Source organism: Bos taurus, chromosome 1, assembly GCF_002263795.3.
Source record: "Bos taurus isolate L1 Dominette 01449 registration number 42190680 breed Hereford chromosome 1, ARS-UCD2.0, whole genome shotgun sequence".
Taxonomy (NCBI): Eukaryota; Metazoa; Chordata; class Mammalia; order Artiodactyla; family Bovidae; genus Bos; species Bos taurus.
This window is the reverse complement of record NC_037328.1, coordinates 139,127,343-139,401,130: the sequence shown is the minus strand read 5'-3', so window position 1 is coordinate 139,401,130 and position 273,788 is coordinate 139,127,343. Positions and strand designations below refer to the sequence as shown.

Sequence of the window (273,788 nt, the reverse complement as noted above, 5' to 3'; positions counted from 1 at the left end):
CTTCTCTTATTGCGGAGCATAGGCTCTAGGGTGCCTGGGCTTCAGTGGTTGCAGCTCCTAGGCTGCAGAGCACAGGCTCAGCAGTTGTGGCCTATGGGCTTAGTTGCTTCGCGGAGTGTGGAAATTCTTGAATCCGGATTGAACCCATATCTCTTGAATTGGCAGGCAGATTCTTTGCCACTGAGCCACCAGGGAAGCTCTGGGTTTTATTTGTAAAATGTTTTAATATTGGCTTAATAGTTCATTGTATGGCTGTGCCATAATTTGGCCATCACAGTTTTTTTTAATTAGGGATGATATTACTCATACTCAGAAATAAGTACAGTATACTAAATCCCCATGTTTCAGTCAACCAGTCCCCAAAGCCATCCAACCATGACCAATCTAGTCCATCCTTATTATTTTGAAGCAAATAAAGATGGATATTTTAAAAATACCTATAAATAGGAAACGAACAGAATGTACAGGAAGCAGATATTTACATAGGCGGTAAAAATTGTCCATTTATCTTTGAAGTTTTACATGTTTGGTCAGGGTTTCATGCAGATTCAATTTAACAAGCTGCTGCTATTTTAAAAAGAAAAAAAAAATCTGGTGTAGTTCCACCTATAATATCATCAGACGCTGAATCCACTTGGATTTTTTTTTTAAGTAAGAAGGTGTTTGGAAATTTTGGGAGGGCGTAGAAATGGAACATGATTGGTAAGAAAGTTGCTCTTGAAACCACAGAGCAGGGAGGCAAGAGAGAGTCTGGACAACGTGGTACAAATGCAGGTCTGAGTCAAGGGTGGTTACAGCAGCTGCACTACCTTGGTTGCAGAAGCCTGTGACCCCACCAGGGAAGGGGAGAGGGACTGGTAATAGGACATAACTGGAGTGATATTAATGCCTATTTCAGAAGGTCCAAGGAGTTAAAGCAGTGCTGGCACAGAGCACGCAATAAAATGGTTGTTCGCTATTGGTCAGTCACTAAGTCGTGTCCTACTCCTTGCCACCCCATGGACTGTTTCCCTCCAGGCTCGTCTGTCCATGGGATTTTTCAGGTAAAAATACTGGAGTGAGTTGCCATTTCCTTCTCTAAGGTATCCTCCTGACCCAGGGATAGATCCCATGTCTCCTGCTTTGGCAGTCCAGTTCTTCACTGCTGAGCCACCAGAGAAGCCTGCCAATAAAATTTCTGATGTTGTTATTCCTCAGTGATTCTCAGAGCTTACAGTACCTAGATTCTTGTTAGATGTATTCCCCTTTACACCGATATATGTTTTCGGTGCAAAACCTTAGACAATACATTTGATTGAACCAACTTTAAGTTGAGTGCTATAAATGAGAACTCCAGCTCATAAGATCTGGCTGTGTTTACTCACTAGAATGTGGCATTGGTTAAGTCCGGTAGTGTTCCCTTACATCTTTAACGTACTGTAAAGGCTACTGTTGCATTTTAGGTGTAATTCCTAACTGTAAATTCTGCTAATATTACTTTTTATCTCGGAAAGCAGTTTTTTGGGAGTTTTTGTGGTTTTATGGAAAGCACTTTGTTACCCAGAGAAAATTCAAGTTGAAAAATGTATGAAAGCAAATGATACATTCAAGTAACATATGAAAAATATTGAATATACTAATCTGTTATGCATGATTTATAGAGAGGAAAAGCTGAAAGTCTTGCATGCTTGGATGTGTCTGTATAAGGTGATGGTTGTTTATCAAAATATGCAAGATTAAAATTTCCACCAGTGCTGACTTGGGCTTTCACAAGAAATGTATTTAAAGACAGTCTTAGCTGTTGTAGCATGATTTCTCACTTTCTGCTTCACTTCTTATTTATTTGGCTGCTTTGGGTCTTAGTTGCAGCATGAGGATCTTTGTTGCATCACGTGGGATCTTCCATTGTGGCTCCTGGACTCTCAAATTGTGGCCCATGGGCTTAGTTCCTTCTCGGCATGTGAAATCTTAGTTCCCCAACAGGGATCAAACCTGACTTCCCTGGACCATGTGGAAGTCCCCTTGCTTCACTTCGTATTCATCTTTGAAGCCAAAGTGAACTAAATATTGAGTGACATGGGTGTGTGCTCAGTCACTCAGTTGTGTCTGACTCTCTGTGACCCCATGGACTGTAGCCTGCCAGGTTCCTCTGTTCATGGAATTCTCCAGGCAAGAATACTGGAACCAGTTGCCATTTCCTACTCCAGGGGATCTTCCCAACCCAGGGATAGAAACTTGGGTCCCTTGGATTTCCTCCATTGGCAGGTAGATTCTTTACCACTACCATTCAACTAATTTACCTGAGCTAATATTATATGCAGAGTACATCATGAGAAACGCTGGACTGGAAGAAGCACAAACTGGAATCAAGATTGCCAGGAGAAATAACAATCACCTCAGATATGCAGATGACACCACCCTTATGGCAGAAAGTGAAGAGGAACTCAAAAGCCTCTTGATGAAAGTGAAAGAGGAGAGTGAAAAAGTTGGCTTAAAGCTCAACATTCAGAAGACGAAGATCATGGCATCTGGTCCCATCACTTCATGGGAAATAGATGGGGAAACAGTGGAAACAGTGTCAGACTTTATTTTGGGGGGCTCCAAAATCACTGCAGATGGTGATTGCAGCCATGAAATTAAAAGAAGCTTACTCCTTGGAAGAAAAATTATGACCAACCTAGATAGCATATTCAAAAGCAGAGACATTACTTTGTCAACAAAGGTCTGTCTAGTCAAGGCTATGGTTTTTCCTGTGGTCATGTATGGATGTGAGAGTTGGACTGTGAAGAAAGCTAAGTGCAGAAGAATTGATTCTTTTGAACTGTGGTGTTGGAGAAGACTCTTAAGAGTCCCTTGGACTGCAAGGAGATCCAACCAGTCCATTCTGAAGGAGATCAGCCCTGGGTGTTCTTTGGAGGGAATGATGCTAAAGCTGAAACTCCAGTACTTTGGCCACCTGATGCGAAGAGTTGACTCACTGGAAAAGACTCTGATGCTGGGAGGGATTGAGGGCAGGAGGAAAAGGGGGTGACAGAGGATGAGATGGCTGGATGGCATCACCGACTCAATGGACGTGAGTCTGGGTGAACTCTGGGAGTTGGTGATGGAGAGTGAGGCCTGGTATGCTGCGATTCATGGGGTCGCAAAGAGTCGGACACGACTGAGCGACTGAACTGAAGTGAACTGAATATGAATAAAATACTTTTCTTTAGATATCCAGATAAACAAAGCCTGGATACTTGACATGGACAAGGAGCACACTGCTCTTCTGAACTTTGGAATTCAAAATGGGTCTTGGCCAGCATTAAAAATGGGCACTTTTCTCTATGAAGAAAAATAAAAGATTTGACTGACTAATGTAAAAGATCTGAATAAATGGGGAACACAATGTTCCTACAAAGAGTCAATATTTAAGGGTGACATCTCTTAATGTGATGCAATTCCAATCAGAATATTGGTAGATTTTCCATTAGGAATTGGAAAGCTGAGTCTAAAGTTCATCTAAAAGATAAAATTGTGAGATTAGCAAAGAATTTTTTTGATAATAAATATAAATAAGAGAAGTCTTGCTCTATCAGATATCACAAGCTCCTATAAAACTACAGTAATAAAAGCCATATGATTTTTGGAGCAGAAATAGAGAAAAAGTCAATAAAACAAAATAGGCCAAAACAGATTTAATACAGGATAAAGATAGCATTTCAAGTCAGTCAGGAAGAGACCATTCAGAAAAGATTTTCAGTCCAATTGGCCATTCCTTTCAGTTCAGTTCAGTTCAGTCGCTCAGTCGTGTCTGACTCTTTGTGACCCCATGAATCACAGCACACCAGGCCTCCCTCTCCATCACCAACTCCCGGAGTTCACCCAGACTCACGTCCATCGACTCAGTGATGCCATCCAGCCATCTCATCCTCTGTCATCCCCTTCTCCTCCTGCCCCCAATCCCTCCCATCATCAGTGTCTTTTCTAATGACTCAACTCTTCGCATGAGGTGGCCAAAGTACTGGAGTTTCAGCTTTAGCATCATTCCTTCCAAAGAAATCCCAGGGCTGATCTCCTTCAGAATGGACTGGTTGGATCTCCTTGCAGACCAAGGGACTCTCAAGAGTCTTCTCCAACACCACAATTCAAAAGAATCAATTCTTCAGCGCTCAGCCTTCTTCACAGTCCAACTCTCACATCCATACATGACCACAGGAAAAACTATAGCCTTGACTAGACGAACCTTTGTTGACAAAGTAATGTCTCTGCTTTTGAATATGCTATCTAGGTTGGTCATAACTTTCCTTCCAAGAAGTAAGTGTCTTTTAATTTCATGGCTGCAATCACCATCTGCAGTGATTTTGGAGCCCCCCAAAATAAAGTCTGACACTGTTTCCCCATCTATTTCCCATGAAGTGATGGGACCAGATGCCATGATCTTCGTCTTCTGAATGTTGAGCTTTAAGCCAACTTTTTCACTCTCCTCTTTCACTTTCATCAAGAGGCTTTTGAGTTCCTCTTCACTTTCTGCCATAAGGGTGGTGTCATCTGCATATCTGAGGTGATTGTTATTTCTCCTGGCAATCTTGATTCAAGTTTGTGTTTCTTCCAGTCCAGCATTTCTCATGATATACTCTGCATATAAGTTAAATAAGCAGGGTGACAATATACAGCCTTGATAAACTCCTTTTCCTATTTGGAACCAGTCTGTTGTTCCATGTCCAGTTCTAACTGTTGCTTCCTGACCTGCAACAGATTTCTCAAGAGGCAGATCAGGTGGTCTGGTATTCCCATCTCTTTCAGAATTTTCCACAGTTTATTGTGATCCACACAGTCAAAGGCTTTGGCATAGTCAATAAAGCAGAAATAGATGTTTTTCTGGAACTCTCTTGCTTTTTCCATGATCCAGCAGATGTTGGCAATTTGATCTCTGGTTCCTCTGCCTTTTCTAAAACCAGCTTGAACATCAGGAAGTTCACGGTTCACATATTACTGAAGCCTGGCTTAGAGAATTTTGAGCATTACTTTACTAGCATGTGAGATGAGTGCAATTGTGCGGTAGTTTGAGCATTCTTTGGCATTGCCTTTCTTTGGGATTGGAATGAAAACTGACCTTTTCCAGTCCTGTGGCCACTGCTGAGTTTTCCAAATTGGCTGGCATATTGAGTGCAGCACTTTCACAGCATCATCTTTCAGGATTTGGAATAGCTCAACTGGAATTCCATCACCTCCACTAGCTTTGTTTGTAGTGATGCTTTCTAAGGCCCACTTGACTTCACATTCCAGAATGTCTGGCTCTAGATCAGGGATCACACCATCGTGATTATCTGGGTCGTGAAGATCTTTTTTGTACAGTTCTGTGTATTCTTGCCACCTCTTCTTAATATCTTCTGCTTCTGTTAGGTCCATACCATTTCTGTCCTTTATCGAGCCCATCTTTGCATGAAATGTTCCCTTGGTATCTCTGATTTTCTTGAAGAGATCCCTAGTCTTTCCCATTCTGTTGTTTTCCTCTATTTCTTTGCATTGGTTGCTGAAGAAGGCTTTCTTATCTCTTCTTGCTATTCTTTGGAACTCTGCATTCACATGTTTATATCTTTCCTTTGCTCCTTTGCTTTTTGCTTCTCTTCTTTTCACAGCTATTTGTAAGGCCTCCCCAGACAGCCGTTTTGCTTTTTTGCATTTCTTTTCTACGGGAATGGTCTTGATCCCTGTCTCCTGTACAATGTCACGAACCTCATTCCATAGTTCATCAGGCACTCCATCTATCAGATCTAGGCCCTTAAATCTATTTCTCACTTCCACTGTATAATCATAAGGGATTTGATTTAGGCCATACCTGAATGGTCTAGTGGTTTTCCCTACTTTCTTCACTTTAAGTCTGAATTTGGCAATAAGGAGTTCATGATCTGAGCCACAGTCAGCTCCTGGTCTTGTTTTTGCTGACTGTATAGAGCTTCTCCGTCTTTGACTGCAAAGAATATAATCAATCTGATTTCGGTGTTGACCATCTGGTGATGTCCATGTGTAGAGTCTTCTCTTGTGTTGTTGGAAGATGGTGTTTGCTATGACCAGTGCATTTTCTTGGCAAAACTCTATTAGTCTTTGCCCTGCTTCATTCTATATTCCAAGGCCAAATTTGCCTGTTACTCCAGGTGTTTCTTGACTTCCTACTTTTGCATTCCAGTCCCCTATAATGAAAAGGCCATTCCTTTAGGAAACTATAAATTCAGTTAGTTTTTGGTACAATAAATTAGTAAATTAGATTCTCTACCTTGCACCACACACACAGTTTCCGATAGATTTAAAATCTAAATATAGAAAAACTATGAAAGTATAAAATAGTTTTATAATTATTAAATGGCCTGCTTTTCTCTGTTAAGTAATAAATCTGAAGCCATAAAGGAAAATGCTAAATATTTGATCTTATAACATTTCAGATTTTTATATGATTTTTTAAAACAAATATCTGAGAAATGTTAGATTGAGAGAAAATATTTTATATATATATATAAAACAAAGGATTAAAATCCAAAGCATAGAAATAATTTCTTTGGTCACTATGAAAAAGAAAAATATCAATAGAAATAACACAAATATTTAAAGACAATTCACAAAGAAATACAAATTTTAAAAAGTCATATTTTTCAGTGCCTGTCCCCCAAATCGTCCCACCCTCCTCCTCTCCCACAGAGTCCAAAAGACTGTTCAATACATCTGTGTCTCTTTTGCTGTCTCGCATACAGGGTTATCGTTACCATCTTTCTAAATTCCATACATGTACGTTAGTATACTGTATTGGTGTTTTTCTTTCTGGCTTATTTCACTCTATAATAGGCTCCAGTTTCATCCACCTCATTCAACTGAGAACTGATTCAAATGTATTCTTTTTAATGGCTGAATAATACTTCATTGTGTATGTACCACAGCTTTCTTATAAACATGTATAATATCATATAAGAAACGAATCACCAGTCCAGGTTCATTATAGGATGCTTGGGGCTGGTGCACTGGGATGACCTGGAGGGATGGTACAGGGAGGGAGGTGGGAGGGGGATTCAGGATGGAGAACACGTGTATGCCTGTGGTGGATTCATGTTGATGTGTGGCAGAACCAATACAATATTGTAAAGTAATTAGCCTCCAATTAAAATAAATAAATTTAAATTTTAAAAAATCATATTTTAAATTGTAAAATATGCATAACAATAACATTTACTATTTCAATCATTTTTAAATTTTTTAAAAATTATTTTTTAATTGCAAGATAATTGCTTTACAGAATTTTGCTGTTTTATGTCAAATATCAACATAAATGAGACATAGGTATTTCAGTCATTTCTAAGTGTACCATTTTCTGGCATTAAGTCCATTCATTGTTATACAGTCACCACCACCATCTTCCTGATGTTCAAGCTGGTTTTAGAAAAGGCTGAGGAACCAGAGATCAAATTGCCAACATCTGCTGGATCATGGAAAAAGCAAGAGAGTTCCAGAAAAACATCTGTTTCTGCTTTATTGACTATGCCAAAGCCTTTGACTGTGTGGATCACAATAAACTGTGGAAAATTCTGAAAGAGATGGGAATACCAGACCACCTGATCTGCCTCTTGAGAAATTTGTATGCATGTCAGGAAGCAACAGTTAGAACTGGACATGGAACAACAGACTGGTTCCAAATAGGAAAAGGAGTTCGTCAAGGCTGTATATTGTCACCCTGCTTATTTAACTTCTATGCAGAGTACATCATGAGAAACGCTGGACTGGAAGAAACACAAGCTGGAATCAAGATGGCCGGGAGAAATATAAATTACTTCAGATATGCAGATGACACCACCCTTATGGCAGAAAGTGAAGAGGAACTCAAAAGCCTCTTGATGAAAGTGAAAGAGGAGAGTGAAAAAGTTGGCTTAAAGCTCAACATTCAGAAGACGAAGATCATGGTATCTGGTCCCATCACTTCATGGGAAATAGATGGGGAAACAGTGGAAACAGTGTCAGACTTTATTTTTCTGGGCTCCAAAATCACTGCAGATGGTGATTGCAGCCATGAAATTAGAAGTCGTTTACTCCTTGGAAGGAAAGTTCTGACCAACCTAGATAGCATATTCAAAAGCAGAGACATTACTTTGCTAACAAAGGTTCGTCTAGTCAAAGCTATGGTTTTTCCTGTGGTCGTGTATGGATGTGAGAGTTGGACTGTGAAGAAGGCTGAGCGCTGAAGAATTGATGCTTTTGAACTGTGGTGTTGGAGAAGACTCTTGAGAGTCCCTTGGACTGCAAGGAGATCCAACCAGTCCATTCTGAAGATCAGCCCTGGGATTTCTTTGGAAGGAATGATGCTAAAGCTGAAACTCCAGTACTTTGGCCACCTGATGCAAAGAGTTGAGTCATTAGAAAAGACTCTGATGCTGGGAGGGATTGGGGGCAGGAGGAGAAGGGGACAACAAAGGATGAGATGGCTGGATGGCATCACTGAGTCGATGGACGTGAGTCTCAGTGAGCCCTGGGAGTTGGTGATGGACAGGGAGGCCTGGTGTGCTGGGATTCATGGGGTTGCAAAGAGTCGGACATGACTGAGCGACTGATCTCATCTAACCACCATCCATCTTGAGAACTTCTTCATTTCTCTCATTAAAACTCTGTACCCATTAAACACTCTATATCCATTAAACACTGTCTCCATGGATTGAATAAGTACTTGTGTAAGTGGATTCATGCAGTGTTTGTCATTTTATGATGGGTTTTTTTCACTTAGCATAGTATCTTCAGAATTCATCCATGTTCTGGCATATGTCAGAATTGCCTTTTTAAGGCTGAATAATATTCCATTTCCCTAGAGAAGGAAATGGCAACCCACTCCAGTATCCTTGCCTGGAAAATCTCATGGACAGAGGAACCTGGTGCGCTGCAGTCCAGGGTCACAGAGTCAGGCACGACTGAGTGATTCCATTTAGGTATATAACATATTTTAAAAATCCATTTATGGACATTTGGGTTTGTCCCATCTCTCTGTAAAATATCTGCCACTGAGTGGCAGCTAATAGGCAGTTATGGATTCCAGCATCATCACCAATTTACTAATAAGTTGAAGACATTTCTGAAAGATCTTGCAGTCTAATCTTGGTGAGACAGCCTTGGCAGGAAGGAGGAACAGTATACCTCATGACAGTTTATCATTAAACAGCAGTGTGCTCTCTGCATTTCAATCCAGACATCTCCAGCTTCTGCTCTGTCACAGTTTATTTCAGATGAAAGGTTCTGAAAAGACATTTTCAAGTATCCCATAGTGTCGGTCACTCAGTCATATTCGACTCCATACAGACCTATGGACTGTAGCCTGCCAGGCTCCTTTGTCCGTGGGATTTTCCAGGCAAGAAAGCTGGAGTGGGTAGCCATTTTCTTCTCCAGGAGATCTTCCTGACCCAGAGGTTGAACCCAGGTCTCCCACATTGCAGGCAGATTCTTTATCATCTGAGCCACCAGGGAATGTCCATAAATTAGTATAAAAGACAAATTGGAGCATTCAAGGAGAAGAAGGTCACTCAAATCTATGCCCATCTCTTAGAGTCCTGGGCTCTACCCTCTGTCCTCCACCCTTCTGTCCTTCACCCCTCCCTAAACAGCAAGTGCAAAGGCCCTGAGGTTGACACGAGCTGGGTTTAGCCAAGGAAGTAAAGGCAGGCTTCATCATTGTTAGGAAGAGCAGCAGGGGCTGAGGAGAAATAGGTACATAGGAACCAGATCACAGAAAGAGTTTGGGTATTAGTCTAAGTGTGATGGGAAAGCTTTATGATCAATGTCCTCATTTTTACTTTTAAAAGCTAACTCTGGCTGCTGGAACACCCATTTAACATTGATGTTCTGATTACAATTGCTTTATTCCATATCTTTCTGTCCATGGGGCTTTCCTGGTGGCTCAGATGGTAAATAATCTTCCTGCAAAGCAGGAGACCCGGGTTCAGTCCCTGGGTTGGCAAAATCCCCTGGAGGAGAAAATGACAACCCACTCCAGTATTCTTGATTGGAGAATTCCATGAACAGAGGAACTTGACAGGCTACAGTCCATGGGGTCACAAAGAGTTGGACATGAATGAGCAACTAACATACTTTCTGTCCATGTACCCATTCCTCCTCCCTCCAACCAAAATTTCATCTTGTGTTTTTCATATTTCACAGTCAGTTGTAGACATCAGCACACTTCCTCCTAATACTTAAGCAGGCATATTATTTAATTAGAGTTCAACATTTGTTTATGGTTCTATTTTTTTCTTTTGAGGTTAGATTTTCATCTGCTGAAATGTACAACTCTCAAGTGTACTGTTGATGAGAACCACCTGTGTAACCCAAACTCCTATGAAGATACAGAAAATCATCATCACTCAGAAGTCCCCTCATGGGTCCTTACCTTATCCACCATGTTAGCCCAATGCTTTTGAGTTGTGGTGTTGAAGAAGACTCTTGAGAGTCCCCTGGACAACAAGGAGATCAAACCAGTCCATCCTAAAGGAAATCAACTCCGGATATTCATTGCAAGGACTGATGCTCAAGCTGAAGTCCCCATATTTTGGTCACCTGATGCAAACAGTCAACTCATTGGAAAAGACCCTGATGCTGGGAAAGATTGAGGACAGGAGGAAAAGGAGAAAACGGAGGCATCACTGACTCAATGGACATGAGTTTGATTAAACTCTGGGAGATAGTGAAGGACAGGGAAGACTGGCATGCTGCAGTTCTAGTCAGACATGACTTAGCAACTGAACAATTCTAGAACTTCATGGAAATGCAACCTTGTGGCATGTACTCTTATAACAGGCTGCTTTCACTCAGAGGAATGTTTCCGACATTCATCCATGTTCTTGCATGTGTGGATTGTTCATTCCTGTTTTTCACTGAAGCATAGTTGATTTACTATGTTGTGCTAGTTTCAGGGGCACAGCAAAGTGATACAGTTATCAACGAATATATATAGGATTCCCTGGTGCAGTGAGGAAGAACCCACCTGCAAATGCAGGGGATATGGGTTGGATCCCTGGTCCAGGAAGATCCCACTTGTCGAGGTAACTAAGCCTGTGTGCCACAACTACTGAGCCTGTGCTTTAGAGCCCTTGCTCTGCAACAAGAGAAGCCACCGCAATGAGAAACCCGTACATGGCAACTGGAAAGCAGCCTTCATGTTGCAGCAAAGACCCACTGCAAACAAAAATAAATATAAATAAATAAATAACCCCCCCAAACTTGTATTCTCTTTTTAACTAAATTCCACCCAGAACTGTGTGTACCTTTCTTACAGATAAATCAAGAAATGTGAAAAATTGAACATATTATGTATGTAAAATTCGTGGGAAAAATCTTGGCATAAAGATCATGCCAGATAGCTGTTCAACTTTACTCCTTTTATGAACAACAGCCCTGTGAATGCACTTAATGCCACTGAGTTGTACACTAAAAATGGTTAAGGTGGTAATTCTGTGTTGTGTGTATTTTAACACAATGAAAAGCAAAAAATGTCATCTTGCTGATGAATCCCAGTGAAGTGTGAGATGAGGTGACTAAGTCACGTCTGCTCCAGAAAAGGTTTTAAAAGCCCAGGGTTCTTCCCAGCTCTGATGAGACTCTTGTTTGTAGGCAACCCCCTGGCCACCGCCCCCATCCCAGTAATCTTCATGGCTGCCTGCATTGTCCATAGTCATAAAACTCCAGAAACAGCCCAGACATCGATCCACAAGAGAATGGGTTAATAAGTGGCAGTATATCCATCCAACAGCATATTAAACAGTTCCTAAAACACCCAAAAAAGATGTCCTTTTAATTATAGGGGACTGGAATGCAAAAGTAGGAAGTCAAGAAACACCTGGAGTAACAGGCAAATTTGGCCTTGGAATACGGAATGAAGCAGGGCAAAGACTAATAGAGTTTTGCCAAGAAAATGCACTGGTCATAACAAACACCCTCTTCCAACAACACAAGAGAAGACTCTACACATGGACATCACCAGACGGTCAACACCGAAATCAGATTGATTATATTCTTTGCAGTCAAAGATGGAGAAGCTCTATACAGTCAGCAAAAACAAGACCAGGAGCTGACTGTGGCTCAGATCATGAACTCCTTATTGCCAAATTCAGACTTAAAGTGAAGAAAGTAGGGAAAACCACTAGACCATTCAGGTATGGCCTAAATCAAATCCCTTATGATTATACAGTGGAAGTGAGAAATAGATTTAAGGGCCTAGATCTGATAGAGTGCCTGATGAACTATGGAATGAGGTTCGTGACATTGTACAGGAGACAGGGATCAAGACCATTCCCGTAGAAAAGAAATGCAAAAAAGCAAAACGGCTGTCTGGGGAGGCCTTACAAATAGCTGTGAAAAGAAGAGAAGCAAAAAGCAAAGGAGCAAAGGAAAGATATAAACATGTGAATGCAGAGTTCCAAAGAATAGCAAGAAGAGATAAGAAAGCCTTCTTCAGCAACCAATGCAAAGAAATAGAGGAAAACAACAGAATGGGAAAGACTAGGGATCTCTTCAAGAAAATCAGAGATACCCAAGGAACATTTCATGCAAAGATGAGCTCGATAAAGAACAGAAATGGTATGGACCTAACAGAAGCGGAAGATACTTAGAAGAGATGGCAAGAATACACAGAAGAACTATACAAAAAAGATCTTCACAACCCAGATAATCATGATGGTGTGATCCCTGATCTAGAGCCAGACATTCTGGAATGTGAAGTCAAGTGGGCCTTAGAAAGCATCACTACGAACAAAGCTAGTGGAGGTGATGGAATTCCAGTTGAGCTATTCCAAATCCTGAAAGATGATGCTGTGAAAGTGCTGCCCTCAATATGACAGCCAATTTGGAAAACTCAGCAGTGGCCACAGGACTGGAAAAGGTCAGTTTTCATTCCAATCCCAAAGAAAGGCAATGCCAAAGAATGCTCAAACTACCACACAATTGCACTCATCTCACACGCTAGTAAAGTAATGCTCAAAATTCTCCAAGCCAGGCTCCAGCAATATGTGAACCATGAGCTTCCTGATGTTCAAGCTGGTTTTAGAAAAGGCAGAGGAACCAGAGATCAAATTGCCAACATCTGCTGGATCATGGAAAAAGCAAGAGAGTTCCAGAAAAACATCTATTTCTGCTTTATTGACTATGCCAAAGCCTTTGACTGTGTGGATCACAATAAACTGTGGAAAATTCTGAAAGAGATGGGAATACCAGACCACCTGATCTGCCTCTTGAGAAATCTGTTGCAGGTCAGGAAGCAACAGTTAGAACTGGACATGGAACAACAGACTGGTTCCAAATAGGAAAAGGAGTTCTTCAAGGCTGTATATTGTCACCCTGCTTATTTAACTTATATGCAGAGTACATCATGAGAAACGCTGGACTGGAAGAAACACAAGCTGGAATCAAGATTGCCAGGAGAAATATCAATCACTTCAGATATGCAGATGACACCACCCTTATGGCAGAAAGTGAAGAGGAACTCAAAAGCCTCTTGATGAAGGTGAAAGTGGAGAGTAAAAAAGTTGGCTTAAAGCTCAACATTCAGAAAATGAAGATCATGGCATCCGGTCCCACCACTTCATGGGAAATAGATGGGGAAACAGTGGAAACAGTGTCAGACTTTATTTTTGGGGCTCCAAAATCACTACAGATGGTGACTGCAGCCATGAAATTAAAAGACGCTTACTCCTTGGAAGGAAAGTTCTGACCAAGCTAGATAGCATATTGAAAAGCAGAGACATTACTTTGCCAACAAAGGTTCATCTAGTCAAGGCTATGGTTTTTCCTGTGGTCATGTATGGATGTGAGAGTTGGACTGTGAAGAAGGCTGAGCACCGAAGAATTGATGCTTTTGAACTGTGGTGTTGGAGAAGACTCTTGAGAGTCCCTTGGACTGCAAGGAGATCCAACCAGTCCATTCTGAAGATCAGCCCTGGGATTTCTTTGGAAGGAATGATGCTAAAGCTGAAACTCCGGTACTTTGGCCACCTGATACAAAGAGTTGACTCATTGGAAAAGACTCTGATGCTGGGAGGGATTGGGGGCAGGAGGAGAAGGGGATGACAGAGGATGAGATGGCTGGATGGCATCACTGACTCGATGGACATGAGTCTGGGTGAACTCTGGGAGTTGGGGATGGACAGGGAGGCCTGGTGTGCTGGGATTCATGGGGTTGCAAAGAGTCGGACACAACCGATCGACTGATCTAATCTGATCTGATCTGAAAAATGAATGAATCACCACCACACACAGCAAGGCTGAACCTAAGAAGCAATACTGTATAGAGTGAGAGAAAAATGTCCACCAAGTATAGACATGTTTTCATTGATTTGCTTCTGTCCACCCATTCTCTCTCTCTTTTTTTTTTTGGCTGCACTGTACACCATGGTCTTTCTTGCTTCCCTCAACTTAGGCCACAACTTGTAGCTCCTTCAGTACAATCTTTTACTTGATCCATGACGTTTGTTTTCTAGAGAGATCCCAGCTGATACAACTACAGATGATATGATCGCATTTTTACAAAGCTTGAAACCAAGGAAGCTGAACAGTATGCTATGGAAGGAATCCTATGTACCTGGTAAAACTATTTAGAACTAAAAACCAAAGCAGTGCTGGATAAACTTACAGTTTAGGCCAACAGGTTCCTCTGGGGGCCACACATGGAATAAAATTGGGAGGGTAACTTCGACAACGTTGATTTTTTGTTGTTGTTTAGTTTTTAATCTTTTTTTTTTGGCTGCACCACATGACTTGCAGGATCTTAGTTTCCTGACCAGGAATGGAACCCAGGTCGAGCCAGTGAAAGTAGAATCCTAATCATTGAATTGCAAAGGGAGTCCTGCTGCTAAGTCGCTTTAGTCGTGTCCGACTCTCTGCGACCCCATAGACGGCAGCCCACCAGGCTCTGCCGTCCCTGGGATTCTCCAGGCAAGAACACTGGAGTGGGTTGCCACTTCCCTCTCCAATGCATGAAGTGAAAAGTGAAAGGGAAGTCGCTCAGTCGCATCCGACTCCTAGCGACCCCATGGACTGCAGCCTACCAGGCTCCTCCGTCTGTGGGATTTTCCAGGCAAGAGTACTGGAGAGGGGTGCCACTGCCTTCTCCTAACATGTTCTAAATATCCAACTGAAAAGCTCTTTAGTTGGACGATGTGTTCCAGGGAGTTCTTTTTAATATTGGGCTGGATTCATCACTTAATACATAAATTATTTTACATGAATCAAACTGGAAAGCTAAAATATGGGGCAGGGATAGATCAGGTAAAACATAAGAAAAAGAGAAACATTCTCACAGGGGACTGAAACAAATGTCATAATGTAACATTATGTAAGAAGCTATTTGGATAGCCCAGAGGCAGGAAGAAAAAAAAGCCCTAGGACTAATCATAAGTTTATTTGATGTTAGGTTTTAGGAGTTCTCTACATATTCTGCATAGTAATCCCTTATCAAATACATGATTTGCAGATGTTAAAAATTTGGGCCAGTTGTCTTAGTTCAATTGGGCTGCTGTAACAAAATGCTATAGACTGGGTGGCTTACACACAAAATTATTTGTTCTGGAGGCTGAAAGTCCAGATGAAAGTGCTAGCAGGTTCAGTGTCTGGTGAGAGTCCAGTTCCTGGTTCACAGACAGCTATCTCTTGGTTGTCTTCTCAGGTGGCAGAGGGGCAAGGGAGCTCTCTGGGGTCTCTTGTATAAGGACAGTATTCCCACTCCTGAGGGCTCCACCCTCGTGACCTAAAAGGCCTCTGTGACTCTCAAAGGCCACACCGCCTATGGCCATCACATGGGGGTAGAGTTTCAACACAGGAATGCTGGGCAGGGGGGAAACAAACATTCAGTCCATATTAGTAGATATCCCAGATCTTGTGAAATGTTGAATATACCACCCTATGAAAGATTGTAACAGTTGAAAAAAATGAAAAACAGTGTGGATCTACTAAAACAAAGATTTTCAAAGTATTGCTTGAGACAAGCAAAATAATAATTAAATTACATTTAATCTCAAATTAATCATTGCATGATTTATGTTAATTGGCTTCCCTGGTAGCTCAGCTGATAAAGAATCTACCTGCAGTGTGGGAGTCCTGGGTTCGATCCCTGGGTTGGGAAGATCCCCTGGAGAAGGGAACGGCTACCCACTCCAGTATTCTGGCCTATCGAATTCCATTGACTCTACAGTCCACGGGGTCACAAAGAGTCAGACACGACTGAGCTTAAGTTACATTTAATCTCAAGCAAATTAATCATTGCATGATTTATATGAAAAAAACAAGTAATCAAACCTGGCATTACCCCACATCATCCAAACTGATATAGTGCCTCTCCTATTACGAAGAACTGAAAACTAAATGGTAGGACTTCCCCAGCAGTCCAGTGGTTAAGACTATGCACTTCCACTGCAGGTGGCAGGGGTTGGGGAACTAAGACTGCAAATGCTGAGTGGCATGGCCAAAAAACAAACAAAAATGACTATAAATGGTATCACCTCCAAGACAGTCTTGTCCAAAATGTTTGGCTGGAATCTAATCATGAGGAATAGTAGGACAAATTCAGAAACAATTTTGAAGACAAATGGCCTACATTGTTGTAAAAAAAAAATCAATGTCTTAAAAAAAAGTGAGGGACAATAGATAACCAACGAAGACCTACTGTTTAGCACAGGAAACTATATTCAATATCACTCATTTCCTACCCTCTTCTACCCCATGAACTGTAGCCTGCCAGGGTCCTCTGTACATGTGATTTCCCAGGTAAGAACAATGAAGTGGGTTGCCATTTCCTCCTCCAGGGGATCTTTCTGACCCAGGGATCAAACCTGTGTCTCTTGTGTCCCCTGCATTGGCAGGCGGATTCTTTCCTGCTGTGTCATCTGGGAAGCCCTCAATATCTTGTAATACAATCTATAATGGAAAAAATGGAAAGAATCTGAAAAGGAATATACAATATATGTGTGTGTGTGTGTGTATATATATATATGTAAAACTGAGTCGCTGTATTGTACATCTGAAACTAACATGATATTTAAATCAACTATGAAAGTGAAAGTCGCTCAGTCGTGTCCGATTCTTTGCAACAATGGACAATAGCCTGCCAGGTTCTTCTGCCCATGTAATTCTCCAGGCCAGAATACTGGAGTGGGTAGCTGTTCCCTTCTCCAGGGGATCTTCCCAATGCAGGAATCGAACCCAGGTCTCCCAATTTTTCTTCAGTAAAAACATACACAAAGGAGAAGGCTGGGGAAGGAACAATTCTAGAGACCAAAGAAATAAAACCAAATACAGTATCTGAAACTTGACTGGATCCTGCATCCGAAAAAAAAAAAAAAAAAGCTGTTGTACTTGACAATTTTAGACAATTGGAGAAATTTGAATATACACTGCATAGTAGATAACCTTGAAAGATTTTTGTTCATTTACTTGGGTATAATCATGTACTGTGATCATGTGGAATAATGTCCTTATTCTTAGTAGACACACAAGAAACTATTTGAGATGAAAAGTCATGATGTGTATAACTTGTTTCACGTGAGTCAGGTTAAACAAATATAAGCAAATATGGAAAAAAGTTAACAACTGATGAACTACACGAAGGATATATAAGATATTTTGGGTACCATTCTCTCAACTTTTCTATAGGCTTGTGATTGTCAAGATAAAAATTTGAGGGGAAAAATGAAAAACAACAGTAAAAGAAGAGCATTACTTGGTTAATAAAATACTGTTATGCTTTGATGTTGTTAAACTTGACATTACGTTTATTTGGGATCTTGAAATAAATATTTTTAAAATGCAGATACTTTTGCTGAAGCAACCTACATTTAGATTACAGGGTAGTCATGGAGAAATATTTGCTCTTTGAGTTAAAAGTTGACAAGGTAGAGTTGATTTTGGCAGGCTGTGCCTCTCCTACTGGCTAGAAGAAAATGTTCTCCCTATGCTAATCATATTTGAATTTTACAGTACAACTATTCACAAGATACATTTAATATTTACCTAATAGTTAGGAATTAAGACAGAAATTGTCACTCTTCACCTAAGGAGGAACAAGAGAATTCTAACAGATGGGATAATGATAGAAAACTATATGGAGAGAGTGAGATGCATGGTTGATCTTGGGAACACAGAAAGGATCTAATTTTATGTATTTTTTCCTATGTGGAAGAGCAGAAGGTAGAATGTAGAGAAGAGTGTGTAAACAGAGTCAGAGGAAAGGGCTTGTGAAAGAAAGGCAAGGGGTGGAAGGAGAGGGTGGGACAAAAAAAAGGCAACGGTTTTTATGTGAGGGTGGGGAATTGTTTCAAACATAGCCTGTACATTTATTGTAGATGATTGTGAAGACCCAAACAAAAAAAAAAAGCACAAAGAATAAAACAAAACCACTGACATTCCACCATGGAGGGTAGTATTTAGGAGCTTCCAGGCTGTTTTCTACACACTAGAAAAAGTGATGATGACAATGAGCAAATGTTTATTGTGGAACTCAAAAAAGAAAAAAACAACCCAAAACCAAACAAACACACGTAACAAAACAGACTCACAAACAGTTGGTTGCCAGAGACTAGGGGCCTGGGGGATGAGTGAAATAGATGAAGGAGATTAAGAGGTACAAACTTCCAGTTACAGAATAAATGTATAACAACTGTATGACTTAGGGAATATACTCGATCATATTATAAAATCTTAGTATGGTGACAAATAGCAACTAGACATCATGGTGATCATTTTGTAATGCATTAAAAATATCAAATCACTATGCTGTACAGCTGCAAATAATAAAATATTGTAATTGAATTATACTTAAAGAAAAACACAGGGAACTTTACTCAATATTCTGTGATAATCTATATGAGAAAAAAATCTAAAAAAGGATGAATATATATATGCATAACTGAATCACTTTGCTGTATACCTGAAATTAACACACTCAGATCGGATCAGATCAGTCACTCAGTCGTGTCCGACTCTTTGCAACCCCATGAATCGCAGCACGCCAGGCCTCCCTGTCCATCATCGACTCCCAGAGTTCACTCAGACTCATGTCCATCGAGTCAGTGATGCCATCCAGCCATCTCATCCTCTGTCATCCCCTTCTCCTCTTGCCCCCAATCCCTCCCAGCATCAGAGTCTTTTCCAATGAGTCAACTCTTCGCGTGAGGTGGCCAAAGTACTGGAGTTTCAGCTTTAGAATCATTCCTTCCAAAGAAATCCCAGGGCTGATCTCCTTCAGAATGGACTGGTTGGATCTCCTTGCAGTCCAAGAGACTCTTAAGAGTCTTCTCCAACACCACAGTTCAAAAGCATCAATTCTTCGGTGCTCAGCCTTCTTCACAGTCCAACTCTCATATCCATACATGACCACAGGAAAAACCATAGCCTTAACTAGACAGACCTTTGTTGGCAAAGTAATGTCTCTGCTTTTCAATATGCTATCTAGCTTGGTCAGAACTTTCCTTCCAAGGAGTAAGCGTCTTTTAATTTCATGGCTGCAGTCACCATCTGCAGTGATTTTGGAGCCCAAAAAATAAAGTCTGACACTGTTTCCAGTTTCCCCATCTATTTCCCATGAAGTGATGGGACCAGATGCCATAATCTTTGTTTTCTGAACATTGAACTTTAAGTCAGCTTTTTCACTCTCCACTTTCACCTTCATCAAGAGGCTTTTGAGTTCCTCTTCACTTTCTGCCATAAGGGTGGTGTCATCTGCATATCTGAAGTGATTGATATTTCTCCCGGCAATCTTGATTCCAGCTTGTGTTTCTTCCACTCCAGCGTTTCTCATGATGTACTCTGCATATAAGTTAAATAAACAGGGTGACAATATACAGCCTTGAAGAACTCCTTTTCCTATTTGGAACCAGTCTGTTGTTTCATGTCCAGTTCTAACTGTTGCTTCCTGACCTGCATACAAATTTCTTAAGAGGCAGATCAGGTGGTCTGGTATTCCCATCTCTTTCAGAATTTTCCACAGTTTATTGTGATCCACACAGTCAAAGGCTTTGGCATAGTCAATAAAGCAGAAATAGATGTTTTTCTGGAACTCTCTTGCTTTTTCCATGAATCAGCGGATGTTGGCAATTTGATCTCTGGTTCCTCTGCCTTTTCTAAAACCAGCTTGAACATCAGGAAGTTCACGGTTCACATATTGCTGGAGCCTGGCTTGGAGAATTTTAAGCATTACTTTACTAGCGTGTGAGATGAGTGCAATTGTGTGGTAGTTTGAGCATTCTTTGGCATTGCCTTTCTTTGGGATTGGAATGAAAACTGACCTTTTCCAGTCCTGTGGCCACTGCTGAGTTTTCCAAATTGGCTGTCATATTGATTGCAGCACTTTCACAGCATCATCTTCAGAATTTGGAATAGCTCAACTGGAATTCTATCACCTCCACTAGCTTTGTTCATAGTGATGCTTTCTAAGGCCCACTTGACTTCACATTCCAGGATGTCTGGCTCTAGGTCAGTGATCACACCATCATGATTATCTGGGTTATACCCCAATAAAATTAAAAAAACATAAAATACTAGATCAAATAATGTTTTCACATCATTTTGCTTTCAATCCCACAGAAATAGTCTTTTATTATTCAGTGGGGGTGGGGCGGGAAGAGTTTATTTTACACTTATATGTACGAGGTACTATTTTAAGCAGGCACTCACACTTTCTAAGTTAATATCACAACTCCGAGAGGTTAGAACTACCACTTTCCTCTGTTACTAACACCACAGTCATCATGTTCACCTAACTTGCTAACAGGACAAGTACAAGGTGGAGTCCAGGGTCAAATCCACATTGTCTGACTGCAGAACTGTTGTTTGTGATTTTGGGCTTTTTTGGTAAAGAAATGGATGAAAGTTTTATGATGTTATCATTCATCTTAAATTTGCATGTAATAATTCTGTTTTACAATTTCAAGGGGCTAATTATTTTTATGAGTAACCCATTTAGACTGAAAGCACATTCTTTGAGCATCAAAGTTCACAACAGGATCAATGAACCCATTCAACAGAAATCTGAGTGTCATATTCTAGGCAGAGTACCTAGAATATATAGTCTTTCTTTGAAGTCTTATGAAAGTCCATGTGAAATTACAACAGCTTCCACTTTTCAGATGAAGTGAAGGAATTTACTGCAAGGATGCTGGCTGTAAGAGCACAGCCATATGGTAGTTTTTAATGGGCCAACTCAAGGAGCAAAACTGCATTCCCAGAATTCTCCTCTGTGTGTGTCACTCGGATGGGTTGTTGTTGTTTTTCAGTTGCTCAGTCATGTTCAACTCTTAGAGACCCCCACGGAGAGCAGCACGCCAGGCTTCTCTGTCCTTCACCATCTCCTGGAGTTTGCCATCCAACTATCTCATCCTCTGCTGCTCCTCTTCTTTTGCCTTCAGTCTTTCCCAGCATCATCATCTTTTCCAATGAGTTGGCTCTTCACATCAGGTGGCCAAAGTATTGGAGTTTCAGCTTCAGCATTAGTCCTTCCAATGAATATTCAGGGTTGATTTCCTTTAAGATTGATTGGTTTGATCTCCATGATGTCCAAGGGGCTCTCAAGAGTCTTTTCCAGCACAATTCAAAAAGATCAATTTTTTGGTGCTCAGCCTCCTTTATGGTCCAGCTCTCACATCTGTACATTACTACTGGAAAAACCATAGCTTTGACTATTGGGACCTTTGTGGGCAAAGTGATGTCTCTGCTTTTTAATACACTGTCTAGGTTTGGCGTAGCTTTTCTTTCAAGGAGCAAGCGTCTTTTAAATTCATGGCTGCAGTCACCATCTGCAGTGATTTTGGAGCCCGAGAAAATAAAATCTGTTACTGCTTCTACTTTTCCCCCTTCTGTTTGCAGTGAAGTTATGGGACCGGATATCATGATCTTAGTTTTTTGAATGTTGAGTTTCATGCCAGCTTTTTCATTATTCTCTTTCACCTTCATCAAGAGGCTCTTTAGTTCCTTGTGGGGCTATAAAAGACATTTTGCATCCAAGTGGGAAGGGAGGGGTGGAGCCAGAGCCTGGTGGAGTCTTACGCCCAGCAGACCTGTGCAGGGTACCAAGGTGCTGTTGAAGTTCACATGCATAGGTTACCTGCTGGCCCAGTCTCTCCCAAGCTACTCTTTTTTCCTTCTGGATTCTCCAGGTGTGACAAAGTGTGCTTTACCTTCTCTAACAGGACACACATCCTGTTGGAGTTGGAGGATGTGGAGTTGGAGGCTAGCTCTGACACGATACAGGCTTCTGTCTCCATGGGTTTGTTTGTCCTCCTTTCACACCCTTTATGTCCATTTTTTTTCTCTTCTTGACTGTCTGCCCTGTGGACACCAGACGCCATCTTAAGTAAGAAAGACAATAGTTTCACAGAGAGTGATTAACCAGCTTCTGCAATTGCAGAAGCTTTACTTTTTTTGGCTCCAATATCACTGCAGATGGTGACTGCAGCCATGAAAGTAAAATACTTTATTCACTGGGAAAAAAGCTGTGACAAACCTAAACAGTGTGTTAAAAAAACAGAGACATCACTTTGCCCACGAAAGTCCTAACAGTCAAAGCTATGGTTTTTGCAGTAGTCATGTACAGATGTGAGAGTTGGACCGTAAAGAAGGCTGAGCACCAAAAGATTGATGCTTTCGAATTGTGGTGCTGGAGAAGACTCTTGAGAGTTCCCTTGGACAGCACACAGATCAAACCAGTCAATCCTAAAGGAAATCAAAACTGAATATTCATTGGAAGGACTAATGCTGAAGCTCCAATACTTTGGCCACCTGACAAGAAGTGCCAACTCACTGGAAAAGACCCTGATGCTGAGAAAGGTCGAGGGCAGCAGGAGAAGGGGGTGACAGAGGATGAGATGGTTGGATGGCATCATCGACTCAGTAGGCATGAGTCTGAGCAAACTCCGGGAGATGGTGAGGGACAGGGAAGCCTGGTGTGCTGCAGTCCATGGAGAGTCAGAGAGTTGGATATGACTGAATTGACTGAACAACAGATGCTTATTATATAACCAGCAGTTTGCTTTCTTTGGTGGAATCCTGACTATTGATAGAAGCCCAAACTTAAAACAAAACAAAACAAAAAAGTAAGTGGCCAAATGTAAATCATGTGATCACTCATCTTTAAATAGCTTGGAGTCACATCTGAACCTACTTTCCAGAATTATCTAATTAAGCTGAGAGGAAAGAGAGAGGTATCTTTTCTAGAGTCTGGAATTTTTGAATGATAACTAGTTTCATGTAACCTGGCAAATTGTTAATTATATTACTTGTGTTGATTATTAGGATCTTAAAAGTTGCTTCTGGGACTTCTCTGTTGGCCCAGTGGTTAAAAACCTGCCTTGCAATGCAGGTTGATCCCTGGTCAGGGAACTAAGATCCCACATGCCACAGAGCAACTAAGCCTGAGCACCCTAGAGCCCTCGCTCCAAAACACAAGAAGCCACTGCAGTGAGCTCTCTCAGTGCAACTAGTGAAAGCGCAGGTGTAGCAACAAAGACCCAGCACAGCCAAAAAAGGAGTTGCTTCTGGCATCTACTGCTATTGTAACAAATGACTACAAACTTAGTAGGTTATTATTTATTTATTATTTTACAGCTGTGGAGGTCAGACATCAAAATGAGTTTTAGTGGGTCAGAACCAAGGTATTGGGGGTGGCTGTGCTCCCTAAGGAGGCTCAGGGCTGGTGGGGAACAAGTCCCCTGGGCTTTCCTAGCTTCTAGAGGCTGCCCACATTTCTTGGCCTGTGGCTCCTGCTTCCAACTTCAAAGCCCATCTCTAACCTCTGGGTCCCTCCTCTTGGACTCTGATTCTTGGTTTTTTTGTATAGGGACGCTTATGATGGCATTGCCATTCCTGGATAATCTAGGTTAGGTTCTGAGTCACAACATCCTTTAACTACATCACATCTGCAAAGTCCCTTTTGCCATGTAATATAATATTGGGTTGGCCAAAAAGTTCAGTCGAATTTTTCCATAAAATGTTACAGAAAACCTGAACGAGATTTTTGGCCATCCCAATGTATTCACAAATTCTGGGCATTAGGATGTGGATATTGTGGAGTGTCATTAATCCGACTACCACAGGCACCATGGAATTTTTTTCTTGTTTCTTTTCTTCCGATGTAAGCTGTTAATCAAAGGTAATGTGTTTAGAAAAGTGGAGAAGTCATATGCCTATGGCTGAATGAACTTTTCACCAAGTGAATAATACATAATAGATTAAGAAACAGAGCACTAAGTCAACTGTGCTGCTGCTGCTGCTGCTAAGTCGCTTCAGTCGTGTCCGACTCTGTGCGACCCCATAGACGGAAGCCCACCAGGCTCCCCGGTCCCTGGGATTCTCCAGGCAAGAACACTGGAGTCAACCATACTTGAATAAAAAATATATATTAAGAAAAAAAAGAAACAGATCACACAGAAATGTGCATGTGTTCCCACATGCCCCACTCACATACCCCACCTGCAAAGGCAACCACTATCCTAATTTTTAATGCCACAGACTCGTTTCAGCTGGCTTGGAACTGCACATCGACAGAATTGCATAGTATGTACTCTTTTGTGTCTGATTTCTTTCTCTTAATCCTTATAAGTCATTTGTGTTGAACATCTCTTTTCATATCTGTATGTGTGTGCTTAGTCACTGAATCGTGTCCAACTCTCTGCAACCCCATGGACTGCAGCCTGCCAGGCTCCTCTCTCCATTGGATTCTCCAGGTGAGAAAACTGGAGTGAGTTGCATGCCCTCCTCTGGGAGATCTTTCTAACCCAGGGATTGAACCCAGGTATCCCACATTGCAGGTGGATTCTTTACTAACTCACCAAGGAAGCCCAAGAAAGAATATTGGAGTGGGTAGTCTATCCCTTCTCCAGGGGATCTTCCTGACCAAGGAATCGAATTGGTGCCTCCTGCATTACAGGCGGATTCTTTACCAGCTGAGCTACCAGGGAAGTCACAAAATACTGATAAACTCACATCTGTATAGTTCACCCGTATTTTGTCTGTGTGTTATTTTTGTTGTTGTTGTTGGCCACACCTTGTGGCATATGGCAGCTTAGTTCCCCAACCAGGGATTGAATCGATGCCCCCTGCAGTGGAAGGGTGGAGTCCTAACCACTGGACCACCAGGGAAGTCCCCCAGTATTTTGAATAAATGTGTTTCTTATCAATTCCACAGCTGATGGACATTTGGATGTTTCCGGTTGGGGGTGATAGTAAGTTCTGCCAAGAACTTATTTGCATGTGTCTTCTGATGAACACAAACACACATCTCTGCTGTGTGTAATCTGAGAAGTGAGACTGCTGGGTCATAGGGTGTGCGTACACCCCGCTCCCCCAGGGGGTACTGGGGAAACCACCATTTGGCTTCATTTGTATCCTTCCCATTCCTGAGCCTGCCCCTTCTCCCTGTCCCTGACTTCCCTGTTTTTCTGCAGCCTGTCTTACCCAGCCTCCCAACACCCTGGGCCCCAGGAACTGGCAGTGAGGTAAAGTTCAGCTGTGGAATGAAGCTGAGAGATCAGACGAAAGTATCTGCTTCGTGTGTGTCTTGGTTTACTTTTAAAATGATGCAATTGTTGACGGTCTGTTTATTTTAGGCTGTGACATACATCCCTTGGGTGTGTTAAGGTGTACATCAATGGTGTGTTAAAATGCAAGGAATGCACTCAGAAAAATCCTGGGGTGTTTTGTCCTTGGTGGCAGGACATTTAAGCCTCAAGAAGTGTCAGGTGGGAAAGCGGATCCAGAAGTTTAAAAAAAAAATCAGGAGAATGACAAAAAATAAAAGAGCTTCATCCACCCACTGGAATCTTTGCTAGTTGTGGGTTCTCTTAGGGAATGCAGGTCTGGAAAGCTGTGCTTGGCTGGGAGCAAGCAGGCAGGTTGTGTGTCTCCTGCCTTGTGTAACTAGCAAACTTTAGATCTGTGTTCTTGGCTGCTGGGGAAACTTTATACCTACAGGTCAGTCCATCCCCATCATCTTAATGAGATAATTATGCAGTTAGAATCCTTGAAAAGTTTTAAGATTGTAGAGAATTCAAAGTACTGGGCTGGCCATTACTCTTTTTTATAAAGAAAAAAGAGAAAGCTGAAGAACTTATATCTTAATTATTCCAAAACATTAACCATGTAGGACCAAGTTCTAGTACAAGGAAAACATATGTTTTATAGTAGATCTTGTCATGAAATTGAGTTAATTATTTACTGTAAAGACCAAGATGTTCTGTCACATTCTGCTCTCTGTAAAGTGAAAGTTATTCAGTCATGTCTTGTCTGACTCTTTGCAACCCCATGGACTATACAGTCCATGGAATTCTCCAGGCCAGAATAATGGAGTGGGTAGCCATTCCTATCTCCAGGGGATCTTCCCAACACAGGGATTGAACCCAGTAAGAGCTTTACTGAACCCAAAGACAGGCAATGCCAAAGAATGCTCAAACTACCGCACAATTGCACTCATCTCACACGCTAGTAAAGTAATGCTCAAAATTCTCCAAGCCAGGCTTCAGCAATACGTGAACCGTGAGCTTCCTGATGTTCAAGCTGGTTTTAGAAAAGGCAGAGGAACCAGAGATCAAATTGCCAACATCCACTGGATCATGGAAAAAGCAAGAGAGTTCCAGAAAAACATCTGTTTCTGCTTTATTGACTATGCCAAAGCCTTTGACTGTGTGGATCACAATAAACTGTGGAAAATCCTGAAAGAGATGGGAATACCAGACCACCTGATCTGCCTCTTGAGAAATTTGTATGCAGATCAGGAAGCAACAGTTAGAACTGGACATGGAACAACAGACTGGTTCCAAATAGGAAAAGGAGTTCTTCAAGGCTGTATATTGTCACCCTGTTTATTTAACTTATATGCAGAGTACATTATGAGAAATGCTGGGCTGGAAGAAGCACAAGCTGGAATCAAGATTGCCGGGAGAAATATCAATCACCTCAGATATGCAGATGACACTACCCTTATGGCAGAAAGTGAAGAGGAACTCAAAAGCCTCTTGATGAAAGTGAAAGTGGAGAGTGAGAAAGTTGGCTTAAAACTCAACGTTCAGAAAATGAAGATCATGGCATCCGGTCCCATCACTTCATGGGAAATAGATGGGGAAACAGTGGAAACAGTGTCAGACTTTATTTTGGGGGGCTCCAAAATCACTGCAGATGGTGATTGCAGCCATGAAATTAAAAGACACTTACTCCTTGGAAGGAAAGTTCTGACCAACCTAGATAGCATATTGAAAAGCAGAGACATTACTTTGCCAACAAAGGTCTGTCTAGTCAAGGCTATGGTTTTTCCTGTGGTCATGTATGGATGTGAGAGTTGGACTGTGAAGAAGGCTGAGCACCGAAGAATTGATGTTTTTGAACTGTCGTGTTGGAGAAGACTCTTGATAGTCCCTTGGACTGCAAGGAGATCCAACCAGTCCATTCTAAAGGAGATCAGCCCTGGGATTTCTTTGGAAGGAGTGATGCTAAAGCTAAAACTCCAGTACTTTGGCCACCTGATGCGAAGAGTTGACTCACTGGAAAAGACTCTGATGCTGGGAGGGATTGGGGGCAAGAGGAGAAGGGGACGACAGAGGATGAGATGGCTGGATGGCATCACTGACTCGATGGACATGAATCTGAGTGAACTCCAGGAGTTGGTGATGGACAGGGAGGCCTGGCGTGCTGCGATTCATGGGGTCACAAAGAGTCGGACACGACTGAGCAACTGATCTGATCTGATCTAAGAGCTTTATAATTAAATTCTGTGGAATGTGTAATTAAATTCTGTGGAATGTATAACCTTGGTGAGGTAGATTTGTGGCAAAGTTTGTCTAATAGGTTCATCGTAGGAAAATTATACTTTCTATTTGCTGTTTTGGAAAGAGAATCTACTCACAAGATTATTGAACATACCCACTTTGTGGTAATTCTAACACTACTTATGACTGCGTTAATTCTGTTATCTCCTTTCGCATGAATCCATTGGCTGGTCAGTGTGCTGGTCTCTGCCCTCTTAAAAGCCTAGGAAACACACCAGCGCTTGTGTGTGTGTGTGTGTGTGTGTATGTGTGTGACGTTCAGCCATGTCTGACTCTTTGGACTGTAACCCTCCAGGCTCCTCTGTCCCTGGAATTCTCCAGGCAAGAATACTGCAGTGTGTTGCCATTTCCTTCTCCAGGGGATCTTCCCAACCCAGGGATGGAAACTTTATCCCTTGCATTGGCAGTCGGATTCTTTACCCCCGAGCCACCAGGGAAGCCCTATCTAACCCCCTACAAAGGCCAGTTCTTCCAGAGGTCAGGCTGGGTCCTATGGGGAGTAGGTTGATCAAGTCTTCCCTCTCAAGTAGCTAGAAGGATCTGCCTGGGGGGAGGGGCAGGAGCCATGCCCATAAGTCCTAGTACTGGGGGGATGGGCCTCTCCAGGCAAGGTGCACCTGCAGACTCCGACTATGGGGAACCACCATGCCTACTTGGGCCCTTTGGGGCTACTTTGTCTTAGTCTCCTGAGACTGCTTGGCTTGAACAAATAATTCTATATGCCATCTAGCCTAGATCACCAGGTGGTGGGCTCAGGGTTCATAAAGCAACCCCTGCAGCAGTGTCCACCATGCATGGACTTTCCCTGGAGACTTTGAGGAAGAAAGTGGCTGAAGGACAAGATTTGAGATTCTGGGTTCTTAATATTATCTTCACCTTATCTCAGTGCATGTGTGCTGTCACTTCAGTTTTGTCTGACTCTTTGTGACCCTATGGAGTGCAGCCCACCAAGCTCCTCTGTCCATGGGATTCTCTAGGCAAGAATACTGGGGTGGGTCGCCATGACCTTCAGGGGATCTTCTCGACCTAGGGATCAAACCTGCGTCTCTTAGGTCTCCTGCATTGGTAGATGGGTTCTTTACCACTAGCTCCACCTCGGAATTCCCCTCATCTCACTAACCAACATTCATATCTTAAACCTTTGGTGGCTTTAATTATTATTTTCTTTTTTTAAATTTTTATTGGAGTGTAGTTGATTTACAATGTTGTGTTAGTTTCAGGTGTATGGCAAAGTGAATCAGTTATGCATGTACATATATCTACTTTTTTAAAGAGTCTTTTCCCACATAGGCCATTACAGAGTACTGAGTAGAGTTCCCTGTGTTATACAGCAGTTCTTATTAATTATATATGTGCATTCTCTGCATGTGTGCTCAGTCGAGTCCAACTGTTTGCAACCCCATGGACTGTAGCCCACCTCCCAGTCTCCTCTGTCCATGGAATTCTCCAGGCAAGAATACTGGAGTAGGTTGCCATTTCCCTCTCCAGGTAATTTTTAAAAATTAAGATTATTTCGTGTTAGACTCTGGGCTTCTGGACCCTTCTCTAGGCCAGATTTACTCATAAGTGAAAAAGGGGGACCAGGAAACTTTCTTCAGGTTGTAAACAGGGATGTTATCACTGCAATTAGGTGTCAAACATCATCAAAGAAAATATGCAGTCTTGCCTGGGGCACCTAGCTTACACATGCCATTGCCTGCAAGATCAAACCAGTCAATTCTCAAGAAAATCAACACTGAATATTCACTGGAAGGACTCCTGTTTACTTTGGTCATTGAATGCAAAGAGCCAACTCTTGGGAAAAGACTGACGCTGGGATAGACTGAAGGCAAAAGGAGAAGGGGGCAGATGAAGATGAGATGGTTAGATGGCATCACTGACTCAAAGCACATGAATTTGAGCAAACTCCAGGAGATAGCAGGGGTTCAATCCCTGGGTCAGGAAGATCCCTTAGAGGAGGGCATGGCAATCCACTCCAGTATTCTTGCCTGGAGAATCCCATGCAGCCTGGTGGGCTGCAGTCGATGGGGTCGCATAGAGTTGGACACAACTGAGCGACTAACACAAAACAGGAGATAGTGGAGGACAGAGGAGCCTGGCGGGCTGCAGTCCATGGGGTCGCAAAGAGTCCACTCGACTTAGTGACTGAACAACAACCAACAACCCTAGTTGGGAGGGGAGGGTTCCCCAGCCAGGCGACCCAGGGACCTTGGAGCGCTCCTTTCTTCCCTAGACTCCACCCTTTGTCCTTTCCTCTGTACAAACTTCCTCTTGAGCCTACTGGGCTTCCCCTCCTTCCCCTCCCTCAGGGGAGCTGTGGTGGCTCACATCTTGGGGAGGCCCTGAGGCTAGTTTCCTTTCTCTCCTCATCTTTGCGGAGTGAAACTTGGAGGAAACCCCAGAAGGCAGTGCCTGCTTGGGGGAGGGGCTGGGGAGGGTCCTGTGGGTGGGCTTTCTGCTGTTAGGGCTCAGGCCAGAGGCTGTGGACCAGTTGGGGTAAAGCCAGCTGGTCTCCGGGGGGTACGGTGGGTATAGCGCACTGTGTGGCCAGGGAGGAGGCTGAGGCCACACTACGCCCATGAGAAAGGCAGGACAGAACTTCCACCCATGGAGTGCTCTGATCCTCTCCCTAAAGCAGCCTCTGTTCCTGCTCTCAAAAATGGTCTTTCCACTCACCTTGGTCTCTCAAAAAGGCTTCCTTCCTGCCTTTGAGAGAAGCCAGGAGGTCCTTCTCCTGCGGGCTCACTGTGGGGGGTAGTTCTGGAGAGGAACAGGGCACGCCCAGCCTTCCAGGCTTGACTTCTGCTGGTCTAGTCTTTGTGGCGGCACTGTGGCCAGGCCGGGGCGGGACAGGTCTCCAGGTCTGTTAAGGGCTAACAGGTTGTTGTGGGCTGTCGCCAGGTCTAACTACCACACCATCCAGAAGCTTTATGAGTGAGTGTTCAGAGCATAACTATCTCATATTTTAGGAACTGTCTGCTCCAGAAATTTTTCATTAAACATCCAACAGCTATTTATTGTGTGCTTACCGTGTGTTAGGCTTTGTTGTAGCTCTAGAGAGATTACAGAGGGCAAGACGGCATATATCTCTGTCTGCCCTCAGAGTGAGAAGAGTCAGGCAATAAGCAAAAGAGATGAGCAAATTTCACAGTAGGTTAGAAGGTCAAAAGTACTAAGGAAAAAAAGAATGCAGGGAGGAAAGAAAGGGAAATGGACATGCAGAGTGAGGGTAGGTTTTACTTTTTTTTTGTAGGGCATTCAGGAAAGGTCTCTGAGCCAAGACTTAATCAATGGATTTAGAGCCAAACTAACAGGTGGCACTCGTTTGTTTGCCAATGAAGGAGACGTAAGAGATGTGGGTTTGATCCCTACGTAGGGAAGATCCCCTGGACGAGGGCATGGCAACCCACCCCAGTATTCCTACCTGGAGAGGAGCCTGGCGGGCTACAGTCCATAGGGTCGCAGAGTCGTACATGACTGAAGCAACTTAGCACACACACTAGAGTGAAAACTTAAAGGAGGGTAGGAAGGGAGCTATGAGGTGTTCTAGGGGAAGAGGGTTCTTGGCAGAAGGACAGCATGTTCAAAGGCCCTGGGGCAGCAGCATGCCTGGCATGACAAGGTGGCCAATATGATCAGAGCAGAGTGAAAGGAGAGGAGCACAGTGGGTCAAGAGGTCAGAGAAAGACCAGTGAGATCAGCTCCTCTGGGCCTCTTGGGCCTTGGCCTTTGAGTCAGATGGGAACCTGTGAAGCATTTTTAGAGAAGGACACATCTGACAGGTTTTAAAGATCCATCAGTGGCCTGTTGAGGATGGGCAGTAACAGGATGAAGACAGAAGGAGGAAGACAATTAGGAGATTGCTGTGCTCATTTGGGTGAGAAGTGCTAAGATTAGAGATCTACCCTGAAGGTTGGCTCATCAGGGCTTACTGATGAGCATGTGAGGTAGTAAAGACAGATGATTCTAAAATTTCTGAAAAGAGATTAACCAGAACCAGAATGACTTCAGAAACATTTTGTGAAGGGAGTTTAGAGGTCTAGGTGGATACTTTCAGGCTAGAAGACAGATGTGTATAGACAAGAAAGAAATCTGGAAGCAGAGGGGAAACAGAGCTGGACAGGGGGTGCTGTGGACCGTCCCAGGGGATACAGTTGAGGGTAGCAGTCATGGTGGAGAGAATAAGCACCTACCAGAGTTCTGGAAGAATACAGAATGCGTAAGACATTGGGATAAGGGAGGAGCAGTAGTGATGTTATTAACCAGTCAATCCTAAAGGAAATCAAGCTTGAACATTAATTGGAAGGACTGATGCTGCAGCTAAAGCTCCAATACTTTGGCCACCTGATGTGAAGAACTGACTCATTGGAAAAGACCCTGATGCTGGGAAAGACTGAGGGCAGGAGAAGGGGACGACAAGAGAATGAGATGGTTGAATAGCATCACTGACTCAATGGACAGGAGATTGAGCAAATTCTGGGAGATAGTGGAGGACAGAGGAGCCTGCCATGCTGCAATCCATGGGGTCACAAAGAGTCAGATATGACTTAGTGACTGAACAACAACAATGATTACTTATAAGAGTGTGGGCAGTAAAAATAAAGGGGCTTCCCAGGTGTCGCTAGTAGTAAAGAACCTGCCTGCCAAAGCAGGAGGCATGAGGCAAGGGTTTGATCCCTGGGTTGGGAAGATCCCCTGGAGGAGGACATGGCAACCCACTCCAGTATTCTTGCCTAGAGAATCTCATGGACAGAGGAGCCTAGCAGGCTATGGTTCATGGGGTTGCAGAGTCAGACATGAATGAAGCAACTTAGCACAAGGGATGGTGAAGCACCTTCAGGGACTTTCGTCTTACTGGGAAGACAAGCCCAAGTCCTAAAGGGGCAGGGGTATCAAAACCCCAAGACAATTGCTGTGTGGACACAGGGCTATTTCTCAAGAACTGTGGCCTCCAGCTGAGGAACAACAGCTGCCACCAACCTATGGCCTGGCAGGAAGGTAGCTGGGAAAATAGAAACCCGCCTCTCTCACCTCCCTCGGGGGCCTCCTACTGGATGAAGCCCAAGGGCAAGAGAGCCGTTTACTGTTAGTGCAGTCAGCTGGCCTGGGGATGCAGGGGGTGGGGGTGGGGTGGGGTGGGGGAGGGTAGAGCACCAGGCAGCCCACCCAGCTTTCAGAACATGCCAGGAGTTTAACTTTAGGTGTTAGGGATCAAGAAAGGCTTGAATATAGAATACGCAGAGTTGTGCTGTGGGAAATTGGGTAGGGAGTCAAGGAAGAGCCTCTTTGGAGGGAATGGAGCACAGAATACTCATTTTTATGTGATAGCATCACGTTGAGAGAGAGGCATTGCTCAAAGAGCTCCGCAGGCATTAGGAAGTGCTCATAAGTAGCCTCATTTATCACACTGAGTGTAAATGGTACAGTCAATGGTTTAGCACAGCGCCCAGGAAACAGAAACATTCAACATGTGTGATCTATTAGCTGGCACCCCCATTATAAAGATGATTAAAAAATCAAAAACAAATGCTGAGCCACAGAGAAGCTGCTCAACTAGTAAGCCATGTTCAACCACAGGGACATTCTGATGCTGGCTCCCATGTTCCCAAGGTCATGCCCAACCTCACTGTTTTCCGCAGTGCCCTGAGAGACACTTCAAAGGAAGAACTGGTACGTCTTGGAGATGGACACGGGCCAGTGCCTGCAGTGTGGGAACATGAGGGACAGAAGCCAACGACAAGGGAGAGGCAGAACTGAAAGGGAAGGGAGAGGCAGAACTGAAAGGGAAGAGATATATGTGGAAACAACTTGCTGAGGGAGGCAGGGACTGGCTGCATTCAAGGGACAGCTGACTGGGCTAGACTAAGAGGGAAGAAGAGGTCCTGAGAGAAAGGCGACACTGCCCCGAGATGGAGGAGGGGCCTTGGGAATTAGATGCAAGGTCTGCTAGTGACTAGGGCCTGATCCCAAAGTTACTCGTGTTTTTTTTTTTTTTTCTTTCAAAGTTCCCTGGAAATCTATCAAGATATTAACTCTTCTACTTCTGGGGAAGTTATCTTATAGAAACTCAGGAGCCAGTGTTTACCCCATGTGGCCTGCCTTAGGGAAATTCGACTTTTGTTGAATGAATGAAATGATGCCAGGTTTTGTGTGCACTTGAATCTACTTCCATGTACTGATGCAGTTTTGTGGTATTGTTCTTTCAGAGGTTCCAGTGTCCTCTACTCTCTTTACATTCCTCAGAACTATGCTGACATGGTCCCTGCAGTACTGGTTCCTGCTAGTTGAAACGAAGGGCTTCCCAGGTGGCTCAGTGGTAAAGAATCTGCCTGCCAATGTTGGAGACGACAGTTCAATCCCTGGGTCAGAAAGATCCCCTGGAGAAGGAAATGCCAACCCACTCCAGTATTCTTGCCTGGGAAATCCCATGGACAGAGGACTCGGGCAGGCTACAGTCCATGGGATTGCAAAAAAGTCAGACATAACTGAGCGGCTAAAACAACAAGCTGAAACTAAATTCAGTTAACCACAGATATTTGCATTTACACATTGAAATTAGAATTAGAATGTAAATAATTTTCTTTGTATAATCTCCACTGCTCACAGACTGACCTCCTTTTTACTCTTAAAAGTGACTGCAACCTACTCTGACCTTCATTTTGGATCACTCTTCCTATGGCAGGTGTTGGAAACAGGCTGCTTTGCTCACCGTATTCCAGATGTGCTTTTCACACTTCATGACTTTGTGGCTCCTAAGCAGTGACTTGGAAGGCCCCATCACATTTTATTTTTTAAGACAAATTAGTTCTTCCTTTTTAAAGTTTTTTAATCTTTTGGCCATACCACATGGCATCTGGGATCTTAGTACCCCTCATCCCCCAACTAGGGATCAAACCCACGCCCCCTGCATTGGTGGCCCGGGGTCTTAACTACTGGATCACTAGGGAAGCCCCTTTAGGCAAATTCTTAAACTTTCTAAGCCTCGGTTTCCTTATCCTTAAATCAAGAATAATAGAGTCTGGCTCAGACTTGTCTGTGGTGAGATCAGACACTTATGCATTTTCAGGTTTCAGCTCTTACCTACTAGCTGTGTGCTTTTGTCCAAGCTCTCTGGCCCCAGCTTCCTCTTTCATGCAATGTGGCCAGGGTAGAAAGCATCCTGCTTTGTGGGATGTGCTTTGTCTAAGGTAGTACTGTCCCACCAGGCTCGCAGCTATGTGCCCTTGGGCCCTCCTCAGTTTCTCTGGGCCTGTTTTCTCGGCTGAGGTCACTGTGAAGTGAGAGTACTAGTAGCACCTGATCTTTGTGGAGATCAGAGACGCTTATTCAGGAGAACTAAAGCATCCAAGGACTAAAATGTTGTAGTAGTTTCCTTGTAGTGGAGATGGGTGACAGCGTTACAGCTGATGTCACCAGCCATTGAGATCTTTCAACCTTTGCTTACCAAGCACTTCTTCAATAATTGCTTTCCTTCAATTACTTTGACATTCAGAAGTTCTTTCCATTTACCCCCAAAGCAGACCTAAGGGCGTACATTTGGAATGGTGTGGATTCAGTTGTGTGAGAGACAGACAAGATTCGTGTCTTGTTTGGAGACCATTTCCAGCAGTCCCTACTATGGAGTTGCTGATGGACAGTATTTCCCCCTTTCCTCCACTTCACTGGCATAAGTGGGAGTCAAATCTGGGTCTCTGTCACTCGAAAGCTGGAGGGGGGAAGATATTCTGCCTCCTGTCAGCAATCTTGCACTTCTACTTCAAATCTAGGAATGGTGTTTGTCACAGACGTCAGTGAGTTGTAAAGGAACCAGTAGGGCTTGGGCAACGGCAAACTCCTGCCATCTCTCTGACCTCTTATAACAGTTACCAAGCTGCCCACACCAGAACTGCAGTTTTGGACAGTGACCAGTGTTCCGGATATAAATTCTTGTAACATGTTTTGGGGGCTATCTTTTACTTTTATGAGACTGGTACAAAATAAAATATGCAACTGCCTGGCCATCTCTGAAAGGTGAGATTCTCTCTTAATGTTTTTGTTATTTGCTAACTTTGGTTATCTTGGAGCATCAGAGCATACTGTCCTACAGGGATATATGCACTGTAATGTCAAATAATCACACTGTTCTGGATAGTTATCCATCTTAACAATTTAGCTACCGCCTGTGTGCCATATCTCAGTTGGTGGCCCAACCTTGACCCTGCTGCTGCTGCTGCTGCTAAGTTGCTTCAGTCGTGTCCGACTCTGCGACCCCATAGACGGCAGCCCACCAGGCTCCCCCGTCCCTGGGATTCTCCAGGCAAGAACACTGGAGTGGGTTGCCATTTCCTTCTCCAATGCATGAAAGCGAAAAGTGAAAGTGAAGTCGCTCAGTCGTGTCCAACTCTAGCGACCCCATGGACTGCAGCCTACCAGGCTCCTCTGTCCATGGGATTTTCTAGGCAAAAGTACTGGAGTGGGGTGCCATTGCCTTCTCCCAACCTTGACCCTACTAAGCCTCAAACTTGAGATTTTTATGACATTTCCTCTCATTCCACTTCAACCTCATCTTATGACTGAACCTCTTAGGTATTTCTGAAGCCATCTCTTTCTATCCTTATAATGACTGCACTTCAACTGTTTCCTACTTTAGGGGTCTAAGTGGTTTCCTGTGTTAACACTCTCAAATCATTCTAGATGAAAAAGAATCCTATCTTGTTTAGAACCCTTTACTTGCTCCCAGTTTCAACTCCCCCTCCCCTAATTTTAAGTTTGAATTAGTGAGTCCCATCCCACCTCCAAACTTACTCCAAGCAGTCTTACTAAACTTGAGTTCCTAAACTTGGAATGTTATTCACATTTTGGACCTTCCCACACTAAGACTCTTCTAAAATCTCCCCCTCCTAGTGGCTCAAAGGGTAAAGAATCTGGGTACAATACAGGAGACCTGGGATCAACCCCTGGGTTGGGAGGATCCTGTGGAGAAGGGAATGGCAACCCACCCCAGTATTCTTGCCTGGAGAATTCCAAGGGCAGAGGAGCCTAGTGGGTTACAGTCCGTGGGGTCACAAAGAGTCGGACAGGATTGAGTGACTAATGCTTTCACTTTTCTCCCCCTCCCACATGTGGGTTAACCTCCCTTCTATCCCTGCCCTAAATCTCAGTTATTCTTTGCACCCTTTCTCCTAACAGACACTGAAATTTGGGATGGCAAAGCTGTAGCTTATTCCTTCATCTTTATCCTCATCACTTCATAGTATTTGCTGAACCAATAGATACAAGACGCACTTGCTCAAACATGTTTGGACTATTCCTTCACAAACATGTATAAAAACTTCTGTCACGTGGTGTGAATAAAAGCTGGCACGTATATGGTGCCTGCTACATGCTAAGAACACAGGTTAACCCGTTATATCCTCCCCTATAAAGTAGGGACAAATATTTGCAGTTCACTTGTTAAGAAAACTGGCCTCAGAGGTTGTGATTTACTTCAAGTCACACACTGAATAGCCCGGCAAGGACCAGGGTTAGTCCCACTCCAGGGTCTGATCTAAACCACTATCCTAACTTCTCTATGCTGTGAAGGTCACTCTACAGCAGTAGGAACTGGAATTTTCAGTGTCCACTCTCGATGGTTAGATAGCATCACGGACTCACATGAATCTGAGCAAACTCCAGGAGACAGCAAAGGACAGGGGAGTCTGGTTTGCTGCAGTCCATAGGGTCGCAGAGTCGGACACGACTGAGCGACTGCAGAATAAACTCCTTAAGGGCAGTGTTTTGCTTCCCGCTGTTCTTCTTTAGAGCTCAGACAGGGCCTTGGCTAGGCGGAGTGAACGAATCCGCAGCCTAGCACAGCCTGAAGGAAAATTTCCGGATCCTCGTCCGCTGCCCCAGGCTCAAATCCTACTACTGCCTTCCAAGAGTATCCTAAGTACGCATGGCTTCCCCCTCCCCCAGGTGTCGTCTAAGGGAGTGGGCCGCTGCGTTTCTATGGCCCGCTTCCTCCCACTCCACTTCCTATCCGGCTAAGTCATCGCCGGCCTGGACTGCCTTCCCCAACTAGCCAGGTCGACATCCTTTGCCATGTAGTGCGTTTTCTTTCACCCTTCTGGGTTTCCCCAGGACTGCGGCGGGGGGCTCACGGTTCTATCTTTTTCCTACTGCACTCAGCAACGTGGACTCTCCGTAACGTTTGCAGTACCCTCCGAACCGTAGAGGGTTAGTGTCCGAGGCAGCCCCCTTTCCCCGCCCCCGGTTCTCCCATCCTATGTCTTCCCCGCATTCCTCCTCCCGTCTCCGGGCAAAGTTTCTCGGGCCAGCGTTCTACTCTTTGCAGCTGGCACGCTTTTCAGTTTTAAGGGTTTCGCGTCCTCAAAGACAGCGTTCTTTCGCGGGGGGCAAACGCACTGGCCCCAGTTGACTGTGTTCTTCTGACAGCCCGAAGTCGGAGACTCCGCCGCCCCTCCTGGGCCCCTGCGGCCCCGCGTCTCGCGGTTCAGTTCTGGCTGGAAAAGCGGGAACCTGTCCCCACCCCCACCCTAGCCCCCGGTGCTGCCCCCGCCCGACCTCCGCCCCCGGCGCCAGCCCAGCCGCGCAGCCCGGCCGCCGCCTCACAATGGCCGGCTGCCGCTTCACCGCGCGCAGGGATCCCAGCCACGCGCGCGCCCCTCCCCCACCCGCCGCCTCCCCGGGGTCCGACTCCTGGCGCATACAGCCTCCTCTCTGCGTCCCCTGAGGCAGAGAAGGAGGAAGGCTCACTCTTCCGGGCGGGGCCCAAACGTCGTTCGTCCCGTGTCGCAGGCGGCTCCCACAGAGGAACTACTTTTTCTCCCACGGGGGCACTACTTCGCGGAGGCGTCAGCGCTGGCGGCGCGCACGGCATGGCGGCGGCGGCGCGCCTGAGGTAGAGGGACGCCGGCCCGGTCAGGCCTCGGCGCGGCCTACACGCTTTGCTCGCCCGCTCCCGCCCCGGCCCCCGCCCGGCCATGGCGGAGCCCTCGCCCGCCCGACGCCCGGTGCCTCTCATCGAGTCGGGTAAGACGCGCGGCGCCCGCGCCCTCCCCCGACGCCCCCGCCTGGGCCCCGGCCCCCTCCCCGCCGCCGCGGTCTCCCGGTCTCCTGACTGGTCTCCCCGTTTCTCCGCAGAACTGTACTTCCTCATCGCCCGGTACCTATCAGCCGGCCCATGTCGGAGAGCCGCCCAGGTGAGTGAAGGACCGCGGGCGGTGGCCGCGCTCCGGGAGCCCGGGCCCCGCCGCCGCCCGGGGTCGCGGGGAGGAGGGCGTCGGGTGGACCGGGGTGCGGCACCCGCCCCCCTAATTGCGCGTCTCTTTGGCTGCAGGTGTTGGTGCAGGAGCTGGAGCAGTATCAGGTCTGTGCTTGGCGGCGTCCTCCGCGTCCCCCGCCGTCCCTGCCTGGGGGCCGCTCGCCCGGCTCCCGGCTCCCCCGCCCCTGCCCCGCCGCCCCCCGCCCCCGCACCCCTCCTGCCCTGCGCGGTGGTCAGTCGTGTGCGTCTCGGGTCTTTGCAGTTGCTGCCGAAGAGGTTGGACTGGGAGGGCAACGAGCACAACAGGAGCTACGAGGAATTGGTGAGACTTTTGACATTTCCATCCCGATGTTTCCCAGCGCCCGCCGCCGCCCCCCCCCCCCGCCCCCTTTTCGGGGCTCCCGCTGGAGGGACGAAGTGACAGAGCGGCGCTCGGAGGGGGCGGGCAGGCGGCCGGGGAGCCACGGGGACGGCGGGACTTCCCCCCGTAGGTTTTGTTTTGTTTTGGGGTGGCTGGTTTGTTTGGGCAGGAAACGGCCCCGGGGGCGGCGGGGGTAGGTGGTGGCGACCCTGTGCCGCGGTTTGTGGCCGGGTGGGTCCCCAGGTGCGGTGCGTCTGGTGAGAGCCGGGGGCACGCCACCCAGTCAGCGAGCTGCTCTCATTTGTGTTTCTTCGGATCCCGACTTGTAACTCGACCTCTGATTGGTCTTCCTCCATTTGCCCCTCCCAGATCCTCCAACCACTTGTTGCTAGGAATAGAAGCATTCATGTCTCAAAGGTGGAGAGTCTCGGAACGTTTTTCTTTCTTTTTCCCTCAGCAGAGTAATAAAAATCTTGCTGCTGTGAGACTCTACCACTCCTCCAGTACTTTTGCCGCTCTAAACTGTGCTACACTTGTAGAGTAGTGCCTTAGGAAACTTATTTTTATGAATTTTTAATATTGCTCTTTGCTGTATATAACTTGAATGTAGGTCCTAACGATGCAGTTTCTCTTGCTGGAGCACCAGTAACATGGATTACAGTTCTCTTTTCATTGTACTTTGTCATCTTAGTTGCTCTCACAGTATGTGATTTGGTTTGAGCCACTTGTTAGTCCTTAGTGAAATAAAATATTTCTCAGGAAAATTTTTTTCTGACTTGTGTATTAGGACAAAGGATTTTCGTTAGTTGCATATTCAGCGTCTTGTACGTGCAAAACAGCTGACAGAAAAAGAGCTGAGTGATCTTTTACTGTAGTTCTAACAGCTGCAAGTAGAAGTAGGTGTTAATATAGAATAACATCACCATTTTTAAATTATATAAAAGAACAGAAATAGATTTGTTACCTATATATGAAAAGTTTTTTTTAAACCTTTGTTGAAGTATAGTTAATTTACAACATGATTTACAGTTTTGTGATAATTTCTGCTGTACAGCAAAGTGATTGTTACGCATACGTACATACTTTTTCATATTCTTTTCCATTACGGTTTGTCACAGGATATTAATTATAGTTCCCTGTGCTGTTCAGAAGTACCTTGTTGTTTATCCATCCCAGATACAACAGTTTGCGTCTGTGAATCCTGAATTCCCGGTCTGTCCTTCCCCCACTGCCACCTCCTCTTTGGCAACCACAAGTCTGTTCTCTGTGTTTGTGAGTCTTCATGCTTGATAGATACTGAACAGTTAAGTGTTGACACTTAAAGCTGGGTGAATGTAACAAAAGACTCTATTTTAATTGCCAGTTTTAGTATTTCCCTTCCTAGAATTTTTTGAAGCAAACTCAAAGTATTTTCAGGAAAGGGAGTTGTAAAAATTCTTCATCATGGCAGAGTTTTTAATGTTTTCTTGAGTTTGACATTTTGAACCTTAAAGGGAATATGTAAAGGATGTTTTACTCCTGTTACTAGGTGCAAACAGTGTATCCGTGAAGCAGAAAAACATAATTTTTGAAATTTTTTTTTTTAGTGAAGTATGGTTGAAGTACAATGTGTTAATTACTGCTGTACAGCAAAGTGACTCAGTTACACACATATATACGTTCCTTTTCATATTCTTTTCCATTATGGCTTCTTGCAGAATACAGATAGTTCCCTGTGCTATATAGTAGGACCTTGTTTACCCATTCTGTATGACCAGTTTGCATCTGCTAACCCCAAACTTCCTCCAGTCTAACCCTCTCCCACCGCCTCTCCCCAGCAAAGCATTATTGACAAGACGTGCAGCTATGTTACTGAGGATAAAGTTGTTTACATTTTGAAATAAGCATGATGCTATAACTACTGGGAAAGTTACATTAAAAATAGATTCATATATTTTTTGGCTTTTCCTGTTAGTACTGCTTAAAATTCTGCTTTCAGGACTTCCCTGGTGGTCCAGTGGTTAAAACTCTGTGCTTCATCTGAGATCCTTCATATGCTGCACAGTGTGGCCAAAAACATAATAAAATTCTGCTTTAAAGTATTGGGAATCTTGCTCTGTGATGTGCCCTGTGATGTGGCTGTGACATATGCTTTCTCATTGCCTGGGTGATTTGTCTGGTGAGGAGCCTCTGCCTCCTTTACCTTCCTCCTGCCTCCTTTCTCAGCACTAAGTGGTAGACAGTGAGCTTTCTGTGTGGAGAATTATTCTTTTGTCAGGGGTATGTGAGTAGCTTCTAGTTCTCCAAACTCTTTTTCTCTTTAAAAATACATATTTTAAAGTATTCTAGGTGGCACTAGTGGTGAGGAACACTCCTGCCAATGTGGGTTTGAACCCTGGGTCAGGAAGATCCCCTGGAGGAGGGCATGGCAACCCGCTCCAGTATTCTTGCCTGGAGAATCCCAGACAGAGGAGCCTGGCAGGCTACAGTCCTTATGGTTCAAAAAGAGTCAGACATGACTGAAGCGACTTAGCAGGGACACATTCAAATATACACAAACGATAACAATGTAACGAGTTTCCGTATTATAAATTCATTACCAGTTTGCTATATTTTTCAATATATGCCTTGAATTGGGCTTCAGACAAGGTTCATGGGTCACACTGAAATGATCTGAAATCTTTCTATCTTGCATAGTTTTTTTCCACCCCCCCTGTGCTGTAGATCTACTGAAGATACTTGAGTTATTCTGTAGAATATTTCACATTTTGGTTTTGTCTGATTCCTTATAAATGTTGTTTGTTTCTGTATGTTGTTTATTCCTTTTTCTCAGTAGTTCTGATTCTTGGATCACAACCATCTGGAAAGCTTTGTAAAATCTGCCCAGGCTGTGCCCCAGACCACTTAAATCAGAGTCTTTGTGGTGGGACTGACTGTACATCACTATTATTTTAAAGCCTTTCAAGTGATTCTAGTATCACTGTCTGCACAGCTGCAGTTTATCTTAGACTTGTGACTGTGCTACTAGTCCAGCTTGTGCTTTGGAAGCAAGAATATTTTTGGTATTTTCTTAGGAAATTTGAAACTAGTTATCTCTCAATACCAACTCTGCATTAGCAGTTGAGCCTGTGAATTTTTATGTAATTTTTATGAGTTTTGGTGGTAAAGGGGAAGAATGAAATAGAAGTATAGAATTGGTCATGAGAATTGGAACGGTTTGTAAAGGAGGGGTGTATTTGAAAAGGAGAGAGAGATTTGGTATACTTTGTAATTGAGTGACATGATAGATCAATTTTTGTAGGCCAGTCTCTTCCTTAAGCTGGGGAAAAAAAATCAAGATTCTTAAATTGTGGACTATCATTAGGGGGTTTATTATCATTAACTTTTTTTAATTTGTTTGGTCATGTTTGAGTAGACCTTTTGTGTAAGGAGAACAGAGTTATTTATATTGAAATCAGTATTTTATTAGAATTTTAAGTAGTCATTTTTCTTAAACCTTTAAGTTCATTTACAAATCTTATAAATCTAGTAATATGTAGAAACCAGTATGTTTATTTTTACATTCTGATTAGTGTTTGATTTGTCATGTGAATTTAATCTTAAAATATTTCACACCACTTAAAAAATATTAACACCACTTAATTAAATTTCCTTAGGGATTTCCACACTATATTTACAATGATGATTTTAATCTTTAGAAGCCTCTATACGGCACATTTAGATCTAAGCATAATCTTTCTAATAATTTAAGTGTTGTAAATATATTTTAAATTTATCATAGTAGATTATTACTTTTTACTCTTTCAAACATTAAAAATAGTTCAGTAAGTACATTTGTTAGTATATCAGAATAACTGATTTGTACAAATATATCTCTGCTGCTTTTCTTCACTTCTACTTATTTGTCAACATTTCTCAGTTTAGGAATTCACTCTTCAAATCAAGGGGAGAGTGGTATAACCATCTTGAGCTGCTTACTGGATTGAGGACTCAGGTTATGTTAGAAAATTCTAACCCAAGATGTGAAATTCAGGTGCACCGCCAGATAGACTCTATTGGAGTCTAAAGTTGAAACTTTTTTTTTTTTTTTTATAGCAAGGCTATTTACTCATTTGAAACAAAACTCCCAGGACTTCCCTGGCAGTGGTTAAGACCCTGTGCTTCCACTGCAGGGGTCACGGGTTCCAACTGAGATCCTGTATGCTGTGCCAAACAGCCAAAAAATGAATAACTAAAATGATACAACTGTGTATTCCAAATCTATATCGCAGCTAGTCACAGTACTTTTTTTTTTTTTTTTGCTCATTGTGGATTCTAAAGACCCTTTATCCTGAGTGCAGCCTTTTTTTTCCCTCTCCATATGGATTCTGCATTTTCTTTGTACTTGACTGTAGAGATCTGTCCTTCTGTAGGCATTTCATTGATACCACTTGGGAACACTTAATGATCATAACAGTGTGATGAGCTGCAGTCTAGCAATAGGACAGTGTTAAGTTAAAGATTTGGGCTGTAATCCTGCCTTTCTAGTTGCTTACTACATTTTCTTGTTCATTTACTAAGTTGTGTCTGACTCTTTGCGACCCCATGAACTGCAACATTCCAGCCTTCCCTGTCCTCCAGTGTCTCCTGGAGTTTGCTCAAGTTCTTGTCCACTGAGTGAGTGATGCTATCCAACCATTTCATCCTCTCTTGTCTGCTTTTTCTCCTGCCCTCAATCTTTGCCAGCATCATGATCTTTTCCAGTGAGTAGGCTCTTTGCATCAGGTGGCCAAGGTATTGGAGCTTCAGCACCAGTCCTTCCAATGAATGTTCAGGGTTGATTTCCTTTAGGATTGACTGGCTTGATCTCCTTGCAGTCCAAGGGACTCTCAAGAGTCTTTTTCAGCACTACAGTTCGAAAGCATTAATTCTTCGGTGCTCAGCTTTCTTTATGGTCCAACTCTCACATCCATACATGACTACTGTAAAAACCATAGCTTTAATACATGTAATCTCAGGCGAATTATTTAATCTCTACCTCAGTTCTTTAGTCTGTATAACAATAAAAAGTGTTGTAAAAATACTGAAAAAAATGATTTTGCTGTGCTGGGCACACAGTAGTAATCAGTAGTATTTATGAGTGATAACATTGATGGGACATTTAAGTCATATTGTGTAGACTTCCCCTTCACCTAATTTATATTTGTAGTGTTTTGTGAAATAACAAAATACAGTCTATGTGAGCTCTAATATGTGGGCTTATGATACTTGGTTTTTACCCTTATGGATGACCACAGAGTAGGATGGACAATGGCAGTCAGTTTCTCTAGCTTAGTGCCAAATTATGGTAGTGGTGCTGCTGTCTCAGCCACTTAGCCTTGGCTGTGCTACTTTTTTCTTTGGTCTCCACAACTTATTTTGATATTTCTTTTAATGAAAGTTTGTTGACAATGATTTTAGTTTTCCTTTTTGGTTTGAAAACTTGTTTTGATTTTATTAAATGCATTTTTTTTAAAGCTGTGAAATTCTGGTTGCTTAGTTCTGTTTTTTTTCTTTCAGCACATTAGTATTGAAAAGCCATCGGTCTTACTGTTTCTTCTTTTAAGGTGTGTGTGTGTGTTTAATTAATTAATTTGGCTGTGTTGAGTCTTAGTTGTGACACCTGGGCTTAGTTGCTTTGAGGCATTTGAGCCGTCGTCCCCTGCATTGTAAGGTGAATTCTTAACCACTGTACCACCAGGGAAGTCCCAATATAATGTTTTTCACTATGATTGCTTTTCAAGATTTTCATTTTGTCTTTAATTTTCAGAAGGTTTATGTGATATACTATAGTCATTATCACTGTATAACAAATTATCTGAAACTTAGTGAATTAAAACAGCACAAATTTATTAATTTATTTATCTATTTATTTATTTCTATTTGGCCATGCCACACAGAATGTGGGATCTTATTTGCCCGACCAGGGAAGGAACCCATGCCCCCTGCATTGGAAGCACTGAGTCTTAACCACTGGACCACCAGGGAATTCCCACAGATTTACTCTCTCACAGTTTGTCAGAAATCCAGGCACAACTGATCTGATTCCTTTGTCTCCGTCTCAAGGTTGCACTCAAAGTGTTGGCCAGAGCTGGCGTTTCCACTGAAGGCTTGACTGTGGAAGGAACTGCTTCCACATTCACATGTTTTTTGGCTGGTTCAGTCCGCGGAGTTGACTGTTGGGCTGAGAGCCTTGACTCGATTCCTGGTTGGCTCTTGGCTGCCCTCAGCTGCATACTAATCTCTCCAACCTAGCAGCTTGCATTGTCGGAAGATGAAAGCTGACAAGGCGTAGCCTGCAGGCAAGACGGAAGTCACGCTCTTTTGTAAGCTAGTAATGGATATGTTACCCAGAGTTAGTGCTCTTTGGTTAGAAATAAGCTACTCATGGGGAGGGGACTCAAGTCTGTGAGTATCAGAAGGTGGAGATATTGGAGTCCATGTCAGAAACTGCCTACCACATGTGCCTAGGTGGATTTTTTTGGCACTTAAAGGTTCTCTGAGCTTCTTAAACCTGTAGGATATCAAGTAGTTCAATGAATAGCTTAAAAGTCCCATGTAGAAAGGATGGAAGCAGAGTAAGTATTTTGAGGAGATAATGGCTGAACGTTTTCCAACATCTTGGCCAGCTCTAGGTCTGCTGCTGTTGGCCACTCTCTCTCTTGACCTCTCATGTTTTGTTTTGTTGTGTTTTTCATCATCTTTTGAAGTATAGTGGGCCTTTTTATATTAAAAGAGTAGTTTAGTCTGTCAGTCTCCGTAAAGAAGGTACTTGGACTTTCCTGGTGGTCCACTGGTTAAGAGTCTGTGTTTCCATTGCATAGGGCAAGAGTTTGATCCCTGGTTGGGGAACTAAGATCCCACATGCTTTCAGATGTGGTCCAAAAAAAAAAAAAAGATGTGCTTCTCACCCCCCACCCCACCCCCCAAACTATTAGTGTGGGGTTGGGTCAATCTAATTTGTATCTGATCATCTCTGACCTTTTGTGTGACTTTAATTGTATTCATTTAATACCTGGCTCACATTTTTTGAGGGTGGGATTAAGACTTTTTCAGCCGATTTTGAAATTTGGGCCCTAGTGAGATTCTTGGGAGGTCATACTTTATGGGCCAGTTACCAGCTTTCCAGACTTCGTAAGATCGTGTACTGTTTTATATTCCAGCTGCCTACTTTTTGTTTGATGAAGAGTTCTCTTTGTTCTCCAGTCCAGCCATTGGCTTTCTACCTTGAACTATCCCTACCCTTAGGAGGTTTCTCTCCCAGCTGCTCTGCATCCAGTTTTTGGCTCTGTGTAGTTGGTGAAGGCCTATGGAAGGGAATGGGAGTGGGTGCCACTTACTCTGAGGAAGCTCCTTAGCATTCTCATCACTTGTGCGAGTCTGCAGGCAGCTGTTTAAAGGTTTGGCAGATTTTTTCTTTTTCTTGTCGGTGTCAGTTCTTCCTGCCTGTCTGCTAGGGATGAAAACAGCTGAAGTCTTGTTTTCTATTCACAGAAGAGCTTATCAGTTTCTGGGGTGTAGTTAACTTAGATTTGTTTCCTTAGCTCTGTGAAGGGGAGATAGTGATAAAAGTTATTTTAAAGATAATCCAGCTTGTTCTCGCCTAAAAAAAATAATTTTTGGTTGCACTGGGTCTTCGTTGCTGAATAAGGGCTTTGGTGTGGTGCTTGGGCTTCTCATTGAGGTGGCTTCTCTTGTTGCAGGACATGAGTTGTAGGCATGCAGGCTCAGTAGTTGTTGCGCACAGGCTTCATTGTTTGGAAGCATGTGGAATATTCCCAGACCAGGGATCAAACCCATGTCCCCTGCATTGGTAGGCGGATTCTTAGCCTCTGGACCACCAGGGAAGTCCCAGCTTGTTCTCATTTTTAAGGTGAGAATTAGTTGGGAGGTGTAGTAAGCTAGTGTATACAAAGTTCTTATAACAGTGTCAGATAATAATTACTGTGTAAGTATTAGCTGTTATTAATGTAATGAATTAGTCAAAACCTTTAAATACTTAGACATGTACATTGTAAATATACATTATTTCCTCTTGTTATTTTTGTTAATGTGGAATCTGAAGTCCTAGTGAGTACTTTGTCCAGCTTTCCCATAACTAGCTAGATGTAGAGTTAGAACTGTTAACCGTATTTCCTGTGGATCTGGAGAGTCCCTGACCCCCTTTTTTCTGGTATCTGTTAGTTAAATTATCATTGGTTTACTTGAGGCCAGATTCTAGATGGAGAGACCTTTGCCTGAGAAAGATGTTGTGGTAGAGCCTCAATTTAAAGCCTTAAAATTTGCCCTTATTTTTATGTAAATATTTGAAGATATTGGTAGTGACCTTTCTATAGGTATTTACAAACTGGTATGTAATTAGTTCATTAGCTTTTCTGTGTGAACTGTGACTAAAAATTGGCCTAATGTTAAAGCTTGCTTACTTTCATTGTAGAATATTTAGAAAATGCAAAAGCAAAGAGAAAATGAAAAAAATCACTAAAATGAGAAGTGTTTATTTTTCTTTATGCATATAATCTAACAAAACTGGGGTAAAAAAAATTAATTCCTTGCCATTTCTCTGGAAAATTTTACCTAACTATTTGCTTCTTGGACGTTTGGTTTCCAGGTTTTTTTAGTGATTCTGTGAATATCAAATTGAGATCTATATATCTATGTATTTATTTATCTATGTACATAATTGTCCCTTGTAATAAATTTCTAGAAATTTAATCATTGAGTAAAATGGTTTACTGACTTCCCTGATGGCTCCGCTGATAGAGAGTCCACCTGCAATGTGGGAGACCTGGGTTTGATCCCTGGGTTGGGAAGATCCCCTGGAGAAGGGAAAGGCTACCCACTCCAGTATTCTGGCCTGGATAATTCCATGGACTGTATAGTACATGGGATCACAAAGAGATATGACTGAGTGACTTTCACTTCACAAAATGGTTTATATTTTATAATGTTTGATTTGTTCTCCTTAGGTTTGTTCCTGTTTAAACTTTCGACTATTGTATGCAGTAATACACTGATTTCATAGCCACATAACCTTTTTTATCTCTGTTAATTTGATGGATAAAATAGTACTCATGGTTAAGGTTCGAAACATTTTTTGCCAGGTACTGCACAGAAGAGCTTTAACCTTTGCGTTTTCTCTCTTAGTTTTCTCAGCAACCCTGTTACCTTACATATATCATGATTTCCTGTTTGAAATGAACTTGGAAGAGACAAGTAACTTGGATGAGGTTATGTTTATTTGGGCTGTATGCTGCACTTTGTATGTTGACTGTTCATTCAGTAATGCGTAGTGCATTTATTCAATCAATAAGTATCTGCAATGTTCAGAGTTCTGGGGATACCAGTCTGGAGGAGATGGACAAGGCTCCTACGTTATTGGAGCTGGCCCCTTGGGGTGTAACTGACCAGGAGCAGCAGTCCAGTTACTGTAATCCAAATTAAGACCGGTGATGGGGATTGGGAAGGGAGGGTGAAAGGAGAACCTGATATTTAAGGAATGGTGAGGGAAACCTTTTTTTGATGGGATAAAATTTGACCTGAAGGATGAAAAGGAGCCAGCTATGTGAAGATCAGAAGAAAGTGTGGTCACCGTCAGCCTTAAAAACCTGCCTAATCTCTGACCCAGTAGTTAAATGTCTAGGATTTTTTTAAAAGAAGTGAGTTTATTGGCTGTTGGTAATCATCTTTTTTGAATTGCCTTTTTATATCTTTTATCTGCTTTTCTACTACTGTCTTACTGTTTTGTAAGTATTCTCCATATATAAGAAAAAAATATAAATGGATATATAATATATATCACTCACATATATATATATAGGTTATTCTTTAGTCTGTCACTTGTTCTGAATTCCTTTTTCCAGTTTTCAGGTTGCTTTTTAGTTTTCTTTGGGGGTTTTTCTTTCTTTTTGGTGGTTCAAGATTTTTAATATTTTGCATCTCTTAATCTTTATTTTGCCTTTATGGTTGTCCTTAAAGTCTTTCTGTACAATAAAATTATAAAGGCAATATTATATATCCATTTATATTTTTTCCTATGGCATTTATAATTTCTTTTTTAATGTCTTTATGTAGAGTGTATTTTAGCATTTGGTTAATATGATATATTTGAGTCTAGCCTTTTCCAGTTTGTCAGTCAGTTAACGAGTACCATCTGAGTCATCTTTGTAGAGAACACAGTCATCATTATTTTCTAAGTTCTTTCTGACTTTCCTCCATGATCTCTTTCTGTTCCTGTGGCATTCTGTACTGTTTTAATGAAGGTGATCATTACATACTAGGGAATTGGCTCTGAACTGTAATTTAACCAACAGCTGTGAAGCCATAGGTCCTTTCTGGCTTTTTATTTGGGAATTAATATTTCCCTTTTGAGTGTTTAATTGCATTTACCTAGTATTTCAGACATTTCTGGGCTTAGCAGCTGAACCTTTAAATTTCCATCAACTACATTTCTTTTATATGACTCTGTAAACTCTTGATTTATGTTTGTATTGTATTTTATGAATTTGTTTTAAAGATGTAGCTAATATGAATAGGTTTTATTTCTTTTGATCATTTGAAATAGGTACAGACTTCTGGGTGAAATAATGAGCTCAGACTGACTAGGAGATGTTTTGCCTTAATGTTGAAATCTATGGTCTTTACTATGTACATGTGACTGAAATTATTTGACCAAGAGCTTTTATTATTTCATATCTTCTGTAGGCTGTAGCTTTTGTAAAATTCATGCGTTTAAGAGTGCACCTGTATTGGGAGTTCCCTGGTTGTCCAGTGATGAGGACTCTGCGCTTCCACTGTAAGGGTCACAGGTTGGATCTCTGGTTGGGGAACTAAGATTCTACAAGCTGTGTGGCCAAAAAAAAAATGTGCCGGTCTCTTCTGTTTTATTGGTTTGGCCAAAAATTGCCTTTGGTTTTTAAGTAAAAATAAGACATGGTTTTTCGTTTTCATTGAGAACTTTATTGAGCATTGTCACCATTTTGTTCCACTACCTTCTATCTTTTTTCAGGCAACTTCATAGTTCCATCTTCCTTGATTTTTTTTTTTTAATCTTTTTGAGCAAAGAACTATTCCAGGGGCCTTTTATAGTCTTCCAGGGAATTGAATTTTTTTTTTTCATTAAGAGAATTTTGAAAAGATCATCCAAAGATGCAGTGTCTGAATATAGCAGACGAATCAGAGCTTCCCAGCCAAGCTATAACAGTTTTTGTCTGGTCATCAAAGAAACATGGGTCTTGTTTTATCGTGATGGAAGATGATTCATTTTTTTGTTGTCTAATTCCAGATGTTTTTCATTGAATACTGCTTTCAGTTGGTCTAATCAGAACTAATCATTAGGTTTTCTGGAAGGAGCTCATAATAGAGGACTCCCTTCCAGTCTCACCATTTACACAGCATCACCTTCTTTAGGTGAAGACCAGCCTTTGATGAGGTTGGTGGTGGTTCATTTTGCTTGCCCCGTAATCTCTTCCATTTCACATGATTGCAAAATATCCGCTTTTCATCGCTTGTCACAATTTGCTTTAAAAAACAATGGTTTTCATATGTTTAAGTAGGGATTCGCATGCAGAAATGCAGTCAAGAAGGTTTTCTTTGCTTAGCTTTTGTGGCACCCAAATATGAAAGCAATGAACATGACCAACTGGGTGCAAATGATTTTCAGCACTTGATTTGGATATTTTAAATTTTTATTTATTTAATTTTGGTTGTACTGGGTCTTCATTGCTACTCTAGGACTTGCTCTAGTTGTGGTGAGTGGAGGCTGATCTTCACTGTGGTATGCAGGCTTTTTATTGAGGTGGCTTTTCTTGTTGCAGAGCACAGGATCTAGGTGCTTGGGCTTCAATAGTTGTGGCACCCAGGTTCAATAGTTGAGGCTCTAGAGTGCAAGCTCAGAAGTTGTGGCTCATGGGCTTACTTGCTCCACAGCATGTGAAATCTTCCTGGACCAGGGATCAAAGCCATATCCCCTGCATTGGCAGGCAGATTCTTTTCCACTGTGCTACCGGGGAAGTCTTGATTTGGATATTTTCAGTATGTTGGCTGACTCCCTCATGGTATAATTATTCTCAATGTCTCACTTTGATCGCTATCAACTTCAGCTGGTCTGCCTGACCATGGAGCATCATCCAGTGAGAAACCTCCAGCACAAAACTTCACAAACCACTTTTGACACATTTGGGATCAGTCACAGCACCTTCTCCATAAACTGCACAAGTCTTTTGTGTTGGGTTTTTACTTTTCTTGAAATAATAAAGCATAGTATGCTGAAAATGTTGCTTTTTCCCCTATCTTCAATTTTAAAATGGCTACACAAAAATTCACCAATTTCAGTAAATTTTTTTTTTTTAATGCATGCTGATATGACAACTGTCACAAGACAATCTTAACAAAATTACTTCGAATGAAGGTAAGACAACTAAGTGCTACTAGAGCCATCGTAACTGGGAAAATGAGTGAACTTTTTGGCCAACCCAATGCTACATCTTGTTAAACATTTTTAAAAAATGAAGTTTTTTGGGGGGGAGAATATTTATCTCTTCATTAAGTTCCATATAGAATTCAGACTTTAATAAATCCATGTTTTGGTCATACTCAGCTTAGAAAATTCTGTTATTTTGATTTGATATAGCAGAAATCTCAAGATGGGGCTTCCCAGATGTTGCTGGCACTAGTGTTAAAGAACCCACCTGCTAATGCAGGAGACTTAAGGGACGCTAGTTCAATCCCTGGGTTGGGAAGATCTCCTGGATGAGGGCTTGGCTACTTGCTCCAGTATTCTTGCCTGGAGAATCCCATGGACAGAGGAGCCTGGCAGGCTACAGTTCATGGGGTTGCACAGAGTCAGACGAGACTGATGCACACAAATCTCAAGATGCTTCAGAAGTCAGCTGATTTATGGATAAAATTCCTGAGAATTTTGCTTTCTGTATTTTACTCTTGTCAGATGATCTGATGCTAGGTCTAGAAACAGCAAGAGAACTCTCTTATCAACAAAATCAGAAATCTTATGGGAATTCCCTGACAGTCCAGTGGTTAGGACTTTCACTGCCAGGGCCAGGGTTCTATCCCAAACAAGCAGACAATATCAGAAATGTTAGATTTTTTTTTCTCCTGAATAGTTTGTAATTTGAAAAAGCTGAAATGGTCTAGAAAGGGGGATCATTGTTTTGCTAAGGGAGGATGAAAATGGTATTAATAGAACTGCATAGAAATGTTAGCTAAGGCTGTATCTCTGTTTAACATAGCTGCTGCTGCTAAGTCACTTCAGTCGTGACTCTTTGTGACCCCGTAGACGGAAGCCCACCAGGCTCCCCTGTCCCTGGGATTCTCCAGGCAAGAGTACTAGAGTGGGTTGCCATTTCCTTCTCCAATGCATGAAAGTGAAAAGTGAAAGTGAAGTCGCTCAGTCGTGTCCGACCCTCAGCGACCCTATGGACTGCAGCCTTCCAGGCTCCTCCATCCATGGGATTCTCCAGGCAGGAGTACTGGAGTGGGGTGCCATTGCCTTCTCCGGTTTAACATAGCAGTCAGCATTAATAGCATTTTCTAGGCAAGCCTGGCTTGATTGAGATGGTTGGTGGGTTACTTTGTTACAGATACTCAGATTGGGAAACATGCTGTTAGGATTGGTGAGATTGCATGTGGCACAATAGTCTTATCTGATCAATACATTTGCTGAGAAGCAGTGGCTTAAGTAACAATGAAGATGGACAATGGTTTCTTAAATGTCTATAAATAGAATTGATGCAGGGGTCTAATGGCGTCACTAGAGTCAGTCTTTGCCTTTCTTCTTTGGCAGCCTTGCCGTTTTGGTCTTTTTACTTCAGACTCGTAGTTTTTACGTTGCTGGATGGTTTTTTGCAGTTCTTGCCATCATACCCTAGAAATGCTGGGAGGGAAGAATTCTTTCTTCCTGTGACTATTTTATTAGGGAGGAGAATTTTTCCAGGAATGTTCCCTTGCCTCAGGAGATTTCTTCTCAGTTTCATTGGCCAGAACTAGATCATGTGGGCTCTTGGTTATGAAAGAAACTGGAAAAGTGAGGTAATGCTGAAGTGGGGAGGTGATGGCTGTTGGGTAAGCAAGCAGTCATTGCTCTGAGAAGCTAGAGCTAGTTAACTTTCTGTAATTAAAACGCATTAAAGTGCTTTTACATGAAGATCTCACACCAGCACTAGAACATTTCTCTGTGTAGGTCTTTTGTCTATACTGTTAAGCTCTTTTTTCCTCTTATTTCTTAGGGGAATATTTTGCCATTGATACTAAATTTGCACATTTTAAATAAAGAACGTCTGTCATCAGAAGCTGAGGAGAATTTCTTAAGGAAGACACCAAATTTTGTATTTTGTGTAAAAGGCAGTGCTTTCTGTCACTTCTTGTGTTTCATTGTTGTACTGTAATTTTCATTGTTACAGGAGTTATGGTAGTTTAACACTTACACATTTTCCATTGCAAAATTTCTGGATGTAGTTTAAGATACTTTGAGGGAAAGGTAAAGGTCAGACAGGTACATCTTTAAGATATTAAATATTCATTTTAGATCCTGGTTAGATTACAGCATCCCAAACTTTATAGAACAAGCTATTTTCCCCCATAATTTTCCAATTAGGTTATCTAGACTCTACACCCACTTTCTGTAACTGCCACCCAGGGCTTGAAAGGGGCTCATGATCACTATGACCAGAACTTGGTGATAATGACACAGTGATTCTAGGGTTGTGGCTGATAAACTTCCTGAAACTGAATATGGTTACAGTGAACTAGAGGGTCGAGGGATTGGCTGTTTGGCCACTGAAAGGATTTAGCTTCTGGCCTGACTCCTGAGAGCCTTGTATAACTGACATACTGATTGAAGCTCTTGTTAGAAACTGTTACTAATGCTCCTATCTAGGACTTGAAAATATTAAAGGAAAATTACCTATTTATTACTTATATTAATTTTTGTCAAAATGATATTTTTTAAAGTTCAGGACTGGTTTTTCTTTTTCTTTTTTTGGTCTATATTGGTACTAGGACCATATTATTTTTCAGATACATCTTATTTTGTACAAGAATAGGATGTCCCCCCCACCCCAGATCTCTGATTTTTATCATTATTATTATTTAGATTTGGTTACGTTAGAATCCTCAGAAAAAATGCAGAGAATCTGTAATTCTCTTCATGGGAATTAATAGCTGCCATATGGAGTCTGTATTCCTATAAGGACTTTATCTAGATCCATTTATCTGTGTTGAAGCTTCCTATTATTTTAATGATCAGTTTTATTGCTGCTTCAATACAGGCAGTCTTTTATTGCATGTTTGTAAAGCTCTCTTTCCATATCACTTGAGAGAAAATAAGATTCTACCACTGGGAAACAATCTGTTTAAAATTTTCTATCCATACCTTTTCTCTGGAGAGTTTTTTTTTTATCCATAGCTTTTATAGCTGATCTTCAAAACAAGTCTCCATTCAACTCAGATAGAGTTGGTTGTGTATATAGTTAAGAGTTCTCTGTGTACCTAATGGGCTACTCTGGTGGCTCAGAAGGTAAAGAATCGACTTGCAATGCAGAAGACTGGGTTTGATTTTTGGGTCAGGAAGATTCCTTGGAGAAGGAAATGGCAACTCACTCCAGTATTCTTGCCTGGAAGATCCCATGGACAGAGGAGCCTGGTGGTCTGCAGACCATGGGATCACAAGTAGCTGGACGGGACTGAGAGACTGACACACACATCCACCTAAATAGTGGAAAACTCAAAGAGAACTATTAGAGAAGTGTGATTTTCCACGTTATGGAAGTCATGTTGCCATTTCCCAAAGTCATTTATCTTATATATTTAATCCAAAGGATATTTAATCCTTATGTTGTTCAGGTCACTCAATACAATTGCTTTAATAGGGGTTTTGTTTTCAGGTTTTCTTTACTGACAAAGTCTTAGATCTTTGATTTTCTTGATCCTGTTGGAATTACCTTCTAGTTCCTCCTGTCTTCCTCTCCACTCTTATGATGAGCTAATTATCTGCAACAGTTCTTGAACTTTTACATACTGACACTTTGCAGCAGAGTGCCAAGTGATATCTTGGCACTCAAAAAAGTGAATGCTTTTTTGAGGTCTGACTGAGCTCTGATAATATCTTTTGAGTTTTGCCTTGGAATATCTATTATGGTGGGAAACGTTAAGTCAGGTTGGAAAATTAAAGATGTCACCAGGGTTTATGAACAAAAACTTTATATTGAATCCAAGTTTATTTTACATTTGAATTCATGATTCAGAGCCAAAAGAGATTTATTAATAGAACTTGGTTTCAAATTTTTTTGGAATGGGGTTTCTCAAGGAATTTGGAAATAATGTGGAGCCATTGTTGGTATCAGAATGGCATGGGGAATATTTTTGGTATTAATGGAAGGGAGCAGAGATACTGTGTGTCTTGAATGTTGGGACAGTCCTGACAGTGATGTTTTGTCAGAACTTCCTCAATGCGATTGAGGAGCCCATGGGATGAAGTGTTAAAATTGATGCCAAATTATATCAGGTAACATTAGGTTTTTTTTTTTTTTAGATATAATTGACAGAATAAACTGCATATAAAATGTTTGAGTGATAGATTTAGATGTGTTACACCATGAACCCATCATCGTAGTGAACATCCCTCTTACACTCAAAGGTTTCCTCTTCATAATTCCTCCTGCTGCTCTCCCAGCCCCCAGTAACCTGTGACTTGCTTTCTGTAACTATAAGTTAATTTGCATTTTCTGGAGTTTTATATAAATGGAATCATATAGGATGTGCTCTTTTTCTGGCTTCTTTCCACAGTTATTTTGAGATTCACCCATTAATTTGTGTTACTAAATTTCCTTATTGCTGAGGAGTATTCCATTGTACAGACACAGTAATGTGTCTAGTCATTCACCTGTTAATAGACGTTTGAATTGTGTTCACTTCCGGGCTCTTGAGAAGAAAGCTGTTCAAGAACATTCATGTGCAAACCTTTATGTGAACATATGCTTCCTTTTTTCTTGTGTAAACACCTATGAGTATTACAGCTGGATAAAATGGTTATGTATGTGTTACTATTAAAGACACTACCTCACTGTTTTCCAAAGTGATTGTACTGTTTTCCCTTTCTACCAGCAGTTTCTCTATATTCTTGTGATCTTGGTCTGGTCAGTTTTTTAGATTTTAGCTTTTTTAGTAGATGTGTAGTGATATCTCATTATGGTTTTAATTTGTATTTCATCTGTTACCACTGATGTTGAGCGTCTTTTCATGTGTTTGTTTGCCATCTGTATGTCTTCTTTGGTGAGGTGTCTAGTCAAATCATTCTTAAAAATTAGGTTTTTAAAAATTTATTGTCTTGATAGTTCTTTATGTATTCTGGATATGAGTCCTTTATCAGATACATACTTTGCCAGTATTTTCTTTCAGCCTATGGTTGTCTTTTCATCCTCTTAACAATACCTACTGAAGTTGTTTTGGTGAAGGATACTTTATTGATCTGTTCTTTTGTGGATTTTGTTTTTGGTGTCATTTTAGAAATCTTTGCCTAATGTCAGGTCATAAAGATTTTTCTCTAAAGTTTTCTTTTATAGATTTTAAAGTTTTAGATGATAACATTTAGATCTATGATGTATCTTGAGATAATTTTTGTTTATGGTGTCATGTACATATTAAAGTTAATTACCTGGTGGTTCAGATGGTAAAGAATCTGCCTCCAATGCGAAGACCCAGGTTTGATCCCTGGTTTGGGAAGATCCCCTGGAGAAGGGAATGGCTACCACAGTATTCTTGCTTGGAGAATTCCATGAACAGTGGAGCCTGGTGGGCTACAAACTCTGGGGTTGGAAAGAGTTGGATATGACTGAGCAACTAACACTTTCACTTTCATTATTATTATAATTATTTAGACAAATGGATATTCCCTTGTTTTGACACCAATTTTGAAAAGATTTATCTTCTTTTTTGCACCTTTGCTAAAAATCAGTTCTTATATAACAGGTCCTGAAATCAGGTGGTTAGTTCTCAACTTTGCTTTTTTTCAAAGCTGTTTTGGCTTTTCTAAGCTGTTTGCTATACATTTTAGAATAAAATTTTCAATTTCTAACGACAACAAAAAAAGCCTACTGGGATTTTGGTTGGGATGCCTTTGAATCTGTAGATTAATTTACTGCTTATTTTGTTTTTTAATTTGTCTGAGCAGCATTTTGTAGTTTTCTTTGTATATGTTTCTCACATATTTCGTCAAATTTGTCCCTAAGTATTTGTTTTTTGAAACTCTTATAAAAAATGTTGTTTTCAAAACTTGCTCTCCAATCAGGTCTTGTCCAATAAGCATGTGGCTCCTGACCATCTGTTGCAAATCTGCCAACGCATCGGTCCCATGCTGGATAAAGAGATCCCACCCAGCATTTCAAGAGTCACTTCTTTACTTGGGGCAGGAAGGCAGTCTTTGCTACGTACAGCAAAAGGTACCTTAATTTGAAGAAGTGTTCTGCTTTGTATTACTAGCTTAATAATTACTATAATTGTGAAGTAATGTAAGCATTGTGGAAGAAAGGTGATATGTAACTAAAAACCATGCTGTGGACTATAAAATTCTCTGCATTTAGCCTAGGCATTGATTTCTATTACGTCAGTGTTTAATGGGTCCTTCTGCATTTAAAAAATGATAAAGGTACAGATGTTAAGCTCAAAAGCTTGAATTTATTCTGAGATGTGTTTGAGGTTTTATCAATGTGAGTTCTTAATTTTCCATTTTGTAGCTCACTTATAACTTCATTGAATGTAATTGTATGTGTCTAATAAACTCTTTAAATGCTAGAAGTATTTCATTTGATATTTAGATTCTGCAAGCCCTTTGTTATAAGGGGAAGTGATTTTCTAAATTTGGTAGCATTTTGAAAATGAGTACCAAAAATGTACAATTGCATGGTTCTTTTTCCACCAATTTAATTTTTTGCGAAATTGTGTGGTAGCAAAATGTTTGGAATTGCTGTTTTTCTGTTAGCTTGGTATAAATCACTTAGACTGAGTATATGTATGTGATACAATCTATGTATACAACGTGGCTTAACCGCTAATGGGCAAGAATGTTGGCTCTTCTGATCCTGAGTATCCGTCACATTCATCCCTCATGATTATTTTTAAGATCTGTTGCTGTTGTGATGCTGCCTCTTAGATGGCTCCACCAGTATAAAGTTTGACTGAGAAAGAGCAACCCTTCCTCTTGGTTCCATGCCAGACTGGTTTGTCAGCTTTAGTTGTTTTTCAGTGCTCTATGTAGTCACGCCACACTGTGGCTCGAATCAGGAAACTGTTCATATTCCTCCTTTTTCTGTGTTCTACTCACCTTGTAATTATTCTATTTTAGGTTGTTATATAGTAGTTGCTTGGGTAGCCTGTTTTCTTCTGTTTTCTTTACTTGTGTCAAGCTCAATGTTGTTCTGTGATGAGCACTGCTTTAGAACTGGCAGACTGTAGAAGAAGCTTTTCAGCAAGCTGTCCTAGGGTAGGGACTATATTTCTCTGTTTGTACTAGTGACATGAGAGGATGCCTTGTAACTGATAATGATAGTGGTAATGAATTCATTCCTGTAAAACATGATATGCCTGTTAGTTTGGGGCACCCGAGGCTCAGTGGAGGTTTATATAATTCCTTTCTTCCCTTCCTCCTGCCAGAAGCTAATTTCTAGCACAGCATACTCTGTGCTCTGCTGCTATCTCCTCTAGAGGGGGTTAGACAGTTTTCTTTGTGTATTTGCTATGAGGGATAGGACTTCAGAATTAAGTGTTCAGACTCACAGGTCCTACATGTGCTCTTGTGTAAAGGATTGTCTATGATCCTAAAACAAGAGGAAAGCCATTTGTCAATACTAAGGAGATTAAAGTCGTGGTAATATTGGCCAGCATTAATTTTAAACTCAGTAACATTTAAATAAGTCAAGGATTTTCATATAAATGAAAAAAAAATTTCCTTACAAAAATGTCCATTATGGGAAAATTGGATCAGTTGCGAGTAAGACCTTTATCACTAATGATTGTATGGTGTAATTCTGTGATGAAAAATAAAATCCATTTGGCATTGAGTAGGACTTGGAGTCAAAAGATTTGGTTTTATGGTCCATCTTGACAAGTATTTGCAGTGGATCTCTTTAAAGGTCCTGGAACCTTTGAGCCTCAGTTACCTCACTTGTAAATTGGCGATAATACCTACCTCACAGGGTTGTTGTGAGGATTCAATGAGATAATGTATGTGGAAAGCACTTTGTAAATTGTAAAGTGCTACACAAATGTTAGTTGTTGTTGTTGTATCTGAGATGTCTTAAATTTTTTTTTTTTTCCTTCAGAAATAGTCTAATAAACCTCTAGGGCTTTTCTGTTAAAATATATTAGTTGGTAAACCTTTTAATAAACAGTTTATTACAATATACGTAAGTATTCTATAAAATCTTTCTTGGGGTTAACTTTCAAGATTTTATGTGTATCTAAAATTCATTTTAAAGACTGCAGGCACACAGTTTGGAAGGGCTCTGCCTTTGCTGCTCTTCATAGAGGAAGACCTCCTGAAATGCCGGTGAATTATGGTTCCCCACCAAATCTTGGTAAGTGAGGTTGACTTTTCAGTTGCCCAAAATAATTTTTTAATTTCTTGACCAATTTTGTAACTGCTGTATTAAAACTTTAAAGGAGGTGCTGGTAATGTTTCAGATAATTGCTTTCCTAAAATTATTACTAAAAGTAATAAAAGGTAATGAAGAACAATCTTATTTAATAAATCTGTACTAGTGCTTATAGTCGGAGAAGGCAATGGCACCCCACTCCAGTACTTTTGCCTGGAAAATCCACGGAACGGAGGAGCCTGGTAGGCTGCAGTCCACGGGGTCGCACAGAGTCGGACATGACTGAAGCGACTTAGCAGCAGCAGCAGCAGTGCTTATAATAGAACAGAATTGGGAAGAAACTTCATCATTAGGATTTCTCAAGTGTTAAATTTTGTGGCCCTCTAGAAATTGTTTTGGAGTTTTTCTTAGCTTCTCACATACTGGCTTCCCCTTAACCATTTTCATGTTTTTATTTCCTAGTGGAGATCCATCGAGGAAAACAGCTCACAGGGTGTTCCACTTTTAGCACAGCATTTCCAGGAGCTATGTATCAGCACATAAAAATGCACAGGAGGATTCTCGGACATCTGTCTGCTGTTTACTGTGTAGCATTTGATAGGACAGGACATAGAATCTTTACAGTGAGTTACCATTTTAAAGTCAATTTGGTATCATCTGGAGCACTTTCGTGTGCTTCACGATTATCTAGGAAAGCTTAATTAAATATGTCTTTTCCCTTTCTCAGAAATTTTGACTTGGTCTGGTGTGGGGTCTGTGCATTTTTGCATTTTTATTTGCATTTTTATTAAGTATCCCCTGTAATTCTGAAGCAGATAATCAGGCCTTGTATGGTGTTGGTGGATCACCTCCAGCTCATTCTAGACCTACTGAATTAGGTTCTAGTGTGTATTAACCAAAAACAATCCAAAAAATCCCCTAATCAGAAAGACCCTCTCCCCTCAAAAGCCAAATGTCTACAGGTGATTCTTATTCACATTGATTACTCATGATCTGGGGAAATTGATTAACACTGAAAGATTATTTTATAATTATTGTAAAACTACATGTAAATTTTTGGAATTTGGGCTTCCCTGGTGGCTCAGAGGTTAAAGCGTCTGCCTGCAATGCAGGAGACCCAGGTTCTATCCCTGGGTCGGGAAGATCCCCTGATGAAGGAAATGGCAACCCACTCCAGGATTCTGGCCTGGGAAATCCCATGGATGGAGGAGCCTGGTGGCCTACAGTCCATGGGGTCACAAAGAGTTGGACACAACTGAGCGACTTCACTTTCAGTGTTTTAAGGGAAGTTAGGATGGATAAGAAGTTTAGATTTCATTTTTCTGTTGTTGAGATTCACAGTTGATATTCAGATATTTTCTGGATGGATGGATACTGGATGGTACTATAAATTTGAGATTCTGTTGCTTAGTTATTTAAAATGAGGGCTTTAGTCCCATTATTTTTTGTTTTTGGAATTGCCACAATTGCCATTGTGAAACAGAACTGTCCTAACTAATACTTACCAAGTTATTTAACTTAATGTGAACTAAACAAACATTTAACTTTGTTAACTGAAATGGATGAGCCTTGGACTTTTAGTTGGACTTATTACATGGCAGAGAATTTGGAGAAAATAGTATTTATAATAGGTCTAAGCCATAGAAATGAAAACTACAAGAATGTATCTTTTTTATTATTTGATTTGAAGAAAAAAAAACATTGTAAGTGTTCTTGGCCATCAGATTCATAATTTACAGAGTATTCGACAGTTGGAAAGAGAGGAGGAGATATATTTGTGTGACAAGTGAATGGTATTTTTTTAATGAAATATAAGACTTGCTGTATTAACATTTTATCTTGGGGTATATTTTTTCTTAGGGTTCAGATGATTGTTTGGTGAAGATTTGGTCCACACACAATGGCCGCCTATTGTCCACATTAAGAGGTCATTCTGCAGAAATTTCAGATATGGCAGTAAACTATGAGAATACAATGATTGCTGCAGGGAGCTGTGATAAAATAATTAGAGTGTGGTGCCTGAGAACCTGTGCTCCAGTTGCTGTGCTCCAAGGACACACGGGGTCAATTACATCTTTACAGGTAAAACCCACTTTAGTGTGCACATTTGTGGACTGTCTCCTTTTCATTTAAATGGTCATTATCTTTGGAGATGAGAAATAGTGAGATGTTTAGTAATTACATGATCTATTTTAAATTTAGTAATCAGGAAAAATATAATTAATCATAGTTCCATGAATCTTGGAAGGGTAATGTAATAGATATGTAATGTAGTTAAGAGCTTTACTGGGATGACTTACTATTTCCTTTAGGTTTACAGTTGAACTGAGTGAGTGGCAATTATACATACACTCATGGTGACAGGTTAATAATTTTTCTCCTTTAAAAAATTGGCTGAACTATATTTTTTTTCTTTATTGTGGACATTAATTTTTTTGAACCGTATAGATGGTAGACAAAATAGTACGATGAGCCTTTATGTGTCCATCATCCCTGGCCAGTTCTTCATCTATTTCGCCTTGTACCTAAAGCAAATGCTAGATTTCATATCATTTCATCTGTAACTGCTTCAGTATGTCTACTGTGTTTTATTAAAAACACAACCAAAAACATTATTATCACACTTGTTTGTTGACGTTCAAATTTCAAATAGTTTCATAAATGGACTTCCCTGGTGGCTCAGCTGGTAAAGAATCTGCCTGCAGTGTGGGAGTCCTGGGTTCAATCCCTGGGTTGGGAAGATCCCCGGAGAAGGGAAAGGCTACCCACTCCAGTATTCTGGCCTGGAGAATTCCATGGACTGTGTAGTCTGTGGGGTCGCAAAGAGTCAGTCACGACTCTTTCATAAATAGCATTATTTTATTTAGTTTGTTTGAATTAGGAACCAAAGTCAATATCTTACAATTGGTTGCTATACATTAAAAGAATTTTACAACAAGTTTCACCATCTAGTCCAATTTTTTTGCAGTTTCTTTGTTGAGGAAATTGGGTTTATAAAGTTCCCACAGTTTGGGTACCATTTGCTTCCTTGTAGAATAGATTAACGTGTTTCTTTGTGTTTCTTGTAAGTTGGTTGTTGGATCTGGAGTAGTAGTTTTATTTAATGCGTATGAGAGTCACTTGGAGGCTTTCTTTAAAACACAGATTGCTTACATTCTCAATAGTGTTAGTATTAGACTAACTGGGTTAGAGTTAGAACCTTGAGTATCAAGTAACAATTGGAGGAGGAAATGGCAACCCACTCCAGTGTTCTTGCCTGGAGAATTCCAGGGACGGAGCAGCCTGGTGGGCTGCCGTCTAAGTGGTTGCACAGAGTCGGACACAACTGACGCGACTTAGCAGCAGCAGCAGCAGCATCAAGATGTTGAGGAGTAAGAGACATAATGCTTAGGTGGAAACTATTAATAGAAAAGTTGGATGAAGGTGAAAAAGTATCCAGAGTACTAATCAGTTCAGTTGCTCAGTCGTGTCCGATTCCTTGTGACCTCATGGACTGCAGAATGCCAGGCTTCTCTTCATCACCAACTCCTGGAGTTTGCTCAAAGTCGTATTTGTCAAGTTGGTGATGCCATCCAGCCATTTCATCCTCTGTCGTCCCCTTCTCCTCCTGCCTTCAATCTTTACCAGCATCACAGTCTTTTCTAAGTCATTTCTTCGCCTCAGGTGGCCAAAGTATTGGAGTTTCAGCTTCAGCATCAGTCCAATATTCGGGACTGATTTTCTTTAGGATTGACTGGTTTGATCTCCTTGCAGTCCAAGGGACTCTCAAGAGTCTTCTTCAATACCACATTTCAAAAGGATCAATTCTTTGGTGCTCAGCTTTCTTTGTGGTCCAACTCACACATCCATACATGACTACGGGAAAAACCATAGCTTTGACTAGATGCCAACTTTGTTGGCAAAGTTAATGTCTCTGCTTTTTAATATGCTTTCTAGGTTGGTCATAGCTTTTCTTCCAAGGAGCAAGTGTCTTAATTTCATGGCTGCAGTTACCATCTGCAGTGATTTTGGAGCCCAAGAAAGTAAAGTCTGTCACTGTTTTCATTTCCATTCCATTCCACAAAGTACTAACATAGTGAGAAATTATGTAGCCAAGATATGGAAAGCCCAGAGCGAGGAACCTTGAATTTGAAGGCATTTAGCAGTTGGCAGCCCACTCTAGTACTCTTGTCTGGAAAATCCCATGGACAGAGGAGCCTGGAAGGCTGCAGTCCATGGGGTCGCTAAGAGTCGGACACGACTGAGCGACTTCACTTTCACTTTTCACTTTCATGCATTGGAGAAGGAAATGGCAACCCACTCCAGTGTTCTTGCCTGGAGAATCCCAGGGACGGGGGAGCCTGGTGGGCTGCCGTCTATGGGGTCGCACAGAATCGGACACGACTAAAGCGACTTAGCAACAGCAGTTTCATAGGTGACTGAGAAGCTTAGCAGAAATTTTGACAGACTTGTAGGGTTGGGGAGGATATATCTTGGAAATATCCATGCATAGTAAATTCAGCTACTGATGAAATTTCATCAGAGAACTAGAATTAGTAAAAAGGAAATTTGAGAACTGACATGTACAACTGAATTTAGTAGTTCAGTAGATGGTTTTAACAGCAGACTAAATTCTACTAAGGAAGTCAAAGAGAGAATTAATGAGTTAGCAATGAGGCCAGAGAAAATAAACAAATGGAAGCACAGAGTGAAGAGTTTAGAATGTACCAAAATAGGTTAGTTAATAAAGAGGAAATGCTGAAAAGATTCCACATGTGTATACATATATATGTACCATACGTGTAACTGGAATTCCTGAAGGAGAGAATGAAACAAAGCTGTGTTTGTAGTGATAATAGCTGAGAAGTTTGCAGAATACACTAAAGAAATAAAGCCACAGATTGAAGAAATGCTAAGGTTCCTGAACAGAGTAAATATACAGAAAACTACAACTATTGAACATCACATTTAGTTTTAAAACCAAAAACAAAGAGAAATCTTAAAGAATCAGAGGGGAAAATAACAAAAGGAGCAAGACTGATGGCCAGCTTCTCAGTAGAAGCAGTGGAGGTTCATAGACAAAGAGTGCTTTTCTGAGAGTGCTGATAGGAAATGACTGCAGGTCAAGAATTCTGAACCTACTGAAAATCCACTGAAGTGCAGTAAACACATATTCAGTCAGACTCAGAGTTTTTTATTGATGGGACAGCACTAAGGGGAATTTGAAATAGTATTCTTCAGTCAGAGAAGGAATGTGATCCCAGGCTTGGAGTAATAAAAAGGAATGAAGAATTGAAAGAAAATGTGTATGGGTAAATGGAAATAAACATTGACCACCTGCAACAAATATCATTTCTAGGGTTTTAGATTATATATAGAATTAAACTGACAGTAATAAGAGCTCATGTATTCCAAGGTAACTTCAGTGTTAGTATAGATCTTTCTGTTGCTATCACATACCACATTCCCTCTCACTTTGGTAGTTTTGTTTATCTTACTCCTTTGCTAAGTGTGTTTTTCTTGTTTTCCTTACAATTCCCTCTCTGTCTTTTAAGCTGTCTTGGATGTTTCTGGACCAAAAGGATCTTCCTTTCTCTAGCTTGTTTGTGTAGCACAGTTGGTACTTTATTAAACACAAGTGTTAACCCTATTCTGAAGTTACAGTATAATTCTTTTGTTATAATACTTCTATGGTTTTGTTATTTAAATATTTAAAATGTTGATCACTTGGAATTTATCCTGCTTTATAGTCTCAAGAATGGATCCATTTTCCCCCAGATTGTTGCATAGTTGTCCTGTACCATTTATGCATTTATGGTCCATTTTTTCCCCATCTGACTGAGATGGCTCCTTTGTTGTATGTCTTGTGTGTTAGGGTCCAGTTTGGACTTCACAGTTTTCCGTTGGTCTTTCTGTCATAATGTACGTACTGTGCCCCATAGTTTTAATTATTGAGGCTTTGTGGTAGGTCTCATATCAACAGGACTAGATCTTTACTTTCTCTTAATGAAAGTTTTTCTGACCGTTCTTATTAGTTTCCAAAATAAACTTTTATTGAGATCACATTACATTTATAAATTAGAGATAGACTTTCATTTTGTTTTGTTTTTTTTATTGGTTAGGAGTTCTCACTATAGCATCACCTGTATTTTGGATTTCCTGTGTGTTACTCAAAGTGTCAATTGAAATTAACTTTGAAAAACTTAAACTGTAATGTTAGTGCCAGCTTGGGAAACTGATGTGTAAATGTTTTTATTCCTTTTTAGTTTAGCCCCATGGCCAAAGGCTCGCAAAGATACATGGTCTCCACTGGTGCTGATGGGACTGTTTGTTTTTGGCAGTGGGATTTAGAATCCCTGAAATTCAGGTAAGTGACTGTAATTGTGTAGTAAGTTTTTTCTTTTTTCGTGATGTTACAGTTTAGTCTAAAAATGAAATCTGATTATAAAGAGAAATTATGTATTGTGATTGCCTTTTTACTTTTGAACGTAATTTTTGATAAATACAGTGCATGTACCTTGTTGACTGCTGTTTACACTGTACCATTTAGATATTTGGGTATGTTAAAGGGGCAGAGCTGTTCTCTCTTAGTGGTCACATGTTTTTGAAAAAGTGATAGTGTGTGAAACATTTTGAAAAATGTTAGAAATATATATAATTATATGCATAGGCAGAAATTTAGGCAGGAATTATTTAAGAATCAGACCTGGATTATAGCCCTACACTGCCCAACGTGGTACTCACTAACCACACATCTCTATTGAGCACTTTGGTTGTGGCTGGTGCAATTGAGGAATCGAATTATTAAGTTTTTAATGGATATGATTCAGTACTTATAGAACTTTTAAGCGTATTTTAAACAACTTGAGTATGTGAATTAGTTTTTCAACTAGAAGTTTCATGAAATCTCAGTACAGATCAAGTATTTTTGATGAAAACTTTTCAAATTGAGATGTATTATAAGTGTCCAATATGCTACGGAAGAGTTAAAGGATATACTATGAAAGCAATTAAAGTTCTCATTAAAATTTTATTAACATTGTTGTAGTATTTTGGATATATTGTGTTAAATGGATTAAAACTAATTTTATCTTTTTACTTATGATGTGGCTACTAAAAATTTAATGTTTGATATGCAGCTTGCGCTCTCTTTCTGTTAGAGCATGCTATCATCTGGTGGTTTTACAGCCTGTTCTGCGGCCTTGATAATGGGTTCTGTTACACTCTGTGAGCTTTAATCACCTCAGTTACAGAACAGTGGTTAGTGGGCTTGCTCTTTCTGTGTACTAGGATCCATGTAAGTTTGGGGGTTAGACAGTCCTCTCACATCCACCACCTATAACAGTGTTTGTGGAAATATTTGGTATACGAAGAGGTACTATAGAAGTAAGATGGCAACATTTATGTATGCTAGATTAAAGCCATTATCTTTTTAAAAAATTTATTCTTAATTGAAGAATAATTGCTTTATAACATTGTTTTAACTTTCTGCCATACATCAGCATGAATGAGCCGGATATATGTCCCGTCCCTCTTGAACCTCCCTTCTGCCTCCCATCCCTTCTTACCCCTCTAGGTTTTACAGAGCCCTGGTTTGAGTTCCCTGAGTCATGCAGCAAATTCCCATTGACTATCTGTTTTACATATGGTAGTGTATATGTTTCCATGCTACTGTCTCCATTCATCCCACCTTCTTCTTCTTACCTCCTCCCCAGCCTGTGTCAATAAGTCTGTTCTCTGTGTCTGTGTCTCCATTGCTGCCCTGCATATAGGTTCATCAGCACCATCTTTTTAGATTCCATATTACATGCATTAATATGTGATATTTGTTTTTCTCTTTCTGACTTAACTTCACTCATATGTATAGTAGGATCTAGGTTTATCTGCCTTGTTAGAACTCATTCAAATGTGTTTCTTTTTATGGCTGAGTAATATTCCATTGTATGTATGTACCACAGCTGCTTTATCTATTCATCTGTTGGTGGACAGTCTATGTTGTGACTTCCATCACCTAGCTATTGTAAATAGTGCTGCAGTGAACGAACATTGGGGTACATGTGTCTTTTTCAATTTTGGTTTCCTTAGGGTATATGCCTAGTAGTGGAATTGCTGGGTCATATGATAGTTTTAGTCCTAGTTTTTTTTTTTTGAAGGAATTTCCATACTGTCTTCCACAGTGGCTGTATCAATTGACATTTCCACCAACAGTGTTACAGGGTTCCCTTTGCTCCACACCCTCTCCAGCATTTATTGTTTATGGATTTTTTGATGATGGCCATTCTGACTGGTGTGAGGTGATACTTCACTGTAGTTTTGATTTGGATTTCTCTAATAATTTAGAGTAATGTTGAGTATCTTTTCGTGTGTTTATTAGCCATATGTATGTCTTCTTTGGAGAAACGTTTGTTTAGGTCTTTTTCCCACTTTTTGACTGGATTGTTTATCTGATATTGAGTTGAATGAGCTGCTTATGTATTTTGGAAATTAATCCTTTGTCAGTTGTTTCATTTGCTATTATTTTCTCCCATTTTGAGGGTTGTCTTTTTCACCTTGTTAACAGTTTTCTTTGCCGTGCAGAAGCTTTTACGTTTAATTAGGTCCCACTTACTGTTTTTATTTCCATTACTGTAGGAGGTGAGTCATAGAGGATCTTGCTGTGATTTATGTCATATGGTGTTCTGCCTATGTTTTCCTCTAAGAGTTTTATAGTTTCTGATGTTACTTTTAGGTCTTTAATCCATTTTGAGTTTATCTTTGTGTATGGTGTTAGGAAGTGTTTTCATTTTTCAATTCTTCATTCTCTGTTTCTCCCAGCACCACTTATTGAAGAGACTATCTGCCCCACTGTGTATTCTTGCTTCCTTTGTCAAAAGGTGCCTATAGGTGCATGGGTTGATCTCTGGGCTTTCTATCTTGTTCCATTGGCCTACATTTCTGTTTTTTATCATGCTGTCCAGATGACTGTAACTTTGTAGTATAGTCTGAAGTCAAGAAGGTTGATATCTCCAGCTGCCTTGTTCTTTCTCAAGATTGCTTTGGCTGTTTGGGGTCTTTTGTGTTTTCATACGAATTGTGAAATTTTTTGTCCTAATTCTGTGACAGATGCCTTTGATAACGTGATAGGGATTGCATTGAATCTTTACATTGCATTTGATAGTACAGTCATTTTCACTATACCGATTCTTTCAGCCTAGGAGCATGGAATATCTCTCCATGTGCTAATGTCATCTTTGATTTCTTTTATCAGTCTCATAATTTTCTGTGTACAGGTCTTTTGACTCCTTAGGTAAGTTTATTCCTAGGTATTTTATTCTTTTTGTTGCAGTGGTAAATGGGATTGATTCCTTAATTTCTCTTTGTTGTTTTTCATTGTTAACATATGGGAATGCAAGTGATTTCTAGGTATTGATTTTGTATCCTGCAACATTACTAAATTCACTGATTAGCTGTTGTAATTTCATGATAGCATCTTTAGGATTTTATATGTATAGTATGATGTCATCTTCAAACAGTGCGAGTTTTGCTGCTTGTTTTCCAATCTGGATTTCTTTTATTTCTTTTTCTTCTGTGATTGCCATAGCTAAGACCTCCAAATCTGTGTTGAATAATAGTGGTGAAAGTGGGCTGCTGCTGCTGCTGCTAAGTCACCTCAGTCGTGTCCGACTCTGTGTGACCCCATAGACGGAAGCCCACCAGGCTCCCCCATCCCTGGGGTTCTCCAGGCAAGAACACTGGAGTGGGTTGCCATTTCCTTCTCCAATGCATGAAAGTGAAAAGTGAAAGTGAAGTTGCTCAGTCGTGTCTGACTCTTAGCGACCCCATGGACTGCAGCCCACTAGGCTCCTCCATCCATGGGACTTTCTAGGCAAGAATACTGGAGTGGGGTGCCATTGCCTTTTCCGGGTGAAAGTGGGTACCCTTGTCTTATTCCTGATCTTAGAGGGAATGCTTTCAGTTTTTCACCATTCAGAATAATGTTTGCTGTGGGTTTGTTGTATATAGCCTTTATTATGTTGAGGTAGGTTCCTTCTATGCCCATAAATGGGCAAAACAAGCTTTTGAATTTGTCAGGAGCTTTTTCTGCATCTGTTGAGATTATCATATGGTTTTTATCTTTCAGTTATTTAATATGGTGTATCACATTGATTGATTTGTGTTTATTGAAGAATCTTTGCATTTCTGGGATAAACCCGACTTGATCATGGTGTATGATCTTTTTAATGTGTTGTTGAATTCTGTTTGCTTGAATTAATGTTGAGGATTTTTGTGTTGATGTTCAGTGATATTGGCTTGTAATTTTCTTTTTTTATGATGTCTTTGTCTGGTTTTGGTATCATGATGATGGTGGACTCATATAATGAGTTTGGGAGTGTTCCTTCCTTTGCGATTTTTTGAAAGAGTTTCAGAAGGATAGGCATTAGCTCTACTCCAGTCAGCTGTGAAGCTCTCTGGTTGTGGGCTTTTGTTTTTGGGGAGATGTTTGAATCACAGTTTTGATTTCAGCATAAAGCCAGTATGTTCAGTTCAGTTCACTCACTCAGTCGTGTCTGACTCTTGGTGACCCCATGGACTGTAGCATGCCAGGCTTCCCTGTTCATCACCAACTCCCAGAGCTTGCTCAGACTCATGTCCATTGAGACGGTGATGCCATCCAGCTGTCTCATCCTCTGTCATCCCCTTCTCTTCCTGCCTTCAGTCTTTCCCAGCATCACGGTCTTTCCCAGTGAGTCAGTTCTTCACATCAGATGGCCAAAGCATTGGAATTTCAGCTTCAGCATCAGTCCTTCCAATGAATATTCAGGACTGATTTCCTTTAGGATTACCTGGTTTGATCTCCTTGCAGTCCAAGGGACTCTCAAGAGTCTTCTCCAACACCACAGTTCAAAAGCATCAATTCTTTGGTGCTCAGCTTTCTTTGTGGTCCAACTCGCACATCCATACATGACTATGAAAAAAATCATAGCTTTGACTAGGTGGACCTTTGTTGGCAAGGTGATGTCTCTGCTTTTTATTATGCTGTCTAGGTTGGCCATAGCTTTTCTTCCAAGGAGCAAGTGTCTTTTAATTTCACGGCTTCAGTCACTATCTGCAGTGATTTTGGAGCCCAAGAAAATAAAATCTATCACTGTTTCCATTGTTTCCCCATCTATTTGCCATGAAGTGATAGGACTGGATGCCATGATCTTCGTTTTCTGAATGAGTTTTAAGCCAACTTTTTCACTCTCCTCTTTCACTTGGATCAAGAGGCTCTTTAGTTCCTCTTCACTTTCTGCCATAAGGGTGGTGTCCTCTGCATATCTAAGATTATTGATCTTTCTCCCGGCAATATTGATTCCAGCTTGTGCTTCATCCAGCCTGGCATTTCGTGTGATGTCCTCTCCTTGGAAGTTAAATAAGCAGGGTGATAATATACAGACTTGGCGTATTCCTTTCCCAGTTTGGAACCAGTCCATTGTTTCATGCCCAGTTCTAACTATTGTTTCTTGACCTACGTACAGATTTCTCAGGAGGCATCTCTTTAAGAATTTTCCAGAGTTCGTCATGATCCACAGATCAAAGGCTTCGGCATCGTTAATAGAGCAGAAGTAGATGTTTTTCTGGAACTCTTGCTTTTTCTGTGACCCAGTGGATGCTTGCAATTTGATTGCTGGTTCTTCTGCCTTTTCTAAGTCCTGTTTGAACATCTGGAAGTTCTTGGTTCACTTACTCTGGAAGCCTCATTTGGAGAATTTTGAGCATTACTTTGCTAGTGTGTGAGATGAGTGCAATTGTGCGGTAGTTTGAGCATTCTTTGGCATTGCCTTTCTTTGAGATTGGAATGAAAACTGACCTTTTCCAATCCTGTGGCCACTGCTGAGTTTTCTAAATTTGCTGGCGTATTGAGTACAGCACTTTCACAGCATCATCTTGTAGGACTTGAAATAGCTCAGCTGGAATTTCATCACCTCCACTAGCTTTGTTCATAGTGATGCTTCCTAAGGCCCACTTGACTTTGGACTCCAGGATGTCTGGCTCTAGGTGAATGATCACACCATTGTGGTTATTGGGATCATTAAGATCTTTTTCATATAGTTCTTCTGTGTATTCTTGTCACTTCTTAATATCTTCTGCTTTTGTTAGGTCCATACCATTTCTGTTCTTTATTGTGTCCATCTTTGCAGGAAATGTTCCTTTGATATCTAATTTTCTTGAAGAGATCGCTAGTCTTTCCCATTCTATTGTTTTCGTCTATTTCTTTGCATTGATCACTGAGGAAGGCTTCTCTCTCCTTGCTGTTCTTTGGAACTTTACATTCAAATGGGTATATCTTTCCTTTTCTCCTTTGCCTTTAGCTTCTCTTCTTCTCTCAGCTGTTTGTAAGGCCTCCTCAGACAACCATTTTGCCTTTTTTGCATTTCTTTTTCTTGGAGGTGGTCATGATCCCTACCTCCTGTACAATGTCACGAACCTCTGTCCATAGTTCTTGACGCTTTATCAGATCTAATCCTTTGAATCTATTTTTCACTTGTCACACTGTGTAATTGTAAGGGATTTGATTTAGGTCATACCTGAATGGTCTAGTGGTTTTCCATTTTTCAATTTCAGTCTGAATTTTGCGATAAGGAGTTCATGATCTGAGCCACTGTCACCTCCCAGTCTTGTTTTTGCTGACTGGATAGAGTTTCTCCATCTTTGTGTCTGATCTTAGCCAAAAGGCTGAGAAGCAATAGAGCTTCTCCATCTTTGGCTGCAAAGAATATAATCAGTCTGATTTCGGTATTAACCATATGGTGATGTCCATATGTAGAGTTGTCTCTTGTGTTGTTGAAAGAGGGTGTTTGCTTTGCCCTGCTTCATTTTGTACTCCTAAACCAAATTTCGGAGAAGGCAATGGCAACTCACTCCAGTGTTCTTGCCTGGAGAATCCCAGGGACCGGGGAGCCTGGTGGGCTGCCGTCTATGGGATTGCACAGAGTCGGACACGACTGAAGCGACTTAGCAGACCAAATTTGCCTGTTACTGCAGGTATCTCTTGACTTCCTACTTTCCCTATGATGAAAAGGACTACTTCTTTTGGTGTTTGTTTTATAAGATCTTGTAGGTTGTCGTAGAATCGTTCAGCTTCTTCAACATTAGTGATTGGGGCAAAGAGTTGGATTACTGTGATATTGAATGGTTTGCCTTGGAAACAGAGATCATTCTGTCATTTTTGAGATTGCAATCAAGAACTGCATTTCAGTTGTGACTGTGAGGACTACTCCATTTCTTCTAAGGGATTCTTGCCCACAATAGGAGATGAAATGTCATCTGATTAAATTCGCCCATTCCAGTCCATTTTAGTTCACTGATTCCTAAAATGTTGATGTTCACTCTTGCCATCTCCTGTTTGACCACTTCTAGTTTACCTTGATTCATGGACCTAACATTCCAGGTTCCTATGCAGTATTGTTCTTTACAGCATCAGACTTTATGTCCATCACCAGTCACATCCACAACTGCATGTTGTTTTTGCTTTGACTCTGTGTCTTCATTCTTTTTATAGTTATTTCTCCACTCTTCTTCAGCAGCATATTGGGCACCTACCGACCTGGGGCGTTCAATTTTCAGTGTCACATCTTTTTGCCTTTTCGTACTATTCTTGGCATTCTCAAGGCAAGAATACTGAAGTGGTTTGCCATTCACTTCTCCAGTGGACCACATTTTGTTAGAACTGTCCACCATGACCTGTCCGTCTTGGGTGGCCCTACATGGCATGGCTAATAGTTTCATTGAATTAGACAAGGCTGTGGTCCATGTGATAGTTTGGTTGATTTTCTGTGATTGTGGTTTTCATTCTGTCTGCCCTCTGATGAAATAAGGATAAGAGGCTTATGGAAACTTCCACTATGTTAAACTGTGTTAACGTGTATTTTAAAACAACATGTTCTTCTTTTCTAGTCCACGTCCCCTGAAGTTCACTGAAAAGCCTAGACCAGGTGTTCAAATGCTGTGTTCTTCATTTAGTGTTGGTAAGATACCTTTAGTGTTTTTTTCTTAGTTTTGTAGTTTTTTTGAGCAACCACATGGCTAATGGCTTTTATCAGATAGATGGTGAATGTCTTACGTTCATTTCATTACATTTAACCTGTGATGTTAATTAGCCTTTTCCTTATCTTCCCCATGCTGACTTTCTTCGATTTTTCATGGTAATCAGAGCCAGGGATATAAGAACTGGCAAAAAGGATGCTTAAAGTGTCCAAATGAGCAGTTCCTGTGCCATGTGCCCCATGTGTATGATAAGCCAAGATTGTGATTTTCTTTGAATTGCTGGTTTTTGGTAGTTTAAGTTTGTTTTGCACACATCTTGTGAAATTATTCCTCTTTTTCTTTTTTGTACAGTGGACTTGTGTGATAACCTTTGTTTGGGGGAGAGGTCAAAGATTTTCCCCCATAGAAGTCTGAACATGCAAACAAGTGAACTTCATATACCATAGCTATGTTTAGGTGTGTGTTAGTCACTTAGTCGTGTCTGACTCTCTCTGATCCTGTGGACTGTAGCTCACCAGGCTCTTCTGTCCATTGGATTTTCCAAGCAAGAGTACTGGAGTGGGTTGCCATTTCCTTCTCCAGAGGACCTTCCTGAGCCAGTGATGGAACCTGACCTGGGGATTGAACCCAGGTCTCCCACATTGCAGGCAGATTCTTTACCATCTAAGTCACCAGGAACTCCCTAGGAGTGTAAAGGTATTTAGAAAGCAGAACCTGTTTTCATGCATTTTTGGAGTGGCAGCATCTTAGTCCTTATCACAACCAGTATGACAGAGGGAGATAATGAACATTTCCAGATTGAATTAACTTTTTAAAATTAAGCCTCATCTGATGTGTACCCCACTCCCACCCCCGCCCCGCTATAATACCACCAAACAGTTCTCTGATACTAGCTTGGCATCCTACAATTCAACTCCATTCTGACACTGCCTACCTAGAGAATAGTGTGAAGACTGCACAGGATAAAGGCTCAGTCCTACAAGATTCCCAGCCCACCCCCAGCCTCAGACCCGGTTGTCACCTTGCTTCTGCTGACAGGCTGTATGTAGGTCAGAGGCTCCCACAACTTCTTCCCTGGATTTAGTTAATTTGCTGGAACAGCTGACAGCAGTCCTTTTACTTAGTGGATTTTTGGTTTATTATGAAAGAACATAATTCAGGAATAGCTAGATGGAGGAGATGCTTAGGATAAAGTCTGTGGGAAGGAGGACTCTCCAGTCCTGCTATTCTTCTCTAATCTCCTCCTGTTCATCCACCTGGAACTTCTCCGAGTCTTGCCCTTTGGGTTTTTTATGGGGCTTAATCACACAGGCACAGTTGATTAACTCATTGGCCATAAGGATGGATTCAACTGTCTCCCAGCCCTCTTTCCCAACCTCTATCACGTGGTTGGTTCCTCTTCCATAGATGCTTTTCAGAAGTTACCTCATTTACATAAACTCTGGTGTGATTGAAATGGGTTTGTTATATGAACATCAAGATACCAGTATCATTTCACTTAGGAAATTCTAAGGGTTTTTAGGAGTTCAGCCAGAAACAGGGATGAAGACCAGATACAGATTTCTTCCTAAAAATCATATCACAATATATTATGTTAATTTTTAAAAGTTCTTTATTTAATGAGATGGATCTATTGAGATGAATTTACTTTTGGCGTAGAGAGCTTAATATAGAACTTTGGTTAAGACATTTGTTACAAACTGGATTTTTAAAACTTAAAATTTTTGTTTCAGGTGGTATGTTTCTAGCCACAGGTAGTACTGATCATGTAATCAGAATGTATTTTTTGGGTTTTGAAGCACCTGAAAAAATCGCAGAACTTGAAAGTCACACTGTAAGTCTTCATGTTTTAAAATTAAGATTTACTTATGATATTCCTGTTGGTATATAGTCTCAATAATGGAGATTGTTATTGATTTTACTTTCAACTTAAATGGAGGAGGAATTGCATTTAAAGATGAAAGATGATACTGATAAGCTCAGAACCTTACTGTGCAAATGCTTTACAGTGGTTATTTCTACTTCAGGTACATTTGATTATGACAATTGATTTGGGTGGATTAGGTTCAAATTGGGCCTGTTTATCTTAACCAAGCTCATGGAATTAGAATGCTATTTTATTAACGTGCACTAAAGATCGGTAACTCTCAGTGTTCTGGAGTACTGGTCAGCAGTCAGGTCATCTTTTTCTCCTTAAGGAAGTTCTGTAAAGTTATTTGATAAAAAACAGAATCACTTTAAAGGAAATTTTTGTTTGTTTTGCACATAATCATCAAAGTGAATGCGACTTGTTTTCAGCTACTTAAACTTTATTATCACTTTCTATCCATATTAATTTTGTAGATGTAATTAATTGTAAATACAGGTTTAATTTTAGAAGCAGGCTGTTTTTTCTTTTTAAACCCTGTGTGTCTATCTCTGAGATAAAAGCTGTGTCTTAGTCTGATTTGATATGTAGTTAGGTTCTTTGCTCTTAAACATACAATATATGTTTGAATGGCAGGATTAAGCAGCAAAAGTGTAGATCTCTTGCTTTAAACCAAATGTGCTTCTAACTGTAAAACTGGGTGGGCTCTTTCTTTGTTTATAAACTATATAGATGATTACTTTTGTGTTTGGTTTTTTCTTTAGGATAAAGTTGATAGTATCCAATTTTGTAACAATGGTGATCGGTAAGTGTGAGTTTGTATTTGTGAGTGTGTTTTTAGGTAAATGTGTTTTGCTTCCTATTAGTGTAGTTTACGTGTCACTTTGCCAGGTATATATCATATGGCAGGCCCTTGTTAGTAACTGTAGTAATTGAGGGAAAAGCGTCTGTGTCAGGGAGGAAACAAATTAAGTTTTTAGAATTGTAGTTTTTGCAGCCTCATATATCAAAAGTGGTTCTTTAGTTCACTGCTGGCTGTTTGATTTATAGGAAAATTAGGTGTAAGGATAATGGAATTTCTTACATTTGAGTAGTTGTGTGAAAGTGAAAGTCGCTCAGTTGTGTCTGACTCTTTGCAACCCCATGGGCTGTACAGTCCATGGAATTCTCCAGACCAGAATACTGTAGTGGGTAGCCGTTAGCTACTCCAGGGGATCTTCTCAACCCAGGGATTGAACCCAGGTCTCCCACATTGCAGGCAGATTCTTTACCAGCTGAGCCACCCAGGGATGCCTATTTGAATAGTTAAATCTTTTCTAATCAATTACTGTGATGTAATCTGCAACAAAATTATCCCTTCAATTATATCCTTTTTTGTGGTCCCCAGTGTCTTTTCAGGTACCTCTTACCTCTTCTTTTTAACACTTAAGTGAGGGATTTATTTATACATAAGTGACTAGTGTGAAATTGAGTTTAGAGTTTAAATGCTTATAATGGCACTTTTGCTTTTACTAATTCTCCCATTCATCTTTAATTGTGCTTCCCCAAATGGCAACCCACTCCAAGAGAATACTCTTGCTGGAGAATCCCAGGTACAGAGGAGCCTGTTGGGCTGCCGTCCATGGGGTCACACAGAGTCAGACATGACTGATGTGATTTAGCAGCAGCAGCAGCCCCCTATTACTTATGTACATATCTTTTCAAAACTATTTGACAAGGTAGTGATTGGGTTTGAAATGTGCTTTACAGTAGGGCCAGGCAAATCAGAGTAAAGCAGATTTTCTCCTTTTCGTGAAGTGAAGTCGCTCAGTCGTGTCCAACTCTTTGCGACCCCACGGACTGTAGCCTACCAGGCTCCTTCGTCCGTGAAATTTTCCAAGCAAGGGTACTGGAGTGGGTTGCCATTTCCTTCTCTAGGGGATGTTCCCAACCCAGGGATCGAACCTGGGTCTCCCGCATTGCAGGCAGACGCTTTACCGTCTGAGCCACCAGGTAGCTTAGAAAGTGAGTCACTCAGTCATATCTGACTCTTTACAACCCCATGGACTATAACAGTCCATAGAATTCTCCAGGCCAGAATACTGGAGTGGATAGCCTTTGCCTTCTGCAGGGTATCTTCCCAACTCAGGGATCGAACTTAGGTCTCCTGCATTGCAGGCGGATTCTTTACCAGATGAGCCACAAGGGAAGCTCCTTTTCTCCTTTTAGGTAGGCCCTAAATCCCTGTCTTTTTTGAATTTACACCTGTAGATTTACCTGCAGGCAAGATAGCTACATTAAAAATTTTTTTGCTTGTGGTTTTAACTGTACCCTTTGGTAGCATATATGTAAGTAGATCTGTTTCTTCTATTTTAAGGTTCTTAAGTGGTAGCAGAGATGGAACAGCACGAATTTGGAGATTTGAACAGTTAGAATGGAGAAGCATCTTACTAGATATGGCCACTAGAATCTCAGGGTAAGTTGAGATGGTTTGTTTCTAAGTAGATGCATCCTGAGTACTTGGTCTGTCTCTCTGGTTGGTTTTTCGCTTTGTTCAGGAACTAGAGCCACCTCCAATCTAAGTGAATGGCTCCCTCCTGCATATCTGACAGATACTTAAACCTATTACAATCTTAGATTTATGTAGAAAAGAACACTGTATTTATTCCATTGTTCAAAGCATTGACTTCCTCTGAGGTGTTGCATTTAAAACCACCTACTGCTTTAAATATATAAATAACTCAAGTATGTCAAACGTGGAGATTTTCAGAAATTTCTATTTTTCTAAAGATAGGATGGGACCTCCCTGGCAGTCCAGTGTTTAAGACTCCAGGTTTCCACTGCAGGGGCCATCGGTTCAATCCCTGATCAGGGAGCTAAGATCCTACAAGCCGGGAAAACAGAAATGAAGATACGATTTTTGGATTTTTTTTTTTTTAGTTTATTTTTTTTTACTTATGTAAAGATCTAGAATTTTTTTATTTTTTAATTAATTTATTCTAATTGGAGGCTAATTACTTTACAGAATTGTAGTGGTTTTGCCACACACTGACATGAATCTTTAAAAAGTTATATTTTAAAAAGCTATATCTGGTTTAAAAAAAAAAGTAAGGAAATACATTTTATTGTTTCTGTTTTTAAAAATTGGTCTCCATTGGGAGTGATATTTTTATTTTACGTGGTAAAATTTTGGTTTGTAAAATGGTACTGAAGGCAAGTTTGTCTTAACTGTGCCCCTCCCCCAACACTTCAGAGTCTCAAACATATTTTGAGCAGCTTTGAGATAATTTCAGTATTTTCCAAGATAGATATTATAAATTTCAAATACATTGTGGTTTTGGATTTGTACATACTGGGAGACTGTATAGGTGGTGGGAAGAATATGCATTTTGGAGTCAGAACTTTGCTCAAATACCACTTACACTTTTTATAGCTATATCATTTTGAGACCATCACAATGTGTTTCATCATCTGGGAGATGAAACTATCTGCCTTTAAGTACTATTGGCAATTGAAAATCATATGCAGATTTCTAGCAGAACTTGGTGTGGTGGTGGTGGTTTAGTTGCTAAGTTGTGTCTGACTCTTGTGACCCCATGGACTAGCCTGCCAGGCTCCTCTGTCCATGGGATTTCCCAAGCAAGAATACTGGAGTGGGTTGCCATTTCCTTCTCCAGGGGATCTTCCCGATTGAGGAGTTAAACCTGGGTCTCTTGCATTGCAGGCAGATTCTTTACTGAGTGAGCTGCGAGGCGAGCCCAGTCTACTTGGTGTAGAGTAGGCACATCACTGTTTTTAGCATTTTTTCTGAGAAATGTTACACATTCTGTTGTTTAGAAATCTTCATGTCTGCTTTATTTTTAGTAATAGTAGGAGAAATCAACTCATTCTCCACTGTGGCTCAAACAGTTGTATTGGATTTCAAAATAAATTTGATATTACTATTTTTGTGAAATGACCTGTGGTAGAGAATGGAAAGAATACATACTAGAAATCTGATAATCCCTGTTCACAAACATATCTTTACAATTACTTAAAGATGTTATATTTGGATATTCAGCATTTTAGTGTGAAAGTGAATAATAATGAATGAATAACAGTGAAGAAAATTTGAAACTGTATTCATGTATGAACAGTTGTACTTTATTAGGCAAAATAGGAACATCATTGTAAAAACTTGAATAAAATTTTAAAAATATTTTATTTGGCTGCCTCGGGCCTTAGTTGCCTGATGGCATGTGGAACCCTCCTGGACTCGGATTGAACCCAAGTCCTGCATTGACAGGAGGATGCCTTATTATTGCGTCACCAGGGAGGTCCAGAATTCTTTTAAATGAGATTGAGAACTGTTTAGTTTTCTTGTTGCTATACTGTCTTCATGGAGAGAACTCTTCCTGTATTTCCCCTCCGGGTAGAAATACTCTTTTCTCATTTAAAGTTTTACCTCTTTCGAATCTTGAAAAGCAGTGTTTTCTGTGTGTATAAATTGATGGATATATTTGTTCTAGTGTTCTGATCTTGGCTGATCTATTTGATGAAATGCAACACATCTGTTAGTAAATTCAGGTGAAGCATGGAATCTTAGCTTGTATTCCATTTTGTCTCTTGTGTTACACTTCCTCTGACCAATCTAGTTAGAATTATTCAGTCATTTGTGTTCCATTGTGCTTACACAGGTAGCTGTTACATAGCACTCCTTCTTGTAGCTGTTTTCTTTAAAATACATGTCTATTTTATAATTTCTTAGAATGTGCTCTATGACTTCAGAAACAGCTAGGTTCTCCCCCTCCCCCCTCCCCCATATTACTGACTGCAGTATTTTACACAGAAACTGCATATTGCTTTCATGAAGGCAACAAAACATTGCAGACGTGTGTATAAGACTCTTCTTGCCAAGGGAGCCGTAGGAATAGTCTGTAGGGAAGTGTAAAGAGGTAGTTCAGCATACTGAAAGTCTGTCAGGCACTTTTCTAGACATTGAGGGCATGAAGGTGAATTACCTTCTTTCTGTCTTCCAAGTAGTTGAAAATATTACCAATAGGCCTTGTAGTCAAGAGAAAGGAATCCTAGATGTAGAGAAAAGCTTTGCTTTTATGAATAATGTGGTGTTCTGGAGTCTGCCCATGTTCAGCCCCTGAACTGTTTCTGGATCATCCCTTCCCCCTTGGGATCTTGCCCTCATCTGTTTGTAGATAACCTCTTGTGGGTCAGATGTGATAAACTCTGTGAAGTGGATAAGGTGTGGACGTGAGCTAGATTATTTACTATTTTTGTATCTATGAGAGATTGTGTAGCCTCCTACACATATAGCACTGCACATGTTGTATTTTTTTTCTTAGAGATTTATCTTTGGAAGAGGAAAGGTTTATGAAACCCAAAGTAACAATGATAGCTTGGAATCAGAATGATAGCATTGTTGTCACAGCTGTGAATGATCATGTCCTCAAAGTGTGGAATTCTTACACTGGACAGCTGCTTCATAACCTGTTGGTAGGTAGTTTTATAACATACAACAAATAAAGATTTTTTTTTTAACAAATTAAAAAAAAACTTTTATTTATCAAATGAATAGAAATTTGTATATATACTAATGTATAAATTACTGTCATTAATGCATTTTTAAAAGCCCTTAGATACTGTGACAACATGGGCTTTTAATTTTAAACTTACAACTTGCAGACCCTCCTTAACTATATGACTTTGTTGAATAAAGGGACATGCTGATGAAGTATTTGTTTTGGAGACACATCCCTTTGATTCCAGAATTATGTTATCTGCAGGACATGACGGCAGCATATTCATATGGGATATCACAAAAGGCACCAAGATGAAACATTATTTCAATATGGTAAGTGGGGGGAGTGTGTGTCTCTATGCCTGTTTGCACTTGTTTCAGATGTTTGGATAAGGAGATGTAGCCGAAACCGATCTGCATGTTTTTGGCAGTTTGTATTTCTAGAGATCATGGTGCTACTTTAAGGCTAATAAATATCTGATAGTCATATGTACAAATGTACATATGTAAGTGAAATCTGTACAACTAATTCACATGAGGGGAAGATTTTAAAAGTTTATTTATTTAGCTTTGTGTCTGTGAATGTGTCCCTGTTTGTGTTTAAATTGGCAAAATTATGGTAATTCATATTTTTTCACTATTTAAACTTATTAAAATACCTGTAGTAAAAAATATTATTCAGTTAAGTCCTCTCAGGAGTCAAACATCGTTTTTGTTTCCTCAGCTTTTTTCTTCTTGCACACAAATGTTTGAAAACCAGATTATGATCTTATTGCATATTTTTAGAATTTCTTATACATAGCTGCAATATAGTCACCAAAAATCCGCAAATTTAACATTGATAAGGTAGCATTATCTAATCTGGTTTACATTAAAAATTTGTCAATTGTCCTAATAATGCCTTTATAGTTATGTTTACCTCTTGGACTAACTCAGGATCGTGCATCATATTAAGTAGTTACATATTTCCACTTTTGTAAAATCAGTAATCCTTCACCCTGCATATCTTACCTTTTTATAGACAAGTGATATTACAGGATATTTGTTTTGTCTGGTATTTCTTCATGATGTAATACTCTTGTATATTTTTTGAGTAAAAAAATAAATGATAATGTGCCCTCCATGCATTGTATTAGGAGGCTAATGATGTTTATATGTTCCACTATTAATATGGTGATAATTATAAGTATTTGGTTAAGGTGACATCTGCCAAGTTTTTGCACTAATTTTTTAAATGTTTCTTTTCTTTGTAATTTTTAAACTGATTTTTTTCCAGAGACTGTGTAAATGTCTGGTTCTTCATTAAACTTTCACAGGTATCAATATCCATTGAAGATTTTCTGATGGCATCATTTTTATAGAATTATTAGTTGGCATTCTTACACATAGTTTTTTGTTTGTTTTTACTCTTTTGTACACAGTTTTGTAATCCCTTCTCATTTTATGTAAAGAATGCTTTTCAAGCCCTAAAATATTTTTAAGAATTTGTAAATGTATGTTTGATGGTAAATTCAGCCTTTCTTAGAAGAATGTTACTTATGTAGCTAATTTGCTGTTGTTGAGTATTTAAGTAGTTTCTAAAACATGCACAACAGTAACAGTTTGAATATACATGTCTGTTTATGTAGATCCCTGATTATTTCCTTGGGATAAATTCTGAGGGGAATGTATAAAAGGGCTTATATATTGTTAAGACTTTTGAGACACACACATGATGGGTTTTCTAAAATTACTCTTTATGTATATTGAGACCCAATTCAAAGGCTAATTAATTTTTGAGGCAGTACAGTAGCATCCTACAGATGAGTGTTTCTTAGACCTTTTGATTGAAAACCATCTTCGTCCATATGTTCCATGTTTTTCCTGTTTTTTTTTTTTAACCTTTAAAATTCTAATTTCAGTATGCTTACATTGGACAGTTTAACTGTCCAAAATAAAGTGTTTTATTTACTAACATTAAATGCACTAAAACAATTCAAATAGCATAAAGTACATCATTAGGCATCTCTGAATGTTACATCTCTGTTCGGAATCCTTGGAAAACAAATAAGCCTTCTTTAGTTTTTCTTTGGCCTTAAAATTCATAGGTACATCCATCTTCTTAATTGTCCTTTAAAACTCAATAGGAACATCCTAAAATTAATCTGTTAAAACAGAAGACTACATTAATTCAGGCTTTAAACAGAATATAATCTAAAATAACCACTAAGCCGAAGAGTAACCTGAAGAGTCTCAAACGGACAATGGTGGTTTTATTTCTAGTCAGATACCAGAAATTGACCTTGTAGGCTGAATAATTCTTACCTTTACTGATCACCCGAGAGTCTCCTAATTCCTGGGTTTTAAGCTAATGAGACAGTGTTTCATTAAAAAAGTAGTAAACATAGTGTGTGGCTCAGACGGTAAAGCGTCTGCCTACAATGTGGGAGACCTGGGTTTGATCCCTGGGTCGGGAAGATCCCCTGGAGAAGGGAAATGGCAACCCACTCCAGTACGCTTGCCTGGAAAGTCCTATGGACTGAGGAGCCTGGTAGGCTACAGTCTGTGGGGTTGCAAAGAGTCGGACACGACTGAGTGACTAACACAACAAACATCGTGTGACATTGAAGTGTTCTCCAGATACATTTGCAGGCTATTTTTGTTTTATTAGGAATGATTGTGTAGGACTCTTCTGACAGCAGATAAAACGCGGTGTGTGTCTTGCTCTGCTTAGGTAGGTTTGCCCACTTGGGAAACTTCCTTCTCAGTAGGTACCCTTAACTTTTGCTGAGGTTATTTGCACATGTGTGGTAGCAAAGTAACTGCCACCAACTTTGCCTGACCAGCCCAGGGCTCTTGCCTCCCCACCTGCCTTTGCTTTACTTGGACTGAGAGTCTCAGGTCAGGGGGGCATTATCTTATTCAGCAGGTCCCTAAGTATCCTAATACCTTAATTTCCCCCCATTTTGTTAAAGGCACTCTTTCATGTGTGGTATAGCAGAAGTGAATTGTTTTTCAAGTGGGTATTTAGGTATGTATGAGAGTTTGTTCTGGCAGTGAAAATAAATACTTCTGTTTTGTTTGGGTGGATGATTCCTTTTTCCAGTACCGATTTAGGTTAACTTGTCCTGAATTTTAATTATTATTTATAGGCTGAAACAGCAAGTATGCATAGCTCTGTACTAATGAGTTAATGAAACATCTCATCTAACTATAAATTGTTAATACTAAACTAATTGAATTTAGAGTTAAAATAACAAGAATAAAGCAGTTTAGAAGTTACTTATTTAAGGCAACATTCATGAAAGTGAAAGTTGTTCATTTGTGTCTAACTCTGCCACCCCATGGACTATACAGTCCATGGAATTCTCCAGGCCAGAATACTGGAGTGGATAGCCTTTCCCTTCTACAGGGGATCTTCCTGACCCAGGAATCGAACCAGGGTCTCCTGCATTGCAGGTGATTCTTTACCAACTGAACTATGAGGGAAGCCCAACATTCACAACACACTTAGAAATTTGTGGCAGTCTGAAGTAAGGTAGTTGCAGGTGTAAGAATTTACATATGCACCCTTGAGACACTTGCAGCATTACAAATTTTGCATGGTGGTTAGTCATTAAGTGGAAAGCTTAAACTCCATAAAGGTATTGATTTTAATTCATGAATAACAAACTTTATTAATCTTTAATCATTTCCCAAAGTTATTAATCAATAGATTTTTGTTATGTATTAGAAAGTTTATGGAGGTTTCATTCTTTCATAAGACGTAAAGAAAGCCTTCACTTGGGGTTGGTTTATGATCCTTCATTTGATCATTTTGAGAACTAATTCTCAGAAGATCCATCAAGGTTTTTTCTAGGCCAGTGATATCTAAAGTGAATTTTACTTTATGAAAATATTGACGTGCTTAATGAAAAATTCATTTTTAAATCAGAATTTTATATAATAACTAAAGGTGTTACATAGAAATGGTTATAAAAATTTCCATCTTTGTTTCCTAGATTGAAGGACAAGGACATGGAGCTGTCTTTGATTGTAAGTTTTCACAGGATGGACAGCATTTTGCCTGTACAGATTCTCATGGTCACCTTCTGATATTTGGTTTTGGATGCAGCAAGCCATATGAAAAGGTCATTTTACATACTTTCTTAGAGCATGTAAATAGTTAAGAAGGATGTTTTTAAAATAGGTTAGATGTATTGATTTGATTTTTTATCCTTTCCAATAAAATTAACTGGTTAATATTTATGTTCTTTAACATGTTTAATCCTCAAAATTTCAGTCTGTAAACTTTCCATTTCTAGATTCCTGACCAGATGTTCTTCCATACTGACTATCGACCGCTGATTAGGGATTCTAATAATTACGTGTTAGACGAGCAGACTCAGCAGGCCCCTCACCTTATGCCTCCACCGTTCTTGGTAGATGTAGATGGAAACCCTCATCCAACTAAGTATCAGCGATTAGTGCCTGGCCGAGAAAATTCTGCAGATGAACATTTGGTTCCACAACTAGGCTATGTGGCAACAAGTAAGTGCTAAACCTTTAAAAAAATTTTTTTTTAATTTGAAAAATGTAAGTAATAATACAGAGAACTCTTGTACTTTCAGATTTACCAGTCCTTAATATTTTGCAATGTTTGTTTTATTATTCTATCTCTAGATAGATATCATTGTTGTGAGACTTAAGTTCTGGGCCTCATGTCCATTTACCACTAAATACTTAAGTTTGTATTTTCTAAGAAAAAATATGTTTTCTTATGTAATCATAAACAGTTATCAAAAATAGAACATTTAACATTTATACTATTATAGCCTGTAATCAAGTTTTGTTATTCTAATAATGCCTGTTACAGGTTTTTTTCTCTCCCTGGTGTAATTTGGGACTGAACATTAAATTTAGCTGTCATTAAGTTCAGGTTGTGCATTTTTGAAGAGCACAACATAAATGATGTAGTCTTCTTGGAGTATCATGTCAGGATGCCTGTGACTGTGTTTCATCCAATTATTGGTGGTGTTGACTTTGAACACTGGGTATCTGCCAAAGTTCTCCACTCTGAAGGTTTTTTCCTCTTTGTAATTATTTAGTAACTTGTGTAAATAACCTGTTCCTTTTCTAATTTTACCTGTAACTTTCAGGATCCATTGGTAATTCTTGCCTGAATCAGTTGTTGTTCTGAAGGTTGTGAAATGGTTTTCCAACTCTTCTATCATTGCTTTTTCATTTTACCATTAGCTGACCATCTACTACTCTCTCATTTATTAAGTTTTAGTCTGGACTTCCAGATCATTATATAGTGAGTTAAAATCCAGTACTGTTGTTACTAAGTTGTTCATGTTATCCTTGAATTTGGCTGTGAAAACCCTTTAGGCTGAGTTTTGTGTCCTTTCCCAAGTCCCCATCATTCCTGGAACACTAACTTTCTGGCAGAGAAGGTTCCAGTTCCATCTTGTCCTTTGCCTGTCCTAGCCAAGGGCAGAGGTGTTTTGCTTTGTTTTGTTTTTGTTCATAGCAGTGTAGTGTTTTTCTCTAATATTCTTGTACTAAGCAAAGGAAAAAAGATACGTCTTTGCGATAAAGTGGGAGGTGGTAGGGGGTACAAGAGGGAGGGGATGTGTATACCTATGACTTGATTCATGTTGATGTATGGCAGAAAACAATGCAACATTGTAAAGCAATTATCCTCCAATTAAAAATAAAATTTAAAAAGATACTTTTGTTTGGATGAGGATTGATTTGCTAAAACTTTAAGGTTAAAGATTAATGTAAATCACCATATGTTTACTCTTCCAAATTCTTTTTATTAGTTTGATTGAAGTATACTTTACATACAGCAAAATTCACCACTTTTAAGTGTGCAGTTCAAATGAGTTAAATGTTAAGACAGTCACGTAAGCCACCACCACAATCCAAATACAGAGCATTTCCAGTGCCCCCAGAAATTCTCCTGAGCCTGTGTAGAATTATTCCTCTCCCTTCTCCTGGCCTCTTGTAATGACTGTTGTCACTTTAATTTTTCCTTTTAAAGTATTTTTATATCATTGAAATCATACAATATGTAGTCTGTTGTGTCTGGCTTCTTTAACTTAGCATGGTGCTTTTGAGATTCATTCCTGTTGCAGATATCAGTCTTTTTTTTTTTTTTTTTCTTTAGTGATCATGCACCATTGCATGGATATACCATTATTTCTCCATTCACTAGTAGCTGGAGAACACTTGGCTTTTTCCCATTTTGTGGCTGTTTTAAGGAGTGCTGACATATCCAACTATCCTGTGGATTTGTCTTATTTTTTTTCCTTTGATTTAATCAGTTTTTGCTTTATGTGTTTTAAAATTCTGTTATTATGTAAATACACATTTCAGATTGTGCTCTTTGTGAATTAATTCTTTCATCATTATGAAATGTCCCTGTTTATTCTTGGGAGAGTATTTCTTGTTTTGAAGACTATTTGTTTCATATTAATGTAAATAATCCAGCTTTTTTAAAATTAGTGTTATCATGGCATATCTTTTCAATTCTAACCAATCTGCATATTTTAGTCTTCCCGCTTGCTCCCAGACCCTGACCTCTGTCTCTCAACTCATTGTGATTTCTGGATGGTATTTGGGTTCCCTCTCCTTGTTCTACACCTTGGAAATTGCCTCCATGCTGTTACCTGGAGCAATCCAAAGACTGGACTCTATTGTCTTCTCTCAGGGGTCCCAGTTATCCAGTATTTGAAAGCCCTTCTTTCTTATATTTTTTCCAGTGCTGTAGTATTTTGTAGTGAAAGAATACTGTAGCATTGAAGCCTTCTTTAATATTTGTATAGTGGTTGCATTATGCTGGATAGAAACCAGTATCATTCCTAATGGTGTTTGCCAAGCTTACATCTAAGTCCAGGGCCAGGAGAGAAACGTTAAATGGGTTTCTGGGGAGAGGGGAGAGGATTGGAAGTCTCCTTTTCTGCTCTTTTCCCTTTGGTTCCATGTTGTGATCTTTGGAATGTTATGTTACTCCTGGTTCTAATGAAAGTCTTTTTATCCTTTTAGATTAGGGCTCTACTTCTGCTTTCTTAGCTCTTTTTTTTTTTTTTTTTAGAGTCATCAAAAAAGCTTCAGTGATTTTTGTTTAGCTCTTTGAAGTTCTTCATTGATTTCCGTAGTAAAATGGAGATGTTATCTGAGATACAAGGGAATCTAACTCATGTAGTAGGATAGAAGTATTCTTTTTTTCCCTGAAATAGTATGACATTTTTCAGTTTCTCATGTGTTACTGTGGATGCACGTATACATGTGTATCTTTGCAGTCTTTTTGCCTAATACCCTATTCATTTCAATTTGTTAGAAGTTTCTTATAAGTTGGTGTGGTTGGAAGGTCTGTGTTCTGTGTTCAAAGATGTATTTTATGGTGGGAGGACAAGTAAGGAATTGTTTTTGTATATAAATGTTAGTGTCTTAAGTACGTTTCAAGACTCCACAACTATCCAGCACTTTTTCTCCATTTACAATAAGTATGACTGTATTAAATATCTCTGAAAATGTATTCAGTTCAGTTCAGTTCAGTTGCTCAGTCGTGTCCGACTCTTTGCAACCCCATGAATCGCAGCACGCCAGGCCTCCCTGTCCATCACCAACTCCCGGAGTTCACCCAGACTCAAACGTCCATCAAGTCAGTGATGCCATCCAGCCATCTCATCCTCTGTCGTCCCCTTCTCCTCCTGCCCCCAATCCCTCCCAGCATCAGAGTCTTTTCCAATGAGTCAACTCTTCGCATGAGGTGGCCAAAGTACTGGAGTTTCAGCTTTAGCATCATTCCTTCCAAAGAAATCCCAGGGCTGATCTTCAGAATGGACTGGTTGGATGTCCTTGCAGTCCAAGGGACTCTCAAGAGTCTTCTCCAACACCACAGTTCAAAAGCATCAATTCTTTGGCGCTCAGCCTTCTTCACAGTCCAACTCTCACATCCATACATGACCACAGGAAAAACTATAGCCTTGACTAGATGGACCTTTGTTGGCAAAGTAATGTCTCTGCTTTTGAATATGCTATCTAGGTTGGTCAGAACTTTCCTTCCAAGGAGTAAGCGTCTTTTAATTTCATGGCTGCAGTCACCATCTGCAGTGATTTTTGAGCCAAAAAGATAAAGTCTGACACTGTTTCCACTGTTTCCCCATCTATTTCCCATGAAGTGATGGGACCAGACGCCATGATCTTCATTTCTGAATGTTGAACTTTAAGCCAGCTTTTTCACTCTCCACTTGCACTTTCATCAAGAGGCTTTTTAGTTCCTCTTCACTTTCTGCCATAAGGGTGGTTTGAAAAATAAAGAAGCAAAGACACTTAAAAAAATCTGATTTTATATCTGAAGAATTATAGCTGGAGTTCGGAATGGTCATTTGCTGAAGGCCAAAAAGGTGTTACTCACTCTTTTTTATTTCTTAAGACTAAAGAAATGCCAGTGCTTTACTCTACATCAGAGACGGAGTTGCATAGAAAACTCAGAGGTTTACAGTGAAGTCCAGTTGATTCTTTGTTGATCTGTTATAGTCAGAGACCTTGGGAAATAAGATTTTAATGAAATGTGTAAATAAGAGGCATTGATCTGAAACAGAAAAACAAGATTTTTGCTGAAATGTGTTTTCCTCTACTTACTTTGACAGATTTCAGAAGCTCTGTTGAGGTTTTTGTGGAAATTAGTACCGTAAAGTTAGTTTTGAATCTTTTCTCTAACTTAATTAGTTGTAAAAATAAAGGCTATCTTGAATGATTATTTTTGAAAAACAAGTCTTCTGACAATTTCTAATGTAATTTTAATTGTTGAAAGTTTTTTTTCCATCTTTGTATGTATTATGATGTGATATTCATTCATTGAATTTGCAGGTGATGGAGAGGTAATAGAACAAATTATAAGCCTGCAAACCAATGATAATGGTGAACGAAGCCCAGAGCGCAGTGTCCTGGATGGAATGATAAGACAGTTGCAGCAGCAGCAAGATCAGAGAATGGGAGCAGGTCAGGAGGCTGTTCCAAGTGGACTTTCAAATGGGGAAGAAACACCCCGAAGAGGTAAGAAATATAGCAGAGGTATTTTGCCTTAACATGGCTAGATTGAAATTGACAAATAAATGAAGTCATTGTCCCCTGCATCCAGTGTGAAAAACTTATCAGTATAAAAGCAGTATACTAAGCAGTATACGTTTACAACTTTGAGCAGAAGTCTGGAGGATAGCTTTATTAGGTATAAGGTTGAAAGACTAAGAAATGAGCATTTGAATTTCAGGTACTTTGAAAGGCTGTTGAAGTCTTTTTGCTCTAAAATAAGAGTATTTACAAAATTATATTAAATTGTTTTGAGTTAAAAAGAGTAGAGAACAAAGTGTTTTCTAAAGGAACATTAGGTTTCCTTTTTATGTAATCTTTTAAAAAGTTAATTGAGTAGAGCCCTAATGTTTCTTGTAGAATCAGAAAGCTTGCAGTGAATTTCAGGGCAGAGTACTTAATACTGGAATGTGGTAATAATTATACTAATGGAAATAATCTAGAAGAGATGGATGATTGTTATGCAACTGAACTCTGGGAAAGTTAAAACCTCTTTTTGAGTCCATAAAATGCTATAGAATTTCCTATCTCTTTATTGCTCCTGCTGTGTTCTGAACAGTTTCTTCAGCTCTTTCTGCCCTTTCACTCTTGCTCTCTTTCATCTAATAGACTTTAGATTTTTTATTATTATTATTTTTTATTTTGGCCACATGACCAATGGGATCTAATTTCCTGGCGAGGAATCAAACCCAGGTCCTCAGCAGTGAAAGGACAGAGTTGTAACCACTGAACTCCAGAAAACTCGGAGAGCTTTAGATTTTTATTTGAAAGGACTGTTAAAGAAGTTTCATTAATTCTCTTTAAAATTATTGCATTATACTTTAAGTTTTACTTCTTTTATATATTTAGTTGTTTTGGTTTCTAGCAGCACAGAATCGGGTCTATCAAAACTTTGTTCTTGGAACCCCTGGTAGTTGAGTGACTGAGATTCCATGCTCTTAGTGCAGGGAGCCTGGGTTCGATCCCTGGTCAGGGAACTAGATCCTGCATGCTGCAGCTAAGACCAGGTATAGTCAAGTAAATAAGTAAATACTTAACAACAGCAACAAAACTCTCAAATTTTGTTATTGACATAGTCTTATCATTGGTTCACAGATGCTCTTTTTCTTTTTTTAAAAAATCATGATAATCACATCTTTTATGTGGTCCTGCTCTATTTCCCTCTCCCAAGATGACAATTCTGTTGATCCTTCCTTTGCATTCTAAAAATAAACTTGACATTCTTAAATGTATTAATAAAAAGCTTTTGTTTTGAATCTATAAAAAGGTTTATAAAGGGAACTTTGTGTCTGATTCTTTGTGACTCCAGGGACTACAGCACTCCAGTCTTCTCTATTCTCCTTTGTCTCCCAGAGTTTGCTCACGATTCATGTCCATTGAGTTGGTGATGCCATCCAACCATCTCATCCTCTGTTGTCGCCTTCTCCACCTGCCCTCAGTCTTTCCCAGCATCAGGGTCTTTTCCAGTGAGTTGGGTCTTTGTATCAGGTAGCCAAAGTATTGGGACTTCAGCTTCAGGAACAGTCCTTCCAATGAATTTTCAAGGTTGATTTCCTTTAGGATTGACTGGTTTGATCTCCTTGCTGTCCCAGGGACTCTCAAGAGTTTTCTCCAGGACCACAATTTGAAAGCATCAATTCTTCGGCACTCTGCCTCTGTGATCCAACTCTCACATTCATAGCTGACTACTGGAAAAACCATATAGCTTCGACTAGACAGACCTTTGTTAGCAAATTGATGTCTCTGCTTTTTAATATGCTATATTGGTTTGTTAGGCTTTTCTTCCAGGGAGGAAGCGTCTTTTAATTTCATGGCTGCAGTCACCATCTGCAGTGATTTTGGAGCCCAGGTAAAAAAAAATCTGTCACTGTTTCCACTGTTTTCCCATCTATTTGCCATGAAGTGATGGGACTGGATGCCATGATCTTACTTTTTTGAATGTTGAGTTTTTTTTTTTTTTTGATGGTTTAGTATGGTTTATTAAGCTGTGCCTTAGTACAGACGCTGGGGCTTGCCCATGGTGCTCTTAATGTACAAGGCCCTGACATTCTGCCAATTTTTCGTGAGCAATGACACCAGGAAGTTGACAGCTAAGTGGATATTGTACACAAGCTCATCATCTGTCATCTTCATGTGGCCAACAGCCACTGCCAGACACAGCACCTTCTTCATCTGGAACTTGATCGTGGACTTCACTTCATCAACTTTGGCCACCATGTTCTTATTGTGGGTCATCAAGGAAGGGAACTTGGCAGCCTTGTTCAGGCCTGGGCCCAGGATTTGGGGGATCTGCTTATCAGAGACTCTGAAGCCAAAAAGGCATCGTATTTCTTGGCCAGCTTCTTGACCAGTTTTTTATTCTTGTTGAGTTTTTTCAGCGCCTCGAAGTCCATGTGGGGGATATCCACAGCCTTGACCTCATCACAATGCTGCTGGTCCCCCAAGACACACACAGAGAACTTGGGGCGGGGAGTGGACTTAAGCCTGATGGTGCCCGAGAAGCGTTTGTCCTTCTGAGGGTCATAGTTCTTCAGGCTGATCTGAAGCTCCACCGTCTCCAAAAACCTTCTGCGCTTGCGCTGGTTCCTGTGCAGGACTTCCCACACCGCCTCGCAGAGGGTGTCGCGGGAGACTTTGCTGCTCATAGTTCCCTACGCCATGATAACCGGAAAAGAGCTGAATGTTGAGTTTTAAGCAAGCTTTTCACTGTCCTCTTTCACCCTTGTCAAGAGGCTCTTTAGTTCCTCTTCGTTTTCTGCCATTAGAATGCTATATTTTTAAGATTAATCAGTTATTGCATTGGATTAATTTTGACTTGTGTACTCTATTGTATGCCTATATCTGATTTTATTCATTCATTCTCTTGATGGACTTTTGGGTACTTTTGAGAGTTTACTAATCTCAAACAGAAATGATATTAAGTCTTGTATGGTTCTCATATACACTTGAAATAATTTCTGTCTCTGGTAAGTTTTTCCTAAATTTTAGAGCAAGTTGGAGATACTGTGAACTTTATCCCTTCAGACATGATTCTGTATCTTCCAAGAACCAGAAGCATTTTTATATGTTCATAATATAGTGATCATAGGTCAACAAACTTTATAATACTATACAGTATACAAACTATAAAATACTGCTACCTAATGTACAATCTTCCTATTTCCTCACTTGTTCCAAAATTGTCCTTCAGGGCTTTTTAAAATTTTAGGATTTAATCAAGCCTTGGTTGTTGTGCTTAATTATTATTTCTCCTAATTTAGAACTGGATAAGGCAGTGGCACCCCACTCCAGTACTCTTGCCTGGAAAATCCCATGGACGGAGGAGCCTGGTAGGCTGCAGACCATGGGGTCTCGAAGAGTCGGACACGACAGAGCGACTTCACTTTCACTTTTCCCTTTCATACATTGGAGAAGGAAATGGCAACCCACTCCAGTGTTCTTGCCTGGAGAATCCCAGGGACGGGGGAGCCTGGTGGGCTGCCATCTGTGGGGTCGCACAGAGTCGGACATGACTGAAGCGACTTAGCAGCAGCAGAACAGTTCCCTTATGGCGCTGGTACTTACGAGAGTTCAGGCCTGTTATTTCACAGATTTTCCCTCAATTTTTCCTCAGTTCCCTACATGTGTCTCATTATCTCATAATTGGATTCAGGTTCAACATTTTAGGCAAGAATACTGGAGAAGGAGATGGTAATGCATTCCAGTACTCCTGCCTGGAAAATTCCATGGATGGAGGAGCCTGGTAGGCTACAGTCCATGGGGTCGCAAAGAGTCGGACACAACTGAGCAACTTCACTTTCTTTTCTTTCTATAGTTCCTTTTGGAAAAAGAAATGGCAACCCACTCCAGTGTTCTCGCCTGGAGAATCCCATGGACAGAGTGTCCTGGTGGGCTACAGTCTATGGGGTTGCAAAGAGTCGGACACGACTACGCAAATAACACAAGTGCGCATGCACACGCGCGCGCGCACGCGCACACACACACACACACACACTGCATAGTTGCTGCTGTGTTTATCTCAGTGCATCAGAGCAAGTGACTCAAGATATGTATGCATTCTTCTGCACACCTTGCTTTTTTCCTGTACAGTATATTCTAGAAATCACTCCTATCCATTCATAGAACTCTTCTTCATTCCTTTTTATAGCTTCATAGTATTCCACTGTGTGGAATAACCATTCTTTGTGATTAGTCTGTTTATGGTCACTCATGTTATTTTTCATACTTTGAACAGCAAGTATGAAAAGTAACCTGAGATAAGTAACCTGTGCATGTTTTCTTCAAATTGTTGGAGAATAATGCTGTGACTTGGGCAGTTAAATTTAGAATTTATTTTTAGTTCTAAATGCAAAAATTGTTTCTTAAACATCAGTATGTTTTAATATAAATTTTGGTTTAATAGCAGACTCACTTAATGTCATTTTTAATAGATGAAGTATAGTATGTTGTGCAGTACAGACTGGTTCCCATTTGATCGGTAAACAGAATGTTGTATGTCGAAGAGTGCAGAAGTTGCATTCACTCATATTTTAATTTTATCCTAGGCAAGGAGAGCTGGTATATTTGAAGTAAAATTTAATAGCCTCCTTCAGTTCAGTTCAGTCACTCAGTCGTGTCTGACTCTTCGCGATCCCATGGACCACAGCACACCAGGCCTGCCTGTCCATTCACCAACTCCTGGAGTTTACTCAAACTCATCTCCATGGAGTCGTTGATTCCATCCAACCACTTCATCCTCTGTCGTCCCCTTCTCCTCCTGCCTTCAGTCTTTCCCAGCATCAGGGTCTTTTCAAATGAGTCAGCTCTTGGCATCAGTTCAGTTCAGTTCAGTCGCTCAGTCGTGTCTGACTCTTTGTGACCCCATGAACCACAGCACACCAGGCCTCCCTGTCCGTCACCAACTCCCGGAGTCCACCCAAACCCATGTCCATCGAGTCGATGATGCCATCCAACTATCTCATCCTCTGTTGTCCCTTTCTCCTCCTGCCCTCAATCTTTCCCAGCATCAAGGTCTTTTCAAATGAGTCAGCTGTTTGCATGAGGTGGCCAAACTCCAAAGTATTGGAGTTTCAGCTTCAACATCAGTCCTTCCAATGAACACCCAGGACTCATCTCCTTTAGGATGGGCTAGTTGGATCTCCTTGCAGTCCAAGGGACTCTCAAGAGTCTTCTCCAACACCACAGGTCAAAAGCATCAATTCTTTGGCGCTCAGCCTTCTTCACAGTCCAACTCTCACATCCGTACATGACCACTGGAAAAACCATAGCCTTGACTAGACGGACCTTTGTTGGCAAAATAATGTCTCTGCTTTTTAGAGGTGGCCAAAAAGTACACCGCCCCCAGTTAGTAGCAGGGTCCTCTTCACTCTTGTTTTTGTTTTTTTAACTTTCTTAAAAAAAATTTTTTTTGAGTATAGTTGCTTTACAACATTGTGTTAATTTCTCCTGTGCAGCAAAGTGAATTACCTATACATATAGATATATCCCCTCTTCTTTGGAATTTCTTTCCATCTAGGTAACCACAGAGCATTGAGTAGAGTTCCCTGTGCTCACCCTGTATTTTAAGGAAACGAGTACTTGCCTGGGCTTCCGCCCTGCAACCCCTCAGGGTAGTCTCCATCCTTTGTGACTTCCAGCTCCTGGGAGGTTACCCTGCCACCTCCTGTGTCTGCTTGCCCAGCTCTGCGCAGGCTCAGGGCTCAGTGTTGTCCACATTGCCCTGTTACCCACTCCCCTAGCTCCATTTCAGGTGCTGCTGGCATATCCCCACTTCACATTTTTGTGAATTTTTAATAATGGTCTCTGGCAGGCTGCCTGCCTGAGTGGCTTAGATTATCTCTTTAGGTCATAAATAATTTTTGTTATTAGAGCTCTTATTATCAAGCCAATACAGTTTGAGACATGTATTTGCATTGCTGATTTTTCCAGAAAGATAATGTTTTAGCTTGCAGTTTTGAGGAAGGCAAGGATTTTAGGACTGCAAGTATAATATTATTATAGAAAATGCTTGTAACATAAAATTCAGAAAGTCTAGTAAAAATGGAAAATGATGTTAATAATCATGTTCTGTATTCTACATTTTTATCTAAGTCACATTAATTCTTTTTTCCAAAGTTTTTTCAGTAGATCGTTTTATTTTGGTTTGTATCATATTAGGAGGAATGTGTATGCATATTAGATTGACGTTTGTTTTGCAGTCATTCTTTACAATTTTTTCCTAGGTTTTAGAAGACTAAGCTTAGACATCCAGTCTCCTCCAAATATTGGTCTGCGTCGTAGTGGACAAGTGGAAGGTGTCCGTCAGATGCACCAGAATGCTCCGCGCAGTCAGATGGCTACGGAGCGTGACCTGCAGGCTTGGAAGCGAAGAGTGGTTGTCCCAGAGGTACCACTAGGCATATTTAGGTTTGTTTTAGGATATCTATTAATATTGTTTATATCTATGAAAATATATCTATATGGTTATTTACACATAGTTAAATTTTTAGTGGTATAAATAATCATATACATATATTTTAGTAATGGATTGGGATATATTTTAATTGTGGTAGAAAAATGTCAAAATTGTTCTCTAACTTTTTACTGTGGTAAATTTTTTCATAACTCATCTTGTTTCATCTTCATAAACACCTGCCTTTTCTTCCTTCAATATTATTTTGAAGGATATTTCAGACTTACCATTTTGTCCAAAAGTTTATCAGTATGTAATTTCTGAAGATAATTCCTTATCTTAAAACCATAAGTGCCATTGTCATATCTTAAAAAGAAACAAACAATTCAATAGAACCAAATAGCCAGGGTTCAAATTTCCAGTTGTTCCAAATGTCGTATTTTTAGTTTTTTGTGAGATTATTTCATAAGTGGTAAAATTCCATCAGAAGGCACATAATTTCCTTTTTTTTTTGTGGTGGTAGCAGGTGTTGATGCTGACTACCCTAGATGCATTAATTCTTTAGAGATTATAAAAGTGATATTTCAGCTCTGAGTTCTTTATTATCTTGGATACTTCTAAATAAAAATTTACCCACTTCTACAATTTGATCATCTAGTAGTAAAGTTCGTATACAAAAAATAGGATAGATGCTTGTTGATTTTGCTTTATTTGCCTTCAAAATAAAAATTTATTCCTTTCTATCCTAGAGTGGCCAGTTTGTGTGTGTTTGTATTTTCACTGTATTAATCACACTGCTGTGATATAGCTGTTTCTAATGTCCTTATTGATATTTAAGTTTATCCATCTCTGGCCAGGAGGAGCTTTTGCAGGTTGGCCCTGGAGTCCTTTTGAAATGATGTAATACCCTTGCATATCATCTTTGATGTCAGGCATGATAGGGTTACAGGTTCATTTTGTAAATTTCTTTACCTAGACCTAGGATCAGGCTTTCTTCTTAAGTAGCCCTATTCTCTTTTAGGGAGAAATGATAGCTCCTAAGTATACTATGGATGGTAGGATTTTCCTTGTACTGAATTGTACTGTACTGATTTTCAAGTTATCAAAATGGAGGCAGCAAATACTATTTTTGTTGGTATCTAAAACCTTTCAGCATTCTGTCATGTTTGTGTCTTGTAATAACTAATACCTTGAAGATAATTTTGTGTAAGTTTTCATGTGTTTAGCCAGAAGAGTCAGTGAGTAGTATTTTATGATACTTCTGTTTTATATAGTGAATTTAAGAATGTTTGTAAGTATACAATAAACTGGTGAAAAGCAAAACCTGAAATTGGGATAAGAAATACAGAAAATCACCACCATGTATGTAGTATGCTATAGTTAAGCCTTAAAATTTGTCTTGAGTTGCATGATCATGTCATTTTGCTATACTTTTTGTTGTCAAAATCAAGGGAAGCAAACAGTTATCAGAAATGAAAGTCCTGAAGAACAGTTCCTTAAACAAGCATTTCTTTTGTTTTTTTAAAAAATATTTTTATTTATTTTTGGTGATGCTGTATCTTCCTTGCTGTGTGCAGGCTTTCTCTAGCTGTGACAAGTTGGGGCTACTCGTTGTGGTGTGCAGGCTTCTCATTGCAGTGGCTCCTCTTGTTGCGGAGCACAGGCTCTAGGGCACCACAGTTTTGGTGCATGGGCTTATTTGCTTCAAGGCATGTGGAATTCTCCTGGACCAGAGGTTAAATCCTGGTGTCCCCTGCATTGGCAGGAGGACTCTTATTCATTGTGCCACCAGCGAAGTCCCAGAATTTCCTGGGTTGGAAAGATCCCTTGGAAGAGGGCATGGCAACCCACTCCAGTATTCTTGGCTGGAGAATCCCATGGACAGAGGAGCCTGGCGGGCTACAGTCCATGGGGTCACAAAGAGTCGGACATGACTGTAGTGACTTAGCATGACCTGGCATGGTTCTGTTTGGGGCTAAAGTTCAGGTATATAGTTTGTCTTAATCCAATAAATAGAAATTATGTTCATTCTAAATGAATGAGTGACTCACATATATATATTGTGATCTTTCATAATGTTACTTTTCTTAGCTGACCACCTCACATAGGTGTGGAATCACGCACAGTTGAAATTGGTACTTTTGAAGATCTAGAATGTTCCTTTGCTTTATTATTGATTGAAAATAAATTGTGTGTAGTGGTTCACTGTCAAAATAAAGGGAGGTGTACAGGTATAGGGTAGGAGTTTCATTTGGCTACAAGTGAAAAACCTCATGGTAGTTCCTTAAATACACATACTGCTGGTGAAATTGATTACTTGTGAAGGGGAGTCTGACTTAGAACTCCCCTGTGGATGATGTTTGGCTGTCATATGAGTGTGGGCTGCAGATGTGTCTTGAGAAAACAGTGATGTCCTTGGAAATCAGTTTGTGTCTTTATATCATTTATGCTTATACTCATTTCAGTGTTCACTTATATCTTAGAGCATGGGTACAAAGTCAGTTTTGAAACTTTTCTAGTGGAATTTTAAAGTGAGCACACAAGGCATAAAGCCATGTTTTCAACAACGTTCATATCTGAGAAAAAAGACATTTAGTTACTTGAACCCTCTAGTTGTGAAGAAGGAAAATGTTCTTCATTGCCAAAGACCCCTTGTTCTGAAATTGGTCACAGCAACATTGTGAATTTTCTTGTGTGTCATGTGAGTGAAATATAGGTGATTAGAAGAACCAGTAACATTGCTGTTCTCGTTTCCAGAAATTACAAAATGAGAAGTGTTAAGTTTGGAGGAGGATTCTGCTCTTATTTTTTCTTTAGAGAATAGAATTGCAATTTTGAAAAATCATAGATACATTTTGAGTAGCTAATGTGAGAGATTCTGTTCAAATTGGTCCTCTTAGGGCCAAGCAGAACATAAATTAATATTTGTGTGTTAGATATGAAAAATAGGACCTCCTAGTTGCCTGTAAGATATTGTTTATATTAAGTTCCTTGCAAACTACTGTTTGACTTAAGTTTTATTGTAACTTTAGGAATTTCCATATTAAAAAAGTAATTTATGATTCCCAGAATCGTACTGATTTTTTTTTCTATATATATATCCTTTATCTGTAACTAATATAACTGGGTACTTAAATTTGTAGGAAGTTGGAAGACTTCAGAATAGAGAAAGGTGAACAAGAAAGAAATCTTTATATAATTGGAAGAAAGAGGAAGACTCTCCAGTTCTCACAAAAGGTAACCTAAATTCCATTTTCTTAGGAATAAACAAATTAGAAATTGAACTGAAACTTACAGTTTTCTTTTTGGTCAATGTGAATATTAGTAATATTAGTCTTCTGTTTGGAATTTTAAATGGTAGACATAAAGTTGTACAGCTGTTAGGAAAAGTGGCTTGAAACTTACAGTAAGTAGCCTAATGGCTGAGAGTGCTGAAGAATTCTAGGAAATTATTGTCAGGACTTCCCTGGTGGTTAAGTGGTTAAGACTCCCCATTCCCAGTGTGGAGGGCCTGGGAGGCCTGGGTTCAATCCTTGGTCGGGAAACTAAGATCCTGCATGCTTCATGGCGTGGTCTAAGAAGAAAAAGAAAAAATGATTACACTCTTAATAATCACTAGAACATTATGAGCCAATCAAAAGCATTTTGTTTCCATTCTCAATCACTTCTCCTTTCACCTGAAGGTAATCAACTATTTGACTTCTAAAGATGCTGGTTAGCTTTGTTTCTGATGTTTTCCAAATCATGCATTTATTAAAAATCTTAGATGTCATACCTGTAAAAAATCTTAGGTATGTAACCATGTAAAGCCCAAACCCACTTGAGAAAAATCTTATTCCTTAGTGTTTAATTGCTCATTTTAGATTTTCATAACTATCACATATGAAGCATTAGCAAGTTAATGAAATTTACACAAAATATATGCAAGATAAGTGCTACAAAACTGTGTTGAAACATGGTTGTGTTTGCAAGGTATTCTGTTTCAGTGGATCATTTAGTCTTGTATCTGTATCATGAGAAATGGCCTCTGTGTGCCTGGCTGCCACATTCACTATCTTGATGCTGCCACATAAACAGTGCCTTTGTTTATGACTTGGGCTTTGAGAATTCAATAAAAGCTGTCTCTATCTTATTATTTAATTTAAAAGAAATTCAAAGAAAATGTTGACTATCTGAATGAGTATATCTTCAGCTTTAGTTAGGGTATTTTCTCTTGAAAAAACTTTAAAGTTATATTTAACTACAATTTTTAAGAAATCAATTTTTTTCAATTGTTTTTGCTGAAAAAATAAGTTATGAAAGATTTTTAAAAATTTGATTACAGTGCTATTATATATTCATAGAGGGCTTCCCTGGTAGCTCAGCTGTTAAAGAATCTGCCTGTAATCCAGGAGACCCCAATGTGATTCCTGGGTTGGGAAGATCCCCTGGAGAAGGGATAAGCTACCCACTGTAGCTTGCGCTATTGGAAGTATTCTTGGGCTTCCCTGCTGGCTCAGACGGTAAAGAATCTGCCTGCAATTCAGGAGACCCCAGTTCAATTCCTAGGTCAGGAAGAGCCCCTGGAGAAGGAGTAGGCTACACACTCCAATATTCTTGGGCTTCTCTGCTGGCTCAGACGGTAAAGAATCCACCTGCAATGCGGGATACCTGAGTTTGATCCCTATGTTGAGAAGATCCCCTGGAGGAGGTCATGTCAACCCACTCCAGTATTCTTGCCTGGAGAATCCCCATGGACTGAGGAGCCTGGCAGGCTACAGTCCATGGGGTTGCAAAGAGTCGGACACAACTGAATGACCAAGCATAGCACAGCATATATGTTCTTAAGTTTCTAATTTGGGTATGTAATTTGATATTTTACAATCGAATTAAATTACATCAAAAATTTATTCAAGAAACAGTTACAAATCAAATGCAGAGAGCTTTTAAAGTTTTCAATTAACTTTTTGTTTCTAGCTATTTTAAACACTGTGTTGGATAAGAAGGCTAACACTTTAAACCTTAATATATTTATATACAAATCATGGATACATACATAGTACATAAATACTTACATGGTATCTGTGGTAATAACAATTTTGACGGGGCAAATGAGAAAGTCAAGTTTCTTATAGGGTAATGATAATGTGAAAAAGGATAGGAAACACTGATCTTAATGGAATCATACAGTATGTATATGTAATATTTTGTATCTGGCTTGCATTTGACCTTGTGAGATTTATCTTTGTTGTGAGTAGTTGCAGTTCAGTTGTTTTCATTACTGGATAGTATTCACACAATGAGCATGTTGCTGTTTAATTTGTTCTTAAAGGACATTTGGATTGTTTTCATATTATGAATAATAACTTAGGAATACTGCTTTGAACATTTTGTACATATTTCTTGGTATCCGTGTATATATTTCTTTTGAGTATATGCACTGGAGCAAAATTATTGGATCATATATGTGTATATTCAGCTGTAGTAGTTAATGCTACATGTGGTTTCAAAATGATTGAACTCTTCTGTAAGGAAGGTGAGATGTGTGTTAAAATATCACTATAAGGTGAGATGTGTGTTAAAATATTACTGTAGATGTCTTTGATTCTGCTTGTTTTTTATGTAGTTTGAAGCTATGTCATATGGTGTGTACATGTGTACATATTTAGAATTTTCCTTTTTCCTACTGAATTGAACCTTTTATCATTATGAATTTATCTGTAGTAGTGCTTTATTCTTCAGATTCTTTTATAGGATTGTAGCTGTGCTAGCCTTCTTTTGGCTAGTGTTTGCATAGTATGTTTTTATTCTTTACTTTCTGTCTCTTATTTTCTATCTATTTTGTTTCTAGGCTGTTTCTTGCTGTTCTGAATTTTTTTTTCTGACTGAATATATTCCATTTAGTTCTCTGCAGCTCTCTGTGTGTAATCTCCTATTAAATTTGTGTTCTTAGTTTTAGTTATTGTATTTTTTTCAGTTCAGAATTTTCCATTTTCTGAAGTTCTCATTATTTATTTCCTTGAAAATCAGCCCTAGTTATTTAAAAAACCCATTTGAGTATTTCAGTATCTTACTCCCCTGTTGATAAGTTTCCATTCAGTATTGATTTTTTTTTCTCATTTTTTTACAGTTACATTTTCTTTGTTGCCTATGTTTTTTTAATTTATTTATGACTGCTCTGGGTCTTCATTGCTGCACATGGGCTTTCTCTGGTTGCGGTGAGTGGGAGCTACTCTTTAGTTGTGGTGTGCAAGCTTCTCATTGTTGTGGTTTCCCTTGCTGCAGAGCCTAGGCTCCAGTGTGTGCTTCAAGTAGTTGTGGTGCACGGCCGTAGTTGCCCTGCAGCATGTGGAGTCTTCCTGGACCAAGGATTGAACCTGTGTCCCCTGCATTGGCAGGGGGTTTCTTAACTGCTGGACCACCAGGGAAGTCCTGTTCCCTGTGTTTTTTCATTGAATGTTAGAGGTTAGAGATGATTTGAAGCCTCGGATGGTTTTTACTCCCCAGAGCACGTATGATTTGCTTCTCGTAGGCTACTTGGGCAACTTTCAAGCTTGTATCACCTTAACCCAGACAAGGATGGACTTCTGGTTGCTTGGGATTACTGTTAATCTGTAGTTTACTTATAGTCTAGATTGTAGTCCTTTGGGTTAACAGCCGAAGCTTGAGGTGCTCACCTATATATAGGAGACTCTGGATTGCAATTTTTGTTAGCTTAACTCAAGAATTTAGTGTGTCAGTTTTTTGCTTATCTGCTAAATCTTTCAGTTTCCTCTTCCAGAGTGAAAATCTAGGGTTCTTTTACATTGCTGATAACTTTTTTGTGTGTATTAGTCTTGTAAATCTTCATAGACTTGCTAGGTATATAGTGCCCTCAAACTTTTTTTAAAAATTGTATTTTGACAGATTTTCTTGTTCTCAGTGGTAGTTTTTTGGTCCATCTGATTTACATATTCTTAGGCATGAAATTCATTAGTAGGAATTGTTCCTTTAACAAAAAAAAATGTACTGGCAGATTAAGGAAAGCAGTTGTTTTAAAATCAGCCAGGATATATTGATAAAACACCCTCATGGTTATAAACAGATGACACTAACATGAAAATTGATTGTGTATCAGTTCTTGGAATATATACTTTATGGAGTGCTTTCACATATGTGACTTTGGTGTTTAAGGAATAGCATGCTCCTCCCCACTTCACTCCCAGCTGCTGCCCTTTCAGTCTAGCTGTTTTACTTGGCTGATTTAAAAATATTATTTAATTATTTTGTTAATTAAAAAGTATTTAAAAAAATTCAAGCACAGCTGAAAAGTACTGACAAAAAATCATCGAAAAAGTTAAAACCTGAAAATAGGTTGTATTGTTATTTAAGGATCATTTCAGATATTTCTCTCCGTGCATTCACACAGTGATATATTTCTTAAGATTGGTTACTGCATCATAATATAGGAATATATACTTTTACTTCTAAGATAAATATTTTAAAGTAATTTCTTTTTTGGATTGTAGTTATTATGGTAAATGCATTAATATGATGCAGTTTGGAAGATGCTGATCTAATGTGCTTATTAAATTTAGCCATGTCGTCTAAATATCTTACAAGTTAAAAACAAAAAAGCAAAAAACAACCAATTTTGATTAACAATATGTGGCAAAAATACCCATTCAAGAATATTTTATTTCTTGAACTTACTATTATTATTTTTGCCTTAAATCTTTTAGGGACTTGATAGAATGATTAATATTTTATTGAAGGTTGTACTTATTTAAGTGTTTATTCTCATCTGCACATTTGTATTTCAGTCTGATTCGGTGACTTTTATGTCACAGTCTAGACAGAGGACATGTAGGCGTAAATATCCAAATTATGGTAGAAGAAATCTTGGACGGCTTGAGTTGTCTTCTGGAAATGAATCTTCAAGCTCCATAAGACATGTGAGTTTCATAACTTTAAAACATACAAAATTATCTTGAATAATAATTTGTCTTAATTCTTTACTTTGAATCTACCTTGAAATTATGTAAAAATACAGTATTCTACTTTTTATTTTTATCATCATTATTATTATTTCTTGTGGGTTTGATCCCTGGTTCAGGTAGATCCCCTGGAGTGCAGTATTCTTGTCTGGGAAATGGCTACAGTTCATGGGGCTGCAAAAAGTCTGACATGACTTAGCGACTAAACTAACAACAATAGTATTCTCTAGAGATTAAGATGAAATTTCACATTTCGAATTTCTCTAACAATTTTGAACACCTTTGTACCATACCATGTACAATGTCCAGTGGTTTTAGAATATTAACAAAATTGTGCTGTCACCGCCACTGTTTAATTTCAAAATATTTTAATCACCTAAGAAGAAACCGTATACCCATTTGCAAGTACTTCCATGGGTGGCTGCCCCTGGCAGCCACTAATCTTTCTATTCCTGTTAATTTTTGTATTCTGGACATTTCATTTAATAAACACATGCAGTATGATCTTGTGATTGGCTTTTTTCACTTAATGCTTTCAGGGCTGATTCCATTGCTTCCAGGGCAGGATTAGTACTTCATTCTTTTTCATTGCCCTATATTCTGTTATAGGAATAGACTGCAGTTTGTTTACTCACTCATCAGCTAGTGGGCATTTGTATTATTTCTACTTCAAAAAAAAAAAAATTAAGTTTTGGCTGTACTGGTTCTTTGCTGCTGTGCACAGGCTTTCTCTCTTTGGGGAGAGCAGGGACTACTCTTCGTTGTGGTGTGTGGGATTCTTGTTGTGCTGGCTTCTCTTGTTGTGGAGCACAGGCTGTAGGTGCATGGCTTAGTTGCCCCATGGCATGTGAAATCTTCCTGCACCAGGGATTGAACTGGTATCCCCTGCAGATACTTAAACACTAGATCACCAGGGAAGTTCTGCTTCTACTTTTTGACTGGCGAATATTGCTGCTTATCAACATTTATGTACAGGGTTTTGTTAGGATATAAATTTCCATTTTGGCTTATATCTAGTAGTCAATTTGCTGGGTCATACAGTAACTTTGTAGTTAACCTTTTGAGGAATTGCCAGACTGTTTTCCAAAGTGGCTGCATTTTATAGTCCCAGTCAGTGATGTATGCAGTTTCCAGTTTTCTTCACATCTTTTTCCACAGTTGTTATTTAGTTAGTGGGCAGGTAGTGACTTGACAGTATAAAACTCACAGGCAGGATAGATCCAGGATTTTGGGGGTTTGAATCTTGTTAAACTTAGGGACATCTTTTAGAAAAAGAACTCAGGAGTTACAAGTAGACACAAGGCCTTGATAGACAAGATAAATTGAAAGCCTCTGAAACTTAAGTTTTGTTAGCTTTATCTTAACCCTGCCTTTGTTTACAGAAGTGTTTTGAGAGTTAACTGAGATAAAACATGTAAAATTTTTTCACAGAATGTGTGGTTTCCAGGTAGTATATTTTAATAGCTTATTATTACGGTTATTTTTTTAGAAGTCTGTTTTGAACATAAAAGCAGACTTCTGTTCAGTTGATCTAGATTGGCAGGCCTAGGAATCTGTACTCCTTGAATGGCGTTGGGCTCCCATTTTGAGAAGCATTTTTTTTTTTGAATATGTTTACTTTGCATTTTCAAATGAAGTGAACAAAGTAGCTATTTTCTTTTAGTTTTGTTTCTCCTTGACATTTTCAATATCTGTTATGATGCACTTAATGGCTGTTACAGGAAAAGGTTGTGTCTCAGTTTAAAAATACCTGCTTCAGGGGACTTCCCTGGTGGTCCATTGATTAAGAATATGCTTACCTGGTGCAAGGGACATGGGTTTGATCCCTGGTCGGGGAACTAAGATCCCACATGCTTTGGGGCAGCTAAGCCTATGATCTATAACTGTTGAAGCGTGAGTGCCTAGAGCCCGTGGTCTGCAACAAGAGAAGCCACCACAATGATAAGCCTGTGCGCTGCGACTGGAGAGTAGCCTCTGCTCGCCACAACTAGAGAAAGCCCGCTTGCAGCTGCTGCAACGAAGACCCAGTGCAGCTGAAAACAAAACAAAAAAATACCTGCTTAGTAGCAAAGACCAGCAGTTAAAGTAGACTGCAGGTATTAGGGTTGTGGAAATTAGTCAGTTGTTCCCCTCTCTTCCTTTAAAGACTTTATATGTTAGAGTAGTTTCAGGTTTAAAAAAAATCACGTAGTCCCCATATATGGTTTCTCTTTCCTATTAATGACATCTTGATTTAGTATAGTACACTTGCTACAACTGATGAACCAGTTTTATACATTATCATTAACTAAATTCTATAGTTTACATTAGGGATCACTGTGCTGTATGGGGTGTGACAGATGCATAATGTTTGGTATCTACCATAAGATACAGAATAGTTCCATTGGCTTAAATCCTGCTCTGCTGTACTTAATCATCACTTTCTCTGTCTTCTTGAGCCATGGGCACCATTGATCTTTTTACCATTTCCATAGTTTTGACTTTTCTAAAATGTTATATAGTTGGATCAAAAAGTATGTGGCCTTTTCGCATTGACCCCTTTTTAGTAATGTGAGTTTAATTTTCCTCTGTGGTCAGTTTCTTTTTAGCTCTGTAAGAAATTGCCAATCTGTTACCCATAGTGGTTGAATTACATTTTATATTCTGATCACCAATGAATGAAAGTTCCTGTGTTCCACATCTTTGTTAAGATATTATTTCTTCCCAGCTTCATCTATAGATGAACACAGTCCCAGTTAAAGTCCCAGCAAGTTAATTTTGTGGATATTGGCGAAGAGATTCTGAAGTTTGTTTGGAGGGAAAAAAAAACCCACCTAGAATAACTAACAGAATACTGAAGAGCAACAAAAGGACAGGACTGATAGCTACTACCTGACTTTAAGACTTAGTATAAATAACCTACAGTTTTTAAGACAGCATGGTACTGGTGAAAGAATAGACAAATAGATCAGTGGAACAAAATAAGAAACCCAGAAATAGACCAGTACAAATAGACTCAATTAGCATTTGACAGAGGAGCAAAGACCACTCAATGGACAAAGCATAGTCTTTTCAACAAGTGGTATGGAACAACTGGATAGCCACATGGAAAAGAAAAAGAAAAAAATCTAGACACAGTTTCACAAAAATTAACTCCAAATTATCATAAACTTAATGTAAATGTAATACAAACTTACAAAATTTCTAAAAGATAACATGTAATAAAAATCTAGATGACCTTGGGTGTGATGAATTTTAGATACAATTCCAGGGCCGTGATCCATGAAAGAAAAACCTGGCAATAGAAAAGCCTGAAAAATACTGTTAGGAGAATGAAAAGACAAGCCACAGACTGGGAGATGTTTGTAAAACTCATATCTGATAAAGGACTTGCATTGTTAAAATTCAGTAAAAAGATAATTGAATTTAAGAATCGACAAAAGATCTAACAGGCACTTTGTTAAAGAAGATATACAGGTAGCACATAAGCATTCTAAAAGGTGCTCAACATCATATGTCATTAGAGAACTGAAAGTGCACGAGATGCTACTGCCCACGTCTTAACACTGGCTTGAGTCTGAAACACTGAGAATGTTTACATTGTCTTCTTATTAACTTTGCTCAGAGAATGGTCTCTTATATCAGGTTTTTATTTGCTAATAGTAGTAGCATTAAGTCTCACAGATATTTTCTCTTGCCTAATTCTTTGATAAGAAAAGGGATGTAGTAAAGACACTTGCTTTTTGTTTTAAGTTTACCTAATTATATTTTGTTACCTGGTTAGAAGGACTGTGTGGTTTCTCTTGACTTGTGTTGTTTAAAATAGGAGATTAAGATTTTTATTTTTCTCCCTTCCACAAATCAGGAGACTTCTTGTGATCAAAGTGAAGGTTCTTGTTCTTCTGAAGAAGAAGAATGGAAAAGTGATAGAAGGAGTGAAAGTGACAGTGAAAGTTCAAGGTACCTGTTTTTACTTGTTTTAAACTTTGAAGCGTTTTAGTCATAACCTTGAATGGAATCATACTTGAGTGACATTCAAGATCTAAGAGCTTCCATCTGTCAGGTTTTTAATACATTTAAAAGGAGAAAAAAACCTAGATTAACAGTTGTTTCTATAGAAAATATTTTGGGTATTTTATTTAACTATAAAACATGTGAGCCAAAGTGTAAATATGTGTACTCAGAATATCAATTTAGCCTTGGGCTACATTCATAAAGAGGAATATCCAAAGTCTAAATGGTAAAATCACTGTTAAATTTTTTATTAGTTATTGCATATGTTGATGGAAATTCAGTTAATTAATCAAGAAGAAAAAGGGAATTTTAATCAATCAAGCCAAACTAACAATTAAAACCAGGAGGCAGATTCGCAGGAAGCTCTGAGAACTGTTGGGCCTGTTGGAAGCTGAAGGCACAATCACGTGCATTTTCAAGATAAAAAGATGGTACATCAGGATGACATACTGCTATTTTCTTTAAGTTTCACCAAGGATACATAGTCTAGGTCAACTTGTACAAAGTGAGCACTAAGTACTGTGACCCCCTCCAGAGCTGGGAAAGCAGGTTATTCTTTTAAGAAGTTAAATTGCTAATGTCAGAAGAAAGGAGAAAAAATGATCTTTACTATTGAGCAGGCACTCCTGTCTTTGAGTGGCTCTGGCTAACATATAATGCTGATGCCCACTGCTCATTAGGGAGGGAGGCCCAAATGGTCACACAGAGATAATTTTATGTTGAATTTTCCTTGTCCTGTCTTAAAATATAAACATTATTTTATCATACATACTAGCTTTTGTTTAGTTTTGGTATCCAAATTCATGGGACTTAAGGTGTTAGTATCTGCTCCTCATCTTGATAAATGTCAACTTTCTTGGCAGATGCTCAGACCAGAAACCTAGACGTCATTCTCTCTTTGTAATTATTTCTGTCACCATGTCTAGAAAATTACCTCTCCTAAATATGACTCAGTATTTTAATTTCCATTGATACTTTGCTTTACAGACTATTATATCATACCCCTGGCTTCTTTTCTTGTCTTCTTTTTATTCCATTATGCTTAGGAGCTGGAGTGATTTCTAGAATACTTGTTTAGTTTTGTTTGTTGTAGTCACTCAGTCGTGTCCAACTTTTTGTGACCACATGGACTGCAGCACCCCAGGCTTCCCTGTCCTTCGATGGTGATGGACATCCTGGAGGTTTATCAAACTCATGTCCATCTAGTCAGTGATACCATCCAACCATCTCATCCTCTGTCACCCTCTTCTCCTGCTGCCTTCAATCTTTCCCAGCATCAGGGTCTTCTCCAGTGAGTCGGCTCTTCACATCAGGTGGCCAACGTATTGGAATCAGTCCTTCCAGTCAGTATTCAGGGTTGATTTCCTTTAGGATTGGACTGGTTTGATCTCTTTGCTGTCCAAGGGACTCTCAAAAGAGTCTTCTCTAGCACCACAGTTCGAAGGCATCAATTCTTTGGTGCTCAGTCTTTTTTATTTAATTTTGATTGGAAATATACAGAACATGAAATTGATCGTCGTAATTGTTTTTAACTGTAGAGTTCAGTAGTGTTAAGTACATTCACAGTGTTGTGCACCCAGTCTCCAGAGCTCGTTTCATCTTGCAGTACTGAGACATATACCCACTGAACAGCAATTCATCACTCCACCCCACCTACCCTGGCAACTACCACCCTTGCCTTTCTGTCTCTGTATTCATTATGTTTGAATTCAGCTTATTGTGAATTTTATTATACAAAGCACATGCTCTTAAGATTTTTAAAACAGCTCTTTTTATAGCGTAAAAGATAATGCAGAAATAACATTTATAGTAAATAGCTTTTGGATATGGGTTTTACGGAGCCTGGGAGGTATGTGGTTGGGTAATGATGGCCCCAGTTAGAGGGTCTTTATCCTCTTCTGTGTTTGCTAAAGCTGGCAGTGGCAGGGGCTAGTTTTCTAGATTGAGTTTCCTATTTGACTGCTTTTGCTCCAGAGTAGGCCGAGACTAGTCCCTCTGTGGGATCTTTCCTCATATCAGGGAGAATCCCCTTCTTGGCAAGAAGCCGTGCCCACTTATAGCTTTCTGTTTGATGTGGCTCTGCTTTCCTTGTGCTTCTCAGTATACTCACTGACGGATCTGTCATTCCAGTTAACATTTCTAGTCCATTTCTGAGCTTCCTGCAGTTTAGGGGAAGTGCTGCTCTTCTGGTCTCTACTGTTTTCATAACTACACTTCATTTTTGGAAGGGGAAATTATTAGTTGGCTCTTGATGTTGTCTTTCTTGAGGTCTCATCTAAATTATACTTAAAAACATTTACTCAGGCTTACATCCTTTTCTAATTTCCAGTGTCAGTGAAGATTTTTCTCTTCTCATGATCTTTGGTCATGTCAGTATTTGTTGATGGTGAGGGTAGTTGAATCTTCCTAGGATCTTTTCTTTCCTCCTTGTTGTCTCTGTCTCTCTTAAGGTGGATTAATTTGCTATTCAGGCTTAGATTCTGGTTCCATACAACTTACAACTTTTCCTTTTCCAGTGACTCTTCCTCTAGGTATTCTGATTGGACAGCTGACGCAGGCATCCACCTGCAGCCTCCTTTACGAACATCATCTCGTCGACGAATTACTCGATTTTGCAGCAGTTCAGAGGATGAAATGTCTGCTGAGAATTTATCTCCTCCAAAAAGGAGACGAAAGAGAAAGAAAGAAAATAAGCCTAAAAAAGAGGTACGAAAAGTATACCCTTAAAAATAACATCTATCTACACTTTCATTTATGGTGGAGTTCTGACTCCCACCAGGCTACATTCCACAGAGTTGCAAAGTCAGACACAACTGAAGTGATTTAGCATGCACACATGCAAAACATATATAGGCTGCTGCAAAGTATAGCAGCTAAAAGTACAGACTTTGGAGGCAGAAAGACCTAGGTTCAAAACCCAGTGCAGAAAAAAAAAGCCAATATAGCACCAGGAAATGACAACCCACTCCAGTATTCTTGCCTGGAGAATCCCATGGAGGGAGAAGCCTGGTAGGCTACAGTCCATGGGGTCGCAAAGAGTAGGACACGACTGAGCGACTTCACTTTCACTTTCACACTTTCATAGTTTCTGTCCATATTTAGAAATTGGGTATGTTTGGGAATTTGGAGCCTTCATTATTATTTTTTTGATTGATAATGTATCATCAGGAGTCAAATATAAAATACAAACTTACTTTTGGAAACATTTCTTTATTATAAAAACTATCTAATCTGCTCTGAATTGAACTTGGCACTTAACACCTTTTTGAATCTATAACTTCAGAGGGAAAGATCTATTTTGCTTAGAACCCCACCATAACTCTTATTTTCTCCTGTCAATTTCAACACCAGAAATATACTTAAAGGCATTTTAAGGGCCTTCTTGTTTTGTCTGCTATTGTCATGTTTCCCATTTTCATTTGACATGTTCTGTCTTAGTACTTTTCTCCTAATTGTAACATCCCTATACCTCGTTACACGTATAGTACATGTGCTCCTGTTGAATAGTTAAAGATGCTATGTCTTTGTATTAGTTATCTTTTGCTGTATAACAGATCATCTTGGAACTTATCTTAGAAACAACAAACATGTATTATTTCATGTTTTAATGAATCAGGAATTTAGAAACTGATTAGCTGATTTTTGACTTATGAGGTTGCAGTCATCGTATTGGCGTGGGTCACAGTGTGGTGAAGTCTTGACTAGAGGTGGATCTTTGAAGCTTGTTCATGGATTGGCTGGCTGGTGGCTTCAGTTCCTCACCACATGGATCTCTCCATAGGGCTGCTTGAGTGTCTTCTTAACTTGGTAGCAGATTGTCCCCAGAGCAAGTGGAACAAAAATTAAACAAGGGCTAAACCTTTTATGACCTAGGCTTAGAAGTTGCCCATTGTTACTTATGCTTTTTTCTCTTTGTTAAAAGGAGTTGGAGCCCACACTGCAGTGGAGGAGACTTGGGCTCCACCTGCTAAAGAGGAAAGGAAGAGTATCAGAATTTGTGGTTCTGTTTTAAAATTACCAGTCTCTTTTTTAAAAAACTTTTCTTCCATTATGGTTTATCACAGAATATTGAATATAGTCCTCTGTGCTCTACAGTAGACCTGTTGTTTATCCATCCTATATATAATAGTTTGCCTCTACCAACCCCAGACTCCCAACGCATTCCTCTACCACCTCCCTTCCCCTTGACAGCCACAAGTCTGTTATACGCCTGTGAATCTGTTTCTGTTTTATGAAAGTGCATTTGTGTCATCTTTTAAATTGCACATGTAAGTGAAATCATATGTAAAATTACCGGTCTCAAAACCTCAAATCTACAGGAGACTGCCTGAGATAATTAGTCTGTGGTAGAATTCACTGGGGAGTCTTGGCAAAGCAGGCTTAGTGTGTTGAAGAGGGTTGTTGAAGAGGGTTTAGTTGGAAATTAGCCCCATTTCATAGGATGTAATGTGAGTGCTGTGAAGAATCTGTTAGAGATTCAGGAGAAAGTGCTTGGTAGATCTACAATGCTTATACAACTGATAATGTTCTTGTGTATGTATGAACCAAATATATGTGCTGTTAGGAACTAATCATTAGGTGACATGCTTATAAAACAGCCAAAGTCTTTTGTTTTCAATTAAACAGTGCGTGCCGCCACTTTCTATCCTATTAAACTTTGTGCTCTTCCCCTTGGCAGAATTTGCGGAGGATGACTCAGGCAGAGCTTGCAGACGTGGAACATTTATATGAATTTCATCCTCCAGTTTGGATAACTGACACCACACTTCGAAAATCTCCTTTTGTTCCTCAAATGGGTGATGAGGTGAGAGTTACAGAGTTTGAAAATATGGATATGGATCATTAAATTACTCTTAGGTTTTTATTTTTAAATGTCTGTTTCCCTTTTGTAGGTAATATATTTTCGACAGGGTCATGAAGCTTATATTGAGGCTGTCAGAAGAAATAACATTTATGAACTGAACCCTAACAAGGAGCCATGGAGAAAAATGGATCTTAGGGTAAGATGATGGCATTATGAAGTCTTAAACATTTAGCACATATATATGTAGTTATTTGTAAATCCATTTAAGAAACACTCTGGAGGCATACCATATTACTATCTTTCCATTAATTTCCACCTTAAAAACATTTTTGCTGTTAACCTGCTAAGCATTAAGGTCTAGTCAGAAGACATGCTTATTGGTGGACAATTGTCCACCAATGCTGGAAGGCATCTTGACTATATTACCATTAATATTAAAATGCTTGTACCCAGGACAGATTTTCAAAAGAAGTGCAAGTCTCCAAAAAGCAAACAAACAAAAAAATTGGTAAAAAAGTTTCAGTGACATGCATAATAAAGTACAGGAAAAACTTTAGCTTCCCTGTACTTTGTATATGTATTTTTAACATTTAAAGAAAAATACCATGTTCTAACAAGTAGCAGCAAAGGTTTTGGTTTATTAATAGTTATTCAACTTGGTGATAAAGGTGCAAGAAACAAGTCCAGGCTCCCTAGAAGGCATCTTGGTAATTAGAATTAAAACTGAAAATATTTACACCTTTAAAATCAGTGATTTTACTTTTGGTAATTTAGGAAACAACCAAAAGTGCATACAAATTTATGAGCAAGGTAATTCCGTATCATTGTTTATAAAAGCCAAAAATTAGTAAAAAAATCCAAATATCCCACAATACTGAAGGAACCAAATCACAATATGTTTCTATATTTGGCTACTATGTAGAGCCCACCATGTAACTGAAAGTTGTATTTTTTAAATGAACGTTACATTTTCACCAGTAAGAGGAAAAATGGGATGTGAAATTACAGTTTTAGTTACAAAAAAATTTTAAAGACATGGGGTCAACCATAATAAATACAAATGTCAGTGGTGATTAAATGTAGAATAGTATTATAGGTAATTTTTATTTTTTATACTTCATATTTTTTAATACTTTCATTAACTATAGAAGGTGAAAAAACTCTGCTTCTGTGCAGTTGGCTTTAAGATACCTTGAAATGTATATCTCTTTTACTTATTACTATGTACCTGAGGACAGTTGATTCTCATTTTTCGTGAATTTTTATTTGCAAGTTGCCTATTCACTGTATACTATTTGTAACACCAGAATCAGTATTCAAGATGCTTTCTAGTCATTTGCAGACATGCATAGCTTGGCAAAAAATTTGATCTGCCCACCCAACATGTTTCTTAGCTGAGGTGAACAAGATGAGCTTCTTTTGAGCTCTCATGTTGTAAATAAGTGTTCTTTTCATTTTATTCATTGCCACATTAAATTTTTTTCACGTTGTTGTGCTTTTTTGTGGTGACTTGCTGGTTTTTTTTTTTTTTTTGGCTTGCTGTTTAAAATGGTCCCCAAACATAGTGCTCAAGTACTGTCTTGTGTAACTAAACACAAGAAAGTGATGATGTACCTTAGGTAGAAGGTCTGTGTTAGAGTAGCTTCACTGAGACATGAGTCATAGTGCTGTTGGCCGTGAGTCCAGTGTTAATGACTCAGCACATATATTAAAGGAGGTTTTTTAACACCGAGATTCACATTACACAAGATACTATATTAATCAGGTGACTGAAATGCTGTGACTTGTATCAACCTGAGCTTGTTTTTCCTTCAGGAGCAGTGGTTCAGTATTCACTGTGAACTCACTGATTGCCTGTTTTAAGTGGCCCTGTAGAATGATAAGAATGTTGCAGATAATGAGAATCAACTGTATTTTTAGCACTTTGGCATATTATAACTATAACATTTTGTGTAGTGAATAAGTGGATGAATGATCTCATACTGTTAGCATTAAGGAAGCAGATATTGGTAGAAGGCTCATTAATGAGTAGGATGCTCTCTCACAATAGGAACCTCTCCTTTTGCCTGTCTTACTTACCCCAACTGCCTGGAGCAGCTCACAACACACAGTAGGTCTTCATATAAACAAGTATTTATGGCAATGTATCAGGTTGAAATTTAATATCAAATTTTTGAAGAATAGGAAGCCAAATGCTTGTATATTTTGATTTGCATAATACAAAATTATGTAAATGAAAATGTGTCTGTAGAAAGAGAAGGAAGTTCCGATCGTATACAGTGGTTGTCTTTAGATACTGAGCTGATGGGTGATTTGTGTCCTCTTCCTTATACTTTTGTTGTGTTTTTTCCTAAAATTAGCATATTGCTTACATTAGAAAATGTTTAAATACACCTTCAAAAAGATGTAAAGATACAGCAAAAAATGACTATAATTAATGATAAATTAAATCCCTCGTCTGGTTTGAAATCCTGAATTGTGAGCTGACTTAATTTGGGAATATGTGGAGAATTATCATCTTGAGGAATTGTTTTATTTTAACCGTATATCCTTTTTTTTTTAATTTATTTATTTTAATTGGAGGCTAATTACTTTACAATATTGTATTGGTTTTGCCATACATCAACATGAATCTGCCACGGGTGTACACGTGTTCCCAGTCTGAACCCCCCTCCCACCTCCCTCCCCGTACCATCCCTCTGGGTCATCCCAGTGCACCAGCCCCAAGCATCCTGTATCCTGTATCAAACCTGGACTGGTGATTCGTTTCTTATATTATACATGTTTCAATGCCATTCTCCCAAATCATCCCACCCTCTCCCTCTCCCACAGAGTCCAAAAGACTGTTCTGTACATCTGTGTCTTTTTTGCTGTCTCGCATACAGGGTTATCGTTACCATCTTTCTGAATTCCATATATATGCGTTAGTATACTGTGTTGGTGTTTTTCTTTCTGGCTTACTTCACTCTGTATACTTGGCTCCAGTTTCATCCACCTCATTAGAACTGATCCAAATATATTCTTTTTAATGAGTGAGTAATACTCCATTGTGTATATGTACCACAGCTTTCTTATCCATTCATCTGCTGATGGACATCTAGGTTGCTTCCATGTCTTGACTATTATAAACAGTGCTGTGGTGAACATTGGGGTACACGTCTCTCTTTCAGTTCTGGTTTCCTCGGTGTGTATGCCCAGCAGTGGGATTGCTGGGTCATAAGGCAGTTCTATTTTCAGTTTTTTAAGGAATCTCCACACTGTTCTCCATAGTGGCTGTACTAGTTTGCATTCCCACCAACAGTGTAAGAGGGTTTCCTTTTCTCCACACCCTCTCCAGCATTTATTGCTTGTAGACTTTTGGATCGCAGGCATTCTGACTGGTGTGAAATGGTACCTCATAGTGGTTTTGATTTGTATTTCTCTGATAATGAGTGATGTTGAGCATCTTTTCATGTGTTTGTTAGCCATCTGTATGTCTTCTTTGGAGAAATGGCTATTTAGTTCTTTGGCCCATTTTTTGATTGGGCTGTTATTTTTCTGGAATTGAGCTGCTGGAGTTGCTTGTATATTTTTGAGATTAATTGTTTGTCAGTTGCTTCATTTGCTATTATTTTCTCCCATTCTGAAGGCTGTCTTTTCACCTTGCTTATAGTTTCCTTTGTTGTGCAGAAGCTTTTAAGTTTAATTAGGTCCCATTTGTTTATTTTTGCTTTTATTTCCAATATTCTGGGAGGTGGGTCATAGAGGACCCTGCTGTGATTAATGTTGGAGCATGTTTTGCCTATGTTCTCCTCTAAGAGTTTTATAGTTTCTGGTCTTACATTTAGATCTTTAATCCATTTTGAGTTTATTTTTGTGTATGGTGTTAGAAAGTGTTCTAGTTTCATTCTTTTACAAGTGATTGACCAGTTTTCCCAGCACCACTTGTTAAAGAGATTGTCTTTTCTCCATTGCATATTCTTGCCTCCTTTGTCAAAGATAAGGTGTCCATAGGTGTGTGGGTTTATCTCTGGGCTTTCTATTTTGTTCCATTGATCTATATTTCTGTCTTTGTGCCAATAAATACTGTCTTGATGACTGTGGCTTTGTAGTAGAGCCTGAAGTCAGGCAGGTTGATTCCTCCAGTTCCATTCTTCTTTCTCAAGATTGCTTTGGCTATTCATGGTTTTTTGTATTTCCATACAAATTGTGAAATTATTTGTTCTAGCTCTGAAAAATACCATTGGTAGCTTGATAGGGATTGAATTGAATCTATAGATTGCTTTGGGTAGTATACTCATTTTCACTATATTGATTCTTCTGATCCATGAACATGGTATATTTCTCCGTCTGTTAGTGTCCTCTTTGATTTCTTTCACCAGTGTTTTATAGTTTTCTATATATAGGTCTTTAGTTTCTTTAGGTAGATATATTCCTAAGTATTTTATTCTTTTCGTTCGATGGTGAATGGAATTGTTTCCTTAATTTCTCTTTTTGTTTTCTCATTATTAGTGTATAGGAATGCAAGGGATTTCTGTGTGTTGATTTTATATCCTGCAACTTTACTATATTCTTTGATTAGCTCTAGTAATTCTTTTTTAAAATATCTGTTAACAGGATCAAGAATTGGTCAAAATAGTTGGAATACGATATGAGGTTGGACCCCCGACACTTTGTTGCCTCAAACTAGCATTTATAGATCCTGCAACTGGAAAACTTATGGACAAATCTTTCTCTATTAGGTACATGTTATATTTTTAAAATGGAGTTACTTAAATTTAGATTTTACCTCCTGCCTGGTTAGCATGTCCTTTCCTTTCAGCTGCAGGGTAAATAGTAGAGCACGGTGGACAGCACAGGTGTAAGCTGCAGTTCTGATAGAGGGGACCCATAGAAGTAAAAATCCTGGGTCTACAGTGGCAACTAGGTGGGAGTGTGTCGATTGCATTTTCCATGCCACTTAAATGTGTAGAGAATTCTGGCCTGTAGTGGAGATGGCATCTACATTTGTTTTCAGAAAATGTTAGAATAATTTTCTAAACCTGTGCCATCCAGTATGGTAGCTGTCAGCCAGGTGTGGCTGCTGGAAACTTGAACTGTTGCTAATTTGAATTGAGTATGATGTAAGTTTACACACTGGATTTTGAAGGCTTGGAGAATGTAAAATACTTCATTATTTTGTATTAATTATTTGGTAAATCAATATTTAGGATATATTTAGTTAAATAAAATACACTTAAAATTAATTTCACTGGTTTCTTTTTACTTTAATAAGGCTAGTCGAAAATTAAAAACTACATATATGGGCCCCATTATATTTTCTTTGGACATTGTTGTTCTGGACTATAACCTGCTATGAAGGAAATTTAACAATCTTTTATTTTTGTTTAGATACCATGACATGCCAGATGTTATTGACTTTCTTGTCTTGCGTCAGTTTTATGATGAAGCAAGACAGAGGAATTGGCAGTCTTGTAAGTCTGTTCTTATTGGATTTTATGTATACCCTGAGAAATTAATCTCTCATTGATATGAATTTTTTAGTTGTGCTGCTTATTATGGAGGATGGAAAAATGTAAAATCTGGAAAGAAATATAAATGACTGCTAAGTATATTTTGCTTAGGGATTAGTATAATATGTGACATTTCAGAAGAATGAGTTCTTACTCCTTGATTATAGGCTAGAGTAGACCTTTTATTTCCTTTCTGACTGGTCTACACTGCATTATCTCCATCTATTATGTGACAGTATAATCCATAAAATTACCTGTGATATAAAACAATAAGAAAGTTGAAAAATGATGCAGCTGTTACACTGATAGTGTTCTGGTATACCTGAATATCTTGCCTTTGATACTATATCAACCTAGACTTAAATAGATTGACTTGAGAAAACTATTCCTTTAAAAAACTAAAAATTTGTATAAAATTGATATTTTATAACCATGAGTTATATAGGTGGACAGAGAAAATAAAATCACCTAAATGTAGGCACTAACTTTTAATGTGGGTATTTGAATGTGGTTTGAATGTTGTTTTTGCGGTGACCATTTAAAGCAGGCCAGTGGGCTGACTTGCTTAGACTTAAGTGGTCATTAATCTCCTCAGGATGTAATTGATGACTGTCATTAGGCCAGCACCTGTCATAGCTGTTTCAGTTTTGCATGTATTGCTGTTCAGTATGCAGTGCTTCTGGGGAACTCATGTATTAAGTTGACTTCAGGCACCTAGAACAGCTCATTCTCCATTTATCAGTTTTAGTGAAATACTCTGTTCTACCTCCACTGTGTCAGTTCATGTACACATTCATAAATGCTGCTGCTGCTGCTAAGTCGCTTCAGTGGTGTCTGACTTTGTGTGACCCCATAGACGGCAGCCCACCAGGCTCCCCTATCCCTGGGATTCTCCAGGCAAGAACACTGGAGTGGGTTGCTGTTTCCTTCTCCAGTGCATGAAAGTGAAAAGTGAAAGTGAATTCACTCAGTCGTGTCTGACTCCTAGCGACCCCATGGACTGCAGGCTACCAGGCTCCTCCGTCCATGGGATTTGCCAGGCAAGAATACTGGAGTGGGGTGCCATTGCCTTGACCTCATTAGTTTTTCTAATTTCTTTATCCTTTTTCTACAGACAATACAAATAGGTAAATTTTAGATAAATTCCCTGAGTCCCTATTTGAAATGAATTTATGACTTCTCTTGGTAGCCTAGTTGAATGGGTAATGTCCACTCAGGTAATCAGGATTATTTTGAGGACCGAGGAGATGAACGTTTTCTTGAAGAAGAACATCTAGGCACCAAAAACAAAACAAAAACCAGACAACTGGAATATATGGAAGTTAACATTGTACAGCCAGGTCCCAAAAAACTTGATAGTTCCTAGCTATTCCTGCTTTTCAACCCCCATAATGTGTAAATTATAAGTTCCCATTCTGTTTCAATAAATTTTTTTTAATAAATTTTTTCAAAAATTCAATAAATTTCTATTTTTTTTCCATTAAAAAATTTTTTTAACCTTGATTCTCTACAAGAGGAATGACTCATTTTTAGATAAAAATATTATTTGATTTATCTGTGTCATAGGTGTTGTAAAAATTAAAATTGTTAATGTTATTAGCAAATTGATATCTCAGATTTGGTTGTCTCTTACAGGTGACAGGTTCCGTTCCATCATTGATGATGCTTGGTGGTTTGGAACGGTGCTACGTCAAGAGCCGTATCAGCCACAGTACCCTGATAGTCATTTCCAGTGTTACATTGTGAGGTCTGTATGCCAATGAAAATAGTCCTCCCAAAATTTGTTCATTGTGACAGGTTGTGATATAAATCACTGATGTGTTTCAGGTTAATAAAAATAACACCATCGAATTTGTTACTATGTCAGTCTCACATTGTAGGGTCTTTTTAGCATGCCTCTGTTGCTAGTGCCTTCATTGGTAGGGGCTCTCCTTGCTTCCCAGGGGCCTTTTGTGTAGGTCTGACTCAGTGTAAAAAAATCTACCTGCCAGTGCGGGAGACACAGGAGATGTGGGTGTGATCTCTAGGTTGGGAAGATCCCCTGGAGAAGGTCATGGCAATCCACTCCAGTATTGTTGCCTGGAGAATCCCCATGGATGGAGGAGCCTGGCAGACTCCATGGGGTTGCAAAGAGTTGGACATGACTGAGTGACTGAGCACAATATTTCCTCAGCCCAGTGTTGCAGGATCATTTCACTGTTCAAGAGCACATATTACTCCATTTCCCTTGTTCAGGAAAAGTCTTTGCTGTCTTTGCATTGGCTGTGGAAACAAAGTCCACATTCTGAAGCATGGCATTCAAGGCTTTCACACTGTCTTTCTTCACTTACCCTGGGTACAGGCCACACAGGATTTTTCGTTCTGGTTTTGAAGCTGCCATACATTTTTATACCTTTATATGGAGAATGAAATGGCAGCCCACTCCAGTATTCTTACTTGGAGAATCTTGTGGACAGAGGAGCCTGGTGGGCTGCTGTCCATAGGGTCGTGCAGAGTTGGACACGACTGAAGCAACTTAGCATGCATGCATGCATTATACTGTATCCTGAAGAACACTCACTGTTAATACTTATTTCATTGCTACAGTGAGGTTAATTTTTGCATTTTCTATCATTTGTTTACTCTAATAGTGAATACCTAGTTATTAGCCAGAAATTGTCTTTGTGAAAGGCTAACCAAACTTTTTTGGTCTTAACAGGTGGGACAATACTGAAATTGAAAAACTTAGCCCATGGGATATGGAACCAATACCTGACAATGGTATGTAGTTTTTAAATGATGAAAATATGTTTTCAGTATTTTTATCTTACTCATGTACATAGAGTGCATTTGTGATCTTTGAGAAACATTAAAATTATTATGGTAACTGTGAGCTTTAGTAAATAAGTGAACAGAATTATGGGTATCCTGGCTCCTTATTTCTTATCCTGTTTCCAGCCTGTTTCTGACTGTACCTTAGTCACCAGCTATCATTTCTCAAGTAACTATGTATTTATCTTTTCTTGACCTCGTTCATGAACCCTCCATTTCCTTTTCCTCATCCTTATTTTAGTACCCTGTTTAAAGAAAAGTCTAATTTGACTTTTTTCTGTCTCTTGCATTATGTCAGCTTTTCCTGTCTTACTAGGGTTTGTCTGTTCCTTTCCTGTCAGAGGTAAGTGTCTGTTCCAACAGCAGCCTCTTCTGAAGTGCCTGCTGTCCCCTGGTTTGAGCTCCTCTCAGACCCGGTATTGACACTGAGTTCACTGCCTCCAACAATGAAACTTTCCCATCTCCATTCAGGTTTGAATTTGTGTCTTGTACCTTAAAACAGCTCTCCTTACATTTTCTTGAACATTTTAGCTACTGAATTAACTTCACTCCTGTTAAACTTTCTGAAGGGGTGCCCTGTATATCTCTTGTCTCCATCTCTCCCTCTGTCAGGCCTTTCTTCTGTATTAGTGTTGACTGAACATAAAAACATGCAAAAACTTTTGTCTGTCTACTTCCAGTTATTGACACGTGAAACTTTTGCTCTGTGTGGTGTTCTTGTGTCTGCCTTAGGGGCCAAGCCCTTTTCCTCCATGTTTTATTCACTGACATATCTCCATCAACTGTCGTCTTGCTTTACTTTGGAAATTAGGAGTTTTTCCAGAAAAATTTGAAAAAATAACTATGTCTTGAAAGTCACCAGTGACTTCATTAAATTTTCTTTTGAGCTTAGTATCTTAACAAATAATACTTAGCAATGTGAAATGAAATTTTGCATTGTATAATGCATATATAGATAAACCCTTTTTGATAAACCCTTTAGATAAACCCTTTTTGAGGTCTTACTCTGTTGCTAAGAACTTCATGTGTATCAATTCATTTAATCTTTCTCTGAAGTGATGCTCTGTTATTAATTTTACAGGTGAAGGAATGTGGACTCAAGAGAGTCTCCAGTAACTGGTTCTGAGTTGCACAGCTCTGAAAAGGATAGGAGTTAGGATTCTAAGCTGTCTGGCATCAGCCCGTGTTTTTAACAGCCAGTTGTAGATACTTCTTTGTAAACAATGCCAAATTAGTGAAAGCACTCACATAGAAAGATTTTACATGTTCATGAGGCCAAGAAGCCTTTGGAAGAGTTGTCAAACAACATGAATAGGCAGAAAGATAAATTTGGAGGTATATGAAGAAAAGCTCATTTTCATTATCAGTCTTGGAAATGTGCATTAAGTAATAATAAAATATTGTTTTACCTATCACATTATTAGAGTGATACATTTGTCTTCCAGGCTTGTTGACATTTTTCTCCTTTTTAAATAATTTTTAAGAAACTATTCGCTGAATATTTATATTGCCTCTTGTTCCTTTTTAAAATGCGCACACTCTTTTTTGTAGTATTCTTGAGCTGGAAATTATTTCAAAATGAAATGTTTAAAAAGTACAGTAAGAAGCGACTCAGCAGCAGCAGCTTTCTTAAATGTTAGCATCTTCCATAAGTGCAGTGCAGTCATCAAAATCAGGAAATACCCTTGTAACAGTTCTCATCCTCCTGGCCTTTTCCAGGTTTTTACCGTAGTCCTGATGTTTCTTCACAGCTTGGGTTTCATCACCATGTCTTCTCTGTTTCCTTTCGTCTGTGATCCCTGAATTTTCCCATTATCTTTCACAGCCATGATGCCTTTGAAGAGCACTGGCCACTTTGTAGAATATCCCTCAGTTTGGGTTTATCTGATATCCCCCATGATTAATTCTGGAGTTTGCATGTTTGGCAGGAGTGTCAGAGGAAGTGATGTTGTGGCTTTCCCAGTACATTCTGTAGGAGGCATCTGATAGCATTTTGTCCTATTACTGGGAATGTTAACTTTAATCATTTGATTTAGATGGAGTCGGCCAGGTTTGTCCGCTACAAAGTAGCTTCTTTTTCCTTTGGTTAGTATCCTGTTTATGAACTTGGGCAACTGAATTTAAAATATAGTGTATGTTTGGTTTCTGGTTTGATTTTTTTTTTTTCTTTCTTTCTTTTTTTTTTTTTTTAATGAAATCATAGTTGATCCACCTGAAGAATTAGGCGCTAGTATTTCTGTCACTTCAGATGAGCTAGAGAAATTGCTCTACAAACCCCAAGATGGTGAATGGGGTCAGAAATCAAGAGATGAAGAATGTGAACGAATTATTAGTGGTATAGATCAACTTTTGAATCTTGGTAAGTTTTTTACGGTGAAAAAGTTTGATTTTCACGATTTCTTTTCCATAGAGGTATTTTAAAACAGTAATGTGATTATGTTCTTTTATTACAATTTCCATTTGTTACTTTTGGGATAAGCCTGCAGTGTTGATTGTAGCTCTGTTTTATGAATGATTTGTCAAGAAATATCCCATAGAGGTCGTGAATTTAGATGAAGGTTCTTCCTTCTGCTCTTACAGATATTGCAGCAGCTTTTGCAGGTCCGGTTGATCTGTGTACATATCCGAAGTACTGTACTGTAGTGGCTTACCCAACTGATCTGTACACCATTCGAATGAGACTTGTGAATCGATTTTACAGGTGAGTAGAAACCTACTTTAAAGATAATTTGGGCCATACCATTTAGAGTGAAAAGAGGTAGTAGTGGCTGACAGTGACAGTGCTGGAGTGGGGGCTGATTAACATTATTTTCCATTTCATTCTCTTCTTTCATTATAGTCATTTCTTGGCCCTGTGTGTAAGACAGGGTTAGATGCCTATGGGTAGGTATAGATAGAACCTGGACAAGGAAAAGTAACAACGTTTCATTCCTTAGTCTTTAGTATTCTATTTTTCTTACAAAAGCTGCTCCATTTAAATATAAAATTTAGTTAATAATTTTTATTGGGCTCCAAAATCACTGCAGATAGTGACTTCAGCCATGAAATTAAAGGATGCTTGCTCCTTGGAAGAAAAGCTGTGACCAACCTAGACAGCATATTGAAAAGCAGAGACATTCATTACTTTACTGACAAACCATACCAGTCAAAAGTATGGTTTTTCCAGTAATCTTGTATGGACATGAGAGTTGGACCATAAAGCAAGCTGAGTGTCGAAGAATTGATGCTTTTGAACTGCGGTGTTGGAGAACACTCTTGAGAGTTCTTTGGAATGCAAGGAGATCAAACCAGTCAATCCTAAGGAAATCAGTCCTAAATATTCATTGGAAGGACTGATGTTGAAGCTGAAACTCCAATCCTTTGGCCACCTGATGTGAAGAACTGACTCCTTGGAAAAGACCCTGATGCTGGGAAAGATTGAAGACAGGAGGAGAAGGGGACGACAGAGGATGAGATGGTTTGATGGCATCACCGACTCGAAGGACATGGGTTTGAGCAAGCTCCGGGAGTTGGTGATGGACAGGGAAGCCTGGCGTGCTACAGTCCATGGGGTCACAGAGTCAGACACGACTGAGCAACTGAACTGAGTTAATAGTTAGACTTTGACCTTTGAAAATTAATTTCCTGGAATCATCAACTTTTTGTCTCTGGCTTTTAGAGTGCTGAAAACTATAAAATTTCCTATTCTCAATGATTTTTTTTTTAAGCAGGTTATGGTATTTTATTCTGTATGATTCAGCAACTTTGGGAAAATTATCTTTACAAAATATTGACTTCTTGAGTTCGTATTGTTGGTGTTAATTTACCTCTGTAGTGTTGCAAACATGGGTTTAGTCAGAAACTACTTTGTCAGTCTGTAGTCAGATTGAGTTTCTTAGGATTGATGGTACTTAACATATTTTGTTCATTGAGTCTATAGCTTCAAACATGCCTAAAGGCAGTGTGAAAAGGGAGAGTTGCTTTTTTGGTTTTCTGGATGTGATTAAGTGATCTGTTAAGATTTTCAGTCCTTAAATGTATTCTCTGCAGTTTAGCTTCTAATATAATTGCTATGACTGTGATGAAGTTGACAGCATTATTTTACTGTATCATACTGGCTTAACATGCAGGATTTTTTAACTTGGTTTCTGTATTTTCATTTTTTAAACCCTAACTTCCTTGTTTTTTACTTTGAAGGAGGCTATCTGCGTTAGTTTGGGAAGTCAGATACATAGAACACAATGCCAGAACATTTAATGAACCTGAGAGTGTAATTGCAAGATCAGCTAAGAAGATAACAGACCAGCTTTTAAAATTTATCAAGTAAGTGACCTCATGTTACAGATGTTGTGGAAAAGTTACTTTGCATATTGTGTTTTTAATTTGTTGCATTTTAATGTGTTATATTAAAGGACATTTCTTTAAATTTCTCTTTCTGTGGTTATAATTTAGGTAAAGGAATAAGAAGTTGAACAGTCAAATTTTTTCTCTTTCTTTAAAATTTTGAAATAATTTTATACTACAGAGAGTTGCCCTGTTTTCCCCTTAGGTTGACATCTTATACAGCTGTGGTGTCCTTATGAAGTGTTAAGAAATTATCCTTGGTACAATACTATTGACTAAAGTACAGAATTTATCTGGATTTCATCAGTTATTACATCAGTGTCTTTTTCTGGTACAGGATCCAATCCAGAATTCCCACTGCATTCGTTCGCTCTTTGGTTTTCATAGTTTGCTTTCATCTAGACTTTTCTTTCTTAGTCTCCATTAATCTAGTCTTTTCTTTCTTTAATTACATCATCATTTTTTAATGAATGTTGTACCCTTATTTAGTTCAGTTCAGTTCAGTCGCTCAGTCGTGTCCGACTCTGCGACCCCATGAACCACAGCACGCCAGGCTTCCCTGTCCATCACCAACTCCTGGAGTCTACCCAAACCCATGTCCATCTTGTCGGTGATGCCATCCAACCATCTCATCCTCTGTCATTCCCTTCTCCTCCTGCCCTCAATCTTTCCCAGGATCAGTGTCTTTTCAAATGAGTCAGCTCTTTGCATGAGGTGGCCAAAGTATTGGAGTTTCAGCTTCAACATCAGTCCTTCCAATGAACATCCAGGACTGATCTCCTTTAGGATGGACTGGTTGGATCTGCTTACAGTCCAAGGGACTCTCAAAGAGTCTTCTCCAACACCACAGTTCAAAAGCATCAATTCTTTGGCTCTCAGCTTTCTTTATAGTCCAACTCACATCTATACATGACTACTGGAAAAACCGTAGCCTTGACTAGACGGAACTTTGTTGGAAAAGTACTGTCTCTGCTTTTTAATATGCTGTCTAGGTTGGTCATGACTTTCCTTCCAAGGAGTAAGTATCTTTAATTTCATGGTTGTAGTCACCATCTGCAGTGATTTTGGAGCCCCCAAAAATAAAAGTCTGACACTGTTCCCACTGTTTCCCCGTCTATGTGATGGGACCAGATGCCATGATCTTCGTTTTCTGAATGTTAGGTTTAAGCCAGCTTTTTCAGTCTCCTCTTTCACTTTCATCAAGAGGCTTTTGAGTTCCTCTTCACTTTCTGCCGTAAGGGTGGTGTCATCTGCATATCTGAGGTTATTGATATTTCTCCCGGCAATCTTGATTCCAGCTTGTGCTTCTTCCAGCCCAGCGTTTCTCATGATGTACTCTGCATATAAGTTAAATGAGCAGGGTGACAATATATAGCCTTGACGTACTCCTTTTCCTATTTGGAACCAGTCTGTTGTTCCATGTCCAGTTCTAACTGTTGCTTCCTGACCTGCATACAGGTTTCTCAAGAGGCAGGTCAGGTGTAGCATGTAGTTTAATTTGGGTCGTCTGATATTTTCTCATGATTAGATTGAGTTTTAATCTGTTTTGGATTGTATCCTGTGAACGTGTGTCTGTATGAATAGTCCACACTTTCTGGCATTTGGAAATCAGTTTCAAATAGTAGGATTAAAACTGACCTGCAAATTGAGATCCTAGTCCCAACCTAGTCTGTTCTAGTCAACTTTCTGGATGACTTTGGACATATTAGCCTCTTTCCTTTAAAATGTCATATGATTTTTGCTGTATGATCTTATATGCTTTCCCCCACAGTTATAAAAATTCTTTGAAAGAATTATGAATTAGAGAAGATAATTTTTAAATTCTGACATGATTTTAAACATCTGGCTCCAAACTGGTGAATAAATTCCCTATTTTAACATTCTTCCTTCTGCTGCTGTGTTTACAGTGAGATCAAGATGTAATTTGCTTCAGTTTCTACTTCCTTTTTTGTTTCTATTCTCTTTTATCTCAAATCAGCCATTTTTCTGATACTCACTGTACAAATATTACCAGTGGTGATAACTTAGAAAAACTCATCTGTGTATTCATCCAGTTGAGGCCATACTTACAGTACTTCTGGATTACCAGCTTAATTTCCATACATACTTAATTGAAAAAAATTACTTTCAGTATTCTAGTACGATTAATTGTTTCCACAGAGGATAGAGTGAAAACCTGATATTCTGCTGCTTTTAATTGGGTGTGCATCGTTGGGGAGCTGTTTCCATAGTTGGGGATTTGTATCTTAAAGTAGTTTAAATATTCAGAAACAAGAACTATATTTGCATAATATTAAAGTAAAAATTGTCTTTTAGGAATCAAGACTGTATAAATATCTCAGAACTTTCTAACACTTCTGAAAATGATGAGCAAAATGCCGAGGATTTGGTATGAAGTTTGTGAATTTTATAATGGCTTTTGTTTATTTCAAATGATGACTTAGAATGAAGAGTGAAATAGAAAACATTGGTTATCTGTATCAATTCTTGCTATAGTTCAGTGAACTATGAAAACAGGGCACTTGATAAAACTACAGTTTAAAATTATCTAGATGGTCAATGAGGTAATAGACAATAATTGTTACTAAATAAACAAGTAATGTCTAGGGAAGTAATTTAGGTTTGGAACATGTTCTCTTTCCAAAGTTTTGGTAGAGAAAGATGTAATATAAAAAGTACCTTGGAAATACTTTTGGTAAAATCAGTATTTGAGCAAATTTCCTGGCAGTCCAGTGGTTGGACTGTGCACTTTTACTGCCGTGGCCTGGGTTCAGTCCCTGATTGGGTTCAGATTCTGCAAACCACATAGTGCAGCCAAAAAAGAAAGGCAGTATCTGAGAGTTGGATTTAATTGTAATTAAAAATCAATAAACATTACTATGTTTTAAGTGCCCTAAAGTCCTTCACTCAAGATGGTGTTGAAGTGCAAGTACAAAGCAGATATCCATGGTATTGTGTGTAATTTCACTTCATACAAAATCAAGTTGTTGTATGTAGTTGGAGGAAGGATTCTCTGTGGTGTCAGTTTCCACACAAACTATTATCGTGATTCACTGATTTTCCTGCTAATTTAATATTGGAATATAAATGAGTATGCTAATACATGATTAATACATGATTTAGGCGATAAAACCTGTAGCTTAACATAATCTAAGCATCTGTGGGAGACTGTGTTTCTAAGTTTTATCCTGTGCATGTCCTCTGTGGACGTGCACAGAACAACTTGTTATAGCTATATTTTGGAATTAGTGCATATTTATATTAGGCAATGTAAAGGATTATTAAGAATAAGGGTCGGTTCCTTGAACTGAGTGCCATGAAGATCATGTGATAGTCTGTCTTTTGAGGTTCTGTTATCAAGTTATAACCCTTGTAGAACTTAAAAGTCTTTGATATACTTTATGTTAAGATTATTGCTTGTCTAATGACAATCTTACCACTTACAGTGCTCTGATTTTTATTCCTAGGATGATAGTGATCTTCCTAAAACATCTTCTGGAAGAAGGAGAGTAAGTTAATCCACGTGATTAACCTTAGTTGTTGACTTATTCTCTGATTTAATATCAATGTAAGATTTTAGGGGTTGTCTTTGAAAAGGGATATTGATACTGATATTGTATTATAAGAGAAATGGGAGAAATCACTGGAAGGTGGATGGCTAGGTAGGGTTAGTGGAAGAGTTGGGATTTGTACTGTGTTCTCAGAATGAGAGAGTAAGAAGAGGAAATTCAAACAGTATAGGGTTTAAGAAAGTAGGAAAGTATGGCATGTCGGTGGGTACTGAGAACACTGGCCTGGCTAGTGTAGGGGTTGAATTTTGGAGCAAGCCAAGTGGTTGTATGTAGCCTTTATATTGGGAGCAGATTATGATGATATTAAAAACCAAGGATTTCATTTAAATTTATAGTAGAGTCACTTTCATAGCCAAAACGGTAGATTTTGAAGGATAAGAGAATAGGTACTAAATATATTAAAGTTAGGAGTTCATTGCAAGAATCTTAAGTAAAAGTTAGGAAACCTAGTCAAGAATAGTTCTGGCTGGGAATTCCCTGGTGGTCCAGTGGTTAGGACTCTGCTTTCACTGCTGAGGGCTCAGATTAGATCTGTGGTTAGAGAACCAAGATGCCACAAGCCACCGTGCTGTGTGGCCATTTGAAAAAAAAAAAAGGATAGTGCTGGCTAGGAACAGAGGGGAAGGGAAGAAGATGAGACCTTTTAATGGAAAAACTAGGATTTGGTGATTGGACCTTTTAAAAAAATGAAAATTTGTTGGAGGGGTAGGGGAGAATAAAGTGAGAAATAGGTTTTGGATAAGTTAAAATTGTGTCATCAGCAGTTCTTAAAAAGTTCTAATGTAACATGTTAATTAAAAGTAAAGGTTATTAATTGAAAATGCTTAATACTGTTAACTTATTTTAAATTTCATTCAAATGCTGCTTAAATTTAAGCTTTCTGTCACATCAGTTTTCATAATACGTTGCCTCAAATAACATTGAAAAGTTAAGACTTGAATTATTGTCATATTCATATAATTTCACTTTTAAACAGACTTAAGGATTTAGTTATCTGTTTAGTGTTTGTTATGATTGCGTAGCAAATTACAAATCTAGTGGCTTAAGCAATAAAAATAGCTTGTAGTTCTGTAGATTAGAAGTTTGGCATGGGTCTCACTGGACTGAAGTCAGGGTGTAAGCATAGTTGTGTTCCTTTCTGGAAACTGGGGCAGAAGTAATTTCCTTGCATTTTCCAGCTTCTGTAGTCTCATGGCCCCCTTCTTTCATCTTCCAAGTCAGCAGCATAGCATCTCCCAGTATGCCTCCGACCATTCTGCCTCCCTTGTATGAAGATCCTTGTGATTACATTGGGCCCACCCTGATAATCCAGGACCACCTCCCTATCTCAAAAGCCATTCCTTTAATCATATCTGTGGAGTCCCTTTGGCCACAGTCGCAGGTTTTTGGGACCAAGATGTAGATATGATTCTGCCTACTATGTTATCCAGTGTGGGTACTTCATATGCTATGAAACATTTTTTAAACTTAGGAGATAAGTGGTAGAATGAAAATGTGCTTTTGGAGTAACAGATATGACAGTATTGTGTTTTGTTTTTTTTTTTAATGGACTTTTGCCTAAGTAGATAGAAAATCGTATAATGACATATTTTGACATAGTACAGAAGACAACAGTTCAGTTAGATTTTTACCATTACTATACCATACCATTCCCTGGTGGCTCAGATGGTAAAGCGTCTGCCTACAATGCGGGAGACATGGGTTCAATCCCTGGATTGGGAAGATCTGGAGAAGGAAATGGCAACCCACTCCAGTATTCTTGCCTGGAAAATCCCATGGATGGAGGAGCCTGGTAGGTTATAGTCCATGGGGTCGCAAAAGAGTTGGACACAACTGAGCAACTTATGACTATGATACCATACCATATCATAGTGCAGCTTTTCCAAGGCTGAGAAAGCGTTTAATATTATAAATGTATTTTTAGGTTCATGATTGGAAAAAAAGGAGCATCAAAACAACCAATTATGTTGAAAACAACTGGAAGAAACAGTGTAAGGAACTAGTGAACTTAATTTTTCAATGTGAAGATTCTGAACCATTTAGACAACCTGTTGATTTGGTTGAATATCCAGTAAGTTGTCATTATTTGAATGTTTGGTGCTTTTCTTATTGGTGTAGAGATTAGGGTAGAGGTGTTTAAATGAAAAAGTAAGATGTCTAGAATTCCCTGGTGGCCTAATGCTTAGAATTCCAGGCTTTCACTGCTATGGCCCAGGTTAGTCTCTGGTTGGGATACTGAGAGAGATCTCACAAGCCTCAAGGCATAGCCACAAAAAAAGAAAAAGTAAACAACCAGCACCTCCTGCCCCTTGCAACCCAGCAACCAAAAAGTGACATCTGGGCTTAAGGTTAACTTTGTCTCTTACCACTAAGTCAGCGATGGAAGAGTTGTTTTAAAGGTTCTTGAATTAATAGAATTCAAGAAATTGTACCTTGTACTTTGGGTAAGACTTAGTTACCAATGTTACCCCTCATTATCAGAGGGTTAATAGGCCCAACCTTGAGAAAACTATGAATTGGTTAAAAGTGTCTCTCTTTGGGAGCTCCCTGGTGGTGCACTGGCTAATACTCCCTGTTCCCAGTGCAGGGGCCTGGGTTCAATCCCTGGTCAGGGAACTAGATCCAGCATGCTGCAACTAAGACCTGGCTCAGCCAAATAAAGATTTTTTTTTTTAAGTGTCACTCTCCACTTTCTAACAGGGAAATAAAAAATGACCTTTTTAAAAGATAGAAAGCACAAATTTGCTATAGGAAGCTTAGAAATTATATAGTAGAGTATATAGAAGGAAATAACAGTTTCATATCCTGATTCCAAATATATAATTTTGTTACATTTCTTATCTGTATGTTTGAATGTCTTTTTAAAAGTTATTAATGATTTTTAAGATCTTATAACCTTTTTCTCTTCTGTCATTTTGAATGTTTTAGAGATTTGATGCACTTTTACATTTCTAAAGACAGGAATTGAATCTTTGAACTAACTATTGTTTTTAAAATCTAGGATTACCGAGACATTATAGATACTCCAATGGATTTTGGAACAGTAAGGGAAACTTTAGAAGCGGGAAACTATGACAGCCCTTTGGAATTTTGCAAAGACATCCGTTTGATATTTAGCAATGCAAAAGCATATACACCAAACAAAAGATCAAAGGTAAAATTAAAAGTGGTTTATAAAAAAAATATGTGTGATCTATGTAGATGATGATTTTCTATTGTTTGGTAGAGGTGGAAACATGAAAGAACAGTGAGTATAATAAGACTACTCTTGAGAATAGAGCTTTCACCACAGCCCAAGTATCTGCTGTGGAAATATTGGTTCCTGGTGACAGTGTTTATCTTTCCTAAAGTTTTATAAACAAAAGAAGATTGGTACCAGTGAGGAGATCTGTGAAGAGTGAACAGATTTGTATTGGATGTATAGTGAGAAAAGTCTGTTCTCTTATATACAGGAATCTTGAAAAGTGGATTGGGAACTTTGGGAACTTAGTTATAGAGGTTGGACGAATATTACAAGTAAGAAAAGGAAAATCTGAGGTGGGGATGGGACTACTGATGCATACTAATAATTTGGATCTGAAGAAGAACCATGTGAGCATCTGATTAGTTAAGAACAGCATTGTGGACACTCCTAAATTTTTGTTAAAACGTTAATGTTGGATAGTTTTTCAAAACTTGTTGAAGTATACTAAGTATACAAAGTTGTATATATATTCTCAGTGAATATTCAGAAGTCCTTGTAGTCAGTGTGCTGGATCATTTAAAAAAACAGCAATACTTTGAGAGTAAGATTTTTAAAGTGCTTGCTAGATGCTATAGCATTTTCTCTGTCATCAGTGACTGTTACTGCTAATTAATTGTTTTATCTTAATTTCACTTCCCCTCATTACTTATTATCAGACTCCACCCATGTTATTAATTCTTATCTTAATTTAAGAACCTTCACATTTCAATATCCAGGTTGCTTATTGGATCAGTTTGACATTCAAGTCTTAACATTTTTCTCAGTTTATGTTTTCATCAGTATTCACCATTTGTGAGACTTCCTCCCAGAGAGAAAATAAATTTCATTCATGTCTTTTTTTCCCTTTTGTTTAAAGTACATGTTTGAGGATTCATCATATAGCTCACCCATTTAAAGTGCACAATTAATGAGTTTTGGTGTATTATGTGACCAAATTTTCAAAATTGTGGTTACATATACATAACATTAAATTTGTCATTTTGACCACTTTTAAGTATACAATTCAGTGACGTAAATTACATTCATAGTGTTGATCAGCCATCAGTTATTTTCAAAACTCTTTCATAACCCCAAACAGAAACTCTATAACCAGTAAGCAACCAACTCTACATTCTTTGCTTTCCTCAGACCTTGATAGCTTCTCATTCATTCTGTATCTCTATGAATTTGCCTATTCTAGATATTTTATACAAATTAAACGTACAGAATTTGTCTTTGGTGTCTGGCTTATTTCACTTAGTGTATTAAACATTGATCCATGTTGTTGCCTGTTTTGGAACTTTGTTCCATTTTGTGGGGTGAATGGGTGTATGCCATTTGGCTCATTAATCTGTTGATGGACACTTGAATTGTTTTCTACTTTTTGGTGGTTGTAACTGATGCTGCAGTGAATATGGGAATATAAGAATCTGTAAGAGTTCTCATCCTCAATTTTCTTAGGTATATATCTGAGAGTGGAATTTCTGGTTCATAGGGTAATTCTATATTTTTCAGGAACCACCAAACTGTATTCCATAATGACTAGACCATTTTGCATTCCCATTGGCAATGTATAAGGATTCCAGTTTCTCCACACACTTGCCAAAATTTGTTATTTTCTGTGTTTGTAAAAAAAATTATAGGCATCGTAGTGAGTGTGAGATATTATCTCATTGTAGCTTTGATTTGTATTTGACTTATTAAAAATTGTACCTGGAATTTATTTTTATCAGATATGATAAGACATGCAGATATGAATTGTCATGAAGAGAGTTTATGCTTACAGATCCCTAGGAAGAGAAGTGTGATACAACATTCAGGCCACTTGGGGATGGACCAAAGTTGATCAGGAGGCAGAGTTGGCAGAGGGAAGGGATGGAAAGAGCATGACAGAGCCTACGTTGGGATTTTCACAGGAAAGCAAGACAGAACAGAGCAAACAGTCTAGTTCTGGCTGGTACCAATAATTGGAGCTTTGATTTGTAGGTGTGGTCTCTAGATGTCTGACTCTTAGCCTGGGGTGATTTGGGTAGCTGCTACTGCTAAGTTGCTTCAGTTGTGTCTGACTCTGTGTGACCCCTTAGACAGCAGCCCACCAGGCTCCCCCGTCCCTGGGATTCTCCAGGCAAGAACACTGAGTGGGTTGCCATTTCCTTCTCCAATGCATGAACGTGAAGAGTGAAAGTGAAGTTGCTCAGTCGTGTCTGACTCTTAGCGACCCCAAGGACTGCAGCCTACCAGGCTCCTGCATCCATGGGATTTTCCAGGCAAGAGTACTGGAGTGGGGTGCCATTGCCTTCTCCGATTTGGGTAGGGGGAATATTATTCACTTGGTGTATGAGAATTTGATAAAGAAGATGGTTAGGTTTGTGAGCTCTAGATTGATTGATTTCTGTATCACAGGTATACCTGTGAAAGAGTCCTTTGCTATCAATTATCCCTGGGAGGGGCAGTCTCCAGGATCAAGGCTTCAAATGCCAGAGCATCAAGAATACAGAAAACAAAGTACAGTCACTACACTAATGATGTTGAATCTTTTCATGTGCATATTGACCACTTGTTTATCTTCTTTGGCAAAATATATATTCCAAGTACTTTTCCCAGTTTTTAATTTGAATTTTGTCTTTTTGTTGTAATTTTATTTTATTTATTTTTTTGTAAGAATTATAAAATATATTTTGGATATTAAGTCCTTATCAGATAAGTGTTTTCCAGTTATTTTCTCTCATTCTATAGGTTGTCTTTTTACTTGTTGATAATGTCCTTTGATGCACAGAAGTTTTTAATTTTGATAAAATTAAAATTATTAATCAACTTTTTTTTTTCCCTTTGGTTTCTGTGCTTTTGGTTTCATATTTAAGAACCCATTGCTGCTTAGGGTCACACAGCCTATAAGTATATGACACTGTTACGGAGCGGTTTGAAAAATAAGTGTCAATTAACTCATTAATTCCAATTTTAATTATTTTTTATAGAATTAACTGTGGAAAAGAATACTTGCAGAATACATGTATATCGAAGAGTAATTTATAGAGGCAAATGTTTGGAAATAGTGGTCAAAATAGTTAAAAAAATAAATCCATTGCCAAGTTGAGCGTCATAAAGATTGACCTCATATGTTCCTATGGTTTAGTTCTTATATTTAAGCTGTTGATCCATTTTGAGTTACTGTTTATGTATGGAGTGAGACAGAGGTCCAGTTTATTCTGTGTGTAGAAATCTGGGTATTACAGCACAATCTGTTGAAGAGACTGTTCTTTCCCTATTAAATGGCCTAGTACCCTTTTTGAAAATCAATTTGCTAGATAGATAGATTGGTTTGTATCTGAGCTCAGTTCTGTTCATTGGTTTGTACATATGAGTCTCTGTCTCTTATCTCTGTCTGTCTTGTATGTCAGTACTAAAATGTTTTGCTTACTGTACTTTTAGTAGAATGTTTTGGAACAAAGGAAATTTTGGTTCTCTTACTTTGATCTCTTTCAGGATTATTTTGGCAATTCAGGGGTGCAATTCATTATTAATGTGAAGATTAACTTTTTCCATTTCTGTTTTAAAAAAGTTGAATTTTTGATAGGGATTGCATTCAGTGTATAGATGGCGTTGGACTGCATTGGTGTCTTGACACTACTAAGTCTTTCTGTCTCTTAATGCCAGATCCCTTTCCATTTATTTAGGTCTAATGTCTTCCAGCAAAGTTTTGTACTTTTCAGTGGAGAGTTTTCCCCACTCCTTGGTGAAATGTATTCCCAGATATTTTTTTTTGTTTTAGATGCTATTTGAAATGCAGTTGCTTTCTTAATTTCCTTTTGTACTTGTTCATTGTTGGTGGCAGATTCTTGTGTGTTGTTCTCATACCTTGTAATTTTGTTGGATTAATTTATTAGCACTGATAGCTTTCTTGTAGAATCTTGGATAGTTTCTATACATAGGATCACTTCATCTGCAAATAGATATAGTTTTACTTGTACCTTTCCAGCCTGAGTTATTTTTATTTCTTTTCTAATTGCTCTGGTAAAATTTTAAGTACAGTGTTGAGTAGCAGTGCTGAAACCAGGTATCCTTGTACATTCCTGACCAGTCTTTTATCATTTACCACTGTGCATAGTGATAACTGGGGGTTTTTGAGACATGCCCATATTCATGTTGAACTGATAATTTTAGCACTTGTTTTGTTAGATGATTTTATTTTATATTAAAAATGTATTACTGAATTTTTCAGATATATGAAAAATTGGTACTCAGGATTCTCAGAGGTTTCAAACTTAATACAGTTGAGGAACAAAGTCACTTTGGTGACTACACTAGAGTTCAGGTTTGAAGGAAAAGAATAAATTGAATATATATACAAAATACTAGAAATAACTGTTAAAGATCATTTCAAAGATAAGAGGGATTACAGATTTCACATATACTCATTATGTGTGTGTGTGTGTATAGGTTTCCTCCTGTATTTGAAGGTAGAACATTCCTATGAAATCTTTTTTAAGGGGAAATGGTGTGAGGTGAAGAACCAGTTACCTTAGGACACATCTTAATGACAGATGCACAGAATACACCAAGATAAAACTCAGATGCTCACAGACACAGTTCAGAACTGTGGCGACTTGCCCAAACAAAATGAATCACAAACAAATAGATGTACACCAAGACATAGCATAGTTGAAATGGTAAAAGTCAAGCATAGAGAAAGAATTTTAAAGACAGCAAGAGAGAAATAGAGAATCATAAGTAAGGGATCCCCCATAAAGGGGTATCAGCTGATCTCCCTGCCAAAACTTTGCTGACTGGAAGGCTGTCGAAAGGGAAAATTTGTCAAAGCCCATAGAATATTTAGCATCAGGAATGAACCCTAATGTTGTCAATGGACTATGGGTGATGATGTGTCAGTGCAGGCTCAGCAACCACAATAAATGTATCTCTCTGGTTTGGGATGTCACTTTGAAAACTAAAATCACAACTGTGGTGACACATGGCTGAGATGGTGAGAGTAGTTGCTGGGGAAGAAGCTTGGTGGCACTGTTCTTGCTGTTTGCGGTTCGCTGTGCCTCTGTAATGGCTTGTTGCAAACAGATGCTGAACTCTCTCTTCACCTTTTTTCATAAAAGGGAAAGTCTTTGAATTTCTTTGAGTTAGTGAAAACAGGTACTAATAAAGTAGGTCTTTTATAAAAATGAAGTGGCAGAAAGTAAACCTTTCTTAAAAGTGGGGGATACCTGTATATGTGTGCTGCTAAGTCGCTTCAGTCGTGTCTGACTCTGCGCGACCCCATAGACGGCGGCCCACCAGGCTCCCCCGTCCCTGAGATTCTTCAGGCAAGAACACTGGAGTGGGTTGCCATTTCCTTCTCCAATGCATGCAAGTGAAAAGTGAAAGGGAAGTCGCTCAGTTGTGTCTGACTCTGTGCGACCCCATAGACGGCAGCCCACCAGGCTCCCCCGTCCCTGGGATTCTCCAGGCAAGAACACTGGAGTGGGTTGCCATTTCCTTCTCCAGAGCATGCAAGTGAACAGTTGTGTCTGACTCTTAGCGACCCCATGGACTGCAGCCCACCAGACTCCTCCATCCATGGGATTTTCCAGGCAAGAGTACTGGAGTGGGATGCCATTGCCTTCTCCGGTATATGTGTATATATATATAAATATGAGAAAGCACATATTTTACACACTTTTTAAAGGTTCTCCAGTGTTAGTCTCTTCACCTTCCTCCATCATGTACCAGAGTGATTGATATTTAACTTTGTTAAATATTTTTACATTTTATTTTCAGGAATGATTGTAGATGAATGCATAGTACTTCCTGTAAATACATAGGCTGTGCCAATAGTTAGCATTGCTGTCCTTTTAAAAATTTGATGTTTTTAATTATAAAAGTTATTATAACATAATCTTTCTTACATAATTAAGGTTATAGGGCACAATGTCTTCTGGCTGCAAGCCATCTCTTTTTCTAACAATAATTTAGATCTTAAGTGGCATAAGAGGCATTCAGATTTCAAGTAGAGACTGATGTGGAAGTGCTTCTGTTCCCTTATCCCAAGGAGACACTGCCCTTCTGCCTAAATAGCAACCTTAAAACCAGTGAACTTCTTATATAACTTTAGAAGAAAGAGGCATTTTGGACGTTTGTACATGTAGATGTGGGAAAAGTCAACTGAGAACCACTGACATACAGATCTAAACCCAAGATTCTAGATGGTTGATTTATTTAAAATTACTTTCTTTTTATCAGAGAGGTGTGTATTTGGTACTTCAGTGTCCTTGAAGGGAAGGGATGGGAAATAGATAAAATAAGGACCAGCCATTATCTAGAACAGTGATATAATAGATTACAAGTACCTCAATGATTATTACAAATTTATTTGTAAAAATATAAGATTTTATAGTTCTAGTTTTGCTTTCATGTCCTTGCAGATTTACAGTATGACATTGAGATTGTCTGCCTTATTTGAAGAAAAAATGAAGAAAATCTCCTCTGATTTTAAAATTGGTCAAAAATTCAGTGAAAAACTTCGAAGAAGCCAGAGGTTTAAGAGACGACAAAATTGTAACCGTGTCAATCAGGCTAACAAAAGTATCAGGTGAATTGGTTATTGTAGTCTCTGTATGCAGTTTTTAAATCAGGTTGTGATACTTGATTTTTATTATGCTAGAAATGCTTGATCATTTTAGAGAACAGAAAAGAATAGTCACTTTTTATAGGTTGAAAGCGTTCTCTGCATATAGAGCTATTGCGGTGATTTTTAATCACAAAAATTTGTAAGCATTTAATGAAATATCAATTAAGTCTTATTAAGGATTATTCAAAATATTATTTATCTTTCACATAAGAATTTTTTTTAATGCAGAGGGTAAAATGATTACTAGTTATGGCTATTGAGCATTCGATTGTGTAAGGGAAAGTGCCAGTTTGATGTAATGTATATGTTTTCACTAGAGATTACTTGTAGAGAAGAAATATAAAATGCAGGAGTTACTCTTTTTATAGTAAATTATTCTGTCATTTATGACTATAGCTTGCATTAATATCAAATTTATAGATATTTTAAAGTGTTGAAATGTGGAAGTTGAGTTTTTCAGTGTTTAGTTGTTTTCGTGTACATTTATAATGTGCACTGATACCCTTGATGGATTTCCTCATGGTTGTTTTTGGGATTACATCATGCATCTAAATTGAAAACAGTCTACTTCAGGTTAATACTATTTCATTCCCACAGATTTAAGAATTGTGTTCCAGTTTAGCTCTTTTCCCCTTCTTATTTGTGCCCTTAACTCTCATACAGTTTATACTTTTATATGTTGTTTTATGCAGTTGTCTTTTAAATCAGTTAAGAAAACAAGAAGCAAATTATTTATACTGTTACATTGGGTTGGCCAAAAGATGCATTCAGGATTTTCTGTAACATCTTAATGGATAAACCAGAACAAACTTTTTGGTCAACGCAATATATTTACCTATGTAATTACCTTTCCCACTGGTTTATTTCTTTTCGTGGATTTGAGTTACCCTCTGGTTTTATTTCTTTTCAACCTAAAATCCTTTAATATTTCTTTAAAAAATTACTTATTTATGTTTCTTTATTTGGCTGTGCTAGTTTGGGTTCTAACTGAGGCACTTGGGATCTAGTTCTCTGACCAGGGATCAAACTGGCCCCCTACATTGGGAGCGTGGAGTCTTAGCCATTGGACCAGCAGGGCCTTCCCTATTTATTTTTTGAGCTGTGCTGTGTCTTCCCTGTTGCATGTGGGCTTCCTCTAGTTGCAGCACGGGGTGGCTGCTCTCTTGTGGTGCACGGGCTTCTCACACCTCACGGGCCGTGTGAGGTGCATGGCCTCTCACAGCCGTGGCTTCTTGTTGTGCAGCATAGGCCCTCGAGCATGTGGGCGTCAGTAGTTGCAGCGTGTGGGCAGCATGTGGGTCAGTAGTTGTGATACATGGACTTAGTTGCTCCGAGGCATGTTGGGATCTTCCCTGGGACTAGGGATTGAACCCATGTCCCCCACATTGGCAGGCAGATTCTTAACCACCAGACCACCAGGGAAGTCAATGAAAGTCCTTTACTATTTCTTGTAAGGCAGACATGCTAGCAATGAATTCCCTTAATCTTTGTTTATCTGGGAATGTCTTCATTTCACTTTTATCAAGACTAGTTTTGCTGTATATAGAGTTCTCAGTTGGCAGTGTTTCTCTTTTAGCAGTTTGACTACGTCATCTTACTGCCTGCTGACCTCCAGTGTTTCTGATGAGAAGTCAGCTGTTAATCTTATTGAGGTTCCTTACATTGTACACAGGCAGTTTTTATCTTGCTGATTTCAAGATTTTTTTTTTTTTTGTCTTCATTTTGCAGCTGACTGTAGGTGTGGGTTTGAATTTATCCTTGAAATTTGTGTAACTTTGTGGATGTGTACTGTTTTCATCAGATTTGGGTGATTTTCAGCCATTATGTTTTCAAATATTTTTGTTCTGCTCCTTTTGTCTCCTGTGAAAGTGAAAGTTGCTCAGTCGTGTCCAACTTTTGGCGACCCCATGGACTATACAGTCCATGGAGTTCTGCAGGCCAAAATACTGGAGTGGGTAGCCTTTCCCTTCTCCAGGGAATCTTCCCAACCCAGGGATCGAACCCAGGTCCTCCTGCATTACAGGCAGATTCTTTACCAACTGAACCACAAGGGAAGCCCTTTGGGGCTCCCATTATACATATGCTGGTGTGTTTTAATGGTCTCCCAATGGTTTCTGAGGCTTCATTCATTTTTTATTCATAAAGGATGGGATAAAAAGAGAATGTGTTCATTCTTGAGCTACTCCACCTTGTCTCCTGTTAAAAGTCAAGTTTATGATAGGTATAAGCATGTAATTATTTCTTCTTATATTAGTCTCTAGTTAATGTTTAGTCATTCAGTCATGTCTTGAGTCTTGGCGAGCCTATGGACTGTAGCCTGCCAGGCTCTTCTGTCCCTGGGATTTCCCAGGGAAAAATACTGGAGTGAGTTGCCATTTCCTTCTCCAGGGGATCTTTCTGACCCAGGAATCTAACCCATGCATCCCGCATTGGTAGGCAGATTCTTTACCACTGAGCCGCTGGGGAAGCCCATGGTTGATATTAGTGGAAGTTAAATTTTTGACATAATAAACTTGAGTTTTCTTTTTAAATCCTTTTGTTTTTTAAATAAAGGAAATCAAGATACTACATTTTGCAGCCATCTGTCCTCCCATTTGTAACTGACAGATTGCATTTAACACATGGAAACTGGAAAACTGCTTGCCTTTAAAAACGGTCTATTTACATTTGAAAACTTGAATTTTCTTGATTATGATAAAGTTACTGCTTAAAATAATTATTGTGTTTTTTTTTTCTTCAAAAAATTGAAGTATAGTTGAGTATGGTTATCTGTAAGCTCAGATGCCTTAGATACTCCTAAAAGTAAAAGCACCTTTATCTTTTTGTTTTAAGGGAAAGCAAAAACAAATCATTTTGTTTTAAAGGATTATCCTTAAAAAACATGAATATTACTCAGATCTGTAATTTAAAGTCAGATTGTCTTAAACTTCCATCTTTTTTTCACCATAATACATGGCTCAGGAATCAAATACGGTGAATTGGCACTTAGATGTAAACATATTGGTCTCAAAAAAAAACTAGCTTGATCTGTTTTTTGCCTCTCTGTTCTTTCTGTTCAGGTTTTGTTGATTTCTCCTGATTTTATAGTGTCTTTGTGTGTGTGTTAGTCTCTCAGTCATCTCCAACTCTTTGTGACCCCATGGACTGTAGCCTGCCAGGCTTCTCTGTCCATGGAATTCTCCAGGCAAGAGTACTGGAGTGGATTGCCATTCCCTTCTCCAGAGGAACTTCCAAACCCAGGGATCAAACCCTGGTCTCCTGCATCATAGGCAGATTCTTTACCATTTGAGCTACAGGGAAGTCTATACTGTCTTTAGGAATATATAAAAATGAGCCTAGAGGGAATATTGTCATATTGAGAATCTCATTCTTTAATATATGGAATTCCCTGGTGGCCAAGTGTTTAGGACTCCAGGCTTTCACTGCCATGGTCTGGGTTCAGTCACTAGTCAGGACACTGAGATCCCACAGGTAGTGATGTGGCCAAAAATAATAAATAAAAAATCACAAATTTCATTACACATACAACTTTAAAAATTTTATAATATGAATGAATGCCTGTATTACATAAATGTTGGCTCTTCTTAGCATTTAATCCAAACAATCTAAGATGTTCAGTATGATTTTCTATAATACTGTTACTATCTGTTTATTACTCAAATTTGGAATAAAACAATGTCAAATTTAAAGTAAAAGAATAGTAACCCAAGCTTGAGTAAGATGTTAATAATGAATATTTCAGTGTCTTGATCATAAAGTTATTCTTTAATAATACACTGTTATTTAGACATCCTCTGTTTTGCTCAATGTTGTTGTATTTTTCCTATCTTTGACCAGAAATACCAAGCAGAAGCGTTTAAAATCTCAGACAAAAGTAATTTCTGAGTTCGTAGGTTCTCCTATCCAGCCTACCTCAAGTAGGGCAACTTACTCCGCAAGCCACAAGACAACTGCTAGTGTCTCTTCAGGTGTTACTTCTGGTGACTCTTCAGATTCAGCAGCATCATCAGAAAGAATGAGAAGAAATAGACCTGTCACTCTGACAAATGGTTCTACATTATCTGGTGAGAAATGGAATGTTATGTGTTCACCTGTTGAGCACTCAAGTTTATAACACTGCTAGTTACTATGGATTTTGAGGAAAGAATAAAGAAGTAAGATATGGTCTTGATATTCAAGGAACGTAAAATTTAACAGAAGAGACATAAGTAACACATGGAATAATTATATTTGATAATTGCTGTTCTTTGCAAATGGTGTGGCCACATTTTAAGCAAATTTGAATCCTTCAGGTTTTAAATAATGTGATATAAATATCATACTTTGTGTACAAAATTTGACATGGAAAAATTTCTTTAAATCATGTAAGTTTAAGGCTTGATGACTGGAAAATAAAAAATACTGTTTATTTTATTAACATTTGGTGGTATAACTGTAGCTGACACAGACTGTGAACATCCTGTGAATGAGGTTGTGTTATGTACATACTTGAGTTTGTTCTGAGTGATTTTGGTGACTTGTCATGATAGTATAGTGGTTACTGTTGTGATTTAAAACAGTAGGATCAGACAAGTAGAATGCAGCCTTAGTTAGAGACTGGCAAGCCTTACAGTACTTAATAAGGTCCCTTGTTTTGAGGGAATCACATGACAAATTTTGTCTCAGGAGGATGAATGAGTTTGACAGTGATACATGGGGAAGGAGAAGAATCTGGAAACACAGTCAGCATGATGGGACGTGGAATGCAGAAGTTGGCACATACACATTCCTCTATCAGCCACTTTCTTCTTTGACATAGAATTGGGTTGTATTATGGAGCACGATTTAGTCCTTTAACAATATGTTCCCACTCATTTTGATGGAATATTTGTTTTGTGATAGACATGCTGGGTGAAGGAACAGGAAATTTGGTTTCCTATCTTACTCATCTCACACCTTTTCTACCTTTGTGTGTGTGTGTCGCATGTTGAAATGCTCTTTCTTGAGCTTGGAAGCATGTGTGGTACAAAGATGCTGTTAGGAACAACTGCTAGAGATAGAGACCTGAAAGCCTGCTAAAATATTGGACTCGAAGTGACTGTCTTTTCTATAGGAAATACTTGTTTCAAAACAGAAGCAGGAAGAAGCCCCACTATTGTGGAGCTTGTTAAAATTTTAATGAAAGCTTGTTTATAAAATATCAGTATATAAACTTATTTTCTGAATCTAAATCAGTATTCATATGTTACTTTCAGAAATAAGAGAACAAACTCAAATTCTGATTATGTACCTTTTAATATTATCAGCTATTCTTTGAAAGTTTTTAAAAATATACTCACTTCTAAGTGTTTTAAGAATCTGCCTTTAGTCTGTTGTTACAAAATAACTGCTTACTGTGTAAAGATAGGAGTGTATATGTAATGAACTGTTGATGCTTCATTTTCCTTAGAAAGTGAAATGGAAGATTCTTTAGGTACCTCTTCATCATCTTCAGCTTCAAATAGTTCTGAGGAAAGCAAGGAGAGTCCAAGAGCTCGAGACTCCTCCTCCCGTAGTGGGCTAGCCAGGAGCAGCAACCTCAGGGTGACCAGGACCAGAGCTGCACAGAGAAAAACTGGTGAGAAGAGGCTCAATGTACTGGGAGAAATGTGTGTCAAGAGAACCCAAAAGCTAAATAAATATTGAATGCTTTATTTACCTGACGCATCTGCACATGATTACATGTCCTTTATGCTTTTTTTCTCTTGAGACATAATTGACATAAAATATATTAATTTCATGTGTACAGTGTAATTGACTTGACATTTGTGTACTTGACAGAATGATTACCACAGAATGTTTAGTTACCATGTGCCACCATGCATAGTCAGAAAATTCTCTTTTTTCTTGTGATGAAGACTTTTTAAGATATACTCTTAGCAACTTTAAAATATGCAGTGCCATATTAACTCCGCTTGCCATGTTGTACATTGTGTCTCCATGATTTATTTATTTTATAACTGGAAGTTTGTACCTTTAGACTCCATTCACCCATTTTACCCACTCCCTATCCACCCTCCCCCTGGCAACCACCAGTCTGTTTTCTGGTGGCGCATGTTTTGTTTAGTTTTTGTAGATTCCACATATAAGTATAGATTCCACTTAAACATAGGGTATTTGTTTTTCTGTCTGACTTATTTCACTTCGCATAGTGCCCTCAAGGTCTATCCATGTTGTCGCAAATGGCAAGAATCCATTCTTTTTTGTGGCTGAATAGTATTCCTGTTTGTATAGATGTGTGCTTGTTATCTTCTTTATCCATTCATCCATATGGAAATAACACTTAAGTTGTTTCCAAATCTCGGCTGTTGTAAATAATGCTGCAGTCAGCATTGGGGTTGCATGTATCTTTTCAAATTCATGTTTTTGTTTTCTTTGGGTAAACAGCCAGAATTGGAATTGTTGGATCATATAATTTTTGAAGACCAACCATATTGTTTTCTATTGTGGCTACACCAGTTTTCCCAACAACAGTGCACAAGGGTTTTCTTTTCTTTCAAATCCTCACCAACACTTGTTATTTCTTGTCTTTCTGATAATAGCTGTTCTAACAGATGTGAAGTGGTACTTCATTCTGGTTTTGACTTGCATTTTCCTGATGATCAGTGATGCTGAGTGTCTTTTCACGTGCCTGTTGGCCATCTGTATGTCTTCTATGGAAAAATGCCTATTCAGATTCTCTGCCCATTTTTAAATTGATCTTTTTTTTGGCAGGGGGGTTGTTGAGTTGAATGAGTTCTCTGTATATTCTGGATATTAACCCCTGATCAAATATATATTTTTGCAAATATTTTCTCCTTTTCAGTGGGTTGCCATTGCATTTTGTTGATGATTTCCTTTACTGTGCAGAAGCGGGTTAGTTTGATGTAGTCCTGCTTGTTTGTTTTTGTTTTCATTGCTTTTGCTTTTGGAATCAGATGTAAAAAATCATTGCCAAGACCAATGTCAAGGATCTTTCTGCCTATATTTTCTTCTAGTTTTGTGGTTTCAGGTCTTTATATTCTTTAATCCACCTTGAGTTAATTTTGTATAAGATACAGAATAAGATATAGTATATCTTATGGTATAAGATAGTAGTCTAGTTCATTATTTTGCATGTGACTTGTCTAGTTTCCCAACACTATTTATTGACAAGATTGTCCTTTTCCATTTTATATTCTTGGCTCCTTTGTCTTAAATTAATTGACCATCTGTGCTTGGGTTATTTCTGGATTCTTTTCTGTTCTACCCTTTAAACTTTTAAATTTAGACAGGTGTAATCTGTTTTGACATTAAAAGAATAAGGAACATTAGTACTAAAATAATGAAGTCATTTAAAATTGTTGGAATAAGGAAGGCCTTTCTAATCTAACTGTTACTTTATTTTTAGGTCCAGTTTCTTTAGAAAATGGATGTGGCAGAAAAGCCACTAGGAAGAGAGTCTATTTAAGTGACTCAGATAACAATTCTTTGGCGACTGGTGAAAGTGTAAAAGTGAGAGCTGGAAATAACCGGAAAGTGCTACGAAAATGTGCTGCTGTGGCTGCCAATAAAATCAAGTTAATGAGTGATGTAGAGGAGAATTCTACCTCTGAAAGTGTCTGTTCTGGCCGTAAGCTGCCCCACCGCAATGCTTCTGCTGTAGCTAGAAAAAAATTATTACATAATTCTGAGGATGACCAGAGCTTGAAGTCAGAACTTGAAGAAGAGGAGCTAAAAGATCAACTATCACCATTGTCCAACTCTCTTGCTGCCCAGAATACTGAAAATGGAGATTCAGAGTCAGAAAGTGATTTACGGGTAGCCCGGAAAAATTGGCATGCTAATGGTTACAAGTCCCAAATTCCAGCAACTTCTAAAACAAAATTCCTTAAAATAGCATCTTCTGAGGAAGACTCTAAAAGTCATGATTCAGATAATGGACATAGCAGAACTGCTGGCCCATCAACATCTTTGCTGAAACTCAAGGCAGAAAGCATTTCAGAGGAAGAGGAGAAAGCAAATTCTGAAACAAGAAAATACAGCAGTAGGAAATACAGCACAGGTCGCAAGAATGCTCCTTTCCTTAAAAAAGCAAAGCTCTTCAGTGATTCAGAGGACTCTGAGTCTGACAAAGAAGATGGACAAGACAGATGTCATAAGATGGAAATGAACCCGAGTTCAGGGAATGTGGAATGTGAACCTGCTGCCAGATCCCAGTGTTTTTCAGATCATGTATCTGAAACTGATTTGGATTCAGATGATGACAAGAAAGCAAAAGAAAAACCAAATAGTTTTATAAAAGGTAATCAAAACATTTAATCTTGGTTCACTGCTTTTTTTTTCTATAGCATATTTTTTTTTCCCCATGAAATTTTACTTTGCTCCCTGCTTTCTTTCCATGCCATGCATTCTCCATTCATCTTTTCTCTCTGTGTGTACTGTTACTGGTTGTTGAGTACATTTAGTTTTGCTCAGGTAACAGGCAGCCTTGGCCAAAGCTATTTTTAATAGAGATTTCACTTCTTATATTGATAATGGGGATATTGTATTGGCTATGGGTTCAAGAAAAGCAGAGGCCAGCATTTATAAGCTGTTGGTGATAATAGTTTGAGAAGAGGAAGGAAAGAAAAGGGTGATTGAAAGGAATGTGGTAGGTAGTAATAATAATAGCTCACAGAACAGTTCCCAAGCTATTTGTCATCAGGATTTTTTTTCTAAATGCTTTACATTTATTTATGAACCAGTTTAGTCTTCATATCTTTTATGAGATAAGTACTATTATTATTATGTCCATTTTATTGATAATAACTCGAGTATGGAGAGTTAAGATAAATCACTGAATTGAGATTGTCCTGGTAAATGGAGAAAAATACTAGATCGGGAGGCATGTAAAGCTAAGATTAAGCGTAGTGTGTGATGCAACTTTTTAAGTTTCAGGAAGGCTGACAGTGGTTAGTTTGCATACCTTAGTGCAGTGGTGAAGAGACTAGTTTGTATTCAGGTAAATAAAATACTGTAGTGTTGAGTGTCTTGTGTATATAGATAGAAATGCATGGGGTGTTATTGATGGGCGTATGTTACACTTGTGAATGGTGCTGAGGCTGAAAAAGTCACTGTTCGAAAGTAGTAAAAGCCATCATTCACTGCCATCCTCCTTTGAAGTTAGAAGAAATGCTGGACTTAAGTTGTTTAAAACATTGAACATTTAATTCCTTTAGACTTACTCTTCTAGTAAAGATTAAAAGAGTATGCTTGATTTTTAGATTCTGCATCACAAAATCATGGACAGAGCAGGAAAGCTGCCAGGAAAAGGGTCTGTTCCAGTGACTCAGACAGCAATTCGAAGGTGGTTAAGAAAGCATCCAGAGCCAGACCAGGCCTTCTGAGAGTGCCTCGGAGGTGTGCCACCACTGCTGCCAGTCGGATCAAGCTGATGAGTGATGAGGAAGATGGCCGTGTAGACCACGTGTGCACCAGGCGCAAAAATGCAAGGAAAAAGCCCCTCCATATTGCATGTGCCCCAGCTCAGAAGATAGACAGCAATTCTGAGGGGGATGTAAACTGTGAAGTGCCAAACGAACAGAGTGGCTGTGAAGGGCAGCCACTTGATGCCGACTCAGAAGGTAGTGCAAAAAGTATCAGTCAGTCTTTAAATGAAGACTCAGACTCTGAAGGTGTGTTGAATTCAGGACACAAGAACAGGCATACCAGGAGTCTCAAAACCAGTGTTGCATCTTCTAAAACAAAGAATGCCTTGATTGTGTCTTTGGAGGAAGATTCAAAAAGCCATATTCCACGGGGTGAGATAGGTAGAAAATGTTCTTCTGAGTCAACTTTGGTGCACAAAGCTACTGCAGAGAATAACTTTGAAGAGGAACTGAACTATGGGCTACGTAGGTGGAACGGCAGGAGGCTCCGGACCTATGGGAAGGCTCCTTTCAGTAAGACAAAAGTGGTGCGGGATTCGCAGGAAGCTGCCGAGACAGAAGTAAAAAGGAAGAGACTGCAAACTGAATTGGAAAATGTGAAAGCTTCCGAAACAACAGGGAGTTCAAAGTGTGGACCAGACACTAGCCCCAAATCTGACTCAGATTTGGGATCTGCCACTGAATCAGATGCTGACTGTACAGATGATTCAAAAACCAAAAAGAGGAAAACGAAAGGGAAAGCAAAAGTAGTTAGAAAAGGTAAAACTTTTACAGCTAACGTATCTAAAACTATGAGACGACCAAGACAGAGCAAACGTCCTAGGTTAAATGTGGATGATAATGACTGGGAGGATGTGGACTATGCAAAATCTAAAAGAGTTCTTCGACGCTCAAAAATAAAGACGAGAAATCAGGGTAGAAGGACCGTGAGATACCATGATGGGGATGATGATAGGAGCTTAGAAAATGTGTTAGATTTTGATGATTGCACCTTATGACCTTGAGGAAAGACCAGTTCACTTAAAAGAGGGAATGGACTGGAATTGATAGTGAAAGCTGGCTGTTGAAATTATTTTTTTGTCCTACAATTCAGGGAATATATTTATATTTTTCTATGAAAAGTTATGAATGTGACTAAATCATGACTGTTATTTTTATTTGCACTTGCTTGCCTTTGTAGCAGCATCAGCACAGGTGCCAAAATATGCTTCATTTTGGGGGCAGATCTAACCTACTTTTGACAGTATTTAACTACACATAGCAAGAGTTTGAAATATGTTAAACACTAGACATTCTGGTTATCAGAACCAATAAGCATTACTTTTATGGTAGCAAGTGTCATACAGTTATTTTCAGAATTCGTCAAGAGGTGGTAGTTTCTAATTCCAGTCCTATTGTAGTATAAATTTCACATGACCTTTGTTTACAGATTCTTCGTAAATATTATGTTCATACTGACATAACAATTGGGGAAGGGGCGGTAACCACAATTAGTAGGCAAGGTACCTGCCACTTTTTTTCTTTCCCTGGCTACTTGAGTAGATTGCATTTTACCAGATTTTATCATTTTCATTGAAATGGTTTCCAGTTTTTCTTTCCAAGTCCTGTTGGGTCTTCTTTTTCTCTTTATTTTTAAGGAAAATATCATCTACTTTATTTTATAAACTTGAATTCATAAAGTGCTGGTAAATTATTTTTTTTTAAATGTTTGATTGTATATTTTAAATCTCTAAGGCCAGACCATAGCTAGCATTTTCTTTTAAATTGTGCACTAACAAAATATTATATAATTTGTCTTTCCAAGATCTCCTGTTTTCCATTTATGGAATTTAACCAAAATCTTGGTCTTCCATAGTCTTACTCTGTGAAATAGAGTTTGTGTGCCTTAGATTTAGATAAAGTGTGTTCTTTAATAGAGTGTACAGGGCTAAAAGAGTATTTAAATTATATGTAGTGTTCCCCCATCTCTTAAATTGTAGAGTTTTGGTAAGAGTGCAATTGCAAATCTCATTTATATAGGAAAATCCTTGTCATTCTCCATCTCTCTTAGTCTACTGCTGCCATGTGCAATCCCAAGCATTCTTTGCTGTTGCAACTAAGTATCTTTATTAGTGACCTCTAGTATAAATCTAAGAAACTGTTGTGGGAAAATAATTTTGAAATTCACTTAAAGCGTGACTTTTGCCACATCATCAAATACCATAGTACACTTATTTTCGAGCCAAATATTTTTACTTGATAGGCTGTGCTACTCCAAACAGTGTAGGTGGCCATTCCTAGCTTGTTTGTGCCTGAAGATGGACTTGACTCAAGTGGTTTACATATTTTGTAGCTAAAGGGTGTGTTACAGTACCCCCACCCTTTGTTATTTATTGGCCCTAATTGTGTTTGGTTTCAGACAAAATTAACCCTTTTCTCTCCTGTGTATCCTTAAGGTGGTAGACATTGAAAAGCATCAGACTCTGATATCAGTGTTAGAATGTTCTGAAGTGTTGGTATTTCTTGGTTCTCTATTCCAGTTGACATGGTAGAAGGTTCTTTCTCTTTCTACTCTGGTGTAAGGGGAAGGATATTCTTAGACATTACCAAGTAAGATAGGTGGTCTGCCTGCCTCTCCTTTGGTTGTTGAGAGAGCTATCACCACTTCAAAAGTATGATGCTTTCCTTCTCAAAGTTCGCGTTAACTATATTGTTGACAGATTGAGTCAGGATAATTGTCCTTGACTAGTGGCCCGAAAAAAATTAATGGAATGCTCTTTACTTCCTTAATTTTGAGAAATGGTGATAGATGTCATATCCATTAATTTATTTTAACTCTTCTTAAACTTCTCTGTTTTATATCTATTCTCAGGGTTATAACTCCATGTTTACCATCATCTGCAGAAAGGTACCAAAAAAATCCATAAACAAATATGGAATATATTCATAAATACATCAGTTCTTTTGGTAAAATGATACTTAAACCATTTAGGCTTCATCAGTAGAACTGTTCTTAACTTTTGGACTGAACTGATTGGCTGGTCAGCCAGTTCCTAATTTTTCATTTTGTCCAAAATGGTTAGACCCTTGTGTGTAGAAGCAGAATTTTTGTTTCATCTGACAAAAAACCAAAAACACAACAAGTAAGAATTGGCCTGGTGACTTTGAAAACATGGTTGACAATGGTAGCTTCTCAAGTTCTGAAATAAAACTAAGGGATTATAGAGAGAATCATTTTTATGGATTTTTTTGGTCATGGTGCTATTCCTAAGGTTAACTTTGAATATGTGACACACACTTCTAAGTACCCTTAAGGAAAATTAATAAATAATTAATAGTTCAAAATGTTTACACTGAGCACTAGAACATGTTTGACCTTTTTTTTTTTTTTTTTTCTATTTCTCTTTTTGCAAAATGAGCAGGGATTTAATGCACAGATGTACTTTAATAAGTTTGGGATCAGTTTGTATTTTTCCTGTGAAAAAAGATAAAAGGTTACAAGTGGAATGTGAACTGATCCAGAAGTAAGTGCTAGAGCTTTCCATTGCACTTGAAATAACTAAATGATGTATATGAAGAAGAAAAGACTACTGTGGTTGTGTATGTCCAGAGTCCTATGATTTTATTCATTTATGGTTTAAAAAAAGGTTTGAGGTTATTTAGATTGGAGTTTTGATTCCTTTTAAGGATTAATTTTACCAAGCATATTAAGACAAAAAGATTTCAAACATAAAAATAGGTGAAGTTTAAAAAGCTTCCCCCCACCCATTTCCTCCTTATTTAAAAAGGGTATATTGACAATGTATAGTAACTTCCGAATAAAAGGAAAACTTTATTCCATTTTCAGATAATTCCTAGGGTAATCATTCTCCCTTGTGCCCTTTTTTTTTTTCTTCTAATTTTAGGGGATTAGATCCTTTGTCAGTTTAGTAATCCTCAAAAGAATGATGCATTTATTTACTCACAACCTCTGTGTTAAAACATAAAAGTTTCTTCCAAGAATCGTTGAGTTGTACCTAAAAAGAAAATTAGTTTTATAATAAGAAATGGGGTGAAAGAACTTATGTTTTAGGTAAATGGAAAAAGGAGACATAAACCAATAAACTTAGCACCTGAAGGTACTACTGTCCAAAAATAAGAATAAAATACATCACTAAATCCTTCACACTCCATTGGCTGATGATCTCTTAAGTAAAATTTTTATTTAGAGTAACGTGGGTCCATACTGTGTTCCTTTGTCCCTCTTCTAGCCTTTTTTCTTTAGAATAATCAGAACACAGAATTTATTAAGTTCACTGTATGGTATTAAGAACTGAAATGGAAGGACTTTATTAATCTCTTCTGTCAGTACAAATTTAATTTGTGTTACCTGGGGGAAAAAATGAGAAGTTTTGTATATCAGATTGCAAGAACATTGTTAAAGGTACATACAGTATTTTTGGTTTTCCTTTCTAGTCAATTGTATTTGTTTTTTGAGTAATATTTAAATGGCTAGAAAAGGTCTTTTTGCCTTCCCTTTTTATAGCTGAAATGCCATCTCCATTCTTCTCATTGGTATTAAGTCAGTAAACTTACCGTATCAGGTATCTTGTAGTTGTCACCAAATCCTTTAGTTCATACATTGTATGGAAATTACAGTTCAGTTATTCTAGTATGATGGAGTGTAACAAAGCACCTTCATTGTAGAAGAACTTTTTGTCTGTTAATTATTTAAGTTATATTTCTCACCTTCTGTGGGTATCAGGAAATAATAAAGCAGAAACCCTAAGAAAATTGCAACCTAACAGAATAAGACTGTCTCTATTTGGGAACATACAGATCAGACCAAATATATTTGTCAAAGCTAGGGAAGAAAATGAAGCATTGTGGAAAAATCTAGTCCAACTAGGTTAGTATTATCAAATTGTGAATTTAATGGAAAGGATTGAAATGTAAAAAATATAATGATGAGGGCTGTGTTGTCTTTTCTCACAGTTTAAGGAAAATCTTATAACTTTTAAAAAATGATAGATGTTGCCTAAGGATACATGGGAATTCTCAAATTTAAGAGAAATTTTTACCAATCACTCATAAGCCAAACTGGTTTCTAATACATTGCTAATTTGGTTAAAAAAAAAAAAAAATCAAGGCTCTTACTTGGTGTCTGTTCAAGGATTGTGTGTGGATTTGATGGAGGGAGGCGGGTAGGGGTGCTCGGCGTTGGAGTCCTGCAGACTCCAGGCTCTGTCTCTGGCAGCATGTAAGTAACTTCAGACTGTTTGTAAAGACTGATTATTTCGTTGAATTATCAGTGCTACAGCATATTGTCTTGTCATACTTTAGTTTTTTAAGTTAACTTTAAGGTAAGTTTGATCATTTATTAAAATCTTCAGTGGAAATTCAGACTGTAAAGAGGCAGTCTGACAATTGAATGAGATGGCACAGACTGTGTGGACTGCAGCAGCCAGCCTACCCTTGGTTCCACAAGGAAAATTATTTAGAAGTTGTTAACCTTTTTCGATTAGTGATTACATGTTAAAGAAATTTTTAATTTTTAATAGGTTAAAGTTTATTTTCTAAGTTTTGATCCATACTTATTTGGTTCACCTGTAAAATTCTAACCACTTAACTGGAGCTTGTCAAAAATGCAAATCTTTAGTTTTCTGCCTCCATTTGAGATCTGTACTTGTAACTTTTTAAAATTAGCTCATTACCACGTCAGAATCTGCATTGTCAACTAGGAACTCGTTTTTTATTCAACTAACTGAAGTAGTAAAATATAACAAATTTAATAGTCATTATAATTACAAGTAAAGGCTTTTTTTTTTAAACTACTACAAGCCGCCTAGCTGGTTGATTGTGTGAGGTCTGCACCATCTAGTTCCCCCTGCAACTCTTTCACCTCTGGATTTAAGCAGCTCTCCACCCTGTGTCCATCTGTGATCTCTTCTCCTGCAGGCAGAATGCAGGACTCCCACATTTGGTGTGAGTCAGAGCCTGGAGGGAGACGTGCTTGAAAGGGGGCTGCCTTCTAGCTGTCGGTGGCCCCATTGCTTTTCATTTGTAAACTAATAAAGCAGATTGAAAAACCCAGTATTTACTTCTGATATCATCTTATCCTGCCTGCATTAGTCTGAAATGATCCATGTCCTAACAAATTAAGCAGATTAAGATCCCTGAATTCATACTTCATAGGTTTTTTAGATTTTTAGAAAAAGTTGCAATAGCCATCACAACTCATGTGAGAATCATTAAAAATGATTATCAATTGTTTCTAGAGATAAAATTATAGGGAGCTAGATTAGCTGTAGATGCAAAACACATCAAGGTTCTGTGTACCCATCATTGAGTGAATTGAAGACTTAAGGCCATTTATTCAACCACAGAAGTGACCAAACTACTGGAGAACAACCCTAGGTTACAGAATTATTTAACAGTCTCTTGACCTGACACTGCCATACCATTGACTTCTCAGTGTTACCATCTCCCCTGAAAAAAAATGTTAAACCCTGTGAGTTACAGAAAACCCTCTTCTACAGCCCGTCTCTAGTGAGACTTCCAGGTTATGGGGTATTTGGAGACTTATACTGTGGGGAATATCAGTAAATGTTATTTGCTTCCAGAGTTTTGGTCATTGCCTATCAGTGAAGGTCAGACGATGAAGAAAAGAAAGGCCATCTCAAAGTCTGCTCTGATGAGAGGCTTGCTGGAGAGAGGTTACTATTTGCAACTAAAATGTTTTCCCTTTATAGGAGTTTGATTTACCCACAATCATAGTGACCAATAGTTGTCTGTACTTAAGTATATGAAATAGGCCAGTATATTATTTTTACTTTGACTCAGACATTTTCTTATATTTTTCCATTCTCAAATTTGTTTCTAATTCTCTCAGTTTAAATGCTGATAAGAATACAATTGTTTATGCTTCTATAGCAATGATGTAAAGTTTACTTCAGATCTAGGACTACAATTTTGTGTTACAAAGTATCATAATTGGAATATGAATAATCCTTCAGAAACTAGAGATTGTTGCTTTGAATCAAAACTAGCATGTCTACATCCAGATTTCTATTCACTACAGACCATATTAGAATACATAGTGATCTGTGAGTTCTATTTTAAAGTGGTCATCTCAATAAACTGTGACAGAGCCCTACTAAAGATGTAAATTGTCACTGTATTAACGAAGTTTTTATTATACCCAAATAAGGAGTCATTTAATGAAAGGCAACAATGCCTCAAGCACTCAGTGACCATTCCAACACCCGTGGCTGACCAAAGACCACCTGGGATGGTAGGACTTGCGGGGTTGTGCTGGTTGGTTAGTATTAAATGGCACTCACATTATCATTAGAGAAGTATCCTCCAAAAATTTTAAGCTTATACCCTAATAAATATATATTGAACTTCTAACCCTGAATTAGTCTGTCTATATATTTCTAAAAACTAGTTTTCTCAGAATAAAGCACTTGATAATTTACCAAGTTCTCAGTAATAAAATTGACACTGACTTACATGTATTACTGTTTTAAAAAATTCCCCACACTGTCATTCTGTGTTCCTCAGATTGTTTTTATCTTGATGACATTCCCATGTTATGGTTTAACCCTTTAGAGATTTCAGCTTAATTGAGTTGGAAATACCTTATACAATATAACTTAATCCTGTGTCCTCTCCCCTCTAATAGTTCATCTTTCCTTAAAGCATTTTACAGACTAGTTACAGTTCCTTCTGTAGAATCTTTTCCCTTATTTTGGATTACAAATGTCTTAAGAGTTGGTACTTACTAGGTTTCTAAGGTGTCAGTGTAAGTACTTTCGTCACAACACTGAAAAGGAATTAGTTGCTGCAGCTTCAATCATTTTGTCTCAGAAATTTAGTGTAGTAGGATTTTATATATACAAATCCACTGGATATGTTGGGAATGAACTAATTGTATATTTTTAATATTTTTCCAACATGCAAATGGACACAGTTTGTTGACTGATAATAACATATCCTCATTTTACTGTAAAGTAGAAATTTCACCTTAATTTTACCATGTATTTTTTAAAACTATTCATCTGTTGTTGCATATTCTAGCATTTGCTTAATGTGCTGAAGATTCACTCTGAATCTAGGATTGATTTGAGGACAGTAGTTTATAATTTTAAAATTCCTAAGAAAACATTTTTTGAAATGGTAATACCACTTTTAAGCCTCTCCTCCGTTCACTCCCCAACTTCCTGTGCAGCGACTCCAGAGCCCAACCAAGGCAAGGTTGGGGGGCGCCTTATGGGGGGCCCTGCTGAGCAGCTCAGCCCGCTAAAATGCCATTTTTGCAATGCCTTGTGACTGATGTCTTTAGAAATGGAATTTTCACTGTAAAAACAAGTGAATCATGTAATTTTGGTAAAAAGGACTGAAGCATTTGTGGGAAATTGCTTTTAGCAAAGTAGTTCCTAGCCAACTATGGGAGAACTTTCGTGGGTCTTGGAGGAAACAAAAGCACATCTTTGAAATGCATGTCATAGATTTAAGGTAAACTCTGAAGAGTTAATTTTGAGGTTTTAAGGCTTAGCTCATCACCCTCTCTGTTGTTAACGAACTTGTCAATCCACAGAAGTCATTTTCACCTGTACTCATTTGCCCTTGATCACAGTTAAATGTCTCCCTTCACAAAGGAAAAACGAAGAAGGCTGGTAGTTTGTAGTTTCACTGCTACAGAGTAACTGCTGACCCCTGGGAAGACCCTTATTTTCTATCCTTAGCAGTGAAAAGGAAGTGAGTCCCAGATGATGTGTGGTTATTTCAGTGGCTGCAGACTGTCCTTAGCAAATGCTGAGTGGAAACCTGAGATAGCATCCTACACGCTCACCCCCAGCAAGACTTGTGCCCCTTGAAGACAGTCTTAGATAGTTTGGCTCTTAATGGCAGCAAGACTAGATTGCCAACAGATAAGGCCTGACATTCAGGGGCTAATGAACTTCAGGTGCATTTTTATCAAGAAATACTAGTGCCCAAGAAACAGTGCTAGTTAAGTTTGTATTTGAAATGTGAAAACCTGGCTTTCAGATATTGGCAAAAATGAAAATGATTTGAGCCCACCTAAGTAAGCACCACATGGCAGCTCTGCACAACCCCACTGTGCTCCATCGAAACTGTTGGCTGAGGCTGAGTGAAGGACTAGCCTCTGCAGAGTGCTTTCTGTCCTACCTTTTTGCTGCTGGATCCTGTCCCAGTTTCTGGTTCTCAGCTACAATAACACTTCCTTGAAAGAAGTTCTCCATTGCCCCTTAGGAGGTTCAGTTTCTAGAACAAGTTCTGACAGCGGCCTGCGCTACTTCCTTAGTTCCTTACAGCAACTGCTTGTGTGTGTAGAGTTTGTGTCTTTTAGAAGCTTCAGCCTGATCCTCTCTGTGCCCCACATACACCAGCTCAGAAACTATCTGAATAGCAGTGAAACTAGGATTTAATCATTTCAAGTATATAAAATCCTGAAATTGAAAAAGACAAATCTAGGATTAAAACCACATTTCAGTTGTATAAAACCAATACACATTTCTTTTTATCTACTAGCGACCCATGTAACTTTTTTTTTGACTAAAGGAAATAACGTGTTGGAACTGAAACCTTAAAGTAGGGCTGATGCTGTGTCGTCATAGTCATGATGGCATTTCCTCCTTGTTTAGGTTCTAGGAAAATTATTTCAGAAATCCTATTGAATATTTTAAAGTAATTCAACATATGAGTATTAGAAATGATACCAAAAATTTTAAACCTACAAAGTTCTACTGTAAAAATTAAGATTTTTAAAAAGTGCTTTTTGGTGAGTGGCTTTATGACGGAGGAGCCTGGCAGGCTATACATCCATGGGGTCGCAAAGAGTCAGACACAACTGAGTGACTTCACTTTATGACCCTGAAGGGTACTTAACCCTATTCTTACAAGTCTGCTGCTTTAAGGGACAGTTATCCTTAGAGACAGTGAAGTGTGCAAGGGGCTGTAACTTCTGTCCAAGACTTGGATTTGTAGACAAGGAAGTGGAAGGTTATATCAGCGTCAAAAACGTGTAGTGTCATTGATGATGATCATTGGTTTTTCATTTAGCAATGTGAGTAGTAACACTGTCGAGGAATGTATTGTTGAGGAATGTAGTAGTAAAATCTTGTGGTACAAGATTTTTGCATTTACATGAACTTTCATTTTTCAGAATCTGTTCCTAGAGACAGAGAACCCAATACAAAAATGAGAACATGTGTGCATAATCAGAAGGATGCAGTGCCAATGCCTAGTGAGACTCTGAAAGCAAAAATGGTACCTGAGAAAGTTCCCCGCAGATGTGCTACTGTTGCTGCAAATAAAATAAAGATAATGAGTAATCTAAAGGAAACCATTTCAGGACCAGAAAATGTGTGGATTAGGAAGAGCAGCAGAAAACTGCCCCATCGAAATGCTTCTGCTGCGGCTAAGAAAAAATTACTCAATGTTTATAAAGAGGATGATACAACCATAAATTCTGAAAGTGAAAAGGAGCTAGAAGATATTAATAGAAAAATGCCCCTTTTAAGGCGTTTCAGATCCTGGAAAGAAAAAGCACAGTAGTGACTATGAAAATGTAGAAGTGGAATTGAAAACCAGGGGCCACTGGCAGTTGCATTCCGCTCCTAGCTCTAACGTTGTTAACCCCTTGTTGGCACCTTCTGAGGGATTTTCTAAAAGCCATAACCCAGTGGAGCAAAGTGGGAGGAGGGCTTCCTCCTAGTCAGCCCTTGTACGGATGCATATGACAAGAGAATTCTGAGGAGGAAATAGATTGTGGAGCCTGTAGTTGGAGAGGTGGGAAGAAAAGACAAATGGCCCTGTCATGATATTATTCCTTTTCTGAAAGGAAGGGCCTTGAAGAAATCTCTCGATTCTTTAGAGGAAGAAAATGGGAAGTGTACAGGGCCGGTAGCAAAAACTTAAAGGATGAAAACATTTCAAAATCTCAACCTGATGCTAATTTTCAGGGTTCTATGTTAAGAGTATAACATTTCAGACCACCATGACTGTGGTGTCATTACTGAAATAAGGTAAAAAATAGGCACATTTCAAGAGTGAGTGCCACTGAGCCTATTGGACATTTGAGTGAAGCAAATACTAAGATCCACGCCCTATAATTCACAACCCCAAAAGTCATAAACTAGAAGGGCCTGGGGATTCCATGACGGGAATGTTGATAAATGAGTTCTGAAGTCGTGTTGGAAATAGAAAAAGTCCATTAATGTTCTTATTTTGTTTATAATACTGCAATTCGTACAGAATGATGACCACTTGATATGACGAATTCAGGGAATATATATTTTTATATGAAAGCTATGAATGTGACTATCACAACTTTTTCTCATTTTTACTTTCATGTAGCAGCATTTATAGAAATGCCAAAAATGTGCCTCACTATGAGGCAGGTCTTAGTCTTAATGAGTTAGAAAATAAAAAGTATAAAGATGGAAACAGTCATATTTTTAGATGATACTGTCACATCTTTTGTTTCTTTATAGCACCTTAAACGTTAGAACTTTATGAATATTTTGAGCAAATTTATTAGAGTCTCATCACAACAGACTTTAAAGGCAGCATGTCTGGGCTATATCAATCCTTCATTAGGATTAGAAAATCTGGTCTTGATACTATAAAGAATTTATTTGCAATGAGGTTTGTGAGTAGGTATTTGTTGAAATTAAAATCACCAGATTAAATGAACGCACTGTCAAATCTTTTTAACATAGCAACATGCTATTGGAAAAATGAACTGTTGTTTTCCCATTTAAAAGTATCTGAATATTAATATATGATTTGCATGTGTAAATCTAAAGTAAAATACAGCAATCTAAGGGTTTATGTTCCTTTTTCATTAAAAGACAATGTAATGCATTTTTTTGTTACACAGATCAACTAAAGTGTCTTATTGAGAAATTTACTTGTGGTTGCATGTCTGCTTTTAAAAAAGGCTTTTTGTTGTCACTTTCTTTTTCTTAGCATAAGCCAGAGTCTGTATTTGCTCTGTTTGTAGTATATTTTCATCTGAAATACTGATACCAGTAACTTGTTAATAGTACAGGTGAGAAAGGGAAGAATTCCTAATAAACTGCAAATATTTTTAGGTGCATGGGGTTTGATTTTTGATCTTTAATGAAATGTTTAAACCTATTTCCAGTCCCATATTTGCACTTAATTTCACAGAAATTTCTTATTGGGATATGCTATGTCCTCAACAAATGTCATAAAATGAAAATGTTAAAAATCTCAGTTAAGAGTATTTTATGCTGTTTTTTGACCATTTTAGTGTCGTGAAGATTTCATTTTGAAGTTATAATTTTCTCTGGTGGGGTTAATTTCTGTTACCACTTGAGATTGTACCATCAGCCTTCTTTCATAATGGAATCCCTTTTCTGGTTGAGTATTTGATTTGAACATATACTTGCCTTTTTTAAAGTGCTTGGCCTAAATTTATTGTAACTGCATGAAATAAGCATTTGTTTAAAATTTAATATTGTAAAAATCTCTGAAATGTATGCAGAATTTCAATCATAACTAAATGTACTATCATTACCCTATTTATGATTTTCAATCAGCTTTCCACAAGTGACTTCTTCATAATGTAATTGAAATCAAATTGAAGATCTTACTGGTAAAAGTGATGTGATTTTATTCAACAAAAGGACTAAGACAAAGTGGTGCCCAACTGTAGCCCAGGAGTGTTAATGTAATCTTAAAATCTTGTCTATTCTAGCTTGCTAACATAGCCAGTTTCCTAAGCGTGAACTAGATAGCTAGTCTTATTGTTTATACTATAATGTTCATATTTTGCTTCAAAACCCAATATATTATTTTGCAGTAATGTGTAAAATTGCTAAATAACTGATCTTATGGAAATGCTTTTGGTGACAGTTTCTCCACATCTAAAAGCAAAATGTTTCTAGCAACAGATTTGTGATTTTTTTCTAATCTCAAGAGGCTTCCCCGACCCCATATTAGTACTTAACTTTGTGACTATTTATTGATAGGGTTCCAGAATGTAAGCAAATGCCCTCTAGTTTCAGCACAACTGAATGTAGGTAAATGGATTTTTTTTCCGTTGCAATATTGTATATTTTCACTTAAGCTATGGTATAGTGTCACTTCTCTCCTGCATGGATTAGTGCTGTTAAATAATGAAAGATGAGAACCAATTCAAAAATAATTACATACGTTTCTTATTAATGAAAGGCTATTTAAAACGAAATTTTGTACCAGAGATGGCCAAGTTTTAAAAAAGAAGCAACTATTTTTGCATTCTCATGAAATCTTTCAGATCATCAGCTTTTGAAATGTGAATTCCTATTGCCAGAGTAAAAGCTCATTTTTCCAACACCGCGAAGCACTGTATTTTTTCCTGCCTGTCCATCCGCCCTCTGTCCACTGTCCCGAGGACGCGCCGGGCCGGGCCGGCACCTACCTGGGGCGGTCGCGGTTTGAAGCCGGGTTCTTAATAAACCAAAGCTCACCCTGTCACTCCTAACGGAGAAGAAAACGGAAACGGAGTTAAGGAAGGAAAGGTAACCGGGCTGGCCTCTTCCCGGAGCTGTAAGGACTGGGCCGGGGGCGGTCGAGCCCCTTGTCGGCCTGGTCCGTTACCTGCGGGGACGGGAGACCCCGCCCCCCGGCTCGCCTCTCTAGCCTGCAGTCACCCGATTTTTCGGCGGCCCCACCGGGCTCGGGCTGCGAAAGAAAAAGGTCCTGGATTTGCACCGCCGCAAGGACTCGGGGCGCATGCGCGGGGGTGGTGCAGGGGGTGTGGCGGTGCTGTGGAGGAGGGGTGCGGGGGGGGGCGGTGCTCTCGGGCGCGTGCGCGGGGCGCGTGCGCGGTTCAGTGGCACCGCAGTTAGGCTGGGAAAGAGTAAGGGAGAGCATGGCGGCCACGTTCTTCGGGGAGGTGGTGAGGACGCCGTGCCGAGCCGGGACGGAGGAGGAGGAGGAGGAAGAAGACGGGAATAGGGAGACGCCCGAGGATAGGGAGGTCCGGCGACAGCTGGCGCGGAAGAGGTGAGGTCCTGGGGCATCGGAGCGGACGTGCAGGCCTCGAGGTTGCGGCTGCTCCGCCCTCCCCCAGGCCCCCTGCTTTGGGGGCCAAGACGGCTGCGGGGGTGCCGGGTGGAGGCGGCCCGCGGGCTCTGCTGACGGCTCGGTGGGGCGTCGGCTCCTGCCGTCTTCAAAGGCTTCCTTCAGCGTTGGTGCCGGTGGTTTCCTGCGGGCGTGATCCGTTCTCCAGCGCTGCGGGGCTGTCTTCCTCCCTCAAGTCTGTCGTGCGTTTGGTTCATGGATATAAGACAACTCTTAAAAACTGTATTCTCCGCCGCACTTCTTGGTTAGCATCGTGTGTCAGCAGCATATGGATATGTCCTTTTTTAAAAAAGTGTTATTTCCAAACACATAGACATTAGAGAAAACAGTAAAATGGCACGTTAAGCCCCTCCAGTCACATAAATTCAACAGGAAAATTTTGCCACATTTTATCTCTCTCCACCCTTTGGTGGGTCCCAGTCTCCGTGGCCTTTCACCTCTACAGCTTTCAGAATGCGTATCAAAAGATACAGGTATTTTCTTACATATTAACTTTTTGGATACAGTGTAATATAGCCAGTCCATGGTCAGAGTTATCCAGTTGTCTCAGACACGACATTTTACAGTGGGTTTGAGGAAGTCAGAACCCTGGCAAGGCACACACCTTAGATTTAGACGTTTTATCTCTTGAACTTCCATGCATTTAGAGCAGTTTCCTCCCCGTCCCCAACTCTCTCTCCCGCTTCGAGAGACCGATTGTCCTGTGGGATGTCCCACTCTCTGGACTGGCCTGATTGCTTCCTCTTGGTGTCCTTTATTCAGGTGTGTGTCTGTCACATGCATTTCCTGTAAAGGGAAGTTCCTTCTAAGAGGCTTGGTCAGTGTTGTGCTGCAAGAAAGCCTCAGAGGTGGTGCTTGCCGTTTCTCACCACACACTGTGCCTAGTTGTCCACTGTTTGGGTTGCTAAGACAGATTGATCTGTGGATCACCTGGACAGCCTGATCTCTCTGCTACAGTTCTCCATAAACTGGGCAACAAACGGTTTTACCTATGAATTATTGTTGCTTGAATCCGTTGCTTCCTTAAAATGATAATTATGTTCTTTATAGAATTAAAGTTTGCATTCTACTTAATACAAAATCATACCTGTGGTAACCTTTTTGTCACAGTATGATACTAATTACATTTAAATTATGTGGAGTACAGGAAAGCCTGGGGTGGGATACAGTTCATAGGGTCACAAAGAGTCAGACACAACTGAGTGACTGAACAACAACATTTAAATTGCTTTTCTTTCATTTTTTTGTTTCTCTTGTTAGGGAGGTGCGGCTCTTTCGAAGACAGACAAAAACAACGTTGGAAGTTTCTCTGCTGGAAAAACATCCTTGCTCCAAGTTTATAATTGCAATAGGGAATAATGCAGTAGGTAAGTGGAAGTGCATTAGACTACACGCTTTGTTGAAAGAGCAGAAGCTGAAGTTACTTCTTTCCATCATAACAGATTTCAGATGGATATTACTTTTTTAGAAGAAGTCATAGCAGAATAACTGTGTCTGAATGAAATCCGTCCCTGCTCATGTGGCGCTTTTTGAGAAACTTGAAAACTAAGATTTAAGGGAAATATTCTTGGCTTTAGGAACTTATGATTTCAAGGAAACCCCGTTTCTAGTATCCAGGTTTTCTTGGGCTTCTGGGCCTGTTGTGGCCCAGCTGGCCAGGGGGTCAGCAGTCCCTTGTTACAGTGGGTCTTTGTATGTTTGTGAGTTAACTGACTCCTTTAAAATCATAAGGAGAACTCTAGCAATATAAGGTTTATATATATATGAATTCATTTGATAGATTAAAGTCGGAACAGTGCCGAGTTCAGCTGGAATAATGAATACACACACAAAAGTACACAAACCTGTATCATTTTAGGGAGTTCATAGGCCCAGAGGAGAGCCTTGGGGAACTCAGTGAAAATTCCTTGCCCTGTAAGGTACCCCTAGTGCCTTCGCACAGAGTCGGACACGACTGAAGCGACTTAGCAGCAGCAGCAGTGCCTGTAGAACAGTACATGGTAAATAATAGCTGACTCACTTATTTACAGTTCTCCTGGCCTAAAATTTTCCAGAAGGTTGTTACAGTGTGAGACTTTGGTGAGACCTGTCAGTAAACCTGTCTTCCTGATTCCTGGCTCCAGTATCCTCTAAACTCAGGGCATGGCCTCTAACTTCTTGAGGCCTCAGTTTCTTTTTCTGCACAATGATGATGTGTATAAGGTTGATGCTCTCAATGGCTCTTTAGCACTAGGATTCTCAACTTGAATTTATTTATTTTTTATGATTTTAAAAAATTCATTTATTTTAAATTGGAGGATAATTGCTTTACCGTGTTGTGTTGGTTTCTGCCAAACAACAATATGAATCAGCCGTAGATACTGAATTTGTTTTTTATTGAATAGAAAATACAACTTGTGGAGCCCAGCACTAACCGATGTGCCTTGTTTTTCACAGCGTTTTTGTCATCATTTGTCATGAATTCAGGAGCCTGGGAAGAAGTCGGTTGTGCTAAACTCTGGAATGAATGGTGTAGGACAACGGACACTGCACACCTGTCCCCCACAGAGGCTTTTTGTGTGTTTTATCACCTGAAATCGAATCCTTCGGTATGTGGTGCCTGGCTTGTGTGTATAAGTGGGAGTTATTTAGGCGTCATTTATGTAGTGTTCATTTGAATTCCACATTCCTTTATATCTACTTTTGGGCTGAGGGATTCTGCCTGTTGGCAGTGGTAGTAATCATTTTTCTGCTTGTATAATATCAATGTGGCAAATACGGTGTGTTGGTAAACTTCTGAAGAAATTCTGAAGTAACTTTTTTAGAAACAAACCATGACATTAGATACTTAAACCTTGCCCTCATTCAGAAAATGATTTAAGCTGGCAGATCTAAATGTGGGAAAATGCATACACGCTGTGGAAGCAGGGGTTCTGCTTTGTTGCCCTAAACCCACCTGGCATTCAGCTTTAAACCCATTCCTATAGACTGGACACTCAGTTAACACTGAGCAGATGAGTGCTTTATGCACTCTGAATGCAATTCTGTTGACACTGAGCTTTCATCCTTGCCTAATTCATCCTGATTTATTTTTTGGCTGTGCTGCTGCATGGCCTGAGGGATCTTGGTTCCCCCTGACCAGGGATGGAACCTGGTCCCCCTGCAGTGGAAGTGTGAAGTCTTAACTGCTGGACCCCTAGAGAATTCCTAATTCATCCTGATTTGTTAAGCTGTAAAACATGCTCTGCAGCTGACGCCTAGTGATTTTATTGGATCGCATTTGTCCTAGTCCTGTTCTTGGGTCCTGGGCTTCCCAGGTGGCTCCATAGTAAACAAGGCAGGAGACGCAGGTTCGATCCCTGAGTCAGGAAGATGCCCTGGAGGAGGAAATGACTACCCACTCCAGTCTTCTTGTCTGGGAAATCCCATGGACAGAGGAGCCTGGTGGGCTACAGTACATAGGGTTGCAGAGAGTTGGACACGACTGAGCAACTGAGCACATCTTCTGTCCTTGGGACCATTCCGAAAAAGCAGCACAGGTGGGGAGACACGTTAGGCTGGTGAGGCGGCCCTGCTGGTGATGCCTGTCTGCCCACCTGCTTGTTGACAGAGTGCTCTTCCACTGGTGCTGGATGCTTGAACGGAGGCCAGGGGCAGGGGCTCAGACAGTAGAAGACATCAGTAACTGTAATACTATAAGGTTAGCCTTGAAAATGATAAAATTTGGTTTTATAATATTTACAGTTTGTTTCTGTAACATGTAATCCAACGTTATTAAAATGTTACATAAGGGTTTTTGTAAGCACCCAATATTTATGGGGCATAAATAGTAAGGGAACTAAGCATGTTCTTCATCTGGTCCTTAGTGGAAAGTTTTCGCTGTAGAATACGTCTTGGGGGTCAAGCAGGAAAACTTTCTGTTACTGTGTTTAGGTTTACCATTGGTTTGTTGGGTGTCTTGACTATTCAGACCCTGTGTGTATAACTAATTATGTATCTAGTCTTGTTCTTCTCCCTAACCTTGGGGCCCCTTTTTGTCCTCTTGTGCTTAATTTTTTTTTTTGGCTGTGCTATATTACATGTGGGATCTCACTTCCCCAGCCAGGGATTGAACCCGTGGCCCCTGCAGTCTAACTGGGCTGCTGGGAAGGTCCCTGTGCTTCATGTTTTCCCACTTGCATCATTAGGTGTTAATGTTTCTGGCAATATTTGGACACGGTTGATTTTTATGGATACTATCGTTCCACGAGCATTGATGATCAGTCATCTTACCCTCTGACACCTCTGTGTGGCAGGTTTTCAGTTTGAGCACGTGGCTTCTAGACTACTGCCACCTTCCAGACATCAGCCCCATCCTTGCGTACTGCTGGCCTGAGATGTGGCTGGACTGTTACCCTTGACTCTCACAGCACTTGATGTTTTTGTGATTTTTTTGTTGTTGTTTTTTGAGTTTGGTCTTCACAGTGTGTGACCCCGAGAAGGGCAGCAGGCCTGGTGTTCTCCCCAGTTTTGTAAAGAGGACTCTGGTGGTGTTTACTGACAGCATCTTCAGCATCTCCTTGGCCAGCCCTCACGGTTGTGCTGTCAGTGTGCACTTTCTTCTGATACTACTTGCCAGTAGTGGCTTGATCCTTAAAATTTTAAACTTTAAAGAAAAATGAATAAGCCGGTACAAGATTAAGCAAACCAAATGTTATCCAAGGGTTGTTTTGGGATTCACATGATGCATATGTGATGACAGCGTGGGGTGTGTGTAACGCTTGCTTGACCTGACGGGAAACACGGAATTTGATTTCAGGTCATGCTGTGCCAGTGCAGTTGCTACGTGGCCGAAGATCAGCAATATCAGTGGCTGGAAAAGGTGAGAGAGTCTCATCTGGGGTTGCTACTATATCAGGGTTCAGTGTCTTTACATGTAAGCCTGCGTAGTCAGATGTTGACGTAGGGCAAGTATTTGCTTTTTCCCTTAGAAATATTATAGGAGTTTTAGAACATGAAGAATAAAAGAACACAAGCAAATGTAACCAGCATGTGCTGAAGATCATGGGTCATGAAAATGTAACACATTTTTTAACAAGTTACCCACGTGAGGCAGAGCAGGGCACAGCCACGGGTGAGAACCAGCCATGGTGCCCAGGCTGCTTGGAAACTCGGGGCCGTGAGGTGGGAGGCCTCTGTGAACTGGTCTCACAACCTGGGTTCATGGGGCTGGCGCGAAGCCGCCACTCACACCAGAGCTGCAGCCATATTTCTTAGCATTAGGATGGATCAATTGAGTCTTCATTTTGTGGGAGAATAGAGCAATTGTATGTGCCCAGTAAAAAATTTTTCAGTGAAGAATTTAACTAGGAGATCCAACCAGTCCATCCTAAAGGAAGTCAGTCCTGAATATTCATGGTGTCGCAAAGAGTCGGATACGACTAAGTGACTGAACTCAACTGATTCATTGGAAGGACTGATGCTGAAGCTGAAACTCCAATATTTTCACAACCTGGTGCGCAAAACTGACTCATTGGAAAAGATTGAAGGCGGGAGGAGAAGGGGCTGACAGAGGATGAGATGGTTGGATGGCATCACTGACTCAATGGCCGTGAGTTTGAATAAACTCTGGGAGTTGGTGATGGACAGGGAGGCCTGGCGTGCTGCAGTCCATGGGGTCGCAAAGAGTCAGACATGACTGAGCAACTGAACTGAACAATTTTAGGGAATAATCATAATTTTCTTAGTTCTGTATTATTTTTTAATGAAATAAACCTTTTCAATACATCTTATAAATGTTTCAGTTTAAAAGTTAGGCTAAATATAGATATATATTTATTTATTGTATATATTTAAAGTCAGTTAAATATAGGTATAATTAAGTTCATTAGAAATAAGTTTTGTGCACACCTGTTTTAAACCAGATTGGCATACTTAAAATGCACTTTATAATTTTTGGTAGCTGTTTTGATTAAAGGAGAGATTCTCTGATATGGTCTATGAATGTTCTGATGGCTGTATATATCATTTTATTTTATGTCCCTATGTGTATTTTGTAGGGACAGAGTCCATAACTTTGAATAGATCTCAGAAGAGTAGAAAACTGCTGTATTAATTTATATTATTAATTTATGTATGATGTTTTGTACTGTGGAATAGCTTTTCTCTCTCTGACTTGAGAAAATGTAAAGTTATGCATTTCCAAAACAAAGTATTCCAAAACATAAGTATTCAGAGAGGATGATAAATCAGGCCTTGTGAATAATGTTATATTTCTTAAATGGAACATTGCTTATAAATGTATATGATGTTAAGTTCTGTGTTTATTTATAAAGCTATGCTATAATTAAAAGTCTTACAAATCATTTACAGCACATAACCTAAAATCTTCAGTTCTCTTGCTATTTGAAATAGCCATTTTCTTTCTTTTCTTCATAAAATATTTTCAGAAGAGGTGCAGAGATCTAAAATCTGCTCTTATTTTTCCCCTTGAAGATAGCTTCTTCCCTTTTCTTATGTTATCAGAGATTTTAAAAGCTGAAAGAGTCCTTAGAAATCCATGAAGTACCAACTTAGGTGGACATTGAGGCCTTGAGCAGTTGAAACTTGATTTATAAAGGAAATACACTTAAAGGTGAATTTAAGAATCATTTGCACTGATGTAACACTGTTATGAGTGCAACTTGCAAGTGATGTTCTTAGAAGCATCCTCAGTACAGTGCTCTTGAACCCATCATTCCATGCATTAAGGAGAGGACCACTTCCTGTTGCTAATACAACACTAGTCTGAATGGAGCGTTCTTAGAGGTTCAGTTCAGTTCAGTTCAGTCGCTCAGTCGTGTCCGACTCTTTGTGACCCCGTGAATCGCAGCATGCCAGGCCTCCCTGTCCATCACCAACTCCCGGAGTTTACTCAAACTCATGTCCATTGAGGTAGGATCTTAATTATGTCACTTTCTCCAGCAAAGAATGGGTGTCACTTCCATTCAGTGTAACATTGTTCTCAACACCGATGGCAAGTAGTGCTCTTAGAAACTGAACAAACACTGGAACAAAACAAAAAAAATCGCCTATAGGCATCGTCGGCGGATGGCGGGGAGGGCGTAAATGAACAGGTGCTTGTAGTTGAGTGACTCCCTTACCTGTGATGGTGTTCCTGGCTGTTATAGCAGCTGCTTTGCCTCCTTTGTTCCTGTCTTCTCTGACTTCAGATCACACCTCCCTCTGTCCTTAGTTCACAGGTGGGGGAAGTGACTTGAAGAAGGTCACCTGGCTAGAAAGTGACAGAATTAAGATCAGTCCCACCCCAGTGAGGGGATAGCAGAGCGGGGGCTCTGTTTTCCATTGACACGTCCAGCCCTTCAGAGCATACGTATACACTGTTATATGAATGGTGTTAGGTAAATAGCTTGAGGGATATTTCTGTTCTGTCACAAAATATGTATCTATTTTAATTTGAAATCAATTTTGTGTTAGGTTTTTGGCTCTTGTCCAAGGAAGAATATGCAAGTCACTATTCTCACATGTCGCCATGTTACTGACTATAAAACTTCAGAATCTACCAGCAGCCTTCATACTCCTTTCCTGAAAGCTCTAAAAACTCAGAATTTCAAAGAGCCTCCTTTTTGTTCACTGCTAGAACAACCAAATATTGTCCACGACCTTCCTGCAGCAGGTAGTATCGCAGTTCATGCCATTCACTTCTATTCTTGTTACTGCTTTTTTCATAGTTGTTGCTAGGACAAGTAGAGATCTTTTTGAGGTGTTAATGGTGATTGATACCAGTGTGTTGGTATTAGTCCTCAGTATCCGTAGTTGCAGGTATGTTATATTTTGTAGCTTCCCTGATGGCTCAGCAGTAAAGAACCTGTCTGCCAGTGCAGGAGAAGTGGGTTCGATCCCTGAGTGGGAAAGATTCTCTGGAGGAGGGCATGGCAGCCCACTCCAGTATTCTTGCATTTAGATCCCCATAGACAGAGGAGTCTGGCAGATTGCAGTACATGGGGTCACAAAGAGTCAGACATGACGAGCAGCTGAGCACGCATGCATGTTATATTTGGTTTCAGTGTTTAAACTTTGCAGACACACATTCATTGTATGAGAGATTGTATGAGAGCAGCTCTGAGTTCTTAGCTCTTAACTCAGAGCTGCCATTTCTTTCTAGCATTGATAACTTATCCTGCAAACCAGTGTTAGATGTCATTTGTTCATGCATGAAAAGTTGGCAAAGTGTGTTTTAATTGTTAGAATAGAAGCTTCAGATATTGAATTTTGGTAGTTACTTTAATAGTTTATTTTTTATTCATACTACCAATTATACCCTAACATATCAAATTTTGATTCTCACTTTTTAGTGGTTAATATGTTATATAATTCACTTATTTGTTCATAAATAAAAGTTTTTTTTAAACTTTAAATGTTACGTTTATTAGAACAAATGGCTAAATGTTTTATATTATGCATTATATATTTATTATTTGCATTTAATTTACTTCAGTGCAGTTAACAAAATTATAATCTTGTATCTTACTTGTAAAGCAAAGATAACTTAGGAAAGTAAATTGTCTTTGAAAGAAAATATGCGTTATAATTGATTCAAAATGGCTATAAATGATGAAAAGAGGCAACAGAGACGACTATTTTAAAAGCAGCCTTTATGAGGTAGAGGTGTTACACTTTAAAATTGTGTAACAGAAAACCTAAGTGATTTTGTTCTTGTCTATTCATAGTTCTGAGTTACTGTCAAGTATGGAGAATCCCTGCAGTTCTGTACTTGTGTTACACTGATGTGATGAAATTAGACCTGATCACAATCGAAGCTTTTAAGCCTGTACTTTCTTCCAAAAGTTTAAAGTGTTTGGTTAAGGTAAGGCTTTATTTTATTGACTTAATAATGAACTTGGTAGCGAACATAAATGTGGTATTGAATGTGAAACCTAAGTAGCAAATAGAGATCTTTTTCACCCCAAGTAAAGAGAAAGCTGCTGGTCTGGGAGTTTGCATATGATTATCACATGTTCTTCTAGATACACTTCTGAAACTCCGAGAATATTTTGTTCATGTTTGTCAGGATAGGCCAGTGCTTTAAATCCCAGATGTCTGTGTGGGAAGATGGTTTCACTCTTCAAGAAGTTTCTGTAACTTATTAATTTGGAAGGTGTAATTTTTTTTTTTTTTTACATTAATTAATTAATTTTCGGCTGTGCTGGGTCTTTGTTGCTGTCGATGGGCTTTGTCTACTTGCAGCAAGTTGGGACTGCAGTTTGTTCCCGTGCTCGGGCTCCTCCTTGCTGAGGTTTCTCTTGTCATGGAACATGGGCTCTAGAGCGCAGGCTCCATAGTTGTGGTGTACAGGCTTCCTTGCTCCGTGGCATGTTGGGTCTTCCCCGACCAGGGATTGAACCCACGTCCCACGCGTTAACAGGTAGATTTTTATCCACTGTGCCACCGGGGAAGTTCCTGCAAAGTATAATTTTTGAGAAGGCATTTTGGAGCATAGTATGGATCAAATTATCATAACGTTTATTGACTTAATTTTGCATTGGGACTAGATGGGCTAAATCTGTTCCCTGTTATAAGTTTGGATGTACCTGTGGGCTCTTTTCCCAGAAAAATACATATCCGCATGTACAGAAAGGTTTTGCCAGTAATTTCAGGTAGTCTAGGGACTCCCATCTTCTCCCTAAGAGATGTGCTGACAGTATGGACTCTTGTTGAAGAACTTCTTCTTTAAGGGGATGAGATAATAACAGCATTGTTCCAGGTTGAAAGCCTTGTTTTATTCTAGGATGGCCATTAGGAGTAGGGCAGCTTCCTTTGTAATTTCTGTTGGCATCAGCTAATTTCATAGGTTTCGTAAATTAGACTGTCACCTACGTGGGAGCGTTTTCTCTTGTGGTAGCCCCAGTACGTCATGAGTCTGATGTGTCAAAGGCCCTCAGGCATTTACTGAATTAGTAAGAGTGAAGTCCTAACTTAGTATAATTGAAGTATATCTTTCAGCTTAACCTGGAGTCATGGATAACCTCTCAGGCAAGTTATTTTGTATTTAGCATCCCTTTCTGAGGATGTGGTAACTAGTGGCATTGCCTGCGTCTGTGATTACCTGATCAACTCTTCCCACTTCATTGAGGGCAGGGGCCGTGGCCACTGTCTTCACTCTGGGCACTGCCACCCAAGCATCTTCACCACAGACATCATGGCCATGAGCTCGTTCATGCAGATGTTGCCACCACGTACTGAATTGTCTGAGAGGCAGTTTTGCCATGAGAGATAAAATAATGAAAAAATAAAAGAGGGACATTAAAAGGGACATAGTGAAACAAGAGAAATGAATAACAAACTTAGACTTTATTATGAAGCACGAAATACTTGAATACATTTAAAATGTATCTACCTCCTGGCAGTGCTGTGCAAAGCACGGGTTCTGGGGGTTGTACTTAAGCACTAGTCTGCTCGGCTGTACGTCCACGTGAACATAGTGTGTGTGTAGGTAGTACAGACGTATAGGCTTGTTGATTTGTTTCCCTTTCAGCATTGCACCTCGTCTTTTTCACCAGAATTTCTCCCTTTATTAAGACAGGTGTCAGTTTCCAAGCCTGGGATGTGGATGTGTGACCTGAGGCTGCTATTATCTGGTGAAGCCTGTTCTGCACTGTCTGTTCTTGGCCCATTCTCACAGGTCCATTGGTGGACATTCTAAATTCTGTGGGAAGCGTGGACCCGACTCTGCACCTGCAGATCACCAAAGGCTTTGCACTGATGTGCTCTTTTCTGTATAGCGTGCAATCTGGCTTCATGCTCCCGTGTTTCACACTTCCCCTTGGCTTTTTTTTTTTTTTTAATTTTAAATTTATTATTTTTTTTATTGAAGGATAATTGCTTTACAGAATTTTGTTTTCTGTCAAACCTCAACATGGATCAGCCATAGGTATACATATATCCCCTCCCTTTGGAGCCTCCCTCCCGTCTCCCTCCCATCCCAGCCCTCTAGGTTGATACAGAGTCCCTGTTTGAGTTTCCTGAGCCATACAGCAAATTCCGGCTGGCTGTCTGTTTCACATATGGTCCCCTGAGTTTTGTCACCGTGTTTTCTATCATGTCGGTGTCCGTAGTTGTCAGAGTCCCCTGTTTTAAGACACCAGGTCTCCTTGTCACCTTGCATACTGTTGTGAGGGCTGCGACTTAAGTGACAAATGAGAGTCCTTCATCGGCAGCAAAGTCCAGACTGTCAGCCAGTTATTCCGTCTTTTATGGCAAATTGCCTCGCAGCTGTCAGCTCTGCGGTGAGAGTGGTGAAGGGCCAGAAGCAGAGCCGTCCAGATGCTTCCATGAAGGGGCTGCATGGGCTCTGTGATGCTGGTCAGTGCTCAGGGCTCCAGTGACCCAGAATATTCTGTACTTGTTCTGAGACTTGTAAACCATTTGTCATGTAGAGTTTAAGTCAACTTTAAGTGTCTAAAAACATCCTTTGTAGGGGAAATGTAGTTAACTTCTCTTTACCTTTTCATTTCTTGCTGTAAACATGATGACTTATGGGAGGATGAAGGGGCTTTTTGAAGAGCACTGTCTTCTTAGTGACTGAATACAGTCGTCCTGGCTTAGGTCAGAGCTTCTGTTCTTCTTGAAGTGGTATTTGGTCAACAAGATGGAGTTCAAGTTGGGAACAAGATGGAATTCTCTTGTGTCCCTGCTGTGTGGACCACATGGTGCTGGGTGGTCCATGGCCTGGAGGTGGCACAGGTGGTTGCTGTGCCAGGTGCCAGCTGCCAGCCAGGGTGGGCGGGGGGTGAGGTCGTCCGAGGAGAGCCTCCACGGGAAGGAGCCCTTCAGCTGGACCCAGGGGATGGGCAGGTCCTGGTGGAGGAGACATGCCCAGCGAGGCAGTGTAGCGTGAACTGGGCAGGCTCAGGTGCGTTTGAGGGGACTGGGAGGCCCCTTGGTTGGGGTGCAGAGAGGACTGAGCACATGTGGAAGAGGTGGCAAAGGGCTCAAGACTCCTGGAGGCCTGGGGTCCTGTCAGAGAGCTTCGGGCAGGGTTGAAGAGGACCCACCAGATGTCCCGTCCATCAGGTGAGGCGGTGAGAGGTGGGGCCTGTCCTTTCCGGTTTCCTCTCTGCTTCTGTGTCAGTAGTAGGGCTGGCTGGGCACGTGTGCCTTGTTCTGACTAAATTCTCACTATGTTAACAACTTCTCTCCCTCCAGAACATTCCCCAGAGCACAGAGATACTGAAGAAATTGATGACAACAAATGAGATTCAGAGTAACATTTACACGTGATTCCCAAGATGGTTTTGTGCCGTGTATCACCCATCCATTCCTTTAAGGGCAGCAGCATACCCTGTTTTGTAGTTACTTTTTTCCACGGGGGTATTATGAGGGTGTTAACAGAATAAACTTATTTTAAATTCATTGTAGTTTCTGTTCCTTGTTTATGGTGGTTCTATTCACACCTGAAATAAGCCAGATGGTTCTCTTTATCCACAAGGTGGGGGTTTTGTCTTATTTGACTATCTTAAGGTAAGACAGTTAAATTGTTAAAAAGCTACAGCTAACAAGTGTTATTAATATGGCAAAATATATACTTTGGTGCAAAAATTCTATGTGATACCTGAAAGCTGATGATCTGGTATTGGTGAGTCTTAATATGTGGAAAGGTTCTATATTGTGAGTTCTTCAGTTTTTTTGTTTTATGGATAAAAATCGAAGTTATATACTTGCTCAAAAGGAAACCAGAAAATTTGTATTTCATGACTTTCAGTAATCTCTTACGGTAGCTTCTTTCCCCAGACCTGCTGGGCTGTTTGCAGTGTTGCTGTTGTACTGATGTCCTCAGCTTGGCTGCGGGAGAATGTTCTCATTAGAATGTGAGGAGGTGATGAGTTCCAAGGAGCTGCCCTGCTGCACAGGACCATTCATTAAACTGTAACCTGCATCCACGAAGATAAATTTTAAAATGGTGGAGTTGACAGAACCATACCTATCAGGCTGTTTTTAAATTCAGGGACTTTGGATTTTTCTGAGAGATTGAGAATGTATGAGCTAAAGAAGCTAGCTGAAAGGAAAATTTAAGAACTGTGTAAAAGATGTGGAAAGAAACCAAAATTTACCCTTAGAATTAAAATTGGGATTGTGTGTCAGTAGTAGGCAGTATGTCACGTAAGTACCGGAGAAGGCAATGGCACCCCACTCCAGTACTCTTGCCTGGAAAATCCCATGGACGGAGGAGCCTGGTAGGCTGCAGTCCATGGGGTCGTGAAGAGTCGGACACGACTGAGTGACTTCACTTTCACTTTTCACTTTCATTGGAGAAGGCAATGGCAACCCACTCCAGTGTTCTTGCCTGGAGAATCCCAGGGACAGGGGAGCCTGGTGGGCTGCCGTCTATGGGGTCGCACAGAGTTGGACACAACTGAAACGACTTAGCAGCAGCAGCACGTAAGTACATGTACTATTTATTGCATGTATATTACAGTATTTAATACAAACAAAGCTGTTACATTGGGAATTAAGCTGAGGTATGTCCTTTGATGCAGAAGGACAGGAATGGAAAGATGATGCAAGATGGCCTGTTCCTGGAGAAGGGACTGGACCAGAGACAGTAATTAATGACAACAATTTCTTCCAATATGAAGACAGACTTTGAAAGACTTTCTGTAAATTGAAAGAGTCCCATCAGTGCTAAGAATGAAGACATAAAAAGCTAGATTATTGAATTTTAAGCTGAAGTGCCATGCAGTTGAGAACAAAATGGTAACTTACCTGTTTACTAGCTATAATACTACAGCCTAATACCCACACTTGAACTTGGAGACTTAATGCATTCTCTGTCAATCTTGAGTCTGCTGATTGGGCGAGTGTCCCTGATTGACTGGTCTCTCGGCTCCCACATCCATAGTCAGGTGTGTGACATGAGTTGCCGGGGCCTGGCTGATCCTGCAATGGCCTCGATTGGTGTGGTTGAGCTTTCTTCACCCATCACTCCTGTTCCCCCAGCATAGTGATAGTTTAGGGTGAATGGTGTCTGATTCGTGATCTCTGAAGAAGATTTAGCCTCGGGGCCAGGGACCAGTCTTCATCACTCAAGAGCTTTTGTGTAGCAGAGTTTTATTAAAGTATAAAAAGGGACAGAGAAAGCTGATACAGACATCAGAGGGGGACGGAGAGTGCCCCAATCCCTAGTCTTGGCAAGGGAATTTTATACTTTTTAATTGGTTATTCAGTTCAGTTCAGTTTCAGTCGCTCAGTCGTGTCCAACTCTTTGTGACCCCATGAATCAAAAGAATGTCTCAAGGTTGTAAAGACCTTACTAGACCCACTCCCATAATACACATTTTAAGATAATGATTAGTCAGGAGGTTTTCAGGAATAAGAAACATGTCCTCAAGCAGGATACATTATTGTTATATAATTCTTCCTAAGAAATGTAGGGGAAAAAAAAACACAACATTTGTCCTTTCCTCCTTGAGAATTCCAGACCCCTTTCTCCTCCTTGAGGGCCCCAGACCCCTTTCTCCTCCTCAGGGACCCTGGACTTCTTATCAACATGCCTAGGAATTGACTCTCAATAGGAGCCAGGATATGTGCTGAGACGTGCCTCAGAATTTCCCACTGATTACAGAGGAGCAAAAGAGGGGACAGAAACTAGCAAGGGCTTTTTCAAGTCACTCTATCAAGTTGGCTGTAATCCCCATGGTCACATCCAGAGATAGTATGTGGGAGGGGGCACCGCCAAGAGGTATAGACGGGGCAGGGGCAGGAGTATGAGAAACGGGCCATCAATAGAATTGATGTGCCTGGGTCTGCCCTCTGATCACAATTACTCATGCCTCTCCCACGTGCAACATACATGCATCCCAGTCCTTTGACACCCATTGTGTCATCCAGTTACTGTATTAGGCTCAAAGTCCAGAATCTTGTGACCTAGATCAGGTCAAGATGCACCTTCTACAGACACCAACAAACTAAAAAGACAAGTTGTCTGTTCTCAACACACCTGGTGCATGAGGGTGAGACAGGGACAGCACATATGCAAGAAAGGCTTCTCTTTGAAAACACAGAGACTAGAACACAGATAATGCATGCAAGCTAAGTTGCTTCAGTTGTGTCCTACTCTGTGCAACCCTGTGGGCTGCAGCCTGCTAGGCTCCTCTGTCCATGGGATTCTCCAGGCAAGAATATTGGAATGGGTTGCCGTGCTCTCCTCCAGGGGATCAAACCTGTGTCTCTTACGTTGCCTGCATTGGACGTGGGTTCTCTACCACAACTAGTGCCACCGGGAAACCGAACAGACAGTAGGCACCAGTTGTACCAGTCTTGAAATTAGTGCCTGGCATCCGCCGCCTACTCAAGGGAAGGGTTCCATGATAAGGCTGTTTCTCTTCTCTGGCAGAACTTCTCCCACCTCATTCACCGTCCTTTCGTAAGGCATTCTTTTTCATTGCTTCCTTGCATACTCTCAAAGAAATGACCTTTGTTAGCAGCTTTGTAGCTTTCTGATTAGTAGAAATATGATGGCCTGAAATACAACACCCTTAAAAATATTGTGTTGTTTCTATATATCTAATCATAGTCCACTCTGTAACATCACAGTGTCAAGAACCATGAAGGAATTTTGCTGACTTGAAAACTTACAGGTAAGTCTGCCACAATCTCCCTAGGCCTGGTATAGACATGAGACTTCAGGCTAGAGACAGGACTTAATTGGAGCAAGCAAGGAGCCTGTGCTTCATGTCTGTGTCAGTTTCACCTGCCTTCCATCCCCCAAGTCCCAGTAGGCTGAGGCAGAACTATCCAGGTAGATACTTGCTTGCAGTGGGTCTGCATCACAGCTGAAGACCCTTGGATTTAAGGAACCTGGAACTTCCATGACGAATGATAAGCAAACCTGCCTTTTCTGTGTGTGCATGCTTTGTCGCTCAGTCGTATTCTCAGTCCATGGGATTTTTCAGGCAAGAATATTGGAGTGGGTTGCCATTTCCTCCTCCAGGGGATCTTCCCAATCCAGGGATGGAACCCACGTCTCCTGTATCTCCTGCATTGCAGGCATATTCTTTACCCTCTGAGCCACCGGGAAAGCCCTGCCTTTTCTCTGTAGGAAATGTTATTTCACTGGACAAGAAGCAGATCTGTGCTTTGCTCCAGGAGACCCAATCTCCATTTTCCAAGATCATTTGCCCCACAAACAGCCTTGAATTAGCATCTCTGCTCTTAACAAGTGCAGAAATGTGACACTTCTCTCCCAGTAAAATTCACTCCTTGTATCTATACTGCCCCACCAGCCACTGAGCAATCTGACCAATAGTATTTGCTAACAGCTTGGCTATAGAAGCCAGGATGCACCACAGGTCTGTGTTGTGAACAGTTGAACAGAGGGAGGCCTGTAGGTTAAGGAGAGAAGTCCAGGGTGGTTCTGGGTGTCAGTCTGAGGTGTCAACTAGATGCTCAGGTGGAGATGTTGAATTGGACACACAGCCTGGGGCTTGGAAGACAGGTCCTGGCTGGCGGCTAAAGATGGGAATTGTCTGCAAAGGGACCATTTTAGTGCTTTGGGGTGGGGTGAGATCACCAGGCAATGAGTATGAGGGACCGAGGGACAAGCCCTGGGGCCCTGCCATGTCACCAGTCAGGGAAACCCCAGGAGACCCAGAAGGGCCCCAGTAAGGTAGGATGGAGCTGGGAGACCATGGTTTCCTGCAAGCCTACCAAGAAGGTGCTTGAAGCAGGAAGGATTATTTATTTGAGTTTCTTGCTGCTGACATGTCAAGGAAAACGAGTTTGGATTTCTCAGTGTGGTGGTTGGTTGAATTCCCTCACTTTGCACAGAGATTAATAAAGAGTAACTGATCAATGGGGCTTCCCAATTGGTGCTAGTGGTAAAGAACCCACCTGCCAATGCAAGAGACATAAGAAATGCAGGTTCGATCCCTGGGTCAGGAGGATCCCCTGGAGGAGGGCATGGCAACCCACTCCAGTATTCTTGGCTGGAGAATCCCCATGGACAGAAGAGCCTGGTGGGCTAGAGTCTATAGGGTCCAAAGAGTCAGACATGACTGAAGCAATTTAGTATGCACACAACAGATCAGTAATTATTTCAAGGTTTAGGATTTGTGATTTTATTCATACCAGTGGATCACGAATGTGTATGGTGGTGGTTTCTGGAGAAAAATAAACAGCATAATGCACACAGATGACTTCTCCTTCTGATTTCTCTTTTTCCAATGCATTGGAGACCTCTCAGAGTTGTAGTCGAGTCTCGTGACCTTCATTTGGGCCTTGGAGGGGGCAGAGAGGAGAAAGTGTGAGAAAGGTGAAAATAGAGAGGGGTACTGACTGCCTCCAGAGTGGCCTGGTATTCCTGTTTTTTTTAGGGAAGCGGGATGCATGATGAAGCTTGGATTTCCCCTTGGGACTCTCCAGATAAATCAGAGTTGAAGAAAAACTCAGATTGAATACAGCTTGGCCGAGAGCCTCCGATGAGAGGAGGAACTCATTTTACACACTTCAGGTGGCTCAGTGGTAAAGAATCTGCCTGCTAATGCAAGAGATGTAGGAGACTCGGGTTGGATCCCTGGGTCAGGAAGATCCCCTGGAGAAGGAAATATCAACCCATTCCAGTATTCTTGCCTGGGAAATCCCATGGACAGAGGAGCCTGGCAGGCTACAGTTCGTGGAATTGGAAAGAGACATGACGAGCACGCTTGTGCAGACACACACACACACACGTCACCCACGTCTGTGCAGTTCTTTGAAATAATCATCTGACGTCAGTCTATCTTGTTGCTGGTGATCCAGTCTGTTGTCCACCCCCTCTATCTGGTGACCTATTTAAGAAAGCACCATCTGACACTGCTTAAATAATCTCCGGTATGACGACAAATAGAAGTCTTGTTTCAGCATAATCTGCAAGTGACATTTTATGATTCGTGAAACCCCATGGCAATGTCGCTCTTCATTAGCGCCTCAGAAAAGCAAAGGAAGGGAGATGAAAGGCAAAGCTGGCTCACTACTGTTAACACATCTCTGCTGGTTGATCTGAGTCCTCCTGGCTTTCACACCAGTAGAGCCGAGAGAGAGGGAGGGAAGGGATGAGTTCCAAAGAAGCCAGGTCAGTGTTGTTTCTTTTGGGAAAAGATAACTTCCAGCCAGGAACACCAGACTTGCTTATTTAGGAAAAAGGCAAACAGAATGAACTAAAACCTCCTGCTTTGTCCATCCTCGGGGCCATTTGGAAATGCGTTCACTCCCCTTTCACCTTAATTCCGCCCTAAAAAGAAGCTACTGTGATTAACCAGAGGAACAGGGACAAATGCTTCTTAAATCCTCATAGTGTACATGGCGCTGCCTAGACAGGGTTCTATTTGTCATTTCATGTCCCCTTCTTTTGTTTTATGTGTGTCTCATTTTTAAATTTTTGGACACAGCCCACAGCATAGGGGACCTTAGTTCCCCCACCAGCGATCGAACCCAGGCTCCTGCATTGGAAGGTGCATTCTTAACCACTGGACCACCAGGGAAGTCCCTGCTTTGTTTTCTATATTTTTTAAATTGAAATATAGGTGATTTACAACTGTTGTGTTAGTTTCAGGTGTACAGCAAAGTGATTCAATTATATGTATACATATATCCTTTCTTTTCCAGGTTCTTTTCTAATATATGTTATTATAAGATATTGAGCTAGTTCCCTGTGCTATACAGTAAGGTCTTGTTGGTTGTCTATTTTATAGATAGTAGTGTCTACATAAAGAAGGCTAAGCCCTGAAGAATTGATGCTTTTTAAGTGTAGTGCTGGAGAAGACTCTTGAGAGTCCCTTGGACTGCAAGGAGATCCAACCAGTCCATTCTGAAGGAGATCAGCCCTGGGATTTCTTTGGAAGGAATGATGCTGAAGGGGAAGCTCCAATATTTTGGCCATCTGAAGGAGCTGACTCTTTGGAAAAGACTCTGATGCTGGGAAAGATTGAGGGCAGAAGGGGCCAACAGAGGATGAAATGGTTGGATGTCATTTTCATCTCAATGGATGTGAGTTTGAGCAAGCTCTGGGAGATGGTGGAGGACAGGGGACCCTGGTGCACTGCAGTCCATAGAGTTACAGAGTCAGACAGGAGTTAGCGAATGAACAACAAGAGCATATGCTGGGGACCAGCCTCAGCAGAGTCCAGGGATACCCTCAAGATGAACGGCATTGGCGAATGAATGACAGGGAGAGGCCAAGCTTCAGTGAGTGAGGCCCGTAACTTTATTTTCAAAAGGAGCTTTTATACCCTGACTTGTACATAGAGGGAAATGAAAGATGCAAGGTCATGCAGAGTCAGCCCAAACATTCCAGCAGTTTTGCCCTTATCGAAACCAGGATTTTTTTTTCTGTATGTCTTTCCTTAAACAAGGGTCTTATGCTATGTACATTATCTTCTGGCCTGGAGGCCTGTTGACATTTTATGACCCTTTTTTGATAAAGGTTGATCAACCAGAAAACTTGTTTTCCCTTGAAGTGTTTTTTCTTTATATTTCTAATCTGTGTCAGCCTCAGAAAGTACTAAACAGAGTTACATTCTCATGGAGCAAAGGTGCAGTGGGTCACAACAAAGAAAGAACTTATTAGCTCAAAGGTCTGATGTGGTTAATACCAAGGCTACTACTTGTTTTTCTTACATTCCAACTACATTAACTAACGCACTCCCAGGTGCACAATGGATAAGGGATATGGGAACTTGGCAGCAAGCATTGGCCCAATAGTGAAGCCCTTTACCAGTACTATTCTAATAATTTTTCACCCCTTAAAGGGCTCTGTGCCCATTAGGACTTGTAGAATGCTTAGGCTTCCCGTGCCTTTCATGGTTGGGAAGTTGTGAACAATCATGCGCGTTAGTTGTAAGAGTAAGGAAAAACCCGTCAAGCAAGCTAGAATGCCAACAAAGGGGTTAGAATAGAAATATTCCTTTCATGCCCAGGAGACTTATCAACTTAGAGCCCTAAGTCGATTTTCTCCAGAGAAAGGTGGTCTGGGATAGCCCCCTGCTAATATCAGAAGAGTGGTTGAAAGGCATAACATAGTAAACAGTAGATAGACAGATTTTGGTTTCGGGGTAGATGCTCGAGCAGGTCCAGGGAAGGTCTTCTCTGCATGACCTTTGTCATGGGTGGGATCTCCCTTGGTGGCTCCCGGCAAGCATATGTTAATCAAACTTGTAATTCATCCCTCCCCGATTTCATATCCTTGAAGTAGACCTAGGAAGAGCCTGTTTTACAATACAGATGAGTTGAGTAGAACTTTCCTCTGCTAAGGAGCAGATTTAGTCCTGCCCATCCTGCCCTGCCCAGGGCTGGAGATACGAGGTTCTGGGCCTCACGGCTGGAACCACCAGCAGACAGGGAAACTTGCACCCACTGGAGACTGGATTCAGCCTCATTGGGAGGGAAACGGTCCAGAAGAACCGGGTTCCTGGCCTCAACGGCTCCATCTTGGCCACAGCTGAGGCACCTGGACACGGAATAGCAACCTTTGGCCAGGCCAGGGTGACATGGGGCCAGGCTGTTGAGTCTCGGTCTCTCTCAGCTCTGCCCCCGGGTTTTGATCACAGGCTCTCATGCGCCGTGCCTCTTAGCTCCAGACCTGGTTCCCCTTATGCTCCTCCAAGATCTGAACTCGGCAGTCTCTGTAGGCACCTGTTTCCTGCTGGGCAGGTTTGGAAAACATGGGTTGGCAGCTGGGCCGACAGAGCAAGGGTTGAGACTCAAGTCCTGGAGGAAAGGGAATTAGAGGCCATGTGTGCCGTAGCTTAGAGACAGTCAGACTGAGGATGTATGCAGGTGTTTAGTGAAGGGACCAGCCAGAGACCTGGCAGCTGAACTGGGCTGTGGACGGCAAAACAGGATTTGGATGTCTGTCTGGTGGGCACTCAGTTCCTCCAACAAGCTCGGTGGGGCCCAGCCAGGTGCTGCTGAAGTGCCAGGGGGACTCTTGTGGAGCTCGTCCACCTGCTGCCTCAACTCCTGATCCAGACAGCATCACCCACTAGGCCAGGCCATAGACCTGACTGCTAGTGCTGTGTGCCAGCTGGCCAGCCAAGACCAAGCCTGCCTTCAGGGCTGCCCAACCAGGCTGGCTTCTGGGCTTGTCCATGGAGAGGTGGAGGGGGTCCCAGGATGCCTCCACCTTTGAGAGATGCCACTGAACCACCAAGGAAGTCCCTGCTTAGATGTTTTTTAAAAAAATATTTATTTATATGACTTGTTGTTGAGTCCCTCAGTCGTGTCCGACTCTTTGTGACCCCGTGGACTGCAGCATGCCAGGCTTCCCTGTTCTTCCCCATCTCCCAGAGCTTGCTTAAACTCATGTCCATTGAATCAGTGATGCCATCCAACCATCTTGTTCTCTGTTGTCCCCTTCTCCCCTGACTTCAATCTTTCTCAGCATTAGGGTCTTTTCCAATGAGTCAGTTCTTTGCATCAGGTGGCCAAAGTGTTGGAGTTTCAGCTTCAGCATCAATCCTTCCAAAGAATATTCAGGATTGATTTCCTTTAGGATGGACTGGTTTAATCTCCTTGCAGTCCAAGGGACTCTCAAGAGTCTTCTCCAACACCACAGTTCAAAAGCATCAATTCTTCAGCATTCAGCCTTCTTTATGGTTCAGTTCTCACATCCATACATGACTACTGGAAAAACCATAGCTTTGACTAGATGGACCTTCTTTGGCAAAGTAATGTCTCTGCTTTTTAATATGCTGTCTATGTTGTTCATAGCTTTTCTTCCAAGGAGCAAGCATCTTTTAATTTCATGGCTGCAGTCACCATCTGACTCAAGAAATGGAGCTCAAGAAAATAAAATCTGTCACCGTTGCCATTGTTTCCCCATCTATTTGCCATGAAGTGTTGGGACCAGATGCCATGATCTTAGTTTTCTGAATGTTGAGTTTAAAGCCAACTTTTTCACTCTCTTCTTTGCTTTCTGCCACATGGGTGGTGTCATCTGCATATCTGAGGCTACTGATATTTCTCTCGGCAATCTTGATTCCAGCTTGTGTTTCATCCAGTCCAGCATTTCTCATGATGTACTCTGCATATAAGTTAAATAAGCAGGGTGACAATATACAGCCTTGATGTATTCCTTTCCCAATTTGGAACCAGTCTGTGGTTCTGTGTCTGGTTCTAACTGATGCTTCTTGACCTGCATACAGATTTCTCAGGAGGCAGGTAAGGTGGTCTGGTATTCGCATCTCTTTAAGAATTTTCTACAGTTTGTTATGGTCCTCCACATTATTTATTCTGGAGAAGGAAATGGCAACCCACTCCAGTATTCTTGCCTGGAGAATCCCATGGACACAGGACCCTGGTGGGCTACAGTCCATGGGGTCGCAAAGACTCAGACACGACTGAGCGACTCACACCTTCACATTTTAGAACTCAGAATGCCACACACGGTTTGACTCCTATTCTCTGTCAGGCAACTCACTTAAAGCTTCTGAACCTTTGTTCAGAAGCTTTTGTTTGTTTTCTCTTTTGTAAGATAAAGAAACTAGGATCTGCCTGGATGAGTTGTTTTGAGGATGAAAGGCTGTGATTCGTGTGAGATGCGTATCTACAGTGTACATGCCCATGTCTCCCCTAGGGCAGTGGTTCAGCACTCATGACTCCATGTTTGTGGTGAGCTGATTACTAACAAGAGTAATGAGAATGGACTCCATGGGTTTAGAGGTCTCCAGCCATAGAAGCTCCTGAGAGGTGGACAGCTGTCGTGGGGAGCACATTTCTGTCCCCTGAGGACTGGGTTTGTATGGGACAGGAGGAGGAGTGTTGAGGAGTGTCTTAGTTCAGACTGCACAACAAATTACCACAGACCGAGTGGTTTAAAAACCACTATTTTTAAAAATATTTATTCATTTTTAATTGTAGGATGATTGCTTTACAATATTGGTTTGATTTCTGCCATATATCAACATGAATTAGCCATAAGTGTACATATGTCCCCTCCCTCCCGTCTCCCACTTTTTCCCACTCTAGGTTCTTACAGAGCCCCAGTCTGAGTTCCCTAAGTGACACAGCAAATTTCTATTGGCTATCTATTTACATATGTTACTGTTTATGCATCCATGCTACTCTCTCCATTCATCTCACCCTTTCCTTCCTGCCCCCCACCCGTCCTTGTCCACACATCTGTTCTCTATATCTGCGTCTCCACTGCTGCCCTGCAGATAGATTCATCAGTACCATGTCTCTAAATCCCATATATATGTGTTAATATATGATATTTGCTTTTCTCTTTCTGACTTACTTCACTCTGTGAAGGCTCTGGGTTCATCTAATGAATTGACTCAAATGCATTTTTATGGCTGAGTAGTATAGGAGATCAGTCCTGGGTGTTCATTGGAAGGACTGATGCTAAAGCTGAAACTCCAATACTTTGGCCACCTCATGCGAAGAGTTGACTCATTGGGAAAGACCCTGATGCTGGGAGGGATTGGGGGCAGGAGGAGAAGGGGACGACAGGATGAGATGGCTGGATGGCATCACCGACTCGATGGACATGAGTTTGGGTAAACTCCGGGAGTTGGTGATGGACAGGGAGGCCTGGCGTGCTGCGGTTCATGGGGTTGCAAAGAGTCGGACACGACTGAGTGACTGAGCTGAAGTGAACTGAGTATATATGTATCACAGCTTCTTTATCCATCCATCTGTTGATGAACGTCTAGGTTGCTTCCATGTCATAGATGTTGTAAATAGTGCTGCAATGAATATTGCAGGGGTACATGAGTCTTTTTCAGTTTTGGTTTCCTCATGGTGTATGCCTAGAAGTGATATTGCTGGGTTGTATGGTAGCAAAACCCACACATTTGTTTCTTAAAGTTCTGGAGTCTGGGAAGTCTGACATCATGTTGCTGGTTGACTCCGTTCCTGGTGAGACTCTTTTTCTGGCTTGAAGATGGCTATCTGCTCCTTGAATCCTTGTATGGCAAAGAGAGAGCGGATACAAGCCCTATTATGTCCCGTCTTTGTGACCCCATGGCTTCAGAAGTTGCCACACTCGGCTTAGTTGCTCCATGGCATGTGGAATCTTCTGCAGTGATACTGGCCAGAGTGGAGGAGAGCAGTGGTGGTCCAAAGCCTTGCTCCTTGTTTGATGTCATCAACTGAATTGTGTCCCTGCTCCACCAACCCCGAATTCGTACACTGAAGCCCTAACCCTCAATATGACTGTATTTGAAGATTGAGTTTCTGAGGATAATTAAGGTTAAATGAGGTCGAACTCCCCAGGTCATGGAAAAGACTCTGATGCTGGGAGGGATTAGGGGCAGGAGGAGAAGGGGACGACAGAGGATGAGATGGCTGGATGGCATCACTGACTCGATGGACGTGAGTCTGAGTGAACTCCGGGAATTGGTGATGGACAGGGAGGCCTGGCGTGCTGCAATTTGTGGGGTTGCAAAGAGTTGGATATGACTGAGCAACTGAACTGAACTGAACTGAGGTCATAGAGGTGGGCTCTAACCCACAAAGACTGGTATCCTTGGGAGAAGAAGAAGAGACAGTAGAGGTCTCTCTTTCCACATGAGTGAATGTGAGTGTGAAGTCACTCAGTGACTTTTTGTGACCCACTCTTTGTGACCCCATGGACTGTAGCCCACCAGGCTCCTCTGTCCATTGAATTTTTTAGGCAAAAGTACTAGAGTGGGTTGCCATTTCCTTCTCCAGGGGATCTTCTCTACCCAGGGATTGAACCTGGGTCTCCTGCATTGCAGGCAGATGCTTTACCATCTGAGCCACTATGGAAGCCCAGAGGAATGCTGTGTGCAAACACAGGGAGAAGGTGGCCATCTACAAGCTGAGGAGACTTGTCACACAGAAACGCACCCTGCTGATACCTTGATCTTGGACTTCTGGTCTCCAGAGCTGTGAGAAAACAAACTTTTTGTTAAGTCTCCCAGTCTGTGGTGTTTTGTTATAACTGCCCAAGCTGACTAATGGGGCTTCCTTGGTGGTTCAGTGGTAAAGAATCTGCCTGTAATGCAGGATTTTGTAATGGGGGGTTGATCTCCACGTTTGGAAGATCCCCTGGAGAAGAAAATGGCAACCCACTCCAGTATTCCTGCCAAGATAATCTCATGGACAGAGGAGCCTGGCGGGCTGTGGTCCACGGGGTCGCAAACAGTCAGACACTGTTTGCGTGCCTGTGACTGAACAACAGCAACAACACTCGTGCAACACTGACTAGTGCACTGGTAATGAAGAACAGCACCAGGGCTTCTCCCCTCCGGCACCCTGGAGCCTCCTCAGCCTCCACTTAACCCTCCCCTCTTTCTACTGAGATCCAGAAATTCCCAGGTATGTGGTCTGGGTGGGATCAATCCCGATCAGTCAGAGCCATTTGCACATTGAACTCTTTGGTCATGGTCATTAGTCTAGCAGTGAGCATATGGACCCAACCAGAGAAAAGCCCAGTGCTCTGGCTCAATGACTGAGGAAAGAGAAGATTCTTCTTCTTGGATATAAATGGAGAAATATGAACCTGGAGGCTCCTGACACATACCTCACTACCGTGACTGCTTAAGACAGACCAGGGGGGCATCCCAGAGAAACAGAACTACCATTCTAAAGACATCATGAATATCTGGCTCCAACTGCATTGTCCTACTTCTGGTTATATGCTAACAAATCATTTTGTTGCCAACAAAGTTCCGTATAGTCAAAACTATGGTTTTTCCAGTAGTCATGTACGGATGTGAGAGTTGGACCATAAAGAAGAATGAGTGTTGAACAACTGACGCTTCTGAACTGTGGAGAATACTCTTGAGAGTCCCTTGGACTGCAAGGAGACCAAACCAGTCTATCCTAAAGAAAAATCAACCCTGAATATTCATTGAAAGGACTGATGCTGAAGCTCCAATACTTTGGTCACCTGATGTGAAGAGATGACTCACTGGAACAGACCCTGATATTGGGCAAGATGAAGGGCAGGAGGAGGAGGTGAGAGGATGAGATGGTTGGATGGCATCACCAACTCAATGGACATGAATTTGAGCAAACTCCAGGATATGGTGAAGGATAGGAAAGCTGACATGCTACAGCCCATGGGATCACAAAGAGTTAGACACAACTTACCAACTGAACAATAACAACAAAATTACTTTCATTGTTTTAGCTGAATGTGTTGTGTTTCTTGTGACTTGTCCCTAAATACATCCTGATTGGAACTTGCTTCCACCAGCGAATTTCCCATACAATAGTCAGAATGTGCACTTAAGAATACAAAGCTGATTTCTATCATTTTGTAGCTTGAGTCCTTTTAGTAACTTCCTGTTCTATTTAGGATAAAATCTTGGAGCTATTTCTGGTAATGATGGTGAAAGAAAATCAAGTGATTTTCCTCTGTAGAAAATAAGTACAAAACTGGCAAGATTATTAAAGAATCATTTCAGGTCACTGGTGCCACCTGGGAAGCCCCTAAACTGAAATGAAAAATTCATGGCACGAGTTTATTTGAAATGTGAGAAGGAAGAATCCCTGAATTTGATAGAATGATGGAAATTATTTGATCCAAAGAACAAAAAGAAAATACTTCATGATCAAACTGCCAAAAGCCAGAAGTAAAAAAGTAATTTTTAAGAGAGGAAAAGAAAAATTTACATTATACATGGGGAACAACAATATGATTTATTGTTAACTTTTCATAGAAATAATAAAAGCCAGAAGACACTGACAGCCTAAGATACTTTGTGGATTTACTGCATTTTCAGTGAAAGAACAGTGGCTTCCTATTCTTTTTAGTGCTTTCCTTTTCCACTTAATGACATTTTCAAAGTGCTAAAAGAAAACAGAAAGCTCTAACCAACAAAACTGTCTTTCAAGACTGAAGACAAAAAGTAAAGTCATTTCTAGATTAAGAGAGAGAGAGAAAAAAAACTTTAAAATTAAAACTGAGAGAATTTGTTGCTAGCAGACCTGTGCTAAAAGAACTGCTAAAGAGAAATATCAGATGGTAACCTGGATAGTAACACAGATACGAGAAGGACAGAATACTCAAAATGGAAATGTGGAGAATATATGTATATGTAAATTGTTTCTTTGTTTCCTCTCTATTTATTTATTTTTTTTATTTTTAAACTTTACAATATTGTATTAGTTTTGCCAAGTATCAAAATGAATCCGCCACAGGTATACCTGTGTTCCCCATCTTGAACCCTCCTCCCTCCTCCCTCCCCATACCCTCCGTCTGGGTCATCCCAGTGCACCAGCCCCAAGCATCCAGTAACGTGCATCGATCCTGGACTGGCGACTCATTTCATACATGATATTATACATGTTTCAATGCCATTCTCCCAAATCTCCCCTCCCTCTCCCTCTCCCACAGAGTCCATAAGACTGATCTATACATCAGTGTCTCTTTTGCTGTCTCGTACACAGGGTTATTGTTACCATCTTTCTAAATTCCATATATATGCGTTAGTATACTGTATTCCTCTCACTTTAAAATAAGAAATATCTAAAGCAAAAACTCTAATTCCACTTTATTGGGCTTTAACATATAAACACACACACACACAACCACACACACATATATATACACTCAATAACACAGAAACATCACAAAAGGAATGGAGCTACAAAAATGTAAAATTTCTATATGAACTGTATTTGAAGTAAGTCAGTGTTAACTTGAAATAGATTGTGATAATAAAAAATGTATACTGTAAAAGTTACATAAAATGCAAAACAATGCAAAGAAATACAGCTAAAAAGTCAGTATAAGAATTAAAACAAAATACTAACACATGTTTGTTTAACTTCATAGTGCAATAGTAACAGGCATTAAAAAGAGAGAGAAGGGACTTCCCCAGTGGTCCAGTGGCTGAGGCTCCATGCTCCCAATGCAGGGACCCCAAGTTTGATCCCTGGTTGGAGAACTGGAGCCCACATGCCAAAACTAAAGAACCTGCATACTGAAACAAAGATCAAAGATCCCACGAGCCGCAACTAAAACCTAGCACAGCCAAATAAAGAAAGAAAGAAGAGAGAGAGAAAGATGAGACAAATAGGAAAAAAAATAGCAAAAGGCGGACATTACCATGGGAATGAACTAAAAATTCCAGGCAAAAGACAAATTGTCAAACTGGGAAAAAGAGAGAGAGATGTTGTCTGCAAGAGATCACTTTAAGTTCAAAGACACCAAAAGGTTGAAGTAAGAGGATGACAAAATGTACCTGATGCAAACATATAAACAATAATCATAAGGAAGAGGAGTGGTTTTTATTAATGCCGGATAAAAGAGTCTTTAAGAAAATGTATATTACTAAAGACAAAGAGGACTGTTTCATAACGATGAAAGTGTCATACAGCAGTAATAAATAAATATTATTAATCTATTTGTACCTAAAAGAGACCTCCAAAATACATAAAGTAAAAACTGACAGAACTGAAATGAGAAATAGAAATACCAATAATTAGAGTTGAAAGTTTTAATACTCTTTCTCAGTAATAGGACAAGCAGGTGTAAAATCAGCAAGAATAGGAAACGTAACAGCACTCTCAAAAACCTTGACCTAATTGACACCTGCAGAACCCTTCATCCAACAACAGCAGAATACTCTTTGTTTTCAAATGTACAGGGGATGTTTACAAAATAAACGATTACTATCATGGGCTTCCCAGATGACTCAGTGGTAAAGCCTGTCAAGCAGGAGACGCAGGTTTGGTAACTGGGTCAGGAAGATCCCCTGGAGAAGGAAATGGCAACCCACTCCAGCAGTCATGCCTGAGAAATACCATGGACAGAGGATTCTGGTGGGCTACAGTCCATGGGGTCACAAAGACATGACTTAGCAACTAAACAGCATCAAATATAGTATTTTCTTTGATGACAATGGAAATAAGTTAGAAATCTATTTATTGTAGTTACTCTGATTCCCAGGAAGCACCTTCTGCCCCAGGCCAGTCTTGGAAGGTGGTGCTGGGGTTGAAGGAGGAGGCAGAGCAAACACACCCTCCCCAGCTTTTCTTGGGGAGCCCGGTTGGAACTTTCAGGACCCCAGCTCCCTGCCTTGGCCACCAGCTGAACAGCAGATGGAGAAGGAGGCTGGGATATCAAAGTGCTAAGTGTGTGAGGTTTTGCATGCACTTATGTGCAAATGTGTGGTGGACATGTGGGGTATGAAACAATGAAGAGAGAAACAAAACATATTTTAGACAAACTTACCCAATGAATCAAAACGGCTCTACTAGGGCTTGGGTTTTATGTCTAATCAGGACGACTTTCTTTATGAAAGTGCAAAAATAAATACTTATCTGATGTTTGTAATCCCAGTCCTGGAATCCAGCAATTCATGAAGATGTCAGATGGAAGAGCTGCTTAATCAATGCTGGGGTACCCTTACTTGGAGTTCATCTGACCATTCCAGCAACTAAGTGGGTCTCTTGGAGCTTATAAAGACTTAGCGTTCTGCACAGAAGCCACTGGTCATATGTGGCTCTTTACTGTGAAATGAAGGGATTGGAGAGATCAGTTCCTCCATCGCTCTGGTCACATCCCCCGGGCTCAGTGGCTCCATGTGGTTTTTGCACGGTGGAAATACAGAACATTTCCAGGATTTCAGAAAGCAGGCAGGCAGGCAGGAATTGCTCTAGGGATGTGGACTGGGTTTGGAGGGGAGCGGTCTCCAGGGTAGAAAGATCTCCAAGGGGTTTTGGTACGCTCAGGAAAGCTGGCTGGTTGTGTCTGTCTTTTGGCTTCCTCTGTCATCAGCCAGTAGGAGAAAGACCTGCTCTAACTGTCTACAATGAGCCGAGCTCCTGGTATTCCAGATGTATTGAATCCTCGTAACATTTCTCTAAGGTAAGCATTTCCTCATTTTCATGATTGAGAAAAATGCAGATCAGAAAAGTAACTTGTCTGTCACCAACTAGCATGTGCCAGAGTCAGGATTTACACTTGGGTTTAGTTGAGCTTTCCTGGTTACTCAGCGGTAAAGAATCCACCTGCGAATGCAGGAGACGCAGAGACCTGGGTTCAATCCCTGGGTCAGGAAGATCTCCTGGAGAAGGAAATGGCAACCCACTCCAGTATTCTTGCCTGGGAAATCCCAGAAACAGAGGAGCCTGGTGGCCCATGGGGTCCAAAATATTAGTTAGTCCTGTGCAAAAGCCTTTTTCTGTGGCATCTTTCTGCTTTTTTGGAAACTTGGGCTCTGGCAGGACACAGACGAGGAAGAGGGTGCTTGCACCCACTCTCTGGGCTCCACCACCTCCATCCAGGTGCCAAAGACCCCTGGTCTCCCTCCTAGCTGGTTGAAAGCAGCAGGCTTGAAGCATCCACAAGCATGAGGGTACTTGTCATGTTGTCTGAGCGTTTTCCTACATCTCCAGACAGGTACCTGGAGACAGTTACCTATCGCACAATTGATGCTGGTGTTCATTAAATGTGTTGATATCATAGTTCCTACAGAGGGAGGACCATGCTCTCCGGGGCACCTGCAGTACTACTCTCAGATGCTGGGGGCTGGGCATCGCTAAGGTAAGCTTAGCACTCACCTTAGAGAATTGTTACGAGCATTCAACACATCTGGAGTACTAGGAGCTTGGCTCATTGTAGACAATTAAAGCAGGTCTTTCTCCTACTGGCTGATGACAGAGGAAGCCAGCAGGCAGCCAGGGGCTCACCTGTGATGCTGAGGACTTGCCAGGTAGAGCTCAGGCTCTGGATTTCCTGACCTCATTTTTCCTGCTCATGAAGTGAGAGGAGAACCAAGGCACGCAGCTGCCCAATCCACAAATTATGTACTTTTCAATCACTTTATAAAGTCAGTGGGTTAGAATGTTTTTTGTATGTTTATCTCATTAAAAAGATTTTTGTATAAATAGGTGTTTAAAATCTGACTTTATTAGAAAAGTCTATTTTTCACTTTTGGGCTTCCCTGATAGCCCAGTTGGTAAAGAATCCGTCTGCAGTGCAGGAGACCCTGGTTCGATTCCTGGGTTGGGAAGGTCCCCTGGGGAAGGGATAGGCTACCCACTCCAGTATTCTTGGGCTTCCCTGGTGGCTCAGCTGGTACAGAATCTGCCTGCAATGTGGGAGACCTGGGTTTGATCCCTGGTTGGGAAGATCCCTTGGAGAAGGAAAAGGCTACCCACTCCAGTATTCTGGCCTGGAAAATTCCATGGACCGTATAATCTATGGAGTTGCAAAGAGTCAGACACGAGCAGACTGAGCGAATTTCACCTTCGTTTTTCACTTTTAGTGTTCCCCGCCTCCCTGGTTGGGGGGGTGTGAGGGTTTGTCCCTAATTGTCACATGCAGCTGTCACACAAATCCAGCTGTTTCAATTAGGCAAAATTTTAATTAGGCAAAGCCAGACATGTGGTGTGTATGTAAGTCCCTCAGTCGTGTCCAACTCTTTGCGATGCCATGGACTGTAGCTTGCGTCAGTCCATGGAATTCTCCAGGCAAGAATACTGGGGTGGATAGCCATTCACTTTCCCAGGGGATCTTCCCGACCCAGGGATTGAACCCCAGTCTCCTGCATTGCAGGCAGATTCTTTACCATCTGATCCACCAGAGAAGTTGTAATGCAAGGCATATCAGGGGCACATGGGGGGAGAGTCTAGGATCCAAAACCTCAGGCCTTAGAACAGATGCTGCCTTTTCACCACGTGCAAGTCTGACTTTAAGTTAAAGTCCTTTTTTAGCCACTGGGTGTAAAGAATGAGACTTGAAGCCTGAGTGGCCATAATAGCCCCCACTTCCTCTGTACAGAAAGTACACAGATCCTAAACCTACAGCCCCAGTAGACACGTTCTCATGAACACCTCAGTCAAACAATAAACTCTGCCCCAAGAGTCCCCCTAGCAATCTTATCTGACTTTAAAAATGCCTTGGACTAAACTTATGTTTTATTTAATATTCTCTTAAGCTTTCATCCACTACTTTTATTTTCCTTCAGCTTTACTGAGGTATCATTGACATACAACATGTACAAGTTCAAGGTTACAGTGTGATTTATACATGTAGATATTGCAAATGATTACCACAAAAATGGCTACCTAACCCATCTATCTCCTCACTTATTATACGTTTTTATATGTTTTTTTTTTTTTAAAGTCCTTTTCCCCTCTTTCCCCTTACCCTTTTTTTTGAGATTTTTTTTTTTTTGATGTGGACCAATTTTGACATCTTTATTGAATTTGTTACAACATTGCTTCTGTTTTTGTTTTGGTTTTTTGGCCTTGAGTCATGTGGGATCTTAGGTCCCTGATCAGGGACTGAACCTACTCCCCCTACACTAGAAGGTGGATCACTAGCCACTGGACCACCAGGGAAGACCCCCTTACACTTAAAAAGCTTTTTAAAAAACTGTCTCTCTATCTGTCTGCTCCAAGCCTTAGTTGTGGCATGCGGCATCTAGTTCTCTGTCCCTGGATGGGACCTCGGGCCTCCGCAGTGGGAGCATGAAGTCTTGGCCACTGACCACCAGGGAAGTCCTGACACTTTTTTTTTGTAGTGAGAACACTTGAGATCTACCTTCTTAGCAACTTTCAAGTATGTAGCACAGTATTGTTAATTGTAGTCACTGTGTGTCGATTTGATCCCGGGAGTGTATTCACCTTGAAGCTGGGAGTTTGTACTCTCTGACCAACATTTCCTGTTTCTCCCAACCCCAGTCCCTGGAAACCACCATTTTACTTGCTATTTTTTGGGGTTTGGCCTTTATGATACCCCATAAAAATGAGAACATACAGTATTTGCCATTCTTTTTCTGACTTTTTCACTTAGCATAATGCCCTCAGGGCTTCCCTGGTGGCTCAGGTGGTAAAGAATCAGCCTGCAATGTGGGAGACCTGGGTTCAATCCCTGGGTTGGGAAGATCCCCTGGAGGAGGGCATGGCAACCCACTCCAGTATTCTTGCCTGGAGAATCACCATGGACTGTAGCCCGCTGGGCTCCTCTGTCCATGGGGTTGCAAAGAGTCAGACACGAGTGAGTGACTAAGCACATAATGCCCTCAAGGTCCATTCATACTTTTGGAAAAGGCAAGATTTCCTTCTTTCTCAAGGCTGAATGATATTATTTTATCTGATATTAATTAGGGACATTTACTCTCTTTTGAGAAACCCTGGACTGGAAGAAACACAAGCTGGAATCAAGATTGCTGGGAGAAATATCAATAACCTCAGATATGCAGATGACACCACCCTTATGGCAGAAAGTTAAGAGGAACTAAAAAGCCTCTTGATGAAAGTAAAAATGGAGAGTGAAAAAGTTGGCTTAAAGCTCAACATTCAGAAAACAAAGATCATGGCATCCGGTCCCATCACTTCATGGGAAATAGATGGGGAAACAGTGTCAGACTTTATTTTTTTGTGCTCCAAAATCACTGCAGATGGTGATTGCAGCCATGGAATTAAAAGACGCTTACTCCTTGGAAGGAAAGTTATGACCAAGCTAGATAGCATATTGAAAAGCAGAGACATTACTTTGCCAACAAAGGTCCGTCTAGTCAAGGCTATGGTTTTTCCTGTGGTCATGTATGGATGTGAGAGTTGGACTGGGAAGAAGGCTGAGCGCCGAAGAATTGCTGCTTTTGAACTGTGGTGTTGGAGAAGACTCTTGAGAGTCCCTTGGACTGCAAGGAGATCCAACCAGTCCATTCTGAAGGAGATCAGCCCTGGGATTTCTTTGGAAGGAATGATGCTAAAGCTGAAACTCCAGTACTTTGGCCACCTGATTCGAAGAGTTGACTCATTGGAAAAGACTCTGATGCTGGGAGGGATTGAGGGCAGGAGGAGAAGGGGACAACAGAGGATGAGATGGCTGGATGGCATCACTGAGTGATGGACGTGAGTCTGAGTGAAGTCCGGGAGTTGGTGATGGACAGGGAGGCCTGGCGTGCTGCGATTCATGGGGTCACAAAGAGTCGGACACGACTGAGCGACTGAACTGAACTGAATTGAACTCTCTTTTGATTAGCATTTGCTCAGTTTTTGTGTATATATATATATATCCAATTTACAAGAGATGTAAGGAAATATATATATTTATATAAATATATGTATAAATTATGTATACATATATTATATATATTTATATATAATATATTTATATACACAAATATATATATTTCCCTGCATCTTTTGTAAATTGAATAAAAAAATGAAGTCTTTACCTTTTAAGTGAGGCATTTACTCCATTTACACTTAATGTAATTGTTATATCTGGATTATTTCTGTCATCTTATTTCATGCTGTCAGTGTTCTATCTCTTTTTTTTGCCTTTTCTGGATCTATCAGTTCTTCCTTATACTGTTTCCATTTATTCCCAGTTCACTGGCTTGTAAATTATACTATTTTTGTTCTTTTAGTGGTTGCTTTAGAAATTATAAACATATGAAATTAAGCTATTTTTGAAATGAATGAAAAGCATCCCCTTCTTCGTAGATAATCCACAGATCTTAGGGAACGTTCAGCCTGTTCTTGCTCCTGACATAGGATTATCAGTTGGGGTTTTAGGTCTATCCATACAGATGAAAAGATCCAGTGGTTATTATTACCGATTTACATAACTAATGGCCATAAATCTGCCCACTCATTCGACACTTTCTTTGTCCTCCATTCCGGTTTCATTCTTTTTAAAAAATGTATATATTTACTTTTGGCTGTGCTGGGTCTCCATCGTCGTGCGGGCTTTTCTCTAGTTGCAGTGAGCAGAGACTACTCTCTAGTTGCGGTGTGAGGGCTTCTCATCGCGGCAGCTTCTCTTGCTGCAGAGTACAGGCTTTAGGGTGCCAGCTTCAGTAATTGTGGCACGTGGGCTCAGCAGTTGTGGCTCCCAGGCTCTAGAGCACAGTTCAGTAGTTGTGGCCCATGGACTTCGTTGTGCCACAGTCCAGTAGCCTTGTGCCTACCCATCAGCACTGCAGCCTAATTGGGCAACTTTAGTGATGTTGGATGGTTATTCGTGCTGCATCTCCTCCTATGACACAGGGCTGGCGATAGCGATTTCTCTGTTGCAGGGTTCTGGGTCAGGAAGACAAACCATCTGAACAACAGTCTCTTTACAGCAAACAATCCAGGTAAGTTATATGAGCTGGAAGTAATTTACACTTTAATCCCTTGGACATTTGCAGCTCCCTTATTTGTGGGGAATGTTAAAAAAAAAAAAAAAAGCTGGGATGGAGGCAAGACCTTCCTTACCACATCAATGGTCCACATTTTCTTAAGTAGTCCTGGGAAAGCCACTATGACAATTTGATGGCATAGTTCTAAAATTTCTCCGTACTTAGAGATGGTGCTGCAAGTGCCTACTTCCTTCAAGGTGTTAACAGGGGTGCAACATATAGGATTCCTCTATTTCTGCAGATTTGTTGTTGTTGTTCGGTCACTCAGTTGTGTCTACTCTTTTTGACCCCATGGACTGCAGCACGCCAGATTTCCCTGTCCTTCACTATCTTCCGGAGTTTGCTAAAACTCATGTCCCATGAATTGGTAACGCCCTCCTACCATCTCTTCCACTGTTGCCCCCTTCTCCTCCTGCCCTCAATCTTTCCCAGCATCAGGGTCTTTTCTAAGGAGTCGGCTCTTCGTATCAGGTGGCCCAAGTACTGGAGCTTCAGCATCTGTCCTTCCAGTGAATATTCAGGGTTGATTTCCTTTAGGATTGACTAGTTTGATCTCCTTGCTATCCATGGGACTTTCAAGAGTCTTCTCCAGCACCACAGTTTGAAAGCATCAATTCTTTGGCACTCAACCTTATTTATGGTTCAACATATGGTCCTTATGGTCCTTCTTTACAGTCTCACATCTGTATATAACTGTGGGAAAAAGCATAGCTTTGACTATGTGCTTCATTCAGCCTGGCATTTTGCATGATGTACTCTGCATATAAGTTAAATAAGCGGGGTGACAATATACAGCCTTGATGTAATCCTTTCCCAATTTGGAACCAGGCTGTTGTTTCATGTCCTGTTCTGCAGATTGTATTGATGCAAATTAGCTGCATTGGTTTCTAGATGGACCGCCCTGAAATAAAGTAAAAGTTGGTCACCAGAGGGCAGTATTGCCCCACAGTTTCTTCATTTAGGCTGCTGAACCTGGATCTGGTAATCTGCTCTTTCTAAATACGTCTATTCAATAATACTCTTTGTTCTTTTTTCGAGGACCCAGAAGCAATTAAAAACATGCCCCCCAAATATGTATGCATCGGACCTTTAAAAGTGTCCTGCTAAGTTGCTTCAGTCGTGTCTGACTCTGTGAGACCCCATAGATGGCAGCCCATCAGGCTCCCCCATCCCCGGGATTCTCCAGGCAAGAACACTGGAGTGGGTTGCCATTTCCTTCTCCAATGCATGAAAATGAAAAGTCGGACACGCTCAGTCTTTGAGACCCCATGGACTGTAGCCTACCAGGCTCCTCCGCCCATGGGATTTTCCAGGCAAGAGTTCTGGAGTGGGGTGCCATTGCCTTTTCCTAAAAGTGTCCATTGACTGTTAAATATATTTTTAAGGATTTTTTTTCCTTTGAAATTTTCATTATTACCAAGGATGAAAAAGCAATCCTCTCTTGGAAGATGCTGTTCTGTGTCAGCAGAGCTGGAACATCCAGTCCCAGAGACACTGACATTCTTAAGATTCAGGAGTTTTTGTTCCCAAGGAGAAAGTGACCGCTGGGGAAGCCTATTGGTTGAGAAATGCAAGATTGTGTTATTTTGAATGCTTCAGTTGCTGCCTCAGTTTCTTATGAGGGGAAACGGTTCCTAGTGAAAGGGACAGCCGAGGGGTCTCCCAGGTCACAGTGTCTTCTACTGTCACCTGCTCCAAATTGAGCCCCGTCACACCACTCTTGCAAGGGTCTGTTAGATGGTGGGACTTTCTAGGTGGCTCAAAGAACCCACTTGCCAATGCAGGAGACAGAAGAGATGTGGGTTCAACCCCTGAGTTGGGAAGATCCCCTGGAGTAGGAAATGGCAACCCACTTCAGTATTCTTGCCTGGGAAATCCCATGGACAGAGCAGCCTGATGGGTTATAGTCCCTGGGGTCACAGAGAGTTAGACACTGCTAAGCAACGTAGCACACACTGTTAGACAGTGACATTTATTAAACTCAAAGTTCACAAATTTCAGCACTGTCGCTTTCTGAGGCATCTGACCTAGAAGTTGCTGGAATATGAGCATTCTCCTCCTTCCAGGAGCCCTGGGGCTTCGTGTGCAGCTTTGCCGGCCCGTTAACAAGGCTTCCTGCTTTGGTTAACTGTGCAGCCCTACCTGGTCCCCGCTCCAGATGCCCGCCCCTCCTCTCTGAGACGCTTTCCATATGTGACCCCATGTGCTCGCACCACCACCTCTGAAGAGCTGGCCTCCAGCTACCCCCTTGGGAACCATAAATTGTCTGTCTGCTGGGCTTCCTTCCAGGCAGCTCTGTGGCCCCAGGAAGGGCCCTGATTTCGAGTCTTCAAAGGGGGTTTTCTTTGGAGCTTCTGCTGACTCAAGAGGCCGGATCCAAGGTGACATGGAAGGTGACACTTGCTGTGTTCTCTCTGGCGACTGCCATTTGGCCTGCTGGGACCTCTTCTCTTTGCCTGAGGCCACGGCAGGATTTCAACGGGAGCTTAATATTGTTTAATGGACACTGACGTGGTGGTAGTGGTAAAGAACCTGCCTGCCAATGCAGGAGACATAGAGACTCGGGTTTGATCCCTGGGTCAGGAAGATCCCCTGGAGGAGGAAATGGCAACCCACTCCAGTATTCTTGCCTGGAGAATCCCATGGACAGAGGAGCCTGGAGGGCTACAGTCCATGGAGTCACAAAGAATTGGACATGACTGAAGAGACTTAGCACAGAGCACAAATGACGTGATGCCCGCGCAGCCCTGGGGACCTGCAGGCATCTCACTCACCCTCCAGGAACCTGTAGCCCAGCGGGCTGATCTGTCCCATCTCAGAACTAAGACCAGCATGGAGCAACTGGAGAGTTCAGATTCCCTACGAAGGGAGTTCTGGTCACCTTGGACTCTTGAGACCTGGGGCAGCACCAGTCAGAGAGCTGTCTGGTTTCTTGGGTCTGCTTCAGCCTGGATCCCGGCTTTTGTCCATGAAACCCAGGGACATCCCCGGCCGCCCAGCCTCCAAGTGGGTGGGAGTTGACCAAGGGGTTGGGGGTGCTAGTGGACTCAGGTGGGTTGGGTCCCATCCCTTCCGCCTGGAGAGGGGAGGGGACCAGCAGTTTCTATGGGTTCAGCATGGAGAGAAGGCAGACTGCAGCTTGTGTCTGATGGAAGCTCACTTGGCTGCTTGTATCAGAACATCTGTCAGCAGAGGTGGATGCAAACAAGGATGAATAGTCACATACATTAATCTGAAGTGAATAGAATTTATTCTTTTGAGAAAATTTAGGTTCACAGCAAAATTTAGCGGCAGGTAGAGAGATCTCCATCTACCCTCTGATCCCACACATGCAGGCCTCCCCCACTATCACCAACCCCACCAGAGGGTGGCAGGTTACAATCCATGAACCAGCACCACATCATTGCCCAGCGTCCATAGTTTACATTAGGGTTCACTCTGGGTGCTGTGTGTTTCATGGGTTTGGACTGATGTATACTGACATGTATCCACCATCATATAATCATGTAGAATATTTTCAAGCTTCACTAGTGGCTCAGTGGTAAAGAATCTGCCTGCTAATGACATTTGGATTTGATCCCTGAGAAGAGAAGATTCCCTGGAGGAGGAAATGGCAACCCACTCTAGTATTCTTGCCTGGGAAATCCCATGGACAGAGGAGCCTGGTGGGTGACAGTCCATGCGGTCACAAAGGAGTTGGACATGAATTGGACTTAGCGACTGAACTACAACAACAATATATTATTTTTACCACCTGAAAATCCTCTGCGATCCAGCTCTTCACGCATTCCTCGCCCCAGCCCCTCGGAGACTCATCTCTTGACTGTCTCTGCAGTTTGGCCTTTTCTGGCACGTTCATCATGAGTTAGAATTGTGCAGCGTGCCACCTTTTCAGATTGGCTTCTTCCACTCAGTGATAAGCATGTCTTTTCATGGCATGATAGCACATTTCTTTTTAACCTGGTTAACTGAATAGTCCTACAGGAGGTCTGAGTGGGGCGGTTGTGGGCTGCCACAGGGGCTCAAGGACTGGCCATTACTTTTTCAGTTGTGCCCTCGCAGCCTGTTGTCCTTGTAGTTGCAGAGGAAACTGGGTCTCCAGGAAGTATTTCCAAGATGCAGGCTGGAGGAAGGGGGAAAGGAAAGTGGGGAGCGTGTTTGCAGCCAAGGTTGCACCCTTTCTGCAGGAAAACAGCAGGTTTCCTAGAGGTCCCTGCAGGGAAGGTCCCCTTTTGTCTCATTGGTCAGAATCGGGTCATGTGGCCACATGTGGATGGGAAAGGGGAGAGAAGTTGCCAAGATGGGTCTATTCCCATCATGGCTCCCCCAGCACTGGGCAGGGGCTTACAGAACACATTGTCATTGTTATCAGTTGCTCAGTCATATCTGACTCTTTGTGACCCTGTGGACTGTGGCACCCCAGGTTTCCCTGTCCTTCACCATCTCTAGGAGTTTGCTCAAACTCATGTCTGTTGAATCAGTGATGCCAGCTAACCATCTCATCATCTGTCATCCCCTTTTCTTCCTGCCCTCAATCTTTCTTGTCATGGGGGTCTGTGAGCAGAGAAGTGTGTGATGTGAATGTGTGTGTGTGTGTGTGTGTGTGTGTGTGTGTGTGAGAGAGAGAGAGAGAGAGAGAGAGAGAGAGAGAGAGCGCACGAGCTGTATGGGCTTTGGGAGTGAATGGAAGGGGTCTGTTGGCCACAAATCTCAATAAAAAGACCACTTTCATGGTCAGGAAAGGCGGCCCATGGTCGCCTCTTTGGCAGAGGTGGGAGCTGTCTTACTGGGACCTGGAGGAGGTTTAGGGGGTCAGCTTGGGAGGAGGAAGCTGTTTCAGGGTAATTGTCATGTGAATGGTGTGGGTAAAGTTTGGAGGGGAAGGAATCACTGTTAGTTCAGAAGCTGATGCTGGAGATGTATGAGCTAGGCTTGAAGGATGGATGGCATTTTTGCAAAGTAACTCTTTTATCCAATTTATTTGGCTGTGTAGGGTCTTAATTGCAGCATAGGACATCTTTTTTTTTTTTTTCCAGTTGTGGCCTGTGGGATTTAGTTCCCTGACCAGGGATTGAACCCAGGCACTCTGAGCATAGAGTCAGCCACTGAACATCAGGGAAGTCCCAAAGTAGTTGTTTTATTATAGAAGAGCATCACAGATTGCTGTGTGTGCTTAGAGTCGTGTCTGACTCTTTGTGACTCCATGGACTGTAGCCCGCCAGGCTCCTCTGTCCATGGGATTGTCCAGGCAAGAGTACTGGAGTGGATTGCCATTTCCTTCTCCAGGGGATCTTCCTGACCCAGGGACTGAACCCAGGTCTCCTGTGCCTCCTGCATTGCCAGGCGGATTCTCTACCACTTGACCACTGTCCTTTAAGCCACTGTCCCATCTTCTTCAGTAACAGGACCCCTAATTCTGGGGCTTCCCTCACAGCTGGGTGTGGCCCAGGGGAAGAAGCATTACATGCCACTCCTGGGAGTGACCCTTTCCCTTTTTCCTCTTCTACTGGTTGGCCAGCAGCCATGGTGGTGCTGAGACAGTTTGAAGCCACCTCAGGACTGATGGAGCAAAGAGACAGAGGGACCCTATACCTAGATGGAATGGGAGAGAAAAGAAAAGGCTTTCTTGTTTAAACCAGTAGTAATGTGGCTACAGCTCCACTAAAGCTATGAACATACGTTGTAATTTAAAATAATAAGCTTCTAGTGTCTTTTGAAAGCTAACTTTAATCACGCTTAAGCAAATCAGTGCTTACCTAGCCTTGCATTGTTCCAGAAGAATATATAGCCTCCTTTTTTCTTTTTTTTTTTTAAGGAGTTTTCTGCATTATGGTCAGTTGATGGTCCAGTTCATTCTCATGTCTGACTTTTTGTGACCCCATGGACTGCAGCACACCAGGCTTCCCTGTCCTTCACCAACTCTCAGAGCTTGCTCAAACTCAAATCCATTGAGTTGGTGATGCCATCCAACCATCTCATCCTCTGTCATCCCCTTCTCTTCCTGCCTTCAAATTTTCCCAGCATCAGGGTCTTTTCCAGTGAGTTGGCTCTTCTTTGCCAAAGGAAGAGGCAGCGTGTGATTTGGAAATATTGGCTGATGTTTCCCCTTTTGCCCTCTGATCCTTCACTCAGTTAGGTTTTTGTTGTCTCAGGGAAGGGAGGGGACAAAACAAAGAAAAAACTGGGAGTAGGGTGTGGTCCAACCCTTAGTGGGTGTCAGAAAAGACTTTTCAGCACAGAGTGCTGAGAGGGGACAGGTGGGAGACACGTGAGCAGGAAGCCAGGTCCTGGGGGCCCTGGGATAGAAAAGGGCCTGACAGCAGGACGGATGCACCTAAGGCCACCTCAGCAGGGGCAAGTGTGGACAGATGACCCCTGAGCCCCTGCCCCACACTGGGGAACCATGCACCTCCCCTAGAACTCAGCTGCAACTCAGGAAATTGGTGGTGGGGGAACTGTGATTTGATTGTTGGAAATTACCCAGGGCTATGGAAAAATGAATGCTCAAACTACTGCACAATTGCACTCATCTCACATGCTAGTAAAGTAATGCTCAAAATTCTCCAAGCCAGGCTTCAGCAACACGTGAACTGTGAAATTCCAGATGTTCAGGCTAGTTTTAGAAAAGGCAGAGGAACCAGAGATCAAATTGCCAACATCCGCTGGATCATCGAAAAAGCAAGAGAGTTCCAGAAAAACATCTATTTCTGCTTTATTGACTATGCCAAAGTCTTTGACTGTATGGATCACAATAAACTGTGTAAAATTCTGAAAGAGATGGAATACCAGACCACTTGACCTGTCTCTTGAGAAACCTATTATACAGGTCAGTAAGCAACAATTAGAACTGGACATGGAACAACAGACTGGTTCCAAAGAGGAAAAGGAGTATGTCAAGGCTGTATATTGTCATCCTGCTTATTTAACTTATATGCAGAGTACATCATGAGAAACGCTGGACTGGAAGAAGCACAAGCTGGAATCAAGATTGCCGGGAGAAATATCAATAACCTCAGATACACAGATGACACTACTCTTATTGCAGAAAGTGAAAGGAACTAAAAAGCCTTTTGATGAAAGTGAAAGTGGAGAGTGAAAAAGTTGGCTTAAAGCTCAACATTCAGAAAACGAAGATCATGGCATGTGGTCCCATCACTTCATGGGAAATAGATGGGGAAACAGTGGAAACAGTGTCAGACTTTACTTTTGGGGGCTCCAAAATCACTGCAGATGGTGACTGCAGCCATGAAATTAAAAGACACTTACTCCTTGGAAGGAAAGTTATGACCAACCTAGATAGCATATTGAAAAGCAGAGACATTACTTTGCCAACAAAGGTCCGTCTAGTCAAGGCTATGGTTTTTCCAGTAGTCATGTATGGATGTGAGAGTTGGACTGTGAAGAAAGCTGAGCACTGAAGAATTGATGATTTTGAACTGTGGTGTTGGAGAAGACTCTTAGAGTCCCTTGGATTGCAAGGAGAGCCAACCAGTCCATCTTAAAGGAGATCAGTCCTGGGTGTTCATTGGAAGGACTGATGCTGAAGCTGAAACTCCAATACTTTGGCCACCTCATGCGAAGAGCTGACTCATTGGAAAAGACTCTGATGCTGGGAGGGATTGGGGGCAGGAGGAGAAGGGGACGACAGAGGATGAGATGGCTGGATGGCATTACTGACTCAATGGACATGAGTCTGAGTGAACTCCAGGAGTTGGTGATGGACAGGGAGGCCTTGTGTGCTGCTATTCATGGGGTCCCAAAGAGTCGCACACAACTGAGGGACTGAACTGAACTGATGGAAAAATGAGTTTTTAAACAGTTTGTTCCCACCTCTTACGTTCAGTCGCTCAGTCGTGTCTAACTCTTTGAACCGCTTTGGACTGTAGCCTGCCAGGCTCCTCTGTCCGTGGGATTTTCCAGGTGGTTCAGTGGTAAAGAATCTGCCTGCCAATGCAGGAGATGCAGGAGACATGGGTTTAGATTCCTGGGTCAGGAGAATCCCCTGGAGGAGGAAATGGCAACCCACTCCAGTATTCTTGCCTGGGAAATCTCAGGGACAGAGGAGCCTTGTGGGCTACAGTCCTCAGGGATGCAAAGAGTGGAACACGACTGACTGACTGAGCACCAGCACAGAGAAATGAACAGGGTTACACCTGAACTTATCAACAGAGATCTGTATCTACTACACAAGACTTCATGGACATCAGCTCTGGGCCTGGCAAAGAATGAGTACTGCAGATGCAAAAACTGTCATAGACACAGACTTATTAGACACTGGTCTCCTCTTTTACTCTTTTATCCCTACTCGAGCCACTAGGACCACAGGTGGCCATGCTTGAAGGTCTCATGTACTTGGACATGTGAATAATGCTGGGATGTTAAACTATTACCAAAACTGTAGAATCTGTAGAATTAAGTTATGGGGTTCTTAAGTTGGTGACAATTTTTCAAATTTTTCTTTTTTGCTAGCCCCTACCCATTTTGAACGGGTTCCTTTGCCCAGAGTAGGGGGTGCACTAAATATTTGCTAAAAGACAAGAAGAAAACGGTGTCCCTTTATGATTTACTAAATGATTCAACCTCTGTTTGAGAGGCAGGTGACTTTAAGTGGATGAATACCATTGGCACAATCATACTTTTCTGTTGGAAGTAAACATTCTGAACAAAACATGAAGTTGTGGCCTGCTCAAGAAAGGCTAAGAATTCAGAAATGGAATAAACAATACCGGGACTACATGGGAATAATGATGATTTTGCACTAAAAAAGAGCTTTCCATGAAATTTTATTGCTTATCTTAGAACCATACGAAGAATTGTATATTAAAGGGTGAAAATAATTTGCTGAAATCCCACTTCGTCCCCTTAAAAAGTCACTGATTAGCAAAATTGTGAACAAATTGCTTTTTAAGCAAGTCAGCAGCAAAACAGTTTATATAAACAAATTACTCTGCCAGTGAAGAAAAATTTCCCCCAAATGGGATGCTTGACTATAATAATGAGTTGTTTTAGGAGACAACGTGGATGGGATTTTATGTAACTTTGGGAGGGGGAGGTCTTCAAAATTCAGAAGGTATTTGAAGGAAAATATTGATGAATTTGACTTCATCCAATTGGAAAGCTTCTCTATGTCATGAGTATTTAAAGTATCAGTCAAGGGATTTTCCTGGTGATCCAGTGCCTAAGACTCCACGCTTCCAGTCCAGGAGGCCCGGGTTTGATCCCTGGACGGGGAACTAGATCTCACATGCTGCAACTAAAGATTCTGCATGAAAGAAAGACTCAGTTGTGTCCGACTCTTTGTGACCCCATGTACTGTACTGTCCATGGGATTTCCCAGGCAAGAATACTGGAGTGGGTTGCCACTTCCTTCTCCAGGGGATCTTCTCAACTCAGGGATCAAATTCACCTCTCCTGCAAGGCAAATTCTTTATTGTTTGAGTCACCGCAACTGAAAAGAAAAAAAAAAAAGATCTCAGGTGCTGCAACTAAGACTTGGTACAGCCAAATAAAATAGATTAATATTTTTAAAAATAAAATCTCAACCAAAAAGTAACCATCAAATTAAAATATAAAGTCAATCTTCCACATAGCAATTTTCCATTACAACATAATGTGGTGGAGGCTGAAAGCCGGTTGTCCTCTGAAATCTGTATTCTTTCTTCCATTGTCCTGGAATCCTAGGCAGGCCTCTGTGGGACTATTGGGTGCTGCCCACAATCCCTGATGTCTGTGCCCTGGCATAGTCCCCTCCCCTTGAGTGTGCAGGGCCTGAGACTTGTTTGTAACCACAGAATATGGCCATGGTAGTAGGACACAGATGTGTGTGTTTGTAAGATCGCAGCACCCGTCTTACTGGAGTCTCTCTCTCTTTCATTGGCTTGGAGGAAATCCCATATGACAAGGAACTAAAGGTGGCTCCGAGGAGTTGAGAGAAGCTTCTGATGGGTAGTTAGCAAGAAACTGAAGTCTTCAGTCCTACAGCTGCAAGGAACTGAATTCTGCCAACAACCAAAAGCAGATCCTTCCCTAGTTCAGCTTCAGAAAAGACTGCAGGCCTAGCCAATACCTTCACTGCAGCCTTGCAAAGAACCCAGCTGAGCTGTGCCCAAGCTTCTGTCACAGGAACTGTGACATAAGAAATGTTTAGTTTTAAGGTAGTAAATTAGTGGTTATGTTATTAGGCATAACAGATAGCTAATGCATAGCCCAACTAGACCGCATCTCTCAGGCTTCCTTATAGTTACCTCTTGCTTATGATTCAGTTCTAACCACAGAAAGTGAACAGAGGACATACACATGGCCAATAACCACATGAAAAGATGCCAAACATCATAAATCCTCAGGGCATTAGGGAAATGCAAACTAAAATCACAATGAGAAGCCACCTTGTACCAGTTAGGATGTCTGTTACAAAAAAAAAAAAAAAATCAGCGTTGGCAAGGATATGGAGAAACTGGAACCCTTGTACACTGTTGGTGAGAATGTGAAGTGGTATAGCCTCTATGAAAAGCACTTTGACAGCTCCTCCAAAAATTAAAGACAGAGTTACCATACGATCCAGCAATTCTGAATATATACCTGAAAGAATTAAAGGGAGAATCTTGAAGAGAGATTTGTACACTTATCTTCCCTGGGTTGGGAAGATCCCCTGGAGAAGGAAATGAGGAAATGGCAACCCTCTGTAGTATTCTTGCCTGGGAAATCCTGAAAATAGACAGAGGGGCCTGGCAGGCCATAGTCCGTGGGGTCGCAAAAGAGTCACACATGACTTAGGGACTAAACAACAAGCGTATTATCCAGCAATTCTATGTCTAAGTATAAACCTGAAAGAATCGGAGGAAGGGTCTTGAAGAGAGATTTGTACATTCATGTTCATAACAGTGTTATTCACAATAGCTACAGTGTGGAATCGACCCAAGTATCCACTGACAGATGAATGGATAAGCAAATTATGGTGTATGCTTACAGTGAAATGTTATTCAGCTTTAAAAAGGGAGGAAGGAAATTTCTACACATGCTACAACCTGGATGACATTACGTGAAGGGTAACAAAGCCAGTCACAGAGAAGACAAATAGTGTATGATTCCATTGATACGAGGCATCTAAAGGAGTTAAATTCATAGAGACAGAAGGTATAGAATAGAATGGTGCTCGCCAGGGGAGGAATGAGAAATAGTTGTTTAAAGGGGATGGTTTCAGTTTCACAGGATGAAAGCGTTCTGGAAATAAACAGTGGTGATAGCTGCGCAATATGAAAGTACTTAATGCCACTGAACTGTATACTTAAAAATGGTTAAGATGGTAATTTTTTTCTTTTTTAAAAAAATAATTACTTCATTTATTTATTTCTGGCTGTGCTGTACCTTTTTTGCTGTGCTCGGGCTTTCTGTAGTTGCGGTGAGCAAGAGCTACTCTCTAGCTGCAGTGCAAGGACTTCTCACCGCGGAGGGGTCTCTCGTTGTGGAGGACGGGTTTAGGTGCAAGGGCTCAGTTGCTGCTCAGCATATGGAATCTTCCCGGAAGAGGGACGGACCGTGTGCACCCTGCATTGACAGGTGGATTCTTAACCAGTGGACTACCAGCGAAGTCCAAGACAGTAAATTTTATGTGTATTTCACCACAATAAAAGAGTGAAAAAAGAGCAACTTGCAAAAACAATGTGTATGTAGCACAGTTCAGTTCAGTTTAGTCGCTCAGTCGTGTCCGACACTTTGCGACCCCGGGGGCTGCAGCACGCCAGGCCTCCCTGTCCATCACCAACAATCAGAGCTTACTCAAACTCATGTCCATCGAGTCAGTGATGCCATCCAACCATCTCATCCTCTGTTGTCCCCTTGTTCTCACGCCTTCAATCTTTCCCAGCATCAGGGTCTTTTCCAATGAGTCAGTTCTTCGCATCAGGTGGCTAAAGGATTGGAGTTTCAGCTTCAGGATCAGTCCTTCCAATGAATATTCAGGACTGATTTCCTTTAGGATGAACTGGTTTGAACTCCTTGCAGTCCAAGGAACTCTCAAGAGTCTTCTCCAATGCCACAGTTCAAAAACATCAATTCTTTGACCCTCAGCTTTCTTTTTAGTTCATCTCTCACATCCATACATGACTAATGGAAAAACCATAGCTTTGACTAGATGGACCATCATTGGAGAAGTAATGTCTCTGCTTTTTAATATGCTGTCTATGTTGGTCATAGCTTTCCTTCCAAGGAGCAAGCGTCTTTTAATTTTATGGCTGGAGTCATCATCTGCAGGGATTTTGGAGCCCCCCAAAATAAAGTCTGTCACTGTTTCCCCATCTATTTGCCATGAAATGATGGGACGGGATGCCATGATCTTAGTTTTCTGAATGTTGAGTTTTAAGCCAACTTTTTCACTCTCCTTTTTCACTTTCATCAAGAGTCTCTTTAGTTCCTCTTCACTTTCTGCCATAAGGGTGGTATCATCTGCGTATCTGAGGTTATTCATGTCTCTCCCGGAAATCTTGATTCCAGCTTGTGCCTCATCCAGCCTGGCATTTTGCATGATGTATTCTGTATATAAGTTTAATAAGCAGGGTGACAGTATATAGCCTAGATGTACTCCCTTCCCAATTTGCAACCAGTCTGTTGTTCCATGTCCACTTCTAAGTGTTGCTTCTTGAACTGCACACAGATTTCTCAGGAGGCAGGTCATGTGGTTTGGTATTCCTATCTCTTGGAGAATTTTCCACAGTTTGTTGTGATACACACATTCAAAGGCTTTGGCCCAGTCAGTAAAGCAGATGTTTTTCTGGAACTCTCTTGCTTTTTCGACGATCCAGTGGATGTTGGCAATTTGATCTGGTTCCTTTGCTTTTTCTAAATCCAGCTTGAACATCTGGAAGTTCACGGTCCACATACTGTTGATATCTGGCGTGGAGAATTTTGAGCATTACTTTGCTAGCCTGTGAGATTAGTGCAATTGTGTGGTAGTTTGAACATTCTTTGATATTGCCTTTCTTTGGGATTGGAATGAAAACTGACCTTTTTCAGTCCTGTGTCCACTGCTGAGTTTTCCAAATTTGCTGGCACATTGAGTGCAGTACTTTAGCAGCATCATCTTTTAGGATTTGAAATAGCTCAGCTGGAATTCCATCACCTCCACTAGCTTTGTTCATAGCGATGCTTCTAAGGCCCACTTGACTTTGCACTCCGGGATGTCTGGCTTTAGGTGAGGGATCACACCATCATGGTTATCTGAGTCATTAAGATCTTTTTTGTATAGTTCTTCTGTGTATTCTTGCCACTTCTTATTATCTTCTGCTTCTGTTAGGTCAATACTGTTTCTGACATTTATTGTGCCCATCTTTCCCTTGATATCTCTAATTTTCTTGAAGAGATCTCTAGTCTTTTACATTCTATTGTTTTCCTCTATTTATTTGCACTGATCAGGGAAGGCTTTCTTATCTCTTCTTGCTATTCTTTGGAACTCTGCATTCAGATGGGTATATCTTTTCTTTCTCAGCTATTTTTAAGGCCTCATCAGACAATCATTTTGCCTTTTTGCATTTCTTTTTCTTGGGGATGGTCTTGATCACTGCCTCCTATACAATGTCACAAACACTCATCCATAGTTCTTCAGGCACTCTGTCTATCAGATCTAATCCATTGAATCTATTTGTCACTACCACTGTATAATCATAAGGGATTTGATTTAGGTCATACTTGAATGGTCTGGTGGTTTTCCCTACTTTCTTCAATTTAAGCCTGAATTTTGCAATAAGGAGTTTATGATCTGAGCCACAGTCAGCTCCCAGTCTTGTTTTTGCTGACTGTATAGAGCTTCTCCATCTTCAGCTACAAAGAATACAATCAATCTGCTTTTGGTATTGACCATCTGATGATGTCATGTGTAGAGGTGTCTCTTGTGTTGTTGGAAGAGAGTGTTTGCTATGACCAGTGCGTTCTCTTGGTAAAACTCTGTTAGCCTTACCCTACTTCATTTTGTACTTCAAGGCCAAATTTGAAGCTACTCCAGGAATCTCTTGATTTCCTACTTTTGCATTCTAGTCCCCTATAATGAAAAGGACGTTTTTTTTTGGGGGGGGGTTGTTAGTTCTAGAAGGTCTTATAGGTCTTCATAGAACCATTCAACTTCAGCTTCTTCAGCATTACTGGTTGGGGCATAGACTTGGATTACTGTGATAGTGAATGGTTTGCCTTGGAAATGAACAGAGATCATTTTGTCATTTTTGAGACTGCATCTGAGTACTGCATTTCAGACATTTTTGTTGACTATGAGGGCTACTCCATTTCTTCTAAGGGATTCTTGCCCACAGTAGTAGATTATAATGGTCATCTGAGTGAAATCCACCCATTCCAGTCCATTTTAGTTCACTGATTCCTAAAATGTCGATGTTCACTCTTGCCATCTCCTATTTGACCACTTCTAATTTGCCTTGATTCATGGACCTAACATTCCAGGTTCCTATGCAATATTGTTCTTTACAGCATTGGACTTTAATTCCATCACCAGTCACATCCACAACTGGGTGTTGTTTTTACTCTGGCTCCACCTCTTCATTCTTTCTGGAGTTATTTCTCCACTGATCTCCAGTAGCATATGGGACACCTGCCTACCTGGGGAGTTCATCTTTCAGTGTCATATCTTTTTCATACTGTTCATGGGGTTCTCAAGACAAGAATACTGAAGTGCCTTGCCATTCTCTTCTCCAGTGGACCCATTTTGTCAGATCTCTCCACCATGACCTGTCCATATTGGGTGGCCCTACATGGCATGGCTCATTGTTTCATTGAGTATGTAGCACAACTCCCACTTATAAAAGTGTCTATGCTTGCTTGTTGTATGCATAAAGAATTTCTGACGTGAAAGTATAGTTGCTCAGTCATGTCTGATTCTTTGCAACCCCATGGACTGTAGCCCGCCAGGCTCCTCTGACCATGGAATTCTCCAGGCAAGAATACTGGAGTGGGTTGCCATTCCCTCTTCTAGGGGATCTTCCTGACCCAGTGATTGACCCCTGGTCTCCTGCATTGCAGGTGGATCCGTTACCATCTGAGCCACCAGGGAAGCCTGAAGAATTTCTGAAAGAACACAAAAAAACAGGCAAATAAGGAGTCTAGGAAATCATATGAAGTGGAGACTTACTTTTTCTCTGTATACTTTCTGATGCTGTTTGGAATTTTAATTTATGATGTACATGTTTGACTTTTAAAATTTATAACAAGTTAGTAATGTTTAGATTGGACTTTCTCCTACATTGATTCCTTAAATTACTCTGGGACCAGCCCTTGAAGATTATACTGATTCCTCGTGTTGGTTTCTGCTCAGATGTTTTGAACTGCTGGGGTTTTGGTTTCTTCTACAAAACTGTTTTCCAAAGAAAAATACTTAATTCTTCAAAAGCGGAACAGCCAGAATAAATTTTGAAACTTTGTTGGATTGGATCTGAATGATGTAGTTTAACAAATAAAAGTACTGAAAGAGACCTCAGTGTCTCTAAAACACCAGATAGAGCCACAATCTAGAAAGTATTTGGCAAAAATTGAACACACAGAATTCCTCATTTGTAGAGACTGTGTCTTCTACTTTCTTTGTGCCTCCCATGGCATCCAGTAAATTCTATGCAATATTAAGTTAAATGCCTAATAAATCCATGGTGAATGGAAACAATTTTCATGGCTAATGCCAACAATAATAGATGATATGACTGTTTCATTTTTTTCAATGTGAACGTCATTTTATTTATTTTTATCTTTATTTTAATTGGAGGCTAATTACTTTGACTATGTGGACCTTTGAATCATCAATCTCATAGGTAACATAATTAAATTAGTCAAATTTATGTATGCCTGTGGTGGATTCATTTTGATATTTAGCAAAACTAATACAATTATGTAAAGTTTAAAAATAAAATAAAATTTAAAAAAAAATTAGTCAAATTATCCGATTAGGCAAAAGGAATGTTGCACAAGACACTGCCCTTAGGGAGAAAACAGTGTGTAGAAATGTATTTCTTGAATGGCTCCGTATAGAAGCACGTGGATGTGAGTGTCCTCCCAACTCCAAAGTCCTAACAGTTGTTAGGTAAGGAAGCAAAATGTTAGCTGGAGAACAGAGCAACCCCAGTGTTGATAAAAAAAAAAAGGTATTAAAATCTGTACATACGCCCTGGAAAACAAGTGCGCTAATTCCCTTTTTCCTTCTGAAGTTTTGTCCTTTTCAATACAGGCTGGATGCACTTACATTATAACTGTGCTCTGCTTGAGTCTTTTGTTGTTCAGTCGCTAAGTCATGTCCAACTCTTTGCAGCATGCCAGGCTTCTCTGTCCTTTGCTGTCCCCTGGAGTTTTCTCAAATTCATGTTCATTGAATCAGTGATGCTATCTAACCATCTCATCTGATTAATTCTATTTAGAATTTTTTATTCTAAAATTTTAGATAAAAACATCCATTTATTTAAAAGCAGTAATAATTTACACACCACTGCTCCACAGTTGGGCGTTTAAGGTTGTTTCTCAACCTGCTATTGGCATTTTGGCCAGATGGTCCTGCTCTGGCAGGGGCTGCGCTATGCCCTTGAAGATGTTGAGCAGTACCCTTGGCTGCCACCTACTGGATGTCACAGCACCCCGCCTCCCTGGTGCTGCCAACCAGAAATGTCTCCAGATGCCCAGAGTCCCCTGGGGCCAAACTGTCCCTGGTGGACTGCTGCCTTGAGAGAGGGTGGAGAGAGGGCAGGTGGAGAGGGCTGGCCACATGTGTGATGCCACTGCACCCGGGGGCGGGGGGGTGGATCTTCCGCTGCAGGAGTGAAGGGCCCAGTGAGGGAGCTGAGGTCCTCCAGGCCCTCATTTTATGCACCTGGACGGGGGAGCAGCAGGTCTGTGTGCCCACGTGTGTGTTGGGCGTATAGCAGGAGTGGGACCATGGTGCCCAGGGCTGCCTGGGCTGGACTTCCACAGATAAGCCCTACACAGTTTTCCCCAGGTACTGGATTTATGCCCCCATGGGGTATGAGAGTCCAGCTGCTTCACAGTCTCCCCAATACTTGGTGTTCCCCATATGAGCATTCATGAGGCTGCATATGATTTTAGTTTGCATTCTTTTTTTTTTAATTAAACTTTTTATTTTGTATTGGGGTATGCCTGATTAACAATGTTGTGATAATTTCAGGTGGACAGCAAAGGGACTCAGCCATACAGATACATGTATCCATTCTCCCCTACACTCCCCTCCCATCCAGGCTGCCACATAACATTGAGCAGAGTTCGCTGTGCTATCCAATAGGCCCTAGTTGGTTTGTTGTTGTTCAGTTGCTAGGTTGTGTATGGATCACATGGATCCATGGATCACATCGGACTCTGTGATCCCATGGACTGTAGCATGCCAGGCTTTCCTGTCCTTCGCTATGTCCTCAAGTTTGCTCGAATTCATGTCCATTGAGTCAGTGATGCTATCTAACCCTCTCATCCTCTGCTGCTCTCTTCTCCTTTTGCCTTCAATTTTTTCCACCATCAGGGTCTTTTCCAAGGAGTTGGCTCTTAGAGAGTAGGTCCTTGCTTATCTATTTTAAATACAGCAATGTGTACATGTCCATCCCAAACTCCCTAACTATCCCTCCTCCCATCCTCCCCGTGGCAGAGGTTGCATTTTCTGATGACTAAAGACATCTGGCATCTTTTCAAACACTTTTCTTTTATAATTAGAAAAAATTAAATATGTGTATACAAGTGGAAAAGGAGTTTTTGTTGTTCAGTCGCCCAGTTGTGTCTGACTCTTTGCAACCCCAGGACTGCAGCACGCCAGGGCTCTTTGTCCCTCACCATCTCCCAGAGTTTGCTCAAGTTCACATCTGCTGCTTTGGTGATGCCATCCAGCCATCTCATCCTCTGACGCCCTCTTCTTCTGCTCTCAATCTTTCCCAGCGTCAGGGACTTTTCCAGTGACTCAGCTGTTCACATCAGATGGCCAAAATACTGGAGCTTCAGCATCCGTCCTTCCAGTGAGTATTCAGGGTTGATTTCCTTTAGGACTGACTGGTTTGATCTCCTTGCTGTCCAAGGGAATCTCAGGAGCCTTCTCCAGCACCATAGTTGGAAGGCATCAATTCTTCTGCACTCTGAAGGAATTATAAATATACAAAAGAGGGAGTCACAAAATCGCAGGGTGTGGAGCACGTCCGGCTGCCGTGGTGGCCCGGCCAGCACCTCGAAGGGGCAGCCCCAGCTGTCCAGTCCTCCCAAGAAACGCGGCGCCTTCCTAGCTCATCCCAGGCTCTCCCACACTCTTCAAGATGCTATGCGCCTGGTGTTCTGTTCTATCCAAGTTGGGAAACAGTGTCACCGAGGAGCCTCTAGGTGGCGCTGCATCCTGGGGTTTCCACGGCAGGGCCCTTCCAGTCCCGTCCGTCAGTGGGCGCATCGTGACCTGACTTTAACTTGCTTTGCAGGCTGAGCCCCGCCCGGCACCAGATGTTGCAGGAGGTGTCCTAAGGGCCAGGGTGTGTGATGCGCACGTGTGGTGCGTGGTGTGAGGGTGATGTGTGTGCTGTGTGTATCGGGGTTGGGAGGAGGGGCGGCGTGCTGTATCCCAGAAGGAGAGTGGGTTGTTGCTGAAGATTAGGGAGTGATGCCAGAATCTCTTAGGAGACAACAGTTAATCCAGAGGTCACACACACACACACACACACACACACACACACACACACAATGATCTCAAGTTTCAAACTCAACAAACACAAAGACATAGGGTAAAGCAGCTCTTGTGCTTTCTCCCCAGCCTCCGCTCCTCCCTTTTCTGCAGTAGAAATAAACACAGTGAAACACGTATATAATGTGTGTGTGTGTTCCCACAAGGGCACGGTGGTGGTGGAGGGGCTCTTACCTGGACCCCGGGAGCAGCTCCTTCTAGCTGGGTCCCTGTGGGGTCTGCAGCCTTCATCTTATAGAGGGCTTCCTGCAATCACAAGGGATGGGAAAGTTCTGGAAGGTTCGTCCCCGCCCACACACACACACAGGCACAAACATGGTTTCCTTCGCTGTTCCTTCCAAGGTTGGCCATTTACAGATTTGGGCAACCCTCTCCTCTCTGCACAGGGATTCTCCTCTCCTTGAAAATGGAGACAATGTTTCTTAGCATTGTTTCCTTTTTTGCTTTTGCGGATGCTTTTTCAAATGGAAAAATGCCATAAATACATTCAGGAAAAATGTCATGCTTTGCCCCTAGATTATTTGAGGAATAGAAGATCAGATTTCTTTAATTAGAATCCCCGGTTTAGTCTTTTCCCTGCCTCTGTGGTCTCCCAGCAGGGCAGGTGCGGGACCCAAGCATGCAGCCCCCACCAGCCGGGGTCTGGACTCACAGCTGTGTGTGCATGGCCGCCTCCTGCTGGACACACTCCCCTGGAACACAGACCGGTGTGTGTGCATGTGCACGAGTGTGTGTGCGTGCGGGTTTGAAAAGTCTGATACCTTTCTGGAGGGACAATACAGGGGAAAGCAATCATTACCACTTAGCATGGGAAAGAAACACCTTTTGTTCTTGACCAGAGACTGAGCCATGCTAGTCGAACCCTCCCTGCGTTTCTCCTAGGTTCATGATATCTTTGGCTGTGAGTGTGGGCGAATCTTCAGTTTCTCTGACATCTTTTTTTTTTTTTTTTTTGAGTTGAAGTTATCTATTTTAAAAAATTTTATTTATTTTTAATTGAAAGACAATTGCTTTACAGTATTGCATTGGTTTCTACCAAACATCAACATGAATCAGCCATGGTTTACCTTTCCTCCCACCTCCTTCCCCATCTCACCCTCTAGGTTGTTACCAAGCCCAGGTTTGACTTCCCTGAGTCATACAGCAAATTCCCCTTGGCTATCCATTTTACATATGGTAATGTATGTTTCCAGGTTACTCTCTCCATACATCCCACCCTCTCTCTGATGTCTTTAACTTTGGCAGACTGGCCGACTGGAGTTCATGGAGAAATGTCCACGTGTGCTCAATTTGCCAGAAACAAGTTTGTTGTGTTTTCTTAGAATGAAATAGGTGAGCGTCTTTGAAGATGGTTGTCTCCGCTCATCCACAGTGAGACCCCCCTGCTTGCCAGGGCAGCACCCCAGACATCCTCTGGCAAGACTGATGACTTCTGATGATGTCCTTTTGAGTGTGGTATTGGCTATAAGTGATCTGGGGTGGGGGTCTCACAAGTCCTTCAAACCCAGGACTGGCATCAAAGCAAAGGATGAACTGCTTCTAGGGGAGGATGGTCATCTCAGGCCAGCAGAGCTGAGAGGGGGTCTGGGATCTGAGATCCTCTGCTCCATAGTGACTCGCTGAACTGCCCTGCACCTCTTCTTTATTTCTTTAATTTACTTTTAAATTGAATTAATTTTTTGACTGTGCTGGGTCTAGGTCGGGGCTTCTCGCTAGTTGTGGCTTGTATGCTTAGTTGCCCCAAGCAATGTGGGCTCTTAGTTCCCTGACCAAGAACGGAACCTGTGTCCCCTGCATTGGAAGGCAGATTCTTAACCATTGGATCACCAGGGAAGTCTCCGGCATCTCTTCTTTATTTCTTTAATTTATTTTTTAAAATTAAATTAATTAAATTTTGACTGCACTGGGTCTTTGTTGGGGCTTCTCAAGTTGAGGTGCACAGGCTTAGTTGCCCCGAGAACTGTGGGATCTTAATTCTCTGACCAGGGATAGAACTTGGCATCCCCTGCACTGGGAGGCGGATTCTTTTTTTTTAATTAATTGGTTTTTTTATTGAAAGATAATTGTTTTATGGAATTTTGTTGTTTTCTGTCAAACCTCAACATGAATCATAGGTATACATATATCCCCTCCCTTTTTGAACGTCCCTCCCATCTCCCTCCCATCCTACCCTCTAAGTTGATACAGAACCCGTGTTTGAGTTTCCTGAGACATACAGCAAATTCCTATTGGCTATCTATTTTACATATGGTAATGTAAGTTTCCATGTTACTCTCTTCATACATCTCACCCTCTTCTCCCCTCTCCCCATGTCCATAAGTCTATTCTCTATGTCTGTTTCTCCATTGTTGCCCTGCAAATAAATTCTGGAAGGCAGATTTTTAACCACTGGGCCACCAGGGAAGTCCCTTGAGTCTCTTCTTTAAAATGGTGGTGGTGGTGACCCTCGATGTCACTGTGGCCACCCCTTCATAATGCTCCTTCCCTTTCCCTCTAGTGCGTGGCAGTGGGTGGCAGGACCCAGTGATGTGGCCGGTGCCAGGAGCCACCCACCCTCAGCTTCTTTCTCCCAGATCACCTGGGGATCCCCAATAACACTGCCCCCCACTCCGATGACCGTGCAAGGAGTCAGGCCCGCCTGAATCATGAGGCCACTCCTTCAGCTGGTACTGAGTCATCCTTCACAAGCCCTTCTGACTGGCAGACTGCTGCCATCATTGGAGATTCACCTGAGTCTGCAGGTACAGCAGCACCAGCCTGGGGGTCGGGGGAGGCACACAGGCTGAGGGCGGGGTGGTGCTGCGCAGGAATTCCCCAGTTAGCATCCTGACTCTGCCTGAGGGCCAGGCCCACAGGGTGTGCTCATCGGGAAGAGGGCAGAGAAGTTGGGGGGAGTCAGGGTGTCTCAACATCAGCAAGAGTGCCTTCCGGTATGGCTGATTGTCATTGTACGGCAGAAACCAACACAACACGGTAAAGCAGCTTTCCTCCAATTAAAAAAAAAAGTGCCTTCTGGGACCCTGAGCTTTCAGTTCAGTCATTCAGTTGTGTCTGACTCTTTTCGACCCCATGAATCGCAGCACTCCAGGCCTCCCTGTCCATCACCAACTCCCAAAGTTTACCCAAACTCGTATGCATTGGGTCGGTGATGCCATCCAGCCATCTCATCCTCTGTCATCCCCTTCTCCTCCTGCCCCCAATCCCTCCCAGCATCAGAGTCTTTTCCAATGAGTCAACTCTTTGCATGAGGTGGCCAAAGTACTGGAGTTTCAGCCTCAGCATCAGTCCTTCCAATGAACACCCAGGACTGATCTGTTAGGATGGACTGGTTGGATCTCCTTGCAGTCCAAGGGACTCTCAAGAGTCTTCTCCAGCACCACAGTTCAAAAGCATCAGTTCCTCGTCGCTCAGCTTTCTTCACAGTCCAACTCTCACATCCATACATGACCACAGGAAAAGCCATAGCCTTGACTAGACGGACCTTTGTTGGCAAAATAATGTCTCTGCTTTTCAATATGCTATCTAGATTGGTCATAACTTTCCTTCCAAGGACTAAGTGTCTTTTAATTTCAGGGCTGCAGTCACTATCTGCAGTGATTTTGGAGCCCCCAAAAAATAAAGTCTGACACTGTTTCCACTGTTTTCCCATCTATTTGCCATGAAGTGATGGGACCAGATGCCATGATCTTTGTTTTCTGAATGTTGACCTTTAAGCCAACTTTTCCACTCTCCTCTTTGACTTTCATCAAGAGGCATCAAGAGTTCCTCTTCACTTTCTGCCATAAGGGTGGTGTCATCTGCATATCTGAGGTTATTGATATTTCTCCCGGCAATCTTGATTCCAGCTTGTGCTTCTTCCAGCCCAGTGTTTCTCATGATGTACTCTGCATATAAGTTAAATAAGCAGGGGTGACAATATACAGCCTTGATGGACTCCTTTTCCTATTTGGAACCAGTCTGTTGTTCCATGTCCAGTTCTAACTGTTGCTTGGGTCTCTTTAAAACATGATCATTATAAAACTTGGCCAAGTTCATAAATCCTGAACAACCAGGTGACACACATTCAACTGTATTTGTTTTTCAGTTGCTAAGTCATGTCTGACTCTCTGTGACCCCATGGACTGCAGCACACCAGGCTTTCCTGTCCTTCAACATTTCCCCAAGTTTGCTCAAACTAATGTCCATTGAATCGGTGATGCCATCCAACATCTCATCCTCTTGCCCCCTTCTCCTGCTCTCAATCTTTCCCAGCATCAGGGTCTTTTCCTGATGTGAAGTCGGCTCTTCACATCATGTGGCCGAAGTATTGGAGCTTCAGTTTCAGCATCAGTCCTTTCAGTGAATATCTGGTTTGATCTCCTTGCAGTCCAAGGGACTCTCAAAAGTCTACTCCAGCACCACAGTTTGAAACCATCGATTCTTCAGTGCTCAGCCTTCTTTTATGGTCCAGCTCTCACATCCGTACATGACTACTGGAAAAACCATAGCTTTGACTAGACAGACCTTTGTCAGTAAAGTAATGTTTCTGCTTTTGAATATGCTTTCTAGCTTTGTCATGGCTTTTCTTTCAAAGAGCAAGCCTCTTTTAATTTTGTGGCTGCAGTCACTGTCCACAGTGATTTTGGAACCCAGGGAAAGAAAATCTGTCACAGTTTCCACTCCTCCCCTCCACCCCATCTATTTGCCATGAACTGTATTAACCACTCTTTAACTTCAAAATCTGTTCCAGCGTTAGTTTAGATTTTCTCCTTGAGTCCTGCTTTATGCACTTCTCATATATCAAGTTCGACACTGTCTTGCTTTCCTTGCAGTGGGACAATCCTCTTTGGTGTCCCTTTTCTGTGTGTGATATAATGGGGTGAAAAGAATCGTGGACTTAGAGTCAGGATACCAGGTCCAAGCCCCCTGAGGCTTCAGGGACCAGCAGGTGGCCCTCCCATTTCTCCACCTGACCCTGCTGTCTCTTTTGGAATGATGGTGATTACCCTACCTTCTTTAGGGCTGTGGAGTCTAAAGTAAAATCAATGTGTATGAGATTAAAAAAATCTGTTGTGTATTCCAAAACTTTTGCATTGTGGTTCCATCTTAGCAGTTCCCTCATCATTTCTGTATCACTAGGTTCTCAAATTGTTTCCAGCTGGTCATGCTTAGAAACTGCTGTAGCTTAAAATTTCATTTATTACTAATTGACTTCTTAAGTGTAGTTTTCGGTTTCCAGAAAAGTGAGCAGAAACTTCAAGGTTTCCACATACCACTTTATTCCCCCTCCATAGTTCCTTCTGTTATCACCATGCATTCAGGTGCTATATTTGCTACAATTGATGTGCCAATATTGACACATTATTATTAACTAAAGTCCACAGTTTTCATTGGGGTTCACTTTCTATAAGTTTAAAAAAATTTTATTGACATATAGTTGACTTACAATGTTGTGTTAATTTATGTTGTACAGCAAAGTGATTCAGTTATACACATATATATGGTGACTCAGTTATACATATATACATGTTCTTTTCCATATTCTTTTCCCTTATGGTTTATCACAGAATATTGAATATAGTTCCCTGTGCTATATGGTAGGACCTTGTTGTTTATTCATTCTCTATATATTAATAACAGCTGTCATCTGCTAATCCCAAACTCCCAATACCTCCCTCCTCCACCCCCAGCTCCTGCCCCCTTGGCAGCCACAGGTCTGTTCTCTATGTCTGCAAGTCTGTTTCTGTTTCATAGATACGTTCATTTATGTGGTATTTTAGATTCCACATGTATGTGATACATTATAGTATTTCTCTTTCTGATTTACTTTGTTTAGTATTATCTCCAGATCCAGCCATGTTGTTGCAAATGGCAGTATTTCATTCTTCTTAATGACTAATCTTCCACTGAGTCTATGCACCGCATCTTCTTTCTTTACTCATCTGTTGATGGGCACTTAGGCTGTCTCCATGTCTTTGCTGTTATGAACCTGCCACTATGAACACTGGCATGCATGTATATTTTTGAGTTCTGATTTTGTCCAGATGTATACCCAGGAGTGGGACTGTAAGATCATAGGGCAACTCTAGTTTTAGTTTTTTGGGGAACCTCCATAGTGGCTACACCAATTTACATTACCACCAACAATGGTGTAAGAGGGTTCCCTTTCCTCACACTTCTCCAGCATTTATTATTTCTAGACTTTTTAATGATGGCCATTCTGACTTGTGTGAGGTGTACCTCATTGTAGTTTTGATTTGCATTTCTCTAATAATTAGTGATGATGAGCATCTTTTCATATGCCTATTGGCCATGTGTATGTCTGCTCTGGAGAAATGTCTATTTGGGTCTTCTGTCCATTTTTGCTGTAGATCTTGACGAATGTACAGCGACATGTATAGACCGTTTCAGTATTGTACAGAATAGCTTCACTACCTTATAAATCCCCTGATGTAGCATTTTTGCATAACCTCTCTGCAGTTAATTTGGTTATTCATTACTTCATTGTCAAAAAAAGAGTCATGTCATTTGGGACTTCTGGTGATCCAGCAGTTAATACTCTGAGTTCCAAAAGCAGTGGCCTTGTGTCAGATCCCTGGTTGGGGAACTAAGATCCCACATACCAGGAGGTGCAGCCAAAAAATAAGTAATTATTTCATTGCTTTTCTAGCAAAGGGATGAATGCTTTTGTAATTTTCATCACCCATTGCCACTTGCTGGACACCAGGTTACATGTGTAGCACAATCAGAATGGAGAAATGTGTTTGCCTCCCAAAGACCCCGTAATATTGGATTTAATTATTTTTCCTAGCTTGAGATTAAAGACTTGACTTTAGAATAACTTTTCATCATCAAAGCAATGAATACATATTAAGACCTCCAATAATTCTGTATTTATTCATTGAACACCAAGTTTATTAAAGTGCATGCTGAGTCCCAGACCCCTTCCAGCCCTGGGACTATAGAGGGGAACCAGATGGCCATGGCTTACTGTCTCCAAGGAGCTCTTATTTGGGTAGGGAGGACAGATGATAAATAAATAAGCAATTTTAAGATGTGGAATCTAGTGGTAAGTGCTCAGGGGTGAGGGGTGAGGGGGTGGATGTGTGGTTTGCCACCTGAGTATAGATTAGACCTCCCACACCCTGTGGACCTTCAGAAACATCCAGGGTCCCATTGGGGATCAGCTGAATCAACACCCAGATCTGGGGATGTGAAAGCTCCCAGGTACTCAGTCCATCCAGAATTGAGACTCTCCAGGTGGACAGGAGGGAGTAGGGAAGTGGTTTTGGTTTTAGACAAGGGGAAGTCCTCTCCAGTTTAGTGCATTTGCTCAGGCGAGTTGGGGGGAGCCATTGGCACACCAGGGAAGGGCACACAGGCAGGTAGAGCAGCCTTGGCAAAGCTCCCAGACAGGCATGGTTTTCCGGTTACCACCTTGAGTGTTAGGCTCCTGTGCCTCTTTCACTATCATGGATGCAGATAGCCTGTGAGCTGGTCAGAATGTCCATCATCAAAAAAACTTAAAAACAGAGCTTCCCTGGTGGCTCAGTGGTAAAGAATCTGCCTGCAATGCAGGAGGGAGAAGGCAATGGCACCCCACTCCAGTACTCTTGCCTGGAAAATCCCATGGACAGAGGAGCCTGGTAGGCTGCAGTCCATGGGGTCACTAAGAGTCGGACATGACTGAGCGACTTCACTTTCACTTTTCACTTTCATGCATTGGAGGGAAATGGCAACCCACTCCAGTGTTCTTGCCTGGAGAATCCCAGGGACGGGGAAGCCTGGTGGGCTGCCATCTATGGGGTCGCACAGAGTCGGACACAACTGAAGCGACTTAGCAGCAGCAGTAATGCAGGAAACACGGGTTCGATCCTTGGGTCGGGAAGATCCCCTAAAGAAGGAGATGGCAATCCACTCCAGTACTCTTGCCTGGGAAATCCCATGGACAGAAGAGCCTGGAGGGCTACAATCCATGGGGTCTCAAAAGAGTCAGACATGATTTAGAGACTAAAAACACAAAACTTACAAACAATAAATGCTGGAGGGGTGTGGAGAAAAGGGAACCCTCCTACACTATTGGTGCGAATGTAGATTGGTACAGCCACTATGGAGAACAGTATGGAGATTCCTTAAAAACCTAAAAATAGAATTACCATATGATCCAGCATCCCACTCCTGTGAATATACAGAGAGAAAACCATAGTTCAAAAGACAATGCACCCCATGGCAGCACTGTTCACAATAACCAGGATATGGAAGCAACCGAAATGTCCCTCAACAGAGGAATGGATAAAGAAGATGTGGTACATGTATACAATGGAATATTACCCAACCTCAAAATGGAACAAAACTGGGTCATTTATAGAGATATGGATGGGCCTAGAGTTTGTCATACAGAGTGAAGTCAAAAAGAGAAAAACAAGTATCATATATTAATGGATATGTGTGGAACCTAGAAAAAATGGTACAAGTGAACCTATTTGCAGGACAGAAATAGAGACACGGATGTAGAGAATGTACAAGTGGACATGGTGGGAAGGGAAGGGTGGGACAAATTGGGAGGCTTATATATACATTACCATATGTAAAATAGATAGATAGTAGGAAGCTGCTGCATATGCAGGGAGCTCGGCCCAGTGCTCTGTGATGACCTAGAAGGGTGGGGTAGGGGTGTGCATGGGAAGGAGGCTCAAGAGGGAGGGGATATATGTATATATACAGCTGATTCACTACATTGTACAACAGAAATTAACACAGCATTGTGAAACAATTATGTTGTTGTTGTTTAGTTGCTAAGTCACAGCCAACTCTTTGTGACCCCATGGACTGTAGCCGGCTGGGCCCCTCTGTCCATGGGATTTCCCAGGCAAGACTACTGGAGTGGGTTGCCATTTCCTTCTCCAAGGGATCTTCCTGACCCAGGGATTGAACCTGCATCTACTGCTTGGCAGGCAGATTCTCTACCACTGAGCCACCAGGGAAGTCAAAAAAGCAATTATTTTGCTGTTGTTATTGTTTAGCCACTAAATTATGTCTGACTTTTTGTGACCTTATGGACTGCAGCATGCCATGCCTCCCTGTCGTTTACCATCTCCCGGAGCTTGCTCAAACTCATGTGCATCAAGTTGGTGATGCCATCCAACCATTTTATCACCTGTCGTCCCCTTCTCCTCCTGCCCTCAATCTTTCCCAGCATCAGGGTCTTTTCCAATGAGTTGGCTCTTCCCAATAGGTGGCCAAAGTATTGGAGCTCAGCTTCAGCATCAGTGCTTCCCATGAATACTAAGGGTTGATTTCCTTTAGGATTGACTGGTTTGATCTCCTTGCTGTCCACAAGACTCTCAAGAGTCTTCTCTAGCACCACAGTTTGAAAGTATCAATTCTTTGGCACTCAGCCTTCTTTATAATATTAATTTTAAAAAAGCCCACAGAGCTTTTTCCTGCAATCAAAGCCTTAGGAAAGCCCCTCCCCCAATCCTGGAGGGCTTCCTGTCCACACTCATGACCCCCCTGGTTTGGGAACTGGTTGAGTTAAGCTAGTGGAGGTGATGGAATTCCAGCTGAGCTATTTCAAATCCTAAAAGATGATGCTGTGAAACTGCTGCATTCAATATGCCAGCAAATTTGGAAAACTCAGCAGTGGACACAGGAGTGGAAAAGGTGTTTTCATTCCAATCCCAAAGGAAGGCAATACCAAAGAATGTTCATACTACTGCACAATTGCACTCATCTCACACACTAGCAAAATAATGCTCAAAATTCTCCAAGCCAGGCTTCAACAGTGCATGAACCATGAAATTCCAGATGTTCAAGCTGGATTTAGAAAAGGCAGAGGAACCAGAGATCAAATTGCCAACATCTGTTGGATCATCAAAAAAGCAAGAGTTCCAGAAAAACATCTACTTCTGCTTTATTGGCTAGGCCAAAGCCTTTGACTGAGTGTATCACAACAAACTGTGGAAAATTCTGAAAGAGATGGGAATACCAGACCACCTTACCTGCCTCCTGAGAAATCTGTATGAAGTTCAAGAAGCAACAGTTAGAACTGGACATGGAACAACAGACTGGTTCCAAATTGGGAAAGCAGTACATCAAGGCTGTATATTGTCACCCTGCTTATTTAACTTATATGCAGAATACATCATGAGAAATGCTGGACTAGATGAAGCACAAGCTGGAATCAAGATTGCCGGGAGAAATATCAATAACCTCAGATATGCAGATGACACCACCCTTATGGCAGAAAGCAAAGAGGAACTAAAGAGCCTCTGATGAAAGTGAACAAGGAGAGTGAAAAAGCTGGCTAAAACTCAACATTCAGAAAACTAAGATCATGACATCTGGTCTCATCACTTCATGCAAATAGATGGGAAACAATGTAAACTGTGACAGACCTTATATTTTTTGACTCCCAAATCACTGCAGATGGTGATTGTAGCCATGAAATTAAAAGACACTCCTTGGAATAAAAGCTATGACCAACCTAGATAGCATACTAAAAAGCAGAGACCCAACGATGGTCCATCTAGTCAAAGCTATGGTTTTTCCAGTAGTCATATATGGATCTCAGAGTTGGACTATAAAGAAAGCTGAGCACCAAAGAATTGATGCTTTTGAACTGTGGTGTTGGAGAAAACTCTTGAGAGTCCCTTGGACTGCAAGGAGATCAAACCTGTCACTCCTAGCAGAAATCAGTCCTGAATATGGTTTAGAAGGACTGATGCTGAAGCTGAAACTCCAATACTTTAGCCACCTCATGCGGAGAACTGACTCCTTGGAAAAGACCCTGATGTTGGGAAAGATTGAAGGCTGGAGGACAAGGGGATGACAGAGGATGAGATGGTTGGATGGCATCACCGACTCGATGGACATGAGTTTGAGTAAGATCCAGGAGTTGGCGATGGACAAGGAAGCCTGGGGTGCTGCAGTCCATGGGGTCGAAATGGATTGGGCAAGACTGAACTGAACTGAACTGAGTTCAGGCCTCTGGTTTCTGGTGGGGGGAAGAAATAAGGTAAACTCCCCACCCATTTGGTGGTCCTCGAATTACACCCCAGGAGCCTGATGGTGGGAGAATTTTGAACTAAAGAGCCAGGAGAAAGCCAGTGTAGGGGGGAGGGAAGGACAGTGTGTGAAGCCAGCTACAGTGAGGAGGTAGGCATGCCGAGCTCACTCATCAGTGCCATCCTTCTACTCCAGCAATGTTCTTCCGCTTCTGCTCCTCCACCAATGCTTTGCCACAAAGGATCTGGAGTGACCTTAGAAAATCAAATCAGACAGTGAAAACAGAAACAATAAATATTCATTAAAAAGTGTAAAGAACTATTAGTACTTAGGGTCAGTGAATTGAACTGCAGATGAATTTTCAGTTGAGCTTTGAAACTGTGGGAACTAATCCCCAAAACTAAATTTGTGGTTTACATATTGCCGTTGTCCAGGAAAGGGAAATAAATTCATGCATAGGGAAAGGAAACTTTTCCCTAGAGCAGCTTCAAGGTGGGATTTTTTCCCCTTGAATCTTTATAGAAAAGACGTTAGTTAACATGTTAAGTAAATATCAGGAGCAAAGATGTTCTACAGAGTTAACTAAGTGTTTCAGTAAATATGGTGCTTACCACTTGGGACCGATATGTTTAAAGAATCTGTCTTTCTAGGCACTTGGTCTCCATCTAAACTCCCTCTTGAAATGCAAATCAAAACTCCAATGAGATTCCACCTTACACCAGTCACAACGTTGTTCAGTTGTTCAGTCATGTCTGACTCTTCACAACCCCATGTTCTGCAGCACACCAGGATTCCCTGTCCTTCACTATCTCCTGGAGTTTGCTCAAAGTCATGCCCACTGAATCAGTGATGCCATCCAATCATTTCATCCTGTTGTCTCCTTCTTCTCCTGCCCTCAGTCTTTCTCAGCATCAGAGTTTTTCCCAACGAGTTGGCTCTTCGCATCAGGTGGCCAAATTATTGGAGCTTCAGTTTCAGTATCAGTCCTTCCAGTGAATATTCAGAGTTGATTTCCTTTAGGATTGACTGGTTGGACCTCCTTGCTGTTTGAAGGACTCCCAAGAGTCTTCTCCAGCACCATAGTTTGAAAGCATCAATACTTTGGTGCTCAGTGTTCTTTATGGTCCAGCTCTCACATCTGCACATGACTATTGAAAAACCATGCACCTTTGTCAGCAAAGAGATGTCTGCTTTTTATTACGCTGTCTAGGTTTTTCATCCATATCATCTCCATATCTGAGTTTGGTGATATTTCTCCCGGCAATCTTGATTCCAGCTTGTGCTTCTTCCAGCCCAGCGTTTCTCATGATGTACTCTGCACAGAAGTTAAATAAGCAGGGTGACAATATACAGCCTTGACAAACTCCTTTTCCTATTTGGAACCAGTCTGTTGTTCCATGTCCAATTCTAACTGTTGCTTCCTGACCTTCATATAGGTTTCTCAAGAGGCAGATCAGGTGGTCTGGTATTCCCATCTCTTTCAGAATTTTCCACAGTTTATTGTGATCCACACAGTCAAAGGCTTTGGCATAGTCAATAAAGCAGAAATAGATGCTTTTCTGGATCTCTCTTGCTTTTTCCATGATCCAGTGGATGTTGGCAATTTGATCTCTGGTTCCTCTGCCTTTTCTAAATCCACCTTGAACATCTGGAAGTTCACGGTTCATGTACTGTTGAAGCCTGGCTTGGAGAATTTTGAGCATTACTTTATTAGCATGTGAGATGAGTGCAATTGTGTGGTGGTATGAACATTCTTTGGCATTGCCTTTCTTTGGGATTGGAATGAAAACTGACCTTTTCCAGTCCTGTGGCCACTGCTGAGTTTTCCAAATTTGCTGGCATATTGAGTGCAGCACTTTCACAGAATCATCTTTCAGGATTTGAAATAGCTCAACTGGAATTCCATCACCTCCACTAGCTTTGTTCGTAGTGATGCTCTCTAAGGCCCACTTGACTTCACATATGCTTCAATGAAGCATAGGTAAATGTTTTTCTGGAATTCCCTGGCTTTTTCTATGATCCAACATACCATATACCAGTCAGAATGGCCAACATTGAAAAGTCTACAAATAACAAATGTTAGAGAGGGTATGGAGAAAGGGGAACTCTCTTACACCGTTGGTGGGAAAAATATCAATCAATCAGAGCAGCCACTGGAAAACAGTGTGGAGATTCCTTAAGAAACTAAAAACAGAGTTGCTATATGATCCATCAATCCCACTCCTGGGCACATATCCAGACAAAACTATAATTTAAAATGGTACCTGCATCCCAGTGCTCATAGAAGCACTATTTACAATAGCCAAGACATGAAAACAAATGTCCATCCAGAGATGAATGAATAAAGAAAATGTGATACATTTATACAATGGAATACTATTCAGTAATAAAAAAGAATGAAATAATATCATTTGCAACAACATTGATGGACCTAGACATTATCATACTAAACAAAGGAAGGAAAACACCATATAACTTATATGTGGAATCTAAAATATGACACAAATTAACTTATCTATGAAACAGAAACAGACTCACAGACATAGAGAACAGAATTGTGGTTGCAAAGGAGGAGGGGAATGGAGGAGAGATAGATTGAGAGTTTGGGATTAGCAGATGCAAACTATTATATATAGAATGGATAAATAGCAAGGTCCTACTGTATAGTACAGGAAACTATATTCAATATTCTGTAATAAACCATGATGGAAAAGAAAAAAAGAAACTCCCTCTCTCCAGTTCTGTGATTTTAAACATAATCAGTATGCTGACAATCCTATATTTTTTTTCCCTCTCAAACCCTTACCTAGCCCGAGTTCATATATTTAATGTCTATTTAACCTTATTACATTTAAGCATGTTATAATTTTTAAAGCTATCCCTTGTACAGGGCTTATTATGTGCCAGATATTTGTCCATTTAAACTTATGTTCCATGAAGCAGATACCTCTACATCTGCAATTATCAAATGATAAAATGAAGGCACAGAGAGTTAATAACTTACTTAAGATCAAATTCTTAGTAAGTCAAAAGTAGTAAATAAACACAAAGATATCGATGTACTAGACAAAAACATGCTAGTTTTTGAGTGGAGTACGATATCCGAGTAAGCAGTGGGTTTATTGGTGGTGTGTTCATTAGTGATTTTTTTTATGACCATTACTTTCATGTTCATTGTTAACTTTGGGATTAGATAATAAATACATGGGAAATGAAAGATTCTCTGTAGTAACTTTATCACATAATTGTTTGGATTACATAAGATAACACTATCATATATTAGGATTTTGACATATAGTATATGTTAAATGTGTGAGTGCATTGTGTATCCATTTGAAAGCTTTATACCAATGTCTAGTCAAAGCTATGGTTTTTCCAGTAGTCATGTATGGATGTGAGAGTTGGGCTATAAAGAAAGCTGAGCCCAAAGAATTGATACTTTTGAACTGTGGTGTTGGAGAAGACTCCTGAGAGTCCCTTGGACTGCAAGGAGATCCAACCAGTCCATCCTAAAGGAAATCAGTCCTGAATATTCACTGAAAGGACTGATGCTGAAGCTGAAACTCCAATATTTTGGCCACCTGATGAGAAGAACTGACTCATTCTGATTCTGGAGAAGCTTGAAGGCAAGATGAGAACCGGATGATAGAGGATGAGATGATTGATGAGAGGTTGAGAGGTTGAGATGAGAGGTTGGATGGCATCACTGACTCAATGGGCATGAGTTTGTGCAAGCTCTGGGAGTTGATGATGGACAGGGAAGCCTGGCGTGCTGAAGTCCATGGGGTTGCAAAGAGTCGGACACAACTGAGTGACCGAACTAAACTGATACCAATGTTAACGGAGATTATTTCTCATTGGTTTATATTTTTAAAAGTTAACTTTTTTTTCCATTTTCTTTTTAAAGTTGAAATATAAGTAATTTACCAAGTTATGTTAGTTTCAGGTGTACAGAAAAGTAGTAATTCAGTTATACATATATATGTCCTTTTTCATAAAAGTTGACATTTTTAATGCTAATTGTCTATGTATATTATTCTTTTTTCTTGTGTGCATGCTCAGTCACTTCAGTGATGTTCAATTCTTTGCAACCCTATGGACTGTAGCCTGCCAGGCTCCTCTGTCCATGAGGATTCTACAAGCAAGAATACTGGAGTGGGTTGCCATAGTTAATATGTTTTATTGTAAAACAAAAAGTGAAGCAGTATAAAAGGTGTTGTTGTTCCTCAATCGTGTCCAACTCTGCAACCCTATGGACTGCAGTGCCCTAGGCCTCCCTGTTCTTCGCCATCTCCCAGAGCTTGCTCAAACTCATGTCCATTGAGTCAGTGATGTCATCCAACCATCTGGTTCTCTGTCATCCCCTTCTCCTCCTGCCTTCAATCTTTCCCAGCATCAGGGTCTTTTTCTATGAGTTGGCTCTTCACATCAGGTGGCATAAAAGGGGGAAGATGCATGATTTTCTCAATAGTTTAGTGTGTGTCTCTTCTCCTGTATTTGGAAAGGGAAATGGCCTGAAGAACTGCCGGGAGCCAGTGTGAGGAACTCTGCCCATGGCAAAGGTCATGAGGAAGGAGGCTCGGCAAACGCAAAGGCGAGATCGAGCCTCAGGAGTCCCCCCTGGAAATTCTTGAGCATCTACCCCCAAAACCAGAGTCTGCCTACTTTACTGCTTTGTGCTCTCACCTACACCTCTGACTTTAAGGGGGGCTGTCCCTCACCACCATCTGTCTCCTGAATAGGTTCTTCCGGCCACATGTGATTGTTCAGAGCCTCCCAACTGTGAGAGGCATAAGATGTTCTAAACTGTCTAAATACAGATTCCTTTAAGCAGTTAAAAGATTGATTAGAAATTGTATTGGTGAAGGGTTTTTCACTTGTTGGGCCAATGTTTGCTGCTAAGTTTCCATATCCCTTACCTACTGTGTCCCTGGCAGTGTATTGATTAATATAATTGGTGTATAGGAATGTAAGTAGTAGCTTTGATGTTTGTAACCTTGGACCCTCGAGTTAATTCTTTTTCTTGTTATAGCCCACCACACCTTTGCCCTGTAGGAATGCAACTTTATCTAATGCTTTTGGAGGGTGGCGCCTGACTAATCACCTTTAGAGAAAAATAAGTTTTCTGAAGAAAGGGTCTTAAAATGTGAACAGGCCTCTGGGCCAGAAGATGATGCAAATCACCTAAACTTTTGCATATGATAAGTTTGCAGGAAGAAAGCCTGGCTTACTGCATGACTCTACCCCTTCCCCCATTATCCTCTATGCATAACTTAAGGTATAAAAACTACTTTGGAAAATAAAGTGCGGGCCTTGTTCACCGAAGCTTGGTCTCCCCATGTCATTCTTTCTCTCACCTTCTGGCTGAATTATTCAGCCTCTTTTCTCCACTCAATTTTCTCACTGAGCTATCCTTATTTAACCACTCTTTATATCCTTAATTAACGTTTAATTAAGCAATTGTTTCCTGATCCTCGCCGACACTGTCCCTGCTTCGAATTCCCTGGATCCACCGGGGCTGGACCCCGGCAAAGAACCCCATGGACAGAGGAGCCTGGCGTGCTACAGTCCATGGGGTCACAAAGAGTTGGACATAACTTAGGGACTCAGCAACAACAAATCTTCTACATTATTTTGAATGTCTATTTGTTCATGTTTATTTTTCACAAAAATAGGACTATACTGTGCACACTAATTGACTGATTAGAAATTCATGCAGTTTTGGAACCTGAGATGTATATGTATATAGGTTGTAATCAGAAGGATGAGTTCATGAGTGAAAAGAAGGCCTGATGTATCTATACATTCTATTGGTCAATATTTTCATGAATATTTGACCAAGATAAAGTGTCATTTTTAATATTAATTTCAGACACTGCAGGTTCATTCAACTTCTAGCTATTTTCCTTGCTGCCTCTACTACAGAGGATGTGAAAGCTGAATACTGTTTTTTTCCAGTTTCCCTTACACTTGGAGTGACTTTGGTGTGTTTCTCCCACTGAGATACAAAGAGAAATTTGCTGGCACCACCTTTTCTCCTTTGACTTCTTCCAGCCCCCATCCACAGATTGTCTAGAGCTCCAATAGCTATAATGCGACCATAACTTAAGACCATGAGAAAAAAAAAAAGAATCACAGAAATTCTGGCCCTAATGATGCTCAAGCCTCTGAACCAATGTCAACAGCCCCGATCTCCAAATTTCCCATTACATGAGGAAAAAAAAACACATTTGTTTAAGCCAATGTTGGTTGAATTTTCTGCTCTTTTGACCAAATAGCTCCCTTAACTGATAAATTACTGTAAAAAGTGAATACATTTATCTTGCTCATATACTGTCATCCTGCTTATTTAACTTCTATGCAGAGTACATCATGGGAAACGCTGGGCTGGAAGAAGCACAAGCTGGAATCAAGATAGCTGGGAGAAATATCAGTAACCTCAGATATGCAGATGACACCAGCCTTATGGCAGAAAGTGAAGAGGAACTCAAAAGCCTCTTGATGAAAGTGAAAGAGGAGAGTGAAAAAGTTGGCTTAAAGCCCAACATTCAGAAAACAAAGATCATGGCAGCTGGTCCCATCACTTCATGGGAAATAGATGGGGAAACAGTGGAAACAGTGTCAGACTTTATTTTTTGGGGCTCCAAAATCACTGCAGATGGTGACTGCAGCCATGAAATTAAAAGACACGTACTTCTTGGGAGGAAAGTTATGACCGACCTAGATAGTATATTGAAAAGCAGAGACATTACTTTGCCAACAAAGGTCCGTCTAGTCAAGGCTATGGTTTTTCCAGTGGTCATATATGGATGTGAAAGTTGGACTGTGAAGACAGCTGAGCGCCGAAGAATTGATGATTTTGAACTGTGGTGTTGGAGAAGACTCTTGAGAGTCCCATGGACTGTAAGGAGATCCAACTAGTCCATCCTAAAGGAGATCAGCCCTGGGATGTCTTTGCAAGGACTGATGCTAAAGCTGAAACTCCAATACTTTGGCCACCTCATGCGAAGAGTTGACTCATTGGAAAAGACTCTGATGCTGGGAGGGATTGGGGGCAGGAGGAGAAGGGGATGACAGAGGATGAGATGGCTGGCTGGATGGCATCACCGACTCGATGGACATGAGTTTGGGTGAACTCTGGGAGTTGATGATGGACAGGGAGGCCTGGCGTGCTGCGATTCATGGGGTCGCAGAGAGTCGAACACGACTGAGCGACTGAACTGAACTGAACTGAGAACTTTTAAAGTCACTTAATTCCAGGGGATATCACTGTTCAGGTTTGCAATTATGATGGAGCTGACTTTTATATTACAATCTGACCTTTATAGATCTCATTTGTAGCAGATGGGGATGCCCATGTGCCTTGAAAAATAAAAGTAAACCCGTGACCTTTAATTTAGTTCATGTGTTTCTAGCAGCTGAATGTGGTTTGCTTGTAGAAATGAAAATTTCCCGGAAATGTTAATTGATTCAGTTTGACAGTACTTGCCACATAGTAAAATCGATACCATGATGTTTTTGTGAACTACTAATAAAGATGTTGGTATAGGGAAGGATCTGGTAGTTATAGGATAGGTGTGGTTGTTTTGTTTTCTTTGTATTTAATAGAATTCAGAAAGATTGAGACTCCTTTCTCTCGAATGAGACCCTTGTGTATATATGGAAGTGATCTGATTTAACCTAACATGTTTTAGTTTTCTATTGCTATGTAAGAAATTACCTCAGAACATAGTGGTTTAAAATAAAAAGAATTTACTGTCTCTCATGGTTTCTGTGGATCTGATATCCAGGTGGGGACAGCTTGTCTCAGCTCTACAGTCTGGGGCCTCAAGACTTAAATTCTGGGGGTTGAAATCATCTGAAGGTTCTTTTACTCACATGTCTGGAGGTTGTTGCTGGCCATGGAGGAGGCCTAGCTGGGGTTGTCACCTGCAACCCAACACAGAGCCTCTGCATGTGACCTGGGTTTCCTTATAACATGGGGGCTATTTTCCCAGAGTGGGCATCCAGAGAGAGAGAGTCAGAGGGAAGCTGCATTGCCTTTTATAGTCTATCCTCAGTGTGACAAAGTGTCACATCTTCTACCTTATGTTGAGTGAGACAATTATAAAGGTCCACTCAGATTCAAGAGAAAGGGACATACACCTCCTCCCTTCTTTGCCGATACACCTCTCAATGGAGGCAGGTCAAGCTCCCATTATAAAGAGAGCTCAGTGGTGTCCAACTCTTTGTGACCCCATGACTGTAGCCCACCAGGCTCCTCTGTCCATGGAATCCTCAAGGCAAGAATACTGGAGTGGGTTGCCATGCCCTCCTCTAGGGATATTCCTGATCCAGGGATCAAATTCATGGGTCTCCTGAATTACAGGCAGAGTCTTTACCATCTGAGCCATCAGGGAAGCCCGTAAGAAGAGCAAGTAGTATGAAATATGTATATGTGTTGTGGACTAAAAATATAGTCACAATCTGAAAGTAGAGACTTATTTTATTTGGTGGGAATGTTTAGGACTCCAAGCCTGGGAAGGAACATCTCAGTTGCCCTGAGAGACTGCTCCAAGGAGACAGGAGTGGGAGTCAAACTATACACAAATTTTCAACAAAGCAGGCAGGCAGTCTGAACATCAAAGATTATTGTTAAGTAAGGAAAACCAGATATCAAGTTAAGGAATTCAGTGTTTTTCTATGTATGGGAAGATGCAAGAGTCTGGGATTATTTAGTCATTCCTTTCATATGCATCTCAGCTATCTGGGGCCAGCATCCAGCATATTTACAGAGACATTTTTCTCTTTTTTGAGTTCCTTTAGGGTCTTTTGGCTCACATCTGAGGGCTGTTAATTGCTGATGACTGTGACATCCTTAAGTTTCTTGAGTAAGGAGTGGCATTGCTTGTCAGCCTGGCTCAGGAATTCATAGCTGCTGCTTGCTGGCATGGCTCAGAAATTCATATTAGAGGGCTGCAGTCTCGGATAGCTGTGACATCTTTATTTATTGAGATAGAAGGGGATATTCCATTTCACAGTGTTCTCTATGGAGAACAGTATAGAGGTTCCTCAAAAAAAACAAAAAACTACCATATGATCCAGCAATCCCACTTATGTGTATATCTCCAAAGGAAACGAAATTAGGAACTCAAAAAGACATCTACTCTCCCAAATTCATGGCAGCATTGTTCACAATAGCCAAGATGTAAAAACAACCCAAGTTTCCATCGAGGGATGAATGGAAAAAGATGATATGGTAGAAATACACAATGGAATATTGTTCAGCCATAAGAAGAAGGAAATCCTACCATTTGTGACAACACTGATGGGCCTTGAGAGCATAATGTTGTATGAAATATCAGACGGAGAAAGACAAATACTGTATGATATCACTTATACATGGAATCAAAAAAAGTCAAGCTCATGAAAAAAAAAAAAAAAGCAGGGGGCACGGGGAATAGAGTGGTGGTTACCAGGATCTCAAATGTAGGGACAACAGGGAAATGTTGATGAAGTGTACAAAATTCTGGTTATGAGTACATTAGGGGACCTAACGTATAGCATGGTGATTATAGTTAATGATATTGTATTATATACTTAAAAGTTGTTAAGAGAGTACATCTTAAATGTTCCCACCACAAATAAAGAAATGGTAATTTATGTAAGGTGATGGAAGAATTAGCTAGCACTGTGGAGGTAACCATTTTGCAATATGTGTGCAGCAACTCAACATGTTGTGCATCTTAAGCTTATGCAATGTTATGTGACAGGTACATCTCAATAAAGCTGGCAAAGAGGAGGAACAAGATGGTGGAGGAGTAGGTGGATGTGGAATACATCTCTCTCCACGATACATCAAGAATACACCTTCAGACACAGAAGTGCATGGAGAACAGCAGCTGAGAGTGGACAGGAGTACCTCACCAGCAGAAAAAATATATAGACACACACAAAACTCAGTAGGATGAAGGAACTAGGGGGGAAAAGGAGAGGGTTAGTAGGACTGGACCTGCCTTTGGCGGGTGGAGGAACTGAAGCAGGGGTCCAACTTCCACATTGGGGCATCTGAGTCAAGGGAGAAACATTTAAGGCTGAGAGGGAAACAGCTGATCTGTGGCAGCCTAAATGGAATGAGAATCAGACAGTCCTTGCTGCAGCCATACGTACCCCAGATGGCGCAGCAGCCGGGAGCTGGAGTTCAGGGATTGTGGAGCAATCCTAGGGCGAGGGCTGCTGTTGACTGCAGAGAGACAGATCAAGGAGATGTGGGGAGGAGACTGTGGTGGGAAATGCCTGTGGAGGAAAGTTGGGCAGCCATGGAAGCAAGGCGATACTGCTAAGTCACGTGTTGGGGTGGAGCCATCACCATAGCCTCTCTCCCCCTACAGGACAGCCTCCGCAGCTGCACAATAGAGAGGCTGGCCCATGAAATGCCTAATGCACTGAACTACAGAGTAGGACCCCACCCAGGGTGCCCCTTTAAGTGCCTGATGCGCCGAACAACAGAGAAGGACCCCAGACAAGGAAGCCCTCTAAGTGCCTGCACAGGTGGAGCTACAGAGAAAGACTGGCTAAAGGGGCCTTCTGATCATCAGCTACAAGAGGCTTGAAAAAAAGACTCTGATAGGGCCATAACTCCTGTGGTGGAGGCAGTCTGTGTCACTGCACTGTTGGCGCTGCCAGGGTACCCTCAAGCCGAGCAGCTGCGCTACCTTCACACTCAACTCTCACTGGGGCAGAGCTTCCACAGGCAAAAAAATTCTTGCACCTATGCATACTGGTTTGCTTCTGTAGTGTCCTACTCTTTACGACCCTGTGGACTGTGGCTTGCCAGGCTTCTCTGTCAGGGAGTGGGGTTCACCAAGCAAGAATACTGGAGCGTATTGGCCAATACTGGTTGCCATACCCTTCTAGAGCACTCTATTTCCTGCTGCCCTAGCTGCTAACTCCTCTGAGTACCTAGTGCTGCCAGAACCCCTGTGACTCAAGCAGCTGCACCACCTCCACACCTGGCCCTCACAGGGGCAAACACAAATCCTCCAGGGAAGCCTCAGGAGCAAACCCCAGTGGACGACCCAAATCCAAAGGTGGTAATAAAACCACAGTTGAAACCCAGGTGCAATGTGACTAAGGAAGAAGACCCCAAACCCTCCCACTAGCTGTACAAGTTGCAAATTAAATCTGCACGATCAGCTAGGCAGACTCTGCGTCTGTGGAATATATAAAATGTCATTGAGAGCTCCCATCAAAGAAAATGCACTAGTTCTGATAGCTGTGGACATTGGAGGCAAGAACACAGAGTACGAGTGGGAGCAGATTAGAATCTGAGCTGCCCTCACAGCAGGTCTAGGCATCAGCACAGCATTAGATGGCATCCTAGGGAGGTGAAGTGGACTGTGACTCCCAGCGAGGGAAAGTACTCTGACAGCAGTGACTCAATAAAAACACTTATTATTCTTATGTTTTGACTTGTCCTGTAGATTCTCTTGGATTTTCCCCACCTCTTTGTAGTTGTCAATTTTATTGGCACTATGAAATATAACTAAGCTTTTGAGCTTTTTTTTTTTTTTTCTCAGTCACCCTGTTTATTGCTGTAAACCTCTGCCTCTATATTGGGCTTTTGCAGTTCTGGGGAGTTTTTGTTTTGTTTTGTTTTTTTACACTTTTTTAAATTTTAATTTTTTAAACCTATTATTATTTTTTCTACATTTATTTCTTTGTTTGCTTTTCCTACTGTTCTTTTCCCTTTGCAGTAAATCTTTAATATATAAAAATCTTCTTTGTCTACCTCTATTTAACTTTGCATATCTATTCTTTCTTTCCTTTCTGTCTTTCCTTTAGTCTCAACATATTTGTTAGTTTTATTTTCATTGCTTTATACCCCAATTGGCACCTTGCTTTAGTTTTGTTTTCCAATTTGTGCTTTAGTTAGTTTTGTTCTGGATATTGTCACCCTGCTTATTTAACTTATATGCAGAATACATCATGAGAGACGCTGGGCTAGATGAAGCACAAGCTGGAATCAAGACTACGGGGAGAAATATAAATAACTTCAGATATGCAGATGACACCTCTCTTATGGCAGAAAGCGAAGAAGAACTAAAGAGCTTCTGGATGAAAGTGAAAGAGAAGAGTGAAAAAATTGGCTTAAAACTCAACATTGAGAAAACTAAGATCATGGCATCTGGTCCCATCATTTCATGGCAAATAAATGGGGAAACAATGGAAACAGTGAGAGACTTCATTTTTGGGGGCTCCCAAATCACGGCAGATGGTGACTCCAGCCATGAAATTAAAAGATGCTTGCTCCTTGAAAGAAAAGTTATGACCATCCTAGACATCATATTAAAAAGCAGAGACATTACTTTGCCAATGATGGTCCATCTAGTCAAAGCTATGGTTTTTGCAGTAGTCATGTATGGATGTGAAAGTTGGACTATAAAGAAAGCTGAGTGCCAAAGAATTGATACTTTTGAACTGTAGTGTTGGAGAAGACTCTTGAGAATTCCTTGGACTGCAAGGAGATCCAACCAGTCAATCCAAAAGGAAATGAGTCCTGAATATTCATTGGAAGGACTGACGCTGAAGCAGAAACTCTAATCCTTTGGCCACCTGATGGGAAGAACTGACTCATTGGAAAAGACCCTGATGTTGGGAAAGATTGAAGGCAGGAGGAGAAGGGGAGGACAGAGGATGAAATGGTTGGATGGCATCACTGACTCAATGGACATGAATTTGAGTAAACTCCAGGAGTTGGTGATGGACAGGGAGGTCTGGCATGCTGCAGTTCATGGGGTGGCAAAGAGTTGGACATGACTGAGTGACTGAACTGAACTGAACTGAGACATAATTTTTGGTTCCCTTTGTTTGCCAGGTCAGTCTATAGTACTTTATTTTTTTGGTCTGTTTTGATTTTGCTTATAGGTATATATGTATATGTGCATATTCAGTCACATTTTTATTGTTTTTATAAACCTCTGCTTCTACATTGGGCACTTGCAGTTCTGTGGAGTTTTCATTAATCCCCCTTTTTTCTTTCTTCTTTTTTTTTTTTTTTTTAAATCTTTTCTCCTTTTTATAATTTTAACTTTTAATTTTTTTTAACCTTTTATATTTTTTCTACATTTATTCCTTTGTTTGCCTTTCCTACTGTTCTTTTCCCCTTGCAGTTAATCTTCAGTGTATATAAATCTTCTTTATCTACCTCAATTTAACTTTGCATAGCTATTCTTTCTTTCTTTTCTTTCCTCTCAACATATTTGTTAGTTTTATTTTCATTGCTTTATTCCCCACTTGGCACCTTGCTTTAGTTTTGTTTTCCAGTTTGTGCTTTAGTTAGTTTTGTTCTTAACTGGTTAATGTAATTTTTGATTCCCGTTGTTCACTGGGTCAATCTATTGTACTTTATTTTAGTTGAACTGTTTTGACTTTGCTCATGGGTGTATATGTATATGTGTATATTCCATTATTTTAATTATTATTTACCTGATTTTGTAACTGCCATTTGTCTGGGATTCATCTTTGGTTTCTCGTTTTTGGATATTTGTTTTAATCTCACTTAATGCCATAACAAACCACTTGTGGAATCTTAATTCCTGACCAGAGATCAAGTCCTGGAGTGGGAGAACTGACTCCAAGACCCTATAGTACCAGAGAAATAATCCTAGGGAGTATCAAATAATGAGAACTCCCACAAAGGAAACCACTAGAATACAAGACCCAGCATCACCCAACCACCAGTAGAACCCTGTGCAAGATGCCTCATCTAAACAACAAACAAAACAAATATACAAACCCAATCATCAGCAGACAAGATTACCACCTCACTCAGTCTTGCCCATAAGAGGAAAAACAAACAAACAAACAAACAAAAACTCAGCACAAATCTCACCCTTTAAGAAGCTCACATAAACCAGTGGACCAACATTAGAGGGCAGAAACCAAAGGAAGAAAGAATTCAACCTTGAAGCCTGGGAAAATGAGACCTCAAACACAATAAGTTAAAAAAAATAATGAGGTAGAGAAATACTACACAATTGAAGGAACAAACTAGAAACACAGAACTCCAAATAAATGAAGAGGAAATAAGCAAACTACCTGAAAAAGAATTCAGAATAATGATAGTAAAGATGACCAAAAACCTTGAAAGCAAAATGGAGAAAATGCAAGAATCAATTAACAAAGACCGATGGAGGAGCCTGGTAGGCTACAGTCCATGGGGTCTCGAAGAGTCAGACACGACTGAGCGACTTTACTTTCACTTTTTACTTTCATGCACTAGAGAAGGAAATGGCAACCCACTCCAGTGTTCTTGCCTGGACAATCCCAGGGATGGGAGCCTGGTGGGCTGCTGTCTATGGGGTCACACAGAGTTGGACACGACTGGTGTGACTTACCAGCAGCAGAAGAATTAAATAAACATGCAGAGAGAAACAACACAATTATAGAAATTAAAAATACTCTGAGGCTGCTACTGCTGCTAAGTCGCTCCAGTCGTCTCTGACTCTGTGTGACCCCATAGATGGCAGCCCACCAGACTTTCCCGTCCCTGGGATTCTCCAGGCAAGAACACTGGAGTGGGTTGCCATTTCCTTCTCCAATGCATGAAAGTAAAAAGTGAAAATGAAGTTGCTCAATGGTGTCCAACTCTTTGCAAGCCCATGGACTGCAGCCTACCAGGCTCCTATGTCCATGGGAGTTTCCAGGCAAGAGTACTGGAGTGTGTTGCCATTGCCTTCTCCGAAAAATACTCTCAGTTCAGTTCAGTTCAGTCGCTCAGTCGTGTCCGACTCTGCGACCCCATGAATCTCAGCTCCCCAGGCTTCCCTGTCCATCACCAACCCCCGGAGTTCACCCAGACTCACGTCCATCGAGTCAGTGATGCCATCCAGCCATCTCATACTCTGTCGTCCCCTTGTTCTCCTGCCCCCAATCCCTCCCAGCATCAGAGTCTTTTCCAATGAGTCAACTCTTCGCGTGAGGTGGCCAAAGTACTGGAGTTTCAGCTTCAGCATCATTCCTTCCAAAGAAATCCCAGGGCTGATCTCCTTCAGAATGGACTGGTTGGATCTCCTTGCAGTCCAAGGGATTCTCAAGAGTCTTCTCCAACACCACAGTTTAAAAGCATCAATTCTTCGGCGCTCAGCTTTCTTCACAGTCCAACTCTCACATCCATACATGACCACTGGAAAAACCATAGCCTTGACTAGACGGACCTTTGTTGACAAAGTAATGTCTCTGCTTTTGAATATGCTATCTAGGTTGGTCATAACTTTTCTTCCAAGGAGTAAGTGTCTTTTAATTTCATGGCTGCAATCACCATCTGCAGTGATTTTGGAGCCCCCCAAAATAAAGTCTGACACTGTTTCCACTGTTTCCCCATCTATTTCCCATGAAGTGATGGGACCAGCTGCCATGATCTTCGTTTTCTGAATGTTGAGCTTTAAGCCAACTTTTTCACTCTCCTCTTTCACTTTCATCAAGAGGCTTTTTAGTTCCTCTTCACTTTCTGCCATAAGGCTGGTGTCATCTGCATATCTGAGGTGATTGATATTTCTCCTGGCAATCTTGATTCCAGCTTGTGCTTCTTCCAGCCCAGCGTTTCTCATGATGTACTCTCATATAAGTTAAATAAGCAGGGTGACAATATACAACCTTGACGAACTCCTTTTCCTATTTGGAACCAGTCTGTTGTTCCATGTCCCGTTCTAACTGCTGCTTCCTGACCTGCATATGCGTTTCTCAAGAGGCAGGTCAGGTGGTCTGGTATTCCCATCTCTTTCAGAATTTTCCACAGTTTATTGTGATCCACACAGTCAAAAGCTTTGGCATAGTCAATAAAGCAGAAATAGATGTTTTCCTGGAACTCTCTTGCTTTTTCCATGATCCAGCGGATGTCGGCAATCTGATCTCTGATTCCTCTGCCTTTTCTAAAACCAGCTTGAACATCTGGAAGTTCACGGTTCATGTATTGCTGAAGCCTGGCTTGGAGAATTTTGAGCATTACTTTACTAGCGTGTGAGATGAGTGCAATTGTGCGGTAGTTCGAGCATTCTTTGGCATTGCCTTTCTTTGGGATTGGAATGAAAATGGACGTTTTCCAGTCCTGTGGCCACTGCTGAGTTTTCCAAATTTGCTGGCATATTGAGTGCAGCACTTTCACAGCATCATCTTTCAGAATTTGAAATAGCTCAACTGGAATTTCATCACCTCCACTAGCTTTGTTCGTAGTGATGCTTCCTAAGGCCCACTTGACTTCACATTCCAGGATGTCTGGCTCTAGGTGAGTGATCACACCATCATGATTATCTTGGTCATGAAGATCTTTTTTGAATAGTTCTTCTATGTATTCCCGCCACCTCTTCTTAATATCTTCTGCTTCTGTTAGGTCCATACCATTTCTGTCCTTTATCGAGCCCATCTTTGCATGAAACGTTCTCTTGGTATCTCTAATTTTCTTGAAGAGATCTCTAGTCTTTCCCATTCTACTGTTTTCCTATATTTCTTTGCATTAATCGCTGAGGAAGGTTTTCTTATCTCTTCTTGCTATTCTTTGGAACTCTGCATTCAGATGTTTATATCTTTCCTTTTCTCCTTTGCTTTTCACTTCTCTTCTTTTCACAGCTATTTGTAAGGCCTCCTCAGACAGCCATTTTGCTTTTTTGCATTTCTTTTCCATGGGGATGGTCTTGATCCCTGTTTCCTGTACAATGTCACGAACCTCCGAGCATAGTTCATCAGGCACTCTGTCTATCAGATCTAGTACCTTAAATCTATTTCTCACTTCCACTGTATAATCATAAGGGATTTGATTTAGGTCATACCTGAATGGTCTAGTGGTTTTCCCTACTTTCTTCAATTTAACCCTGAGTTTGGATTAAGGAGTTCATGATCTGAGCCACAGTCAGCTCCCAGTCTTGTTTTTGCTGACTGTATAGAGCTTCTCCATCTTTGGCTGCAAAGAATATAATCAATCTTATTTTGGTGTTGATCATCTGGTGATGTCCATGTGTAGAGTCTTGTCTTTTGTTGTTGGAAGAGGATGTTTGCTATGACCAGTGCATTTTCTTGGCAAAACTCTACTAGTCTTTGCCCTGCTTCATTCCGTATTCCAATGGCAAATTTGCCTGTTACTCCAGGTGTTTCTTGACTTCTTATTTGCATTCCAGTCCCCTATAATGAAAAGGACATCTTTTTTGGGTGTTAGTTCTAAAAGGTCTTGTAGGTCTTCATAGAACCATTCAACTTCAGCTTCTTCAGCATTACTGGTTGGGGCATAGACTTGGATTACTGTGATATTGAATGGTTTGCCTTGGAAACGAACAGAGATCATTCTGTCATTTTTGAGATTGCATCCAAATACTGCATTTTGAACTCTTTTGTTGACCATAATGGCTAATAGAAGGAACCTACCTCAACATAGTAAATGTCATATATGATAGGCATGGACCTAACAGAAGCAGAAGATATTAAGAAGAGGTAGCAAGAATACACAGGAGAACTGTACAAAAAAGACCTTCAAGACCAAGATAATCACGATGGTGTGATCACTCACCTAGAGCCAGACATCCTGGAATGTGAAGTCAAGTGGGCCTTAGAAAGCATCACTACGAACAAAGCTAGTGGAGGTGATGAAATTCCAGTTGAGCTATTTCAAATCCTGAAAGATGATGCTGTGAAAGTGCTGCACTCAATATGCCAGCAAATTTGGAAAACTCAGCAGTGGCCACAGGACTGGAAAAGGTCAGTTTTCATTCCAATCCCAAAGAAAGGCAATGCCAAAGAATGTTCAGATTACCACACAATTGAACTCATCTCAGACACTAGCAAAATAGTGCTCAGAATTCTCCAAGCCAGGCTTCAGCAATACGTGAACTGTGAACTTCCAGATGTTCAAGCTGGTTTTAGAAAAGGTAGAGGAACCAGAGATCAAATTGCCAACATCCGCTGGATCATGGAAAAAGCAAGAGAGTTCCAGAAAAACATCTATTTTTGCCTTATTGACTATGCCAAAGCTTTTGACTGTGTGGATCACAATAAACTGGAAAATTCTGAAAGAGATGAGAATACCAGACCACCTGATCTGCCTCTTGAGAAACCCATATGCAGGTCAGGAAGCAACAGTTAGAACTGGACATGGAACGACAGACTGGTTCCAAATAGGAAAAGGAGTTCGTCAAGGCTGTATATTGTCACCCTGTTTATTTAACTTCTATGCAGTGTACATCATGAGAAACGCTGGGCTGGAAGAAGCACAAGCTGGAATCAAGATTGCCGGGAGAAATATCAATCACCTCAGATATGCAGATGACACCAGCCTTATGGCAGAAAGTGAAGAGGAACTAAAAAGCCTCTTGATGAAAGTGAAAGAGGAGAGTGAAAAAGTTGGCTTAAAGCTCAACATTCAGAAAACGAAGATCATGGCATCCGGTCCCATCACTTCATGGGAAATAGATGGGGAAACAGTGGGAAGAGTGTCAGACTTTATTTTGGGGGGCTCCAAAATCACTGCAGATGGTGATTGCAGTCATGAAATTAAAAGATGCTTACTCCTTGGAAGGAAAGTTATGACCAACCTAGATAGCATATTCAAAAGCAGAGACATTACTTTGCCAACAAAGGTTCGTCTAGTCAAGGCTATGGTTTTTCCAGTGGTCATGTATGGATGTGAGAGTTGGACTGTGAAGAAAGCTGAGCACCAAAGAATTGATGCTTTTGAACTGTAGTGTTGGAGAAGACTCTTGAGAGTCCCTTGGACTGCAAGGAGGTCCAACCAGTCCATTCTGAAGTAGATCAGTCCTGGGTGTTCATTGGAAGGACTGATGCTGAGGCTGAAACTCCAGTACTTTGGCCACCTCACGCGAAGAGTTGACTCATTGGAAAAGACCCTGATGCTGGAAGGGACTGGGGGCAGGAGGAGAAGGGGACGACAGAGTATGAGATGGCTGGATGGCATCACTTACTCGATGGACATGAGTTTGAGTGAAATCCGGGAGCTGGTGATGGACTGGGAGGCCTGGCGTGCTGCAATTCATGAGGTTGCATAGAGTCGGACATGACTGAGTGACTCAACTGAACTGAACCGAAAGTGGGAAAAAGACCTAAGCAGTCATTTCTCCAAAGAAGACATACAGATGGCTAACAAACACCCGAAAAGATTCTCAACTTTGCTCATTATTAGAGAAATGCAAATCAAAACCACAATGAGATATCACCTCACCCCAGTCAGAATGGCCATCACCAAAAAGTCTACAAACAATAAATGATGGAGAGGGGTGTAGCAAAGGGAATGCTCTTGCACTGTTTGGAATGTAAATTGATACAGCCACTATGGAAGACAGTATGGCGATTCCTTAAAAAGCTAGGAATAAAACCACCATATGACCCAGCAATCCCACTCCTAGGCATATACCCTGAGGAAACCAAAATTGAAAGAAACACATGTATCTCATTGTTCATTGCAGCACTATTTACAATAGCTAGAACATGGAAGCAACCTAGATGCCCATTGACAGATGAATGGATAAAAAAGCTGTTGTACATGTACACGATGGAATATTACTCAGCCATAAAAGAAATGCCTTTGAGTCAGTTCTGATGAAGTGGATGAACCTATCATGCAGAGTGAAGTGAGTCAGAAAAAGAAAGATACATATCGTATTCTAATGCACATATACGGAATCTAGAAAAATGGTTCTGAATAATTTATTTACAGGGACAACAGTGGGGAAACAAACATAGATAATGGACTTATGGACATGGGGAGAGGGGAGGAGACAGTGAGATGTATGGGGAGAGTAACATGGAAACTTACATTACTATATGTGTAATAGATAGCCAATGGGAATTTGCCGTATGTCTCAGGAAACTCAAACAGGGGCTCTGTATCAACCTAGAGGGGTGGATGGGGAGGGAAATGGGAGGGAGGTTCAAAAGGGAGGGGATATATGTATACCTATGGCTGATTCATGTTGAGATTTGACAGAAAACAACAAAATTCTGTAAAGCAATTATCCTTCAATTAAAAAAAAAAAAGAAAAAAGCTGGGAAAGAAGACTCTCAATGAACAAAATTAATCTACTGAATGCATATTCCATGACTCTCATGTACATTTCTGTCCTTAAAGAGTATTTTTGTCATGGATGTTTTTTACCCTTTGGGTAATTTATCTATGTATTAGTTTGAGAAGTATTTGTCTTTAAAATTGTTTGTTTTTTATTAAGTTTTTTTACAATCCCTGTCCTGAAATCTAAGCTCAGAGGAAATAATTTTAGTGGAGGCCATGAAGAAATATAATTTCCTTAAGAATCCTTGGGAAACTCTTTTTTATTAAATACCATCTAAGCCTGTCTTTGCTGCTTCTCCTTTTTCATATTGGTCATTCACTAAGCATAAAAGACATCTAATATTTAAGAGCCAGCTTGCTAATAAAGATAAAACTGGCAGGTTTCCCCTTTCCTCTCTATAGTGTGCCCCACAGACTGCACACAAAGCAATTACGACTCACCAGTCAGCCCTTTTCCATGTGATAGCATCAGCAGTTTTGCTCAGGGCTTCTTTTTTTTGATGAACAATAGCAGAAATAATGGCCTAATTCTCTACAAAGAAAAAAAAAAAAAAAAACCACATTCCTGTCACTTTCCCCAAAACAACGCAATATTTTTTTTATCCACATATAGTTGATTTACAATGTGGTGTTAATTTCTGCTGTTTAGCAGATTGATTCAGCTATACACATACATGCATTATTTTTCATATTCTTTTCCATTATGGTTTGTCACAGGATGTTGAGTATGATTCCCTGTGCTATACAGTAAGACCTTACTGTTTATCCATTCTGTATGTAACAATTGGCATCTGCTAATCTCAAACTCCCATTCCACCCCTCCCCCACCGACCTTCCCCCTTGGCAACCACACAAGTCTGTGTCTGAGTCTACAAAACAATGCGGTATTAACCCAAGTCCTTTCTAATTAAACCAAGGGCATCTACTGCTGCTGCTGCTGCTGCTAAGTCACTTCAGTCGTGTCCGACTCTGTGCGACCCCATAGACGGCAGCCCACCAGGCTCTCCCGTCCCTGGGATTCTCCAGGCAAGAACACTGGAGTGGGTTGCCATTTCCTTCTCCAATGCATGAAAGTAAAAAGTGAAAATGAAGTTGCTCAATGGTGTCTGACTCTTCGCGAGCCCATGGACTGCAGCCTACCAGGCTCCTACGTCCATGGGAGTTTCCAGGCAAGAGTACTAGAGTGGGTTGCCATTGCCTTCTCTGCAAGGCCATCTAATTATGCATTTAAATCCAATTAGGATTTTTAGCAATATCAAACTGAAAGATTCTTTAGAAAAATATGAACACTGAGGAAGTTATGTGAGCTCAGAGGAAAACAACTCCTGATCTGTTTGAATTTCCTGTGTTTTAAATATATTTCCAAGTTTTTTATTTTAATGGATCCCAGTAAAGTCTTGCTTTGTCTTCCAGTGCTGGTCTTAACACAGTTTGACACATTCTCAAGCCTTTCCATGTAATTTGAAGGGAGATGCTTGAAATATCCAATTACTTCAGGGAACAGAGCAGTCATATAGCTTTCAACACCAAGAGCACCTAGTACTTACTTCATTCCCTGGAGGATATTTCAGAACTTCTTTGGGGTTCACTTTATTTTCCAACCCCTCAACCCAGAAAACTGGACATAATCATCTTTCTCTACATTAAAGGAGCTAGGAAAAAGACCTTTTAACATTTCACCATATTTGAGATAATAACAGCAACAGTAATTCAGTAGAAAACCCTTCTTTATCCCAGGGGTTGGGGAGGGGATAACAGTACTCTGTGAACTGAATTCCATCAGAGGGCAGTGCACCCCAGAGAGGATCCCAGCCTACGAGTCCTGGGGGTGTAAGACCAGCAAATAGAGCAAATGTTTGCAATACAGTGTTTAGTGAAAAAAAAAAAAATTGAATTCAGATGCTCTATACGAATTACAACAGCTCAGAGGGTAAAGCGTCTGCCTGCAATGCAGGAGACCTGGGTTCAATCCCTGGGTCAGGAGTATCCCCTGGAGAAGGAAATGGCAACCCACTCCAGTACTCTTGCCTGGAAAATCCCATGGACAGAGAAGCCTGGTAGACTACAGTCCATGGGATCACAAAGAGTCGGACACGACTGAGCGACTTCACTTCACTTCATATGAATTACGTATGCTTGTGGATAAGCATCTCGTAGTAGTTAAGAGCTTAATCTTGACCTTATTCAGAATCCTTCCTGTCTTCACTTACAAGCTCTGTGTCTTTGGGTAGATTGCTTAAAAGCCCCTGAGCCTCAGTTTCCTCATCTGATAATGGAGACAATCACAGATACCACCTAGTACTGCTTTGAGCATTCAAAGGGATTGTATATGTAAAATGTCCAGCATGGTGTCAAGCATACAATGTTGCTCAACAAAAATAGCAGGTTGATGATGATAATGACAAAAACTACTAAAAAGGAGCATAAGAAAATTAAAATAATTATAGTTATTGGACTAAAGTTGTTCATAGGTTAGTTGAATTGCTTTATCTCATTGAGATTTATATTAGAAAGTTTGTGGTGAAATATATTTTTATTTTAAGTGAAATTCTCTTAGATAAACATTCTGTTTTTTTCTAATATCCTATCTTCAGCATTTTTAAACTTCAGAGAAAAATTTTTCATGTTGCTACAAAGTGTTATTTTAGTCATTTTAATGTGTGGAATATCATTATCACATTTTTGCTATTTTTTAAAAATTCCTAACTGAATCATCTCTCCCAAAAAGGAAGAAAATGGAATACACAGATAATTTGTCTTTTAGGTCTTTTAAATATTATTCCTCATGAGCTATGTAGCCTTAGGGATGGTACAGCATATTTCTCTTAGAATTTTCAGTGTAAAATTTTTTATCTGATGGAAAACAAAAATATTTAATAAATTATACATATGCCAACTACTCATTACAAAATGATTCTTCAAATATGAGTTCCAAGAAACATTTAGCAGTTTCTTTACAAAGTAACTATATGTTAGGGGGGGAATGGGGGGGGGGTAACTTAAGGCTAAACTATTCCATCACTGACAATGAAAGGTCATTCAGAAATAAAGATTTAATGCTTCTGAAATTAATAACGAGTCACACTGGAAATATTTATTAAACTTTGATTTATATATTTTGTTCACTGTTCCTAGCCTTTTAAAAGTAGCTGACTCACCAGCACTTATCATATGAAAAAGATCAAATAAAGGCTAGCCCCAAGCAACAGTTGCCATCTCAGACATTTATTAGATTGTAACCACTATTCCTACATCATGTCTATCACCACGGTCATCAAGATGACTGCCATCTCCCCATCACCAACATCAGCACCAGCACCAACATCTCCACCATCACGATCACTTCCTCTGCTTTGACTGATTCATTATTCACTTTTTTAAATTTCCCTACTTATTGACCCTGTATGCTTTCTAACAGAAAGGAAGGAAATTGGGTAGAGATTTCCTGTACATTTGTTGTATTCTAATCTCAGGATTAGATTACAATATATTCTTTATTTTATTTATTTATGGCTGTGCTGGCTCTTTGTTGCTGCATGGGCTTTTCTCTGGTTGTGGTGTGCAGGCTTCTCATTGCAGTAGCTTCTCTTGTTGCAGAGCACAGTCTCTAGGCAGGCAGGATTCAGCAGTTGTGTCACATGAGCTTAATAGTTGAGGTTCCTGGGCTCTAGAGCACAGGCTAAATAGTTGTGGCACATGGGCTTAGATGCTCGGCAGCATGTGGGATCTTCCTGGATCAGGGATCAAACCTGTGTCTCCTGTATTAGCGGAGGATTCTTTACTACTGAGCTACCAGGAAAGCCTTGATGTATTCTTATGAAACTAGCTATGACAGGTAGTCTCCTCCATATCCAGGATGGAGTCTTGGAACATCAGGCTCCTAATGCCAACCAGGAAACAGCATCAGACCAGGAACCTGAGGAGGTCTGCAACCTATTTGGCCATCACAAATGTACTGTGATGGATCCCAAGCAAAGTTCTCAGCACCAGGGTGCACTCCAGAAAACAAGGGCCTCCATAATATCAAGGAGGCAAAGAAACAGTACAATTAAAACATGACAGCAGCTTCAACTCAATTACCTTCTGATCTCTGCTCTTCTGGTGGTCCTGGCCTGAACCTGGGCATCCAAGACACCAGTGGTCTTGACCACAAAAGCAAGAACAACAATTTGCTGAATTACAAGACAGTTCGATATTCTCGATCTAAAAGATATTGCATACAGTTTCCTAAACCTGGCTAATAATAAGAACCACTTGATGAAGGCTAGTTTTTGTTTCTATTAAACGAGTTCTAGAAATTTGGGATTCTACCATTTAAAGACTCCTTCAGGTGATTCGGATGATTCTCTATGCTTGAGCACCATAGGATATAGGAGGCAGTTTCAGTTCTTAATCAATCCTGGCATTACAAACCCCCCTGATCTGAGTATTCTTTGATAATAGAACATGTGTGGGGCCAGATCAGGAAACAGGTGCCTGAGAGCCTGAAGTGGAACCCCTGGCTTTTCCTTGCCCAGTTCTGGCCCCACCAGGCAGAGAATGCTGTCTATAAAAGGTGATAATGGGGTGCCAGCAGGCCTTGGGAAATTGTTGGTGTGAGAAATCTTTGACCATCCAGCCCCAGGTTTTAGCTGACCAAGAAGATGCAGTAGCTATTATTGGAGCTCCAGAACTATGCAGAGGAGCCCCAGGGGTCAAGGACTTCAAAGGCCTCTAATCTAGTAGGATGATCAGTTCTGTTTCACAGCCTGAAAGTCTCTCACCCAGAAATTACCCTGGATGACTCCATTTAAAGTCTTAACATAATGGCCAAAGATTTGGGGAGTTAGGAGTAGGCCAAGTCGTATATCCAAACAAAACTGTAATTTGAAAAGACACGTATACCTCTATGTTCATAGTAGCACAGTTCACAATAATCAATTCATGGAAACAACCTAAATATCCATGGACAGATGAATGGATAAAGATGTGATACATGGATACAATGGAATCCTCCTCAGCCCTAAAAAAGAATGAAATAATGTCATTTGCAGCAACATGGATAGACCTAGAGGTTATTGAACTAAGTTAAGTAAGTCAGAGAGAGAAAGACAAATACTATGGGATATCATTTTCATTTATATGTGGAATCTAAAATGTGATACAAATGAACATATCTATGAAAGAGAAACAGACTCACAAGCATAGAGAACAGACTTGTGGTTGCCAGGGGGAGGGGAGTGGAGGAGAGATACGCTGGGAGTTTGGGGTTAGCAGATGCAAACTACTATGCAGAGAATGCGTTAACAACAAGGTCCTACTGTATAGCACACAGAACCACGTTCAATAGCCATAACAAGTATAAACCATATATACACACACACATATATAACTGAATCACTTTGTTGTGTACCAGAAACTAACATAAGATTGTAAATCAACTACACTTCAATTTTTAAAAATCATAAAAGGAAAAGGCCAAGGTGGTATAAGAATCTGGGATCTCCTTTCCCAGTTCTAAATCTAAATGAGGATTCATTGGCAACAAACTTCATTTAAGACTGCTCCCATCCCCATACAAAGACATTCCTCCTTGTATCTTCAAAAAGAATGACTCTGTCCCCTCCCCCAAACTGTCTTCCTTCTTCATATATTCCAGCTACTGCATCTTTGATCAGCAAGGAAATTGTCCTTCCCCATGGAAGAGCCAAGCACACCATCTCTGACTCTAGCAAACTTTTTATTTTGTAGGATGCTACTCAAAAAGCTCAAAATTTTCATCCATCTTCCCAACTTTCCAGCTTGTTTGAACCATTTACCTAATAGAGCACATTTGGGCTCAGAGTTCCTCCATTCTACAGCTACTGAGACAGCACTCCTGGAGTTAAAGGCTGATTAAGTTACCATGACATTTGGATACAATTTTCCACCCAGAATGTGACTTTCCACAGTAATTAGGAGCCAGTCTCTACCAAGTTGTGATACTTACAGTTCAAGAAGGCCTTCATGCCTGAGAGGCATAGATGCCGGGGTCCAGCCCCAGTGGATCCAGGGAATTCAAAGCGGGGATGGTGTTGGCGAACTGGATACAATAGCTTTAATTAAATATTAATTAGACATATAAAGAGTAATAGAATAAGGATAGCTCAGCAGGAAAATTCAGTGGAGAAAGAGGCTGAATAACTTGGTTTACGTGGAAAGCTAATAAAATTCCAAAATAAGGAATTTGCATCACCTACATAGGCCGCAGGCGTCCTCCCGTTGTCCTAAAGGAGAGGAGACACTAAGGCCTCCCCGGTCAGATCTTAGAAGCCCAGGCAAAATTAGTAGGCTTGACGAGCCTCCACGTCCCAGATAGGAATTCAGCCAGAAGGTGAGAGAAAGAACGACATGGGGAGACCAAGCTTCGGTGAACAAGGCCCACACTTTATTTTCCAAAGTAGTTTTTATACCTTAAGTTATGCATAGAGGATAATGGGGGAAGGGGTAGAGTCATGCAGTAAGTCAGGCTTTCTTCCTGCAAACTTATCATATGCAAAAGTTTAGGTGATTTACATCATCTTCTGGCCTGGAGGCATGTTAACATTTTAAGGCCCTTTCTTCAGAAAACTTATTTTTCTCTAAAGGTGATTATTCTAAAGTCAGGCACCACCCTCCGAAAGCATTAGATAAAGTTGCATTCCTATAGGGCAAAGGTGTGGTGGGCTATAACAAGAAAAAGAATTAACTCGAGGGTCCAAGGTTACAAACATTAAAGCTACTACTTACATTCCTATACACCAATTATATTAATCAATACACTGCCAGGGACACAGTAGATAAGGGAAACTTAGCAGCAAACATTGGCCCAACAAGTGAAAAACCCTTCACCAATACAATCTCTAATCAATCTTTTAACTGCTCAAAGGAATCTGTATTTAGACAGTTTGGAACATCTGATGCCTCTCACAGTTGGGAGGCTCTGAACAATCACATGAGGCCAGAAGAACCTATTCAGGCAGGCTAGAGAATTTCCAAAGGAGTTTGTAGGTTGAAACACCCTTGGCATGCCCAGGAACTTTATTAACTGGAGCTGTAGGCTAACTCTTTTTCAGAGAGAGGTGGTGGGGGACAGCCCCCTGTAAAGTCAGAGGTGTAGGTACGAGCACAAAGCAGTAAAGTAGGCAGACTCTGGTTTTGGGGGTAGATGCTCGAGAATTTCCAGGGGTACTCCTGAGGCTTGATCCTGCCTTTGTGTATGCCGAGCCTCCTTCCTCATGACCTTTGCCATGGGCGGAGTTCCTCACGCTGGCTCCCGGCACATAGAGAAACTCAAAGCTTCCATCTGACTCTCCTCCCATTGCTAATTATTCCCTCACCTCTGCCAAAGACCAGAGGACCTCTGCTAGGAATGCTCCTGGGTAACAGAAGTAGTCTGCCCATCATCTGTATTCCAGCATCCCCCTCCCACTTGCCTCCACAGAAATTCCACTCTTCTACTTCATACCCCAATACCAAGCCCCACTGAATCAAGGCTGAGAAGATGCAGGGGGCTCCCAAGAATATCCACTGCTTTGTTAACTAGGAAAGGAGTAGGTGCCAGAAATCACAGAATTCTGCCTTTCACCTTTGAAATGGAATAAATATAAAAGACCATCTAAAGCCACATGAACAGAGGGAATCAAAGGAAATACATCCAGGAATTCCCTGGTGGTCCAGAGGTAAGGACTCTGTGCTTTTACTTCTAAGGGCCAGGAGTTCAATCCTTGGTTGGGGAAGTAAAATCCAACCAGCTCCACAGCACTTAAAAAAAAAAAAAAAAAAAGGAAACGCATCCCACATAGCCCTTTAAGTGGATCTGACTCACCTATGTATTGCCCCGCAGAGAGTAAAGGGAAACACACGAGTGCCCACAGCCTATCCTAAGATTTCCCCATAAGGTCTCCTCACATACCTGCTTTGTATTTCGTTAGATCCTCCTCTTTGGTTTTGGATTCTCATTCAATTATATTGAATACCACACCGTGTCCTTCCACCGATCCCCCAAATACCAACCCCATTGGCTTTCGTCTGTCAGGGCACACAGATTTAAACAAGTTGGGTTGGCCTCACTCTCCTAAACTTTTCCACTATGAGAAGGAAGTTGAGAACATAGAATTTTAAGACTATGCTTAGTATTTGAGCAAGGTACTTCCTGTTCAGTTTAATAACTTAGATTCAGTGTAGCTCTGTACTATGTCTGACTGGATTCTGGGAAGGCCCAAACCATGAAAAAAGCTATTTTTCTCATATTCAGGAAGGCTGAGCTCTCTTATGGTGGCAACTAACATCATCTGTGTTCTTCTACTAATGTGTATTCAGCATGTAAGTGAGGACTTGGCAAAGTGACAGAGGATATATTTGTCCAGGGGCAAAAGTAATTTATTAAGATATGAAGAGAGACAGGTGTTCTTTGAATTAATGATAAGAAAGCTGTGTGGGACTTTTATTAGTAGCATTATTTTAAAATAATATGCTGATTTGGATGGTCCCTGGGTTTTCAGAGACTGACCTTTGAATTCAGCCTCAAATTCTGAAGCAGAAGGTTACGTTACAGGAAACTTTCAAAGACTTATGAGCTTCATGCCTAGGTTTAATTATTTCTCCCCAGTTGTGAACTTTGGCAAAATGACAGAAGTGCCACTGGCCTGCCAGCAAGCTGCCCATTCCTGTAGAGACTGATAAATCATTTTTGATCTGACCAGAATTCCCATCACACTTTACCATCATACAGATTTAAACAAGTTGGACAGATTTAAACATGATGGACATGAGTACCATCCATGGAAAGCAAGTTAATAGCTCAAGGAGGAAGGCAAGTCAAAGAATTGATGCTTTTGAACTGTGGTGCTGGAGAAGACTCTTGAGCATCCCTTGGATAGCAAGGAGACCAAACCAGTCAATCCTAAAGGAAATCAACCCTGAGTATTCACTGGAAGGACTGATGCTGAAGCTGAAGCTCCAATGATTTGGCCACTTAATGCTAAGAGCTGACTCATTGGAAAAACCCTGATGCTGGGAAAGATTGAGGGCTGGAGGAGAAGAGGGCAACAGAGGATGAGATGGTGGGATGGCATCATTGGCTTAATGGACACAAGTTTGAGCAAACTCTGGGAGATAGTGAAAGACAGGGAAGCCTGGCGTGCTGCAGGCCATGGGGCTGTGCAGAGCTGGACGTGACAGAGTGACTAAACAATAACAACAAAAGGAAGGAAAATCACACCATGTCTGTTATTTGCCAAGTGGGCCACTGTCTGGTATGCATTTGGTAATAAGCATCAGTACTGGACGTGTTTGTACCATTTAAATCTGGCCTCTGAATTCAGTAGCTGGAACATCAAGCAACTCTTTCTTTGGGGCCACTCTCCACACTAAATCATCACATTTTGGTCCTCTTCTCCTGGAATCTCTCATAGAGCCTTAAATAGGATGGTGTAATTTTATATCTAACACATTAAACACAATTTCCACTGGACACCTTTCACAGAACATAGATGAATCATGTGTTTTACTATCTGAATATGGCCCAATAGAAATGAGACTTTTTAAAGCAGGAATTTTAACATTTCAGGACCTGTTGGCAAAAATTATGCTTAGGATGATAGCACCTACATGAACTAGAATGAAGAGGAAAAATAGCTAGAAAATCAGACTTCTGAGATGGCAAATTAGGCAGCATCTGTTCAACTTGGCATGGCTTCTTGAAATAACTTCACACTATTCCAAGGCTGATGCTTGGCACAGCCAAAGGGGCTCATTGATTAACAAGCCTGAATCTGCATCTACGTCTGGACCACAAACCTCTTCTTGTTTCTCTAGACTGGATCTCCAACTTCACTGACCATTTCCAGAGAGGGCGTGGCCCTGTCTTTATCTTGACCATACTTCTGCATTCCTGGCTGTGACTTCGGTTTCTCTTAATCACTACCTTGCATCTTTGGTCTGGCAACGAGCCCATAGATTATGCGGTTCAGGCACCCTCATAGCTTGACTTGTCCTCCCAATACTACTCTTCACCATGATGCTCTCCCCTGGCTCTGCCCAGAGGCAACCACCTCTTGGAATTTGAAAGGTGGTGGGGAGATTTCCTTCCTTATGACATGCTACTCTATGGACGTTTTCCTAATACATTAATATAGAACCGAAAACTCCCTCTTTGTGGTCCCACTGCATCTTTGTTGTAAAATTCATTGAATTCATTAGTTTACTTTTGTGGCTATTTCCCCTATTCAATTTCTTAATGGCAAATACGAAATATCAATATTCTTGCCTTGAGAACCCCATGAACAGTATGAAAAGGTAAAAAGATAGGACACTGAAAGATGAACTCCCCAGATAAATAGGTGCCCAATATGCTACTGTAAAAGAGTAGAAAAATAACTCCAGAAAGAATGAAGAGGCTGAGCCAAAGCGAAAACAACACCCAGTTGTGGATATGTCTGGTGATGGAAGTAAAATCTGATGCTGTAAAGAACAATATTGTATAGGAACCTGGAAGGTCCGTGAATCCAGGTAAACTGGAAGTAGTCAAACAGGAGATGACAAGAGTGAGCATCAACATTTTAAGAATCAGTGAACTAAAATGGATTGGAATGGATGAATTTAATTCACATGACCATTATATCTACTACTGTGGGCAAGAAACCTGTATGCAGGTCAGGAAGCAACAGTTAGAACTGGACATGGAACAACAGACTGGTTCCAAATAGGAAAAGGAGTACGTCAAGGCTGTATATTGTCACCCTGCTTATTTAACTTACATGCAGAGTACATCATGAGAAAAGCTGGGCTGGATGAAGAACAAGCCGGAATCAAGATGGCCAGGAGAAATATCAATAACCTCAGATATGCAGATGACACCACCCTTATGGCAGAAAGTGAAGAGGAACTAAAGAGCTTCTTGATGAAAGTGAAAGAGAGTGAAAAAGTTGGCTTAAAGCTCAACATCCAGAAAACTAAGATCATGGCATCTGGTTGCACCACTTCATGGCAAATAGATGGGGAAACAGTGGCTGACTTTATCTTTTTGGGCTCCAAAATCACTGCAGATGGTGATTGTACCCACGAAATTAAAAGACGCTTACTCCTTGGAGGAAAGTTCTGACCAACCTAGATAGCGTATTAAAAAGCAGAGACATTACTTTGTCAACAAAGATCCGTCTAGTCAAGGCTATGGTTTTTCCAGTAGTCATGTATGGATATGAGAGTTGGACTATAAAGAAAGCTGAGCGCCGAACAATTGATGCTTTTGAACTATGGTGTTGGAGAAGACTCTTGAGAGTCCCTTGGACTGCAAGGAGATCCAACCAGTCCATCCTAAAGGAGATCAGTCCTGGAAGGACTGATGTTGAAGTTGAAACTCCAATATTTTGGCTTCCTGATGCAAAAAGCTGACTCATTTGAAAAGACCTTGATGTTGGGAAAGATTGAAGGCAGGAGGAGAAGGGAACAACAGAGGATGAGATGGTTGGATGGCATCACCGACTCGATGGACGTGAGTTTGGGTAAACTCTGGGAATTGGTGTTGGACAGGGAGGCCTGGCATGCTGTGGTTCATGGGGTCACAAAGAGTTGGACACGACTGAGCGACTGAACTGAACTGTGGGCAAGAATCCCTTAGAAGAAATGGAGTAGCCATCATAGTCAACAAAAGAGTCCAAAATGCAGTACTTGGATGCAATCTCAAAAATGATAAAATGATCTCTGTTCATTTCCAAGGCAAACCTTTCAATATTACAGTAATCCAAGTCTATGCCCCAACCAGTAATGCTAAAGAAGCTGAAACTGAATGGTTCTATGAAGACCTACAAGACCTCCTAGAAATAACACCAAAAAAAGATGTTCTTTTCATCACATGGGACTGGAATGCTAAAGTAGGAAGTCAAGGGATACCTGGAGTAACAGGCAAGTTTGGCTTTGGAGCACAAAAAGAGGTAAGGCAATGGTTAACAGAGTTTTGCCAAGAGAATGCATTGGTCGTAGCAAATGCCTTCTTCCAACAACACAAATGATGACTCTACACATGGGTATCACCAGATAGTCAATACCAAAATCAGATTGATTATATTCTTTGTAGCCAAAGATGGAGAAGCTCTATACAGTCAGCAAAAGCAAGACCAGGAGCTGAGTAGCTCAGATCGTGAACTCTTTATTGCAAAATTCAGACTTAAATTGAAGAAAGTAGGGAAAATCACTAGGCCATTCAGGTATGACCTAAATCAAATCCCTTACGAGTATACAGTGGAAGTGACAAATAGATTCAGGAGATTAGATCTGATAGAGTGCCTGAAGATCTATGGACAGAGGTTTGTAACATTATAGAGAAGGTGGTAAACAAAACCATCCCCAAGAAGAAGAAATTCAAAACCGCAAACTGGTTGTCTGAGGAGGCCTTACCAACAGCTGAGAAAGAAGAGAAGTGAAAGGCAAAGGAGAAAAGGAAAGACATACCCATCTGAATGCAGAGTTCCAAAGAATAGCAAGGAAAGATAAGAAAGCCTTCCTCAGTGATCAATGCAAAGAAATAGAGGAAAACAATAGAATGGGAAAGACTAGAGATCTCTTCAAGAAAATTAGAGATACCAAGAGAACATTTCATGCAAAGATGGCAAAATAAAGAACAGAAATGGACTTAATAGAAGCAGAAGATATTAAGAGGAGGTGGCAAGAATATACAGACAAACTATACAGAAAAGATCTTAATGACCCAGATAACCACAATGGTGTGATCACTCACCTAGAGCCAGACATCCTGGAATGTGAAGTCAAGTGGGCCTTAGGAAGCATCACTACAAACAAAGCAGGTGGAGGTGATGGAATTCCAATTGAGCTATTTCAAATCTTAAAATATGATGGTATGAAAGTGCTACACTCAATATGCCAGCAAATTTGGAAAACTCAGCAGTGGCCACAGGACTGGAAAATGTCAGTTTTCATTCCAATCCCAAAGAAAGGCAATGCCAAAGAATGTTCAGACTACCACACAATTGAACTCATCTCACACACTAGCAAAATAGTGCTCAAAATTTTCCAAACCAGGCTTCAGCAATATGTGAACCGTGAACTTCCATATGTTCAAGCTGGTTTTAGAAAAAGCAGAGGAACCACAGATCAAATTGCCGACATCTGTTGGATCATAGAAAAAGCAAGAGAATTCTAGAAGAACATCTACTTCTGCTTCATTGACTATAAAGCCTTTGACTATGTGGATCGCAAACTGTGGAAAATTTGTCAAGAGATGGGAATACCAGACCACCTTACCTGCCTCCTGAGAAATATGTATGTAGGTCAAGAAGCAACAGTTAAAACTGGACATGGAACAACAGAGTAGTTCCAAATTGGGAAAGGAGCATGTCAAGAATGTATATTGTCACCCTGCTTATTTAATTGAAATGCCAGGCTGGATGAGGCACAAGCTGGAATCAAGTTTGCAGGAAAAAATATCAGTAACCTCAGATATATAGATGACACCACCCTTATTGCAGAAAGCAAAGAGAAACTAAAGTACCTCTTGATGAAAGAGAAAGAGGAAAGTGAAAAAGCTGGCTTAAAACTCAACATTCAAAAATGAAGATCATGGCATCCAGTCTCTTCACTTCATGGCAAACAGATGGGGAAACAATGAAAACAGTGACAGACTTTATCTTCTTGGACTTCAAAATCACTGAAGATGATGACTGAAGCCATGAAATTTAAAGATGCTTGCTCTTTGGAAGAAAAGCTACGACAAACCTAGATAGCATATAAAAAGCAGAGACAGACTTTACCAACAAAGGCTCATATAGTCAAAGCTATGGTTTTTCCAGTAGTCATGTATGGATGTGAGAGTTAGACCATAAAGAATGCTGAGAGCTGAAGAATTGATGTGTTTGAACTGTGATGTTGGGGAAGACTCTTGACTACAAGGAGATCAAACCAGGCAATCCTAAAGGAAATCAATCCTGAGTATTCTTTGGAAGGACTGATGCTGAGGTTGAAGCTCCAATACTTTGGCCACCTCATGCAAAGAACTGACTCATTGGAAAAGACCCTGATGCTGGGGAAGATTGAAGCCAAGAGGAGAAGAGCACAACAGACAATGCCTTTGTTGGATGGCATCACCAGCTCTATAGACATGAGTTTGAGCAAGCTCTGGGAGTTGGAGATGGACAGGGATGCAGTCCCTGGGGTCGCAAAGAGTCAGACACGACTGAGTGACTGAACTGAAGTATCATTTAGCTTTTTAATTTCCCCATTGTCTTGTACAGAGTGTTCATGGCACATCATAAGTCTTCAATAAATGCTTGATGAATAAGTGAATGAATGATTGCTTTCATAATGTGCTCATCTTTTCCCCAACACTAGGTGGAAATTCTATTATCAATTGAGTCATTTCCACTTAAATCACCCTGAAGTTACTGGTATATCTATCAATCACAGAAAGTACCACATCTACTTCTAGGAAAGTCATACAAACTTTCAGATTTTTCATTAAGATAAGAATACTGAATTTCTATAGTATATTTTCATCCATGTCTTATTTATTTAGATGATTAATTATTACTGACCTTAAGGGCTTACTGTGTCATAGGCTTAGTATTTACATATATTATATCCATGAACCATTACTACAACCCTATGCTGCTGCTGCTGGTAAGTCACTTCAGTCATGTCTGACTCTGTGTGACCCCATAGACGGCAGCCCACCAGGCTCTCCTGCCCCTGGGATTCTCCAGGCAAGAACACTGGAGTGGGTTGCCATTTCCTTCTCCAATGCATAAAAGTAAAAAAGTGAAAGTGAAGTTGCTCAGTCGTGTCCGACTGTTAGCGACCCCATGGACTGCAGCCCACCAGGCTCCTCCATCCATGGGATTTTCCAGGCAAGAGTACTGGAGTCGGGTGCCATTGCCTTCTCCAACAACCCTATGAAGTAAGTAGTAATGTTACCTTGAAGAAACTAAATGTAGGATGGTTAAGAAACTTTTCCAGGTTGACAAAGCTAGTAAGTAAGAGAACCAGCAATGGGCCTAGTACCTGATTCCAGAGTCTACTACATAGCACACCTCAGAGAAAAATCTGTTCCTCTACCAAAAACACAGGCAGTGAAGATATACCTTCAATTAAGATAAAGAGGTAAGTGGGGACCCTAGAAAGCAAAGCTATGGAATGTATGGGCAAAGCTTAAAATCTAAATTCTGTGATTCCCTTGCCAGTTCTTTAGTGAAATATTGTACTGGTGGGCTACTCAATCCAATGGACAAAACAGAAAGTTAGAAAGCCTTATAATTCTTACATCCAAGTAGACTTCACTGTCTCTGTTATCTTTCTTCTTTTTGTAACCTTGCATTTATTTTATTTTTCCTCTTTATTTTATTATTCTCTCAGATACCTGATACAAGAAATGTACAGAAGAGTGCAGAGACACTTCAAGTCAAAGCAATTTAAAGATGCAAATCAGAGAGGAAGCTATGAGGACTCCAAGCCTAGGTACATCCCCATCACAGCCATCACTCTCCAACAATTTGAAGACCCCTGCCCTACAACCTCTAGAAGAAAAAATGGCCAATAAATAAAAAAATCCAACTTCAACAGTACTTAGGGAAATAAAAATTAAAACATCAATGAGGTACCATTTCATAACTAGTAGGCTGACAAAATTTTTTAAGTCTGATAACACTAAATATGGGGAAATAAGAACTTTTGGCTCCTACTGGTGGGTATGTAAATTAATGTAACCACATCAGAGAGTGTGTGTATGCATTAGTCACTCAGTCATGTCTGACTCTGCGACCCTTTGGGCTGTAGCCTGCCAAGCTCCACTGTCCATGGGATTCTCCAGGCAAGAATACTGGAGTGGGTTGCCATTCCCTTCTCCAGGGGATCTTCCTGACCCAGGAATTGAACCTGGGTCTCCTGCATTACAAGAAGATTCTTTACCGTCTGAGCCACCAGGGACACCCACATCAGAGAGTAATTTGGCAATAGCTATCGAAGTTAAAGATGTATGATACTCTGTGTCCCAGAAATTCTGCTCTACACAAATACCTAGAGAAACTGTCACATGCATATTCAAGGATGTTATTTGAAGCATTGTGTGTAATAGAAAAAAAATAGAAACATAAGTGTACATTAATAACAGAATGAATAAATTCACATATAATCAGATGATAGAATGCAGTGTAGCAGTGAAATAAATAAACATGATATGTCAACATAGATAGATCCCAAAAACAAAATGCTCACTGAGGAAAGCTACTTAGTGGAGGAGATGTCATACAATATAATAACATTTCTATAAACTTTGAAAACACACACAGTTCTCAGCATTATTCATAGATATGTACATGTAAGCATAAACATAACAACAAGCATAAGAAAGATATCCATCAACACTGGTATAGTACCCATCTCTACAATGAGGGAGGAAACTAGCATTAGTGTAGAGAACAAAGGTGACCACATGCTTAATATCTCCTTTCTTTTAAAAAATGGTCTGAAACCATAGAAATGACCTAAATGTTCATTGACAGATGAATGATGAAGATGTGGTACATATACGCAATGAAATACCACTCAACCATAAAAAAGAATGAAATAATGCCATTTGCAACAACATGTGTGGACCTAGAGATGATCATGCTAAGCAAAGTAAATCAGAAAGAGAAAGACAAATACCATGTGATATCACTTATATGTGAAATCTGAAACATGACGCAAACAGCTTATCCATGAGACAGAAATATACTCACATTCAGAGAACAGACTTGTGGTTACTAAGAGGGAGAGAGGGTAGGGGAGGGATGAATTGGGCGTTTGGGGTTAGCAGATGCAAACTATTACAAATAGGGTGGATAAACAACAATGATGTATTGACTAGCACAGGGACCTATATTCAATATCCTGTGATAAACCACGATGGAAAAGAATATGAAAAAGAATGTATGTATACGTATAAACACATATATATGTATAATATACATAAATACATATATATGTATACATATTCTGCTGTATAGCAGAAATTAATACAACATTATGAATCAACTATACTTCAATAAAATAAATTTTTAAAAATATTCTGAAGCAAATATAACAAAATAACAAAATTTGTGAAGTCTAGAGATCCAGTGTTCCATTGTTTATAATGTTAGCCTTTCTGTTTCTCTGTATGTTTAAAATATTTCAGCAAAATCTATTTCCCCACAAAAAGCAGCTTCAAAACAGTTAAATCCAGGGTCTAGTCACTGAAGCAATTTAGCACGCACACATAGTCAGAGAAGCTGCAATTAAGGGCAAAGAGATTTGAACATAAATGGACTCAGACAGCTCCAATGCTCCGGAGACTGCAAATTATTGTCAAGGCCTGGCTGTTAATCCCCGAGGGCAAACAGCAGTTCCTCAGACCAGCCATGGGCATTTCCCAGCAAGAAAGATAGTAAGGATCTGTCAAACAGCCTGCTGATTTCTCTTAAAATCAGGCAGAGTTTCTGTAACTCACATTCTAATGTCACTTGTCTTTAGTAAATGTTGTCACCCACACAGGCCTGAAACTGACAATATTAAAGAATATTCAATTTCCAATAAAATAGGGTAGGCATAGCTACAAAATCTGCCTTAACTGATCCAAACCAAATATCTTTGATACAAAATTCTTATTTTCCTTGTGGTCCTTTCTTACACTCAGATTCTTCCTGTTAAATGACATAAAAAATATATCTTTGAGGACTTGGGAGCCAGCCTGAAGAGTTGTCCCAAAGATCGGACAGTTTTCATATGAATAAGGGTAGCATCTGTGCATGTGCGTGCTAAGTCCCTTCAGTTGTATCTGACTCTTTGTGATCCTATGGACTGTAGTCCACCAGATTCCTCTGTCCATGGGATTCTCCAAGCAAGAATACTGGAGTGGGTTGCCATGCCCTTGACCAGGGGATCTTCCCAACCCAGGGACTGAACCCAGTTCTCTTATGTCTCCTGCAATGGTAGGCAGTTTCTTTGCCTGGGAAGCTAGTGCCACCTGGGAAGCCCAAGTATCTGTAAGAGGTGTCAACTAAAATAAAAGTGCACAATGTGAGAGCTGTGAATTTCAGTTTTATGAGGGGACTATAGCCTGGGAGACAGCTTCCCAGAGAGCTCTGAGGAACAGCTCAGAAGAGGTAAGTGGGGAGGTCAAATATTTGTATTTTGGTGAAGTGGGTATGTGTAAAACTAAGCACACATCTCAGTAGAAGGTTGCTGCTAGTTATAAGGAACAGATGTCACTTAATGGTTTTAGTGCTTTTCTAAGTATGGGAAGATGCAAAGGTTTAGGGTTCATAAAATTTTCTTTTGAAAATATCTATCTGATCAATGCAAAGAAATAGAGGAAAACAACAGAATGGGAAAGACTAGAGATCTGTTCAAGAAAATTGGAGATACCAAGAGAACATTTCATGCAAAGATGGGCTCGATAAATGGTATGGTCCCAACAGAAGCAGAAGATATTAAGAACAGGTGGCAAGAATACACAGAAGAACTGTACAAAAAAGATCTTCATGACCCAGATAATCACGATGGTGTGATCACTCATCTAGAGCCAGACATCCTGGAATGTGAAGTCAAATGGGCCTTAGAAAGCATCACTATGAACAAAGCTAGTGGAGGTGATGGAATTCCAGTTGAGCTATTTCAAATCCTGAAAGATGATTCTGTGAAAGTGCTGCACTCAATATGCCAGCAAATTTGGAAAACTCAGCAGTGGCCACAGGACTGGAAAAGGTCAGTTTTCATTCCAATCCCAAAAAAAGGCAATGCCAAAGAATGTTCAAACTACCGCACAATTGCACTCATCTCACACACTAGTAAAGTAATGCTCAAAATTCTCCAAGCCAGGCTTCAGCAATACATGAACTGTGAACTTCCAGATGTTCAAGCTGGTTTTAGAAAAGGCAGAGGAACCAGAGATCAAATTGCCAACATCCACTGCATCATGGAAAAAGCAAGAGAGTTCCAGAAAAGCATCTATTTCTGCTTTATTGACTATGCCAAAGCCTTTGACTGTGTGGATCACAATAAACTGTGGAAAATTCTGAAAGATATGGGAATACCAGAACACCTGACCTCCCTCTTGAGAAACGCATATGCAGGTCAGGAAGCAACAGTTAGAACTGGACATGGAACAACAAACTGGTTCCAAAGAGGAAAAGGAGTTCGTCAAGGCTGTATATTGTCACCCTGCTTATTTAACTTATATGCAGAGTACATCATGAGAAATGCTGGGCTGGAAGAAGCACAAGCTGGAATCAAGATTGCCAGGAGAAATATCAATAACCTCAGATATGCAGATGACACCACCCTTATGGCAGAAAGTGAAGAGGAACCAAAAAGCCTCTTGATGAAAGTGAAAGAGGAGAGTGAAAAAGTTGGCTTAAAGCTCAACATTCAGAAAATGAAGATCATGGCATCCGGTTCCATCACTTCATGGGAAATAGATGGGAAAACAGTGGAAACAGTGTCAGACTTTATTTTTCTGGGCTCCAAAATCACTGCAGATGGTGATTGCAGCCATAAAATTAAAAGATGCTTACTCCTTGGAAGGAAGGTTCTGACCAACCTAGATAGCATATTCAAGAGCAGAGACATTACTTTGCCAACAAAGGTCCATCTAGTCAAGGCTATGGTTTTTCCAGTGGTCATGTATGGATGTGAGAGTTGGACTGTGAAGAAAGCTGAGCGCTGAAGAATTGATACTTTTGAACTGTGGTGTTGGAGAAGACTCTTGAGAGTCCCTTGGACTGCAAGGAGATCCAACCAGTCCATCCTAAAGGAGATCAGCCCTGGGATTTCTTTGGAAGGAATGATGCTAAAGCTGAAACTCCAGTACTTTGGGCACCTCATGTGAAGAGTTGACTCATTGGAAAAGACTCTGATGCTGAGAGGGATTGTGGGCAGGAGGAGAAGGAGGCGACAGAGGATGAGATGGCTGGATGGCATCACTGACTCAATGGACGTGAATTTGAGTGAACTCTGGGACTTGGTGATGGATAGGGAGGCCTGGTGTGCTGCGATTCATGGGGTCGCAAAGAGTCGGATACAACTGAGCAACTGAACTGAACTATCTGAAGGCCTCTTCTGCCAGTTTTCCCAGAGCACAGAGTGTCTCCTTCCTTATCTCACCCTGAACTCCTTTCAGGGTGTGTTAAAGGTCGGTGACTGCAATGGCTAATGACTCAATCCAAACACATCAAATATGTTTAAATCTATAAGTTAATTACCACACACACAAACAGCTCGTTGGTCATGTTGGAGATGCTATTCATTTGAAAATTGATAAATAAAAGGAAATAATTATTTATTCTGCTTTTCTTGTGTGAACTACTTATTGTTCAGTCACTAAGTCCTGTCTGACTCTTTGTGACACCATAGACTGCAGCACGTCAGGCTCCTCTATCCTTCACCATCTTCTGGAGCTTGCTCAAACTCATGTCCATTGAGTCAGTGATGCTGTTTAACCATCTCATCCTCTGCCACCCCCGTTTTTTTTGCCTTCAAACTTTCCCAGCATAAGGGTCTTTTCGAATAAGTCACCTCTTTGCAACAGATGACCAAAGTTATTGGAGCTTCAGCTTCAGCATCAGCCCTTCCAATGAATATTCAGGAGCTTCAGCTTCAGCATCAGTCCTTCCAATGAATATTCAGGGTTGATTTCATTTAAGACTGACCAGTTTGATCTCCTTGCAGTCCAAGGGACTCTCAAGTCTCTTCCAGCACCACAATTAGAAAGCATCAGTTCTTTGATGTTCAGTCTTCTTTATGATTCAACTCTCACATCCATTCATGACTACAGGAAAAATCATAGCTTTGACTGTACGAATCTTTGTCGGCAAAGTGATGTCTCAGCTTTTTAACATGCTGTTGAGGTTTGTCATAGCTTTCCTTCCAAGGAGCAAGTGTCTTTTAATTTCAGGTCAGCAGTCATTATCTGCAGTGATTTTGGATCCCAAGAAAATAAAATTTGGCACTGTTTCCATTTTTTCACCTTCTGTTTGCCATGAGGTCATGGGACTGGATGCCATTGTCTTAGTTTTTTTGAATGTTGAGTTTCCATCCAGCTTTTCCACTCTCCTCTTTTACCCTCATCAAGAAGCTATTTAGTTCCTCTTCATTTCTGACATTTGAGTGGTATCATCTGCATATCTGAGGTTGTTGATATTTCTCCCAGTAATCTTGATTCCAGTTTGTGAGTCATCCAGCCTGGCATTTCCCATGATGTACTCTGCATAGAAGTTAATAAACAGGGTGACAATATACAGCCTTGATGTACTTTCCCAATTTTGAACCAGTCCATTGTTCCATGGGCTTCCCTGATACCTCAGTTGGTAAAGAATCTGCCTGCAATTCAGGAGACCCTGGTTAGATTCCTGGGTCGGGAAGATCCCCTGGAGAAGGGAAAGGCTACCTACTCCAGTATTCTGGCCTAGAGAATTCCATGGACTGTGTAGTCCATGGGATTGCAAAGAGTTGGACATGACTGAGCAACTTTCACTTCACTTAACTTCATTGTTCCATATCTGGTTCTAATGTTGCTTCTTGTGCTGCATACAGATTTCTGCATACAGGCAGGTAAGGTGGTCTGGTATTCTCATCTAAGAATTTCCCACAATTTGTTGTGATGCACACAATCAAAGGCTTTTGCATAGTCAGTGAAGCAGAAGTAGATGTTTTTCTGGAACTCCCTTGCTTTCTATATGATCCAAAAGATGTTGGCAATTTGATCTCTGGTTCCTCTGCCTTTGCTAAATCCAGTTTGTACATCTGGAAGTTCTTGGCTCATGTACTGCTGAAACCTAGCTTGAAGGATTTTGAGTATTACCTTACTAGCGTGTGGAATTAATGCAATTGTGTGGTAGTCTGAACATTCTTTGGCATTGCCCTTCTTGGGTACTGGAAAGAAAACTGATCTTTTCCAGTCTTGTGGCCATAGTTGTTTTCCAAATTTACTGACATATTGAGTGCAACGCTTTAACACGATCATCTCTTGGGATTTGAAATAGTTCAGCTGGATTTCTGTCACCTCCACTAGCTTTGTTCATAGTAATGCTTCCTAAGGTCCACTTGACTTCACACTCCAGGATGTCTGGCTCTAAGCAAGTGACCACACCATCATGGTTATCCAGGTCACGAAGGCTTTTTTTTTTGTATCTTTCTGTGTATTTTTGCCACCTCTTCTTTGTCTCTTCTGCTTGTTACGTCCTTAAAGTTTCTGTCCTTTATCATGCCCATCCTTCCTTGAAATGTTCCCTTGATATCTCCAGTTTTCTTGAAGAGTCTTTCCCATTCTATTGTTTTCCTCTATTTCTTTACATTGTTAATTTAAGAAGGCCTTCTTATGTCTGGGCTTCTCTGATGGCTCAGAGGGTAAAGCGTCTGCCCGCAATGCAGGAGATCTGGGTTCAGTCCCTGGGATGGGAAGATCCCCTGGAGAAGGAAATGGCAACCCACTCCACTATTCTTGCCTGGAGAATCCCATGGATGGAGGAGCCTGGTAGGCTACTGTCCACTGGGTTGCAAAGAGTCGGACACTACTGAGTGACTTCACTTTCACTTCTTATGTCTTCTGTTGCTATTCTTTGGAACTCTGCATTCAGTTGCATATATCTTCCCCCTTTTCCTTTCCTTTCCCTTCTCTTCTTCCCTCAGCTATTTGTAAAGCCTCCTCAGACAACCACTTTGCCTTCTTGCATTTCTTTTTCTTTGTGGTAGTTTTGGTCACTGCCTCCTGTACCGTGTTACAAACCTCCATCCATGGTTCTTCAGGCGCTGTGTACCAGATCTAGTCCCTGGAATCCACTTGTCACTTTTACTACACAATCACAAGGGATTTGATTTAGGTCATACCTGAGTGGCCAATTGATTTTCCCTACTTTCTTCAAAAGTAGGGACATTTTTTTCTTCAAAATTCAAAAGTCTGAATTTTGCAATAAGGAGCTGATGACCTGAGCCACAGTCAGCTCCAGGTCTTGTTTTTGCTGACTGTATAGAGCAAGAATATAATCAGTCTGATTTCAGTATTGGCCATTTGGTGAGGTCCATGTGTAGAGTCGTCTCTTGTGTTGTTGGAAAAGGGTGTGTGCTATGTGTGAACTATGAACTATGTTGCCACATAAATAACAGACATGGCAAAATTTCTCTTTATAAATGATTTCCAGCAAGTAAATGAAGAAGGAAAATGAGAAGAAGAATCTTGTCATTTTGCAAGCCCTAAGAATTAAATTAACCAGGCATTAAACATCCATAACTTCTCAGGGCACCAGAAAGGGACAATCAGACATATGTGCTTGCTGAGGAAAGCAAGTGAAACAGTCCTGCCATGCAGGGGTTAATATAACAGTCACCTGTTGTTCTGGCTAAGCCATGAGAAAATCACCACAGGAAAAGACTAAAAGCAAAATATAGCAATAAAAGTACTTCAGGTTGATTAGTTGGGGTCGTCATGCCCTGCTAAGCTAAGGAAAAACATATTGTGGACCTTGGAACGCGAGGTCAGTGCAAGTTCAGAATGCTGCTTGTGCACACACCAAGATGCTTTCCCAAGGCATATGCAGGTCTATGGCTTCCAGCTAGGTGATACCCCTTGTACAAGCAAATAACAAAGATAGTTAAAAAATAATCAATAAAATGGGAGATGTGACTGGAGACACCGGAGGCTGACTTCACTGTAGCACAACAGATACTTTCTGCTTGCAGAAAGATACTAAATAAAAGTGATATGGCTCTGAGGAACATGGCTCTTGATCCAAGAGGTCTTGAGTCCACCAGTCCTGTCTTTAAAACTTTAATTCTGTCTCTAGTTTCTTTTTCCCAAACTGTGCTGTTGACCACTTTCCATCCCTACCTGCTGCGCTGGCTGCAGTACTGCAAAAACAATCTAACCAGAATTTAAGCCTCGAGATCCAACACCTATGTACAGGGACACAGAGGAACATGCTAGGAGGGAAATATATCCAGAAAATTCAGGCTGTGGAAACTACAGGAGAAATCAGCGTGTTTCTACAATAAATAATTATGAAGGGGAAAAAAGAGTTGAAGAGGAAATCTGTAAATTAAGAGGCTCAAAGACAAATCTTAAAAAAAAAAAAAAGTAGGCCAAACTAAAGAGTTTAGTTCAGCACCAGTGGGCTATGAAACTGTCCCCCAAAATAATTAAGTAAATATAATAAGGTCAAGATATTTGCTTGGTATAAGTGTTACAAGTTTGGTACAGTGCTTGGTGTAAGTATCAGTCATTCAGTTATGCCCAACTCTTTGTGAGCCCATGGACTGTAGCCTGCCAGGCCCCTCAGTCCATGGAATTCTCTAGGCAAGACTACTGGAGTGGGTTGCCATTCCCTTCTCCAGGGGATCTCCCCAACCCAGGGATCAAACCTGGGTCTCCCACCTTGCAGGCAGATTCTTTCCCAACTGAGCTACCAGGGAAGGTGCTTACTCTTGAAGTAAGGATGAGCTGAGATTGAACAGGACATATGTTGGAAAGTCTGTCTTCTGACATAAATGGTGGTTTCAAGGATACTTACCCCATTATAATTCACCAAGTTACAATGACCATTGGTTAAAGACAGAAAGCCTACAAACATTAGTCTTGAAATACAGTAAGATGATAAGAGGGGAAAATAAGACTGCTACTAATTCACCTCAAGTGGAGCTTCAATAGATCTGTAAATTGCCTGATTCTCATCAAAAACTGTAACATCATGTCAAATAATTACAAAAATAGTATTAAAAGAGGGAATATAGTGGCAATTATATTCCATTTGGCTTTTAATTTGTTAGATATAAACAGCATGCGTATGTGTTATGTACTAAGAAAAATCTGAAACCTTGTCTCTTATGTCATTTAAAGAGTCAAACATAAAAAGATAAACACAAACCTGTTGACATTTTAAACTGTAAAAAAGCAAGAATTCTAAACATCAGATCATGAGGAGAATTTTAAGTCTTTCTGATGCCATAAAACAAAATTAAATTTCATTTCCACATTTTAGCATCCTCAAACACGGTGTAATAGGTTATATTGGTACCAGCCAGGGTTCTTGGCCTTCTCCAATCAATAGAACCTGATCAGAGACCAGACAAGAAATTCAGGCAAGACTTTATTGGAGCCCCTCCTGCAGCAGGGGAGAGCGAAAACAAGATTCCTTTGCTGGCTCACTTCTTAAGGGGGGTGTGAGCTGTGTCCGTATATGGTATTAGGGCAGGGGTGTGTCCAGGGGTTGGCCTGAGGGGCGAATTAGATGTTTTGCCCACCCATTTGGTGGAATTGAGTATAAAGTCTGTGCACTTTGTACCCTTTTGCTCCAGACACTCTGTTGTTGCTCCAGGCTCTTCAGAAATGGCAGTTAGGCTTTTTGGTCTTTTGCATCTTTTGTCCGGAACTTGCCCCAACTGCGAGTGTACACAGTTGCTTTTAGTCCTTTGTAGTTTTTTAGAATTTTACTGCTCAAGGAGATGTTTGTCATGACACAAGCATTGCAGCACCGCAGCAAAAGGTCTTAGATCCCAGCCTGTCTCAAAATCCTGATTTATTAGGTGATAAATCACACTTATTATAGAATTAAAAGTAAATTAAACATCATGGGAGACAGTCAAGATTCATCTTTGTATATTACTGTTATTAAGGAGTGTATTTAAAATAAACTTTATAACACAACAGTTATGTTTTTGTTTTTGCTCATTCAATTACATTATACCATAAAAACGATTTTAAAAGTGAATCCAAAAAAGACTAGCAAGTTTATACACTTCCGTGAAAGGGATTCCGGAGTTTCTTTTTAAAAGGTCGAGGTAGCAAGAGGCTGGCAAATACTGGTCTCCTGGGTAAAAATGCCTCTTGGCAGCCTGTGTGCAGGATCCTTCTTTGTCTGACGCTGCCTGTGGTCTCAGCTCTTCCTGCTCCAGATATTGTGTCCCCACAGAGTTCTTGGGCACTAAAGCCTCCATGACACTAAAGGTCATCC

The 273,788-nt window shown here is 40.6% G+C and overlaps 2 protein-coding genes and 1 pseudogene across 3 annotated transcripts; 2 read left to right on the top strand and 1 right to left on the bottom strand.

Annotated features, from left to right (window-relative positions):
• The first annotated feature begins 38,611 nt into the window (after positions 1 to 38,611).
• On the top strand, positions 38,612 to 162,299 carry BRWD1 (bromodomain and WD repeat domain containing 1). Of its 2 annotated transcripts, NM_001103174.2 has the most exons (42): positions 38,612 to 38,783; positions 38,895 to 38,953; positions 39,091 to 39,120; positions 39,278 to 39,337; positions 57,672 to 57,822; positions 59,857 to 59,955; positions 60,436 to 60,596; positions 61,834 to 62,055; positions 66,219 to 66,319; positions 73,870 to 73,940; positions 75,693 to 75,793; positions 76,591 to 76,631; positions 78,183 to 78,281; positions 81,145 to 81,295; positions 81,519 to 81,653; positions 85,301 to 85,429; positions 85,604 to 85,829; positions 90,162 to 90,347; positions 96,602 to 96,785; positions 99,915 to 100,008; positions 104,553 to 104,684; positions 108,571 to 108,665; positions 111,236 to 111,425; positions 113,398 to 113,523; positions 113,612 to 113,719; positions 118,120 to 118,244; positions 118,894 to 118,976; positions 120,651 to 120,762; positions 121,714 to 121,775; positions 124,030 to 124,185; positions 124,407 to 124,527; positions 126,003 to 126,128; positions 128,466 to 128,538; positions 129,617 to 129,658; positions 131,646 to 131,792; positions 132,723 to 132,875; positions 139,355 to 139,521; positions 143,398 to 143,624; positions 144,989 to 145,156; positions 146,948 to 147,841; positions 148,803 to 149,726; positions 159,118 to 162,299. In NM_001103174.2, the coding sequence occupies exons 1-42, from the start codon at positions 38,735 to 38,737 to the stop codon at positions 159,507 to 159,509; spliced, it is 6,972 nt and encodes a 2,323-aa protein (NP_001096644.1). In that variant the 5' UTR covers positions 38,612 to 38,734; the 3' UTR covers positions 159,510 to 162,299. The 2 variants fall into 2 exon arrangements, with proteins under 2 accessions (NP_001096644.1, NP_001341278.1); NM_001354349.1 differs by lacking the exons at positions 59,857 to 59,955; positions 60,436 to 60,596; positions 61,834 to 62,055; ... (32 more) ...; positions 148,803 to 149,726; positions 159,118 to 162,299 and having other exon boundaries at positions 57,672 to 59,783.
• Positions 92,342 to 93,038, bottom strand: LOC613664 (ribosomal protein L10a pseudogene; annotated as a pseudogene).
• Positions 162,300 to 162,808: 509 nt separating the features above from the next.
• Positions 162,809 to 175,418, top strand: PSMG1 (proteasome assembly chaperone 1). Its single transcript, NM_001076347.1, has 7 exons — positions 162,809 to 162,971; positions 164,310 to 164,416; positions 165,486 to 165,637; positions 167,827 to 167,889; positions 170,484 to 170,682; positions 171,737 to 171,873; positions 175,212 to 175,418. The coding sequence occupies exons 1-7, from the start codon at positions 162,838 to 162,840 to the stop codon at positions 175,284 to 175,286; spliced, it is 867 nt and encodes a 288-aa protein (NP_001069815.1). The 5' UTR covers positions 162,809 to 162,837; the 3' UTR covers positions 175,287 to 175,418.
• The last annotated feature ends 98,370 nt before the right edge of the window (positions 175,419 to 273,788 follow it).

Excerpts from the sequence above, each read along its gene's own strand:
- BRWD1 (NM_001103174.2), top strand. The coding sequence starts at position 38,735 with ATGGCGGAGCCCTCGCCCGCCCGACGCCCGGTGCCTCTCATCGAGTCG. Across the intron at positions 111,426-113,397 it reads AAAATAAGCCTAAAAAAGAG|AATTTGCGGAGGATGACTCA; the intron begins GTACGAAAAGTA and ends TCCCCTTGGCAG. Across the intron at positions 113,720-118,119 it reads GGAGAAAAATGGATCTTAGG|GATCAAGAATTGGTCAAAAT; the intron begins GTAAGATGATGG and ends ATCTGTTAACAG.
- PSMG1 (NM_001076347.1), top strand. The coding sequence starts at position 162,838 with ATGGCGGCCACGTTCTTCGGGGAGGTGGTGAGGACGCCGTGCCGAGCC. Across the intron at positions 165,638-167,826 it reads ACCTGAAATCGAATCCTTCG|GTCATGCTGTGCCAGTGCAG; the intron begins GTATGTGGTGCC and ends ATTTGATTTCAG. Across the intron at positions 170,683-171,736 it reads CCACGACCTTCCTGCAGCAG|TTCTGAGTTACTGTCAAGTA; the intron begins GTAGTATCGCAG and ends GTCTATTCATAG.